At 37.6% G+C, this 288,358-nt stretch overlaps 5 protein-coding genes across 8 annotated transcripts; 1 reads left to right on the top strand and 4 right to left on the bottom strand.

Annotated features, from left to right (window-relative positions):
* Positions 1-129,446: 129,446 nt before the first annotated feature.
* hrct1 (histidine rich carboxyl terminus 1) lies at positions 129,447-136,987 on the bottom strand. The gene is made up of 10 exons (XM_036592062.1): positions 136,882-136,987; positions 135,493-135,525; positions 134,660-134,855; positions 134,117-134,164; positions 133,867-134,035; positions 133,652-133,773; positions 133,217-133,271; positions 132,904-133,083; positions 132,716-132,796; positions 129,447-130,193 (listed from the first exon to the last, which is right to left on the bottom strand). Exons 1-10 carry the CDS (start codon positions 136,895-136,897, stop codon positions 129,759-129,761), a joined length of 1,335 nt encoding a protein of 444 aa, XP_036447955.1. The 5' UTR covers positions 136,898-136,987; the 3' UTR covers positions 129,447-129,758.
* Positions 136,988-138,760: 1,773 nt separating this feature from the next.
* LOC118822784 (solute carrier family 26 member 9-like) lies at positions 138,761-151,012 on the bottom strand. Its single transcript, XM_036592061.1, has 21 exons — positions 150,787-151,012; positions 150,015-150,174; positions 149,399-149,538; positions 148,702-148,812; positions 148,344-148,519; positions 147,232-147,396; positions 146,433-146,585; positions 146,236-146,318; positions 145,869-146,016; positions 145,664-145,777; positions 145,382-145,459; positions 145,158-145,253; positions 144,332-144,438; positions 144,160-144,229; positions 143,943-144,035; positions 143,462-143,617; positions 142,998-143,234; positions 141,743-141,797; positions 139,686-139,822; positions 139,381-139,443; positions 138,761-139,268 (listed from the first exon to the last, which is right to left on the bottom strand). The coding sequence occupies exons 2-21, from the start codon at positions 150,137-150,139 to the stop codon at positions 139,257-139,259; spliced, it is 2,319 nt and encodes a 772-aa protein (XP_036447954.1). The 5' UTR covers positions 150,140-150,174; positions 150,787-151,012; the 3' UTR covers positions 138,761-139,256.
* Positions 151,013-152,591: 1,579 nt separating this feature from the next.
* On the bottom strand, positions 152,592-154,942 carry slc48a1a (solute carrier family 48 member 1a). The gene is made up of 3 exons (XM_036592070.1): positions 154,630-154,942; positions 153,883-154,050; positions 152,592-153,203 (listed from the first exon to the last, which is right to left on the bottom strand). Exons 1-3 carry the CDS (start codon positions 154,925-154,927, stop codon positions 153,067-153,069), a joined length of 603 nt encoding a protein of 200 aa, XP_036447963.1. The 5' UTR covers positions 154,928-154,942; the 3' UTR covers positions 152,592-153,066.
* Positions 154,943-159,877: 4,935 nt separating this feature from the next.
* rapgef3 (Rap guanine nucleotide exchange factor (GEF) 3) lies at positions 159,878-222,020 on the top strand. Of its 3 annotated transcripts, none has more exons than XM_036591704.1 (28): positions 159,878-160,056; positions 169,140-169,216; positions 178,605-178,649; positions 193,932-194,038; positions 194,796-194,917; positions 195,041-195,221; positions 196,878-196,962; positions 197,058-197,118; positions 199,136-199,212; positions 199,396-199,542; positions 201,942-202,054; positions 202,446-202,534; positions 203,819-203,897; positions 204,102-204,252; positions 204,830-204,912; positions 205,186-205,216; positions 206,347-206,425; positions 206,595-206,732; positions 208,019-208,116; positions 208,955-209,080; positions 211,568-211,749; positions 214,814-214,904; positions 215,433-215,483; positions 215,608-215,695; positions 215,784-215,848; positions 215,994-216,048; positions 216,223-216,294; positions 221,401-222,020. In XM_036591704.1, exons 1-28 carry the CDS (start codon positions 159,972-159,974, stop codon positions 221,517-221,519), a joined length of 2,697 nt encoding a protein of 898 aa, XP_036447597.1. In that variant the 5' UTR covers positions 159,878-159,971; the 3' UTR covers positions 221,520-222,020. The 3 variants fall into 3 exon arrangements, with proteins under 3 accessions (XP_036447597.1, XP_036447599.1, XP_036447598.1); XM_036591706.1 differs by lacking the exon at positions 159,878-160,056 and adding an exon at positions 168,599-168,623; XM_036591705.1 differs by lacking the exons at positions 159,878-160,056; positions 169,140-169,216 and adding an exon at positions 170,670-170,929.
* A 270-nt stretch (positions 222,021-222,290) lies between these two features.
* itga5 (integrin, alpha 5 (fibronectin receptor, alpha polypeptide)) lies at positions 222,291-281,923 on the bottom strand. Of its 2 annotated transcripts, none has more exons than XM_036591702.1 (30): positions 281,383-281,923; positions 267,625-267,755; positions 260,337-260,437; positions 259,688-259,811; positions 259,470-259,531; positions 259,327-259,372; positions 258,855-258,983; positions 258,705-258,749; positions 258,221-258,264; positions 257,945-257,998; positions 256,943-256,995; positions 256,238-256,446; positions 255,881-256,081; positions 255,731-255,776; positions 255,512-255,625; positions 252,544-252,599; positions 251,218-251,375; positions 250,826-250,963; positions 244,581-244,648; positions 242,452-242,599; positions 242,124-242,216; positions 231,720-231,799; positions 231,500-231,580; positions 231,262-231,367; positions 230,732-230,881; positions 229,802-229,903; positions 227,197-227,310; positions 226,075-226,176; positions 225,752-225,874; positions 222,291-225,510 (listed from the first exon to the last, which is right to left on the bottom strand). In XM_036591702.1, exons 1-30 carry the CDS (start codon positions 281,589-281,591, stop codon positions 225,430-225,432), a joined length of 3,168 nt encoding a protein of 1,055 aa, XP_036447595.1. In that variant the 5' UTR covers positions 281,592-281,923; the 3' UTR covers positions 222,291-225,429. The 2 variants fall into 2 exon arrangements, with proteins under 2 accessions (XP_036447595.1, XP_036447594.1); XM_036591701.1 differs by having other exon boundaries at positions 267,625-267,758; positions 281,383-281,922.
* Positions 281,924-288,358: the final 6,435 nt, after the last annotated feature.

The following is a 288,358-nucleotide window of genomic DNA, read 5'->3' as shown; positions in this document are numbered from 1 at the left end:
AGAAATAAGACAGAAACATATTTTGCAGTATATTATGCGCATATTACTCACTGGAGGGCCACTGTCAGCGGTTGTATCAGGGTGGCCGTGGCCGCCATGGCATCTTCTTTACGCCAACATATATAGTGCAGAACTCTCACAAGGGGAGGTTGGACAGAAACATGTGGGGATTTTTTCTTATCAGAAACAAGGGTAGAGCTTGATTTTCTCCTGTCTCTTAAAGATGAAAGCCTTAAGTGCTGTTTGTGTGGTGTGTATTTCGGTTGTCTACCAAATCTTGCACAGCTGTTAGAAGTCCTATTTTCTTTATTTCTTTTAATAATTTTTTGAAGTCCAGTGTTGGAAACTCTCGTTATAATTTTGAACTGTATAAACTGTATAATTTTAATGTAATAATGTACTTAACGGCTGTTTTGACTGGAAATTGCATAAACAAAAGTATAGTCTCAGAATTTTGCTTAGTACTGTACATCTTAACACTTTGTGCTTTTTCCATAAGATTTGAGTATTGTTTTGAGTAAGATCTCTTTTTCTTTCAAGTCCCATGCAGTCATGGAATGGTAAACTATTGCACACTATCACTATCTCAATCATTAAGTAGTAACAACATAATCTCATGAGTTGATAATATATAACATAAGGGGCCTGAGAACAAATACCTTTTTTTTCTTTCTTGATTATTTGTTCAACTAATGTTTACATATTTAGTTAATAGTACCAAGTATTTGAGCCATCTCAAGCCTTATTGTCTAAGGCCCCCTTGGCACTGAACCCAGTGACCTGTTAGCGAGCAGACAGATATTAATGCCATAAGCCACAAGTGTTTTGCTTTGTGCCAATCAGTGTGTGTCTAAAGACTTTGAACACAGCCTAAAGTAGCTTTTTATAAAATAGCAGTAAAACATAATAACAAAAATAAACAATTCCTCCACCAGGAAATGTAGTTTTTTAATAGTACAGCTGTATGCAAATGTTTGGGTGCTTCTGATCAAATTGCATGTTTTGCTGATTTTCTAATTAAAAATGATTACACATCCTCTACAGAGAACACACTTCTGCACACTTAATGTACAATTACTTTTTGTTTGCTGAATTTAACATATCAGGAAAAAATGCTATAATTTGATTATATAATATATTCCCTATATGGAATCCATTCTAAAAATCAACAAAACATGCAGTTTGACCGAGGGCGTTCGACTTCAGCCAAGAAATATAATGGTCATTCCATGATAAATTGTTTTAAATAACTTGCCACATTAATACAGAATCCAATTATTATGTTTTACTACAGCTCCAAATGTGGCTCAGCCAAACAAATTTTAGAACTGACACTGTATGAGGTTTTGCCCATAAGATCACTTAGTGAGCCTGCAACAGCAATATGGACTAACCTATGCCAAACTCAGCCAAGTCTTAATGAATACCAATAACTGTCGTCCCCTCTGCTATGGATCATTATACCATATTAATCTTCTTAAGGCTGTTCTCAATTACAGGAGCGCATCACCTAAACAATGATTAATATGAACCTATTAGCAAAAGCTGACGTAAAGGATTATTAATGGAGGCGATGCTGGAAAAACTTTGGCTCTGGCTCCAGTTGGAGCTTCCTGCAGAGGAGCGGGAGGCTTCTCCAGCTGGGCAGGCTGGAGCAGGGCACCTCCTGGGGGACTGGAGGGCCAATTACATCAGATAATGATTCATCACCAGCCTTAATAAAGCTCCAGCTTCTCATGGTGACTAATTAGGTGGAGTTTGGAGCTCAGGGTGGAGGAGGGAGGAGTGACAGAGCAGAGGGGCAGATTTGGGATGATTGCGTGGAGGTTGGGCTGGTCCCCTCTGGGCGGCACGTGCTGGCTTTCTATTACAGGACATAATTGATATTTTCATGAAAAATTAATGGTGGCAGGGCGGTGACAGCCATTCCTTTTGTGCTGGCGGAAAAATGAGTACAAGGTGGGGAACAAAACAGAGCATGAACAAAGATCCATCAAGGCCCCATCGTCCTTTAGAACCGCAGGGATCAACTTACCCTGCACCAGATTTTGCAAAGCTGAGGGAAATTCATATTTTGGCAAAATTAAGATGTGATTATGGATACAATTATAATATGCACAAGATTTCAGAGGTATGTCACTCTGTAACTAACACTGAAACTTTTCCAAAAAAAGAAGTGTGTGTGTGTGCGTATATATATATATATATATATATATATATATATATATATATAAATACAGCAAAAATATAATTTCAATGGATTATAGTACAATTATGTTCCCTGGCTAAAGGTACTGAGATGTACCCTTCAGGGTACTGCCCCAGTGACAGTTTAGTACCTTTTTTTCTGAGAGTGTACTTGAGTCTCAAGACCATAAATTGTTGACGTCATTTGGACTCTGCCTTGTCTCGGTCTTGGGGTATGGTGGACCCATATAAATTGTTGTTGAGATCAGTCAAGGGCAAAGCTCCCATCTGACACAATTAGAAACTGTACTTTTTTGTACTTTATTTCATTATTGAATATCAACAAAACCTTTCAACAGAATAAAACAGTTCTTTCTCTACATCATGGGTCTCAAAGTACCTGCCTGTGGGTTTACATTTACATTTACATTTACAGCATTTAGCAAACGCTCTTATCCAGAGAGACTTACAAAAAGTGCTTTGTCTATCTAAAGAAAGTATCTTTGCTAGTTACCAATAGGTTAGAGAGAAAGCTAGTCCTGAGCTCAGATACTGCTAGAAACAAAAAGTCCTTGTTGATACCCAGAGAAAAAGGAATAGAGTTAAACACAGCGCAGTGCAATACAATACAATACAATACATTTCAATAAGTGCAGTACAATACATTACAATGAATACTTAACTCAGTGCTCATTTAAGTGCTGTATAAAGAGATGTGTCTTCAGTCTGCGTTTGAAGACAGCGAGAGACTCTGCTGTATGGACAGCCAGTGGGAGTTCGTTCCACCACCTGGGTGCCAGTAAGAGAAAAGTCTTGATGCTTGTCTCCCGCACTTTGAAGGATGGTGGGTCAAGCCGAGCTGTACTCGAAGCTCGAAGGGCTCGTGGTACAGTTTGAGTTTTGACCATTGCCATCAAGTAGGTAGGGGCTGGTCCATTTTTGGCTTTGTAGGCAAGCATCAGGGATTTAAATCTGATGCATGCGGCTACAGGAAGCGAGTGAAGGGAGCGCAGCAGTGGGGTGACGTGGCTGAACTTAGGGAGATTGAAGACGAGTCGTGCTGCTGCATTCTGGATGAGTTGCAGAGGCTTGAGGGCCTGCATAGGAAGACGCCAAGAGCGAGTTGCAGTAGTCAAGGCTTGAGATGACAAGAGACTGAACTAGCACCTGTGGGTCTGCCACTTGCCTGATTAATTCATGACACAGCTGTAGATATAGTGTGTCAGAATTAAGAAATGAACCGAATCATCAAATAAATCCACTGAGAATACAGAATTAACACCTCTCCATTCCCAGCACTTCACTTGCAAAAACATCACTTGCTGAAACGTCTATGCTATCATAATAAGAGTCCCATGCAATTCTACTGCTAAATGTAGGTTTATTTAATTCAAGTGAATGCTGTTTTTTTTATTAGACACTATGTCTTTATATAATATTAATAAGAACAAGAAGAATAGGAATTATCAGTAGTAATAGTGGTTTATGGTGACAGAGGACTTGCTAATCATTGAACTTAAATGTGTGCATATATGTAGTTAAAATTCATACTTGGTGTCACACTTCCAGATTCTCCTTCCTTGCCTAGCACACTCCAGGACTCCATTTCCCATAATTCCAGTCCCTATGATGTCACCAATTCCTCCAATCACGTGCAACTGCCTCGTTCTCAGTCACCTGAGTTTTAATGCGATTCACCTGTGTCTGTTTGTCTCAGGCTTTAAATAGTCTTTGGTTTGCTCTCCTCATTGCGAGGTATTGCCATTTCGCTGGTTTACTGAGCGGTGTTATTCTGATTTCTTGACTTGTGTTGTTGAACCCTTTGCCTGTTTTTTGGATTTTGCTTTTTGTCTTTGCCCTTTTGCTCTGGTTGCCTGTATGTTTTTGTCTTTTCTGGTTTTTGACTCTGGCCTGGTTTTTGGATTTCGATTTTGGATTTGCCCTGAAACTGTCTTTCCATCTTCACCTCTCTCATTAAACAGACTTTTGTTTTTAAGATCCGCGAGCGTCTTCTTGTGCCTGTGCAGCATTACACTTGGAAACAAAATACAGACACTTCCCCCCTACATTTGGCTTAACTGGGCAGAATGTTTTACAATGCAAAGTTGCACTTGGATTATAATATAATAATAATTAATAATATATCTATACATTGTTTTATATTTCATAAAACATAAATGCTAACATTATTTGTTATTATATGCCATTTATAATGAATTATACTGAATTTACAATAAACCACAAATAAATTTTATTTTTCCTTCTGTCTTCTTTTTATTTTTGTATTCTGAAAAACCTTGGTCTTGGTCTTGTCTTGGCCTCGACCATTCCTGCTGCCTCGACTCAGACGTAACTAGTACAAAGTCTTGGTCTTGACTCAGATTCCATGTGTCCAGGTTTTAATCTTGACTCAAACTTGCCTTTAGTGGTCTTGGCTTCAACACTGCACTGTAAAGAATTTATATAAATTTACAGTGGAAGCTGTGAAGAATGAAGCTTCTTGTGAAAGAATAAAAATTTCATATTTTACAGTACTTATCTGTTCTTTGCAGAGCATATTGGGAAAGATTTTGCAGTCTTGAGCAGTCTGTCTCTGAATATTGTATTGGCAGGTATAGAGCTTCCCAGCATTCATTGAAATTTTGCCTGTTGTTGTGGCATTTGTCATTTGAATGTATTCTACATGTTTTGTTATTCTTACTATGAAGGCATTCTAGGTTTCAGTTAATAGTTCATTCTGTAATGTTGTAATTAATAGATATTTGGTTACTGCCATCTTTGTCTTAACAACTAGTCTAAGTGCATGTAAGGTGAGGCTCAGTTCATGGTGTTACTCATGGTGGTACTATGATGTTGTGAAAATAATTTGCTCGTTTTGTAAACTGTGTAACAGAATGCTTGCTTTCCTACCAGAAGTTAGCTAGGTAGGTTTGGTGTGTTTGCCTTTATCTTTACATGCTGTACTACATCATGTAGCAAAACAGAACACACTCAGACAGCTGTGGATGCACATTACAGCACTTAAAAGCTGTGTATTTTACAAATAGGAAAAGTACTGTAATTTTGTAATATATTATATTTTTGATGTTTTATTACATTTTTTTAATAATTTTGATTTTGATATACTGTAAATTGCTCATTGTAATGAACTATTTACTACCTCAAGGTTTAATCATTACTTTTCAAATACGAGGCATTACAGATAATTTTTTATTACAACTTAATTTTCCATGCTGTACAGTTTTCTCAGTCATTTTGAGAATCATCTATGGCTCCATTCAATATTAATCCAACTTTTTTGGAAAATTTGTAATAGAACTAGCATAAATTTAATCTTATACATTTATCTCAATCCAAAATGCTTTTACATTGTTGAAAACATTGATTCCAAACTTTTGAACAGTGATTCCAAACATTTGAACAGTACTATATTATTAGCACTCAGAGTACGGCTAGTTAACAGATCTTTGCTCTTTTGTATGTTACTGGTGAGTCTTTTTAATGTTTTTTATTGCAGCAAGTTCCTGTATTTCTCCTCTTGTCCACTCTGGGTGAGTAACGCTCTCTCTGTTCAGACTCCCTGCAGAGCTGTAGATGCCAGAGAGAAGAGCGTGGAAGGCCCTTCTTATAAAACTGCCTGCTGCAGCATATTCTAGGCTTAATTGGATTATGGCACAGTGATTTTCAGCGCTTTTCTGTGCCATCCCCCCTCCCCACCCCCCTTCTCTAAAAGTACACTTACAGCTTTATCCAGTTTCGAGGATGCACAATTGGATTATGATCTCTGCACAGGCAAGAAATATGGAAATAAAGGCCAAGGAAAAAAAAGCAATGGGTTCACCAGTCAAACAGGACTCGCATAAGAAAAATCTTTCATTGGATGCACATCTCCGCCTTGTATTTTAGAAATGAGTTTGAAATATCAAGGGATTAGAATACGTTGACAGTGCAGGGCAGGTGGCAATAGTGCTGTGGAGAAAGTCTGCACAAACGAAGTCACCAGAGGAGTAAGCAGAATTCCTTATGCAGCTGAGATAAAGCTATAATTCTAATAATGCCGGCCATAAAGGGACAAGCACTTACTGAATCATTCACAATGACTTTTGAGCCATTAATGTGTGACGATGGGAATATAGAGCTATATAAAGGTAGTGGGACAGCACAGTCACTATTGATATTTTTACTGTATTCTTGCTAACTTGTTTTTATTAAAAATGAAAGGTGCATGACAAAAGGACACAGAAAACTGTGTACCCTGCCTGGGAGAGGATTCCCGGCACCTAACCCTGGAGCCAGGCCAGGGGGTAGTGTTCCTCGGCGAGCACCTGCCCAAAAAGGCAATGTGGGGGGACTATGTGGGCCCACCACACGCAAGGTTCAGCATGGGGGACCGGTACAGCGCCGTATAGGCAGTGGGAGATGGCAGGGAGGCCCTTGGCGGCATAGACCCCTGTGGCAGAAACTGGCACTTGGTATGTGGAATGTAACCTCACTGGGGGGGAAGAAGCCGGAGCTTGTGTGGGAGGTTGAGAAGTACCAACTAGATATAGTTGGGCTCACCTCCACCCACAGTGTTGGCTCTGGAACCAAATTCCTTGATAGGGGTTGGGCCCTCTCCTACTCAAGGGTTGCACATGGTGAGAGGAGCTGGGCAGGTGTGGGGATACTCACGAGTCCCCAGCTGGCTGTCATGCAGTTGGAGTTTGTTCTGGTGGACGAGAGGGTCACCTCAATGCGAATTAAAATCGCACAGAGGAAACCTCTGACTGTTGTGTGTGCTTATGCATCAAACAACAGGTTGGAGTATTCGGCCTTCTTAGAGCGAGTGGGCGGGATTCTGGAAAGGGCCGCGGCTACAGACTCCATAGTCTTACTGGGAGACTTCAATGCTCATGTTGGCAATGACTGGGAGACCTGGAGAGGTGTGATTGGGAAGAACGGCCTGCCTGATCTAAACTCAAATGGTGAATTGTTATTGGACTTCTGTGCTAGGCATGGATTGTCCATAATGAACACCAAGTTCGAACACAAGGATGTTCATAAGTGTACATGGTACTAGAGCTCCTTGGGTCAATGATTGACTTTGTTGTCGTTTCATCTGACTTGGGACCATATGTTCTGAACACTCGGGTGAAGAGAGGTGCTGAGCTGTCAACCGATCACCATCTGGTGGTGAGCTGGATCAGATGGCAGACTGATGGTCTGACCCGGTAGGCCTAAGTGAATAGTGAGGGTGTGCTGGGAATGACTGTCAGAGGCCCCTGTTTGGAATGATTTTAACTCCCACCTCCGGGAGAGCTCTTCTCATTTTCCCGGAGGAGGTAGGGGACATGGAGTCTGATTGGACCCTGTTCAAAACCACCATTGTGGAAGGTGCCAGGTATAGCTGTGGCCAAAAGCTTGTGGGTGCCTGTCAGGGTGGTAACCCAAGAACCCACTGTTGGACACCAGTGGTGAGGGAGGCCGTCAAGCTGAAGAAAGAGGCCTTTAGGGGCTGGATGGCCTGAAGGACTCCCAACTCAGCAGGTAGTTACCGACAGTCAAAAAAGGTGGCAGCGGCAACGGTGGCGGAAGCAAAATCCAGGGCGTGGGAGGAGTTCAGTGAGGCCATGGAAAAAGACTTTTGGTCGGCCTCAAGGAGGTTCTGGACAACTGTCCAGCAACTCAGGAGCGATCGGGGTGGCTTCACCCAAGCTGTATTCAGCAGGGGTGGAGAAAATCTGACTTCAAATGAGGATATTGTAAGTTGGTGGAAGGAGCACTTTGAGGAACTCCTTAATCCAAGAGACATGCCTCCCTCATGGGAGTCAGGGCCAGAATCTTCTGGCGTGTCAGGCTCCATTTCCCTGGTGGAGGTCACTGAGGTTAGGTTGCAAGCTCTTCGGTGGCAAGGCACTGGGGATGGATGAGATTCATCTGGAAATGCTTAAGGCTCTGGATGTTGTGGGGCTGTCATGGCTGACAAGCTTCTGCAATATTGCATAGACCTCGGGAACAGTACCCTTGGACTGGCAGACCAGGGTGGTGGTCACTATTTTTAAGAAAGGGGACCGGAGGATGTGTGCCAACTACCGGGGTATCACACTGTTCAGCTTCCCTGGGAAAGTCTATGCCAAGGTGCTAGAAAGGAGACTCCAACTGATAGTTGAACCTCAGATTGAGGAGGAACAATGCAGATTCCATCCCGGCCGTGAAACAATGGACCAGCTTTTCATCCTCTCATGGATTGTTGAGGGGGCATTGTTGAGTTTGCCAACCCAGTCTACATGTGTTTTGTGGACTTGGAGAAGGCTTATGACCATGTTCCCCGAGATATCTTGTGGGAGGTCCTCCGGGAGTATGGGTTGCCAGGGCTACTTCTCCAGGATATTCACTCTCTGTACTCCCAGAGTGAGAGCTGTGTTTGTATACTTGGCATTAAGTCAGGCTCTTTCAGTGTTAGCGTTGGATTCTGCCAAGGTTGTGCCTTGTCTCCACCCTGTTTGTGATATTCATGGACAGGGTGTCAAGGCATAGATGAGGTCAGGAGGGCATTATGCATGGAGGCCGGAGGGTGGCGTCTCTGCTATTTGCAGATGATGTTGTTCTTTTGGCTGGATCGCATGGATGCCTCTAGCGCTCACTGGAGGTAAGAGGAAAGAACTTGCCCCAGGTGGAGGAGTTTAAGTACCTCAGGGTCTTGTTCACGAGTGATGGGAAGAGGGATTGTGAGATTGGCTGCAGGCTGGGACAGGTGGTAGCAGTAATGCGGTCACTGTACCGGACTGTAGTGGTGAAGAGGGAGCTGAGCCATAAGGCAAAGCTCTCTGTTTACTGGTCGGTCTACATTGCAGCCCTCACCTATGGTCATGAGCTGTGGGTAATGACCAAAAGAATGAGATCGCGAATACAAGCAGCAGAAATGAGCTTTCTTCGCAGGGTGGCGGGCAACACTATACTTGATAGGGTGAGGAGCTCGGTCATCCGGGAGGAGCTCGGAGTAGAGCCGCTAGTCCTCCGCATTGAGAGGAGCCAGTTGAGGTGGTTCAAGCATCTGATCCGGATGCCCCCTGGACACCTCCCGGTGGGAGTGTACCAGACACGGCCTACTGGGACAAGGCCCGGGGTTGTCCTAGGACCCGCTGGAGGGATTATATCTTCCAGTTGGCCTGGGAGTGGCTTGGGATCCCCGGGAATGAGCTGGAGGAAGTTGTGGGGGACAGGGTCGTCTGGGAAAGTTACTTTTCTTTCTGCATGTTTTCAGGCATATGGTTGTATGCAAAATTTTAAACAACCCTGGACAAATTACATGTGAAAATAAGTACACAACCTCTACAGGGAACAAACTTAAATATTTTTCTGCAAATTTTAGTGAACAATTTCGATTTACGTTCTGAGTTTAACAGTTTCTGAGTTCTGTGTTTTAGAAAAAAATAAAACAAAGTATACAATAACTTTTTTCTACAGGCTACATTTTATGTTTTAAATTCAGCAAATAAACAGTACTTGTGCATTAATGTGTGCAGAAGTATGCTCTCTGTAGAAAATGTGCACTTATTTTCATTTAAAAATTAACAAAACATGTCTTTTGACCAAGGTGGCACACAGTAGTATGTACAGTTATATATAAAAAAGTACTTCTGGGCTCTGTAGTTCATCCCTTAAACCATTCTGAGGTTTACCGGGTGATCCAATCATAAGTGGACAGCTCTAAGTATAGATATGAACAGGGTCCAATACCTTAGAGATGCATTGTGATCAAACCACCTTTGAAAGGGATGCAAATAACAGCATAACATTTCTACTGTGAACACTAAAGTGACTCAATGCATCCCCAACAACATCAAACCACTGCCTAAATAACTGCACCATCATAGCAGAGATGAAAGGAGCTACATAGTTTTCTTGTCTTTTTTCCAGTTGGAAAATGGAACAGTCTGTATATGCACATGTACAAGGAATTACAGCACATTTTGGTCAATAACAGACTCAGTGAGAGACTGATGTAGTAAATGTGTGCAGCATGCTTTCTCCAGGCACAAAGTCTGATCAAAAGTGATCACTGGAGACACATTTGAGACCCATGGAAATGTCAGGTGTAAACAGCTGTACATCTCACTCTGCACTTCTGAAAAGATCATTCAGGATGGATGTTAATACTAGATATGAACAGAGCCTTGGGTCACCCCTTTTCTAAGCTTAAAAAAAAAAGATGCCAAAAAGATGGAGAAATGCCATAGAAATTTTTGGTCTACTAAAAAATATTTTAGTAGATGGTTCTTTAGGGAATACTCCAGTGTTTTTTAACCAGTCACATCTGTAACTTATGGTCAATTACATTACATTAAAACCCACTGACCCAAAACACACTTATAACAGAAGCCAAAGGATAGTGTGATCTGAGTCAACAGGTTTTCTGTTCTTTTTAAGCATCTAAATTATTGTCAGGGGTAATCATAGGCTGTAGAAGCAGCAGTAGAGATTATGTTGAAAAGTGCTAAAGTATTCATTTAAGGACTCACCTAGTAACCAAAAATCGTTCAGAGACTCCTTTTGTTAATTAAATTTTTAAAGGACCCATATTCTAAAGTTTTTTGTATGTGATTTTTCCTCTGAGGTGCACTTTATGATTTTATTTGTGTGATGATATATGTAAATGACTTGCTTCCCTGTATTGTGCAGTTCAAGCTGGAACATTCCTTATAACTTCAACATGAACAGGGCTAACCTGCTATAGGCGGAAAAATGTGTTGGTTTTCATGACATCACAAAACAATGCACCTTGGTTTCCATTTTTGGGCCGGCAAATGTGTGGTACATTTTGAAACTTTAACCATCAGTGTGTTTACATGCCCTTAATAATCTGATAACTACAGAAAATTGAATTTTGTTAGTAATTCATTTGGCTTGTACAGATATGCATATGCACATGATAACAGCCTTAATCAAATCTAAGAAATTGGAATATGCTGTTTTTAAACACACTCCATGATCATATACTGCTTAAAACTCTTACTGAAAAGAAAAGTGATAAAAGTTCAGCTCTCTCTGATATGGTCACTTTCCTTTTTTCTGAGAGAGAGAGAGGGAGAGAGAGAGGTTACTGACCATTAAAACTGAATTTCCTGTCCACGAACATAAGCAGTTTTGTCGCAGTGGCAGCTGGTAAAGAAAAGCTTTCATTTTCAAAAATATTAGAGAAAAGACATTCCATTTGTCTGTTGTAGACTTGCAGGCAGTCCAAATTTGCTTTGCCAAAACCTCAACAAACCCAGCCAGCCAATGACTTTAATACTTAATTTTCAGGATTCCAGATTAATCTGACCAGTTTGAGTTACAAACTGAAAATGTTTAATGTTGACATAAAGTCTGTATATGCTGACTTTCTTTGTGTGTCATAATTAAATCCTTTAATGGTTTATTTTAGGAGTGCAGCTTGGGTTTTTTGGCTGCTTCTTTGGCTTATGAAAGTACATTTGTTTTTAGCACAGTTACAACCACTTTTCTGCTACATCCCATACAGTAAAGCTGCCCTTTAGCATATTACTGCCAGGTAAATTCTTTTAAAAGCCAATTACTGAATCGCCAAGCCCATGTATTTGTACTTAATGTACAGTCCTTAGTTAGTTAGCATTTGCAAAAACTGCATAATAATTTTAAGTAATGAAAGAGTGTGGATAGTGAATGCTGTGGCCTTATTGAAGCAGTGAGATGCACCAACCACGTGCTTGAATGAACTTTTGCCTCTTACAGTTTGTTGTCAAGGGTCTTGCGAAGTGATACATACTGAAATTAAGTCATGGGAGGAAACAATCTGAAACTCAGGCTAATTTATCTAATATTTCTTATTTGTGAGGCTTCAATTATGTTGAGGAGCTAATTTAGCCTCCCAGATCATTTACTGGTGAAGGTACTGCACAGTATAATTCATATGGAATAATTATATTGCCACACTATTACGTGACAGTAATATGGGGCTGGAGTGATGGCCATGTCTTCCAGTCACAGTGTTTAGAACAAACATATTCCCAGCAGGTCTAGTTAGAGCTGGGGAAATTGCACTGAAATTGTTATCTTATTACAAATAACTGTAATAAGGTGGCAGAAGATGGATGACTGTTAAGGCAAAGTGGAATCTGACTGTAAACAACGCAATATATTACAGTACGGAGATTGCAGCAAAATAAGGGCTGAGGGTCTGTTCCTGCACATAGCTGTGGAACGTTTGATCGGGTTAAGTGATAAAGCGGGTAATTTGACCTGATATTGACTCATGATGAACAGCTTGGTCTGCTTCAGGAGCAGGATATTTTAAGATTGCGCTTGGTGAGAGATGAAGTAATGATAAAGGCCTCTGGTATAGGGCTGTATTTAAAGGTGTTAAAACTGCTCCAGGCACATCACTCTCAAGTACCTCTATACATTCTATTTTAAGGTTCTGGGGGGTTCTACTGTTACCATCTTTTGTCATTGTTCTGCCATTGTTGTGTGTATACAGTATGTCATTATTGTCATTATATTAGTGTTCATTGTTCAGCAGTGTTGAACCCTCAGAGTTTCCCATGCCTTCAGAAAAGGCTTAATGATTTCTGTAAAAAACAGCAAAACCTAGTTCAACATGAAAGTCTGTATTTTTTTTCATCCAAACATGTTTTGAATAACAATGGGTGGGACCAATTTTGTGATAAAAAAAAAAAACCTAACCTGGTTACAGTCAGTTGTTACAGAGCTCAGAGCTCTTTACTGAAATAGTCACTGTAAATCTGTTACAAGCTAAAATATGTGTCAACACTGATCTGTTACAAACTTTAAATAAAACGCAAAATGTGTTTTACAAGCTTCAAATGTTTAATCAAGTCCAAAAAAGGTTCATGTAAATCGCAGCTTAGCTTAGTGCTAATGCTATTAGAAACTCATAGGGGCACTAACAGAAATTAGCATTATCTTAGAGGTTTTTATTTTATTTATTTTTTATTTTTTTGACATTTACAGCCTGAACTGTAGGCCTAACTTTGGTAGTCACCACTGTCCTTCATAAATATGTTGTTTTGGAAAATGTAGTGACAGAGCTTCCACAGTGTGTGTGTATATACATATATATATATATATATATATATATATATATATATATATATATGTGTCTCTATATATGCAGAACTGTAGGTATGTACTTATGTATGTATTAGGAAATTATTTATTTGCAAAATAAATAAAAAAAGATAGAAAACTACCTATTTAAGCAATAAATGTGGAGTGGAATAGGAACTAGCAATAACTCACCTTTAAAAAACAGTTAAGTGAGGTGAGGTGGGTAGTAACTAGCTGCATGTGCTCTACTTCTAAGTACAAAGGGATACTTTTTTTACTCAGTTACATTTTAGTCATTAACATTTAGTTAATTCCTTTTTTGTGTTTAATTTCATTATGTCACAGTCATATTTAAAACTTTGAATACCTCTGGTCACATTACAGGTTTTGTTGACCAAGTGAAAATGAGGTAACACACCCTCCACAATGAACAAATTTAAATATAGCATTTTTCTGCAAACTTGAATGCACAGTTTCTATTTATTTGCTGAGTTTAACATATTAGGGTAAAAAGGAAATATAAAATGTGCTGTAACTTTTGCACAGGTCACAAATTGTTATTTTCCCCCCATATGTTAAACTCAACAAATAAACAGAAATTGTGCACTGTGCTGAAAAATTCCATATATGAGTTTAAAAGTCTGTTCCCTGTAGAGGATGTGTTCTCTTTTTTAATTAGAAAATCAACAAAACACATAATTTGATCAGGGATGCCTAACTTTTGAATATGGCACCAATGAGCCAGTTTATTAAGTACACCTCCTTGTATCTACACTCTTTGTCCATTTTATATATGTTTATATATGAACACTGTATTGGTCATCCTCTAGTCCTTTATCAGTAGATACGCTGCCCACAGGACACTGTTGGGTGGATGTTTTTGGTTGTAGGACTATTCTCAGTCCAGCAGTGATATTGACGCATTTAAAAACACAGCAGTACTGATGTTTCCGATCCTCTTCCACCAGCGCAACACACACCAACCACCGTCAGTGTCACTGCAGTGCTAAGAATGAACCACCACCCAAATAATACTTCTGTATTTTAACTTGTTACGGTTTGGAAAGATATTTTTACTTTTGTCATTATTTCTTTAAAGTAATAGTCATTTTTCATGGGTTTCAGCCGACTTCTGGCCATTAACACTATGTATGATCTTCTTCTGCTGCTGTTTATTCTTCTTCATCACAATAAACAACCAACAAAGAACTAAAATGTTGTTAAATCCCTAATCCAAGCATTAACTCGAAATGAAACAAAGTCTAGGAAAACAGCAAACTCTAAAGTCCAGAGAACAGACTCTCTTACGCTTCCAGCATTGGATGCTTTATCATTTGAAGAACTAAAATGCAAACACAGTATGAGAAGCTTAACAAACACCACACAGATGGTAGGCAATATAAATGTGGAATCTTTCAGCAGATGAACTGAAGAGTTACATAGAGTCATCAGGGCAGTGAATAAAAATAAATAAATAAATAAACAAACAAACAAACAGTCACAAATGTGTCTTCTCTCCTTCAGTGTCATATTGCATTTTCTCTGTTTCACATATAGTCACTCAGCACTGCAGGACTGACAGCATGCAGTTCAATACAGTGGGCGGAATGTTCTGTGCCAGTCTACTGATGAAACTTTAAAATGCCATTTTCCATGGCACAATGATACATTCTCTCAATCTGTGCATACAGTATAATGCTATCAGAGCAGGGGAAAATATTGCCTCAATAAAACTCTGCAACTACGTACAGAATATCGCAAACTTTATTTCATTCTGCATAATTAGGAGAGGAGGGGAAACAGCGAGATTCATTTCAGCACGGGGAGGAGAAAATGATGTCTCTCTCGCCAGCTGATGAGATTTGCTTCTTATTAAAGGCAGTTTATATTTCCACCCGCCAATGGCATGTGTGGGCAGAAAACAATAAAGAAGCATAATAGAAGAAAGGTTTATAGGAGTTTCCCTCCACGTTCTTCTTTGCTTTCACTGGCTCAGCCCTTCACGTACTCCCACTGACCAGAACTGATTAAGTTCTACAGCAACTTCTGGGCAAGCAGCAAGATCTAAAATCCTGAGTTTTCTTTCTTTTATTAAACTAATATGTTGTTAAAAGTAATTTAATTTCTAAGCCAAAACTCCTTCTGCAAATTCCAGCTGCATGCCTTTGGAGAAAACTGGGGATAGTAATGGGAAAATATACCCACTGATTAAGCATTGTGCAAACTGCACAAGGCACTGACCAAAACTGCTTAAATGGATAGTTTCATTAAAATGTTGCCAATGTTAGTGTGATCAATGAAGAAAATGATTAGCTACCATATAGCATTACACAAATGACATCATTAACATGTTTGCATGACTTATTTGTTTAGAACCACACACATAAAAGTGGATTAATCAAATATTAATTTTCATCTGTGAGAATACTTGATTTTCAATAGTGGCTCTGTATTGCTATAAAATATTCATTGCTTGAGGGGTTTTAGGTTTCAACAGCCTTTGGTTGTAAACCAAATACTCCACTCTTCATAAATAATGCCTGAATACTACATGGTCACAGACAGTGCAAAAGACCAAATGTGTTCAGGTTCAAGCAATGGAAATGGCACGTGCGCAGAGCAGTCATTTTTACTGAATTGAGATCAAGCCCTTGTCATGGCAGCATCACGTCTTACTTTTGGGCTCTGTAGGTGTCAAATGCATATGACCATTCCATCACATCAAAGGCTTAGAGTCAGCTAGAGCAAGCTAGCCATGACCGATTCTTTCCAGTTGGAAATACAGCCTCAGCAGTGCTACACATAGCTTAGCCAGCAGAATCTCAAGTGTGGTGGGTTCAAGTTATTACTTTTATTGCTTTTAGCAATTAACAGTGTGTGGTTGATTATCCTGATTCCCCTCAGTTTTCCAGAGGCCAGGGCCGAATCGCCCATCTGTGCTCTGCTACTGGAGGCAACAGCAGTCTTCATGTTCACTGCGTGATGGATGAGTTGGGCTTTAATGTGCAGATGAAGAAGGTCTAAATGTGAATGGCTGCCAGCGAAGAACTGCATATTTTCCATTTTAATCCTGCTGCCTTTTGATGAATTCTGATAATTTTTTTGGGTCTGAACATCCATTTAATGTTTCACGACATGTTGGGATCATTTGGTCAGTTAAAATATTTTGCATTCAACTGCAACTTGTGTGTCAGCCAGTGAAATGGAGAAAAGCCTTCAACTAAAACCTATCATATATAAATACTTTTAGAACAATACGATTTTGCAGTGTTTAACTAGTAGTTGATTTAAGCTTTTTTTTCCTCTGTTTGTTAAATCTGTTACATCTCAAAATAATAAATGCTATTTGAATCAAGCTGTGGTTCCGTTCATAATAAGAATGTACTATTCTATTATGCATCTAAAATTCGCTGGGCATGCCAGTTCAGAAGAAGACATTTTAAAAATGCAGCTATGCTCTTCAGCTCTGCATACATTTTTTACTGCAGACAACACTGATTAATCTTTCTGTGGAACCCAACTGCTATTCTACTGCTCTCCTCCAAATGCAGTCAATCAGTCAAGACATGTTTGCTATTCAACGTTTTCTTCTTTAGTTCTGAAAAGGAGCTGTGAGGCTAATGTAGCTGACTAGAAATGGAAGCTTATGCCCAACAGGGTTATTAAAACTAACTAAAAGACTTTAAAACTATCACTAAAATAAAAACTAGCAGTGAAAAATGTGGTTGTTAACTGTAATAAAAATGAAATGAAAGTTTTCAGAAACACAAAAAACTAAAGCAAAATAATCATGTCCACTGCAAAACCAACTAAAAAGAAATATAAATTATTATTATTTTTTTTTTTTCAGTGCATGAATGAGAGTTTAGAAGTGAATCGCTTCTGTGTTTGGCTGTCTTTAAGAAAAGCTGGAGCAGAGTCATACTCAGTACACCGTTGTGTTCATTTTATTCTACCCTTATCGAAGACCCACTACCACAGTGTTCATCATGATACTAAAAAGACTGAAACTAAATCTAATTAAAAGCTAAACTAAAACTATTACTTTTCAGAACGTAAAAATAAAACTAAAGCTTCCATAGTATAAATCCTATAATTGCATCCTATAAAAACTAATGAACATTTCAAAACTATAAGAATTTTGTTTTGTTTTTGATACTGTACAATCATAAAAGTAAAAGTGCCAGAAAGGATTCTTTGGAGTGGAGCGATGCCATAGCATAAAGAAGTCCAATCCACAAAGGGCCAGCGTGGTTGCAGGTTTTTAGTCCAACAAAGCAGGCGCATACATGATCAATTGTTTGAAGACTGAGATCAATTGATTAAATAAGAACAATCAGGTGTGCTCCTGCATGTTTGGAACGAAAATCTGCAGTCACAAAGGCCAAAGGCCCTTTGGACACCTTGCCATAGAAAAAACACTTTCAATTCGAACCAGAACCTTCAATAGACGGCTCTTTCAAGAACCATTTTTATAAATGAGATGTTTGAGTATTTTTTAAGGTTTAAATAACCTCCATTTATTTCCATATACGTTCTTGACCAATTCTAGGACTGTTCATTCAAGCCAAAAAGCCAGCCAGGAATCTTCATTTTTGAGAATGTACATAATAAAAAGAAAAACAGGCTTCTTGAAGCCTACATTTTGTTTGCATGTTTGTCTATTTTAGCCTGTTTGAAATTACATAAGAACTCCACATGGTCAATGACGCAGAAAGCATAGACTGACATTTTTTTACACAAATTGGTCCAGCCAATTGGAAATTAAAATGTGATTGGTTGATTCCTCTGTCACATTGTAATAATGCAGATGGTTTATCTAATGCATTAGAGCTTCTCTATAGCTCTTTAAGTCTTAACCAACAGGACCACTAATTTATATATATATATATATATATATATATATATATATATATATATATATATATCTAGTTACCACAGAGAAAACAAAAATCCTGAGTGGCCAATTTTCTGCTAGACATTTCAAGAATTTAACCATTTTGTTTCCATCCAAAACTTAACAATGATAACAAGTATCATTTTACAGAATAAACATGAATTACAATTGTAGATATGTATTTTTTTTATTTAGCAGAAATAATTACACCTTCTCCGAGGGCCTAGAAGGCCCTGAAGGTTTCCCTCTGGTTGAGAGACACCTATGCACACAATGCCCACACGTGTTCGCAGATATATGGACGCAGAAGTGTAATTCTGCAATATCAACAAGCCAGACGAGAGGAGAAAGAAGGTGCTCTGTCTTGGCACATGCAGATTACATCTATATGCTTCATGAATCACACCATAGGCAGAACATTTTGTTCTCATAAACGAAGCTCCTAGGAACTTTACAGCATATCAGAAAAAAGACTCTCCTATAGGGGCTCTGTTGCTGTGTGCTAGAGGGTGTGTCTTTCATTTAGACGGCAAACAGGAAGCATCTGCCAGCAGTCAGAGAAATTCATCTCCTCGCCATCTCAGTCTAGCCTGGCACACCGTTACGCTCCTGCACATGGAGCAGTGGGAGGAAGTAAAACAACAACAGATATTAATGAGGTGTTGTGCTGAGTAATAACGACGTCTGTGCACTCCCCGATAGCAAATGCACTTCCTTAATGGCAAAGGCAATTACAGTGAGAGGCATTAATATATGAGAGTGGAAGCTAGGGCTGCACTGCTGCACATGTATAACTGAGAACGCAGGAAGCTAGAATTATAATGACCTTACAAGAAACTTAGATCTGCTCTTGGAACTGCCTTGGACATAGATACAGCATGCAGCAGTGTACTAGTCTAAATGTTTGAATGTTCAGTACTGTGCAAAGGTCTTAGGTACCTGAGAATATTATATTTAGAAAGCTATTTAACTGGGTAGTACTTCTTTACTCAGAAAGCATGATTAGAGTAAATACAAAATAGCATTAATACAGTCATTTTACATATGGTAATGTGCTTGCTTAACCATTTGCTCATGTTCTTTGAGTAAGCCCAGAATTTTTTTTTTTGTAGACAACACATAATACTTGATTTAATTAATCAAGGTGTCATTAAATTATATGAGGTGTGCTGGTGGTGGATTTGAACAAATCTATGTGATAGGAACCAAACCTTTGTTTTTCGGACTAGCTAGCTAACAAGACATTAATGTAAATTTTAACTGCATGAATATTTATTTGCATGTATTACAATGTCAAATAGAGGATTTATGAGGCTTATGCACATGTACATACTTGGCAACAAGTATGTACATACTTGGCAACAACGGTGACACGCCAGCAACACCACAGAAGAACCTTTTTGGTTCCATAAGGAATCTTTCATTGGACATCATTTTGATTTCATTTTGGTAAATGAGATGTGTGAGTATGATGAACCACAAAAAAGGTTACAATTTTCCTAGAACTGTACATCCAAGCTAATAAGCATTTAGGAAGCTTTATTTTTAACACCTTCCTTTTACACTGAACATGTACACTGGGATGTAAGCTCTATTGGGTAAATTAACCACATTAATTTGTTTGACTATCTTTATCTTAAATTCAGATTGTGTTCACACATACAGTTTTTTTTTAATAATAAATGAATGAATGAATGAATTAATTAATTTATTTATTCATTCATTCTATTATATTTTCCTATACTCATTGAAAGACAACTGTGAGTACATAACAATCTGTTTTTGTATGATGTGGTATACTTTGTAACATATGTTATGATGAGTATGGCCTCTACTCTCCTTGGCTGGTAGAATGTGTGGTCACAGTTATTTGTTGGAAAGCTTAATTGCAGTGAAGCACAGCTTAAAGACAACATGTTCATTATTTTAAGCTTGTTCACACTGAAAGACAGATACAGCCACTAAATCATGAGCATATGCCAGCCAAACGTAATTGCACAGCAATATTTAATGTAAAACTTTGTAACTCACTTTGTAAGTAGTTTTTTTCACTTATTTGACAGTGCTAAGATCATGCTAATTTCTGTTACCTGATTCCTAAGGGGAATTTCAATGTTGTGATAGCCCAGCTAATACAATGTATATTTACATTTTGTAGCTGCTCACTAGCTTGAATGCAGATATTTGGTGCTATAACAGACATTCAATTAGCATATTTCATACTTTCGAGTGCTCCTTTGGCAACTACTTCAGTAAAGGTTTAAACTCAAAGATTGCCTCTGAATATTATTGGAGCCTGTTAGTTTAGCTTGTTGTATGCCCAGCTTACTCCCCTGAAGACAGAATGTGGGTCTAATCATACAGGAAACCTGTTAATATTAACCAAAAAAATCTGCCAAATCAGTCACTAGCACAGAAATGTAATGTTGGCGATATGTGACATTACATCGTTGTTTTACACTGTCCTGTTTAACAGAGACAACATTGAGCAGCAAATTCTAATAGTCTGTATAATCACATGGCTCCTGTAAAAGGGAATTTCACCAAAATGGGAGAGACTTTGCATTTCACAGTTTCTCAGATGGTAGCTACAACTACAAGTAATGTATATGTGAATTGGCAAAGAAACACAGTTTTGTTTATATGTCTCATTTAAATCTTTGCCAAGTGAGCAGAGTAGAGTAAAACAAACAAAACACTCTATGTTTCATAAAGCCAGAAGTCATTTTACAAATCTGTAAACATGATATTTTATTTACTATTTTTAATACTTGGGTTTACTAGTGCTTTAGGCATTCCTTTAAATGCCTAGGCCTCATTGGCTGTACTGGCCACACAATATCACAGAAATAAAGAGGGAAGTATCTATAAAAAGATCTTCAAGGGTTCTTTAGCAAAGACAATGGCTCTATACAGAATTATGAACACTCAAAGAACCATTTGCATGGTTAAATGGTTCTTCACATGATGAAATGGTTCTTCAGATTGACAGAGAATGTAAAACCTTTTTGAAAAGGGTTCCATATAGCACTAAAAAGGGTTCTTCTATAGGAGTCTGACATTGTAAAAATAAAAGAACGCTTTTGGTGCTATACCCTTTTCCAAAAGGTTCTACATAGAACCACATACAACACATTCTCAGTCACTCTGAAGAACCATTTCTTCATGCAAAGAATCATTTAATCATGCAAATAGTTCTTTGAGTGTTCATGGTTCTGTACAGAATGACAGTCTTTATTAAAGAACCTTTGAAGAACCAATTTTTAAGAGTGGTGAGGTTCCTGCAAAATGCTACATTCCTTCTTGTGCACACCTTCTTTACATGAAAGCAGATTTGAAAGAATGTGTACAGAATATGGGGAATAACAACAAAACATCTTTCATTGGTGACTACGTGAAAGCATTGTGCTAACAGACACTATCAGGTAAATCTTCATTTTAAAATGAACAAAACCATATAAATAGAGGGTAGCACACAGAGGATAGCATCTCATTCAATTTCCGAACTAACATTCAGTCCAACAACTAACAATCCACTGTGAGCAATTCCAAACACACCTGATTACAGTTATTAACACCAGGGAAGATCAAGATTCTCAAGGTACAATAAAATCTACAACTCAATATGTCTGCCAGTCTCTACTGTGATATGAGAATTACATTTTTTACTGCCCTGTAACGACAGCAGAATTAAAATTGTAGGTAAAAATTAAATAATCCTCCTTTGCAGTGAAATTAGGCTCTGCAGACACAGTTTTAACAATAAATGGAATTAAATGCTGGAGTTAATGTAGCCTATAACTGCTAATCCATCAACCTTTAACTCTGAAGATTGGCATGAAGACTGCTGGTTACATAGTGATGCATACACCAGTCTTGCCTAGCTAGTGGCTAACAAAAAGGCAAGCAGTTACATTCTGGCGCCTCGGACATCATTTAAGGTGGAACGGAAAAATTTGAACAAGAAGCTGGTGGATGACTAGCTGACTTTAGTCTCGTGAAAAGTCGAATGTTGAAAGACATTATACAAGAAGCTATTCTACTTTTGTAGAGGAGATGCGAGAAAAGCGGCTGTAGCTGAGCTAAAGCAGAGCAAACTAAGTCTGCATTTTCGTTTATATTATATTTTTTAGCCTATACTTGTAGACTAGCACATACTAAGACATATTTACAGCAAAGATGGTAAAATGCACAAAAATATTGTGGCTCCCAAGGTGGTTTGATTTTTGTTGAAAGGACAAAATGACTCTTCTTAACATTAGGGTTGCCGACCCCTGACACATACACTGCAAAAACTCTGCAGTGTTTCTGTACAATTTTAAAACTCAAATTCAATGCTTTTTAATGCTTTTTAAGACCGTGGCCTAAAAATAATACCATTTCCATCATATAATAATCTACTATCTCAAATATAGAATGTATGAAATATCTATTTTATGCAAACCTATAGGTTGAAAAAACATGCATATATGCTCTAAAGTTGCACAATCCTTACACAGTTCTTTCAGTATATTTGAATCTGTGAGTTCTGCTGTCTTCTAGTCCTTCATTAGGGGTCAGTTTGGACCGTAAGACCACTTTCGATTTTAATATGGCCTTTAGGTATCGTCTTACCATTTAATAGGGGTGTCTCAGGTTATGCATATATGTTATCCATGGGTGGAGGGTTGGAAGTTTAGGGCAACTTCCTAGCAGGCTAAAAGAAACATCCTTGCGGCCCAACTTTGGCCTACAGGGCCCTCTTTGGGCAGCCCTGATCTATTGTTATTAAGTAGCATGCTGTATCCAGCGTTCTCACATGATTATACTGCAAGGTCATTTTTTTGCCACCCAGACAGGGAAATCCTCTTCAAAGAAGGATGTGGAATAGGAATTATCCACACTAAAGCCTGCTGAATTCAGCCCAAAACTGCACAAGGCTCAGCTCAGCCAGAACAAATATTAGCACATGGCTGAGTGATAATAATAGCAAATATAGTCGGATAGGCTTTAGTCCCATATGTAATCTGAGCCTAATTGCCAACAAAGCTCTTTATATCACACTTTAGCACCTTTCCTGTGCATGTCGAAACAGAATATGGCTGTTGCGTTTTAAAAGCAAACCCGTGTCTCCAGGCAGATGCCATATTGCACACAGGTGGTACAATCAATTATTATCAATATAAGTGTTTTTCTCCAAATGATCTTTAAACATAGTTTTAATATTTAAACAGTACTGATCGTTGTCATGGCCACCTCTTTTAACCTGCTAAATCCCTGGGGACCCACTGCACAGTTTTAAATATTCCCTTAATCCAGCTCATGAAGCATTTGAAAGTCAGTTGAAGAGTTGGATCAGGTGTGTTGAGGCATGGAATAGATAAAACTGTACAGGGCAGGATTAAGAAACACTGCTCTAGAGCTGTTATTGTCATTTTGCTCAACAAGTTTTACATACAACTGAATAATTACAAAAGTAATTGCATAGTTAGTGACACAATGAATTACATTTACATTGTTTAACATTTTATTTTGAAAGTCTGCACTTTTGACATTGTTTACTTCAATGCCAAAAATGACAAAATAGGTTATTTTTTCCCCATTTGAATCCCCCTTTAGATCAAGACTATACACACATCAATAACTTTTCATTCAATTTAAACCATGTTAAAGGGGAATTCTGATGCTTTTTGAAAATATCCGCACAATTCAGTCTTTCAGATGTAAACAAAGTCGTTCAGAGTGTTTGATGTAAAATAGTGAATTATACAGGAATTTATCAACTCAGGTTTCTTTAGAATGGTGGTGATAGGAACCAGGGGTCACAAGTCTGCAACACAAAATTATTAATTCAAAAAAATTAATAAATTAATAAAATTAATTATTAGCCATTTTATTTACTCATTTAATTAACAAAAGGTAATTTTTATATGAAATGTTGATAATGGTGAAATAGTGGTAAATAAATGTGTTTTCGTTGTTGAACATTTTGCCTTACAGCACCCTGTTTGTTTCTGTGTGTACCATTGTGAATAATTCGCATACGACTCATTACATTTCTCTAAAATGACGCATTTCACATTAAACCACTCTGAATGACAGTTTGCATTTTAACAAATATATTATACTGAAACTTTGAAAAATGTGTATCATTCCCCTTAATTAAAATATTACAAACACAAATATGGTGTGGATCAAAAGTTTAGAATCCATACTTTTAAAAGAACAAAATGCCAAGGAGGCATTTCAAGGCACATACATTATGTGTGGCCAAGGAGGGTTCATAAATAAATAAATAAGAAAACAAATAAAGGCAGGTAAGGGACAATGAAACTTAAATGCAAGGATGCAAACTCTAATTTGGTAGTCAGCAAGCAAGCGATGATTAAAGTGTGCTTCTGAACCTTCATGTGGGGAGTTTTTAATTTCTGTGTTCATCTAAGGGTGTTGAAGCAGAACCTGTTTATGCCTCCTATCTAATCTTTAAGCCAAACTGTAATCAAAGATCTCGTCTTGAAAAATCATATCACCCTTAAGTCTTAATCTTCTTGGCTTGCTGTACTCAGTCTAATGAGAGGAGAGTAGAGGGATGCAAGAGGAAGATTTCCTCCACTAGTGCTGCAAAACTAGGGACTTGTTCCGACGCTGCATAATTCTCTATCTCTAACGTGCACCCTCTTCACTGCGAGCGCACCCTCTAACAGAGGTTCATTTGCTCTTCACATCCCACGAGGGCTTTCAGAGAATAAATCTCAAGGACAATAGCTTTCATTAATTCACTTATTTACCGAGCAGAGGAAGCTAATCAAATTCTGCCATGGCTAGCCGTTCCTCATGCATTGGGCACTTGAATTAACCTCCCAGCGGCCCTTTTCATGGCTGAGGAGATGTTGATATGCAACAGCCTATCATCCACTGAGGTGTGTTCAACAAGCACCACGCTTACCTGAGGGTAGCTAGCAAGAAATCTACTGCTACATCAGCGGCACTTGATCTTAAAGTAGTGGTGCTGTGTCGAATCAGTTATGACATTTCACAGGAAATCAACATCTATGAAAACACAAGAGGAATGCTGGTTGCATCCAAGTGATTCTTGAATACCGAGAACCTTCCCCTTAATTGTGTTTATCTGCCAACAAATGTCAACATGGTACTTGTGTTAATCCTCCTATAATTAAAAAAAACCTTCTTGAATTTTTTCAAGTATTTCTCTTGCCTCTCTTCGGCTCACTTACATCATCTTTGTTATCAGCACATGGTCACATTCTTCATATTTCATGAGTCTTCATTAATCCTTCTCCACAGTAGCCATTAAATGCAATGTCAGTTTTTGAACTCTATTTTTGTTCAATAAGCAAACTGGATTTTCATCTTTGTGGGCCATTTGTGTTCAAATGCTATTTTTTATTGTGGCAGTTGTACACAATTTTTTATATGTAAAAACTGTAGTTGTGTTGTCTGTTTTATCTCAGCAGAGCCATCTTTGAGAAGAGGTGTGAAGTGTTTTCACAGCAGGGGGTCTTATGCACCCCTCTGCTTTCAACATTCATTGCTCGCTAGCAGTGTTTCATACATAAAGAGCCAACAGTGTCAGATAACTTATACAAAATGTAATATATAACAGGGATCAGGAAAAAAAACTTTATTTTCCAAGTTCGTTTTCATTTCACTGGCAGAATAGCCACTAGGGGGCCTGTTTTTTATACCTTCAAGTATTGCACACCTTCACGCTTTGCATGATCATGTCATAATTTCTGAAAGTAACATTAAGTATTATATTCCTAGATTCAAAACCAATGCAACTCATATGTGGCACTCACTGGCAGATTTCAAAACACTTGTGTGAAGATGTATGGAAGATGGAGCTTGTGGATAAGGACCAATTAGCCTGGACTGTCCTGATGCTAGGCATACTCCACACTGACAAACTGGGGCTTGCCAGCCAGCCCTATATCTGTAGTTTCACAGGAGAAAAACTGCATCTCTCTCACAAAAACAGAAGCTACAATGATCTAAAGACAACATGGAATTTTGCCCTCTCGCAGGATGGCCAGTCTCATAGGGTTGAGCGTTTCTACACGAAAGATGAATGGGTACAGCAGAACAGAAGGCACCATGTCCAAAGTTGCTCTGAGATTACAAAGTCAGAAAGTTGAAACAAATCAAATAGTCAGTAGGACAGATAAGTTTCTTATTTCATTTTCACGCATTCATCCCTCATAATCAACCTTGAGTCATTGCGGGCCCTATGAGACACAATGCACTGCTACATCAGAGGGCTGAATTTCTTCCTCCATCACAAAGCGACAGAAATGGGCATGTGGAAATTGCTTCCCCGCGACCTCCTGTGAAGTGCATTTTCATATCTTCATGCCTTTATCGTGTCCCTTTGTAAACTGGGAGAGCATGGGGGTCCGTGTTTGACTTGGCACGGGGTGTTTGATGCCTTCGCCACTGGTTTCTTCAAATGTCGCCCTGTGTGAGGCAAGAAAGCCATCGGAGCGGTGTCAGGTGTCCAGAAGCTGATTTTGGCGAGCCAAAGGGAACAGAGAGGAGGGAGAATCCCTGAGGTATGGTCCGTCTGAGAAAAGAAAGCATCTAATTCTGCCACACAGCCCTCCTCTCTTTGATTTCCACAGACTGTCAGTGGCATGGAGCATATTAGGCCTTTCGGGAAGCTTATTTTATCCCCTCCAAAACTGGATATGGAAAGCAGTCTCTAAGCTGTAATTCTTTGCTTTTGATAGCTTGACTTTGGTCATTTTCATGGCAGCTGAGGCTGACAGTAAGCCGAGCCTTCGGGCATGGCCACCTCTCTTTGACACATTTCAACTGATGGTGATTTATCAAAGAAGCAGTAGGATTCTTCTTAACTTTGGCTCTTTGAAACTGAGCAAAAGTTCTCTGTATGTCTACTAAATACCTGTGAATGTCTTCTGCCGAAGACTTTTGCACTGCAATCCCACCTGATATCAGGTAAAGAGAATCACAGACTGTTTCAGAGCAGTGAGTCAGACGGATTTGTCAACTTTCAGGCCATGGAGAAGGGTTTCGAAGAAAAGATGTGAGAGAGAGAGAGAGAGAGAGAGAGAGAGATTGCCCCATTGTGTAGATGTGATTTAGAAAAGCAGTTCCATTGGCAGCAGGTGTTTTGCATGGAAGGCACGTAGTCCTTAACCACCCTGCCCCCTCATCAACCAACCTCCTTCTCCCTCCCTTTCTCTCTCTCTCTCTGCCAGCTCAGGGGCGTGTGATGGTCTGGGAAAGATTAATGCATCTTCAACAGCATGCCATGAAATCAAATTAGTGTACCCCTATCCCCAGGCGCATGGGGCCAGGCAGCACACGGACCTGGGACACTGTCTCTCTCTCTCTCTCTCTCTCTCTCTCTCTCTCCAAGCTTTTTCCATGCATTCCTTGTATGCTCCACAGGGGGTGCTATTTATTTTTTGGTAATACATCTGCATTAATTTTGTTTTTTTCACTTTCTATGAACTCCTACACTTTTGGTTCCCTAAAGAACTTTTCCTGGATCACTTTTTTTCCAAGATCCATTTTTGTAATGACACATGCAAGTGTGAACTTTAAAACACCTGTCAACACTGTTTCAAATGCTTATAGCTTTATTGTAATAGTAAAGATATGCCATATAACTTAAAAAGTGATTAAAAGGTGTAAAACGGAGAACCATTTTGGAGCTAATGTTCAAGAGCTTTCATTTTATGAGAGGTAGATCATGGACACATCGTTGAACATTAACTCTATATGTGTGACCTAGAACTGTACACAAAGAACCATTTAGTAATTTTATTTTTAGGAGCATGTGGACTGTCAGAGAGTTTTCAGTTACAGTAAGCCTAGATGGGTCCATCTTGTGAAAGAGTACCTGTATATTCAATTCTTCATCAGTAATCAAATACACATGTATGAGAAGAGGTGATATGCTCTTGCATTTTTTTTCTTATTTCTTCATAAAGATGGTGTGCATATCCTTCGTGTGTGCCGTCACTTTTTTCATTTCGGTGGAGCTCAAATTGCATCACAGAAGGAGTGCGAAGGCACCGCTCATAACAATGTCACATTGCATTAAGTCAGCCAAGCCGCTCTTGGTCCTCAATCTCATCTCAGCTGACTGTACCTATCTGTGACTGCAATTGGATTTGCAGAGGGAAGCGAGGAGGATTATGGCCACTTCTCTATATGTATATTCTGCTTTATCCAATCTAGTGTTTGATTGTACCATCAAGCTCACAGGGAATAGGCCAAATAAGATAGCTTAGGGCGTAATAAGATGTTGGAATTGACTGGAAGAATGACAGGGACTGGGTGTAGATGCAGGTTATATTACAAGCAGAAGTCCCATATTGGGAAATCAACAATAATCCTGGTTATTGAGGCAAACCATGCCTGCTCATTCTCAGGTCAATGGGGGTAGACCCTACTGTGTGAAAATACTCGTCTCTGTACGTGTCTATGAAGTGCTCCAAGGAACAAACAAGAAAGTCCAACAGAGACTTATTGGCCATTTTCACCACAAAGCAGACTCCATTTTGCTACAGCAAATGATAATTATTTAATAATTATATTACTACTTTATTACTTCCAAGAAAGGATAATCGTATTACTCATTACTTTACTTTTATGTTACTCTGTTAAAATGGGTCAAAACTGAATCAAATCTGTACAAACTGGAAAGTACCAGGGAAACCCTAATACTAATTTCCGTGTTTTGTTTAGAGAGAAATATCCAATTACAGGAAACATCATTTGAAAGGCCTGTCACCATTTTGAACAAGACAGCCAGTTATACTTGATTAAATGGGCAGCTAAAGCCATTTGAAAACCTAGAAAGTTAATCATTTGTTGACACTTTAATAGAGTCTTTATGAATAAAGCAGAGCTACAGACCTGATGGAAAACTGCCTGGCCTTTTCAGGTGAGGCTGGGGAGATTGCTTGTCAAGCTCACAGCAGTGGAAAGCTGTTGTCCATGCTTGCGCTGTGATGATCACACTCACAATCAAACATGTTGACTGAAGATGAGGTTCTGTACAAGGACAGGCACAGATAATACCTAAGACGAAGGGTATTTAGGTAGCTATAGCCTAGATAAGTTCTCCTGTTGGTTTGGACTTCAAGCATGAGGAGAAGGCCTCACATGTTAGATTAACCATCAACACAACTTTGAAGTTATGAAGGCCATCAACCAATTATTCCAAAATGTGGGACAGGTTTTGTGAGAAAACTGTCACTCTATATATGTCAATGACTGAGAATATGAGCGGCATGCCAATCAGTGGATTGTTAGAAACTGAAAAAATGGAATGTCCTTCAGAAGCTTTAAACGTCTGTGTAAATCTGTATTTTTTGTCATTCGCATAAAAAAATGTTCATGCAAATCGCCGTTATTACAAACGACTGACAAACTGCTAGAATCTCACAGGGAGGCTGGCAGAAGTTACTGTATTGTAAAGATTTTCCCCTCATGTTTTGACCATTTTTGGTAGCCTGAACCGAAAGCCTAGTTCTAATAGTCATGGTTCACCACTGCATAATACATATAAAGATTACAATTTTTTTAAATGCATTGCAAGAAATTAATATTGTTCTCTTAGAAATTAGTAATGCAAGTAACAAAATTGTTAAAAGATCATTCACTATAATGTAATTACAAGAATTTAAACTGTATGCTTTTAAATTTCAATCCCAAAAAAGTCTAAACTCTACTTCACAAGTCTATCTGGCAGTGCCACTGGTGTATTAAAACAAAATACTGTGCCTATGTTTAAACGAAAGTGGCAGTTGTGACAATTACAAAGTGCTGGAGCATGGTAATATGTGCAGCTAGGCTGGATGGTGAAGAGGTAGGTAATCAGTCTTAGGCCAGCCTGCGGAGAGCTTGCATGCGGCGCACTAACAAAGATGGATGAAAAACCTAAGGGCACAGCATTAAGCTGGAGCTCCTCTGAGCTTCTCCGGCCAAATGCTCAGGAACATGACTGAGCATGGAGCACGCTTGGGATGAGAGAAATCACACAGCATGGCAAGGCAAAGAGGCATGATGAGGACTCTTATCTTTAGTGCTAGCTGTAAAGAGGCATTCACATTCACATTGACCTGATTGTAAGGGTGATGCTTATAAGCCTTATGTAAAAACTGTGTATGTAAGGTGTCTAACTAATTCTAAATCAGAAGAGGCATCAAATGCCTTCTTTGTCATTTTTATGCATCAGAATTTGCTTGCTTGTAGCTGTTTTCAGGTGTCAGTAGAAAATTACATAGTTACTGGGGCTAGCCTGAATAATTACAGGCTACACCAAACGAGCAGTCATCTGCCGAGCTGCTTCTTCAGTGGTGCTCCACTCATTCAGGTGGGCCTGTAGCTTCAAAGGCTCCTCGGCCCTGTGCTCCATTCTCTGTAGCTTAGGAATGACTGAGCTCAGGTATGACTCTGCCGGCACGTTGCCATCCCCACAGCTATATATGATACAAAAAAAGGCCAGTTAGCCAAAAAAAACACTAAAATGAGCTAAAAATTCATTATGTGAAGGTGATAAATAATAATAATAATAAATAATAATACTAATTCATTACCTTAGTATTTAGACACCTGACTTAACCACTATACAAGTAATACAAATGATTTTTGAAAGTTGTATTTGAACAAGAGGGCTAGATATGCAGATTCTATCATAGCAACACACAGTCCACAGGCAGATTAACTTCAGCTTGACTTAAAACACTGTTGCAGATGGCTAAAAATGATGGTTATTTATGAAATGCAAATATTATTGATTTTTTGGGGGTGATTTTGAAAACAAGTATTCAAGTACTCATACCATTGAGTATTGGAAGCTTTTACAAGTATTCTGTTACTTGTACTATATTTGCTCTACTCCTTTCAATGTTTCCAAATGATAGCAGTTTTGCTACTCAAAATAAATCCCCCCTTAGCTATTCACAGTTATTTCATAGTTATTTCTTTTACATTGTCAGCATCTGGACCACTTTATGACTTTGAACTTCATTATTTTATTTTAGACCAAAAATCTTAAAAAGACAAGAGTAGTTTTTAGGGTAACAGATGCTAAAAGTACTATATCAGCAATTTTGCTAAACTTTGTTTGTTCTTCTTAAGTCATTCTTTCATTAATGTAACAAGACTTTTATTTGCATGCTGGTTTAGGCTACCCACCTCTGTTTGTTTTCAAGTAAGGAATATGGAAGCTACATTAGGGCTTTAGCTGGGCTTGAAAGAACCTTTATTGAGTTGTATACATTGTGCATGTCTCCTCAAAAAGGTAAGCCCCTATTTAGGATGCAGGATACCTCCTCTGCTGCCAGTCATTTGACTTGAGCACACATCCCGTATACGAACTTCTCTTTACCCTATTGACTGGGGATGAGCATGTCACTGGGTCCGGATTAAAGTCTTAGGCCTATCTCTAAAATGAAAGGGGGGGGGGGTAGCACTTGTCAGTAGTTTGTTTACCTGCTTGGACCTTTGTGTGCTTAGGCAAGGTATGGCAATGGAGGAGGAAGAAGCAGGCTTGCTGTTCCAATGTCACCTTCGCATGGTCCATCTCGGCAGAGAGATAACACCCGGATAACACCCAGAGCTCTTAATTAATCATCAGTGCCATATCAATGTGTCAATAAAGTCCGCTGCCGTCAGCTCATCAGCCGCCCTCTATCAAACCCTGTAAGCCCTGGAGTTCTAATTTAGCTGCTCCCTCGATGCTGGGCTGGCTGCTGGACGTGTTGATGCATCCTATGGCATGTCACTCACACAAAGCTCTCAGGCTTCTCCTGACCCATCATGTAGGAGAATGTTGAGTTGAAGGACAACAAGTTCAGTTCATCTTCTGACACCTTCTTCTACCTTTACAAATCAACAGATCAACTGCTACATACTGTGTTGACACATGCAACATATTAACTTTTAGAAGTAGAAAGCTGTTATGACACATTGCTATACTAGCGTAATAACACAATGAAACACATTGTGAGTAAGGCAACGAATTATATATATAAACTTGATTGACACAGACTATATCAACAGCCACAAGTCTGCAGTCAACAGCTGCTAAAGTCAAGAAATGGCTAAATGTAAAGGATGTATTTTCTTTCCTCACAACACGACTGTATTCACAGCCAAAAAGTGTTTCAAATTCAAATCATAATAAAATCTTCCCACCTACATATGAACACAAGCTTGAGTTTAGAATCTGTGTTTACAATACAATATATGCACTTGTTTCAATTAGCTATAGGTGAGAAATGCTTGCTTGTAGCTGTTTTCAGGTGTCAGTAGAAAATTACATAGTTACTGGGGCTAGCCTGAATAATTACAGGCTACACCAAACGAGCAGTCATCTGCCGAGCTGCTTCTTCAGTGGTGCTCCACTCATTCAGGTGGGCCTGTAGCTTCAAAGGCTCCTCGGCCCTGTGCTCCATTCTCTGTAGCTTAGGAATGACTGAGCTCAGGTATGCTAAAGTCAAGAAATGGCTAAATGTAAAGGATGTATTTTCTTTCCTCACAACACGACTGTATTCACAGCCAAAAAGTGTTTCAAATTCAAATCATAATAAAATCTTCCCACCTACATATGAACACAAGCTTGAGTTTAGAATCTGTGTTTACAATACAATATATGCACTTGTTTCAATTAGCTATAGGTGAGAAATAAATAATATCCAATTACACCATGCTTTGATAACTAAGATTTCTAAGGGTTAAGCTAAAACAGAAGACCACCAGTACTGTACAAAAGTCTGAGACTGCCCTGTATTTACTTATTTTCCAGTCAAAATGGCTATTTCGACAAGTTATTTCAAGAGATATTTCTGATGAGATTTGATATAGTTACTGGAGTTCAAAAAACTGTTAAAAGATAAAGAGAAAATGGGACAATGCTTCCACTGACAAAATAGACAAAAAAAAAGAAAGAAAAATTGCAAATCAATTAAAGAAGCTGCTGGGATGTCATAACAATGGACTGGCACCCCCAGAGCCAAGACTTCAACATCACTGAATGTGTGTTCGCTCATGAGAAGAAGAAAATGCAACTTTTAAGACTGGACTTTAAGAGTGTAGAAAAATATCCCTGCTGTTTTCTTATAAAAACTGAAAGCAAATTTCCATAAAACAATGGAAGCTGTAATAAAATTAATGAATCAAGGATAGTCTCTTACTTTTGCACAGTATTATAACACAAAACATGATTTGATTGTGCCTATGTAAATAATATATAAACATTTTAACCTTTAAATACATGGTGGTTTAAACAATTGTTCTTGCGTAATTCTGATCATTAGCAACTTGGCTTTTATACCCAACACAAATTAGCTACAACTGCCATGACAGGATAAAATATTTTATAAACACTAACAAAATGTCAAAATAAAAGATATTTGTAAGGTTTTCATATTTTTCATTTCTCTGAAAGTCTGAAATTTGAACGCAGTAGAGGAGGGGAAATGAGGTCATAGGTTAGCAGTGACCTAAGTCATGCATTTAAGTATAAAAATAACACACAGTTTTTGTGACCACTGTTAATTCTAAAATGGTGCATCTGTCTTGTCAGGTTGGTACAAAAAGCTGCAAACACCTGAACATAAAAAGATCCAGACTGTGACAGAAGTAATACCGTTATGAGGTTTGCCTGCACTCTGCACCTTTAAAAGGTATTTGTTTATTTGTTTGCCCTCTCCGCAGGTGCTTAGCACCTGCACACACTTCTCTGGAGACCAGTTTCTCCATGTGAGTAAACAGTTATTTAACAGGTCTGGCCAGTAACATGCACAGGTTGATGGTTATGAGATCTACTCTGCTTTGTGGCTAGTGTTTTTAACCATCCCTGGGCTTAATCTGCTTCAAAGCCTATTAAGATAAGAGATTTAGCCTGTTTGTCCAAATGGAAGATCAAATGTCCCTATGTATCTGTGCCCACCGAATGCAAATGCACCACCCCCCTCGAACAAAGTGAATGAATATTGAGTGGGGGAAAAAAAACACGCCGGCAGAGCTCACATGCAGATTACCTGCCCAAAAGACCTGCGCCTAATTGTTATTCATGTTTACAAACTTTCATCTCCTGAGGACGGCCCAAGCGTGCCCCACCACATACATAATGAGCAAACAGACCGTGATCCACGCATGCATTTATTCATGTGGACCGTGCCTGTGCTCGCACACAAACAGTCCTCCAAGCACATGCTTCCACCTTGAGCCCCAAGAGAGCAGACATTTATGAAGACGTCGCTTTTCTGGCATTATGGAAGCATTACAATTCTGGGTGGCAGCTAACCATGGCATGAGTGCATGTGGTTTCTCTTCTCCTGTCCCAGTGAGCTATTCTACTCAAGCACATGTTAAGAGATGCTGTGTCCTCAAGCCACACAGGGAGGGATGTTGCTTAGCAGTCTGTACAACTATGTCAGGTGGAAGAGAAGGAAGTTATAGAACCCCCAGTGGACTTTTCAACATATGGCAAGCAGGCAAGTGCTGTAGCACTCTTAAAAATAAAAGTGTAAGAAGCGTTCTTTAGAACGTTCTGAAGTTTTAATTACTGTATTCTGTGCATGTGCTTGTTTACTACTAGTTAAGTGAATGGTTAAACTATATGGCTCAGGCATGTGTCATGGACACATTTTCACATTTCAGGAATGCATTAACATAATTCAGCGACACAGCAAAGAATTCTTAAGTATTCTTTAACCCCTTAAAATGCAAGAACTTGTATGTGGGTCAACTACTTTTTAGAGCAGTGTCAAGTAGTTACCAAAAAATTCATACTAGTAACTGAATAATATGCCTTAAAATTAAAAATATAATAATAAGCTTGCAAGTATGATAAATACACTTGAGTTGATCTCAATAAAATGAACTGCACAAAGGTGCTTTTGTGGAAGGTCAAGATGATTGACAGGAAGATGTGCACCTGATAAGACACAGGCTATTAAATAACTAGTCTGAGGAGTTTTATGTTTTTATTCAAATCACATTTTCTCTAAGTGACTGAGTGGAATGTTGAAACTTTATTGGAATTAAGGTTTAATAACACCACAAATGCACTCAGTTGTGGTGCTGACAAGATAAAGACAGGACAATGCATGATTATATTCTGCAGTCTGATTGTTATTCTACCCAGTCTATAATTTTTAATATTTTAAACAACTTAATGTACTATTCCATGTTTGGAGCATATTTGTTTTTAACCACTCAAGTATACTTTTGACATGTACTTTAATGCATTGTTCACAGGATTTCAGGTACAACACAGACTGTGACAACTGAGAATGCAGTAGCTAGAGCATTGAAGGGACAGTCCATTTGATTTCAAATTCTAAAAATATCTCAGTGATTCTAAAGATTTGTGACTTGATATTCATTATTATACATTTATACAAAATGTATACATGTATAAAATATATAAATGTATATATTCTTCACAGATTATCTCTTGTTTAATATAAATGTATTAGTATGGAGAATTTTTTCTTACATAGGTCCCTCCTGTCTCTATATTTTGTGTATATTTTGTGTATATTTAATATATTCCAGTTTTTGTATTTTCTTTTGTATTTTTACTTTGTTTACTTTCTGTAGAGTGGTTACCTGTGCCTCACAGCAAGCGTTTCAAAGCATGAATGTCCTGACATGTTGTGCAATAGACAAATAAACTTGAAATTTGAAACTTAAACCACAGTTAGATTTATATATATATATATATATATATATATATATATATATATATATATATATATATATATATATATATAAACATAACCCACAAACATGAAGTACAATTCAAATGGAGTTAGAACCTAGAAAAACTGTGCTGATAAGGACTGGGTGGGCAATTCAGACATACAGTGACTGACAGTGGTACAGCCACTGCAACATCAACAGCCAGACAGCAAAAGGCTGTTTTCGTATTTTAAAGCTTTTGTTCTCTGAAAGAAGTTGGACTTTAAGTGTACATGAGATACTGGATTACAGAGTCAAAGTTACATTCAACCAGCAGTGACCATAGTAGTAAATGATAGGAACTGGGTCAATCATCCAAACACTGCTAGCATTTACCAAACAACACTACTGTGGCTCAGTGGCTTTGACAGGCAGTAGACGTCTAGTGGCAGCAGAGGGAGAGAAGCAATAGGTTCATCAATAAGCTGCTCTCCACAGCCCAGTTTCATTTGTGTACCACAAATATATTTGTGCAATGCCCATTAGAACCACTTTTAGTTTCCTGAAGAACTATTTTGTGTAAAAGAGATGTGTTAGTGTCAAGAACCTTTTTTGAAGGGTTAAAAGTGTAAAGAACCTCTACACAATGTAAAACATTCAAAGAAGAACCCTTCAATAGTTTTTTCCTTGAACCTTGGAGGTTTAAGTTTTGGAACCTTGTAAGGTTATTTAAACTTTAAAGATGTTCTTTTTTCTTTCAAAATGGTTCTCTAAATTATTTGTTTTAATTGAAACATCAATTAAAAAAACATTTTTAAGGAAGCCAAATCAGTTCCTCTATACCCACTAGTCAGCACTAGGGGCGACAGTCAACTAAAAAGACAGTGTCTGAATTTAGTAATAAAACACAGCGGAAAAAAAAACTATAACACTTTACAATACTGTTTCGTAGTTAGTAAGTAACTAATCAGGGACTAAGCAGGAACGAATGAGTAGTGCCACATTAACACTTAAGTAACTACTCTTAACTACCAAGGACTTCTAGTTAACTACTCAGTAGGTAATAGTGAACTAATGATTAGGGTAGTTCACTATCAACTAAACAATAACTACTGAGTCTCAGAGAATTACTCAGTAACTATGGTTTCTTAGAATAACTACTTATAAATTACCGATCAATTAAAAAATAATCGATCAATAGCTGAGTCTGACAAGGTTCCTGGTGAACTGACAACTGATGTAGTGTATTCCAACAATTCTAACAGTAGTTAAATATACTACACAGTGTGCAGTCTCTACAATATAAGGATTATATCCTCCATTTCTATTCACAGAAACAGGTATCCTCAGAGAAGTCTGGGGGCATCACACCACACTGTACTGACTGATTTCATGTGTGTTTTGATCAGAAACCTTAAAAGGCTAGGGTACATCTTCATATTTGGCAGTGTGAACTAATTTGCACATCAGCCTACAAATGGGACAACTGCTAAAATACTACAGTATTCAGTAGACCAGTCTGCTTACCTCTCATCTTTAGAAAACACCATTCTTTTCTGCAGGAGCATGTGTGCCAGTGTTTCTTCTGAACAGTAGTTCTCCTTTTAAGTCCTCTTGAGGGCAGGGTCAGTTGAAGAGAGGGCTCATCTGCAATATCTGACTGTGTATGTGTCCTGCCTTTAAATTCACTTGGTTCTAAATATTACCTAGTGATTATGGAATTACTGTCTATTAGATAATGAATGAGGTGTTGCTGTTCCTCATTAGGAGCTAATGATGATCAGGAACAATATAAAGTGATATACATGGTAACTCATTATTAATGAACCAGGTGTTATTGTGTTCTTCATTAGGAGTTAATGATGACCAGGAACTGTATTATAAAGTGAAACAAATAGTAACTCTCTATTAATGAACTAGGAGTTAATGATGATCTGGAACAGTATTATAAAGTGAAACACATGGTAACTCATCAGTAATGAAATAGGAGTTAATGATAATCAGGAACAGTATTATAAAGTGATATATATTATAAATAAAAACCCCTAAAGAAATTATGTACTGTATTACAAAAAAAAAATATTAATAAAGAAATTTTGAAAAAAGTAAGAATAAAAGTTTACTTTAAGTATTGAGTCCTTTTTAATTTGTGAACAGTCCAACTGTGAAAACATCCCTGAGTTAGCTAGCTATATTATTGAAAATAATACACCCAAACAAAATGAAATCAAAATCTGTGATTAATACTGAAGGAGAATGTCTGAGAGCTGAGACTGATCACAGTATGTTCTGCTAGTACATTAATTACACATCTTTCTGTTTCGTATCTGAGGCACAAAGTTTTACTGCCTATTAGCTTAGCTCACATTACCTAAATTAACTAGCTAGCTAGCATGTACTCATAACAGAACATCAGCAGCGGCTTTAGGTTTAATAAAGCACTAATATGTGCTTATACTTCTGGAACAACACAGCAAAACAGACATTGTAGAAGAAGACCGAAACTACTTAGCTCAGATTAGTTAGCAAGTCAGCAAACAGTGACTGCACTTAAATTAGTGCATATTTGAAGTACTTGGATGAAAAATACAGAACATTTTTTACCTACATTTTTCTACCAGGCCTTGGAGAAGACCACTGCTTGGCCCACAGACAATTTGACTCTGTATTACCCTGTAAGTCTAATTGATCTTTCCATGACAGCTTAACTGGGCAAATCAGAATATTTTGATTTAATAATAAAAATGCATGTGTGTTGTTTGGTTTATATTTAGTTGACCTTAGGTAGTGATTCCAAATAGATTTTAGAGAAGAAGGGACAGGGAATAATCTACCATCAAAGTTATAATGCAGAACTAGACTATTATTATAATATAATAATATTTCACATTATTTTCAGTCTATATATTATGTAATGTCTAGTTTTACAAAATATGTTATAAATATAATATTCATCTATATATTATGTATAATGAATGATAGGGAACCTTTTTAGTGGTTTCAGTGTTTTTTCTGCTCTTTCTTTTTATTTGTAAATGCTGAAAAAAATTGTCTTGGTTTCACCACTCATGTTTTTTTTTCTTATTATATTTTATTTATCTTTTTTATAGGAGTATAAATATATAGAGAGTCTGACACTTAAAATAATAAACATTTTAGAGTTCTATTGAATTAAATAAACTTATATTTAACAGCAAAGTTGCACAGGACTCTTATTATGATAGCTTTGGTGTTTCTGTTGAGCGCCTGTGAGGTTTTTGCGAGTGCTGGTAAAGGAGAGCAGTTAATCCTGCATTCACAGTGGATTAGTTTGATAATTCTGTTCATATTTTAATTCTGACTCTGTATCTCCTGATGTATGAAGGGTGAATCAGACTCATGGTAGACCCCCCGGCTGCTGACGTGAGAGTTCGTTCATTTGTTATGAGTTACCATGTGTTTCACTTTATAATACTGTTCCTGATTTTCATTAATTCCTAATGAAGAACACAGTAACACCTCATTCATTATCTAATAGACAGTAATTACATAATCACTAGGTAATATTTAGAACCAAGTGAATTTAAAGGCAGGACACATACACAGCCAGATATTTCTGTGAGCCCTCTCTTCAACTGACCCTGCCCTCAAGAGGACTTTAAAGGAGAAACACTGGCACACATGCTCCTGCAGAAAAGAATGGTGTTTTCTAAAGATGAGAGGTAAGCAGACTGGTCTACTGAATACTGTAGTATTTTAGCAGTTGTCCCATTTGTAGGCTGATGTGTAAATTGGTTCACACTGCCAGATATGAAGATGTGCATTAGCCTTTTAAGGTTTTTGATCAAAAGACACATGAGGGACATCAGTCAATACGGTGTGGTGTGATGCCCCAGACTTCTCTGAGGATACCTGTTTCTGTGAATAGAAATGATAGAATATAATCCATTATATTGTAGAGACTGCACACTGTGTAGTATATTTAACTACTGTTAGAATTGTTGGAATACACTACATCAGTTGTCACATCAGCTATCGAGCGATTATTTTTTAATTGATCGGTAATTTTTAAGTATTTATTCTAAGAAACCATAGTTACTAAGTAATTCTCTATGAGACTCAGTAGTTATTGTTTAGTTGATAGTGAACTACCCTAATCATTAGTTCACCTACTGAGTAGTTAACTAGTAGTCCTTGGTAGTTAAGAATGGTTACTTAAGTGTTAATGCAGCACTACTGATTCATTCCTGCTTAGTCCCTGATTAGTTACTTATTAACTACGAAACAGTATTGTAAAGTGTTACCGAAAAAACAAAGAAACCAGACCAGAAAGCAGTTTTTCTGCTAAACGCAAAGCTGAAATAACTTTTTTATAGGGAATACCACAAGTAATATAAAAAGTTACACTGTATGTGGTGAAAAACTACAGTGAAATACAGCCTCATAGTCCAAACCAAGTGGGTTTCATGAAGCTGCTACTTTAACAGAAAAGGCCATTTGACTGAGATGTAAAACAACCAATTGCAAACAGCATTTTTTACGCAATAGAGCTCCACAAGCAGCTACACTTCTAGAATTGATACATGCAAACTCGTGCTGCGCAACAGCCTACCATATGAACTTCATTAAACATCTGGCTGAGTCTGCCTTCATACAGGATAGAGAGTGATGTTGAAAGGCATAAGCAAGAAAAGAGAAAGATGGAGATGAATCTGCTAGGGAAGACCACACTGAAAAGGTCATATAGTCAGGCATCTAAGTACCAGGCATTGAACTGACTCTACTAAACAGCCTGTCAAATATGATGTCATACTTATATATATATATATATATAATATATATATATATATATATATATATATATATATATATATATATATATATATATATAATCAATGTGTGTGTGTATTAATTTCAGCAGTAATATATACCTCTGTGTATTTACTTCATTCATTCATTTATTCATAAACTGAACTTCATGATAAGTAAGATGACTTGTAGAGAGAGATGAGGTTGCCGGGTTTGCCCTTTTTACACTAAATTGGGCTAGTTTACAATTAAGAATTTTAGGGATATTTCAAAAGGAGACTGAACATTCATATCTTTAATACTACTTAATGAAAAAAAATATTTAAAAAAATTTTTGTGGGTTTTCAGAAGTACCTGGGCTGAATCTGGCCATCCCTGCAGAGTAATGTAACAGCTACTGTTAAAATGCCCTGTATGACTGGCTGTGAGGGCATTTAGGGGACAGTAACAGGAGATGCCCTGTGAAATGAATGTGACCTAAGTGTTATTTCAACTTGACATCTTGACAAATACAGGTTTTATAACAGCCAACAACAGCTGGACTGTGCTTTTATAAATGTTTATGTGGGTTTACGTTGGTTATCATGAAAGGCTTATGTAGATATCATGTAAACTCCCTTAAGTGCAAATCAAGTGTACTTGTGTGTTCGTGTTTGTCTACATATGTGTGTGTATATGTGTGCATAGCTGGGTGTCTATGAGCATATATTGTAAGATAAAATCTCTCATAAACCACCTTCAGATTCCCCTCATTAACCTTGTGTCACAATGGCTGCAGTTTATTGCTTTCTGCACTTTGAATTGTAGGCCTATAATTCCAGACCGACCAGGTTTCAAAGGCAAATTTCCCATTTATTTCTGTGCCCAGTGCACGGAGTACATGGATTTCAGGAACTAAGTAGTGCAGGTCATAGCTCATAGAAATGAAATGAAAAAGGTTAATGACCTATCACTTTATCAGTCTGTGATATTTCTATACTTTTTTCTGGAGAGACAATCTGACTATTAATTAAATAAATGTAGGCACTTCCACAGTTCCACAACATATCCATATGACCAGTAAAAACATTTGATTTAACTTGATCTGACCCTTGAGATAATCGACTGTTCAACACAGTCTATGGGAAACTTGAGTAATTTGACTTCAGTGCTGTATGGTAATGTAGCTTATTATTATTATTAGTAGTAGTAGTAGTAATAGTAGTAGTAGTAGTAGTAGTAGTAGTAGTAGCAGTAGTATTGTTGTTGTTGTTAAAGTATGTTTTTTTATTTTATATATATAAAACATATATAAAACAAATATAAGCAACCTAATTGTGTTTTATTTCCAGCATTGCTCAAAGCAGACATAAATACAAATGTGAAATATTGTTTAATCCTACTTCAGGTCTTGTATTGTTTCTTAATTTTGCATTATTGCTGTAGTGTGGGAGGCCTCAAAAGACTGAGATAAGCCGTTTTTTAAAACCATTTTTTATAACCATACAAAAATTCCATTTGAACAAATTTATTCATCAACTGATGCCATCAAACAACATCCCAAAAGTTCTCTGTCTGGATAAACATAACGCATTGGCTTTGTGGGTCTTTGTGAGTCTTCACTGCCACAATATAAATCATTTGAAGGTGCCAGACCCTGTTAATCAGTCTATGACATACTCAAACATGAAATTTAAACCCAACCCAATCCCAACAAATATAACAGAAAAGACTCATTGAGTTTGGACAAAGTTTATCAAGATGTGTTTAAAAAGTGTTAAAAAGTTTTAAAATGTTTAAGTTTATTTTAGTTTCAGTGCTTGCTTTCAGAATCAGAGCACCTGTCTCTGCTGGAGTGAGTTGAGGACCTCGGGGAAGAGGTCTAGACTTGACCTCCCCAAAATGAGGATATGGACCCAAAACAACTGCCGCTTGCCTCCCGAGCACGGCTCAGGAAGCAAAGAAAAATCAATTCCGCCTGACCTTCTGACTTAATAACCACACACGCCACTGTTGCCCTGCTGGGACCTCTGAAGCTCTGAGAGCAGAACACATGGTGCCAACTCGCTTAGGCAGAATGTTACAGGTGCTAAGCTTTCTCATGCTTAGCAAGACATATGCTTATGAGCTTAAAAAAGTTTTGAACGAGAAGTTGCACCATAGAGTGAAAAGTTGGATATGATGGAACCTAAGTTGCGGGAAGGACAATACCACTGATTTTCTTTTTGATACCATGAAAATTCAAGACTAGAATACCAATACAGATACCAATAATTTTAAAAGGTCTCTTTTTGCTTGCAAAAAGGGCAAACTTCTACACCCAGTAAATATGGACATCAAAAATTGTATTCGAAAGCCTTTGTGTTAGTAGTAACCTGAGATGGGGACTCGAGACAGTGACTCAGATTCAAGTCACATATTGACTGACTTACAACTCATTTTGGACTTGCTCTTAACTGACTCATGATTCGACTTGTACTCGGAATCGAAACTTTTGAAATTGCAGCCTTAGAAAAACAACACAAACAAAACATATTAAAATAGGACCACCAGCCTTAATGAAGTACACAAATATAACCTTTTGTTTCTGACTTTATATGTGTGTCAATTTGCTACAGTCAGGCATAGTCATTACTACAATGCTATTTTCCTGCAGCTCACAGTGGCCTTAGCCTTTCATGATAGAAAAGCCTTTAGTCTGATGGGCAGAACAAAGTGCTACATGAGGGAGAGGCAAAACAATTGGAAATTAGCATGCAGTTTGGATAGCAAGCATGCCAGTTGTCAGCTAATCTAGTTAGCTATAGGAAGTTATGGATCACAATCCCTTAAAGTTTACTAAAATATCAGCCAGATTAGATCTTACACTAGCTATTTAGCATCTAGCTATACAAACTACACATTAGCTAACCATATCAAGTTGTTTTGTCTCTTTCCTTTAAACATGACATTTATTGTGTGTGGAGTTTCAGTTCTGCTCCTCACATCTTCTATAATGAATGGTGCATTAGTTGAAACCATGTGGAACCTGACAGGTTTTTAGCAGGGGTAAAATTTTGTACAACAAAATGCCTGTAGCTAATAACATGACTAAACTAAAATTCTCTTCTAAAGATTCCAGACTTGAATTTGCACCCCAGAAACTTGAGTCCAATTCACCACAACTTGTTCATAAAAGGTGCTTTAGAAATAAAACAGAACTAAAATAACCTGTTTTAGTATGATGTACATATTTGGAAAATCATACGATAATCTAATGGTTAAATTGGTTCACTATTAATCTAATCAAAAGAGATATATAGTCAAAAATACATTTCTTTGATTACAGATGATGATAATTTAAGACAACAGCAAATGTAAGGAATAGTGTTAGTGAATAGTGAACTAGCCAGCCCCTGACTGTTATTACAGGAGGATCATCGTTTGTAGGGTTAACTGATTTGTCCTGAATAGACTTTTTTTATCTGCAAAAAAACCAACCCCTTATGTTCCATGACAATTACCAGCAGCAAAAATAAATCCTAGATAACTTTTCATATATTCATAGGGGTAGTCTTACAAAAAAAAGGACTAACTACATTAAACCAGGAGTGTCATCTTACCCTAAATGGCCTGATGCAGCTGCAGGTTTCCTATTTTATTCCACACAAACTGGAGCAATTCTGATCCTACTGGTGTAATCAGTTGGTCTCAGTCAAAAACCTGCTCCTTTGCGGAAAGGATTCAATATTCCATCACAGAAAAGTTGGCTTGCGGTTAGCGATTCAGTCTTCTATCAGCTATAACTCCGTGATGTAGTGACTTACACCTGCAAACACTGGTATGTTTTCTTAGTCCTGATTTGTGAATTCAGATGACATCCTTTTTAATGCCAAAATCCACTAATATGACACATCAGGGTATTATTTTCTAAAGCTTATAACTTCAAAAGTTGACCGCTCAGGTGAATGAAACCAGGTCAAAACTGACCAGGTTGAAAAAATTCACAGTTCTGATTTTTTTTTACTTTGGCAGGTGATTTCTGGCACAAAGACATCTTTATTTTTTCTCCCAATTTTATTCCCAATTTAGTCATATCCAATTCTACCCTAATCTTCTATTTATGTGCAATAATATAATAGTTCTTTTTGGGGGCAAATATTCAAAAGAAACTATGCAACTTTAATAACTGATCATGTAGAGAGATGAAAGTAGGTTCAAATCAACTCATCTGATATGTGAAATATTTCATTTTTGTTCCAGCCTCAGAAAACATTAAAAAATCTGTTTCAGTTAGTTGCTTAAATACTCAATATCAACTTCAAAAACTGATTATGCAAATGATGAAAGCAGACTTCAATCTGTGAAAATTTTCTCAGTTATTTTAGTTGTTCTTTGTTATTTAACAGTTTAATTGGTTTTTTTTTTATTTTTTTTTTTATTTTCGAATCTAGAGACATTATTAGTGGTTTGGATCTGATTTCATTCACCTGAGTGCTCAACTTTTAAAGTCATAAGCTTAAGAAAATAAAACAATGTGTAATATTAGCGGATTTCGATGTGGAAAATAACGTCACCTGAATTCACAAATCAGGTCTAACAGAACGCACCAGTGTTTGTAGATGTACCTTACTGCATTACGGACTTAGCCGATAGAAATCTGAATCGCTAACCGCGAGCCAACTTTCCTGCCGTGGGTAACTGTGTATTGAACTGACCAGCTGAAAACCTACCTCGCTATGTTTTCTCAACAGGTCACGTCATGTGAAGTTGAAACTGAGCTGTGTTCAGCCTCGCAAATCAGACTCCTAACACTCCATGTTCATGTGGGCGTGGCGTCATTTGTGTTTGACATAAAATTCTACTTGAAAAGCTACCAGATCCGGGGTATCCACTGGCGTGGCCAGTCAAATTTGAGAGATCGCCACGGCCATCCCAGTCGCCCATTGAATCCGTTGCTGCTAGAGGGCACATCAGAGCACACATAGGAGGATCTGTCTTCAGGCGTAGAATAAGTGCGAACATCTCTGATGTTCTACAGTTTATGCTGTGGGGGACAGCATTCTGGTACTTTTATTGTGTTTCACAATTTCTAAGATAGAGGGGAAAGAAGAAGAGTTATGAGATGGTTAAATACACCGTGAAAAATTGACTTTATGTTATGTTGCTGGGAAGCCAGGTCTTAATGCCAGTAACATTTAGCACAGCGCATGACATTTATATATTGGGCAATGACAGACAGTGAGTGAGGCATTCTTGTATGTTACTTTGGATTACCATCCTTCTCTTTCTACATCATATTCTTTTAATCATATCTTATATTTTACATGTATGAAATTGATTTACAATTATCATGTATGTGTATATATATGTGTGTAAATATTTTTACTATGCCTTTAAGACTGATGTATGTAAATAACCTCTCTTCAGATTAGCTGACCTGCATTGTGCCACATTCAAAAGGCAGTCTGGGCTATAACACTCCTTATAACTTCAGCAAGAAGGGTGGGGCTGAACTTTTGTAGGCTGAATAGGAGGATATACGTAAATAATTTAGTTTTTCGTGACATCACTGCAACAATTAATTTCAAACAGGTTGTTTTTGTAAAATTCCATGCAAAATTGGCCACAACTAATTATCCTTACTTTGGAAAAGGACATGGAATATGTTATGAGCCACACAGAAATTATAATAATATATTAGCATTGTTGTTGTTGTTGTTGTTGTTGTTATTAGCAGTGTGACTAAGTGTACTCCAGTGGAGTTGTCTCATGTTTTTACACAGTCCTTTGTAGAAATGTTCTACAGTGTTATATGCTTTGCTGCTGTTATATGCTATTATACTCAGTATTGTGCATATGGTATGGGATTGTATCCAGAACATTCTATTCAGCCTATTTTTGCCTGTCTCTATATGGTAATGTCTGTCACACCTGTCACCTGTCATGTATAGACTGTCCCTAATCTTGGCATCAGTCCAGCCTATATAAATGTGGCTGTCCAATGTTTAATGGGCTGGCCTGTAATGTTTGTGCACCTGCATGCAATAAATAAAGATCCTTTCTCCAGACACAAGGCTGGTCCCTTATTTAAAAGGGTTTGGATTCAGATTTACTAAACTTTTGCGCTGTTGCAAAGTCCATTTTGGCATTAAAAAGTGGCTGTTGCAATCTACTAAATAGGTGTAATGGTCCTTTAGCACAAAAAGATCAAAAGGGTGATCACTGCTTTTTTTCGATTTTTATTTTTCTACATCATTTGAGCAGAGCCTTTTACATTGCGTGGAAATTTCATGATGATTGGACCAATATAAATGCTCCAAAAATGCTTGGCAGAAAATCTTTTTACATTAACTTTCATTACAAATAAAGACAGTTTTTCCTCTTACCTGAAAATGTACCACTTTGGTATTTTTCTCTGGACAGCAATGACATTTATAGGAGTTTCCCTCTCAAAGCACGAAATACTGAGAGGATATTATTATAATGAAGAACACTGATTCACTAAGGCTGACAGTAAATACTGATAATAATATCTGTAATATCTATTTGGTGTTAATATGGCTGTCATTGTTTGTGCTTAACGACCAAATAGTTTTAGAAAAAACATATATTAAGCTGCTGTTTCTTAATGCTCTATTTATATTTAACAACACTATCAAAGAGCAGGTTTTGCCTAAATAATGATGGGACCATTTTTCTTTCCAAAACTCTTCCAAACTTTCCAAAGCTATTTGTTACTTCGTTATTCCTGCGCTGGATGGCTTCTATACACATAGTGATTTATTCATGCACTGTAGCAGAAATGTCACAGCTATTCTTTGATGAGCTGCTCAAAGATAAGAGATTACGCTCAAAATCATACAATTCACAAACAACATGGATGCACTCAGTGAAAGTAAACTGGGATTTTTACAGTTTCACACTTTGACTTAAGAAAATAAGTCATTATTGTGACCTAGAGTGTCACGGCTTGAACTTAAAGCAGAAGGATGAAAAGTCTTATTTCTCCTACCCAGAAGAAGCAAGTTATCATACAAAAAGCCAAATATGTGGTTTTATTGCACTGGCCACATGTTAATTATGAAGTTGCACCTGTGTTCATTTGCATCAAAGTTTTTAGTAGATAACCTGCTAAGTTGGCCACCCCATCAACGGTGTTAGTAGAGTGTTGGTAATCAGCACCTCTGTTAGTAAATCTGCCCTTAAGGCTTGTATGGCAGTTTTGTACATAACATGCATGCTTTTGTGCAGTTTGAGTACTATTGAGCCTGAAACCCAAATATGTGAACTAGCTTGGAGGCAGTGAGTCTCTCCTGTGGCTGTGACTAGAATCAGTCCACGCATCGAGAACAATGTGATGACAGGTAGCACATGTAGTTGAGATACAGAAGCTGACAGAGGATCACACTGTTGACCTCACACTAAAAATGTAGCCCAGGTCAGCCTCCCAGCTCAGCTCCCGCTTCACACCTCTCAAACACAAGCTTTGGACCAGCGCAGCTCATGGAGAGAGTGTGAGGCCTCGGGGGCAAAACACACACCACTGATAGTAGCACACACTTTCTGCTCGTTTTCCTTCCTCTCTTGGCTGCACAACGGATTTTTGTCTCTTTGAAGAGGTATACAAACACATATACAGCATAATTAGGGTTAAAGGGGAATTCCATTGATTTTTCAAAGTTTCATATAATTCAGTTCTTGAGATGTAAACAAAGCCATTCTGAGTGTTTTGATGTGAAATAGTGCATTGTAGAGAAACATGCAGGGCGGTAGATTGCCAGGTCCAGGATTGGGCACCCCTGCCCTAGATGTTCCACTCTGCTCTGAATGGATTTTAGGACAAAACGTTATCTAAAAACTATTATAATTCAATGTATCAGGCATTAGGCAGCATCTTTGAAACTGTTCTAAGTAAAAATTTTCTGTGCCATAGCTTTCATAGATTTTTTGCATAATTAAATCATTAAGATCATTACCATCATCAACATTACATATAAAAATTCAGACACATGAGTAGGTTCACTGTTCTGTTTGGATTGTAAAAAAATTTAATTTGCACTTAACACATAGTGACCCCTGATTCCTAACACCACTATTGTAAAGAAGTCCAAATCAGTGTTTCTATAATGCAGTTTCACATCAAAACACTCTGAATGACTTAATTTACATTTCAACCATTAACTCATGCCAAGATTTTCAAAAATCAGTGGAATGCATGTGTGTGTGTGCATGTGTAAATGCGTTATTTTGTACAAACTCGTCCAGAACATTGGCAAAATTAAATTAAACCTAATGAGAAGCTGTAGCAGACAATATAGGTTTTGTCAAAATATGGAGATTTAGAGTGAATTATTTGAAAACATATTAATTTTGTATTTTCTATTGTGTAATTAAGGTAACACTGGCAAATTCATCACTGCAGTGTCCAGCTTACTGTTTTTCAATTTACTACAGAATACATTTCCCCTAGACAACATTGCATTTCAAAGTGAAACCTCAACATTATGTAGAGTAGCCTCCTTAAATGCATTAGGTTGAAAGGGAGTTTTGCCAACATTCTGTAAACCTTGTTCAAATTCATAACAGTTGCCATGAAAGAACATATTTGTGGGCTGAGCATGGATAGGTTAATTAGGACTCGGCTTATGTTAATACTGGCTAAAGATAACACATCCACCCACTTCATGAAACTTGCTGTGACCTATGCAAGTTAGACCATGTTAAAAGATAAATAATTCACATTATGTTCGTACAGAAAAATTCTCATTATAGTGCTGGTTTCAGTACAAAAAAATGACTTTCACATGTCCTCTTACAGTATGATACTTTGCATTATTCTGCACATGTTCACCCATAGCACTGTGATTATGCACACTGCTTGGCACATTATTCAGGCCAATCCATACTGCTGCCACCTGCACCTGTTCTCAGCCCTCCCAGCTGCCCTTCACTGAAGAAAAGGAGAAATTGGGTCTCTCTCTCTCTCTCTCTCTCTCTCTCTTTCTCTCTCTCTCTCTCGCTCTCTCACTCTCTCTCCCCCTCTCTCTCCCCCTCACATGCCAGCTGATGAGTTCACCTGCAGAATATCCCTTGAGAGTCACTCTAGCACAAGGACAAAGGCTGGCTCCAATGGAAGATTAGCAAAAGACGAGGGCATCTCTTGCACGTGGGGCATGGTGGGGGAGGGACTGAGACACTACAGTAATGTATACATAGTGCTCTGCCTATGGGAATGAGGAAAATGCAGGTTTTTATTGACATTTAAATTATGGAACACATTTGAGACAGCAGTGTGCTGCCCATGTGAATACACTGATTTACATTAAAACACTGGAAGGCTTGGTCTTAACATAAATAACGTGTGTATATATATTACTACAATTATTACTCACCTAACTCGGACTGGTCTCGATTAGACTGGTCCATATTGTAGAGGCAGAGACAGTAGCTCATCTGTTGCTTCAAAGTTTGTGTTCTTCATCAGTGTTCACAGAACGCTGCCCACAAGACTCTGTTGACTGGCTATGTTTGGTTGGTGGACTATTCTCAGTCCAGCAGTAACACTGAGGTGTTTAAAAACTCTAGCAGCACTGCTGAGTCTGATCCACTCATATTAGTGCAACACACTAAGATCCACCACTCAAATAATACCTGCTCTGTGGTGGTCCTGTGGGTGTCCTGATAATTGAAGAACAGGGTAAAAGGGGGCTAACAAAGTATTCAGAGGAACAGATGGGCGACAGTCTGCAACTGTGAACTACAAAGTGCATCTATATAGTAAGTGGAGCTGATAAAATGGGCAGTGAGTGTAGATACAAGGAGGTGGTTTTAATGGTATGGCTTAATGGTGTATGTTATACCAAATTTCATTATTGAAACTAGCTCATAAGATATTAATTACCTTTGTGAAAAAATATTTTTTGTTGCATTTTATTGTATTTTATGTATTAGTTTATTTGCATATGTATAATGATATGTTATGCTTTACCAGCAAAAATACACTTATTGCCAAGATGTGTGGTTTTAAATAATATGTGCAAAAGTCTATCTGCCTTAGACTTTTGTCCAGTACTGTACATGAACACAAACCAAGTTAAGCCATATAATCCTCATTAACCCTTGAATCCTTGAACTTCGTAGTAACCTTTACAAATAAGTAATAACCAACTGCACAATCTGTTCAAATTTGGAAGTAGAGGAGAAGACTAGTACAGGTTTTAATTGACATTGGAATTATAGAACATTTCATTTACCCTGGAAGTAGCCATTGATGAAGAAGTCAGTGTTCATCATCTCCATCTAGAAAAAGCCTCTGGGTTGTATGTTGCAGATAAAATCACAGTAATAATTCATATGTTTATATTAGATTATGCCATTTTGTAAACAGATGTTGCTTTAATAAATTGCAACTGTTCAGACTTAGCACAGGAAATAAAATGTGCCTATATACACTGGTCATCAATAGTTCTGGGATGCAAAGGTTTTGTCGATTTGTAGTAACTGAACATATGAAAGATTAATCATTTATGTTGGGGAAACTGATGTTTATACATGTAATACCAACACATGTAAATATTTGTGACAATATTTGTGACAGTGTTATACTGGGAATAAGGCCATGAGTACTGTCAGCACTCATACCAGAAGGTGTTTAAACCAGTAGAGCTAAAGGTTTTCTATATGTGCTTTTACAGCATTGCTGTACAATTTTTATCAAATTTGATTATAATACATTTAATAACAGTACCATTTCCACCTCACGATAATGCACACACTCAATTATGGCATGTGTTAAGTATTTATTTAGTTCTTTTATTTATTTGATACATTGAAAAAAAAACATGGATATATGCTCTGAGATTGCACAGACCCTACACATTCTTCAGTGTTCTGTTCCTTCCACAGCAGTCAGTTGAGACCACAAGACCTTGAGCTGTTCTGAATTAGTGCTGTCACCTCACAGCAAGAACAGCCTGGGTTCGGTTCCCTGGCTGAGTGACCAGGGTCCTTTCTGTGTGGAGTTTGCATGTTCTCCTTGTGTCTGCATGGGTATCCTCCCACAGTCCAAGGACATGCAGGCAGGCCAATTGGATAAGCTAAATTGCCCTGTGATGGACTGGCGACCTGTCCAGGGTGTGTCCTGCCTTCCACCCATTGACTGCTGGGATAGGCTCCAGCAGCCCTCTGTGACCCAGAAGGATAAGCGGTTTAGTGTCTGTGTGTGTGTTCTGAATTAGTTTAAGATATTCAATGACTCAGTTTTTAACATGGTTTTCAGGCATCATTTTATAATTCAATTAAGGTCCTCCTGGTTCATTTTTTGCCCTAATTTAATTCAGGTCCTTTAACATTGTATGTTCTATTTGTATTGTGATTAGATTATATAGCTGCACAATTTAGGTAAGACTGTGGTACAATGCCAGTTTGTTTTTTAACCTACTTTTTACCATTTAATATTGTGTTTAATATTTGCATATGGTCGATCTAATGGTGGCTGATGATTGGCTACAGGTTACTTCAGTGAAATACATTCTCCAGTGAAATCACACAAATAGCATACACTCAGTTTTACTGCTTTAGTTTCATAAGACTACTTACGTAAAAAAAACAAAAAACAAACAAACACCAAATAGGGTGAATAAGCCTTAATTTCTACTCTTTTCTCTCACCTATGAATGTATAGTTACTGCTAGCATCACTGTGTTACCTTCATGCCTCACTCCCACAGATTGTGGATAATGTCCATTTATGCTGTCTCCATGACAGTAAAGTAAACAGAGTGAAAAAGAAACAAAGCATCTGAACTGGAAGATTCTTTGATGAACATGAAGCTGAGTGTTGCAAAATATACTGAAAATGTTTACAGGTACTACACAAAAGTGATGCATTGAATATATTTGATTCAAGTATGTATGTCACTTCAATCAGTACAACTCACACTCTCACAAACACATTATGTTTATGTAGTAATTTTCATCATGTAGAAATGATGTACACATTTAATTTCTTCACCATTGAAGAAATCAAATGTGTACATCATTTCTATATGATTTTTTTTTAATTGCTTTGGCTGTTTTCTTTCCCAAACTTGGTGACACATTCAGATTTCACTTGATTGCATGAAAGCCAGGTGTAAACACACCCAGGACACGTTGTGTCCTGGGTGTGTTTACACCCAAACCTCACTTGGAGGCCCTCAAACCTCACTTGGAGGCCCTCACTTGGAGGCCCTCACTTGGAGGCCCTCACTCGGAGGCGGAGACAGATCTTGACCACATTCAACGTATATGTCAACGAAATGTGTTTTCTATTTCCACATAAAATTGTATAAATGCAATTCCATCTGCTGAGTGCTGAGTTGCATGTGAAAGGATAAACGCAAGATGTTGTATACGCAAAGTTGTAAATGTAACCAAGTGCCTTTTTGATGCTGATGAAAGCGTCCAAGCCAGGCTTGTCGAGACACAGCCTGTCGTAAAAGGGGAAAAAGTAAACAGAAGTAAAAACCAAACAGCATATGTGCTAATGTGCTTTTTATGCTGGAATGTAAAATCGCATATCTAGTGACAATGGGGATGCATACATACATACATACATCATCTAAACCGCTTATCCTTCTGGGTCGCGGTGGGGTGCTGGAGCCTATCCCAGCTGTCATTGGGCAGAAGGCAGGATACACCCTGGACAGGTCGCCAGTCTATCGCAGGGCAGACAGACAGACATACACATTCACTCACACACACACTCACACCTAGGGGCAATTTACCATGTCCAATTGGCCTGACTGCATGTTTTTGGACTGTGGGAGGAAACCGGAGTACCCGGAGGAAACCCACGCAGACACGGGGAGAACAGGCAAACTCCACACAGAAATGACCCTGGTCACCCGACTGGGAATCGAACCCAGGCCATTCTCGCTGTGAGGCAACAGCGCTACCCACTGCGCCACCGTGCCGCCCACAATGGGGATGCATTTTAGTGAAAAGTTTAAAGAGAAAGTATATGTAGGTATGATGCAGACATGCAAAATATAAGGTTGCAAACTCACTGACTCAATGCTTGTTGTGCTAAGCTGAGTTCGGGTGTTAAGTGGAATTTTACCAATTTTTCAAAATTGCTACATAATTCAATCATTAAGATTTTAACAATGTTATTCAGAAAGCTTTGAATTGAAATAATGAATTGTAGAGAAACTTAATGACATTGTTTTGTCAGTGGTGGTGATTGGAACCACAAGAGTCACAATGTCTACAATGCAAATACAGCCATTTTATTTACTTTCCATAATTACCTGTGAACCTACACATGTCTACTGAGTTTTATAAGTAATGTTGAGAATAGTAAAAAGTGGTGCAGAAAAAAGTTTGCTTTGGGGTTACTATTAAACATTTATGTTTTAGGCATTTATGTTTTATCTCAAAACAATGTTTTAGGCATCAGGCAATGTATTCATGTAATAACTTTGATGTAGCTTTTAGAGGCATGACACAGTTGTGATATATGGTTCCTATCGCCACTTAACACTAACTAACCAGATTACTTTAGCTAAAATACATTTTATTAATGTCTAGCATAAACTAGAATACACATCAACACTAGCAAGCAGAGGCATAGTGAGAACTTTTCGAATGGGGTGGCCAGGTTAGATCGAAAGATTTTACTGCAGTATAAATAATAATAAAATAAAGCTACTGCATTAAAATGACACAAAATCTGATGCAGATAAATGAATGAATTTTATTTATTCATGACGAAATCCTGTATTTGTCTCAAGTAAATTAAATTAAATGTATCTCTTGTTTCATTGCACAATTCTAACTTTAAGAAAAACACTTCATGTTGAAAGGTTGTGAGGTTATTAATTTAGGCTATTGCTATATGTATATTTATACTTATACATTTACCAATATAACAATATAAATGTATAATGATTAGAAAGCTAGCCAAACAGCACTGTATATACTACAAACTTATTCCATAGATGGAGTCTAGTTCACAGAACATGCATATTTCACTTGTAAAAAGTAAATAATTAGCATTACAAACACAGAACAGCACTGCTCAAGGGACCCAGTGTACATTCACCCACCTGTTGACTCTGCAAATTAGCAAGATATGCTAATTAATAAATGCAGCATCATCAGACTCTTATAAGTGACTGGAACTTACAGTGAATGCAGATTTTCATTGTAACGAGTATGGCTGACTAACTCAGCTCTTGGCTGTGCCTCTGCTAGCACGACAATAGTTACAGGAGAATTCCACTGATGTTTCAAAATGTCTGTATAATGTCTGTATAATTGTCTGTAAACAAAGTCATTCAGAGTGTTTTAATGTGAAATGTGCCATTTTAGAGAAAATGATCGAGTCAGAATTGTTCACAGTATTCACGTTAGTAACCAGACATCCATAGTGTTTACACTAATTCACAGAGTGTCATTACATGAAATGATTGCAAAGATGCCTAATGCCTGAGACATTGTTTAACATAGTTTCAAGATAGGCTTTTGGCCCAAAACAGTATTTTTTAAAAGCCAGTCATAGTGAAGAAGTACATGCAGGATGATGTAAGGCAAAATATTACCTATTACTTGTTATCACCTTTATAAAAAAACTCTCATTATAAAGAAGTTTTTTCTACAGTGCACCATTTCATTTAACCACTCTGAATAATTGTATTTACATCTTAACGACTGAATTATTAAGAGCTCCTGAAAAAAGAAAGAAGGTTTTTTTTATACCTTCTTCATACCTGCAGTGATATAAACACACAACAAGCAGGTAAAATGTATGCCGCAGCATTGGCCCAAGGTAGAGACCTACTGTTGTGGGTTGTTCCTTCATTTGCGCCATTTTTGCAAAATCTCAGGAGTTTTCTATTTACATTGTTTTTGCATGCTTATAGATTAAAAGCATTATGAAAAGATGTCCCAAAACTTTTGATATGGGCAATAGACAGCCATTGGAAAGTTAATTAATGGCAGGTTTAAGCTCTTTCCTGCTGTTTTCTTTGATGGCAGTGGAAGAGGATTATGTTATTCACCTACCTATGTGGAAAAGTGAGATGAGACCAATCTGGTGCACTCCAGTTTCTTCCGTTAAATGAGGAACTTTTTGCCTGCGTGGCAGAAAATTGGATTCTTTGCAACTTCTGAAAGGTACAAATGCCAACCGCCCCTCGTTTCCTTCATAAGGCCGGGGAGAGAGTTCTTTCGAGGTGTTTTCCCCAGGCTTGAGCAGACACATAAAAATGAATGATGGCAATATTAGCTCGGCAACCGAGTTGACGTTATTGCGCTTTTATGCGCCCAGGGAAATCACTGTGTCCGCGGCAGCAGAAAATGATTATTGAGAGCTAATAGGGTACGATGTTTAATATAAAGGAAAGAACAGACAAAATCACTCATTGCTCCACAGGGAACAAATTAAGGAGGAGAGCGGGGAGTGTGAAGGTGTGTGCAACGCTGCAGCAGATAGATGATCTTTATTATTGCGGCTGTGGTTGGATGTTGCTCCATTATAGACACATAGAACGCAGCACAGCACTTTTGGAGAAGCTCTGACAAGAGCTAAAGGCACTGTCTAGCCAAGCTTTCCATAGCCTTTGTTGTTTGAATGGTGAAGGAGGAATGGCTTTTAGAAGGCAATTGAGCTCAATGGCATAACGTTATAGAAGGTTTATTGTTCACCCAGTAGAGCAGCATGATGGGAGCAGCCCCTGGAGGACATAAAGAGCACAGCAAATGACTTCTGTAGACAACATACAAGCATTAGCATGGGCTTTTTAATCACATACTTCTAAAAATTTGGTTAATATTCTCATTAACAGTCATTAACAGTCCTGGTCATCATTACAGAGTTAGGCATCTCAGTGATAAAGCACTTGGAACACCTGCATCCCAACTATATATAAATATATGTATATGTACTTTCAATATCTCCTCCCATTGTCTGCACAGTCCTCCCTCCCTTACATGTATATGCATTTTTCCATACACATAAGTCATAAACTGCACATTTGAGTTTGTGTGCCAGTTTTGGACATAACATACTGGCAGAATGTGTCTGATTTGTGCCTGAAACTGCTGCAAAAGGCTTAGTATGTTGGGGCCTCAGCATCAGCACAATGCAGAAAAGTGATTCCGCAGATCATGTGGTAGGACAGCAACACAGACAGAAATAGAAAGGTGGGCTATAGTAGTTTATATTGTTTATTTTGGCATATAGTTATAACCAGCAGTGATGTTTTGGCCATAAACAGCATCTTGAAGTCAGTAACAAAGTGATAGATGAGGGGAATTTTTTCAAAACTACATAATTAAATGGTTGAGATGTAAACAAAGTCATTCAGAGTGGTCTGATGTGAAATGTTCTGTTCTAAAGAAACATACAGAGTCAGTATTGTTCACAGTGGGATACATGCAGGGCACTGTAAGGCAAAATAGTCCGCAAAGAAAACGTATTATTTCAGATTATGCTTATTATACCATCATCAACATTATATATAGAAACTCAGAACACACATGTAGGTTCACTGGTCTTTTGGATAGTAAATGTCTGTATTTGTGTAGTCATCACGACCCCTGGCTCCTATCACCACCAATCTAGACATCAGAGTCTTTCTCTACAATGAACCACTTCACATTAAACCACTCTGAACGACTCTGAAGGACTTAAGTATTGAGAAATTTTGAAAACAATTCCGCTTTAAAGCTGCATGTAAGATTTGGAGATTTGGAGACCTCTCTGGTGTAATTGCACACAATGTGCAGCAGCACATTTTGTAACATTGGCTCCAGAACCCTTTCCCCAAGTGGCTGCATCTAAAGAGTGCAAGCGCAATGAAAGAGTATTCAAAGAGAATTCAGTCACAACTTGAAGGACATGTCTTTCAAGCATGTAAGTGAATTCATTACCACTGTTATTATATCTTCATCAGTATAACATTAATTGTGCATTTGACCTAAACATCGAGCCGGACCTTCTTTTTGTGTCTCTGTGTATGACATTAATACATAAAAATTCATGACGTGGTCTGAAAAACACCAGCAAAATCCAACCCGATGCCTCTGATATTTAAATGACTGTTTCAGGCTTTACAGGGAGACTCGCAGTAGCACATGCATAGCATATTTTATTTTTATTATTTTTTTCCCTCCTGACTTAGTAATGCTACTTTTTTCGATTTTAACAAAACAGAAAAAATGTACATAGTGTTGCTTTAACTGAAAAGTAACAGTGAAAATCAAATATTACTCAAAGGAAGGCATGTCATCTGCAAATCTTAGAGTACATATGTTCTAGTGTAATGATCTTGCATGGCTCCACATAACGTGATATGCTTACATTAAGGTTTTAGACCTGCAGTGTTCCTATGAAATAGTGTGTTTTTTGTCTCTGTCGGGAATTCACACTATCATCCTCTCATCAGTGGGGCTGCTGCACAAACCTGTCTCATCAGCAGCTGAGGCAGACAAGTCCCAGAGCCGCCCTCGACCTGGCAGTGTTTACTACTAATACCAGCCAGTGCAATATTAGGGTTGTGACAGGCAGGCATCTGTCATTACTGCTTGTGCCGTAGAGAGCACCTGCTATTAAAATGAATGGTGAAAAATGACACATTATGCAGACCTAACGATTGTTCTAAAAAGAGGCGATCCTGAGAATATGCCTAGTTGCTTTTGTTCTACCCCCTCGAATGCAGCAGCTTCTAAAAAAAAAATCGCTCCTTGCCAAAAAAAAGGGACTAGCACAATCAATTGTCGCCATCTCATTTGATTGCATGCAAAACAATCAAAATTCTTTTTTTTTACTCTACCCATCCATGTTTTTTCCTTTCCCAAGTGGTTGATTAGTTTGTTCGGCATTAGCGGCATCCATCTTTGCCCCTGCAAAACCTTCTCTCATTATCACCAATGAGCTGAAGAGTGCTGCCATCAAACGGGCGAGGGAGATGGCGCCACTGTTTTTGATAATTGTAACGAGAGAGAGGACCTCAAGCAGTGAGGGAGCGCTGTGTGAAATCACACTAAATTTAGTTGACTCACTCGCCGCACGCGCCCACTGCGACCATCTTAATAGCAGCAAGGAGGGAGTGTGGCGGTGTGAGGCAAAGATGAAATCAAATTACATGTCAGAGCCTGGACAAAGCGGGGACTGATTGAGAGGGAAAGAGTAGGCTAATCTCCTCTGGATTGTTTGGAGACAGCGTTTGCCTGGGTTTATAGAGCAACAGTAGTAAAACAAAGATCCATACTGGGAGTATTAAAGAAAGCAAGAGGAAGGCGGGGCCAGCCAGGGGTGAGGGGTCGGGGGAGGCAAACACAAAGAAAGCAGCCTCTGTTAAAGCAGCGTAGCCAAAAAAAAAGAAATAAAAATAAAAAACTACACAATTATCCTCATACCAAATTTACATTGATTAGCCAGGACACATTTAATAATTAGCAAGTACTAGAAGCTAACATATCAATAAAATTGCTTGCCTAAATTATCACATACTTCAAACCATGGCCTCATGTCAATTTATTAACTAATCTCAAATAAACTTGCTAATGTAGTTTCTGACATTGTATGACATACTGTTAGCAAAAAAATGAATAAATGTTTGTTAGCATAGCTTAAAATGGTAGAAGTAGCAATCTTAAACCATGGATTTTGTCAGTACTTTTTCAGACAACATTTTAATAGACAACAGTATGTCAGCATGTCAGAAACCACATAGGCAAGTCCATTTTATATTACTTAACAACCTGACGCAGTTTGAGAAATGTCTGTAATGATTTAGCCATACAGTTTGCACAATGCTTTAGAACCTATGTTCCCAAGACTATGTTCCTAGGGTACTATGCACCCAGGACCCTATGATCCCAGGGTCCTAAGTTTGATGGGCCCTATGTTCTAAGGGTCCTATGTACTCACGGCCCTATGTTCCTAGGATCCTATGTTCTTTCAGGTCTTTAAATGATATATCATACATTACAGGTTCATAAGATCATAGTTACATTCTTGGAATCACTAAGGATGATACTGGGAACAATGAGTAGATGATTTTTTTTAATAAGAATGCACTTGCCATCATCTAGGCTAGCCTCAGCGATATAATAAGCTAAGCGAACTTCATAATACAAACCATTTTTGAGAAGTCAGAGTGTAGAATACATATAAGTCTTTTGGAGCTCTTATAGCTACTTAGTCATCAGAGTTATCAAATTAAAGTTACAAACTTACATTAGCGAGAATGTATAATAGATGGAGTAGTTTACTACAGTAAGGCCGATCTGAAAGCATCAAATCAAATGTCACAGATTTGAAATACTATGTAATAGACAAAATGAATGTCACCTCAGATCATAGTGATAAAAGGGCAAGTTCTGATTTAGAAGAATTTGAGAAAACATGATTGAGGCAACTTGGGGCCCACTGGAACATAGAGTTGTCTCCTTTAAAAAATGACTGGTGAAAATGAGACCCTGGGAATACAGGATCCTGGGAATATTAGGCTGTATCCATAATTACAAAAAGGAAAAACAGGGCCTGGGGAACATAGGGACTTGGAAACATAAAGCTGTTTCCTAGATATTTTAAGGGAAAATAAAAGGCCTGTGTAAAATAGGACCCTGTAAAAATGGGGCCCTGGGAACATATAGATAACTTCCTTCTGGTACCTGCTAGCTACATCAGCTGCATTGCCTCAGTGCACACTAAAGAAGCAAACACTGGATACCTAACATGTCTTGGCAGATTGACTACATTTTGGGGTAAAGGAGGAATCTGATCTTTTGACGACCTTGATCCTCATCTACATTCATTATGTAAGCCTGCCTTGAAGGTGGGACATCACTGATAATGTTTCAGACCATGAAAGCACATAAACTGGGGCCAATTTGCATAGTTAAAACACTTTCCTTTTTGTAACATCTAGCTTTCCATTTAAACCTCCCACCGCTAGCAACACACCCAGAACAATGATTTTTTTTTCACTTTTCATCATTAAAATGTCAGGGAGGTTTGAATTTAAGATTGTGATACAGGAAGACGCTCTTATCTGGCCATTAAAAGAAGCGAAGGCTGTTGTCTCACTGGAAAGAATCGCTCATCACCAAACCACACATGGCACCAAAGATCCACAGAACATTCTGTTAACATGCTAAGCACTCTAAAATTAATTAAAGAACGACGCTTAAGGCTTGATGGAGGAAACGGGGAGCATATTTATCAGATACATTGGGCAGCCCTTGAATTACCAGCCAACTTGGTAATTAGTAACTCTGCTTTGGAGTTCATTAATGGGAACCATGTTCAACAAATCTTCGAGTCACTGCTTCTGAAGTAACTCCTTCACTAATTACGAAACATTACAATTAACACAACTGAAATTATCGGCTCCTAATTACACCAGGGTCTCTGTGAAAAGTTTTTTGCATTAGAGTGATGTTTCCTTGTGAAGCTATGGCAACTGGTGCTGTGATAGTGGGAATTCATTTGGGCTCATTATGACATTTCCTTACACACAAGAAACTCATCAGCATCTCACCTCTTTTGCTCTGCTGCACTGATAAGCATTGTGCAACAATTCAGATGATATTTACGTAAACAGGTAGTCATTGTTAAACATCTGGCTCAGGGTCTGTCTATGAGAAGCCTGAAATATCACTACAAACTACACTGGTACACGTACTTTCTAGGTTTACAACCTATTTTTGAGGTGTAACAAATAAATCTCAGGTTATGATACTATTCTGGCACCAGTGTTGTAATTAGAAGCTGACTGACTGTACTGGTATTTGCACTCTGTGATCAGTTTGCCTCTATTGGCCTGATCATATACGTTACTTGTTTGACCAAAGGCAGGTGTTATTTTCTTAAAATTTATTTTCTAAAAAAGTCAACATGAATTGATAATCATATTGTGTTTGCCTTCCATACTGTAACATACAGTCATGTGCAATAGTTTGGGTACCTCAGTCAAATTACATGTTTTTTTGAGTTTCTAGGTGAAAATAAGTTTACACATCTTCTACAGATCACATCTCTGCACATTTAACGTGTATTTGCTGAATGTAACATATTAGGGGAAAAAAATGTAGTCTGTGCAAAAGTTATGACACAATTTGCATTTCATGCTTTTCCAATATGTTATACTCAGCAAATAAATAGAAATTGTGCACTTAAATTTACAGAAAAATGTATATTCAAGTTTGCTACAGAGGATGCACTCTAAAAGTGATGTGTCAAATAACATTACCTGTTTTACCCATTTTAACACATTTTGCCATTTTGTTTTCTGTAACACAAAATGTGTTATCCGTAACTATGCACAGAAATATGTTAACAAATTTGTAGTCCTTGACACACTGTCTTTAGTTAACAGAATGTGTTGTTTTAATACATCTGTTTGTGTTTACTTATTTTCATGTAGAAAATCAACAAAACATGTAAATTGATTGGGTTGTTCAAGCTTTTGTATGCGACTGTATTTCTGGGCAAAGCATTAACTGAGTGTTTTGCTCAGTGATAGGAGGGGTGGGAGAAGGGGAAAAATAAACATGACATTATTGATTAATATTATTTTATCCTGCTTGCTGATCATACCTTTTTTTAGAATGACTGCTTAGTCAATGAATTCACAGAAACAGTGTTTCCTAAACAGGTAGGCTTATGTCTATGAACTGGATGTATATGGAGTTCAAAGGTCTACACTTTTAAAATGAAGGTTACTAATGGTTCTTGGCTTGCACATACTGTTCTAGGAAAAAAAAACAAAAAAATAAAGCTTTCTGAGAACAACAGTGGTGCCAACAAATGCTTAAACTACAACTTACAATTGACTGTACAAAGTATAACAGCTTAATAAGTACTCTTAGACACTTTAGACAGAAAAATGAGAGCAGTGCACTCATAAGATAATGAAAGATAAAAATGTCCTGGAAAACTTGAGCAAATAGGATGTGTAGAAGAACTTCACAGTTTAAGAAATAAAGCCTTCAAGAAATATAGACTTCATAAAATGTAGAAGATTTGACCAGAGCAGCTGTGTATTTACACTGAGACAATAATGCTTTTGTTTACAGTCCCTTGCATTCTGGGTATTAAACACATAAGTGTGTGGTACGAACTCCAACATACTTGTAGTAACATGGTGGTAAGTTCCAATGCAATCTAAGTAAATTACACTGAAATGCTCATCAGGTTCTAGTATTAACTGGGTAAGTACCTGGTACAAACTACAAGTATTTTTTGTAATGTACAGGGTAGACTGTAGAAAGGTTCTTTAGGGAACCAAAAAGAAGTGGTTCTATGGCAATGTACCACTGTTCTGTACTTATAATGGCTCCAGCAGTTAGAGTAATGCACCAAAAGATGGAGCTACAGTGGTTTCCCAAGCAATACAGCCTCCATTTTACATTACAAATTCTTAACCCCAAATATGGTTTGCCTTCTTGGTACCAGCAGAAACGTCTAGCACTTTGAAGAGCTATTTCATGGGAGACATCTATGTGTATACCCTGTCTGTCCACTCTGCCTTATTGTGTCTAGCTCCATTTCACATCTCTGAAGATTGGGACGATGATGTGTTTTTTTGCCTCCTCTCCAGCAAAATCCATTGAGCTTATCATAAATGACACAGGTCAGGAAAGCCTCCCTCTTTCAGCAATGCTCTCTGCCACTTGCCCAACACCAGCAGGTAATGACAACGTGAAATGCCTGGATTATATCTCCCCCTAACAAAACGTGGCTTTGAATTAGGCTCCATTATCGTGAATTTAAATTCTGCTCCATTAGTGTTAGGGAGATCGCTCACACCACAGCATTTTGATAATAGGCTGAGTGGCGGAGAGGATGAATGACTCACAGAGTTATGAACTTTCAGCACAGCTCCGGGCTCTTATTAGCGCTGGTGCCGCTAACAAAGGTCTGCAGAGCGATTAGGGTGGGATGCCCCTGTTCAGGCCTGTGGCAGCCTCCTTACAAAAACAGCCAGCATCTCATATGCCTCTGCACATCACTAGGCAAATAGTGATGACTACTTGGTGGTCTGAATCATAAAAGGCTTGCATCAGTCAGAGTACCTTTTTGCTGTCAGGCTTTGCTGTTTTTGTGCTGTACAGCATGTATACCTAGATGTACCTTCAAGGTCAATACAATAAAAGACCCTGGAACCTATTTGTGCAGCTATTTTTTGGAACAAATAGAAAGCAATGAGTAGTTTACAAAAAGGCCCTCTACTAATGGGGAAAAACACCCTGAATCTTTATTTTACCAACATGTACTAACTAAACTAATTGTGGATTAAAGGTCCTGTGTTACAGTAATTTTACCATAGTTAAGATTTTACTATGGTAAAATCACTGTAACACATGACCTCTAATAGGTTTTTGCTTTTATAAAATGACAATAACATGCATTAATAAAAAATGCACCAATTAAAAAGCCTTTTTCTGCAAGCCCCCTAGACACCATTCTGCCAGCGGAATGGAAATCGACTCAGATATTTTTTATTACTCAGATATATTTTTATTGGTGATACAATCAAATACAATTTTCCTTAATTAATTAACAAGGACACTGTTTGCTGTCTGTATGTGAAATACTGTGACTTTGTATTGAGCTGTTAGTGAGCAACAAGGGCGAAAGTAGAGGAGTGAGCACCCTTTGCTGTGTAAACCGTTCACTGCAGTTTTCATGATCTAAAAAAATCACATACTATTGCTACAATAAACAGATTTATAAACACGTTTTAAACACATTTTTAAATACATTTATAAACACTTCTGTAAATGCTGACCTGCATCTCACCTAAGAAGATTAAAATCAATTTTCCATCCAAACTTATTATTCATTACATTATTGAAGTTAAACTGAAGGGTCTCCAAAATAGATGGAAATTGCAATTTATGGCTACTAGGCGTTAATAAAAAATCAAAAGGCTATTTTTAATTTATTGTGTTTTCATTTATTTAAACACTAATATGAGGTGGGGCTCTGCAAATAGATATCTACCCACTCACTCAATTGCAAAATATGACTTATTTGGTATATAGTAGGCACGAGAGGAGGTCAACAAAACAACACTAATCATCTATATGATGTATGATTATATTGTGAAATGATGTAACTTTACATATGCTCCAGTCATTCATATCACATATCAATTGTTACTAGTGCTGCACAGATATGGCCTCAGATAGTTAAAAGCTCTAGTAATATTTCCAAATGGAGTTATAGGATCGTTTTTTGTTTTTTTTTTAACATAAACTAATTATCTCACTATTGTTGAGACCCTCCACTCGCCAGCAAAATACGCAGGTCTGCATGATTTGAGTGAAGTAATGATGATGGTAGTCATTCAGGATGCCCATCTATCTAATGAGAGATTCATTCACTGTATTCTTATTATTGTGGTATTCATAAAGGATAAAATCTCCTTTGTAATTACAATCATGGTAATGGTGAGCTGTGAGTGACAAACAAAGAAGAATCTCTTTTGAGTTGTGCTCTGAATGTACTTTTCCACCACTGTGTGTAAGTGTGAAGCCATACTGCACATACTAAAGTTTGAAAATGTTTTGCTTTACTCCATGTCTGGGACTATTAGAAATATGGTTTTCAATCAGAATTGGAATCATTTGAATGAAATCAGTAGGATATAGTGAGGACATGTACAGGGAAAGTGGAATAAGCACACAGAGGTTATCTGGAGTTTTAACCCCAAACCAGCTGAAGGTCCAGTGTGTAACTTTTGCAGAAAGTGAAGGAAGAGTTGGTTTCTACAGGTAGGATTCCAGATGACAGCTAAAAAGTCAAGTCTCATCCTGCCTGCATTCCAGCACTCTCTGTTCTCCTCAGCCAAGTCATGGAAAATTCCTTTGTTGGGAAAGATATGAGGAAAAAGCTCAACATTTAGATGTCTAGTTTTTTGTATTATTTTAAAATAGGTTTGTGTTATATGATCTTATTGTACAGCACTTTGGCCGGCACTCGTTGTCTTTTAAATGTGCTATATAAATAAAGATGACTTGACTTGACTTGACTTGACTTAAACATGCTGTGCATCTTAAGCTTATTTTAGGTTAAATATCTATGTGGAGAATAATTTCTACTACTGCACAAGTATTAAGTTTCAAGCAACCATTTTTGCAATGAGTTTTTATTGTAAAATGGACCAGCATGAATACCTGAACTTAATCCAGGTTGCATTTCTGTGCAGCAAATCTTCTTTACTGCTGCAAAATGTATCAAGCTTCAGGAGAATTTTAAAATACTTAAACTTATGCATTCAAGTTTGAATTAGCTCTGTTTAAGTTAACTTATTTCAGGTTGAATTTCTGTGTGTTACAGAATGTTTACTGCTCCACAGGCAGATTTCAAGAAGTATGTTGTGTTGAAGTGTCAGATGAATTTCAGCATTTGTTCAAGTGCTGGAGTGCTTAATGGACATGTTGACAGCATGAAACTTCCTCAGAACATCTCAGAAGTTTTGTTTCATGTAGAGTTTACACAGTGATTAAAGGCACCTGATCCTCACAGTTCACTTTTACCCTCAGAGAAAAGGTGAGTTTCTTTCCTTCTTCGATTGTGCATAATGTTAATGCACTCAAGAAAATGAATAACCAATAAGCAAACAAGATAAACACCATCACACTGAAATGAAATAAAAATGATTGGCTTAATCTGACCAAAATTGTGAAAATAAATATGAAAATAAATTAAACTCAAATGATACAGCAAGTTCCAAAACCTAGATGTATATTTTCATTCTATTTTTTGCCAGTCGAGAGAGAAAAACTCAGGTAGGTGTTATAGCAATTATTTCGTCTTCAGAAATTTTGTTTACAGTGACAGTGGGAGATGAAACGTCCTCTCCCATTTTGATGGAAAAGAACAGCATGAATCTAAAGAGCTAAAGAGCTTTTTGAAGCAGTCAACAATATCAGTAACAAGTAGGTAGAAATAAATTGGCTGCTTAGAGTGGTGGCTCTGTCTTCTGATCTGGTGCAAAAGTGCCCTCAGAACAGAAAGAAAGAAAAGGTCTTGATGGTTTCGCAAGATTGTGAATGAATCTGTTTAACAATGAAAGACCTTTTCAATAATGGTTCCTTAGGGTTTTTGGCAGACTGCAGAACAATGGGAGCAAAAATATAACAATATATATCTAGAGGAAGAGAGAGAGAGATAGAGAGAGAGAGAGAGAGAGAGAGAGAGAGTGAGGACTGAAGCATAATGACCTATTTAAAGAATACATTAAAGTGTCAAGATTTAAAGAATTGTAGAAGCTGCAAAACTGCAGAAGTAAGGCAGTGTTAGAAGGTTAAAAGCTGCATGGCTGAAGGTGGGAAGGTTTACCCAGCCCCCCAGTCACTCTCGTGGTCACAATTTTCTGCTTATATGCTTATATTCACAATCGTCACAATCAGCCAGCTATATATATATATATATATATATATATATATATATAAATGCCGACACAAACAATACAAACAAACAAAAAGATTGATTGTGTATTATAAATCCTCTTTGACCTGTATTCAAACAAAAGCAGTACAAAGACAAGATAATGTTGTAATAATGTTTTCTTTTATCAATTTCATTGTTTTTTGCAATATGTGCTCATTCTGAAATTGATGCCCATAACACATTCCAAAAAAGTTTAGTTTAGACTGGGAACATTCAGAAAGACCAAAAACATTTTAAATAGGTGAAGTAATCATGCTTGGGTATATAAGGAACATCCAGGAAAGGCTGACTCCTTTGTGAGCAAAGATAGGTTGAGGCTTGCCACTTTGCCACAAATCAACAGCGAAAAATCCAACAGTTTAAGAACAATGTTCCATGGTGAGCGATGTTCCCTCTACCATGTATAATAACATCAAAAGATTCAGGGAATCCAATTCAAGGTTGAAAATAGTGTATATTTGCCAAAACCAATGAAGTTCATAAGGTAAAACCTAAAATATTGTGTTTTTGTACTGTTTACATGGGGAATTCAGTTTGTATAAATAATATATAATATGTATTGTAATTGGTTATAAGTAAATGCATCATGCATGATTTATTTTGTTGTCTTAAAGACATATAAGTAATGCAAGTAATATTATCCCTGTTAAGTCAGTAACTGCAATGTTAAACTGTAACATTTAAACTGTAAAGCACTACATTACTTCATTACAGGAAAAAGTAATCATGTTACTGTAATGCAGTACTGTCAGCACAGCTCTGTTTATAGACCCCTAAGAAGACCAAAACTTTTCTACTTAAAGTTTCTTACACTTAAACCTAGCCAGGGAACTGTGGAAAAAAAAAACATTGTTCCAGAAAAATATTTTCATCTCACAGTTTCATATCTTTAAATGATACGGGCTTTACTTTCAAACAGGCTCTCAGCTTCCTGTAAGAGAACTGTTTGCTTGTTTGGTCAGAGGCCCAAAAATTCTAAAAACACAACATTTATAGGGCTGCATTTTCCATAAATCAAATTTGCAAAGAACCACTGGCTACATCATTCAGAGATATTTACCCCAGTGGGCCGCCTCGTTGTTTCGATTACAGTGTGCCAAACTAATTTTTTTGAAGGGCCATTGCAAGGCTTATGTCAACATTTTCACCTGTCAGTCATAGCTGGCTCCCTGCCTCGCTAAATGGCGGCTGCCGGTTCTGGTTCACGGGTTTTTATAATATCCCCGTCATTTTTCTTGTCGTAGACATGTCTGAACTGTCTTTGTGAGGACAGGCCCCTTTTTTGGAGGCAGCTGAAGGAACAGATTGCATTAGCCATTTAAATCAACATCACCAAATGGGCTGTCACACTGACTCTCTCTCTCTCTCTCTCTCTCTCTCTCTCTCTCTTTCTCCTGCTGCAAATGCTTTTGCCTGGGTAAAAAACTTATTTATCAGAATGATGTTTTTTGGGTGGCACCAACAGCTATTAGAGCTGTGGGGAAATGATAACCCTGTCACTATTCTTTCACAGTTCTGGTCGGAAAGAAAATGGATGTATCGATATTTTGTAATGTTTCATCCATCAGAGAGACATCTAAAATGATTTAAACATAATTTGACACTGCATATAATGCAGCAATCTGATCTATAGGATGCTGCATATAGTATACATAAGATGACTAACAGGATAAAGCATTAGGGGCATAGGATGAGCGAATGAATGTGCCCACAGGATGAACAACACAAATGTGTCTGATGTGGTTCATCTGGTGTAGGTATCATATCAAATCATAGGTATCATATCAAAAACCTTCCTTTTTCAACACCATTTGAAAATGCTAGTTGCCTCGTACATTATGTAAACATTTCATGATGAAAGGATGTATAGTAATGGTCAAAACTACTTAGAATAAAATCTCATTACATCAATGTACATTAATGCTAAGCACACTTATTTCATCTCCTGTAAAATTACTATTTCAGAGATATGAGGTTTAGAATGATATGTGTGTGAGTGGTTGCATCACTTGGGGATGGTTGACTTTGATGCTGATTTCCATTTGATGATCCTTTTCCATCAAAGCCCTCTCACGAATCGAGTGGCTTCCTTCTCCCACTTGTAGAGCAGCAAATATTCAACATAACTCTCACAGTATTTTCACTGATAAATTGACCGTTTTGTGTTCAGACCTCAACTGGCTTTGTTATCCAACCCCCTACCCCTCCAGATATTGAGGAATTCACATTGGGGTTCATTTCTTTCTTTATCATGCAACCTTTGGACTGGAATAAGTATGACAAGCCAGAGATCATATTTCTACAAACTTTTTTGCTATGCTTCATAAAGATAAGGTGAAAGCATATGATGAAGATTAAAGCCATTGTTCTTCCAAAAACCTTGGAAAATTTTAACTGGCCACAGGTACATTACCCTAAGGTATCACACAAAAATTGTTACGTATGTGTGTCTCAGTGGCAAACCATGACTTTGAGTTCATGCCTTCAGTTTGGGCTACAAATGTCAGAATGTGGTGAAAAACAAGAAAAAATCACAATTAGCACAATTTCTAGCTTGTGAGCTAATGATGGTTCACATGAATATTTTTTGGCTAGATTAATTGTGGAAATTTCAGGTTTGTAAAAGATGATTGAACAGACATTAACATACATTCACTTTGAATGTAGCAGTTTCAGAGCCCAGGTATGCTGCTGCTGCTGTTTTCCATTTCTAACAACTGATAGAAAGCCACAGTAAAGGTTTTACGCAGAGTAACTACCCAGAGTATGTTCACAGCCTCCAGTATAAATGCCCTGATACCTGCACAGAATCATTCTAAAATGAATCATTACCAGAAATAGCAGTTTATCCACTTTTGATTTTCAGTGACATCTTGAAATTATACTATTACTTCATACAAAATCAGAAATGTATTTTTACTTTATTTAAGCAGTCCCTCTCACAGTTAAGTAAACATACAAACATCATCTATGGCAGTCAGAGAGAGAAAGCGAGAGAGAGATCTGTAATCTGCAATGACTAAACAGAACAATCTGTCTTTGGAAATATGCGATTGAGGAGTAAATGTATCATTGCTAATGTAACAAAAAGTAAACTTTTATCCTTCCAAAGACCTTCCTCACTGTTTTGGTTTATTGTTTTACAGTGTGTGGGCAGCAATAAAATTTCTCATTAATCAGTTAAGCACCACCTACAGTCTGAGTAAAGGCTTTCTCGCCAGCCCCTGAAGTCCTGGGAAAGGAAGCTTGGGTGTATCTGCTGTATTTAGCTATAATATGATTGAACAATTTTCTATTGGCCATTTCAAGATTTTGAATCATTTGCAACCAAAGCTTAAATCTAGATACATGTATTTTTTTTTTGTTTTGTTATTCCAAAAATGATTAAGCTGAAGAGAACATACGTACTGAACATTACTAAAAAATAAAATAAAATCTGATAGTGAGTGATTCTGCTCCATACTAGATTGTATGAAGTCAAATATGAAAAGCTTGGAACTATCCTTTTAAGACTTGGGACTATACTGTTCATGTATTCATAAGTAAAATCTAGATGAGTTGTCAAGCCACTTTTATTAATATAGCACATTTAAAACAACAGTAGTTATGGGTGCAGTCAAGGCAGATGAAATAACAAAACAAGTACATGAATAAAAAGAAGTCTTTCAATTTTGCTTTAAAGTATATTACAAAGCTCAATTTTCAAAAAATCATCAGTAGAATGGTCCATATACAATATACTGAATGACCAAGTGAGTGTTGAACAAAGAGCATGAACAATATACTGTCCACAGGAATGTGTTTCACTTAGGAGGTGAGAGTTTATATCTTTACTCACAATACTGCTGTGTGAGTATTGTCAATCAAAGAAAGGAGAAATATTCTTTGTAGGATGATCTAGGATAATCTCCTCTGTTATGGCTTTCAGAGTGAACTCCAGCTGCTCCACTAATGTTCTCTGCCTGAACGGGAGCAGATAATCCTATAACTTGGATACAGCAGAGGTCTATAGGAGTTTAATAAGGCACTCCACCATGGTCACCAGGGGGCCTGTAAAGGCGCATTATTTACCATAGACCATGGAAGGAAAATACCCTTAAAGTCCAAAATCCACAAATAGCAAACTGCTGACATAAAAGGTGGCATGTTCATGCCACTTAGGGCATCTCATAAGCTTAGACAGTTCTTATCCACTATGAACTGCTCTCGAAGGTGTAACAAATTGCATTTTTTGCTCTGGAACCAACATTGCCTGATATTATTTTTCATCTCTTCCCTTTGATAGATCTTACAGACTGTACACAGTCTCAGTTATCTCCTCTCAAAATTAGACTCAGGCTCACACACTTTATGAGTTTGCCTGTGGAGAGTGCTGGGAGTTGACAGTAACATCAGCTCATGCTGTCCTGGTCTACAGGCAAACATGAAGGTACAGGCTATCAGGCTATATAAATATATATATATATATATATATATATATATATATATATATATATATATATATATATAGTATTAGTACTGTATAGTAATGTCAGCTGTAAATTTTCACAGCTATCTGGCTGACATTTCTTGGGATTCACAATAAAGATGTTTTTGTGATTTCTTTTATAATATAGGACAATAATAATAATATAACAGAATACTTTTGTGTATATCAAAGGGTTTACACCTACATTACTTCAATCACTCTTTTGCAACATGCATTAAAAAGTTCACAAAACATTTATATACAGATTTTACCAGCACTAACAAGTTGTACTAAGCACTACTTAGCCATAATATTGCACCATTTGTCATGCCGTGAGAGCTAGCCAGGCTAAATACAGCAGCCATAGAGTGGAGTTAGTTGGTTAGTTAGCTCTAGTGTTATGATTTAGTAGTGCTGTATTTTCTATTCAAATGCTCAGTTTTGGCCTTTTGAATTTGCCCCTGTAGCTTCTATAGGGAGTGGCACTGGCTGCCATGGGCAAGTGACAGATTGTCACGCAGCTCTCTCTTTCCTTCCCCCAGTATGTTTTGTCTGTGGATCAGGTTCCCAAACTACAGGCCGCGAAAAAGCCAGAATTTAGCCTCCAATGAGCCTTCTCACTGCGTTCTTTCAGACTTCTTTTAAATACAGAAACTCTCCAGGTCCCAATCAGAGTGTCATCGTTGCAGTGGGAATTAGGAAAAAGCTTTCAGAAGTGTTATATAGTGAAAGAATATTAAATAGGGCTAGACAGGTGATTGCTCCCTTCATAAATGTTTAAAACGTTGATAAAAATAAATGTCCCAGACACGATGAAAAGGTCTGCTTCAGGAGAACATTATAATGAAAAAAGAAGGGCACTGGGATAATTTTTTCCCAATTTTCCATACAGCATATGACTTATTACTCACCCTAAACTTAACTAATAGTCATCCAGCTGGCTAAACTAGAAAATAAACGAGATTTTATTCTATGTAGTGGTAAATGTCATTAAATATAATTGCAGTATCTGCCAAAGTACAAAGATAGAGGGTCTAAGCAGAATAACAACTGTCATAACAGTAATTGTTACAGTTTATTGCATTCAAATGTCTAGTGGTATTCCCATGTAAATGTATTACTGCAGCTAAACCTGTTCTGGACTGATAATTGGCTGCGTTTAAAGCACTCTGATTTTCAAGCCTACAGTATAATATGCAAAATGCACCACATCTGTGTCCGTGGAGCCGGGGTCAAGACATGGCTCAGCTCAAAAATACCAGCTTCATACTGAGAATTAGCTGAGATGATGATATAGCAGCATATACATAATTTGCTTGGTAGAGGTTCCTGCAGGGACACTGAGCTGGAGTCATTCAGTTCATATTTGTCTGATAGAAAGTATTTCACTCCCATGGTTCTGTCCTTTGTCCACTACACTTTATTACCTGTATACTACCTCTTCATCACATTATGTTTGTTATTGATATCTTTTTTTGAGGTCATATTCCCCAATTAATATCTTAAATGTTGTATGTTACTTTATGTTTGAGGATTTGAATATTGAGGTTTAATTTAATGGGGGGTCTCTCAGGACATAGCCTGTTAACTTACTCTATTCACAGAATAAAAGCTATATCTATCTCACACTTATATTCTTGTTATGAATTTATGCTCCTACCCATTCTGTTACATGAAAACAAGGATGCTTAATGAGATGCTTAATATAACTTTTCAGCCCACTGGATCCACATGTATAGCAATCAATGCAATATACTTATTTACAATTTACTTGACCTCTGATCCTTAACAACCAGTTTTATTCTGTGTTGATTTGAATTTAAAATCAACTTGAAATTAAAATTGAGCCTCATGTCTCATTATATTAAGTTTTTATATTTATATTTATATTTATATTAAGTATGATTCATCTTATAATTTAAAACACTGCACTATCAAAAAAATCACTCACTTAACCTCAGTCATCTACTTTACCGCTCCCCACCAGTTCCTCACCCCTTAGGTGTCTCCAGTTCCCATTTCTTTGTAACTTTATCCCTCTGTCATTTGATGATAAAACAAAACTGACAGAGTGAAGGCCGCATGCGTTCCATGCAGTCCCAGAAAATTCTGCTGCTGTATCATTTCAAGCCACTAGTCATATATCATTGCGAAGTGCTTCAACAGACTTGAAGGAGTACACTGTCACTGGGCTTTACTGTATGGTGCTATGTGAAGGAGAGAGAGTGACCCCTGCTGCCCAGCGAGTTGCCCTCACCCTGGACAATCAAGTTACAGACTCCAAAGAACAGAGGTTGTGTTTGATCCTGGCCATAGAATACACCGCTATAGCATGTGCAATAGACCTACTGCCACACAGAAAATCATGAGTGATGTAGTCTTGCAATATAGTCCATACAAAAAAGGAAACCACAACGTGTATAGCCAGTAGCAAAGACAAACCATAAATAGAAACAGAAGCTGATAAAGGTGAGACTGAGAACAATGTGCTGGCAATAGAATCAGTCTATTCAGAATAATTGTTTAGTCATATATCAAGCAGTGCTTGTAGTTATAAATTCCTAGACCCAGATTAAGTCTAAGCCTAGACTAAAAAAATCCAATGGTTATTTGCTATTAGTCATGCAATTTAGTCTGTTGCTAGGCTTAATCTCTGTCTGAGAAACTGACCCTATATGTTCAAAGTTTGTGTATCCAATATTTCTTCCACTATCAATGGTATTAGAGAGTTTGCCCCACCATTGCAGTTTACAGTTTCTACTCTTCTGGGACATTTTTCAGAACATTGCTGTGAGCATTTAATTACATTCAGCCAGATCATAAACGCCACTCCAACTCATCCCAAAGGTATTAGATAGTGCTTTGATCCACTGCTCCATAGCCCAATGCAGGGGAGCTTATTGCTTGGCATTGGGCATGGTGACCTCATGGTTATGTGCGGCTGCTCCAGAGCATTCATTCTATAAGCAATTGCTACTTTATGGAGATTATGCAAGCTCTGTGCACAATTGAACACTAGGTCAATTACTAGGTGAAAAAAATAGCTACATTTACTAATTAGAAGGGCTATGTAGATACTTTTGACATATAGTGTGGTTGTCTGGTTTGCTAACAGAAGTAATACGTCTGCATCCTAAAAAACCTGAATAAACCAGAGCATGCTTCTGAAGAACTGCCAAAACAAAATCATGTTAAATTGGTCATCAATTCTTTCAATACATGTCTGGGGACAACATGTTAAACCTTTGGATTGCAGCAAAATATTCAGGTAAAAGGTATAGCCCCTTCAAAACCCGCCCTTGCACCTTGCATAATCAAGTTTGCGTAGTCTATGCACAATTAACGTCTAGATAATGTCTACAATCTATAACACAAGCAAAACTCGATGACACAAGCTTCAATAATTTCTGAAACACTAGCATTAACTAATGGAACAATGTTCATTTTTACTGCACGTAATGTGTTCTCCACACACACAACACACATCTATATGCTTAAGTGGGGGGACTTTTCAGCCATTCTAGCTTACATTATGTATACAAAATAAAGACAAGTTTGTTGTCTTTTGGACAGTGTTGACGAGCGCACCATTGTCCCTTAGTTTGAGCCCCGCCTTCACAAGGTGTTGGGTTAGTTTAGAAATTTCCCACTCAGTTAATTCCCGCCCTAATAAGTCTATGTTCTTACCCAAATGTAGCCCAGAGTTTCTACTGGTTCTAGTTTCAAGATTACATCTGGCCCTGTGAGATTACCTTTTGTATTGTGTGAACATTTCATGAAGAATGGACCAACAGAAATATCATGGAAAAAAACCTGTTAAGTCAGCTTACATTAAAAGCTAGGAACTTTTTCTACTTCTGCATTGGAGAAGGTTATGGCAGCAATGCTATATTCACTGATTAAACATTCATATTAAATCAAATGGGTGTATTCAATAATAACAAAACAATAACAGCAGCAAAGTGGAAAACAATGTTGTGGAATTTGTGCACTTCTTTCTAGAATATAAAAATAACATTTTCCTTTTATTTTCCTGGCTGCAGTGAGCAACACATTCTTGTGGTTGTGTGCAAGGAGAGCATTTCGGAGGCACACACTGTAGCCTGTAACCTGTATTAAGCATGCACTGTCTCGTCCACAGAGAGCAGGGCTTTATTCTAATCAGGCCCTCCAGCTGCTTGGTGTGGCACGAGTTACTATAGAGACAGTGACGATTTTGGATCCCACAGCAAGCTCAAACATAGACGGGGGTGGCAGGTTTCACCCAGCACCGACAGTGGGCGGAGCCATTTTGGCAACAAAATTATGCACACGTAGAAAGGCACAAGCAGCGACCCTAAATACACTCTGACTCGAACAAATGTATCCGCTTATGTATGCAGCCCTTCATACTTCTATTATGCATGCACGCAAGCAGCATCTGTGGGCAGGCAAGCACAGAGCCAAAATGGCTCACGGCAGCGCACCACACAATGAAAGAAAGCAAAAAAAAAACAGGCCAAACATGCGTCTTCTTTATGAAAGCCAACAAAGTTCAGCTTCTTCACACACGCTTCAATATGTATTTTGCTAGTTTATGAATACCCAACTCCACTTTAGGCAGACACACACTGAAAAAGACTGGTTGGAGTTGGAGTTGCCAGCAGCGTGTTGTGGAGTTAGTGGCATGGCACTAATGCGCCGATTGAGCCAAAGAGAGGCGAAGAGAAAAGAGCGTTTTGATGACGGCCTGCTGGGACGCCAGCCCTCCACCATCATTACCCAGCTTTTAATTACAGCGTGTCCGAAAGGGAGGCGGAAAAACACTGGTTTCTCATGTCGGCCAAACAGGACCCTGATCATGAGCTGCACATGGCACTTCCACAAAGTGTAGGGGGAAAAATCTATAAATCTTTTTTTTCTGAAATAATGTTTTTTTGTCTTAAATTGTGTGAGTAATTACTGGCTATCCTGCTCATGAAATGACATTATATGATCTGTAGTGTTTTACACATCATTTAAAGTGAAGAAGTGCATTTTCACAAATAGACATAGAAAATTGGTGGTGGGGTAGAAAATTTATAAAGCACTGATTCTTCTTTTTTTCTGAAATAATGTTTTGTCCTCAAGTTGTGGAGACTGTTAACCCCTTAAAATCCCAGGCTCATTACATGCTAAGGCTGATTATTCAGTAACTACTGGCTTCAATGCAAACTGGTTGAGCTATTCTTGGGTTATAGGAGTGTGTAATGAAACTTTGGGCCCACTGGTGCACCCTGGCCATTTCAGAGGTTAATTGCTTCTCTTCACTTAATTGTCCCACTTTACTTAGTTACTGTTGCTATGCACTCCAAACTTTTAGCTCAGACTACCAGGCATCAATAGTACATGTGCTAACTAAAAAAATCAGTAGAAGTACAGAGAGGAGTATGTCTAAAAATGTATTATTAAAAAATAAACTAGCTTTACAAAATGTTCAGTGCAAATATTAATGTTTGAGAATTGACACAATCAAATGAATTCTGGAAGCCATGTTTCTATTATTCAAACAAGAGAACTTGTTAGCAACTGGGCATTTAATCAGCAGGTTTTCATGTCTTATAAGGAGAATAAAACCCTTCAGATTAGCTAATGGTAATGCTAATGCTAAAGCTAATGCTGGAGCTAGTCAGAGCAGCATTAGATGCTGAAGAGGACTCATCATCTTATACATGAGTTCTTTTAGGAAACAGAAGTGATGACGTAAATTAAGTGTATTGATTTTTAGCTTTATACACAATGCTTTTAATCTAAATGTGTGCACTGAACAGTTCTGCTTAATCTGACTAATTTATCAAGCTAACTGTTGGAAAGTTTTACATAGTAAACTAAGTGATTTTTACATAGTTCTGTAATGCATAATGTTTAATATTCATCAGTAGAGATCATATTAAAATTAGTGTTAGCAATTAAAGTAACCCAAATAAAGTTTAGCTTACCTTAGAGCCAGCATACATCTGCCTGACAACAGTTCTTGTTATTGAGCTGTGAGAGTGGTCTTCCACATAGTTTAATCCAAAATGTTCTCATCTTCGGGAAGGAAATAAAAACAACACCATCCTCCAGATGATCATGATAGCGTGTGTCAGGTATTATACGCTCCTCAGCTTTCCACCATTTCTTAGTTGAATAGTTCTGACAAATTTACTGCCAAAGTCTCACTGTAGATTTGTTATGAGGAGTTTTATCAGAGTTTTTCCTTCACTTGACATAGGAAGTAGAATTAGTGACGATTATGGTTGAAAGGGGTATCAAAGGATAAATGATTGACCCCATGGCTCCGAATACAACCCAAATCTTGATCTTCAGATTGTGAAGTGTTTACATCTCATTTTTAAATGAAAGAAACCCAGAACGTTTATAAGCAGAAATAAATAGATAGATAGATAAATAAATAAATAAATAAATAAATAAATAAATGCATACATACATACAAACATACATACATACATAAAAGGGATCAGAATACAACTAATTAAATAATTTTAGAAGAATATTATTTTTTTACACATACACATATGTATACACATATTCAAATTTGCAAACATATTTTTCTTACAGAACATTGAAATGTTCTCTAGGGAACCAAAAAGTAGTTTTCTCGATGGCAAAGCTCAAATAAACCAACTTTGTCACCTTTATTTTTTAAGAGAGTGATTAGCAATGAGAAATGTACATACCTATTCCTCTCAATAAACATACAGTCATATGCAAAAGTTTAAAAAACCCTGGTCAAATGACATGTTTATTTGATTTTCTAAATGAAAATAAGTTTACACATCCTCAACAGGAAAAAAAAAAACATTTAAATATGACACTTGTTGTTAACAATTTCTATTTATCTGCTGAATTTAACGTTGAAAAAAAATATAACAGAAAATGTAAAATGTGGTATAACTTTTTTACAGGCCATATTTGATGTTTTTATTTGCAATGTTAAAATCAGCAGATAAACAATAATTATGCATTACAGTTACATATGACTGTAACTGAGTTTGCTCAATGTAATTAAGTTTCAGTTTTTTGTAGGTTTCGTGTGTATGCAACGTATCCTGTAATAACTCATAAACCAACAGGCTGAACATGTCCTGATTACCTTTTGCTCTCTCTCTCTCTCTCTTTCCACAAAGAACACACGTGCACACCTACACACGCACACATTTTCACAAACACACTTAAACTTCCACTCAGACAAATCATGTTCACAAAGGGTGCCCCTCATTTCCATAGGAGAAGATGGCTCATTTGTATTCCAGTGGGGATGCCTCAAATCTGCATCCAAATAGGGAATGAAATATTTATGCTGTAAAATGATGGCACTCTTCATTGTCAATTTACTTGGACATAAAATGCATTAGATGGCTGCTGCATTCCAGCATGGGCAAGTCAGAACAGACTCAGGCAATGAGGCGTCGTATTCCCATTAGCCATGAGAGAGAGAGAGAGAGAGAGAGAGAGAGAGAGAATGTGTAGAGTGGTAATCAAGCTTTATGCCATCCTCCATATGGTGCACACATAAGTGTTAGCTCATCCTCCTCTTTCGTTCCTCACATATGTAGTCTTCTAGGCATCAAAGCCATCACACTGAAGTGATCTTGTGAGGCTGCCTTGGATATGGAGGTTAATGTCTCTGCATGAAGGCAAGCATCATGACTAATAACCTCTGCATGGACCTGTTTGATGTGTCGTTGGTTTGGATTACATTCTATCCAGGTTTATACAAGACTCTGAGCATGCTCAGACCACATTTGCAGGAAAGTGCGTGGTTCATCCCAACTCTGAGTAAAACCTCTGATGAGCTGATCTCTGAGAAGGTTTTTAGTCATCCAAGTCTTTGAATTGTCTAGCACACTCTTAAAAAACAAAAGCTGCTAAACAGGGTTCTTTGGCACAACACCACACAAGTTCCATGAAGATCCTATTAAAAGATGGTTCTTTAAGGAACCATTTTTGTAAATGACATGTGAGCATAAATCTTTTCTAAGACTAAGAAATCTCCAGATAATGTAAATGTTCTATAGCCATAAGAGGTTTTTGCTACAACTATAAATCAGAGTCAAGAACTATTTTAAGAACCCTTATTTTTAAGAGCGTAAATAAAGATTATTGAACATGTGCTATAATCTTCCAAATCTTCCAAGATTATACAACAAGTCCAGTCAACCTTGACTTATCATTTCTGGACAGAAGAAAGGCAGGATTGTATATTCTCTTTTACATGTGCAGGTATGCAGAGGCACTACAAAAGAATGCATTCCTGGGCATGTGGAGGCAGATTTTTTGCCTGTAGGCAGGGGCGGCTGTAACCCAGCACCTCCGTCACCTCAGCATGTAGCAGTGGGGGTGGGAAGGGGGCAGAGAAACATACCGTACAGCAGCAGCCCAGCCCCCACCCCCCATCCTCTGCCTGTCTCCTGCCAGGACCTGCTCCTTCAGATAAAACAGCCAGCCAACTACACAGGCCTGGCACCGGAGGGCATCCACCTTGTTTTATTGACAAACAGGCCAGGTGAACCAGTGCACTCGCTTCTTGTTCATGACAAACAGCATGGGCATGGGTTTCTGAGTGCCACAGAGAGAAGCAATCTAACAGAGGTCACAGCACTGCTGCTTCTGTGCTGCCTCCATTAAATTTTAAAAGCACCTTCATACTACTATGATTTTAAGCAACTGTCTGTTCTCTTGGTACAAAAAAAACATTTTTGGTATTTGGTTATGCTTTATATTGATGGTCCCCTAAAGCTTATGAAGTTAATGTTTGGGTTATGGAGACTTTTTTCCCTTTCTCCTTAGTAAACAGTATTCTATAAAACTAGTGCAAGTTAGGCAGTTCCTTAAAACAAATTATGACATAAAAGCTTGTTGTATTTTTACTGTTAGTGGCAATAGCCAGGACTGTAAAAATTCAGCTACAAATGAGAGGGCAACCATGGAAGCATTAGCTGGGATTATTGTAGCATTGTGAATAGCCAGCATCATATATTTAAGCAACATTCTACACACAGACTAACCTAAGCTACATAAAAGGTCAACTGATGAGAGAGATAAAGCCAAAAACAATTACTAATTAAATAAAATTGGCACTCTTTGGGCACAATCACGAAAGGTATGTTGAGAGAAAAAAGGAGCAGCATTTAATGAAAGAAACACATTGCTAACTGTTAAGCATGAGGGTGGATCTGTTTGGCAGCTTGGGGGTAGATGGAAGAACGGACTTCACTAAATATTCGCAAGTTCTGGAAGCAAATATGACATAGTCAGTGAAGATACTGAAGCTGAAAAGAGGCTGGTTTCTACAACAGGACAATGATCCAAAGCATACCTCAAAATCCACCATAAACTACTTTAAGAAACACAAGTTGAGGATTTTGGAATGGCCCTTATAATCTCCCAACTTGAACGTCGTTGAAAATCTGTCAGTAGATCTTAAACATGATGTGCATGCAAAGTGCCCAAAGAAAATCACATAACTAAAAGTAGAGTGGGTCAAGACTCCTAGCTGGCTACGAAAAGTGTTCACAGGCTGTAACATCTGCCAAAGGTAGTGACTTAGAAGGATATCCAAACTTTTGCACAAGCTCTAACTGTTTTTTTTATTTTCTGTTTTGTTTTTTTTTGAGTTAATCAAATATAAAGTAATGGTGTTTTAATGTTATAGAATGTTTTTTTTTTAAACAGTTCACTGAAGAGGTTGTGTTTAATTCTTCAAAAATCAACAAGATATGTCATTTGGCCAGGTGTACCTAAACTTTCACATACAACTGTGTATTTTATATTGCACAGCAGGTGAAATATGTGTTTAATCTAAAAGTTATTTATTGCATGCTGATTCTTCTTTATGAACCTCCTTAATCTTTTGTCTTTAATGCTTTGGGTGGGGGTAGGAGGAGGGTTAAAGTCTTAAATGTAAAGGGGAGTGAGGTAAGACTTCCCAACCCCAGTGGAATTCACACCCTGGGGTTACACAAAAAAGTAGGTTTAATAAGGTGAACACCAACAAAACCTCCACAGTGGAGCGATTCTTGAAGATACAACAATAAATAAAGAATATATCTGTTTTAAGTATTTCATGGAGTCTGTCTGAATTAATTAATTCATAAAACTGTCTGAAGCAGTCATACTTTCATCATTTGATACACACTGAAATGTTTCAGTAATTGTAGCAAAAATTGCACTGCCTTGCTGGATGGTAACTGTATGACTCTACAACCTTTCCCGCTAATAAGCTAACCTTCCTTGACCTTATTTTACCTCCACGCTTGACCTTATTTTCAGCTTCCATGCTCCTAGACTATGATTCCACAAAAGTGATGGATGTTGGCAATTCAGAAAATGGTGGATTAGCACTAGCAAATAGAATAGCAAGAGTGTGATTTATGTGCTTGGCTGTATGGTTCAGGTGTGACATCGATAAACAGGCTCAGACTTGGTAAACGAGAAAGACAGAGGGACAATGGGTAACACAGAAATCACACTATTGACCCTTCTGACCCTCACACCAGTGACAGGATGTGTACCCCTAGCAGGTTGTGTTTGCTGAGTGTCGAGGTGAAGGTGTAATTGTCCAAGACTGTTTGGACAGGTGTGACCACTGTCCCTGCATTTCAGTGCCTTGTCTTCAAAGGTAGCCTCTCGCTTCTTATAGGATTAAAACATAAGTTTGGTAAGTTGAGGAGTTTTCATTGCTGTGAACATCCAGCTTGAGAATAGTGCACAAAGCAGACAAGTTTACTCTGTAATGATTTGGTATTACTTGAAATAACTGAAATAGAGAGCAATGCTTATTTCATCTCTCAGAAATGCCCCAAAACTGTTATTTCCCCTTGACTGTCCCTTGCCTTATGCAAGTGGATTAGTTTATATCTAATCTCCTCAGAAATATTTTCAGAAAAATTAATAATGTGTACTTAATGATTGTTTTGACAGGAAATTTAATAAATGAAGGTTGGTCTCTGACCTGCACAGTACGATATGTGATATTGAAATGGTAACTATGACTTTTTTGTTTTAAAAGCATCAAAAACAATGCAGTCCTAAGTGCAAAATACACCAAGTTCAACTTTTAAGAAAAAGATGAATTAGTGAAAACTGAAAGCCATCCACAGAAATGTTACAATTTTACTGCATGAAAAACAGCCTTATATTGAATTTGATAAAGATAGACTGATGTTGCGGTTATGGATGGCTTTTTGCTCCTCTGAATATCTTTGTGACTGCCTGAATAATTTATGTGGTGTATTGTACAGCACTTATGTATTTTATCGTATTGCACTGTTCTGTGTTTAACTCTGTCCCTTTTTCACTAGGTGTCAATGACCTTCTGATTCTACCAGTATCTGAGCTTAGGACTGACTTTCTCTCTAACCTATCGGTAGCTAGCGAAGATTCTTTCTCTGGATAGACAAAGCACTTTTTGTAAGTCGCTCTGGATAAGAGCGTCTGCTAAATGATGTAAATGTAAATGTAAATGTAAATGTGGTGAGTGAGCTAGTAAAATAATCATTTACACTGTTAATGAACTATGTTCTGTTATTCATGCTAGCCAAAAAGCACATCTCTGAAAGTGAACAGACTAAATTAACTAACAATTATGGCTTTTGGCAGAGCCTCTTATTCAGAGCGACTTACAATTTGATCATTTTTACACAGGTAGGCAAAGGAAGTGTTTGGAGTCTTGCCCAAGGGCTCTTATTGGTATAGTGTAAGTGTAGTGCTTGCCCAGGCAGGGGATTGAACCCCAGTCTACAGTGTAGATGGCAGCAGTGTTACTCGCTACACTACACCAAACATTGTTTGGTTCTGGGCTTTATTATATGTTTTGAATGTTAATAAATGAGTAAACTAATAAATCCTTATTCAAGATGTTTCAATGCTTACATATTATACAGTTATGTGATACAGTCGTTTGCAAAAACCAGGTCAAATAACATGTTTTGTTGATTTTCTATATGCAAAAACATACACATCCTCTACAGAGATAATATGTCTGCACATTTTAGTAAATAATTAGGTAATTTGCTGAATTTAACGTATTGGGAAAAAAATAAAAGATAAAATGTGGTCTGTGCGAACATCATAGCACATTTTTTATTTTATGTTTATTTTATTTCAATATATTACAATCAGCAAACAAACAGAAATTAGAGTAGTATATTTAAGTAAATTCTTTGTACAGTATGTGTTAACACTTAAAAATACAAAACATGTAATTTGACTAGGAGTGTTCAAACTTATGTATATAACTATATATTGGTTTATTGGAGTTACTGCTTTAATGTAGTACATAAGTTCTGGTCATTTTTATGCAGGTCTTTTGTTTTGAACTTTGTGGAGATAATCTGAATATCATGGAATTGACTTATGGCTTCACTGATGGAAAGACTTCACAAAACTGCAGTAGCTATGAGGCTAATTTTCTCTCACACCTACGCATGCAGCCCACTCAATGCAAAAAGTAACACCCCCGCTGTTGCTGGTATCTTATCAGATCGAATCTGAGACCACTCCCAACCAGAGGAGACATCCTGGGGCCGCTGACACACACATACACGCAAAGAGTGTGCACTGCAATTCTGACAATTCTCCATTCAACTACACCTCCTGTGAGGACTATTTATGATGAAACTTTAATTACATGTAATGAGCAGAAAATTAGTGTTAAATGGCTTTTCTGTCCCCAATTCCAAAAAAGCTAGCAAAGAACATCAAGCCAATCTTATGGAACAAAGTGGTCTAATTGTTACAGTTATGTCACATAAGTTGGGTTCCACTATCATCCAGCTGTATAGAACAGAGCAATCAAAAGGACAAAGTTTGCTTGCAGTTTTATATGATCAATACAATTAATAGAATTTGCAGACATTTATCAAAGTCAATCTGCAGCATATTAGACCTCTACCTCTGGCTAACACTTTGTACATTGAGTATTATTCCTACTAGAGAAAAAGAGTTGTCCTCGTGGCCTGTTTTTCATCAGTAACCACCCGGCACTCCTACAAACAAGATTACAGAAGTCTGGCCATCCTCACATATCAAGTCTTTTCTTTTTCAGGCAGTGAGAGAGTCTTTCACCAGTAAATAAGCACTCATAACTCAAAGTTATTGGGGCCCCGTCAATAAAATCATATGAGGCAAAGATAGCTTTCAAATAAACGTGCTCATTCTAAAGACTGCCAGGTGATAGTGGAGCTATAGATCTTTCAGGAATTCCAAACCAGCTTCAGGCTGACTCACCTCACTGCTTTTCCCTGCAACCCATTTCTTTGACTCAGATTGCCCTACTGAAATCCACAGCAGGGTTGGGTTCTTCTATGCAGGCTCAGACTTGAGCTTCCAGTAAAATGAAAGGCCAGTTTTTATCTGTGTGAGTTTTTATCCGTTTACTGGTAAACTATTGCCATAAATACCAGGATTAAACTAATGTAAACAATGAACAAATCAGAATCTGATAAAATAATGAATGTAACTGACTGCTGAAGTTGTCTGGTGTTTGTGCTGAGAAGACGTAGCAGAAAATGGTCTCTGCAAACATTGTATATTCATCATTCGAATGTTTCTCAAATGCATTATGCATTAACACTGCATTCTTTATGCACTAACAAATTGCCGCATACCATGGATCAACTAAATGCAGAAAAATAGGCATAGACAGTTAGATTGAAACTGCTGAATATTTATAAAGCCCTGCACAAATATAGGTGAATCGATAAATGCCTCTACTGAACACTGAATTTTTGTTCATATGAACCTCTTTAATGTTGCATTTTGGTGCATAATAAAAGTTATTTGCCCCACTTTGGCTTTCACTTTGGATACAGCATTGAGCACTGGGTGTGGTTGTCGTTTATGGCAGAGAGGGGAGCGGTTTACTTCAAATCGCTTAATTCCTATTGGTCCAAGCTTAGAAGTAAAGCTGTGCTACCTGAGGCAGGTAGGCAAATAAAGGCAGACGTGTGAGAGAGGACTGTGCTGTTGCTTGCCCAGCCTGCTTTCCTTCTTTTGTTTTATTTTAAGTTAGATTTTTTTGGCAGAAGCTTTTGGGCGTAGATGCATTCAACTAAATGTCTGAATAAGTATGGATAAGTATAAAATACTTATCAAATAGAATAATTATGGATCTAATTCAGCTAAAGAGGTGAGTTTGCCAAACTTTTCTGAACATACTGAATGTGTACTTTGTAATGGGTGTTGTCTTTATAGGTTTTGCGAACCGCTGTAGACTAACCCTAAATCCTCTGCACGGTTATGATCAAATGATTATGATGATGAGAATAATTGTGATCAGAAAGTTAGTTTAGCCAAACTACTTAATCAAGAATTTATAATCAAAAATTTCAACCACATTTTGCTGGAATTAAAAAAAAAACAGTAAATTAGTAAACAGTAAATTATTAGCACTGTTTCGAGATTGAATCATTAAGTTAACTGCTAAGAACGTTAGTCCTTCCAAGCTACTTCATTAAGAATTTAATGTCAGAAATTCCAACCAAATGTTTTAGAATTTTTAAAAAGTGTAACAAATTTCACTGTGCTTCATTTAAAATAGTTTAAAGACATAATGATGATGTAATGACAGTTAACTGCTCAGAACTTCAGAAAGTTAGTCTAATTAAGCTACTTCATCAAGAGTTAATCAATCTGTTGCAGGGTTAGCTAAAGGAAACCTTCAGCATGACCTCATCTGTCTGTATGTGGGAGGAAGGGGTCAGATTATTATCATCAAAAGCATTGCAAAATGCACCTTTCAGAGCCCATGCAGGTGTTGTGTGGTGGTAGTAGTTGGGTAAAGGTGTTGGGTTTCACTTTAGTGGGGCTCGGAAGCTTTGTACTGGTGGCAGAGGTTGCAGCAGTCAGGCCCTGACACCTCTATGGCCCAGAGGCATTCAGTGAGAGACAAGCCTGGGCTCGCAGTAGGGAGAGGCCAAGTTACAGAGCAAAAAGTCATCCAAGCTCTCTCCCGCATATAGCACAGGTCCTCATTCAATTTAAACCAGGCTTATCACTGCCAAATCAAACTATAGTGAAAAAGTAACGCACTGAATTTACTTAATTCAAAGATGTACATCAGTTTCATTTGATACATTTATATTACATAAACGTAAACTTGTCTGTCAGTTTACTTACTTTTGGCAATGACTGTGTTGATGTAATATGTTTTGTTCATGTGGGAATTGCGTATCTCTGGGAAGGGCATTGTAAATACACACACAAGTTGTTTTCATTTGATATTTACTAACATTATGATGTGGCTTTTTTTGTTTTTAACAGGGTCCTTCAGATTGCAACTCTGGACTGGCACTCCGAGGGTGAAGCTATCTCATTCTGTGGATTCTATCCTTCATTCCACCGGAGTCTGTGTCTCTTACCAATCAGATTTCAGTGGTGTGAAGTGTAGGAGACATGGAGCTGTCACATGACCTCTTCTGTGTGCACAATGAGAAAAAAAAAGATGTTTTCAATTTATTGATTCAAATGTGTACACCATTTCCACATAAATAAAATACAGTGGCCCCAGAAAGTATTTGGACATTTGTGCCATTCTTAAAAATGCATTAAGTTAATTATGTTAGGAAACAATATGCCGAACCAAGTGGCATTTATTTCAAACGCACCATTCTGAGACTGTAACTTCCCTTTGGTATTTTTTAAAATGCTGCTGACGTGTTTCAGATCATTATCATTTAAGCTATTTCTTTGCATAGTTTTTCAGGTTTGCATCCAAAATGCTATTCCATTAATGAAGACAAGCACCCCTCCCCACTATATGAAAAACAGCCCCAGACATTGACATTTCCACCTCCATGCTTTACGTTACTTTTTAATTACTTTACGATACTCTTAGTGCCGTCTGGTTGGAATCCTTCTCAAGGCTTTCTTCACACAAAAAAGCCTACCATAAGTTTGTTGTGCTAAAAGTGTTTCTCTCTGAAACAATATCATTTTATTGTTTTTGTGGATTTTGTGAACTAACCTAAAGAACTTCATTAAGGTTTATCAATAGTTAAAGTGTCCAAATACATTTTAGGGCCACTGTATATTATATCAGCACAATTAAGTGAAAAGAAGGTGAACTGAAAGACACGATTTGACTAATGTAATATGTTTTAATCATTTACATATATGTAAAATCAAGAAAATTCAAGGCATTAGTTTTTCTTTGCATGAAAGAGACCCATCAAGTGAAGGACAGACGAATAGAGCAGAACAAGGGTGTTCGACAGCCAAGGAGAATCACCAAGGCCATCTGTCTACATGGTTAATGAGGCAAAACCTATAGGAGAATGATCCTATATGAGTCATGTTTGGTTCTTGTGTTGTCTTGTAGTATGGTTAATGGCTCATGCACTGTTGCACTACACTTAAAAATAAAGCTGCCAAAGAGGGATCTTCACAACAATGCCATAGAATTAGACCCCCTTCCCAGTTTTTGAAGACATTGCCTCATTCTTTCGCACACACCCCCATAATAAAACAAACTTGTGTATACGTAGTATACATATAAAACAGATCTTAAGGAAATTAAGCAGTTTTGTAAAGGTAGTTAACTTGCCACGTGACATTTCGCGTGGCACTAACTTTGACCATTTATTATGACTTGTGCAAAATAAACTAACATTACTAAATTAGATTGTGAAAAACAAATTACAAAAATAAAACACAAGTCTAATGATACAGTCATTTAAATAGATCTATATATAAACTTTGGGTGCCCCCTACAGTTTGAAGAACTATGTTATAGATAAACCTTTTTTGCAGAGTCTAAAGAAGCTTCACATAGTGTAAATGAGCTAATGTAAAATGCTATGCACCATCTGGGAATCTTTACTTTTATGAGTGTAGCATAGTTTGTCAGAGTATTGGTTGTAGGCGTATGTATTTAGTTTCAGTGGCTGCTTGGAGCACTGCGGTCAGTGCCAGTGTATGCTAAACAATATGAATGCACTTCTCCCCTGACCTTCTGCCCTCCATCTTTGTGCGGCCTTAAGTCCATCACTTTCACACATCCATGTAAAGCAATTTACCTCGCCCCTGCCCTTTCAACACCCTGTACCGGCTCCAAATGCCATGCTCTTTTTCTTTTCTTTTGCTCTTATGAAGAAAACGCAGGCAGGACACACATGCAGATTCACAGACACACACATTTCAAGATGAAGTTCTAAAAGAGGTAGGCCTTGGACTGCCTGCCAGATATATTTATGTATGCTACTTCTGCCCTTGCCCCCAACCCACGCTAATAAATTCCCTCTACAGACTGAGTGCTGTGTGAATGTTTATGTGTTTGTGTGTTCCGTTTACTGTGTTTAATCCTGATAATGAACCACAGTTGTTTTACATATTCTCCCCCTTTTGTGAATGCACCACACAGCGCTGTTCTTAACTTGTAATTAGTGTGCTCCTGTTCCATAAATGTGATATAGGAGTCGGGATGATGATGGCAACTTTAGAGAGTGTTATGCCCTCCATTGAAATGCAGCAGAAAAAAAACAAGTTCAAAGTAAAAAAGCAGTGGATTTCAATAAATCCCCAGGCCTACAGAGGTCCTCTGAGTTCAATAACATTCGCATTAGTGCAGAGGAAGGTTCACGTGGTGGTGTGCCATGAACAGTGGGATGTTTGTTTAGTTCTGTTCAGTCGATTTCTCTCTGTGGACAGCATGTTCAATTGTTCTCTAAAAGCAAAATATAAAAAAAAAAATGCAAAGCAACAGATTCTTTGCCCCAAGGTTATGTTGGTGGCTGGGCTTTAAAAACAATGAATGCACCCTCTTGCTCTTCTCATCATTAAATCATGGCTAGAGGTGTTGAACTGCTTTTAAACAGCTACACAATGAGCATCTGTTTGAAGGCTAAAATGTGACCATGACAATATACCACATGTGAACCAAGTGAATGGTGGAGCATATTCCACTCTCAAAGGGATTGTCTGTTTTTTGGTATATCACACAGATAGTGCTACAACATGTCTGCTTTGGTTTGTAATGGGATGCACCTTAATTACAGGTTTAAATTACAAGATATGTATATCTGGACTAATACTAAACTACTAAAAACTAATACTAAGTAAAGAGTTATTTAGTGAGGAAACAAAATATTTGTAGTAGAGGAGACTGGGGAGGGTTGCAATATTTTTGTCTCAGAGTCACTATAACTCAGTGGTTGCTTGTGCTATTCCTATCAAACTTTTATATAAAATACCCATATTTGGCTAAATAGCAATATAATGAGCCTCCCTTTGAATTTATAAGGGCCCATATCCTACATTTATTTTGCATTTTTTTTTCCTTTGAGGTTCACTTATGATGTGTGTTTGATTTTATGTACCAAAAATAGTTATAACACATTTTTACATGACCATTTTCCAACACCTCTTTATTACATAGAATTGAGCAGGCTATTTTTGTTGCTGTCCCTTATATATATGTAAATGATCTCTCTTCTAATTGGATGCCACCTTCAAAAGCAGTCTGGGCAGAAACACCCGTTATAACTTCAGGCTGAATGGGTGGGCCTAACTGCTGCAAGCTAAAAAATATAGGATAGGATATATGTCAATTATTAAGACATCACAAAAACAATGAGTTCAAAATGGATGTTTTGCAGCTTAACTTAACTATATGGATTAGCAAGTGAATATCTTTTGAAACATTAACAATGTTTCCACACTGTATTAAACATTTTATTATCCTAAAAAAGTGAGGAAAATTAATTTTCCATGGTATAGAACCTTTAAAAGAACAAAAATAAACATGTCTGAATACTTGTTTTCCCTCATTGTACATTTGTAGAGGACTTTTTTTTTCTTAAATTCAAAGCAGGAAACAAATATGAAAAAAAATGTTACTGTAGCATTCATTTTAAACAAGACACAGCTTTTGAGCTTTTGCACAAGTTGTGGTGCTTTTTTCCCAGTTATGTCATACACAAGCAGTTTTCTTTTCTCTAACAACACGTTCACTACCCAGCTCACATCTTGTTTCCCTCTCTCTTGGCTCCGCCCACACAGGGGCAGCTTCTAGCCTTGCACCCTATAATGAGAGTCCTTATCAAAATGATCCCACTGAATACATACTAAAGAACACACAACCTAAAACTAATGTAAACATTTCTTGAACACACTACAATACTGAACCTATTAGTCTATACCAAAACATTTTAAACTTGCAACACTATGTATGTGTGTTAGTTTAAAAGAGAAGGAAGCAGCAAATAATGTAAGACAAAGTCAAATTTTCACTGACATGTAAAATACCTTGAGTAGTACTTACATCATACCTTATTTCATGTAAGAAATGTGAGTGGGCCTACTGTTCTTTAGTCAGTCTCTCTCCGTTATGTTGTTTGTTACAACCCACCCTGTCCTGATTAGTTGCAACAGATTTTTTTAACATGTATTTTTGAAACTAGCAAACACTTTACCCATCAAATTAAACTAGGGAATGTGCTGATTTAGACCACAAGTTAGAAAATCTAACGTCTGTGAATATGAGTGCTAACCAAGTCAGCTTAGTTGGTTGATGGGTATGTACATTAGTGATATCACCCCTGTAGCTTTTCTTTGATTGGTCGTGTTACAACATACCTCATGTGACAGCCCTCACTGGTCTCCTCTACTTCTAGATATAGCCTCAAATGCAGTTCCAAATGCACTGGAGCTGCAAGGCTAATGCAGCTAACAAGTAATCACAGGTTCTTCCTTACTGGTTAGCATTGTGCAAACGGCATGCCTAAACCATCATGCACTTGGTTCCATCTATACTGAGTTGTTCTCAAATAGACTTGCTTATGCAGTTTCTGACACTGTATATAGACTTGTTTCATATATAAAAATGTACAAAATGATAGGCAAGATTGCTTGTACTGTTTGGTAACACTTTACTTGAACCCTGCTACATAAGATTGCCATAAACATATCGTGGCAGATGTCATATGCTCCCATGAATTGTCATGTATGCCTATGTTCAGTTATGTAACACTGTCATGTTACCATTACAGGTAATTGCCTAAATATTTTTTTATAATTCTTGTTGACATGAAGGCTAACTACACAGCAAAAATTTGCATGTGACATAAGCTGTCATGACATAGCATCTGATAATTACTCTATATATACTATATACTATATACTGTATATATCTAACTTTTATATATATAACACAACACTGTGGTATTACTGAACAAAATCTGTCATGATAACCTATGACAGCATCTTCCATGACATGTTTATGGCATGGCTATGTCAATATTATGTAGCAAGGTTCAAGTAAAATATTCCCTACAGTTTTAGCTGCATGACATACTTTGTTCATTTTTATACATCATAAAATAGCATACATTGCTTGAAACTGCAAAGACAAGTCTGTAGATTACTTAACAACTTGATGCAGTTTAAGGCAAGCTTGTGATGCAATTTGGGTAGTCACATGCTATTATTATTTTCTAACTACATTAGCCACTAGTGCAAATGTATCTTGAGTGGAGGACATCATGAGGAGAAAACTGTGAATTAGAGTTTTTGCTATTGAAGGAGGCCAAAGGAATCCAGCAGCAAATTGTTCCATTTTAATATATGTCCCAACAAACAGTGATGAACTAGCAGTCTTATGCTAAATGCTTAGTGGCAAATTCTCATCCCAGAGCCAAGATCTGCCAGGGATGGAAGATAAGGGGCAAAGGAAGGTGTCATTGAAGAAGACCTTGACTATTTCAGGCCTTTGTGCTTGTAGCCTGCAGCACTGGCTGTTCCTTCAACAGAATTTGGCCCAACACACTCATTTGTCCATATAACAGGAGAATGCCTCACATCAAGTTCTGTGCACTGTGACTCATGATTCTGGAACGCTGAGGCTATTTGAAAATAAAGACAGGAGCAGAGCATCAGAGGATATTTTTGCTGTAATGCAAGCCCCCCTACTTTTCCCTATCTTCTTCATCCTTCACAGCCTGAGTTGTAGTGAAGACACAGGTGAGAAATGACAGCTTCACGCAGCCATAAAACACGAGAACAGCTTTCAAAAAACGAGAGCTATAAGTGAGTATTACACCTGCGGTGAGATATTGACATGGGGAGATGATTTAGTCAGTGATGGTGACAATGATGGAAGGCAGAAAGTATGTGTCTCCTGTGCCAGCCCTGCTAATTGATTGCAACTTGAACCTGCACCTGTCCTTTCCAATATACTCACAGCTGTTATAAACTTTCCACAGAGGATGATAGTTTGAGGTTTTAATGGCAGCAGCTGTCATAGCGACTGTAAAAGAGTATGCTAAAACCCATACGTATCAGGTGGTGAAACTGTAAAACTGTAGCAGTACCTGTGAAAGGTTTGTCTATGGTGCTGTCTGTGCACATACAGGCCAACAAATACAAAATATTCCAACAATTTCTTAAAATTTCTGCATAACACTTTTGTCAGAAGAAAACCTTGTATCTCCAAAATGGTAAGGAAAAAACCTACTTTACTATTTAATGTAGACTTTTTTCCATGTCATTTGTGATATTTCTTTTAGTCCATTCATTATGAAAGTTACACACACCATGTAAAGGACAACAGGTATTTATTATGTCAAAACAAAAATTTTTAAATGTAAACAAAGTCATTGAGTGGTTTGATGTGAAATACGTCATTTTAGACAAACTTACCGAGTCACAGTTGTTCACAGCAGTGGTGATAGGAACCAGATGTCTGAAGTGTTTAATGCCTCTGAAAGCTGCCTCATAGAGAGGAATTCCATGAAATGGTTATGAATATGCTGCCTGATGCCTGAGACATTGTTTTACAACAGTGCTGAAATAAGGTTTTTTGCCTTAAACATATTTTAGTGGAAAGGCACATATTACACAAAGGACACTCTTTGCTACTTTTTTACTGAAGATTAAATAGATTATCCCCTGTAATAAGAATATATCTCTTACACCTAGGAGTATATGTTTGGCTTTTGTGTGTCTTTGAGGCTTGTGGTATGTTTTTGTGGTGTTTGTTCTCTTTATGAACATTATGGTGCTTCAAGAGCGATTAAAAGTTATTGTGACATGAAATAAGAACTTGTTTATGTCCATCTCTAATCTATTCTACTAAACATAGTGACGGCCTATGGTTCAGGAATTAGAATTGCGTATTTCCATCATGGTGGAACTGGGTGAAAGGGGACTATTTGGGAACTTTCAAGGCCTTGGGCCTGACTGAGAGTGACTCTTGCTGATGTTATTAGGATATGCATGAAGGACACTATTGCTGACTGAAGCTATAACACTGTTGTTTAGTTGTGTTTCTGAAACAATCCAAGTCTGCATTATAATAGTTTTGATCTATACTGATTAATCAGCAATTTTATATGTAGTTTGTCTAATTTACATATACTATGCATAAGGTTAAAGGTGCTGTGCTGGGGAAGATACCTGGGGCTTTCATCCCCACCACTGTCTCTGTGTGTGTCTCTCTTTTTATCTCTCTCTTTCAGTGGAATAACTGGTATAATTCACCTGTAATAACTTAAATGGCTTTACCTTGATAGTGTACATTCATTGGCCACTTTATTAGCAAGAACTCTGTAGATCCACCTTGTTGGTACACAATTAGAGATTGTAGCCCATCTGTTTTAATGCACAATATATGTTAGACATCCACTAGTCCTTATCAATGGTCAGTTTCTGTCCACAGAAACACCCTTCAAGAGATATTTCGAGGTAAGGGACCAGTCTTCATCTAGCATGTAAAGTGCATGTAAAAAATTCAGCAATGCACATAAGGGTACTGCACATTTATTCACACACATTCTACTCATAAACAGTGCAGTTTAATAAATAAATATAAAAGTGCCAATGAATGTAAATCTTTTAATATTCCTTGAGTATGTTTTGTATAGGTGCAGATAGATGCTCAATTCCTGTGTTGTTAGAGCCTGAATGGCAGTGTACAATGTCAGTGTTGGGCAGTTTTCAGTTCTCTTATTGCACTGAGTTAGAAGCTGTTCTGAACTCCATAATGTGATAGACATGTAGCATCTGCGTGAGGGTAACAGGATGAACAGATGATGGGATGGGATGGGCCTTTCAGTATGTTAGCTACCCTGCTAAGGCAGCAGGACCTGAAAACCTCCTCCATGAAGGGCAGTGAGCAGTCGATGATCTTCTGGACTGTGCTGATGACTCTCTGAAGGGCTCTTCTATTTGCTGCTGAGCTGCTGGTGTACCATGTGGACATGCAATATGTTAGCACATTTTCAATGGATCAGCAGTAGTAAGACACCAGAAGCTTCTCTTGCAGGTTGTTTTTCCTGAGGATTCTCAGAAATTGCAGCTGTGCCTTTTTTTAACAAATGCAGTGGTGTTGGTGGTCCAAGAGAGATCTTCAGCAATGTGTGTATCCAAGTACCTAAAATTATGTACCCTTTCTACACAGTCCCTGTTGATGTATAACAGGTCTTGTTTTGTGGAGTTCTTTCTGAAATCTATGATGAGTTCTTTAGTTTTTGAGGAGTTCAGGACAAGATCACATCACAAGTCCTTGGACTTCATCTCTGTAGGCTGTCCTGGTTGAATTGTCTGCAAATTTGATTATAGTACTGTTGGGATGGGTGGGGGCACAGTCATGAGTTTAAAGGCCGTAGAGAAGGAGGGTCAACACGCAGCCCTGTGGCGCACCAGTGCTGAGTGTGATGGCAGAGGACAGGTGGGGGCCAAGTCTAATGGTCTGGGTACGATTGGAAAGGAAGTCCTTAATCCAGTTGCTGATGGATTGGGAAAGTTCTATGTCAGTGAGCTGAGTGACCAGTCTGAGTGTATAAAAGGCAGACATAAAGTGTAAGTAGCTTCCTGACATAGCTCCCCTGGTGTTCAAGGTGGGTCAGTGCTGTATGAAGAGCAGTGGCAATGGCGTTTTCTGTGGACCTGTTAACCCTGTAGGCGAACTGGTGTAGGTAGAAACTTAGTAGAAGGCTGGCTTTGATGTGCTACAGGACCAGCCTCTCAAAACACTTTTTTATGACAAGTGTAAGTGCGAACAGGTGGTAGTTGTTGAGGTCACTGATCACAGGCTTTTTTGGAAGTAGAATAATTGGGGAAGATTTCAACAACACAAGGTAGGATGATGGATTTAGACAAGGTTAGATTGAAGATTTCTGTGAAGGCCATAGAGAGCTGATCCAGCTCCATCAGGGCTTTCCTCTGGTTCACAGCTTTAAGCATGCATCTCACCTCATGCTCCAGTACCATGAGGACGTGGTTGTTGGAGGCTGGTGGCAGGAGTAAGTCTGCCTCTACTGGTGTCACCTCATAATGAGCAAAGAAACAATTGAGTGCCTCTGCCAGCGAGGCATCTCCTTTGGCAGCGGTATTGTTGCTCGTCTTGTGGTTTGTGATATGCTATATATTCTAACACACCCGCCTTGGGTCGTTGTTGATGAAGTGATCCTCGATTTTCCTCTTGTAGTCTGCTTTGGCTTCCCTAATGCATCTCTTCAGGTTGGTCCCGGCAGCAGTGTATAATGCTTTGTACCCAGACCTAAAGGCGGTGTTGCAGTCCTTGAGGATCATTTTGACCTGTATTTTTGGACAGTGACATTGTCCACACAGTTTAGTATGTAGCAGAGAACAGTTGATGCATACTTCTCTAAGTTGTGATCTTCAAAGATGTCCCAGTTAGTTCTTTCAAAGTTCAGTCAAACCATGACTGAACACTCTTTGTGGGTCTTTGTAGAAATTGAACTGATAGCTCTCTCAGCCCATATAAAATTGCAGTGGCAAATGAAGGTCCATTTTAATCCTGTTACATGTGTCTTTGTAGTATAATGTGTATTGATATTACAAGCAACAACCATGCTAAGTACTTTAATGATAACCTTTGCAAAATTTTGCACACTTTTTGTTTACTGCTGTGCACGCATACAAAGGTCTGAATTTTAAACAGTACTGTACTGTCAGGTAATGTCAGGCAGACCTCATATCATGTGAATCTATCAGTTCATTTTCGAAGATCATATCATGTGATCTTATCAGTTCATTTTCAGGGGTTAGCAAATTCTTAAAGCAAGCCCATGCAGTGACATTTTGGGGGGACAGAGACTCGAGGGAAATAAGGGCAACATTATCATTAATTAAACTTAATTTAATTTTACAGCATATTGCAGCCTCTGTTATCAAGAGAGACAGTGTAATCATATTCCAGAGGAAACGAAAACTGAGGCTGAGTTTCCCCAAAGCAGCCAAAAGTATTAGCTTTACTACCCAAACTAGGATTTAAACCCTGTTCTCCAGCATACAAGGTTGTAATGTTACACATTATGCTAACCAATATTAAGCTTTATTTGAAAATTCTTTACAGTTTGGCCTAAATCCTTACTTTTTACAATAACAAAAGCTTTGTTTAGCAAATTATTAGCACAACCCTATGTTTGATTGTTCAAAATAATCCCATTTTAACAGGGGTGGGGGAGTAGCTAAGTAGCACGCTACTTTTTGTAGCTAACTACAATTTTTATGGCTAATATAACATTATATTTTCGTTTTACCATCTTGGCTGTAAATATGTCTCAGTATGTGCTGATGTTCTAGTATAGGATAAAAATATAATATAAAAGAAAACACGGACTTACTTTGCTCTGCTTTAAGCTTTAGGCCAGCTATAGCCTCATTTCTCGCACCTCAGTCAGGAAACTTTCTTGTAAAATGTCTCTCAACGTTAGGCTTTTTACGAGGCTGAAGTCAGCTTCTCGTTCTCCAGCTTCTCGTTCAAATTGTCCCGTTCCACCTTAAATGGCGCCTGAGGCGCCAGATTGTAATGCTGCGTCATTTAAAGTGAAACGGGAGAATTTGAACAAGAAGCTGGTGAATGAGAAGCTGACTTCAGCTTCGCAAGTTGTTGCAGATTAAACGCATGAGGAAACCAGCTGAGTTCTCTTTGTCTTTTTGTTATCTACACTGCTGTGTGACCATCAGTCTGTGTGTCGGTCTTCAGCGTTAAAGGTTGGTGAATTAGCAGTTATGCATTAACTCCAGCGTTTAATACCATTGCTTGTGAAAACCGTGTTAGAACTGTGTGTTATAACAATACAGCAAAGGAGGATTATGTTATTTTACCTAAATATCTAGTTCTGCTGTGGAGCCACAACAGCTCTGCAGCAGTGGAGAGATTATTCAGCTGCGCAGGCCTGATTCTCACCCCAAACAGAACCAGGGTCACTGATGAGAATTTTGAGGCTAAAGTGTTGCTGAAGTTTAAAGGACTCATCTGTACATATCTTGCTGAAATGTTTAAATTGGAGCAGTTTTATTTCAACAGTTGATAATGCTTTGCACAAAGTTGTTTGGTTTGTATTCGGTTATTTTTGTTGATTTTTGTTAGGAAAAACCTAGAATGATTGACTTTACTTAGTCTAAATTTTTGTTGGATATCACATCTTTTGTTGTGTAACTTTGATTGTTGGTTACACTTAAACTTACTTTTTTGTGATCTTTTTGTATATTTGCAGCTTTTCAATTGTTTGTCTCTTTTTCTGGCACATGATTAAATGCAGTGTCTTGTTCACACTATCAGTTGGGCTTGTTTGGTGTGTCAGGTGGAGATTCACATATATTCTGACAATGACGCTTTAAAAGTAGCTAAAAAGAAGTGCACTACTTTTTAAAAAGTAACTAAAAAGTAACCACTTCTTTTTGTGGAAAAATCCCTATCTATCCCAATCCTGCATTTTAAACTGTGACTTTTCTTAAAGAGAATGATTGGTGCTTTATTGGCAGAGTTTACAGTGTTGTAGTGGTGAGTAACTGAGGTGAAATCTTTATAGGTGTCAGTACTGCGCTAGAGATGGCCCCCAAAAGTGAACGAGCTTGTGGAACAAAAGCTGACACACTAACTCTGTGAGGCCTTGCCTTGCAGAAACTGATGTTGAAGAATGGCCATGTAAAAGACTGTTATTACACACACTGACCAAGAGGGCACTTACACAGTCTGAAGGCAAAGGGGCAGGAGTCAAGCCCTCCCTTGGGGTCAATCTGTGCATGTGTCTGGCTTACAGGCCCTGTCTTGAAACACTACTTTAGCCTCATAGTTCCAGTGTGAAACTGAAGAAACTTTGGACACCAGTGATTGATTACGCTTGGAGTAAGTTTGAAATTGTGCACATTTCATTTTTGGCTGAATCTTCCCTCTAAGGCTTAACTCACTGTCATTTTACTGTGGTCTCAGTGGCGGAGGACTTGGGGATCCATCAGCTGCAGCGACTGGTGGATCTGCTGACAGTGCATGAGTGTGAGGAGCTCTTCCTGGCCCTATCCCACCCTGAGGAGAACATCTTCAAACAGCTTGAGCACCTGTCTGCAGAGAAGAACCAACTGAGAGTTCTGTCCCGCACGCAAAGAGACACAGGAGGTCACTATTGTTTAACCTAGTCTCTTCAGGCAGAAAGACTCCACACTTGAGTGGTTCAGTGTTCATGATGAAATATGGTTCATAGTATTCTGCAAGGAACCACATTAGGACTTTAATACAAGACACTCAGACTCATTATGGGTCACCTGAACGCTTAATTTCGTTCATGTGCTTATCTCTTGAATTACATCAAAGTGCACGGGCACAGGGCGCCACCAATAAAGCGTTTTGTAGCTCCCTAATCAAAGTCCTCCAGCGCTGTGATTCTGTCAGTGAACCCACTTCATCCCAGAGAGAGGTCATTAAAGCAACAGGCAGGAGGAAATTGTTTAATTGTGTGAGAGGGAGCCATATGAAGATTTGTCTCGGCCCTTACTGGCAGCTCCTAATGTGCCTGCCTGGACTACAGCTATCTAGAGCATCATACAGAGTGTGTGTGTGTTTGTTTGCTCACGTGTGTTTTTCAGATAAGGAGGTCCACTGTCGTCCAGCTCTGACAGACTGGCTCCAGACTCATGGCGAGCAGACATATTATGACAGACTGTCTCGTGCTCTGCAACAGATCGGAAGGACAGACATTGCCATAGGTCAGGACAACACATGCAATTACACAGCAGGCTTAAGATGTGCTATATGGATCATACTGCTGAATCACTTCAAACTGCAGTCCCACAGTAAAAAACTACAACCAAAAAAAAAAAAAACATATTTAGACCTCATATATTTACAAACATTATGTAATGATCTATTTAAACCCAAGGCATTAACTAAGATACCAATAAGCTATGTACAAAATTATCATTTTTAGGGTGCTTTCTTTTGATAGGTGTCTGTCCCAAACCCTAACCCCTAAATTTAAACTTGTGAAAATAATACTTAAACATACATATTTTTTGTATTTTTTTTCAAATGTTCTTTTTAAATTATCTTTTTCATTTCTTTTAAGATTTACTACCAAAATCACATATGCAAATATGAACTAAAATATGCCTTATTTTAGTCACATATTTGCATTTTTTTTAACAGGAAATGAGACTGCATCCCTCTTCCTTATGGCCACATGGTGAGCAGCTAGATCCTATTGTCTTAAAGTAAATGCATCCCAAAGTCTAAATATCAGTGTGTAACATTAGGAATTGTCGCTACTGATTCCCCTTTTTTTTAAACAAGTAAACTTTTTGTGTTTTAAAGAGAAAGTATCACTAGAAAGTAAGAGAAAGAAATCACTTATTAACTTAATTTAAAATAACATTGTTTTTATGATGTGAATCTATTGGTATTGCTTTAAAAGCCATTGAATTGCTTTATTTGAATGAGAAGGCTACAACTACAGAGCAGTTTAGCTTCACCCCTCTTTACTACATGGTAAATGGGTGGTCTGAATGATTAAACCTAGGAAAATAACAATGGCATTTTTAAAATTAGAGGCATTAATAATGCATTTATGTGATGTGTTATTAACATATTAACTTTGACAGTCCTACTTTTTATTTTTTACAACATTTGAAAAAATGTCAACTGGACCTTATACATGAACATTTTATTAAGAAAATTATATTACATTGTTTATTCTAAATTACTGTGTGGTTAATAGTAATAGTAGTGTGTGTGGTAACTAGTGTACACTTGTACTATAAGTATTGAGTTATTTTATTGCTTCATGATTAGTGTGTGAATTTATTTTAGGGACTGTTTCACATTAACAGTAACAAACAGAACTCCACATGAATATCAAATTGGTGGACAGTTTTACATAAAAAAAAAATTAAATGATGTTTAAACAGATATGGCAACGCATAATGCGTAATAGCATTTCCCGCTTCTGACAGTATTCTGACAGTGAACCATTGTTCACTGATAATGATCTGTCATGCAAATATATCTGTTAGCAGTTATTCGCAGCGATAAGGAATTCATACTGAGATTAAAACCTTTAGCGTTACATCTGTGATGTCTATTGTCCACCAAACCAAAAGCAGAGATTTCTGCTTTCTAGTTAATAGTCGGTCAAGTTTAAATACTGAAGATTTGCTCCAGTGCTGTCTGTAATGCTATCATGTATGTAGGAGTTGTTAATGAAGTTTTTTGATGACCTGATGCAATGGTAAATGGGTCCCAGATATGATATTTAATCCCAAAATGTACTACATGCAGCAAACTCTAAGCTAAGCTTTAAATATGTTATCTCATGGCTTTTAATTATTTCTTGGGCAACAATGACAAGCCAGCTTAAAATGTTAGGATCAATGGAAAAAGTTCGGCAAAGAATCAAAATCAAATTAGCCAATTTTCTGCTTACCTCAGATGTAGTTTTCTTAGCCGAGACGTGTTTGAGGTCCAAATTTTGCTTCTTTGATGTACAAGTGGAGCTAGGAGGCTAACACTGCTAAAAAAGGAAAGATAAAAATCAATAGTAACCCAAAAAGCTCAAATTGTTCTGTAAATATACTTCCACAAAACTTCTCTTAACCCTGATATTCACAAATCAGGACTGATTTTGGATCAGATTCCTCTATATTTATGATGGGCTAGGTATATTTTTATGTCTGCTGTGTCTATAGCATGTAGGTTGTTTACAATGAACAATAATTTCTAACTTGAAATTATTGAACTAAACTGAATCTCCTCTCTATTGGGTGAAGTACCTGCCCACTGGCTGAATCATCTGCCCATTCAATTCTATTCTAAGTGTGTTCTGAATCAACAAGTTTTCTGTCTTTTCTAAGTACACAGAAATGCATCAAAATGATTGCATACAGATGCAGCAGATAGAGATTTGGTTAAAAAATGCTAGAGTATTCTTTCAACTCCTCATCAAAACAGCAAATCATGTTGGTACCAAATTGCCTTTGAAAACAAATGATGAATAAACGTTGCTAAACTTTTCTCAGACAAAGTTTTCTTCTGTTATCCATAATGATTAATGGATATCAGATTGATCCACACAAGTTATGAAATTCATCAGAGCGTGGTGTTATTTTTATACATTTCTGAAACAGCGTATTTTACACTATGTCATTTTCTGGCAGTCGGTGTGGTCCAGCGTGCGGGCGACTCCACAGCCGAGTGGCGTCGGATATGAGAAGGTGTAAATGATCTGACAGCAGGCTTGCTGGAGCTGACACCAGATTCACTACCCACCATCTGTTCCTTTCATCATCCCCCTGTTAAAGGAAAAGAGAGATAGACAGAGTGAGAGAGAAAGAGAGAAAGAGAGAGAAAGGGATTGATGCATAGAGGGGGGGAGATGACAAGAATGACAGCCCAAGAAAATCCTTCAGTCAAAGCCATGCATGGCAGAGAATGAAAGTGATTTCTCTGCAAATTCGAACACTTGTGTTTGTGAAAACGCACAATGCTGCAATTACCCAAGCTTTAATTGTCAGACTGTAAATAGCCTGCCATGAGGAAGCTGTACGCTGCAGCAGCACCTTAGATAAATTACGCCCTTATGCTGCTGCATTTGTGAGTCTAGTACTTCTGCTTGCTTCATTATACTTGCAACATTTATTGGCCCTGGCACACACTGTTAATCTCATTTGTGGCTGTTCATAGAGGGCATTATTATATGTTTGATTTCTTAATGTGCCGCAGGAATTGCATAGGCCCATGTATGAATATAAAACAAATGGCACGAATGAACAACTGGCACCTCTGGGCATGAGCATCACAAAGCCTATTTGCATTAAGAATATACAAACATTCATTTGCAAATTGCTGATTTTAACAGACACAGTGGCACAACAATGTAGCAGGAGTTCACCCTGCTATAGTTGTTATTGTCATTTTGCTAAACTATTTAAATGTAATTACATAGTTACATATCTGATTGTATAGTTTGTTATGTAATGAACTACGCTCATATTTAGGGGGAGAGCCTGACATTGAGGTACCAGTGAGAGAGAAAAAACAATGTTAAATATAAACAATTGATAAAATACTTACTGGTAATTTGAATGAATGACCAAATGACATGTCATTGTGTATTTTGTGGACAATGATGCTTCTATGAATATACCTATTATTCTCTGTTAACCCACTTGCTCTTAGCAAAGATATAGCCAAGTCTAATTAGAGGTGGGGCTACAAGTTTAAAAGTGGAAGAGATTCAGTCCAAAGGGAAAACTGTTGTTGGCTTGAAGGTACTAGAAAGTACTGTTATGTCTGATCAGCCTTGCAGCCTTACACTTTATCCTGTACTGAAGCTAAGTCAGGAAATCTTCTTTTATGGGACAGATGTTTCTGGACTAGAATAAGTGAACAAGAGTCCATATGTCTAGAAACTGCTTTTAATTCATGCATTTCCTTCTTTGAGTGAACAGTTATGAAAATGAACACAGAGTTGGAACCAGTAGTCCTTATGTGGCGAACCCAGGTCCCCGCACTTAGCACTGAACCACAAAACCTTCCCACAAATGATGGCAGTGGTGGGATCATTTGTGGAAAGATTTTACATGTGGTTGAAAAAAAAAGAAAAAAGTTGTTTCATTTAAAATAACATGCTGCGCATCAGAATACTGAGCAGAAGGGGTGCTACAACAGCTTTGCTAACACTGTGCACTGAAGCTAAAACTAAGCGGTGATGTAGATGGGTAGGATAATGCAATCTCTCTACACCCTATTTTACAAAGACAATTTAAAAAATCAACAGATTAACGTTTATACCTTGCAGTTCTCATCATTCAAATAGGGTAAAGTGCTATATACATAGACATTTTTGCCACCATTCTGCTAACCTACATATCTCTACCTGTATTGGGGAAGTTATTTTAATTGTATTTGTATGTTTTTAAAAACAGGCTAAAATCACACAGTGTATGCCATAGCAGAATGTTTAAACAGCAAACTTACTGCCTATCATTTCAAACTAATTTTAGAAATAACTTCTTAAAATGGGATAGAGTAAATGTCTCACTCTGAAAGGCCTATCTATCTATCTATGTAGCGTATATATATATACGCTCTATATACATATAGCGGCTTGCTGCTAGCATTCACCATTCAACTTGATAAATAATTGTTTGTTTGCAATTGGTCTGATAATACTTGTACAAGGAAACACAAATAGCCAGGGCCAGCATAAATTCTCTGTGAGAGCTTGGATTCTGAGAGCTATGGTGATTTTAGCATGTAGTTTACATCAGATAATCAGTGTTTTACTGTAGGCGGAGTGAAACTTACAACAAAGTACAACTAAAACTCTTCTGCAATGCACAAACCACCTCAATGTCTGCTGCTCCAGCCCCTACTAGCAAGCTACTAACAAAATACTTTTCACAGACCTCTAGAACACTCACATTTTTTGGTGATAACAACTAGCCGAACAACTTTTTTGAAAGACAGTTTAACTAAAAATTAATATTGGCACAAGTTCTGCTCTTCTCACTGCTACCAGTGAGATATAAATAATGAATATAAACATACTGTGGCATCTGTGGATTAAAGCATTTTCTGCATGTGTGTTGTTAACCTTGTAGAGGTGGGTAAGAACATTAACCAGGACAAAACTCTGGGGATGCAGCACTATGTGGAGGAATATCGTGAGCAGGTCAACAGAATGGCACCGCATCTGACCGCACCTCAAACAGATGAAGGTCATCATGAAGAAATGCAACAGTATTCCACAAGAGAAGGTATACTATCTTATGAATGGATTTAAATGGTGCTTTAACCAAGTTCAGGGAAAGGTGTCAAAATTAGAATTATCCATTGTAATTAACTGTATACAAAACAGAGATTAGGTTGAAACATTCCTTTCACGTTTGTGGACCACCAACAGGTCCAGACTTAGAGCAAATCACATATGCAATATATTTCAATGGAACAGTGACTGAAAAAACAGCAGCATATTTTTCCAACAAGTTCAATTTTTCCTAACTTCTACTTTCAAGAATAAACCAGATTTTTTTTTCTGGGAAACATGAACACTGACTGTTCATTATTGAAGCCCAGGTGCACCCACTCACATTTGTGTACATGGTTTTGGAATAATTAATTTCAGGAACAAATGCTGTGATATGAAGTTGGAGGAATTCAAATAAGTGTAATTCTAAAGACACTCACAATTAATTTTGGTAATTGCATCAATAATACTTTTACTGCACAGTAATGTTTAAAATGTATTTATTACATTGTATTTGATAAATACACTGTAAAACAGCACTGAAATATAAAGTGTTACCAACATTGTTTTTCAATAATCCACACATTTTTCTTAATACTAGCAATAATGGTAACACTTTCTATGAATGTCACCTTTGTAAGCATCTATAAACACATTTATGACATGTTATAATGTATTCATAAGGCATTATAAACATGGTTATAAATATTTATAAAAAAGAATTGCACTGAATTACACTTTATAGCCATGTTTATTATACATTATAAATTGTTAATATAATGCATTATAAATAGTGTTAATAACATGTTATAATGTCAGCGCCAAAGAAGTCGTAAAGTAAAGACAAATACCAAGCTAACGGTGCTGTACATTGACTTTTCCACATTGGGTGAAACACTGATGGCAGCACTAGTTTAAACTCTGACACCTGTAATGTGCTTTATTATGTATGTTTTAGTGTTTCAGTAAATTCCTCAGTAAATACTTCAACTTGAAGCCTCACTCTTAACACTGGAGGAGGCTTTAGTACAGTATGCTTCACTTTACTTAGAGTGGACAAATACAACTTATGAGCTCTTATAATTTGTTATGATCAGTACCTATAATGTATTATGTTAACAATTCATAATGCATAATAAACATGGCTATAATGTATAATGCATTTTTATAAATATTTATAGCTATGTTTATAATGTCTTATGCATGCATTATAACATGTTATGAATGCGTTTATAGATGCTTACAAAGGTGACATCCATAGAAAGTATTACCGCAATAATTAATCATGCTGCTTCTTTTCAACATAATGAATTATAGACTCATTATCACTGGAAATTTGAACTTTCATGTCATGAATGTATCTGTAGATTTCCTTTCTTGTGGAAGTGAAATCACCTAGTTATGGCACCCCTATCAGCAACCTGCTACTTTACACCAACTTGATACTTAATTAGCACGACAATGCAGCAGAGATGAGACATGCAGAGGTGTTCGCAATACACATATCTGACAAGTGAGTTTAGAAATCATGCATGGAAGCTGAGTTACCAAGCGATCTGTAATAACTGTCAGCAAAATTGTATTGTTTAATGAAAATGAGAAGTGTCAATTAAAAAGAATTAAATTAAACAAGCAGCACTATATGGGGTGATGTCATTATTTGTGGGAAGGTAATTTGCTCCAAAGAACACTTTGAAGTTGTTGGCACTTCGCTTCATTTATTTCCACACTACTGTTCTCATCAAAGTTTTCTAAGCTTATCAAAGTAGCTGCAGATGGAGAGGTGAGGCCTAGGTTGTAATGCAGTCAGACCATGTGGAAACCTCTCATATGGAAGATTTTTCTATGTACAAAGGGTAGGTCAGGGAAAAGATGGTCATGTAAGATAGTATAGGCCTTAAGTTACATCTTCTTGGCAGCAGAAGGAGGATAGCTCTTTTTGCACACTTCCTACCTATCATATGTCAAAAAATACATGCTTATAAAAAAGGGTACTTCAGGGCAATGGCTATATATAAAACCATGAGAACTTAAAGAACAACTTTAGGGCTTAAATTGTCCTTAAAGCCTCAGGGAACCAAAATTCATCCAACTAATTTCTTTCAAAGTAGGTTAATTTTGGTCATGTTAGCACTCGATATGCATGTACAAAGCATGTCCTATGAAAAATTGTCCAAAACATAACCTCTGGACTTCACTAGAATTTCTCTCTTCAGTGTAAAATGTGCAGTACTAATCTTGCGTAAAGCATGCAAAAAAATTACCCTCTCCAATCCAGGCTAATGTGATTTGTCTTGCCAACACAGTTTTAACAGAACTATGTTTTCCCCATGGTCTGTCTCTGTATCATTTGTAAAAACTTAGTATGCAAAAGACAATGACTAAGTGAAAGTTCACCTAGCAAGCATAACCAAGCATCTTATTTTCTCTGTTGTTCATCCATTTGTCATGACTAAGAACCTTACCTTCTTCAAAGCTTTGCCATATAAGAGCTGGTTAGCAATGTTAGCGAGCAGAAAGAGTGGGGTCTTCAAAATCACCTGCATATGTTGAGTTCATTTCATTCATTTCTCCAAGCTTGTGTTCAATAAGAGCAGAGCAGCAGGCTGGGAGTGTTGGACAGATCAATATCACTTTTAGAATACTGGGACCACACCCAGACAGTCCTGATTTTTAAGCATTTTTTTTAATCAAATTTCTATACCGTTTGTTTCATTCAAACTTTGCTTGATGTTCATTAGTATAATCTTAAATTGTACACTATGTTTCCTGGGACCAAGAGTTCAGAAAATTGTTATTTTTATACGTGCAAATCTAATTATGCTACAGTTTCATTATCTTCTCCATAAATTACTTTTATTAATATGTCTATTTTTATTATTATCACGTGTAATCTCCATGATGGAGATTCTGTTGTATATAGTAAAGAACCTTAAATGAAAAGGACATAAAAAAGGAATAAGTAATATAAAATATAAACCAAAATCTTATCTCAGCAATGCATTGCATTAGGCTAACTCTTGTGTTGTGATTTATTAGCTTGCTCAATAATAAGATTAAAAAGCTTAAATACAGCAGTTCACAAAATTGATCTCTTGAGGGAAACCAGTATTTATTCTATTCACTTGCTTTAAAGCACCAAAAAGTGTATGTTATTGCTCCGGAGCACAACCATAAAAGCCTGCGCCCTATTGCCCAGAGACTGTGAATTCTACCCACTGGCGATGCCATAGCCATCCATGGCCTGTCCTTCACCCTCCCAGCTAGTGGGTGAAATTGGGCATGACTAAATTGGGTTTAAAAAATGGGTAAAAAATAGATAACTAATAAAACACAATTCCCTAATAAATTTTTGTTTTGCCATTTTACTATTTGTCATCATTTGCATGCACATGATTAATATTTTATGTTGTTTTATTGGCTGACAGTGATGGGTTTGTCCTGGAAGTATTTGGACTTGGTGGTGGAGAGGCAGCTGGTGGCACCATATCAGTATCACATGTTGGACAGGGCATGGCCTCTGCTCTACGGCCTCGTCTTTGGATTTGTTGGAGCTTTGCTCATAAGCGTGCCTGTCCTGCTCTTTACCATACATGTGTGCCTCTGTGACCAGCAGAAGTCATTCTATCTCTCCTGTCCTTCCTGGACTCGGCACCAGCAACACCGTAGACAACATTGTTCCTCTAACTTCACTGCTGTGACATCATCTGAGAGGATCCCACTGAAACACAGAGACCCTCAGTCAGAAGCCGTAGACTTGAATTTGTTAGTTTAAAGGGGAATTACATGATTTTGTAAGCCAAATTTAATCATTGAGATTTAAACATTCAGAATGGTTTGAAGTGAAATGGGGCATTGTCGAGAAAACTCTAATTTTCTGCATAATGCTGGTGATAGGGACCATGGGCAGTAATGTTTATGAGGCAAATGTATTTTATTGGCTTTCCAAAATGACCAGTAAGCACATTCTTCTGAATTTTATGTGTAATGTTGATAATGGTAAAAAAGTGGTAAAAATACACATTTCCTTTGGGTACTATTTTGCCTTACAATGCTCTGCATGTAGGAATTCTCTTTTAAGACTAAACAATGAAGATTTTTCTAACATTGAACAATGTCATGCTTTGATTGCTGCCTTGATTGCTAGTCTCAATTATAATCAATTCTATTGTGTTATTCTTATAGAGCCTCAAGGCAAGAAATAGTTAGAATGGATGTATGATAAATCAATATTAGCCATTACCATCCTGTGAATGGGTTCAGTGCTGACTTGTGGAATCATGTTTTAACTGAGTTAGAGCTGCACAAGATTATTTCAAAGGTCATGCCAACCTATAAATTGTCTGAAAATCCAATTTTGCATATATCAGCCAAATCTGGAGCATTTGGCAGGGTTGACACAATTTCTGTTTACCCAGTGGGGAAGTTTTCAATTCACATAATATAGCTAAAAGTATTCACAGTGTTGCTTGCCAAGGCCTTCCATGCCAACACTTTAGCCAATACTTTTCATAATAGCATATCAAAATTGTACACTTGACAGAACAGAACAACACCACTCTGCTTCGTCATGGAGATATGTCACTGAGCTGTGGATGTCTTGCCGATGTTCAGGACAGCTGTGTGAGAATGCGGCACCTCTAGATGGAGTTGGGCCGCTGTCACCGAGACGAGCTTGCCACTTCCCATTTTCAGCACATGACTGTGGCGTGTCCGTCTGGCATGGAGGAAAAACTAATTATCCAGCCTGGCTCCCTCTCCCCTGAGTGTGCCTAAACCCCCTGAAGCAATCCACCGGGCTAATAACTATGACAATAGCAGTAGACAATGCAAACTTGCACACTGGCTACACTTGCACTCAGAAAGGGACAAGAAAGACTGGTTAAGAAAAGGGACCGTACTGAGGATAGACCAGGTCTAAAGCTTTATTCCATGAATATAGTGTGCAATGTGCTATATGGAGTAGGACTGAACCTGCCCCCCCCCACCCCCGATAAAAAAAGAGAAATGAGATTGGACTAAAGAATATGTCACTATTTTTAACAGCTAGTATTTGGACTAGTGTCCAAATATTTGCAATCACTTGCCCAGCATTATCTAAGATTTTTTTTAGATAGAAATGAAAGAAGTAGCATTACTGAGTCAGGAGAAAAAAACATACTAAAACACGATGTCTGTGTGCTGCTGCAACTCACTCTGTAAAGCCTGAAATAATAATCTATATATAAGAATTTAAGTCAGAGGCTGGTTGGATTTCACAGGAGTTTTTCAGACCACTTTTAATGTCACACACCGTCAAACGGAAGGTTCAGCTCGATGTTCAGGTCTTAAATGCAAAATTAACATTATACTAATGAAGATACAATGACAGTAGATAATTCACTTAATTTTTCAGACCACACATCCTTCACCAAGTTTTGGCTGGGTTCTTTTTTGATATTCTTTCAACACATTTGTAAACATTAGATTCATCCACTTGTGGGGGTACAAAGCACAACCGCATTTGAAAGTGTCCTTCTGTACATTGCATGTAATTACACATTCCCACCACAGAGGTCTCCAAATCCCCAAATGATACATAGTGCAGCTTTAACAGTTTTGGTTATTTTTTACAATATCTTTACAACGCTAGCTTAGTGTGTGGTTTTAAATATTTCAAACTGTACACCAAAAGGTATTTATAAATGTTTTGTTTAATATTTCTTGAATTCTGTACACAAGAAGTTACTAAATGATAAATATACTGTAATTATCAACAGTCTTAGCAAAAAAGGTTCTATATCGTACTGAAATTGGATTCTTTGACTCATAACAATAGTAAAACTCTTTTTGGTGATATATAGAACCTTTTTCGAAAGGATTTTTAAAGAACAATACACTGCTGTTTCTTCATCATAGAGAAGAATCATTTATACATTCAGAAGGTTCTGTGACTCTTTATTGGCTTCATTAAAGAACCTTTGAAGAACCACTTTTTAAAGAATGTATATATATATATATATATATTTTGTCCTCTCTTTTGTACTAATTATTTGAAAACTGTGCAGTTAGAGAGGACTAGCATATTAAAACACTTGTCTTTAACCAAAATGTTTGTTATTCTTATTATTATACTTTTTCTTCTTTGATTTTTTTTTCTTATTTTTGATTCCAAACTTTTAAGCAGCAGTGTATATAAATAAACAATAAAATAAAAAGGACTGAATGAATGGATGTCAACTGGAATGCTTTGTCCTAGGGTGGACGAGTACATAACCAAGGCAAGGTCTACCTTAAGCTTGAGCTCTGCATTTTCACAGATGGGTTAAATATCTCTCTCTCTCTCTCTCTCTCTCTCTCTCTCTCACTCACTCACTCTGTGTGCTTTCTATTTCTTCTATAATTGAACTAATTACTTCATTATACAAATCTGCCTAATATGCTCCAGGAACCAGACAGAACGGATTAATAGTGGTGCTAAGCAGCAATTAGAGGCAATTAGTTCATAAATCAACATCTAAACAAATTATAGTGCAGTGGAGGGTGGAATGGAGCATTCAGAATGCTGGCAGGCCAAGAGGGCATGGACTGGAACATATTTGACCTGTCATATGGAAAAACGCTGCCAGTGATGCTGCTTAGAGCTCAGCCGGAACTCCTACATGCAGAGAAATCAGGCCGCTATAGCCTTGCATGATTAGCAGTAAGTACTTTTGCTTCATTATTGACCTTGGTGCCCTCTCTCATACATGCACGCTGGTGTAAAGAATTTATCTCCCTCACCTACGGCCCCTTTCAGAAAAGAAATTGCCAGTGTTCAGAGATGTGATGAGCTCAGGATGAAAGTGGCTATTAACCCAGCAGGGACAATACACCATGATCATTAAAAGTATATGTCAGCACCATAACATTTCATACCATCTGATTTTTATTCTGTAAGCCTGTCTAACTATTCCAAAGCTCAAAATCTTGATTTTTGTAACTGAAAGACTAAAGCAAAGACTACATAGTATATGGTCTTGAATATCTTCTCCATAGAGGAATCGCTCTTGCCGGTTCATTCCGCAGTTCCAAATGTCATCCAGTTCCTTGCTGGGTTAGCTATGTATAGAGTAAATTCTATTTATAGAGAGACCTTGAATTACTTTTACTATTGAGGGAAATTACTATTCATCCTTGTGAGATCCTCATCTCATTCCAGATTTAATAGTGGTGCCTATCACAGCAGAAAGACTCATATGTGTGAACATAAGAAAGATCCAGAATTTTTATTACCACTACCAGCAGAATCAGGCTACAGTAGATGACAAGGTGATTACTCTCAGGCCCTGTTCAGACCTGACATTAACATGTAACATGTTGAGTGACAGCACTAAGCACAGGTAAGATCAGGGTCCAGTGTCCCTGATGAAAACAAAGGACCATGTAACAATTGCATCATTACTGCAGAGACCAGAGAAGCTTGGTAAAGTTCTTTTGCTTTGTCTTCTCCAGTTCTGGATTGCTAAGTATCGTAACATCTGTCCTACAGACTGTCTTTCAAGACCACTTGGAGTGCCATAGACTGTAGGCTTACACAGCAACTGAAATAATGCCCAAGGGTTTCTTGTCTTTTATACGTTTTATTCCACAGTTCAAGCAAGCAAGAAAACATTCTATTACCTTTCTTCTTAAAAAAAGTGGTTTCTCTGGTGTTCGCCTGTGCTTCTGTGGTACTATCATATTTGCACCTATGCTCACCATCACCTCCCAGTATCAGAATTAAATCACTGCATCACATATTTTTTAAGAATGATTCACCCACCAATACAGTACACTTTACAAGTTGTGTTAGCAAGCCAGACAAGATCAACATTTGTTACAGTCATTACATGTAAGCTAACAAGGACTCACAATACAATTTTACAATTTTGAGATGCTTGGAAATGCCAGTTGTAAGCAACTGTATGTCTCACTGTTCACTAGTTATGATTACTGCAGACATATGTTAGTACCGCGTATGTACAGAGTCTCAGTATTGTTTACATTAGTCCTCCTCAACCTCATCTTTTCCTCAGTCGTTGGACCAGACATGTGCACAGATAGACCCAAGGAGGGGCTTGAGCCCCTGCCCTATTACCCTAAGATGGTAGAAGTGCTATGCTGTTTGGCATGTATAATAATTGTAATTTGGGAATAGAGCTTGTGGTTTCATCTTGGGTTCTACAAGATTCATTGCTCAGATCTACTCTAACCTGCTTTCTTGCATGTTTTTGCTTCAGCAAAACAGTTTTGTATGTATTAAACATGTTACAAATCAGATCGATGAACAGTTTCCTATGAGAGTCATGCATCACAGGGTGCTGAGATTCACCTATTCTGAGATAAGCTCTGCAACAAGCTCTGTAAGCAGAGTTACGGGCCAGCACTTTCACGACGGCACGGCACCACAGATGGCTTCTGTCATCCACACAACAGAAACAGGTGGAGGTCTGTTTAACAGACACTTCGCTGCCTACGTACTACCTCGAGACCATCCGCACATTCACAGTAATTAGTGAAATGGCAGATTTGAAAGTTTTCAGACGTTTGACATTTTAGACACAGCTTTGGCTGCCATATGCCAGGGTCTGCAGTGATGCCTCTCATTGTATTTATATGTGGATTGCTTCAAATCACAGTGAAGCAAGGGATAAGACGAAGGGATGAAGAACAAGGTGACTAGCACAAAGAACCATATAGACTTAGGTGCATGAAATGTGAGAGTTTTTGAAAAACATATTTATTATTGCCAACATAAAAACACAAAAAGCAATCTCTTTCCCTGTGTTTACTGTATGTGCAGTTGCATCAAAACGTTTCTGAACTCTTCGAAGTACCTAGAGCATGAATAGCCTTTAAAAACATACCAATTTTCATATCATAATATGAAAGCACAAACACTGATTCATCTTACTACATCTAGAATGAACAAAACAATTAAACCAGAAAAAGCCAGAAAATATTTCACAAGCTTAATTACATATTACATGGTTTATTTTAAAATCAAAAGCATTTAAACACTTTTGATTCTAAAATAACATTCTGATGATAATAAATATGTTCCTTTTTCAAAATCTTACAGATTTCATGTGCCTAATTCTAATGCCCAGTTCACTCGACAGTGAAATCCACTGAAATCAAATTCATAGAACATCATCTACTATCACTCCTAAATAAACATATGATTTTATTTTTACAAAATGATGATGTTTGTCATGCATGAGTCTATATAAATATGTACTATTTCACTTTTACCTTTCACAATAGGCACCTTCTAGAAGGACATACATACAAACATTTCTGAAGCAAATACAGGATAATTCAGGAACAGTGACTCATTTGGTCTTGAAGGAAGTGAGTGTCTACCTCACCAACTGCCATATTTGTTTTTGTTTAAGACAAGATAAAAAAGGAAACATTCTATTAAATATTTGACCTAGTTCTGTAGAAACACAAAAAAGTGTCGTGATGTACCTGCTTCTATAAAGCTAGAATACCTGGGAAAAATAATGTCCAGTAAACTAGACATTTGGAATGAGGAAGATACGATTGATGCCGTCCATAGGTAATGATCCTCAAGCTGATCCCACACTGCCACAACTAAAGTCTTCACATAACATAGATGAGCAGTGGCCATCCTGGCATCTAATTGACACTTCCAGACAATGCCCAGCTCTTGAGTGACAAGCACCAATTAGACCTTTCATATGCTTGGGTCTGCGGTGATGGATCTCACTGGTCTTGGTATTTCTATATGTGCATTGTTTCAAATGATCAAGGAAGCTGGGACAAAGAACAACAAGGCTGACACAAAGAACCATCAACCTCCATCTTCTCCATCTGATGCCATCCAGAGGTAATGCTCCTCTAGCTGCACTCATACTGTCACAAATAAAGTCAATATATAACATAGATGAGTAGTGGACATCTTGGTGTCTAATTGACACTTGCAGAAGAGGCCTAGTTCTTGAGTGACAAGCTCTTAATGCATGACAAGCGCTCATTGGATTTGATACAATGTTGGCTGCCATGTGCTTGGGTGATTTCAGGATGATGCTTCTCACTAAGTTTACAAGCGATGTGCAATATTATCTCCATCTCCTCCTCATGATCTTTCCAGAGCTAATACTTCATCCTGCTTCTGCAATGTCAAGTACCATGGATGGGCAGTGGGCATCCTGGAATTTAGTTGACACTTCCAGATAATACCCATTTTTTTAGCAACATTCTCCAACAAACATCAACAGACTGGGTTTATGTTCTGTTAGGAGTTTTTAGAATGTTCTCCTCCATTCTCTCTGGTTCATTTTACTTGCCAGTTCTCATTCTGGGACAGTATAAAGCAGACTGCCAACATCAGAATGTTGGTGTTTGCTGGGCAATGGTGGATGAAGTACACAAACCAAAGAAGAGATACCCAAGGTAAAATATTACTCCAGTAAAAGCAGAAGTCCTCCCTTTAGACCTCCACTTGAGTAAAAGTACAAAAGTATTTGCCTTCAAATGTACTTAAGTTTCGAAAGTAAAAGTACTAAAAGATCAGTTATGGCTCTAATGTCCTATTATCATTTTTGTAACAAGAGTCTTGCTTCATTAACTCATTTTAGGTGAAAATACTCTAGTGTCACTCTTGTAACGCCAATATTTTAATAGAATGTCATTAATTAGTCTGACACTGATGTCTATTAAAATTATTATAAGCACAAAACACTGAAGGCAAACAATTTCAAATTTAGAACCAAATGGCTGTGAAATAACCTTTTGCAAACACGCAAAGTTTCAGTTTAAGATTTATTTGCAACTTAGTTACAAGTTTAATAAAAACTTGCTTTAAACCCAGGTTCACAAATGAGTTTTCCTTTACTATATTGCATCTGTAGGTTCTCTGTTAATAAACATAAACTAGCAAAAACAAATTTACTATAAAATAGTGTTTGTATAAATTCAGAAAAAATTCAAAAAAGACACATGCCAGTAACAACTGCGTATGTGTACATATTTCTATATTGTGGTCTATTTATACAAAGTTAGGTTAGTTCCATCATTTATGTTGGCATAGACACTCCCAAAATTTTGGGTAGGTATGTCCAACAGGTCAAAACATGCTCAAAACAAAGTGCACGCTGTGCTCTGATTGGTGTTCTTGCTTCACACTTCTTTCGGTTTGACATTATGTTTTTATGCACACATAAACCAAAAGGAACGACAGATTTCGCATAATGTAGTGTAGTAAAAGTAAGATATTTGACTTTGAAATGTAGTGGAGTGAAAGTACAAAGTCACCCAAAATGAAAATACTTCAGTAAAGTACAGATACAAGAAAAAATACTTAAGTACAGTAATGAATTACATTTACTCAGTTACTGTCCACCACTGTTGCTGGGTCAGTGAGTCATGGCCTTTAGACATTTGACATTTTAAACATAGCTTTGGCTGCCACATGCTTGAGTCTGCAGCAATGCTTCTTATTTTGTTTATATGCATATTGTTTCAAATTACCAAGTTAGAACAAAGAAAAAAGAGGCTGGCACAAACAGGATTCACCTCAATTTCCTCCTTCTGGTCCCATCTAATGCTCCTTGACCTGCTCCTGCATTAGCATGGTGGAACAGTGGGCATCCTTGCAACTAACTGACACTTTGAGAAGAAATTCAGGATGATAATCAAACTAATCATTAATTGAATGTAACCTAAGACTTATGATTGAGCATTTTAGACATGACTTTGGTTGGCATATGTTTGTGTCTGCGGTGATGCTTCTTATTAGTTTCAAATCACAGTGAGGAGTCCCAGACATTTGATATTTTAGACACAGCTTTGGCTGTCATTTGTTTGGGTCTGTGGTGATATTTAACTAAATTTAAAATTATTGGTATAGTGCTTGTTACAATGGGTGCTTTACAGTGATTCAGGTCCAAGCCTCTAGAGAGCACATCATGTAAAAAAATGTCCTTTGGAGTGACTTTTTTTCAGCAAACCTGAAAAATGTACCATTGGTTCATTCAATGCAGGGTATATAAATTACACTTCATGAGCTAAATGCAGCTGTTAACATGAAAAAAATATGGCATGTGATGTTTGATATTTAGTGAGTTTTGAACTTTAAATGGTGAAAATACAGCCTTCGCATTTATGCAAAAAGGCAGGCAGTGTCACTGGGGAGGTACCCTAAAGGGTATGTCCTCAGTACCTTTTTTTAGGAACATAATTCCCTAAAAAGACAGGCTAAACTGACCATCTGCTAGCTGCCTTGAGATGCCACATAGGTTCCACCCAATTGTCCACCAGAGGAGTGTTCCCCAAATCAAACAAAGTTTCAGAAAACCTCATAATGTTTACTAATGTAATTGATGTCAGACTAGTTAAACCAATTTGCAAAGACAGCACCTTTGATCTAAAACTAGGACTGCTTAACATAAGATCTCTTACATCTAAGGCTGTCGTTGTAAATGAACTTATTACTGATCATGAGTTTGATGCTCTGTGCCTCACAGAAACGTGGATTAGATTTGGTGAATTCTTGAATACCGATGAATACCACTACCACAGACTATAGTTATGTACATAGCCCTGATTTAATCATTCAATTAACTTCATCAGCTGTCTGTCTGAACCTACTGAATTAGATATTATGACTGAATAATTAGAAGATACTTTTCGTTGTACTCTAGAAAATGTTGCTCCATTAAAAAGTCAGTGAATAAGGCAGAAAAACTTGCTCCATGGTACAATGATGATAATTGAGCTTTAAAACAGTTCTCTGACAACTAGAGCATAAATGATGACTAAACTAGAAGTATTCCAGTCCATCTGGAAGGATAGCCTTATAGACTATAGAAGGGCACTTACTGCAGCACAGTCAACTTATCTCTCCTCTCTGTTTGAAAATAGATTATTATTTAGCACAATTTCTAAATTGACTAAGAACCAAACAGCTACTGAACCCCAGATGCCAGACTGCAGAGAGACTGGAATTGTTTACCTTACTTCAACAAGCAGAGCTAATTAATGTTATTGCCTCCTCAGAATCTTCTCCTTGCGTATTAGATCCAGTTCCTACAACTTTACTCAAAGAATTTTTGCCAGAAATAACCGAGCCTCTTCTGTCAACAATAAACTCCTCTCTTAGCCTCGGCTGTATACCAAATGCTCTTCCACTAGCAGTAATTAGACCTCTGATTAAGAAACCTAATTTTGATTCCTGTGAGCTATCAAATTATATACCACAAATCTTCCCTTTATATGAAAGATCTTTGAAAAAGCTCCTTTGAGTTCATTTGCATAGGAATCACATACATGAAAAGATTCAGTCTGGATTTAGTCCTCATCATAGTACAGAGACAGCCCTAGTGAAAATTGTAAGCAATATCTTATTATTCTCTGACCAAGGAAACATATCTTTGCTGATTCTGCTTGATCTTAATGCAGCATTTGACATAATAGACCACTCTATCTTAAAAGACAGGCTAGAAAATCTTGTAGGAGTAACAGGAGTAGCTCTTCCCTGACTGATCGCTATCAGCTTGTGAATATAAACCACAAATCCTCTGCTTGTACAAAAGTATGGTGTTCCACAAGGCTCTGTTTTAGGACCTCTATTATTCACATTGTATATGCTACCACTGGGTACCACCATTAGTAAACACAGCATCAATTTCCTGCAATTTAATGCTATGCTGATGACACACAATTGTATGTATCAACCAAACAGATGATAAACCTCAACTTAAGAAGACCGAGGACTGTGTAAAAGACATAAAAGACTGAATGTCAAGTAACTTCTTCCTATTCAACTCAGACAAAACAGAGGCTCTTCTTAGTCCAAATGCTGCTTGAAACTGAAACCACTAGAATAGCTTTCCTCCATCTTTGCCATATCCCCAAATTAAGAAATGCACTCTCTCTACCAGATGCAGAAAAGCTAGTTCATGTATTTATTACCTCAAAGCTGGATTACTGTAAAGCCCTGCTGTCTGGATGTTACAGCAAACACCTTAACAAGCTTCAATTAGTCCAGAATGCTGCAGCCAGGGTCCTTACAAAAACTCAGCCCAATTTTATCAAACCTACACTGGTTGCCAGTTAAATTCTGCATATTTTAGTTAAAAATTCTTTTACTGACATATAAAGCTCTAAAGAGCCTCGCCCCTCAGTACCTGTGTGAACTTATCTCTCATTATGAACTGTCACGCCTACTTAGATCACAAGGTGCTGGCTTACTATTAGTACCTATGTACTAATTTGGAATAACCTTCCAGTCAGTGTTTGTACTCAGACACAGCCTCAGTCTTTAAGTCTAGGCTAAAAACCATATTTGCTTTGTCAAGTCTTTGGTAATTAGTTTTTCCTGTTAGATAAAAGGCTAAGATTTGGGGGTTCATGGACATAGAGTATTATGGTAAACTGGGAGTGTAGGTGCTGTCGTCCCACTGCTCTCATCGTGTTAACTCAAGTTTGATGATGGTGGAGCAGAGGGACGCTGACTCTCAGGAAGCCCTCATGTCTCTGTTAACATTTGGCTCTCCCTTTTAGTGATAGTGTCCACCAGAGGAAGATGGGTTCCCCTTTTGAGTCTTGGCTCCTCTCAAGGTTTCTTCCTCTTGCTCTTAGGAAGTTTTTCCTTGCCAATGTCACCACTGGCTTGCTCATGGGGGCTCAGACCTGGATTTTTCTGTAAAGCTACTTCTGTAAAAATTTGCTATTGTTGTAAGGAAGTCACATACTTATTAATGTGTTTATATGCACATTGTTTCAAATGATCAAGGAACAAGGAGCCTGGCACAAAGAATTATCTACCAACGTCTCTAAGCCTGGTCCATCTCTGACAGAAATAGAGTTATTAGACATAGCATGGATGAGCAGCGGGCATCCTGGCATCTAATTGACACTTCCAGAAGAGGCCCAGTTCTTGAGTGACAAGCACCCATTGAATAGACACTCATCCGGAAAAGTCTTCTTGTCTCCATGCTGCCACCTCCTCATGCTTATTTAACAGGCCGGAGATCAGAGCGAGTAACTCATCTCTCTCCGGGCCTGACGTCCTTCTCTCCTCATTGACTCTGCATACCATCAGGAGCAGGAAATCTTCAGTGAATCGACAGGAAGTGAGCTGAGCCGGGCATAAGGGAGCCAGAATCCTTGATGTGCCAAAGCGCAATTGTCCTCCAGGGGCTGCTTTGTGTCATTAGACAGTTTTACCTTCTGCTTCCTCCATTTGCATCTCTCTTCTTCTATCTGGAGGCGTCTGGCGCACACGTACACATACACACATACACACCTCCTGTCACTGTCTTATCCTGACTCTCTCAATATGCAAGGATCACATGCCACAAAGATCACATCTGAGTCTCGTTTAAAGCCATACTTTTTTAATCGACTCAGTCTAAGGCCGAGCTAAACTCTCTTTCTCTCGCACACACTCTCTCTCTCTTTTTCTTGCTCTCCAGTGGTTTCTGTTTGCAGAAAATGAAACACTTCATCAAAGTTTGCTGTGTTCAATAGAGAAGATCGAGATTTAGTGACAAAGCCACAGTGCCATCCTGTGGTGGCAGTTGAACACTGAATGTACAGGAGAAGTATAATGACACAAAAAATGTAATGGTCAAGACACATGACAATTTGCAGCATAAATTCTGAAAAAAACACATAAGACCAATTGCAGCTAAGGATGCTCAAATATTAAATAGCTCTAGTATAAGATATTTAAACTAACTTGTAAGAACAACATTTATAAGTTTTGATTAGGAAAAAAAAAACAAAAAAGAGATCTCTTTAATATCTCTGCAGTGTCTCCAACTGCTATTTTTTGTTTGTTTGTTTCTTCATATTTACAACTATTACCTTTTTCAACATTCAAAAACTCAGACATTAAGGTTCACTGGTCATTTTGGAAAATAAATAAAATGACTGGTGCCTGGTTTCTATCTCTACCACTGTAAAGAAATTTGAGTTGCTAAGTTTTTCCACACTGAGCTGCTGAAACATGTAGAAATTGAAAAAATCGGTGGAATCCCCATTTCACTCTCCTGAGCTGTTAAAGATCATCAGTCAGAGATAAAATTTTCCTCTGGGTAGTAACTGTGGCAAACAATGCGCTGTATGCATACATGCACTGGCGTCTTCAAATATTTTAAGTATACAAATTCCAAGTATCCAGTGTTCCACAAAATTCCCATGCTATTGTTTGTCAGAATTGTTAATGATATGTCCACACATGCAGTGGGCACAAAAGCTGGTAATGCAGACCTAATGCACCCCTCATAGGAAACCACATAAAAAATGTTTATTAAAAAAAACAAAAATACACACAAATACATTCACATACATTCTCACTCAGTATTCACTGTCCAGCTCCATTGTGTTCTCATTTAATGCCCTTAACTTTGGTTACACCAGTCAAATGGACCTGCATTGCTGAATGCATAAGGGAGGAGTGAGCCTCAGTGTTGCTTTAATGAAACTGACAGTGAACTCCATATGGGTGTGCATGGCTGGCATGTGTCCGGATGAGGCAGACGAGTGGATGATTGACAAAGAGAGCAAATAGAAGGCCATAGAAAACCATTTTATTGCAGCAAGAGGGGTGTGGAGAATACTGGCTCTATATACATGTAGTGGCATTGCATTCAAAGCCATACATGTTCTCATACAGCGAAATAACATGTAATAGTAATTGATTTGGTTAGGTTGTTAGAGGCACTATTGCATATAAAGACTGCTAAATCAAATTCATGGCCTAGCACAAAAAGGAACAAAAAAGTAAAGTAAAAAGGAAGTAAAATGATTCATCACAGAGTGAGATCTCTCTCTCTCTCTGTCTCTTTGACTTTATATAAAAATACAATACTGTGCAAAAGCCAGAGACCACTCTTTCATTTATATCTGGCCAAAATGACCATTAAGTAAAAGATATCCCTTTTTCAGTATCAGAAAAAAGCAGGAAAGATACATTTAACAGAAAATTGCCAATTAATAATATCAGAATCAATATTTCATTTTTGTGCACCCTACAACCACTCTAACTCTTTCATCCCTCAACCTTAAAACCAATGCATTACAGCTGTGTCTTCCCCACAAAAGCTGTTTCCAAGGCTCTCACTGATCTTATATTCCCTGTAAAATAGACACTAACATTCACAAAGCAACTACCCAAACACACCTTGGATGCCTTATGCATTTTTTTCTCATGTTCATCTAAAATGGCTAAAGGATATGTTTCTCAGGAGATTGCATCTAAAATAAAATGCTTGCATAAGAACTATAAAGTCAAAGGAAAATAAGTGAAAAAACATTTCCAAAACTAATTTTAAAAGTTATAGCTAAAAGTTATAGAGGAAATGCGAGTCTGCCAAAAAGCCATTACTGACAAAACAACATAAACAAAAACGAATCAAATTTGCGCTAGAGCAACTGGACTTCTGGAGTTGGACATCTGGAGTACGGTTTTAAGAGTTTAATTTTTGAACTAACAAAAGGTAGTATGTATACCACCAAAGTAATCAAAAACTCTTTGAACCAGATATACAACCACCAGTCAACATGTTGGCAGATCAGTGCAAGTTTGGGGATGTATAACAATATCTGAAGCTGCTGATTTGTTTCTGATTGAAGGCATCATGAATGCTGATAATTAGAAACAAATTGTAATACATCATGCAAATAATACACCATATAAAATGCTTGATTGGGAAGAAATTCATTTTACTGAAAGATAACAATTCTAAGCACACTGCTGAGATCAAGATGTACTTTTCAAGCAAGAAAGCTGTTGGTGTTCTCACAACAGCGGGCTGGCCTAGAGCCCAGACCTCAACATCACTGAATGTTTTTGGGATTACTTTGATCATGAGAAGGAGAAAATGCAACCAACTTCTAGGACTGAACTGTGGTGGTGTTGACAAGAAGCATGGAAAAATATCCCTGCAGATTTCCCTGCAGAACTGTCAGAAAGTCTCCATTAAAAAATGGAATCTGTAATAAAGCCAAAGGGTACAAATCTGAACATGTATTGCTGTTATTGCTGTTAAATGCTTCAACTGGCTTATTTAGGCACTATTTCTACTACTACATACTTACACACTCACAGCCTCTGCTTAATCAAATTCACATACTAGCACAAAAAAGCATGTTTCAGATCAAAGCAATAATGAAAATCATCCAGCTACATAATCAACCTCTCAGTAAATATTGTACATACTTGCGTGTTATATCATTAATATGCGGTGGAGCACTGGAGTGTGCACTGACCTCTTCAGTTTGTAATGAGATCTCAAGGGAGCCATTGTGCAGTTTTTGCATTGTCCACTCTATTTTTTGCCTGTCTACTGAACAAAGCAGGAGCCGTCATCTGTAACAATTAGAAGAAGATCTCTATTAGATCTGACTTACTGGAACAAGCCCTGCCAATCACTTTAATTGGATAAAAAAAGGCAAAGTCAAGTAAGTGTAACAGAATGCCAAAAGAGGGTGCTTTCTTATCGTGGTAAAGGTTATCCCCTTAGCTCAGGCTTTTAATTCCATTTTTTGAAAATGAACTGATTTGATCACTGAACAATTACATACAAGTCAATCAGAATTGAAGGTGCCATTGAAAATGCATTTGAAAATATACAATCAAAGCAAGGGTTTAAATCTATATGTACTATGAACAATGATGAACAAAAGTATGGCCCAGAAGTATGTAGTCATCATTAGCAATCAACACAGTATTGATTCTGAAGATAAATTAAACTCCTAGGCCTAAAATTTAGAATGTGAAACACAACATGTTTAGCAGACTTTTTCCCTTGTTTCTTTCCCTGGCAGAAAACAGAAAACAAATCTAATTGTGCATTACATGAAACATGGTCCAGTGGCTTAATTGGACATTAAGTAATTAGCCAACCCCACCAGAAGCATCCTCTGCGATTTTATGCTTAAATTAATCACCAAGGCGGTTCTTTGTACATTTAATTGCCATTGGACCAGCCGACTGAGTCACTGGATAACATTAATTAATATTAGCCATCAGTGGCCAGCAGTGCCCCTGGTCTGTATACAAACAATGCACACTATGCTGAGGCAGCTGGCCTGAGATTTATGGCTTCTCTTGCGTGTAAACTTGTTCGTTAAGTGAAACACAATAGATTGTGCAAGCAGCAGATCTTTAAGATTAATTGCGCTAGTTGATCACTGTCAAATGGTCATTTTATATGTTTTGGAGGTGGGCTTGGATGGTTTGTCATCTGCACATGTAGATAAATGGGGACTCATTCGCTTAAACACTGAGCTTATGCCCACAGTACATCTCATTTGGGTGCAGTAACGCGCAAATTCCTCATGGCGGGTTATATAAATGCCGCAAATTGGAATTTACATTTTAATGAGAGGTCATTGCAGAGCACTTTATCAAACAAAAAGTTTCCCTTAAAAATCTGCAGCAGAAGAACAACGGTTTGCTCAAGAATGCTGCTTTACTAAAGTAACTGAGAGAGAACTCAATAATGGAATGAATGGATTCTAACAACTAAGAACAATTACTAGCTCAAGGGTAAAGCGGTTTGTGCTTTAGAATACAGTCATTCACTCCAAAAAATATAGGCCCATGGGGGCCAGTTTGTATTATCAACAATATCCTCTTTCATATTTCAGTTCCTGTTACCTTTCCTTGCTTATTCTAAGAACATCCTGTCCTGAACTAATCTGATTTTGTTTGTTTGTTTGGTTATAACAGCTTCTCAAGTGAGATTCTGATTTGCTGATCACTTGACTGATCACAATATGAATGTACAGGCAGGCAGAAGGATTTATGACAGTGTTACAAAGCCCCATCTTCTGTCTGAGGAATTCTCAGGGAGGTTGTCAGAGGACATTTATCCATACACATTCATCTATCCATCTACCTACATCCTTGACCGCTCCTTGAAGTCTTTACAGATGGTTGAGCAGTCTATCACATCCCTCTGAAAGACAGTTTAGAGTCTAAACAGACTGGTCAGCCGAGACCTATTTGTAGGCCTCCACTTTAAAAACTCTAAAGCGATGCATCAACAAAAAATGAAATGCACACTGTTTTTGGCATCTGTGACGTGCCTTTGCCGTCTACCAGGGAGGTGAGTGGTGTGGTCATGCATTTTTTGTGGTGTTAATGCATTACATTAACACCACAAATTAGAAAACAATCCATACCTTTATCTTTAAGCATTTCTCTTCATCTTCTCTTTTTGTTTTCCGTTTTTCATTCATTAATATTTTCCTAAGTTTTTCCTCAAATTTGTTCTTAAGAAAGGTCCTTAGAAAAAGTCTACATCAGATTCATGAGGTGTTCTTAACCACAGAATTGTTCACATTATTTGCTCTTGGGTGTGTGTAGATTCTGTTCTTACCTAAGAACAAATCGCAAATAAGAAAACATTGGTGAATGTCAGAATCTTTGTGAAAACGTGAAAAAAGTGGGTTTTAAGAAGAAATTTAGAAAGTTTATGAAGAAATTTAAACTGCTTTTATTCATCAGACACATCACAGGTTTTCCCCAAGTCCCTAGGCTTGTGCAGTCAATTTCTTTGATGAATGAAGGAGGTACAAACATTATCATAAAAATTCTAACTCTCCTTTTTCAATGTCTATACTTCCTCATTTTGCCATGTTAGTCTTATATGGTCAACCCCAACCTTGATCGGAAAAATATGAGCAAAAAGCAACACATTTCATAATTTCAAAATCATCATATTAAAAAGCATGACATTTGTTTGTCTGATTTCACTTTTAATTTAGCCTGGCTGCTATCAAACGACTAATACAATGGTTAGAAATCCTACCCTGTTAGGATCCACCCTCTTAGCACAGGGGACCTAATGGTGTGGACATACAGATAACAGTACTAAATCTAAATGGTATATGCATAAATGTACAAAGAGTGATATGCAAAAGTTTGAACACCTCTGGTGTGTTTCTAATTATTTGCTGAGTTAATGAAGCAATATGTAAGATGACGCAACCTGTCAAATTTATACTCCACACAGCCCCTCCTCCACCCTCTTCACTCCTCCCCTGTATACTTACCAGTCTAAAAGAAACTGCGTCAAACTTCATCCCTTTACTCACCAAGAGCTGTCTCCAGTGGTGGAAAGCAACGCCACTGTTAATTCTTGTTTTCCATTTATTCATGTCACTTTTTTTTTTTGCTAGGAGTGGACGTGCCACTTCTTCATCCTCTCATGTTGAACTGATGGCAGACTCAACACTACAGTGACTCATTATTGTCTTTTGAGGTACAAAGTGGTATTATGAGACAAGGATAGGCCAGAGCTAGCAGGTTAGCATGCTAACTTCAGTAGATATCTGGAACATAGTACATAGATGTCTTTGGCATAACATCTAAACTGTTTTTTTACATTCTGTTGATAATTTTAGTTTATTTTGGAATGTTTAAACTAAAAATCTTACAAATTGCTTCTTTAAAATTTCAGAAAAAATAAAAATAAATAAATAAAATGTGCTATAGATATTGCACAGCTATTAGCTTGCTAGCTATTAAATTAAGCAAATAAAGACAAAGCAAGGCAGGCATATAGCACATTTCATACACAAAGACAATTCAACGTGCTCTACATAAAAAGAACATCAAATAGAAAAATAAAGACTGAATAACTGGACATTAACTGGACTAAAAAATAAAAATTAAAATCCAAATAAAATAATTAAATTGATAATTAAAAGGAAATACAAAATACATAAAAGCAAAATTTTAAAAATGAATAAAAATTAGCATATTAATGTGCAGTGCTAAAAATAAAGTGCGTAAGAATAAAGTGCAAGAACTCAATAATGGGTACACGAAAAGAGGAATGTGTTTAACGTAGATTTAAAAATTGTTATATTTTGGGCACATCAAAGATGTTCTGGGAGTTTGTTTCAGTTGTATGCAGCCTGACAGCTAAGTGCTGCTTCACCATGTTTACGAACTCTGGGCTCTATTAGCTGACCAGTATCCATGGATTCTAAGAGACCTACTTGGTTTACATTCTTTAAATATATCAGAGATGTATTCTGGGCCTAAACCATTCAGTGATTTATAGGCTAGTAGAACCACTAAAAATCTATTCTGTAACTAATCAGAAGCCAGTGGAAAGAATTTAGAGTAATGTAGTCTCTTGGCGCAGGAACGGTGGCGCAGTGGGTGGCGCTGTCGCCTCACAGCAAGAATGGCCTGGGTTCGATTCCCGGCCAGGTGACCAGGATCATTTCCGTGTGGAGTTTGCATGTTCTCCCCGTGTCTGCGTGGGTTTCCTCTGGGTACTCCGGTTTCCTCCTACAGTCCAAAAACATGCAGTCAGGCTGATTGGACATGCTGAATTGCCCCTAAGTGTGATTGTGTATGTCTGTCTGTCTGTCTTTCTGCCCTGCGATGAACTGGCGACCTGTCCAGGGTGTATCCTGCCTTCCGCCCAATGATAGCTGGGATAGGCTCCAGCACCTCACCGCGACCCAGAAGGATAAGCGGTTTAGATGATGTATGTATGTAGTCTCTTGGTCCTGGTTAAAACTCCTGCAGCAGCATTCATTCTGAATGAGCTGTATCTATTTAATGGTTTTTTGGGAAGTCCAGTTAAGAGACCATTATTGTAGTCCGCAGTGCTGGAGACAAAAGCATAGATGAGATTCTCTAGATCTTGTTGGGACACCAAATCTTTGTTCTGGCTATATTTTTAAGATGATGCAAGGCTTTTTGGGTGATTGCTTTGATATGGTGAGTAAATGTGAAATCAAACAATAATCTTGCAATAAAATGAGCAGAAGTGTGTTCTTTGTATCAACAAATCAATAAAACACACCATTTGACCAGGGAAGCGTGAACTTTGCATATGTCTATACATTTACTTTAGCCTCATAGCTCCAATTCAAAACTAAAAAAGCAAACTGCAGTAAGGGGCAAGTTTGATTTAGGTCTAACCCTACAAATATCCCATACAAACACAAAGCCTACAATGAAAGTAAACAGTAGGAACACACACATAATCATTCTTCCTCACACTCATAGACATGCTCCAAAAGCATTAAATGACAACCAGCTGACACTGCCGCTGAGATAGCATGTGTAGACGTTAGCGTCACGCACAGGAGGGAAATCGGGTGCAATTTCACTGCCTTTCCCACTGCTCCCAATTAGAGCCAAAGGCAGTGGGATCCCTGTAATCACACACCATGCCACTGTGTTCCACAGCCACAGGCAGCCAGAGGACCAGGTGTGTGTGTGTGCGTTGGTGCGTGTGTGGACTATCTTAGGATGACTAAGTAATAGCCTCATAAATCTACTCATGCATTAAGCATAGCCAAGCTAAGAGCCACTGGGCGAAGCTGGCTTTGCACCTGCTGCTCCTGCACACACACATCCAATATGAATATTGTGTGCAGTCTGTCTACTGGTGTTCAGAGGTGTGTTTTTTTGTGGAATTATAATTAGTGTCCCAGAATTAGTTTTCGTTTGATTAGGCAGGGGAAATGGGCCCAGGTGCAAGTCCACACATTGACCATGCCCATGTAACACACAGGTTTGTCAGGTTTGTCATACAATGTCAGCACATAGGGTCATATATATGTGCAGCACTTTACTCGCTAAATAACATTGACATTAACAAAGCCATAAACATGTAATGGCATATGACATATGCTGTCATGAGTTGTCATGACAAATTTTGCTCAGTAGTATAACAGTAATATTACCATTACCAGTAGTCATGACAGAGTGTGCTGTGCTGAGAACACTCTTTATTTATTCAATTTCCACTCAAAATTATTTTAACATTAACAGTATCAAAAGAGCGTCATGAAAAAAAGCAGAAAACATATTTGAAAGACAATTACACAACTACAGTGTGTCAACACTTGGCCTTCTTTTAAGGAGACTTTCTTTCAGTTTTGCAAAGAAATTTACAGAGAAATTTTTCCATACACTCTTCATTTCTTCACTCTAACTTCGTTTTTTGAAGTTGGTTACATTTTGTTCTTTTGACAATCTAGTCCAGTGTTCTGAGAACACCGCCAGCTTCTTTATTTGATTTGCAAATTTTACCCTTTTTTTTCTTTTCTCAATAAGGGCTTCTTAACAGCTACACATCTTTTCAGACCCATAGCGTTGAGTTGTCTACTCACAGTGGAAAGATTGACAGAAGAACTTGTGGATTTTTCAGATCTGAAACAAGAGTGGAGCTTGATTTTCTCCTATCTCTGTTCCTCTTTACTGGATTATCTTATATAAGAAGTAAATGGAGCTGAGGAAGAGTGGTCTCTGTCTTTTGAACAGTATTCTATGTCGTAATGTTTGATGTCACGACAGTTTATGTCACATACTAATTTTTGTTGTGTACTCTAGTTAACTACCATCATGACATCTGTCAAGACAAAAAGTAACATGACTCTGTTATCTTACCAAAGAAATTCTGACAACTCATGACAGTATGTGACATCTGTCATTATACATTTACAGCTTGGTTATGTATCAAGTAAAGTCTTACCTGTCATAGTGAACTTACTTTAACCTCAGTCAGTAACCAAAATGAAATGGTTCAACCGTGTCAGTTTTATAAATATGAATCATGTAGCCTTTGTATAAAGTAAAGTCAGGAACATTTTGGTAATGATAAAAGTTAGTTAGCCTTGTTCTTTTTTTTTTTTTGGTTTTTCTACGAAGTCACATTTTTGTCTTGAAAATGAATGAAACAAATACAATCATACATTCTCTCTCTCTCTCTCTCTCTCTCTCTCTCTCTCTCTCTCTCTCTCTCTCTCTCACACACACACACACACACACACACACACACACATACACACACGCACAAACATGCACACACACAATTGCACCTGTTCCATTGACTAAGATAAAATGTTTATGTTAAGATCTTTCTCGAATTCTATCAGCATTTCAAATTCAAATTTAAACTTGATAGACAAAAGTAATGAGTTTCAGACACCGCAGTCTTAGCCATATTTTATTTTACAACACAGTATTGATTCATCATTAAGCAATCTGAAAATACAAACAAACTTATATCTGCACTACAAAGGAATAGTAGATGTTTTGTGTAAGCATGAACAGACAATGTTATTAGCATGATAAGCAAAATGTAGCTAATTGTCTCTGTGTAGTTAAGAAGTTTTCTTATTACCGGGACGAATTGCTGTTCTCATTCTTTTAATCATCACATTCAGGTGGTGATTTTTGAGCAAAATTAACAAAGTGGCACTGGCCATAATATACCATAGCATACTTTTCATTTGTTTAACTCTAAGCTGATGAGTGATGATCGTGATGAGAACGGCCTTCGTGCCCACGGTCTCCATGCTGACCACGACCATGGTGACCACGACCATGGTGAAAGTGGCCATGGTGACAATGTCCATATTGACAGTGACCATGGCGGTGGGGTCCACGACGATGACCAGTATCATTGCTGTCAAATGAGTGGTCATCCTGGCTAGATTGCACAGGGCTGTGAGATGCTCTGCCATCTTGATCATGATGATGATGGTGACCATGATGATGGCCATGACCGAAGCGGGGACCATGACTGTGAGAGTGAGGATGATGAGGAATCACCTTGGACTCAAGAATCACATTTTCACTCTCAGTGCAGTTGAGGCATATGGAGTTAATGAAATTGCCAATATCTAACATGACAACTCCAACACCACCAAACCCCTTCTGCAGCAGCCAAGACACCTGTGAATATACGGTCACAGTATGGGTCAGCTGGACACTCGCTTTGCCATGTAATTAAATTATTCTGCATAGCTGTCCCTACTAACAAATGACCTCCAAAAAGACCTCTAGATCAACTCATGTTTTTAAATGATAGTTTTTTGCAAACCAATATGGTCATCATTTTAAAAAATGCATCATTTAATCTACTAATAATTTAGAGTACTAGACACCATATTAAAATGTTGCTTTTTTATCCTGTTAGCATAGTTTAGATACATTAAAGAAATGTGTGCTTACTTCCTGATAATGTAATATAGCTCTCAAAGCTACATGCAACCAGTAAGCTGTTACATTTCTTCAAGTTTGTTAGCATTTTGCTACTGTGTACGATATGTTATATTTAATTGTATGTGTAATTACAGACCTATTATTAGGCTATTATTATTTATATCTACTCTTGTGCAAAATCCAAGGAGTTGACAGGGGAATATGTCCACCATATTTTTTGGAATGACACAGTAAATTTTTGGTTGGTGGACTGTGAAAAAAAGGCACATAGCCTATATTATTTATGAAATATTTGTAAGAATTATGTTTTTCATCAATTCCCCCTTACCAGTGATACTACATTCCCATTGCATGTGAGGGTGTATGTGCAAGTGAAGACATGAGATGAGGGGATGGAGTCTAATCCCGGACTGCATTTTCCCTGCAATGGAGAATCCGCATTCAGGATCCTGTTTAGTTCCAGAACTAGGCTTAAAAGGGAATTTTTTATTTTTTTATTTTTTTCTAAATTTCTGTATAATACAGTTATAAAGATGTAAACAAGGTCATTCAGAGTGGATTAACTTGAAATGCGACATTTTAGAGAAATGTAACAAGACAGAATTGTGCACAGTGGTGTTGATAGGAATCAGACATCTGACAAGTTTAATGCCTCCAAAAGCTCCCTTACAGACATTTACCATACAAAATGGTTTTGAATTAACAGCCTGATGCCTGAGACATTGTTTTACAAAAGTTTTGACCTGAGATGTATTTTTTTTTAAATACACATGGACATGCATGCACATGCAGGGTGTCCTATGGCAAAACAGTCCTCAAGGAAAGTGTATTTTTTCTATTGTTCAGTTTTACCACTAATCTTCTACATTACACATAAATACTCAGAAGACACATGTAAGTTCACTGATGGCTTTGGATAGTAAATAAAAGGGCTGTATTTGTGTTGTAGACATCATGACCCCCTATTGCCACCACTGTAAAGAAATCTAGAGTCCGTAGGTTCCTCTGCAAACAAAACAATTCACATCAAACTACTCTGAATGATTTTATTTATCTCTCAACAACTGAATTATGCAGAGGTGTAGAAAAATCTATGGATTTCCCCTTTATCATCTGTCTGGGAAACTGACCCTAAATGTGCAGTTAATGTAACAGAATCCAAATATGAAGCACAGACCTGCTCTGAGATTTACTTATGTATTACTTAAGTATCAGAAAATACACACACACCAAATATATATATATATATATATATATATTATGGCAAGCCAAACAGGAAATCTTGAATAAACATTGACATATATATATATATATGGAATGAACATTGTTATATATACAATGAACTTTGATATATATGGAATGAACATTGATATATATTGAATGAAAGTCGCTGTTGAAGGGTTGAGGATGGCCAACAAAACTGTGATTCAATCAGTGGGCATTAACAAACTCCAGGTGGAGCTTAAAGGAAGGGAATTCTGATAAAGTGACCAGCATGTATACACAGTGATCCCTTGGACAGAGTGATCTGAGAGTGGCTGATATATGATGTGAAGCTACACATGGGTGGATCTTCAATATATACATAATTTGACATGGTGCAGAAGAAGAGTCAGATGGGGCCATAATTTCTCTTTGAAAAATGCTCTTTTACTGAGAGCAAGGGAAAGCAACAGAAAATTGAGGTAGGTCACTCCTAGCCCTACTCTTTCTTCTGATGGTCACCAAACACAAACGCACTCTCACTAACACATACACACACTGTAACTGAAGAACAACAACATAACAACGTAAACAGTCTATTTAGCAGGTGGGGGAGGGCCAAGGCTGCAACACACACAACCCCAAAAGTCCCTCTCTGTCTGAACAAAACATTTTATAAATGATATTATTAAATGTTCATTGTATACATATCAATGTTCATTCCATATATATCAAAGTTCATTCCATATATATCAAATTTAATTAAATATTTCCTGTTTGGCTTGCCATAATATATATATGGTGGGAGGGTTAATATTTATTTACAAACCTTTACAAATAATGACTATATGGTACATCAGAATGTAGGCAAAGTTTATTCAGCAACCTATTTTCATTACATTGGTCACCCCTCCCTCCCCTTGACAATATAGCATTTTAGCATTTTGATGCCTGTTTTAAATGTAATAGCTGTAGGTTTGAAAACTAGTGTTCTACGTTCACTGTCTGCTAGAATTATTAAGATTCCACAAGCATTGTCCTAAACTTACCTCTTCTCTAAGGGTTTGAGCACTCTCAAGTTTTGTTATAGTCTTTAACTCGGTTTGTCCACTCTTAATGGCCTGGCAGACCTGATGGGAAACAGCACAAATTCACCATGATGAGCAAGACCAAACAGACCACTTCGAATCGCCTCGCCTAATTCTCCTATAAGCCATCAAATGTCCATCTAGATTACCTGCTTGGCAATCATCAGCCCAGGACCATAGGGCTGCTCCACCTTCTCTGGATTTAGATCTATAGTCTCTGGACGTCTCCCATGCTCTCTTCTTCGAGACCGCCGTAAGAATGCAGGCAGAGCCAAGATAAGCTTTTTGGATTCCACCCCTTGCTCCTGCCAGTACTTGACTGCCCTCTCCTATGTGGAAAGAGAGTAATATCAATCATATTAAAGTTCTCAGATTTAGAGAATCATCTGGAAAGACATTTTAATAAATAAAAATGGCCCCAAAACAGTAAAAATGTTAAAGTAAACAAACAAGTGGGCATACCATTTGTGGCTCATCCTTAAGGCTAGCTGGCAGCACGGAGATAAAGTCCACATACCTAAAACAAAAATAATATACCAAATGTAGAGTGCAGTTGGACTGGTTGTTATAACAATGTTTATAAATATCGTGATAAATTAAGTCACAATATACTTACTGAGCAAAGCATGGTTCAGCAGTCTTCAGTACTTAAAGAACCCTGATCAACTGCAGGTTTTATTACATATAATCATTCCTGTTTAACTGGATTCAGTGCAATGCTAAGCTGATTTTAAAATCCAGAGAATTTACTTCATCTGATAAATATTCCTCAACTGAACAATAAAGAACTTCTGAAGCAACCTTGTATTTTCTAAATTACTTCTAAATGTAACAGTGTGAGATGATCTATTGTAAGTAACGCAAAATAACACACTTCCCAGAATGCACTTCACTTACTGTGACAGTGTTTCTGCACCATTGTGGGTGCTAATTTGGTCACTGAGGTCCGGAAGAGTCACAGAAACAAGTACAGACTTGTTATAGAGGTCAGCATCTTCTTCAATCCATCCCTTCAGTTCCTGCCACAGAAATATAAATAAATATTTATTAATGTATAAAATGTAGTTGTTTTTACTTTTAACTCATTATAATCTGAAGAAATCATTTCTTGCCTTAAGTAAACTTCTTAGAGTCTCTGTGGTCTTGAGAGGTTCATCAGAAGCAGTGTTCTCCACCCATGTCACCTCTATTCCGTCGTAGTAATTTTTCTCCTTCAGATACTTCAGTGTGGATTCAATGAAGTTATCCAGATTAGCCTGATTTTGGGTCAGTATCTCTAACCTACAGAAAAACGATTGCTTCCAGATTAATGTTTGAAAGTGACAAGAGAGCTCCATCTCTGAAGATCTGTATTCTAAATACCTTGACTGTTTGACCTCCACACCAAGCAAAGTCTTCAGAGATGGGTTCCTGCAGAAAGTTATGCAGTGTTAGTTTTACTGCACTCAATTTGTTATAACTTTTTCAAAGAGATGGCAATGATTCAATATCCAGTGTTCGTACTAGGCAAATACGAACAGAAAATGCATTCTGATTCTGTGACAAATCTAGACTGAAATATCACAGAATTGTTTGTGGTGCAAAATAAAAAAAATAATAAAGCAGGTCATGTAGGCACTTATAGCCTAATGTCAACATAAGAGCAACATAAGAGCAACAAAGAGCAAGCTAACTTAGTATTATATATATAATAGTATGTTAATTTCACCAAACCATTCCATTAAGTGAACTGTTTCAATTAAAAATAATAGTTTTTAAAATAAAAAATAAAAAACAGCAGCTTGGTATCAGAATGAGCCCATAGTTTCAGTATTGGAAAAGAAAAATAGGATGGTGCAACCACTACTTTCAATGCAGTTCAAATAAGTACAAATTGTTAAAGAATGAAAAATTGGCAGGGCAGACCTCTCTTTTACTGTTTTCAGTGAGGTGCAACCAGTATCTCTATCCTGGGACGTGGTTTTGAAGCTGGAGTCATCACCGAGGTAAGCAGAGGAGGAGATAACATGGGTGCAAATGGAGGGGCTGATGTGGTGGAACAGGCGCTGCGTGGATGCGTCCACATAACAGGCCACGCTGTAGTCACTCTGAGCAGAAACGGCTTATAAGGAACAGGAATACATCCGATTAATAATGTTAATCATCCAGGGATAATCTAACATTGGATTTGTATTCATGAAAACCATTAGCTGACCTAGGATCAGGCTTCCCTGTACTACATGACGTATGTGTATAAGAGTGTATCCAATCCTACGTCAATAGGCCTGAGCTAAGACACTTAACAGAAACACTTGTTCACTGAATGTGCTGCATAACACTTTTTTCATGCACACAGCAGCAGAAGTGGATAGACTGGCCATAAAACCACACCCAAGTGAAAGCAGAAGTCAAAGTAGCTGGCAAAAACACACTCAAAGAACTATCAAAGTACTGAGTTCCCTATAATACTTAAATTGAATCTGTGCAAATCTAAAAAAGCAAATAAATAACCAAATGAGAGGAATTAGGAATTAATGACTCAACTGAGTATACATAGTTTTGAGCAAAAGCAAACATATCATTTCAAGGTCATTTGAAGTCATTCAAAGTAGAAAGCCATCAAAGTTTCACTTATACTAGGTAAATGTAGTTAACCAGCTCTGCTCTGCAGAATGTTAGCATTATATAACACTGTTGTCTTTACATAAAGAGATCCAAGTTATGTAACAGAAACACTAAAAATGAATGCCAGGACTCACCTGCTGGTATCACCAAGAACAGACAGGCAAACACTAAAAAGAGAGAGTAAATGGAACGACCTTTAATTACTGCAGAACAAATGCAATATGCCACAAGAGGCCATGCATTAGTTGTCACGACTTGCTTGTATAAAAGCGCAGTATGATATATAGTGGGATACAAAAGTCTGAGAACACATGTAAAATCTGGAAATAAACAACAGAAATTTTAGTATTTCGAAAAAATTTAAAAAGTTTCATCAATCAAGTAAAATGAAGAAGAAAGATCCAGATGCTGGACTATTTCTTGGATTATTTCCTCTTCAAAGGTAAGCAATTTTGTGACAATGACCATGCTAAGGCCTTTGTACAAAAAGGTCTGAGTCCCTTCTATTTAGCAAATCTCAGGTGCATTTGATCTACTTGTCACAGACTTTTGCACAAACTAGGAGTTCTCAGATTTTTGTAATAACTTTTTAATTGATATAAAAGTAAAATTCCATTGTAATAAAATACTGCATGCTAACAAGCATTAATTGCTCAAAAAACGTAATTGAACAAGAAGTTATGGTTATCATTTACTAAAAATGCTCACTGCACTAATATAGAATAAATAGCTCACTGCACTAATATAGAATTCAACCAGTTTGTGCAGTCATATGTGGGCATATCAAATAGAACAGTTTCAAACTTTGCTCAGCTAATCAGATTTCAGAACCACGGTCATGAGTTTTATAAAAGCACGTGTAAAATCTGACACAAACTACGTTACAGACTGATGTAGAGACCTGTATCCACAAGCAGCACCACTGTGTCATGTTTTATTTGTCTTGTTTTGTTTGTGTAGGGGAAGTTTGGGGGGCTGATCTAGTTCTCTGCAGACATCAACAAAAGAAAAAAAAGAACAAGCCACATCCTCATGAGCTAGCATGGGACCACTAGAGGCCCACATCAAAACACTATGCTGGCTGACAGTGTAGCCCTGAAGTGTTGTCCCTGTTTTGTGTGTTCTATTTTTTAAAGTCAAGCAAAATACTTTACATAACACCCACATCATTTTCTCTTTTTAAATCATTTCTGCTGTGTCTGTGTGTGTATATATATAAGTGCATAAGTGCAAAACTTATGGCACATCTTACATGTAATTTTTTTACAATAGGTTAAATTCAGCACATAAAAAGAAATTGTCCACTTAAATGTGCAGAGAAATGCCATTTTTTGTTTTGTTCTCTGCAGAGGATATGTACTTATTTTCACTTAGAAACATGTTTGACCTGCGGTATTCAAACCTTTTCATATGACTATATGTATATAAAACATCCACACAATGCACATTTTTATAAGGTGTACAGTTTTACATGTAACCAAAAAGAATATTTTTAAACCAATATAAAAGCATAGTGTCCTTACCCATGAAGAGCTGCATTGCTTGTCTGTGCTTTGGAGGGGATATCAGTCCTAACTGGCTGAAACTGCAGACCGTGCGTTCTGATAAAGTAGTGCTACACACCACATCCTGTACAAACATAGATCTACGTCTGGTATCTGACATGCTCTGATCTGCTTCCTGTGTAAATGTATTCATCATATGTTGAGAAAACCTGTCTGTGCTAAGTGGTGGGCCAAACTGCCCAGTAGTTTACTTTGAATTAAATAATGCAAAACAAATTAATTTGACATCAATTCAAACTTCAAAAACACTTCAAATAAACTTTTACCCTTCTGGGTGTATACTGACTATAATACAACTGCTTTTACTATTTTTATGTTTGTGTAATAAAAGAAATGGAAAGAGTTGGGTTACCATGTTAATGTCTTTTAGTAGGTCATTAATAGCAAGCCTTTAGTTAGTGGCCTGGTAACTATTTACAGTGGTCATCCATAATGCATTAGTGAGCGTGCTGATAATCACTTCCTACAAATAATTATTATTGCAATAGATATTATTAAAATGTGTTTATCAATATGTTTATGATAATAGGTTTATAATTACTATAAATCAAGGGGGGGTTGGTCACAGTTTGGTTATTTACCTGCTCAAACACACCTGATTAGACCTATCTGTGAATTGCCATGGTTCAGTGGGTGTGTTTGAGTGGGAAAACCTCCAAACTGTGTTGGACACCTGCCCTCCAGGACTGGAGCTGTGCACTCCTGCTACAAAACATAAATTATTAACCAGTTTAAGGTAACCCTAATTTTGATGTATTCTGTAATCTTCCATAATTTTCATAAATGACTTTACTCATTTATGTTTGTTAGCATTTTTAAGCATTTATGAACTTTTGTAGACTTTTGTAGTTGTTATTAGTATAGACTGTTGTTAGTGACTACAGACCTCCATAATGCAATACTAACGTTAGGAAAAGGACTGTAAATAATAACAATGACATAAGATCACATAGATGAGTTAGAAGAATCTTCACGTGCACTATTTTATTGGATGTATAGTTGTCCCATTGCTCTCTTTAGACTTTAAGACTATAGGTAAATGCACTACTAGACATTAAATGCAAAAATACTTGTGTAACCATAAAAGATCCCTCAATTCCAGAACAAATACCTTAATTAAAATCAAACCAGGCAGGAATATAAATAAAATAACTATGAAGGACTGTAATAAAGTGTAGGTATTGCCAGGTTAGGTTTGAACTGTTATAGTGAGTCACATTTGACACTAGAGGGAGACAGCCTCTCAGCATAATGCTCTAATATTACAATACTAGCCAACAGTAATCAAATGTTTTGGTCATTGTACATTCTTTTCTTGATGTTACTTTCTTTAATAGCCATTATATCCCATTTACCCTACTTTAGTTAGAATAATTTATAGACTATACATGACTATACAACTGCAAGGAACAGAACTGTGAATGTAAGGTAGCATCTACTCAGCAAAATAAGTTGGCTAATGTTAGATTCACTTACATTTAAACATTGTGGGCATCAGTTTACTTCATAACATCCAATTGAAGACAAGTACACCATTCACAGATTTGAGCCTGTTAGCCCTGTATGACGACGGCAACTGAGCAGCTTAGGGGCTTTCTGTTACCTTCAAGTGTCCTAATGGATTAGCCCTGAACTTGTGCAAAAAGCACACTGCCATCTGTTGAAAGGGAGGGTAGCCCCTGGTCTTTGGCCAAACGTGTTCTCTGACACTTTTCACTTCCAAGAGTAAGTATTTACAAAAACCATGCTACTTTACCTATCCCCATACGATAACCATGAGCCTGATAAGAGGCCAATTCTTAGTCACTGATCCTGACAATGGAAAATGACTAAATGATTAGGCTAAATGAATTGACTTGAACATATTCACAGAACATTTGAAAAGAACCAAGTAAGCTTTAAACTTTTTCATCAGAGTGTCCACTGTTTATTTTGAATCTGTTCAAAAGGAAGTACTGTCTGCCCTCTGCTGGCTAGAACATGAACAACATGCACATAATTACATTATGACCGTCCTCCCAACCCCAACACCTAAAACTTGCTGAAAAAAGCAGCTTTTAAAACAATAATAAAATAGTCTTCTGTACAGTGCAAGAACAGGACATATCTATAACCAGTCTATGTGAATAATTGATTCTTGCTGATGAGCTGTTTCTCTCTGGGTAGTCTCAATTTAGGCCTCACATTCACCAGCACGGTAGACTCCAGTGTTGTACAGTATATTCATAAATTGAGACCTACAGATATTCATATGAATCAGATTTTGTGCACTGTCCTGAATGACCTACAATAAAATGGCTTTCATAACCCAAGTGAATTCTTCTTTGGAACTCTCAAAACAGTTCCTGTTGAAGAAAGAGGAGAGTGATATCAATATGCAGTATAAACTGAAATTGATCACCATCAATTTTCAGATACATGCCTTTCCAACACTACACTTTAAAGGTCTTCCTTTACCTGCTCCAGGTCGAGTTCCTCTTCCTGTATATCAAAAGCCAGCTTCATCCTTTCCTTGTCTGTCTGTGACACATATACACAATGACTCTGCAGTCTGGCAGTACATTATACACAATGCTCTATAGATCTAGATCTTCCACCCTGCTTGTAATAACAATAATGAAAGGTGACTGAAATGCTTTCATCAGTGTTAGACTAAATTTCCTCAAGTCTGAGTAGTGTGTTTACTTTGATAAGATATGACAAATAGATCAATGAAAAAAACAGCAAACTTCCCTGTCCTTGAATTTGCTCTTGTGACTTACTTCTTCCATAGAGCCAGAGGTTAGTGATTTGTGCTGTGCAAACAGGACTGCGTCATGGACAGAGAGGAACAGGTGACTAGGAGTAAGACTGCTTTCCACAAACACGCCTCCAGCCTCCAGCTCCTCAAGCACCTGAGCTACAGCAACATGCACATAGAGAAGGAGCAAGTGGATCAATGTAATTTTATCATAAACCTCCCTACTGATAGCATTTTCTGTGAAATTTTACATCAATGTAGCACACTGCCCTCAGACACAGTGTAAAGATTGCATAGTTAAATGAATAATTAAGCTACAAACGTACATAATTTTTTCAAATAGAGTAAACAGAGCTAAATCTGGCTTGAAATTTTGGTCCTGACCCAAACAATATTAACAAAATTTTGTCCTAACCAGAACCATATCAAGTTTTGAAACTGAAACTGATCTGAGCCCAGCAAAGTTCTACCTGAAACTGAATCAAACCAGCCCAAAGCGCAGAACAAAAACGTGATATATCTAATGACAGCGCTGGTTAAATGACTGTGTTGCAACAATAATAGCAATCATTAGACCACAGACAAATAAAATAATAAATTCAAAAATAATTCAATAATCAGCTGTGCAAAAGTAGATTGAATTTCACTTTAACAAAATTTCCAAAGTTGTTCTTACTCTATATAGGAAAGATCTTAACCTTCACCTGGTTAATCTTAAGGCCCCATCGCTATACATAGAGCAGGGGTCAACATGTGGCTCTTTTACTGCCATGTTGCAGCTCCCCAGCAGAATTAGATTTTAGGTAAAAATAAAATAATCCTCCTTTGCTGTAAAATAAAGCTCTGCTGATTTTTTTCACAGTTTTAACACTAAATAGTCCTAAACACTGGAGTTAATGTAGCCTATATCTGCTAATTTAGTCTTTAACCCTGAATATTGGCGCGCAGACTGCTGGTCACTATAGCAACAAGAACAATCTCGCCTAGCTAGGTAACGAAAAGGCAAAGAGAAAGACTTAAGACGAACAACGATAATTTAGAGACAAATTGACTTATTTGCGTTTATAAGCACTCAGCTGGTTTCCGGATATGTTTAATCTGCAACGAGAAACTGTCAAACACTACAAAGTCTCGAGGCTGAAGTCAGTTTCTTTTTCACCAGCTTCTCATTTTTGTTCATGCTATATGTTTTTGCCAATATCAGCACATTAGCACATACTGAGACATATTTACAGCCAAGATGGTAAAATGGAAATAAAATATTGTGGCTCCCAAGGTGGGTTGATTTTTGTTGAAACGACAAAATGGCTCTTCTTAACATTTGGGTTGCTGACCCCTGACATACAGCTTATAACATATTAAAAATATAAAATCAAATCAAATAAATGTCCTTTTAACCTTTTTTTTTACAGCTTATTGTTTCTCAAATCATGTCAGAAGTTACATATGCAAATATCTGAGATTCCTTAAAAAAATTAATATGGTTTGAGGCAAGTGTGGAATGATTTACACATAGTTAGCTAGCATGATACTGATTTGGCAGCTTTTCTTTACTTTACTGCTAATGCTGCATGACATCTATGTAAGCACTTCACAACAACAGACTTACATAAACATTTAAAAGTTGACAAGTTGACATGTCAGCTGACATTGTTTTTTTCTGACATTAAGTTGTGTCAGTTTAGTTAGAACCAAAGTGAGCATTTTTTGTTTCCCTTAAGTAAAGTGAATTTTATTTTACTATTTGTATGTTTTTACAGATAAGATCATTAACATTGTCACAATGATATACATTAAGCTACAAAGCCAGTTATTATAACATGCTATGTCATTTTACCCAAAAAGGTATCATGACACATCCCAGTGTCAGAAACAATTGACATCATAGGTATTAAGTCAACTTCAAATCAAAGAACAAATGCAGCTTTTATGACAAAGAACGTTTGTTAGTATAGGCATTCCTAAATGTTTATGTAGGCTCAACATAATCCATCACACTGTTCCAGCATTCATCTTTGTAGGTATTCTGCTTGTAATACCTCTTCTGGTATCTTTGACTGATGGAATAAAACCTCTCACCTTGAACATTCGCTAAATACAGGCTGATCCCCAGCATGCTGTAAGTGTTGCTCATCTGCAAGGAAATAATCACAGCTTTGGTAAGATATAGTCAGGATATTTTTTGTGATAATTACGTGGAAAAGGTCACTCACATTTGCAAGCAATTAGCCCTCACTGACACCTGTATATGTCTAATTACTGCAAGCAAATGTTAAAGCGTCACATCCTCAGCATTGTAATCTGAAAAACAATCTAACTATGAAAAAGACAGTTGGCAGTGTTGCTGCATTTATTTTTACTGTATTTGTGTGAACTGTATAGTCATTTGTATAGTTTAGTATATTTGTTCATTGTTTGGTATATTGTAACAAGATGTTCTAAAATGTATAAAACATCTTTCAAGCACTTTTATGACATGCAATGTTTTTTTGTTATGCATTTAAAACTAACAGCGCTCAACTACATTTTCCATGTACTTGAACGTTTTTGAATATAATTATCTCATAGTATGTCTTTGCTGAGTTTATTTCTATTAATTTACTATTTGTAATAATGTTTGCCATTTTCACACAATATAGAGATAATAAGAAAAAATATTACAGACTTTTTTACAACTGGCTAACAAACCATGGCTAAATAGCTACTGCATTTTTTTTATTGCTTTGTTTATTTTCAGTTTTAGTATAGCAAGCATGACAGCTCTTAAAGTCAATGTGGATCAGAAATCATAACCATTTCTTTCAGCACTGTGATGCATTTTTAAGTGAAACATCAGGGAGGGTCTCTGAGCTAGCTGAAGAAGGGGAAGGTGAAACATGTTGATATTATTTTTCCCTGCTTGCTGGTGCACAGTGATATAATCAAAATTAATTGATAAAAACAAAAAATGTGCCATTTAAACGATAAGATATGATGAATTGGGCTTAATATGATCAGGAACATGAACTAACAAGGCAAAAAAGTCAGTTTTGATTTCAGGTTGACATTAAAGTTGTTGCTCATATGTTCTACTGTGAGTGCCTGTCAGACGGTTAGGTAATGTAAGTTAACGTTCTAGGTAAGCTCATCAGTTAGCTTGGGAAGCCAATTAAATTTGGGGCATTCTTACTGTACAACTCAAGTAGCTTTTTGTAGCACACAGCTTATTTATATTTACTTGTATGTAATCCCTGTAATCAAGTGAATTGTCACTACAGTAGCAGTACTCTTTCTTAAGTAGAATTTTTAGCACTCTTTCCACTGTTATACAGACATTAAACAGTACTTAGATTACCTTGGTGAGAACTTTAATCCCCATTAGGTCAATGAAGCAGACTCCTGCTAGGTCCAGTATGAGTGTATGGAAGGGCATGGGCTGCATCTCTATGGTTACAGAAGGTGGGCTAGTGGGCACAGGATCTGGTAACTGGCCAGTGGAGCCAGTGATGTCACAGTAGGGGTTGACGTAACTTGTTGGTATATCGGCACCAATAGTGTAAAAGTCGCTCTGCAGATCAATTTGTGAAATGGTCTGAAAGTGGAATGGGCAATGCACAATGACACTTTAGCCTGAGCTTGTAGATATTACATTGGAGAATTTTAAGGAAAGCCTTTTTTTTTAAGTAATTTATGCAGCAAAATGGAACTTAGTCTTAAACATTAGCACTTGATATCAACATGTATTAATTTTACAAATCTATGTTAACCTTTTTCACTGCATTTTCCTCTACAGTTGTAAATGCAAAAAAGAATCTGAACCTGAGCCTTCATTGTAACCAGCGAGCTCAGTTTCCTCTTTCTGGCAGCCGCCTTCACCTGACTTTGCTTTGCTTTTATCTCCTGTTTTTCTTTGTCTTGCTGTTTTTTCAGAAACTTCTTCCTGGCCAGAAGAACCTTGCCTGGGTCAAGTCCAGTCTACCAAACAAACATGCAAGAAAACCGTTATTCGCAAATTACTTTTCTGATTTGTTATGCATTCTGGGTAAAATAATTTATCACAGCAGACTATAGACTTCACTCTTAAAAATGAAAGTACTGAGAATAGTTCTTTGAAGAGATCATAAAAAATCTTCAAGTGGTAACAAGCTAATTTTATTAAACTTAAATAAATACTTTAAATGAACAAACTAGTTCAATTGCTTGTTACCACAAGTGATTTTTAGGATTGCATTTTTGAAGTATGATAAGATATCAAGAGATTAAGAGATTAGGTTATTCACTAAGATGAAATTCAACCTACTTTACTGATCACCTTTCGTCGAAATATCTCTGCATTGGCAAAGTAAAGAGGTGAGCAATACCTTACAATTTTCACACCTTCAACCGCTTTCACCTGTATAAAAATACAATATGCACTTGAGTAAATTTCTATCATATATTTCACTATGCATAACATTAGAATTTAACAAAGTTTAAGAACGTACTGACATAAAACAATGAGGTCTATGAGTGATTACCTTATTATAGACTTTAGGGTTCTTGTACAGATCTGTATCCATGACCTGAGCCACTTCTGAGCCATTACGACTGCAGACCAAACACAAAGTCACTAAACAGGAGCATCATATACAACATAATACATTATTCATATTATTGGTAAAGAGTGCAGTTATTTCAGATTTGACTTACAATTGAGTCTGAAAAATCACTACCAGGATAGAAAAGCCCACCCCAATTGCAACGCCAAATGGCAAGCTCAGGAAGAATGTTGCCAAGAAAGACACGACCCACACACACTATAGAGAAAACACAAAGAAGCGAGCTATGAAAGCCTAGAGACAAAATACAAACATATCTAGACTGTTTACATATTAAATCCTTACAGTAAAAAACCTTGAACATTGACTGTACCAATTCTAGATCAACATTTTTTGTTAGAAACTAATAAGCTTTAAAATTAACTATTTTAATTGTAGCACTTCAGTTAAGATGAGCATCTAAAAGTACCATGCTCAAATTGCTCAAACTACTATGTGACAGAAAGAAATACATAGTCCACAACAGGACTTAAACAAAATCACAGGCAGACCTCTTAGTTCTTTCCCACATAAAAACAAACAAACAAACAGATTTATCACTTGTAGTGCAAATGTGTGCAAAATAGCATTATATAAAACAAGAAAATTGTAACTGTAGTGTAATGCTTAGCTAGAATGTTCTTATGTTAACATCAAGCTTCATGTGGCTACTGTTCTTATCATGTGACCTACGTTTTTTTTTTTTGCTTTATGTTGTACTACAAGCAATTCTGTTTCATATTTGTTGCAGAATCAGATCGGATTTATTCTTTTTTCCTCTGACATCTGATTCAGCTAATATAGGCCCAACAGTAATTCAAGTTCTCTAATTGGTTTCATCTCCATAAATTGCTAAATTGTTAAACTGTTATTGTCTTTCAGCTTTTCTTGTTGAGCCTCTTTTGTATATAAAATGCAGTGAACATAGCATAACTCACACAGTCTAATTTGCTTTTCTTCCACAGGTAGTACGGGTCTGAGAGCTGCAGCAATGTGTTCTTCAGATTAACAGCTATGAGTGCTCCTAGAACTGACTGTAGACGAAGAGGAAGTAACACACTATCAATAAGCACAATCAGCAAACAGCTGGGCTAAGAAGAATACAGAAATCACTGTATATACATATAAGTATCTGTTGAAGTGTTTTGATGATCATTCTCACCTTTGGAAGTGGGTTTAGATAGGCTCCCAGTGCCAGCATGGTGACCATAACGACTAGCATAACACAAAGACTGGCAAACTGAGAATGATAAATATAATGATCATAATGTACTATATGTCATTAAATAAGTTCCACAAAAGAACTATTAAATGTAATCTACCTCTAACAAAAGCAGCCAATGTATTTTTTTCAGAATATTGCACAAACTGCTAATGTCTATGTGTAAAATAACAGCATAATTGTTATATTACTCATCTTGTTATTGACTGAACGAGGCCTCACCTGTGAGGAGCCCCCTGCACTGTCCACAGCCAGCGTGACAGACAGAGCACAGCAGATGACATGAATCTTAAAGAAACCACCCAGGAAGTTACTGAAGCCCAAAGCAAGCATTTCCTGACAGACAGAGAAGAAAAAAATGATCATATCTATAGGGCTGTCACAGCTTGCCCAGATTTTCACATTGCCATATCTTCATAATGTGTACCTGATTGGGGTCCACATCATAGCCATGCTTAGCGGCCAGTGTTCTGCCCATGGCCAGATTAATGACATATCCAACTATGGCGAGGGAGAAGGCTGTACTCAGCATGTCCTCCCACTGATACACAGTGGGCAGGATTGGGGCTGGAAAACTGAAACAAAAGGTAGAATATAACTTCAAAATGCTTTAATGCCCACCACTACTGACTACGTGCATGGTATAATTATCATTTTTCCAAAAGCCTATTGGAAGGATTATAATTAGATTCCATTTTCCCACTTATTAGCATATAATATGTAACCTGACGATTTATAACATGCCATATACCACAAAAGAAAACTGCTGTTGATTTATCCAAAATATCTATTACCCCAAAGGGATTTGTCCCACTATGTCCATGTGGTACTTCTCAGGCAGATCCAGTGGCCCAGAGATGGCAGTGGCCACCACCACCTGAGAAATGACAAACAAAACATATGTGCATGTGCTTTGACACACATTGCTAATCTAAAATACAAATTACTAATCATGTGAACCACACTATCATATTCACATCTATTCACGTACAATGATGATCTCCATGGGGATAGGGAAGGGGATTTTATGGCGGTAGCGAGCGCTCAGCTCTTTCACTGTGATCAGCACCACAGAGCTGACCAGGGCAAACACCAGAGAGGCTATGTTGGTTTCAGGCAAGCCCCGGCATATGTCTATAAGGGTCTAAAAATAGAAAATACAGGAAAAATCATACAGTAAGAAAGAAAACATTTTACTTGAACGCTACTACATAAAATTGGCATAGCCATGCTATAAACATGTCATGGCAGATATTATATGCTGTCACAATTTCGTTCAGTAATTTAAAAGTGTTATATTGCCACTGTCTGTAACTGCCATGACCGATACCATAACATTTGATTTCATGATAGCTTATGTCACATGCTAATTTTTGCTGTGTACTCTAGTTAGCCTTCAGGACATCAAATATGACATCTGTCATAACAATTGTAGTGTTACCAAAAATTCTTAAGAAAAATGCTGATCTGCATTCACTTCCAGTGGAGTAACTACCAAAGGTGCAGCAATGACTCTGGGGTCTGTAGAATGGGGAATCTGTGGTGACCAGGCCCCCCAACCTTATATCATTACTTATGCAAATGTAAGCCCATTACTCAAGGGTAACTACTATTATAACATAAAATATAATACATTAGCACCAGCTTGATTAAGAAATTGTCATTTTTTGTCATTGTTGGAAATTTTATATGGGGGTCTTATAAGGTCCCAGTTTTTTCTTTAGTCTTGGGTTGACTTGACATGAATATTTTAATGTTGACCTATAATGAATGCATAACATTGTACTTACATAAATCACTGCCAAAGGCCCACTGTATGGTGGCACACTGATTCCAAAGATGTATTTGAGCACAGATATGAGGATCTGCAGGCCTGCAGCTGTCATGAACCCTCTAACGAATGACTCAGAGAGGTATATGGCCACAAATCCAAACTGCATCATGCCTAGACCAATCTATTGACATTCCAGCAAAGTTTTGTAAGTTATTCATAATTCAGTTGATATAGAACAACAAAACAGTTCAGATTCTCATCCAGCTGTCCCTCACTCACAGTCTATTAAAATTATATTATTAAAATTTGTATGATATTATTAACATCTTTTTTTAATAAAAAAAGTTCTAAACATAATGAAAATTGACTTAATCACTTATTGGACCTATTTGAGAATTGTCTGGGCATGGTCCTAATATTCTGTTGAGCATGCGTGATTAACTTTCCACAGTCCAACACTCCCAATCTGTCATGCCATTAAAGCAGAGTTAAACATAATATGGGGAAATATGGGGTTAAACAGCCTGTACACATACAGGTTGTGTTGTAGACTATCTCTGCTGTGTTCATGGTTCATTAAAAATATTATCCAGCTTTTATAAGGCAATGTCTTAAATATGGCAATGTTCTTCTTTATTGCAGCATGTGCATCCAGGGAATGCTTGTATCTATGGTTGAATGAACAAATGGAGGAATGCATGGACAGCCGGATGGATGGACAGACGACAGGCAGAGAGATGAGCTGCTAGGTTAGCTTTCACTCGATTGTAGCTTTCGCTTGATCAGGTTTTCTGACTCAAACACAGACAGACTGAAGGGGGACACTGTCTTGTTAAACTGTGAGGTCAGGACAATCAGCCTTGTGACTGAGGAGGGTACAGCTTACACATGCACTACCTAATATTAAGACTGCCCAGTTTACATTGAATAAAAAAAGAATTTCGGCAAATGCACTAGCCATTTAACGGGTTAGGATCAGAAAGCTATTCAAAGGACATTCTTTGTACATGGATTAGGTGTGCCCAGAGGAAGATTAACCTACTCATTAAAAAACACAGATTTAGGTACCCTGGGGCTTTAAGGCAAAAATGCAGGTTGTTATTCAGTGACAGAAGATACTTCAGTCACCTGTATGATGGCGGTTAGACAGGCCAAGGTGCCTGATATGCCCAGGCGGACCTCGTTCATCTTCTCCTCATCCACTACAGTGGCATTGAGGGTGGCATTGAAATGGCTAAAGTCTGACTCTGGTGCCAGCCTCAGACACACCATACCCACCATGATACTCAGCACAGCAAAAGTGCCTATGTGAATAAAGAAAATCTTATAACTTATGCAGAATAAAACATCAAATAAATATTATGATGATGCAGAGAAAATGTATGGCCCAGGTCAAATTTATCAGCACCCTAGAAATCAATAAATTTGGCTACGTGATTCACTCATGTCTTCAGCTAATCTCCTAAATGAATATTTAAAAACTTACCTGGCACCATTTGGTGTGCTGTGCCCATGAAGAAGTATGGAATGAGAGGGAAGAAGGAAGAATAAAGCCCATTGACTGGGGGGAGGTTAGCCAACAGAGCAAAGGCCATGCCTAAATAAAGAAGACGGATGCTGGTGTAAATCTAATTAATTATATAGATGACATGATATCAATTCCATATCTGAGTATTACAGGAAAGCATCATTATCACTCGACTAAACCTCTTGTGAAGCAGGATCTGACAACCATGATTGTAGAAAGAGTGATAACACGGTATTGTATCTAGCTCAGTTGCTTTTCACTTAATCTATAAAAACGGCTGTTCGTGCTGCACTTTTAGAATAAGCAAATAGATAAATGGAAAATACCAATGTCACCTGCTCAACTGGACATACTGCACACTGTCTCCTGCTCTACTAGACATACTGCACACTGTCTTTTGCTTTATTGGACGTACTGCACATTGTCTCCTGCCCTATTGGATGTACTGTGCATTGTCTCCTGCTCTACTGGATGTACTGTGCACTGTCTTTTGCTTTATTGGACGTACTGTGCATTGTCTCCTGCCCTACTGGATGTACTGTGCATTGTCTCTTGCTCAACTGGATATATTGCGCATTATCTCCTGCCATACTGGACATAGTGCTCATTGTCTCCTGCTCTACTGGATGTACTGATGTGCGTAAGTGAGACACACCCTGAGGAACCTGAATGGTGCCTGCGCTGACTCCGCTGATAACATCAGTCAGGAGGTTCTGTCTGAAGTTGTATTTGGGTAGCCAGCCGAGCACTGGCAGGTGTCTGAAGAGAAGACTTTTCAGCCGCCCACTGGAACAACTGCATCATTTACGGGTGCGCACGTGCACACGCACACATACACACACACAAAAAAATGAATATAGTTCAGAATGCCCCAAAATCTCAATAAAAATTCCATTAACCCATCAGTGGGTAACTACATAACTTATATATTAGTTTCATAGTAGTTACTCAGTAGTGACTAAGTAATTCATTGTAGTTACTGGAAAATAAACCTTAAGATTAATTAAAAAAACCTTCTTCCGTTTCAGTTCATGGTCCTGGTCATATTAAACATGATTCACCATATCTTTTCATGTAAAAGACAAAACAGACTTTTGCCCACCTCTGGCAGTGGGTGGGGAAAAGTAACATAACATTAACCAATAAAGTGATGTTTTACCTCACGCCCCCCAAACACACTTTTGATTAAAAGTCAACATAATCTGTATTTCACTCAAACTAATATAATCAGTAGTGCCCTAATTATATATCACTCAGTAGAGGTGACATACCTGAAGACCTTCTTTACTTTGTCCCCCAGAGGAAAGCTCCTCGTCTTCCTGTCAAATTCCTCATCAAATTCAGGTTGAGAATATGCTGGCCGGTTTACTGCATAGCGAGGGCGAACTGCTTGCATTGTGTTGGGGAAAACTTATAGCCCAGAATCATTCACTAATTTTAAGATATAATAACAAAAATAAAGTGTCATTGACACAGCGCTCCGAAAGATGACTGGTTCATGCACACAGCAGTAATAGAGTGATATCTGAATGTAGGGATGCATTTAGTTAGATGGTGAACCAGTGGATGCCTTCCTGACTGTCAGTGTAGAAAGTGTTTTTCTTGCATGCTGATAAAACCTCTTTTGTACAGCATTGAAAGTCCCTTATCTGACCTTGAGTGGATTTGTTTGAGGAGTACTTAAGAACAGCATGGTCAGGCCCTATTTGACTTTCAACTACACAAATAAATTTTTAAAAATGCAATTTTAAAAATCTCATAATTACTGTTCTTTTAGGAAAAGCATGTCAAGGATGGCATTGTAAACTATTATTATAGAATACATAGGTTCACATACATATGGATATATGCAAGTAAACATGATTAAATTTAGTAAAAGTGTACAGGAAATTTCCCACATTTTGAAATTACAAATGGAACCATTAAAGAATAAACAAGCTCCAATACATTGTATCCTTTACATACCTAATTCTACTACTATTAATGTTGTGTAAATTATGTACCATCAGTCACCTAGGCCAAAGACAAAAAGTTGGTTCTTACCTGTTTCACAGATGTTCAGTTTCTAAACCCTGCACTTTAGGTGTGAAAATCAGAAGCTTAGAGTGTTTTTTTCAGATCATTGCTTTCTTGAGATTAGATGCTGTTTTATACTGGTGCAGTCATACCTGGGGAGGAGCTTAAAATGGTCTTGCACATTAGCCTTATTTGCAAACTGACTTACACTGGCTTCCTTTTCTTTAGAACTCCAATAATTGGAAATGACCCTAAATGTTCAAGATTAAATGTGTACATCATTTGCACATGAGTAGAATAATCTTGCTGTAAGAACAATACCTTCTATCTCCATAAACAGTTACTTTACAGGCGATGAAAAAACAATTTTAACTTATAATGAAAGTTAAAGTAAGAATATTTTTTTATAAATAATTTTGGACTATTTCTATTAGATCATTCGTCATTATTTTTTACACTGTAAAAAACAACTACTGTTTTCAAATTACACAAAAAATAAACAATAAAATTGGAGATGCAGTTTTGTTCTGACAGTAACAATAAATTACATCAACACAACACTCCATTTGTTCCAAAAAGACAAAATTGTGTTGATGTTATATATTTTATTCATGTAAATGATGTACACATTTGAATCATATAAATTCAATGCGGAATATTTATTAATGGTAATAGTGAGCAGTGACATCTGGCCAGTTGACAAAATGGAAAACAACTGACATAAAAAAGGAAAAAAAAGAAGAAGAGGTAAAGTGATTTAACCCATTTACTCCCAAAGGCTTAAAAACAAATCGATAAATAATTGGCTACAGAACTTGTTATAGCTCAAATTTGTTTTAGTATGCAATAAGACTGGCATTTTAAGGGGTTAACTGATGAGTTGTATCCGGTTTGAGATGGAAAATCCAAAATGTGCAGGAATCAAGTCCTTCAGGATGTGGAGTTCCCCACCTCTGACGTAAAGTGGCTCTAGTGACACTGAATCATTACTCCAATTCCACACAGCCATTGACACATCCATATACAACCTTCTGCACTCAATTCTGGACATTTAAGCTCTTTAATGGGTCTATGTGCGCTTTCACAGAGGTACAATTTAAAAATCACAGGACAAATAATGACAAATATAGAACTGGATAACTTCCTTGTGGGAATAAAAAGAAGATTCTTATGTGACCTTGAGTAATTTATACTTCCAAGTGTACCACACACACAAACACACTTGGTGACCTACAGAAGACTGCACAGCAGTTTTGGGTATCTTCACCCCAAAACATACTCATACAATGTGGCATCAATGACAAAAGCCCATGTTTATCGACTGTCTCAGACAAAGAGAATTCACCTAGAATGAGGAACATTTGTCTATACAAATGTACTTATAAGAATGTAAAAGCCAAAAAAACATACTCCTAGCACTCTCTTGTTCTGTATGATAAATACGGGTCGAGGCAGACATTCGTGTTTGAAATACATCATTGCACCAGCTTGCTCAAACTGCATTTAAACAAAAGAAAAGAAAAAACAAACAGATTGTTTGATGTCACATTTCAAATGTTACAATGTTGTATTGTAACAAGTACACGTGTGTCTTTTAGGGGTAGGTGACAAAACATTGTTGACATAAGACCTGAGCAGGAGCCAGGCTGGTGATTTTTTTTAGTGGCTTTTGTTGTCATCTCACTCCCACTAATGGATAAAATATAGAACTGCGTAAAGAGATATTGCTCAACTTATGCTCATGGTCGATGCATATTTGACACATTAAAAACTACAGATTATGTAAACTGTGTTCTTGTAAATAACAATAAAATACATTAGAATACATTAAATCAAAAAATGGAAAGTCCACAGTCAAAGATGGAAATTTCATGACTATCGCAAGCTTTTAGAAACAGCTGCGTGCACATCTTTAATCAGATACTCTACCAGGCAGATCCTTGCTATACAGTTGAAGAACAGTTAACAAGTACCTTGTGACATTCATATGTAGGTTCTCTCAAGTCTCTCAAAAGCTTTTAACCCACACTTTTATACAATGTCAGTCATTTAAATATCATCTTGCATTTAAAACAATGTAACAGGAATGGGTTGCAGACAGTTTCCTATAGGACCGATTCGTGATCAGAGGAAAAGTTGTACAGTCCCGGGTGTTTGTGGTGAAAACAGAAAGAGCGTTATGACAAAAGACATTAATCCACTTCTTCCTGCCTGGCAAGCTTGATCTCTTTCCACCCACCTCATGACTGGCAGGTAAAGCCACCAGTTGGCAACAGCAAATCCATTCAGTTCCAAAGACATAGCCAATCAGAAGTCACTGAGAATGCTGATGTCGGCAAACTCCTGGCGGTACCGATAGGAATACAGGCCAAGCAGGAATGCCCACTTAAACGTGATGAAGCTCCAAACGCAGCACAGATAAAAACTCTTGGGGTCTGTCAATGCTGTGAATAAGAAAAGGCTGAATTACCTTAACTGAACGCTCACAGTTTCAGATACAGTCAGAGAACACTGGTGTTTCAAGAGATAACATTAACTTAATCACAAACTCCCTTGATTGATGTAAGATAGTGACCTAACTAAAATCTTGGGTAAATACAAAGTAAATACTTAACCTGGCTGGTATTGGTACAAAATTCAATACTACAACATTTTCGGTATTTGCAAGTTAATGAAACCCATGTTTCCTGAGTACTGGCAGCCTTGTCTGTGCTAAAAGAAAGTCTTCTTCTAATCTGACAAGCTTGTCTTGACAGGTCTCTTTTGTTCCCTAAAAACTACACAAAAGGGAACCTTACATAGTCCTGCAAACATTAACCAGACAATAAGCACATTTGTAGAAAGGAAACTTTTAATTTTCATTCATTTTTATGTATTTTTAACTGAACTCTAACTGAACAAAACAAGCTGAAGCAACTAGTAAATTAAATATATTGCCACTGTATGGATACCATGAGTAAAGCATAAAATGGAATGAAGCAGAATTTTAAAAACTAAAAACAACCCATCCCCATCAGGGACACCATTATTTTATGTGCATTATATCATGGATATAATGCCCAATATCTGTTAAAGGTGCAGGACTATCCTGACAGCATGTTGAAATACCCATACAAAACTCACCTTGCTTTTTAGTAATAGCAAGTGTCATGAAGGTGGCAAAAGCAGCAACAGCCAGCATTGAGAAAACTGTACTGGCAATTATGAAGAGCTTGAGTCCCTTTAGCCAAGTGCGCCAGAAGTCCTGAATGTACATAATGTGTGTAACCAGAACCCAGAGGGCCAGCACTCCTGCAAAAACACATACACACTCACTGTACATCACACTAACATCCTTCACAGCAGTCACTAACGGACTGAATGTGCATTTGAGCTCATTATGGGACACAAAGAGCAAAACACAACAAAAGCCCAGTGTTGAATTTAACAACCACAGTGCGCCTTTCATTCCAGATCAACACAAGGGAACACTATGAAAGGTAAACATTGATTTTGCTGTGTATAAACTTAAATAAGTATGAGATGAATGTATTTCAGATATTCTGTGATACAGGTCAAACCTTGCTTTGGGCTGAGGTCTGCTAAACAGCTAAGCTAACTAAGTGGTTTTAATTGTAATGACTAAGTCATGCCATGCTAACCGTGGCACCTTGTCAGGTTACGCTTTTCTTTCGACAGCTAAATTCAAATGACTTTGGTGTGCAGCTTACCATTTTCCGCAGCCTATTTGTGCTAGCTAGGCGCGTTAGCCGACTACTGGTGAACGAATATAACGGAAGGGTTTGTTTTACAAGTAAATGTCATGACGTTTCCTAACATTATTAGCAAACTGAGCATAAAAACCCAAATTCTCTGGCAGTTGTTTAGTACCTGATAACCCGCCCATCGCCGCCGTCCATGGCTGCCAGTAAACCACGTTCCAAACGATAAAAGCAGAAAGTCCAAATAAGACGCCAATTGAGGCATAGCCTACACTGATGTACGTCCTGTTCGGTCCCATTAATGTTGGGATGCGGCAATTTGAGAGCCGAAAAAACAGGCAAACGGTTAGGAAAAAAGCCTGTGAGCGGATTACAGCGCTGATGATTACGTAATAACACAGGCAGCTCTGCTCATCAATATGATAAGACTTCTTCATGCCTTCCTCGAGCCCCAGCTTGACGCGCATAGCGCCATCTAATGTAAAAAATAATAGTAACAACAACAACAACAACCACAACAACAATAATAATGATAATGATAATAATAACAACAATAATAATAATCAGGCCTACTACATACCTCCTGCACTCTCAGAAAAAAATTATAAAACTGGTACTGGGGTACCTCTTGTCACTGTGGTGGTACCCTCAAGGGTACATCTCAGTACCTTTAGTCAGGGAACACACACCCCGTCTCGCCTCCTGACTTTTTGTTTTATTGTTCTTTTTTAAAACATTAGGTTATGAAAAAGTACAAGTGTGTACTTTTTACCTGGGAAAAACATATTTGAAATGCACAATTGGACCTTAAAACCACTGTTGTACCTTTGAGGGCACATTTACATTGTTTGGACCTTGATGAACGAAAAATATACCTGCACAGTAGCTTTATTTGTAATAGCGTGTCATATAACCCTAATCATTTTAACTTAAAAAAAACCAACAATAACAACATACAAGCCCTGCCCACTGTAGCCTAGAACAAGAGTGAAGGTTTGAATGTTTGTGCAAATATACAGTGTCCCCAACAATGTATGTGGACATTTGTGCCATACTTGCATTAAGGTTTTTGCTACTGAAACTTCTAAAGAAAAAAGTCAAACCAAAGCGCATTTATTTTAAACAGATCAATTTAAGACTGTAACTTTCTTTTTGGCAAAGTATTCCCATCGAAAGCAGTTGGTGTGTTTCAGGTCATTATCATTTGAGCAGTTTCTTTGCAGACCACTGCAGGTTTGCCTCCAGAATGTCTTTGCACACTTCTGAGTTCTTGATCCCCCCAGTGAACACAAGCACACCAACACAACTGTAAGAAAAACAGCCCCAGACTGATGTTGTGCTAAAAACTGTTCTCTGAAACTTTTTTCTTTATAATTCTTTATAATAATATAATTTTTCTTTATAATCCTTTATAATTTCTTTATAAAGTAACCTAAAATATTAATGTTTACTTTTTGAAGTTTTATATTGATGTATTATTATGGAAATTGTAAAAAACTAAAAAAACCTTTCTTGTAGTCATAAAGGAAGAGACTTGATTGAAGAAACTGTCTGTCATGCAGTTCAGACACAGACTTGCATGATGTTTGTTTCCTTTGTGGCTGTTGTAGTTGTCTGACAGCTCAGTTCCTGTGTAAACCACATTATGTGCCCAGCAAAGTATCAACTTCATAAGCCCTAAGACCTGTATGAAGGCCCACACTTTGTTCTTAACTCTCATTACTATATAATCAATATATAGTTTCATACAGAATAATTTTTTGAAGTTACCGAATAATAAGTTAAAATGAATAACTCAGTAAGTGTTACTGGTGAACGAATATAACAGAAGGGTTTGTTTTACAGGCAAATGTCATGATGTTTCCTAACATTATTAGCAAACTGAGCATAAAAACCCAAATTCTCTGGCAGTTGTTTAGTACCTGATAACCCGCCCATCGCCGCCGTCCATGGCTGCCAGTAAACCACGTTCCAAACGATAAAAGCAGAAAATCCAAATAAGACGCCTATTGAGGCATAGCCTACACTGATGTACGTCCTGTTCGGTTCATTCAGACTACCTTAAATGAGAAATTCCCCAGATTTTTCTACATTTCTGCATAATTAAATAATTAAGATTTAATTAATTGTTCAGCAGGGTTTGATGTGAAATGCTTAATTCTTCAGAAATGTGCCAAAACAGAATTTGTTTACTGTGATGGTGCAAGGAACCAAACATTTGAAGTGTTTAATGTGTCTAACAGCTACAAGCTAGTTACAGTAAGTTATTACATGAAATGGTTATGAATATACTGCCTGTTGCCTAACACATTATTTCAGAGTAGTTCTGAGATAAGGTTTTGGTTTAATTCATTCATAGTGGAGAGGTATATGCAGGGCATTGTATGGTAAAATAGTCCTTAAAGAAAGCTTTTTTAGATTTACCTCTATATTACCATGATCAACAATACATATGAAAATTCAGAAGACATGTGTAGGTTCACTGGACAGTTTGGAAGGTAAATGAAATGGCTATATTTGTGCTGTATACATCATGACACCTAGTTCCTACCATCACCATTGTAAAGAAATCTGAGTTTCCTTGCAAAACACCATTTCATATCAAACAACTCTGAATGACTTTGTGTACATTTCAACCATTTAATTAGGCAGCAATGTAAAATAATGGGTGGAATTCCCCTTTAATGTACTGTATGGTGTAGAGTGTCTGAAGGGAGACCCAACAAATTTACACTTTGTTACACAACAGTTAAACAGCTGTTAGTGGCCTGCAACACAAAGTCACCTGATGAACACACTGTGACATGCAAAAGAATTATGCCTTCACTGTTAGAAAACCCAAACCCTGATATATGTTCATGCTCATCCTCCACAAGCAAAAGCATCTGCTCACCAGAAACAGAAACTTCTACTTCACTTAAAACTTTAATTGAGCAATGTAATGAGGACAGCTGATGGCAAGTTTGCACATAATACTCAGTGACTTTCTGATTGTGATAAAAACATGACCATTTAGTCCTCAGACACCAAATCTGTCCCAAGTCACGTAACAAGCGCAGATTGTTAAAAACGCATTTGTCAATATGACACTCTATAATCAATGAATGTGAGTGCCGCGTGATGGAGAGCATTTTTAACAGCACATGGATGGATGCTGCTCCGCACATGTGAGCAGGTTGAAGGCCCAGAGGGGAGTGTATGTGTGTGTGTGTACAGAGGGGCACACAGATGTGCCTTGGCCCTGCTTCCCTTAGTTACTACAGGGCATGAGGTCAAGATGGGACAAACCTCTGAGGGCGCACATAAAGACTGAAAAAAGTGCTAGATTGAATTTACTTGGTTCAAATGTTAACCTCATTTCCTCATGACTAAAATATACAGTACTCAAACCCTTCAGTTATTCAATTTCCAGTCAAAATGGCCAGTAAATACGAATTATTCAATTTTCAGTGTCAGGAGAAAAACATATCTTTATCAGTAAATTGCACAAAATTCTGAACAAATAAATATGATCACACATTTTCCAATGTTCAATGCATCCACACTTTGCCTTTATTACAATTTCCATTCTTTGTGCGAAAGTTGCTTTCAGTTTTTCAAAGAAATGAACATGAATATTTTTCCACACCTCCAAAATTCAGCCTTAGAAGTTTGTTGCATTTCATGCTGCTAAGTAATCCCAACACTTTCAATGTGTTCCGAGTCCATTGTGCTGAAAACACCAGCACCTTCTTTGATTTGCAATTTTTGGAAAATTGTTTTTTACAGTGGTAGGATGAACAGAAGCACCTGTGGATTTTTTCAGATCTGAAGAAAGAGTAGGGCCTGATTTTCATCTCTCAAAGATGAAAGCTTTACTGTTTATCTGATGGTGACAGTTTTGTTGGTCTACCAAGTCTTGTATGTTCGCTAAGAGTCCCACCTTCACTCTTAATGACCTTTTAGTAGTCCTGTGCTGGAAACCCCTGTTTTTTTCACTTATTTTCATTTGAATTTAACCCTTTCTTATGCAAATGGTTTATCATGTCTAATCTGCTCAGAAATATATAAAAAATAGATGTAGGATGGTCTCTGACTTGTGCACAGCACTATTACCTTCAAAATTCAAGGTTTTTATTGCCATCCAAGAGTGTTGGTGGTATTTGGATTTACAACCCTGTGTGTGTATTAGTCCACAACAAACATTAAAAAGGCAAACAATAAACAATAATACACATATTTAATACAGTACTCTGCAATAATGTGCAGAAGTCACCCAACAACATTGTTTAACGCTATGTATTTGGCCGTAAGTATGTTTTTGTACAAACATCATATAATTTAAGAATACATAAAAATAAATATAATTACAGTAAATGTAACAAGTGGTACATTTACTGTAATTATATTTAATTGTAATTAACTGTAATTAAGTGGACTCGTGTTACAATTAAATTATAGTCATTTTTTTAGAAAGTTATAGATCTTTTTTAGAAGAATGTAGTTAAAAGAGAGCAAACTTGGTTCCTCACTCCTCCTCTCCAGCCATTGCATTGATTTGTTCAATTCCATTGCCAGCACACTTTATTTAATTTAATTGAACCTGTTAACTGCTGCCCCATTTTTGCATGAAATGGCATACCTAAAGTAAAAGGAGCACTGTTCCCACATACTTTGGGCAACAGTAATGATCTTGGTCTCATTTAAAAGGTAACACTCATGTTTTTTTGCACAACTGTCAGAATAGCTGTATGATTGTATTAGTAATTGTAATTGTATAATTGTATTACTGACACAGAGCAACAGAGGCTAGAATGGAGGAGTTTAGTTCTGCCTGACTCAGATCTCTAAACTGATCTCTGACTCTTGATGTGTTATCAAGACCACATGTTTTGGATTATGATGTTTCTGTGGGTAGCTTTGAAGGTGAGGACCCTCAGATTTGCTAGCATGTGCTTATTCAGTGCTTATGTTGCAAAAAAATTATGAATAAAAAACCAGAAGAAAACGCTTTAACAGCAGTGTGCCAGTACTGGTACAGTAATCTAGATAAGGTTAATGAAGGACTGGTTAGCGAAACTAGGTTCTGGAAAGAAATTACAAATACTGGGCTTCCATGAGGAAGTTTGTAAAAGGTTAAGCTCAAATCGAATTGTATTGTCAATTTCTTTATTTGTTTTCATTCTAATTTTATTGTTTTAGTAAAAGTAATGACAACTGTGCTGATGTAATATATTTTACTCATATGGAAATGATGTATACTTTTGAATCAAATAAATGTAATCCATTATATATTTTTTCACACACACACACTCACACACACATGCATGCATGCATGCACACAGCCCCAGGAGTCATTTCACATGTCCAATCAGAAAGCGACAGGAAGTTGGCAAATGTCTTACTCGCACTCACTCAACAGAAATCTAAACTCAGATGCATCCTCTTGACTCTCTATTAAACAGCAAAGCAAAAGCATAGAAAGTGACAGAGAGAGAGAGAGAGAGAAAGAGAAAGAGAGGCTAAAAAATTATGGACGAAGAGGAGTCCAGGTTAACTAACAGGGGGAAGAACATAACAGAGCAAAGAAGAAGTGCACCTGACAGAGTCACAACAAGTAAGTGTGCTTATAAACCACATCATTTACCTAGGCAATAATTATTTCAGCATTTCACCTTAAACTACGTCTTGAAAATAGTAGCTTTTGGCTTCTTAAACCATGGGCGTATTATTCTGTAATTAATCTTAAGGCTTATTATACATTAACTACTATGAATGGTTGTGAAAGTGAGGCCTTATACAGGTATAAGGGTTAAAAATCAGCATTTTATTTTTGAATCTTCTGCGTTGTGATCAACAAGGTGATATTTACCAACTTGATTGGTGCAGTATGACTTTCCAAAGATCTGCACTTCAGAAGTGATGCACTGAATTTACTCGATTCAAATGTGTACATAATTCCCACATGAATAAAGCATAGGCTATTACATTTACCTAATTTTATCATTCAGCTTACTTACATTTGACTATGGTTGATGTATGTGATGTTTAGTGTGTGAATTTTGCCAGGTTTGGGTTACCTAACTGTGAGGAGCACTGGCCCTGCAAGGCAAGAGTTGAACACCCTTGGTCTTGTCAAATGTATGTGACAATGTTTGATGTAATATACTTTATCCTGGGTAAATTATGTGCACATTTGAATTAAGCAAAAGCAATGTATTACTTTTTTGTGTTTTGCATCGGTATAACAGTCAGTTATTGTTGAGAGATGGTAGAAGTGAAAGAGCATTACATCAGGCTCTAAAGACAGGAAACAATGTAGGTCAGTGTGTATGTTTGCATGTGAAAGGCTGAAAGAGACACAGATAGCAGTGATCCCCCCTTCTCCCCTCATTTCTCATTATAAAACTACTTTCTGTTTTTTACTTCCCGATTTACATTAAAAAAATTCAATGTGGTGTCAGGCTTTTGATTCCCACCATATCTCTCTCTTTATTTTTCTCTTTTCTCATCATTTCTACTGCTCAGTTCACATAAATGTAATGTCAGTTGGAAAGGGAAGGAAAAGATGAAGTGTAGGTGGATTTATGAACGGATTTACAAGCATTTGTGTGCACAAGCTGTTCTAGCACAGGTACATTCGTCCTTTTTTAGGTATGTGTGGCTTCAAGTTTGATAATGGATCTTTGCATGTGTGTTTGTGTGATATTAATGCTGCTAATAGCACTGAGACTCAGCAAAGTGAGTACATTCCAGCAGGGCGGTGATGTGCTGCAGGAAATCCCACTCCCTCTCCCACAGGAACTGTGTGTACACACACACATACACATAAAAGAAAAAGTAAATTTGCCTCAATTTTCTTTTTGAAAGCTAGTCGCAATTAGATAAAGTATAAATAAATAGAAACACTCTGACTGATCTTCACCCCAACTGCCCAGCAGCCCTGACTATTTGTCAAAACAAAACTTTATGTCTCTAAAATTGTAAGGCAAAACATTTATTTATTTTTTGGATTTTTTACCACATTTTCTCACTGATAATCAGACATTGCCAATTCCACCTGCTGGCAAGGTCTCCCCTTGTCACACGATGCAACTAAATTGGAAGGGTAAAGGCTTGCACATGCCTTCTCTGAGACACTTGAATCCAACCATTGCATCTTTTCAAACTGCAGCTAAAGCCCTATTTGAGCTGATTTAGTTTTACCTGGGGAGGTACTGTATTTGAGTGATTACTAATGAGATTTTAATCCAGTATAAATCTGCCACGTACATATGGTAAGTATAGGTAATCGTAAGCTCTTGGCAAAGTTCAAAACAGGAGTATTGCATTGTACAGCATTTTTTCTGATTGCCTTATTAGAAGGAGAATGAAATTAAATATCTGAAGGAACATTTCATAAGGCAGGGCAATTTCCATCCTGTTGGGCAGTGTTTGTTAAGTTAAGTGAGCCCTCTTTTTACTGGCCTAATTTTATTCTGTCTGGTGTTAACTGGAAGTTTGCTTTTGTTGTTGGCTTGTTTGGTTACATTTCTTTCTGATTTTACACTGAAATGAATGTCTGGGCTATGAAATGCCAGGCTATTTTGAGAAATTACACATACCTGTATGAATCAATAGGTTAGATCCATTGCAAATTACATTAACTGACCTTGGTAAAATTAATCCAGCTTGAATAGGCCTTTACACAACATAATTGGACAGCTCAACATGTTTGGAGGAGAACACAAACTGCTAATTCTGTTCAGCTAACACATGCTCATGTGGCTTGCATTGCACAGACTGACTGGGGAGAGGGAGGGCTATCCGACCCACCCAGGGAGAACAAGGCCAATAATGCTGTCTTAGAATCCTGGTTACAGATAACTGTGGCATCACATCTCCTGGTGATAGAGCTAATGCTTAGACCAGGGATGTCCAGAGTTGTTTGTAAGTGGCCAGTGAGGCTGTAGGTTTTCAGTCCAACACACAAAGTCATACATGGTCAATTGTACGAAGACTCGGACTAGTTAAATGAACCAATACTAAACTGCAAAATGTGTGGTATCTTAACAGTCCTATAACATGGCTATAGCCCAAGAGGTCATAGGTTTGATCCCAGTTCATTACAAGAGTGGTGTTTTGTTGGTGTGCTCCAAGAGGCCAGAATACATGGCCATAGGATGCAAGATGTCATGAATTTGATCCCAGTACATGAGGACTACTGTGGTATTGATGCCATCCCAGAGGCCCCTGAGCACAAATATTTGGTGTGCCCTTACCTGGCTACCTTTTTTGGTGGTCAGAGAAATCTGTATGAGATCACAACATGACAGTGGGTTACATCAGGGCTATGCAGCACCACAATTATACAGCTTTATAGTGTGTTTGTACCATGAACTATGAATTTAAAACAAATTGGCTTTCAGTTCAGTTTCAATTGGACATGCTAAACTGCCCCTAGGTGTGAGTGTGAGTGTGTGTGTGAATGTGTATGTCTGTCTGTCTGCCCTGCGATGGACTGGCGACCTGTCCAGGGTGTATCCTGCCTTCCGCCCAATGACAGCTGGGATAGGCTCCAGCACCCCACCGCGACCCAGAAGGATAAGCGGTTTAGATGATGGATGGATGGATGATTCATAATGAAATGTCCATGCAAGGGCTTCTGCATTTTCAAATGTTGTAAAAAGATATCAAAACAATGGAGTTACAAGGCTTTGGCATGACAGACCAGTGAGAATGAACCCTAAACACCATTTATAAAATCACTGTGATATAGCCTCTAATACTGTTGTCACCAACCTTGGCCTTCCTGCAGAGTCTTGTTCCAACCCCAATGTGCCACACTTGCTCCAGATAATTAACTCCTTGAAATTCCAAGCATATTACTCAGTGACTACTCAGACTACAATGCAAACTGGCTGACGTATTCCTAGGTTATAAAAGTGCGTAAAACTTAGGACCTGCAAGTGAGTCCTGGTCATTTTAATGTTAATTGTCATTAGAGAACCCTTATAGGCTGAATCAGATGCATTAGGGTTAGGAAAGGGGGCAGCATATTAGATGTAGGTTGGAGCTAAACTCTGCAGGGAAGTAGGTCTCTAATTAATGACCACTGGGTGCTAATGGAAGGACGTATCTTGCAGTATCTACAGACACACACTAGATGGCAGTTAGCAGCCAAGTATTCCATACTATTTTTAGACTGTGCCTAAATGGACACTTACTCAATGTTAACAAGGGTCCCTTTTTCTTCTGCAGTGAAGGTTTTTATTAATCTCTTGAACTGTCCCATGAGATTAGTTCACCACTAACTTAACCGGTTATCCATGATATTATCTTACTTACTTATTCCCTTGTTTTCCTTGAATCTTGTTTCTCAGTTCTCAATGATAACTGTCTGAATTTGTTTGAATGTATTCTCAATTTTTTGGATGAGGAAAAAAACTGCATTAAATGCTTCACTGAAAAAAATAAATGTATGAGCTTAATTAATTATACCAGACATTTCAATCAAATAAAGTCAATAAAGTGAATATGGACTTTGTTACACATGGCACAGCAATTAATGCCAACATATTTTAGTTAAATCAAATAAATAGACTTATAGCGTCAGACTCATTATTCAGTTATTAATCTTAAAATGTCACACAACTTGTTCTGATTGGTCTAAATTGATTATTTTTTTTGCAGACATACCTAGGTTAAAGAGACTTGCATTTTCTGTTGGCTTATTAAAATTAGAAACCCCATGTGACTAAAAAGCAAAGTTTTAAATTAATATGATTAATTAACGGAAACCTGCTTTTTATCCATATGAATGGATTTAAAAAAAAATATTCAGCTTTCTGATATGGACACTACAAATTCAACTGGTGGGAAGTAAACAAAGATCCAATCACCCATTCAGAATGGTTTGATGTGAAATGATAGATATTATAGAGAAAGATACTGACTTGAATTTCTTTACAATAGTACTCTACAGAGCTTTTATACCCCTCTTCCAGGAATTGATTAAAAAAAATATGATTGAGACCAACCCCTTACTTTAAAACTACCGTAAAATAATGTATCATGAATCAGTGTATTCGTAACCATTTCATGTTTGGTTTAGCTTTCTGTGAGGTAGCGTTTAGAGGCATTAAAAATAAAATGCTAAAGCTAATAAATCAAATATGATGTCACCCACATAAAATCCTAATATAATATGACTAAAATGACTAATATCCTTACAAGTGTCCTTAAGTAGAAAGTGTTATCATTTATGAATGCTTAAAAAAAAATACAAAATTGTAAAAATTGTCTTGATTACATGTAACTATGTATATGTTTTAATTATTACCATCCTTTTCCATACCATTATTCAATAGCTGCTACGGATTATTCAGTAACTACTACAAGTTATTCAGTAACTGCTGTGAAACTAATACATTATGTAGTTATGTGAACGAGGATCAAGCATGAATTAATTTAAGTCTTTAATGCATGAAAACATGCACTACTTGTGTCTCAAAATTAGATCAAAAATTAAACCTCATGTCTCCTGGGCCCTGCACGTAAAACCCCTTTTTTAACAGCTCAGGTTTCTGACATGTTGCACAGCAACTTACTCAAAAGACAACAGACAATAATAGTCTATCTTAGTGAAGCTATCTGATCTGAGGTTATTTTGTGGTTTTGCTTATCAAAGCCAAAGCACAGGGTTGACATTACTGCATGGAGGTCACGAGCGGGAAGACTGGATTCCTAAGGCTTTTTCACTATGACTCTCACACACACACAGAGGGAAAGAGCACACTCTGGGCTGCGTGCAGAGATAGAAGGCAGAAGGCAGAGTCAGCTTCAGTGGCTAAGCTTCAGCTGCCTCTCTGAGGCCCTAGGCACTGGCCAGGACATGTGAAAGAGTTAGGATGTATTCCTTACTGAAACAGCTTCTATTTAGGCGGAAGAAAGGCAGCATCGGTAAGTTCTGTTGAGTTGTTTATGGGGTGATGTGTGGGAAATGTGTGAATGTGTGAATTTTGAGTGTGTGAACGTGTGTGAGAACACAAGAAGCACATGGACGCACATGTTTGTGAGTGTAAATAAATGTGTGTAGTATAGCGAACCAGCAAAATGGTCCAACAAAACCAACAAAATGGTCTGGACTTTATAAAGTGCTTGTTTTCACTGTTTAAATCTGAGCGTACAGAAACTAGAGATGACACAACACCACCTTCTTTTCTGATACCAGTACTGATATTGAAACCTTGAGCATCATCCAACATCAATCCTTCATTTTCTCTTTAAAAACTACTAAGCTTTGAAATTAGCTGTTTTTAGGTATATCGCTTAAGTTATGAGCATCTAAAAGTAGCTATCATGGTCAAACTACTTAAACACTCTACTACCCCACAGGAAGAAACACCCAGCTAACAACATCATATGACATAATGTGAGCATGTGCTATTTCAGGCTACATAACCAGTAAAGTATTTTCTCCTGATATCAGCCCAATATTAAAACTTGGTATCAGGTTGGTCCCATTTCTTTTTGGTTACTGAGATTAATTAGGGTTAGGTTTAGGATTGGGCTGAGAAAATCCTTATTGCATAAAGGTAAACAAAATTCTTATTACATAAATTACATTACGTACAATACTGTCCATATGTGTTAGGCATCTAATAAACTGATATGTAAATCTGTTTATCTGGGCAATAAACAAGTTTATGTTGAAAAACACACACAAAAATAAATGCAAATAAACAATACATTGTAATTTTATATGAGTGTGTAGCACGGCATGTGCTACCCTGGGCTCAAGGAGGACGCTGGAGGCAGGGTTCAGGGCTGCAGCAGCCATGTTCCTTTAATTACACACCAAATGAATACAAACTTAAACCAAAACCAAAGATACACTGGCCACTTTTCAGTGGCTTCAGCCAGCTCAGCTTTTCAGTCTTTAACAAATTCATGCAATAGCTGGAGTGCATCAAAAAGTCAGGAACCAAACTTGTGTATCGGTAACTTTATTAAGAGAAATCTTTTACTGTATTAATGCTTAGTTGTATAATGTTAACCCCATGTATCTCAGGTTTACAATATACTAAGGCTTATTATTCAGTAACTACAAGGACTTTAGTGAAAAAAGCTATTCTTAGGTTATGTAACCTTCAGCCTGCCAATGGGCTCTGGCCATTTAAGGGGTTAAAGTTTTTTTTTTTTAATTTCTGAGTGAAAACACTGGAACCTTTGTGCAGGTAACTTTTTTCTCCCAAAATGTTAAATTCAGTACAGTAGTATGCAGTAAAATGTGCAGAAGTATGTTTTCTGTAGAGAATGTGTACTTCTTTTAACAAATTGACCAGGGGCACCCAAACCTTTGCATGTGACCATGTGTGTGTGTGTGTGTGTGTATGTGTGTGTGTGTGTGTATACACAAGCACATAACTAATGCAATAAGGAATATTGTATGCATCTATTTAATGTATATAAATGTTTTTCATTTAATCATTTCCAACCCTCTCCTCATGGCAGCTTGACATGTATTGCAATTCAATACTTAGTTTGTTATATCAGTGCTTCTTTAAGTCAAGTCAAGTGTGCTGCTGATAGATTTGAAAAACCATGCGATGGCTAGCAGAAGTCAGGAACTAAATTGTTCTTCCAACCAGCTTCCATCTCAACTACAAAAACAAAAAACAAGAAATAATTGTTATTTTTACTGAATTGGTATGTTTGTATTATCATAGTGTTATATAGCGTTTTTACAAGTAAAACCACAATTTCTGCCACTTATGATCCTAGTTCCTGACATTTCACAAATGTGTGTGTGTGTGTGTGTGTGTGTGTGTGTGTGTGTGTGTGAGTCCCATCTCTTCCTCCGCACCCTCCGGCGAGGCGTCTGTCAGGGGTACAGAAAAGTCTTTTTTTTTTTTGTAACAACTGGCAGCCTTTGCCTCTGCAGTTGCTGCTATTTTAGAAAGTTGTTTGTTTCAGTAGGTAGTGCTTTTGGTCTGTTATAGGAATTCTGCCATGCAGAGAAAAAACACACTCTGGGGATTTGGGGAAATGTTTTGTGCTCCCTGGTGGGAGGCTGGTGGAAGGCAGAAGGAGAGAAGCCTAAAGGAAGGGTGGGCACAGCAAACAGTGGGAGGTGGGAAACAGGTGGTGTGTGTGTGTGTGTGTGTGTGTGTGTGTGTGTGTGTATGTGTGTGTGTGTGTATTTGTGTGTATGTGTGTGTACGTGTACACATACATGTGGGATCCACAAAGACACAACAGGGAGTCACTGTTTAACACAATGATTTGGCTAAAAATCAAATGTTCATAATTTTGCACTTACCCCTAATAGCGCTGATCAGTCAAGACATGTTTGGTGGTCAGCATTTGCTTCTTTAGTTTTACACTGGAGCTATGAGGCTGATGTAGCTAGCAAGTAACGGAAGGTTATACCTAATCAATTAGCTTGTCAAGTTGTGAAGTTGTTAAGTAATCTCTAAATAAACTGGCTTATGTGGTTTCTGACACTGTATGATATAGTGTTCTCTATAAAAAATAAAAAAAACAAAAGTGCATTCCGCAGTAAAAAACAGTAGCAGCAGCAATTGTGAAGCCTGAACTTAGTCTCTATGTTTGTCTCTCCTGTAAAACAGGAAGGATTTACAATATTTCTGTCAAAGCTAATCAGGCTGTTAATAATTACTCTCCAATGATAACTGCTGGTATCTATGTTGGAGTAATACATTATGATGGACTTAATAGAAGACGAGGCCACATGGATAACAGCTTTTTCCTGTGTTTTTTTTTTTACCTCTGTATTCTCATAAAACATGACAGAAATCAATTGGAAAGTACGCAAAGATGTACAGTAAAAGTATAAGTAAGATTACTTCTGTGTCAATGTGATGAATCTTTAAGGCGGTAAAGAAAAAAAAGGTCTGTGTGAGAGAGGCTGGATAAAACTTGTAAACAGTCCTGTGGCTCCTTTCTGGCCCACAGAGCTCCGCCCAGGATGGGTCGCCCAGTCTCCTGGAACAATAGACGGGGTTTATCCAAGCATTATGTAATAGGCCTCGGCCCCATGTCAGAAATCACTCATGTCTGGATAGTATAAAGTGTGAGGTGGTCTGTTCGGACATTCTGGAGATGGACATCTCCACTATCTGGCCTGTGTGTGAACTCTGGAATGTGGGAACATGCTGGTCCCTAGAGGATGCTGAATGGGTGTGTGTGTGGGTGGCAGTGTCTTGTTTATGTCTCATTATTTCCTTAGATGCGGTGTCAACAGAGCAATGACTATGACCCTATAGCACTCTGACTTAGTCTAACACAATGAATTTCTGTTATAGCACACTGTACAAGAATATAGAAGGTTGCTATATGGTTCTTGGCTTGAGTGTATGATTCTAGGACAATTTGTACAGAACGTTTGATCTTTGGAACTTTTATATATGGAGGTTCAAACTATACAATATTTACATCTTACTATCTCACTATACTATAAATACATCCCACACTCATATATCTCATCTACAAAAATAAGGATTATCCACCGACTGGTTCTGTACAGTTGGCTCTTCTATGGCTAGTGGTAATGGCATTGCTCCAAAGAACCCTTTTGGCACCTTTATTTATTACAAACCCTAATAAAAGCAGAGATATTTTTGTGGCTCTACCACTTTTTGCTGCTTTTTCATCTGTATATATGAATCTTCTCTAATTTTCTTATTTATCCACCAGCCTCTGCAGGCATGTGCTCAGCTGACACCTTTGTGATGACTGCTTTGCCTGCACCCAGGAGGACAGCATCTGACCTGGTAAGCTCCCAAAGACTAAATAAAGTTGACTTATGCCCATCAACTGTCCACCGGTACAATACATCTCTATCTGCTTATTATGCCAAATGTTGAATCTCTTTTTTCACATGCTACAGTGTAGCTGGCATTTCACAGGTGTCTTTCAAATTTGAGACACTGTCGGCCACAACACAGCTGAATAAAAGGTTATTTTTAAATGGTAATTTTTAATTGAGTGGAGAAAAGACTGTAAGCTTTGTGGAAATGTAAGAATCGTGCAGCACTCTTTACCAAATAGGGAAATTTGGTGTTTATTACATCATCTACCTTCATGCTTAGCTTTTTTGCTGTGAAAGGAGACGTACAGGCGTGCCCCCCTCCCCCCCTCCAAGGTTTGCCAGGCAGCTGTGAGGTACAGATAAGAAAGTAGAAAGAGAGAGAGAGAGACTGTGTGAGAGAGACTTCAAGAGCCAAAACAAGGTAGAGAGTTTAATACTATGTCGCCCTGAGTCACACTAAAGCTTATTACATTAGCAAGCTAATCAAATTTGTGTGCTCTGCAAGCCCATAATTAAACATTTTTAAGTCTCTTGCTCTTATCATATAATGTGTCTGATGCAGATTCTTACCCCACTACAAAAGAGAATAAATTAGTTGTGCACCACTTGAAGCTACATACCTGCTCAGAAGGTAAAAAAACATTTTTGCAGTAAGATAGTGTTATTGCCCAAAGCATAAGGTTGCTGGTGGAATTATAAATAAAACAAGCAAAACGAGTTCTGTATCTATAACCTATATTCATGTTACATTAGGGGGAGGACAACTACAAAACTCTGCTGAAAATAGACCATTAGAATCATTGGCATTAATACCTGATGATTTTGCTTCCTAATGGGAATTGGCTAAATGGTTACCTCTAGAGATCACTAGTTTCCTGTAGCGCACCTTTAGTCCCTATTAGAAAAGCAAACAATGCGTCTAGAATCAGTCGCAGGTCACTTGTTAAACCATTAGGATCACCAATCACGAAAAACCAAAACAATTTCCAAAACCACCAGGAACCAACAGAAACAGAAATTGGTTTAACTTGTTGAAATGGAACAAGTAAAGACTCTGAATTAAATGTGTGCTTTTTACATTCCGAAGTCAGTGAATTGGAAATAACTGGCAAGGTTGTGCACGAGCGCGACGTGTTTTTTTCCCACCCGTAAAAAAACGCCTCCTGCGTTACGATTGGCCAGTAGCACGTACACACAAGTAGGCCGTCTGAATACGGGTGGGTTGTGAGAATTAGTGTGGAGAAAAAAAGAAAATAACGCGGCGCGCTTGCCAAGAATAGACTGCTTCTAAGTGTGAACTACTAGCCAATCGTAGAGCAGAAGACCGGATAGTGCTAGCCAATCGTAGCGCGGGAGGCGGGGCTTGTCAGAAAATGGGTGGGAGTTAAAATAAAATAGCGCTATACACAAAACAGCAGAGGCCAGGTGCCAGTGGCACTCAGGACTGGGATGTAACGGGTTGCGTTTCGCAGACTGGACTAGACTAATGGTGAGAATGTTGAGACACTACTGGAGCAGCGGTCTTTGCCATGTGCCTCGATTGGAGAGGTCCTAATCCAGACTGTTTTTAATATCGAGTCCGTGTGAAAAAATGCATCTCTTTCGGAGTTACAATTACCAAGTCTACCCTGATCGCTATTCAATGGAGAAAACAACTGTCCGGGGCATTAGCTGGGTAAGTTTACCTGTGATATTAGCCAGCTGTTTTAGACGTGGTGATAGCAAAGCTAATAAAGGTCCTTTGTAATGTGGTTTTAAGCTCAGCATTGTCAAAAACGGCTGTCAAAAGTTTCAGACTTTCTTCAGTGGCACGCAGTTCTTACTGTAACTCGTAATGATATAGTGATTTAGCTCTTGTCTTCAAGACGGTGAGGTAAGATATGAACGTAAAACATAAGGGTGGATGGACATGTATATGGGACGGGTGCCAGCTGCTTACAGGATAAGGACTGGTACATCTGTAAGACCGAAGTATTGTAGGTGCCTGTGTGTGAGCGTGTGTGTAAGCACTTCACCACATCCTCCAGGGATTGGACATGACCCCAAAACACCCAACAAGAGTTGCAAGGGATGCACACAGTGCTTTCCATTGTCCTTGCAAGGGTGTGTGATAGCTGGCCAAAAAGTTTATTAAAAAACATCTATTTATAGCTTATTGTTTATTGTCAACCTCAAGGTTTGATCCCTTACAGTTTGGAAAAGAATGTGCGGGAGCTTTTTTTCTCTCTGTCCTTGTACAGGAAGACCCAGTTTGCTGTAATTCTCATCCAATTTAATATAACCTCAAAAGCTGTCAGCATCTTTTACTGTGGGCAGCTATTTTACAAGGCAATAATGCTGCAGACTCACTCCACAAACATGATTCAGCATATAAAACAACATTTAAGTTTGGTTAGATTTGCTTTCGTTCTTTTGAATTAGTTGCTAAGTTACCCAGCTCTCTTTCCATACTTGGTACTAATATTAACTTTGAGAAGGCTAAAGACCCTGACTTGGCTGTGTAAAACCCTTTCAGAGCTTTGGGAACATTGTAGCCGTATTGTGTGAGCAGTGCTTTGCTGAGTGTATTCAGATGTTTTTAGTGTCCTATAACATGCAAGAATAGCCATCAGTTGCTATTGATATCAGTTACTGATATTTGATGCTATTGATATTTAGGAGATATCAGCAAAAGACATCACTGAGAAATAAAAGTATTAAAGACATAATGGTAATGTTATTAATTAGTCATAAAAAGAGTAGCTGCTGAGCTGTAAAACAGCAACATGAAATTCCTTTCCATATCACACTGATTGAGTTCTAATCTTTAGCTCGTTCATTGGATGCAAAACCGCAGCGATATTTAGTGAACAGTGGTTACAGTTAAGCCAGTTTCACACTGTGCGCTAATCTCAGTTTTGGAGCAGCATGGAAAATGTACACTGATGCTTGTCACCAGTCATGGTCATTAAGATGTGGAGACACAATCCTTGCGTCCCTCTCCTCACATTCCAGCACAGAAGGTGGTGAGTTGCAGAGACTGAGCAGGGCAAAATACTTCACAGTCTCAGAAAGGAGGGCAACAGTGTGAGACGACAGTGTGAGAATACAAAGTATGTGGGAGTATTAGCCCACAAAGGCACCTTTTCGTTGCAACTGTTGCGAGGTTGGACAAGGTTTACAAAACGTTAAAATTGCTACCAAGCTGGACTATGTTTTAAGTAATTGTTGTATCTTAAATCTAAGCAGGTTTCAGAAAGACAATGATAAATTAGCCCCCATGTTGATGTTAGTTTGATTACACAACTAAAGGAAAGACTGCATGGTCTCCTGTTTGACGCAGCTGTCATGAATCGTAAGTTCGATCCCTGGTGATGCCAGAGCGATCCATGGTCGGGAGTCCAAGAGAGTACAATTGGCCCCCTTCCACCATCACTGAGTGTAACAGAATTGGCAATTAGCATTCTCCTTCAAGCGCATTAGGTTGTCATTAGCGGGAGTTCGAAAAAATGCGGCAGCTGGCTTCATATGAGATCTACCTAGCATCTAGCTAACTAAATCTAGCCCAGCTTGGTATCATCAAGTGACAGTGTGAATTGGCCGTGACCAAATTGGGGTAAAAAAATTATGTAAAATAAATAAATTAAATGTAGTCTGCTAACAGTGTGATCTTTTTCATGTTCACAAAACAAACATCATTCAAAATTAATAACACTAAATTTAGATATTTTCACAGAAACAGACCTACAGCTGTGCTACAGTTTTTCAATAGGTTGAACTGGATATTTGCCAACATTCTGTAAAGCTGAGAACTTTGCAAAATTTTAGAAATCTCTAAAGAAGTAGTTACTTTCTTCTTTTACATGTGCCCCTTAATGCTATTTGGGACAAAGAGAGAATTGAATATATGGAGTTCTTTATTCAGTCTTTTTATTCCATGAAATGCACTTTAGTTTAATGGAAGACACTCCTCCACTTTGATACACTGAAGAAACGTTCTTCTCAGGTCTTCATTAGCCTTTGTCAAAAGCCGAGGGTTATTTCCCTCCTTTTCTGTATCATGTGATCCAGCCAGCAGTGCAACAGAGCCTGCACAATTTGCTCAGTCAACAGATCCAGTGGGTGGAGAGAGATTGCCGTGCTACACATGGTAGCAATGAGGAAGACAAGTTGAAATGCCCTGTTTACCACTTGCTCCTATTGTTATTGCGATGGGAAATCAAGCATGGAAAATCAATGATACACCTGTTCACTTTTTAGAAAGCGAGAATCAAGTCTTCAGTATGGTTTATTTCATTCAGAAAGATAACTACTTTGGATATGTCTCAATATTTAATAAGCTGTCTTGCTGCCTGCCACCTATATACATAGATGTCAAGAGACTCTTGTTAGACATCTCCAATTATTCCTATGTACTAATGTTACTTAGATAATTACATTCAACTATAACATCGCAACAAGGTACCTTGGCCAGGCCCCCAGGCAGAGGTCATTAGTTCCAGTCCTAGGTGACTACACTCCAGCATGGTGTAGTGTTGTCTTTGCTGATTACTAAGTTTAGTTAGTGTGTTAGAGCAGGGAAATCACGAAACTTTACTCGTTTCCCACACCTACAAGACTGCTATGGAGAGGGTGTAGACTAAAGGTGTGTAGACCTACAAGTGTGAATTGTTCAAACATAAAAAATTATGACACTGCATGGTGTTATTTATCATATGATTACAGTTCCAAACGTGGTAACAATGTTTTCGCTGCACTGCTTTTTAAAAATAAAAGACTTATTTTTCTTTTTCTGATGCCAGTTTCATCCACCCCTACAGAGAAGAACTGATCATATATTAGTTACAACAGCACTGAATGCATACAAAGCAGGCACAATAAGCCTAATCTGAGCTAAATACCTCTGCATTAGCCAACTAGCTATAGTCACACTTCCTTGAGCTAATATCATGTTATAACACATTTTTTTATAAAGAGAACTGAGAAAAAATAAAAATAAGAAAAAAAACCAAATCCACAAAGAATTTTGTGTAGCTCCTTCCCCATTGCTACTATATTTATATTAAATAAGGCTGTTTCTGCTGTATATTTAAGTTTTAGAGATTTGAAAATTGAGAACTGATCACAAGTTGACAAGTGACAATGACGTTAGTCAGTAAAGCACTATTTAACCAAAATTATTGTGGTACAAAATTAAACTTAAACTTTTTTTGCCCCATAAAATTGATATTAGTATCAACCACAAACATTTTGTATCAATCAAGCCCTCCTACAGTCATTTTCAAAAATACAAAAGTTGAATGTACAGAATATTTTTTCCAACTGTCTTTATCTCTCACTTTTTTCTGAAAAACTGTGGCAATGACTTTGTCTTTTGTCCTTGGTCAGAAAATGAAGCATCCTAATTTTGGCTGGGCCTTCTGTTACAATGTGGACTTGCTACAGCGTTGCATGAAAGGTTCTTTGAGGGTGCTTAGGAGGACCTTTGCACACTCAGGGCTACAAGATCACAGTTGTAGGGATGAGCTAGGTAAGCTAACTTAGTTAGCTTAGTTAGATAGGTAACTGGCCAACTGTTCTGGCAAAAACATACATTGAAAAAATACCATACATTGATTGAAATAACATACATTTGAAGATATCTTCACAGCTTTCCATTGTTCGTCCATCAGCCGTTTTGCACATTGCATTTTGGGATTGCCTTATTGCTTAAGCATACATATGATGCTTCTATAAAATGTACCAAAATATCGTCATATTTTAATGTATCTAATAAATGAGCCAGTGTTCTTCTAAGGAATGCCCATTTGATGACTTAAATGCTGCATGTTTACACATCTTACTAGGTTTTAAAACATTACCTTTTCCTTTTCCAGTAGTTAAGTGATGTATCACGAACTGATACTTCCAAGTTTTCTGCCTTGTTAGTAAGGCATACATTGTATTTAAACAGAGAGCAGTGATGGAATTACATGCAACCTCTTTATTGTATTCATCATTTGAGACTTAAAACTCACTTCTGAAAGAGTTCACCTAAGATTCAGCATCAATGTTCTTTTATTTGCTTTCATGAATAAACATTACACCTTCCCTTAGTTTTAAGTTTTTTACCCAGTAGGCTACAGTACAGATCCATAAACACACTAGTGTGGGCTTTCCTTGACACTTTTACATTGCACAAGTCATATGCCAGGATACTTGGCCCTGTGAGCTCATAAAAGGTGGCTTATAAACAGGCCACAAAAGCGGAAGTGCAAATTAGTTTGAGGGATTAGATAGAGTTTAGTATGAGGACATTTTCTGTCAGCTGAAGTGCGTTTAAACTGCCTCAAGGTCGCAGAAGGCTGAAGGCAGTGAGTTTGCATGAAGGCTTATAAGAACTTATGGATTTTCAGAGCAAATATTTGAGGATATTTTAAGTCTGGCATCTTGCTCAAGTGAACCACTTAGCTGCACAGGCAGGATGAAGTGGTTTTAGGATTAGAGCAGGCACACGCAAGCCTGCACGCAAGACAAAGAAGCTGTTAGAACTTCTGATTTTGATTCTAATTAGTTCAGATTGCAGACATTATTTTGTCAGTGATGACTAAATAGACTTCTGATTATACTGCATTTGGTGGTTCAAAACAATGGCCGTGTATTGTGTAGTGCGAAGCAACATTAAGCATTTATCACAATGTGTCAGTTGTAATAAGACATTGTATCTCCAAACCATTGAAGGAAAGAATGTTCTAAACTCTAAACTAATATATTTAAATTGCAAGTCAAATTTTCAAGCATTTCTCATCTTAAAGTGTTCACCAAATGTGAAGGACAGTGGTGTTTTTCAAATGGGGTCATAAGGAAAAAACAAGGTCACATGGTTTTTGATATGATGATAGTATACTACAAATGCTTATGTATACAATGGCTAGGCTAATGAATAGGTAATCCAAGTAACAAATAACAAATATTGCATACATTGTAATTGTTTTATAAACCATATAACTGTGATAAGAGTGTATGAGTTGTAGAAATAGAAAAAAGTTTGTGATCACAGCATTATGATTTTTCAGATTTGTTGGTAAAAGATCCAAAATCTCTTTTATGGCTTTAGGGAATCACATGCAGCTGATGCTGATTAACTGCATTCTTTCATTCCCTCCATTTGCCCTTATCATGCCGTATTGAAACAGCATGGGAAACATTTCATTTTTATTCAGAAAAGGCTTTGATTGCAGGAAAACTCGAGGGTGAGTGGAGTTTGTATGCACTCAATGAGTACAGCGACACAAGCTTTTGAGTGAAGCTTGAGTGATGATCACATTATGCATGCAGCTTGAGACCTAATACATTTTCAAGTGTTACATTACAGCTCCTCCGAACTCTTAAATGATTTTCACTTTGAAATGTGGTTTCAAAGACAGAGTGTCTTTGTCTGTTTTGCAACTGAATTGTCTTTTTTCCTTCAAATTCCAGAGTTTGCAAATTAATGATTAGCGTAAACATTTGTGAAGGTATTCAGAGTTATTAGAATACCTTGATAATACTAATTGCCAATCTTTTGTAGACTGTACCAATGCAGGTCATATCTATGCTGCTTTTGCAAAATTCTGCATACCTCTAATGTGTCTGGCAGCTTGGTATTTGGCATTCATAGCGCCTATGTTTCTCTCTCTCTCTCTCTCTCTCTCTCTCTCTCTCTCTCTCTCTCTTTGTCTCTCTCTTACAGTCTCTTTCTGAGTTGATGTAGACAGTCAGGAGCCAAAAATTCCTCTCTGACTCCTGTATGAATTGTTATTGTGCTGTGGTGGTTAATGAGTGTGAGGCAAATGGCAGAGATTATGAACTGCACATGCCTCAGAAGCCTGACAGGCTGGCATTAGTACAGGAGATGCTTTCAAACATGTGAAAAATCTGATGATACTCCTCTAAGAGCTTGATTAAGGAAACTACTGTGAATGATAAACCATCATTGACTGTATGCTCTCTCCTGTCAAGCCACATCACTTGTATAGCTACCAGGGCACGACTGATGATGAAAATTTTATGGCGAACAATGATAACAATTTTAGTTTTAGTTGAACAGTGCTTTACAGATAGATATGATTGTCAGTTCTCAATTGTCTTACTGCGGATAAGCAGCAGAAACTCATAAAGTCATAAATAATATAAATATTGTAGCACTGGGAGAGAAGCTTCATAGAATTCTTTGAATTCAAAGTAATTTGAAAACCTGCCCTGATGAATGGCTATCTTGGTCATCTGATCAGATTGATGAAACCTTGCAGTCTCTGATGACTGACCGAAATCTTAAAAAGCAATGCTAATAAAATCAAAGGTTGTCAGTGTTGTCCGATATATCAGCCAGCTGATACATTTGTTTGCCAGGAACAACACATAAAAATGACACTTTCAGGCTAACACTGTTTATTAATACTGTTTATTAATGACCGCTGTCCTTGATAAACTAGTAAAATTAGTAACACAAACATTAGTAGTAAACATTAGTAGACAAATCAGCAATTAAAATTTACCTTTTCAATTAAGTAGCAATGATTGGTTAGCAGTTTGCACTTTCACTTTCAGTAAGAAACAGAGCTTAATGGGCACACACATTAAAATATACTGGAACCACTTTAGACTAAGACTACCCTTATAATGGATTTATGAATGGTTATAAATTTGTTTATTAATGGTTATTAATTAGGTATTGAAAATCATTAACAAACAATTATAATAAATTAATAAAAGGGCAAAATGTGACTTGTTATATCTGACGGATATGAATACCTGAAAAAACTGATGGGCATAAGGCTAACTGATGGAGAAGACAAAGTAAGAGAAGTAATCAGCAAGATCTGCAGTTTAACTGTATAGATGAATGTGGGTTCACTATTAGGCAAACAGCAGGTCATTGTTGCCCTTTTTAATTTGTGTGTGGTTTCTGCATTTTGATGATTTTTTTTTTTAAGAGAGCCTCATTAATAACCATTAATAAACTCATTTTAAACCATTCATTAATAGGGTTAGACTTCTATTCTAAATTCTATTCTAAATTCTAAACAATTCTAAATTGGTACTGATATATTTTCCCCACATATTAGTTTTCTATTTTTAATTAAGTATTTTTAGAGGATTACAGTTTATTTTTAGTATTTTTGAATCTTTGAAATGCTGTGCATAGTTTAATATTGCTCTGTTAAGTCCATTTTTATTGTTTGATCCTTTTAAAACTCTGACCACTTATTATTTCTCAATCATCAAAATAATTGATCATTACTCAGTTACTAGTTTAATCAATAATGACAGCCCTAATTGAGAAGATTGAGAATAGGTTGTCTGTTCCGTTCTTTCTGTGTGCCTCACTCTCTTTTGGTCTTTCCTTACAGACTCCACTGCCTGAGGCCTTGGATACACAGGACACTATGAAACAGGTAAGTACTGAACGTCATGAAACAGCAGCGTGGCCAGTCATCAAGCTTTGACCTCAACCTCTCTGACTCCTAAAAGTCACTGATATCGTGCATATGTGCACAAGATTATAAATGGAGGGCCTTGGCACTACAGAGATAAAGGCAATGCAAGCATCATCAAAACATTCTGCAGCATTCTATATATGGCTTACCAGGCATGTATTTGTTTTGAAATGTAATTCTTAGGGTTAAGAGTTAGATCTAATTGCTTTAGACCAACATCCACATCAGGATAGCTGCTCTGTGGCAGCTTTAATGAATTAGGCTATTTACTAGTTTCAATTCTAGCCATTGTGGGTTTCGCATACGTGGCTTTTTCCCTGTACAGTTGAAATGATCTGATTCAAACCAAGCTAGATGGCCTACTCAGTAGTATGTACAGATACAGTACAGATGTGTCACTAATACAGATGCTAATTTTAAAGTACTAAAAATTCTGTTAAAACATCATATTGCATTATTATATATTATGTGACGTGTGTTTTATCATGCCTCATGCCAAAGGTTAGGTTTGGACGTGCAGTCTTGTTAAAAACTTTCAACACCTCTGGTCAAATTACATGTTTTGTTGATTTTCTATGTGAAGATAAGTGAAGGCATCGTTTACATGGAAGAAAATTAAATACAGCAAATTTTGATCCACAATTTCTAGTTATTTGTTGAGTTTAACGTATTGGGAAAAAAAAGCATAAAATCTAAAATATGCCATAACGTTTGCACGGGCCACATTATATGATTAGTGTTTTTTTTTTCCAATATGTGAAATTCAGCAAATAAACGGTAATTTGCATTAAAATTGCAGAAGTGTTCTCTGTAGAGGATGTGTCTTTTTCATTTAGAAAATCAGCAATAATGTAAATTGGCCAGGGGCCCCCAGATTTTGCATGTGACTGTATGTTATATGCTTTGTTATTGTAACCATGAAGATGTTTTGCAGTTCAGAAAGGCTGTATTACTGTCATAATTCATAGTTGTATGAAAACAAGAGCGTAAAAAATCTACATAAATTAATCATTTTCTTCACCTTAGAGGTGTATAATTCTGTCTAATACAGAACAGGTAAATCCAATTAGTATTTTTGTACTTTATCAAGGGATTTTTGCTGATACTGATAAATATGCAGAACATTAATTGTTGACTAGTTTTATCAACATATATATTGGTTGAAATTATGATATATGTCAGTAGTACCTAGAAATTCTTGTCTCTACCATAGCTTTGTTAAAATGTTGACCTCAGAAGCATGTTATGTGCTTTTATTATTTACTGGACACTAAAGTTCTAATACACATATGTTCAGAGACACCTTGTAAAGAAATTCACTATTTGGAAATATTTATGAGTGTGTGTATCTATTAAGCCAGGTTAATTATTCACTCCCCCAAAGGGCTTTAAACCTGACTAATGACATCTCTTACATCATATGATGTTTCCTCCCTTATCATATCATGTGAAAGACTGAGAACGAGAATCACTCTAAAAATGTTGTTGCTCTTGCTCTGAACCCAGGACATCAAACCTAGTCCACAGTAAATCACCATATGTTTCTGCTCCACTGCTGATATAACAAGTTTGCACTGAATCCCTTTGTTGTTTTATGTTGTATTGAATTTTCTGGAAAAGGGTTATTATATAAAATTGTTCACAATTTTTATAACCTAATTAATACAACTATTTGCTCTGGGGAGCTGATCCCAGATCTCCACTCTGTTCAGAAATTTGCTGAATATAGCTGTTCTTTTCCTCAGGATGTTTTAAATGACTTTTGGTCTTGCCTGGTTACTGCTGATACTGTTGTTCATTTGTTTATTTATGTTCTAAATCTATATACTTTCCATGCAGGGCCAGAAATCAAGAGTCAGAGGCAAACTATAGAGTGAAGCATAAAGTGAGGGTTTGGCCAAAAATAAACAAAATAAATAAACTTGCTTATCACATGGTGATAAACAGTTGTTCATTGCATAGCTAAAACAGTAGGAGCAGCCTGAATTTTGTTTCCCATTTTGGTAGATAACAGTAGCCTATGTCATATAATGTCTGAAACTGCATGAACAAGTCTTGAGATCACTTTCCAACTTCACACCGTTTGAGGCAAGTGTGTGATTTAGGAATGTAGTTTGCAAGTGTCTAACAGTAATAGGTTCCATTACTTGTTAGCCACATTAGCTTTGTAGCTCCAGGGCAAAACTAAAGAAGCAAACTTCAGACGCTGAACACGGCTTTGACATAAGGGGAAAATTCAGTTATACTTTACTGAAGGTCAGCATTCTTAATGTTACATAACATCTGCATAAGCCTTTCATGACAACTGACATAAACCTACGTAGACATTTATAAAGATCTATTCCATGCATCACTTGTCATCAGATGTGGGTAGTAATTAGTTAAAGTTATTGAAGTACATGTACTTAAGTAAAATATTGATGGATTTGTACTTTCCTAAATACAACCCCATTTCCAAAAAAGTTGGGACGCTGTGCAAAATGTGAATAAAAACAAAATGCAATGATGTGCAAATCATTTGAATCCTATATTTAATAAAAAAAAACAAAGACAACAGATGTTGAAGCTGAGAAATTTTATTGTTTTTTGAAAAATATATGCCCATTTTGGCTTTGATGCCAACAACACATTCCAAGAAAGTTGGGATGGGGGCAACAAAAGGCTGGTAAAGTTGTGTATTGTTAAAAAAAACACCTGGTGGTTGATTGAAAAAGGTCAGTAACATGATTGGGCATAAAAAAGCATCCCAGAGAGGCTAAGTCTTTCATAAGTAAAGATGAGGAGGGCTTCACCACTCTGTGAAAGACTGCACGATAGTGCAACAATTCAAGAATAATGTTTCTCAGCATAAAATAGCAAAGAACTTTTGCTTTTCATCATCTATGGTACATAATATCATTACAAGATTCAGAGAATCCAGGGGAATCTCTGTACGCAAGGGACAAGGCCAAAAAACAGTAATTATTGGCCGTGATCTTTGGGCCTTCAGGCGTCACTGCATTAAAAACAGACATGATTCTGCAGTGGAAATCACTGAATGGGCACAGGAACACTTCTGAAAACCACTGTCTATGAAAACAGTTTGTCGCTGCATCCACAAACGCAAGTTAAAACTCTAAAACGCAAAGAAGAAACCATATATAAACAGGATCCAGAAACGATGCCATCTTCTCTGGGCCTGAGCTAATTTAAAATGGACTGAGGGGAAGTGGAGAAGTGTCCTGTAGTCCATCAAATCAACATTTGAAATTCTTTTTGAAAATCATGGACCCTGAGTCCTCCTGCCTAAAGACCACTCAGCTTGTTATCAGCATACAGTTCACAAGCCAGCATCCGTGATGGTACAGGGTGCGTTAGTGCACATGGCATGGGTGATGTGCACATCTGTGAAGGCACCATTAATGCTGAATGATATATACATGTTTTGGCAACATATGCTGCCATCTAGATGACGTCTTTTTCAAGGAAAACCTTGATTATTTCAGCAAGACAATGGTACATTCTGCCTGTATTACAACAGCTTTGCTCCATATTAAAAGAGTCCGGGTGCTAAACTGACCTGCCTGCAGTCCAGACCTGACCTATCACCCACTGATAACATGTGGCACATTATGAAATGAAAAATATGACAAAAGAGACCCCAAACTGTTGAGCAGCTGAAATCCTATATCAAACAAGAATGGGAAAACATTTCACTTTCAAAACCACAGCAGTGTCTCCTCAGTTCCCACACATTTACAGAGTGTTGTTAAAAAAGAGGTGATGAAACTCAGTAGTAAACATGCCCCTGTCCCAACTTTTTCAGAACGTGTTGCTGGCATCAAATTCAAAATGGGCATATATTTTTCAAAAAACATTAACATTTCTCAGTTTCGACATTTGATATGTTGTCTTTATAGTATTTTCCTTTACAAATATGGTTTACCTGATTTGCATATCATTGCATTCTATCTTTATTTACATTCTGCACAGTGTCCTAACTTTTTGGTAAATGAATGTAATTATTTTCAAACCATTATAATTCCACTCACATATATTAGTAAGTAAAGGAATTTACTTTTTGCTCAGTTACATTTTTGTCATTCATATATAGTTCCTAATTCCTTTTTTGTGTTGAATTTCATGTTTTGCTGGTGACATCATCTGTACTGCTTTGGTCACACCTCTGACTGGAACTTTAGCATTTTTGACCAAAATAATCAGAAAAAGAGAAGACTAGAGCCTAACAAACTTAAATTACTATGCTGATAGGTGCATAATTTACTAAAAAGCTCTGATGCAGTTCAATAAGTTATGTAGTCCCTAAGTAGTTTTTTTGACCTGATACTTTGTACTTCTATTCAAGTAGTTTTATGGGAAGGTACTTTTATGTGAGTCGTTATTTTACACAAAAATCAATATTTGAGTATGGATTTAGGTTACTAGCCTGATGAAATCAAATGAACAAAAGCAGTCTTCATGATGCATTGTGAAATAAGCCTTTATAAATGTTTATGTATGTTTATATCAGTTGTCACAAAAGGCCTATGTAGGTGTCATGTAGCGTTGAAATGCTGCCCTTCAGTGAACTTATTTGATTTTTGGTTAAAACCATAGCTTTAACCCTCACTTTCCTTTACCCTCCTCCAACCAAAACTGACCCTCATCCACTCAGTCTGGGTCTTATCTGTGCCCCTTTAAGAGGTGCTTTAAAGGGAGTTCTCTGGTCTCGAATAGGAGTGAAAGTGTAGAGCTTGGTAAAGTCGTGCTTGAGCCTATGTCTTTTTTCAGTGACCCACGCTCTCACACTCATCTCTTCCAGAACTGGAGTGGTTTTTGATCTGAAAGCCCACATGTACATGAAAAGAAGTCACTACTGTACTAAATGTATCTCCACATGCTTTGTAAACACCCTTCACTACCTGTCCACCTTTGTGCACAGCTGTAAATACACAGCTTAGTCAGTGTGAATAAAATGATGACTAGTGAAAGATCATTATGAAAATTCGGTCACCAATGCTGATGCTGATTTTGATGAGCTAAAAATTCAGATAGCTGATATCAGCCAGTATAATTGTATTTGCTCAAAAATGAAAAAAATAAATTGTAGTTAAACTAAACTGTTTATTTATGTATTGTTTATTTTTCATTTAAATCAAATGATTAATCAGTCATGATTAACAATGTTTTACTCATTTGCTCAAATTTGCAGCTAAAGAGAGATTTGTTTCCATTTAAAAAGTAGTACATTTTATTACAGCTGTATGAGTAGACAAAATGTGCTTAACCAGAATGTATTTAGCACCTTCAGTAATTCAGTAACATTATTTTCCTGAACATGAAACTCACATGAATGCAGGATGAGCATGAAAATAATGTGAACACCATTTACAATTTTCATCACTGATGTCCAGTGAGAGCAACAGCAGCTGCATGACTCTAGCACTCTCGCTCCCAGCTCCCTTGTTAATATCTCCTTAGGTTCCACAAGCTCCCACAAGCCCTGTCCAGTGTCTGCCGAAGGCGTCCTCCAGTGCTAATGTTACCGATTTTACTGGTATTGCCAGCATCAGCACTGTGTTTAGCTCAGTTAAGACTTGAGGTCCATCAGTAATAAAATCACCATGGTCAGTAGCTGGGAATAACTTTACTAAGCTGTATTTGAATGAGAGGGTTATAGTCACGGAGTCATAGCTGGACACAATTAGGAAACTAGAAGAATGCATTAACAGCTCTAAGAAAATGAGTAGCATTAAGAATTTATCACATTAGCATATTATTAATGCATTAACTTCTACACAACTATTATTTATATAGTGTTATTAGTATTCCTTAATACTGTCCTAGACAATATGTTTTGTTGATGGTCAAAATAGATATGACATGTCTGAATATTTTTCTTATATAGCATATAAACAGACATTATAGGTGCTTTATTTACCCACTGGCAATGCATCTGTGGTACATTAATATTGGTCAAACAGTTTATTAGTCAGGCCCGAGGAGAGCAGACTAAAAGGTAGATGAATCGATTTGTCGGATATCTGACTTTTCCTCTCATTTGTGTGTAACACAGCCAGGGCATTAAATGTATGTTTAAAGTGCCTTACTTCTGTGAAATTCTCTCTGCCTCTTAAGTCTTTTCTTTGCTGAGTGCTAGATGTCTGGGAGTGTGTTTCTTTGTGTGGAGTGTAGGCAGAGCCTGTTTGCTCTAATGAAGGAACAGTAAGGAGGTTGCAGGAGGGTTGTTTTCCTGTCACTATGAAGATCTGCCATAGGAATGTTACTTGCCTTTGTTTGGTTGCCTTGGCCACATACTTTACACTGTATGATGTACGATGGACTATTAGGGTGATATTTCTATTGTTTTTTTTTTCTGACAGTGACATAATGATGTTATGTTTAGGGTGTGATGTTTGATATATATATATATATATATATATACCTTTTCTCTGGGGCAAACAATTTAGAACAGACCAAACACTAGTAGCACACATACAAAACACTATAAAATTGTGAGTACAGTGAGTAAAACTTTGACAACTATTTTTATGCTTAATTAATCAATTCAGGTCTTCCAAAAATTATATAAAATAAATGAATATAATGACAGCATAATGGTCAGACATCAGTGACTGTATACTATATTGTATACAGTCATTGATCAGCTACTTGTTATTGTGCAGTTTAACCAGTTAATACAGACTGTTTTTTGTTCACAATCTCACAATAAGTGGTCTAAATCTCTCATTTTTATTATGTATGCATTGTTCAGTATTCTTGACGTATTGTATTGTATTGTAACAATAACATATCATCAGTTAGGCCTGAAATTAGAAAGAGAAGAAAAGAGATTAAAAGAAAGTAAGTTTTTCTAACTGTAGTTTGTACTTAGTGGCCACACTCTTCCCCTGCCTGCCCACCCACCTATATTGTTCTCCACGCCTGTACAGTACAGTAATGGAGTCTTCCTTCCAGCCCACCAAGGTCATTCTGCTGCCACTGCTCTTGACGCTAGTAGCATCGCCCACAAACGGAAAACACAGCAAGTGACTGAGTTTCCTCCCTTAAGTGCAGAGGTGGTAGTGTTCTAGCGGTGGAAAATCACACTTTAGAACGAACGACCATACTGTACTTACTTCAGTCTTTTAGTCCTACAGTCGAACATATTGTATGAACTTTGAATTTTACGAGGGCTACACAATATTAACAAAATACCATATTGTAACTGATGTGACACAGTTTTAATTATTGTTTGTTGCATCACACTAAAGCCTTGTTTTATGAAAACACTCAGGAAACTCATCTGGAAGGTTTCAGATTGGTCAGGATGCTCAGTATACATTAAAGAATTTAGTTATTTTTTTAGAGGGCTTATTTGCATATTTATTCAGCAATATCAGTATTACAAAGGCTAATATTGTGATAACAGTTAAAAAGCAGTATATTGTGCAGCCCAACAAAATTGTACAGAATCATATTCTGGGTGTTTCAGTCAGTTGGGACTCTTTTTGAGATCTAAAGAAATAAAAGAGTCACTTATATTGTGATAGTGTCACAATATCAATGTCAGTGAAATTTTTGCTCATTTCTCATTACCAGTTCTAAATTGCAATGATTAACCTCTGTTAAATGCCATCTTTCAGTCTTCAAAGACAAATGTAATATGTGCAAGTTAAATCATTCTCAAATGATGTAATGACAATTTATTCCAGAAGGACCAACTTTCTTTAACTCCTACTCATGTTTCTCCAGAACATTGTTTGAATTATAGGTGCTGAACAGTTATTCTGTAGGCCTAACCCACAATCCCAAGTGTCTATGTCCAACATACAGTCAGTAAAGCACTAGCATTGAGGCTAAAGTTCTCCAGGGAAGACCAGTCACTGGAGAGAAAGCTATGGGTAAATAAAAGGCCATTCACTGTTGGTTGGGGAAGTATCTATCTTAATCATTGTCTGTAGTAATCTAATCTAGATTGTATACTACACACTGTAAAAAAAATGTTGTTTTAACCTAGTGTTCAGACTGCCCTAAAATTGTTACAACAGTAACAAAATAGGAATCTGTTTTATACCATATCAACTTTTATTTGAAGTTCAAATAACTCTTTAAGGCAAACTTTTTTAAGTTAAAGCAGTCCCCCCTTTTTTACTGTACAGATGCTGTAGGTTGAGATTATGTTGGAAAACACTGGGGCATTCCTTTAAGCATAAAATCAAGAGAAAATGGGTAGACATCACCATCCTCTCTTGTGTTTGAGTCTTTAGCCTGAAGCTTGTTTCTGAGATTTCTACTTATCTAGGGCTGAGTCAACAAATACACAATGTACACATAGACTGCAGGAGCTTTCACGGCTTACTCATAGTCAGAGTTTAAGCATTGTACATAATATTCCAAGGTATTCAGACATGAAATTGAGGGCAGTGTCCTCAGATAAGGTAATGAGTAGAAAGAAGCTGTCCTATGAGACTGAGTAAGAATAGCCATGGCCCTGTGTCTGACATCTAATTTCTGCCTTACCGTGGGACCAGGCCACAGATTGGAGATGACAGGAGAGAGATTTACATGCTCCGGGTCTGTAGACGCAGTGTCTACACACGCCACAGCTGGTGGGAACTGAACAGTCCGCTGACGATAGTAATATACCATCAGAATAACATCATATGATGTCAAGATGGAAGAAAATAAGTGGGAAAAAGAAGTGTAGGTATTACTTCACTAAAGGGAACATTATAATGCCCATGTAATGCGCTTATTAAGCCTTAACAAAGCAGTAGTTGGAAATTACCAAACGGTTTACTACTTACTACATCAGAAAACAGCAACTACGGTAAAGTAGGCATTTTCCACACCACTTTTATCTGTTTAATGTACAGTGTTGTAGTACATAGTCTCAGTACCACATATTAATGGTCCCTGTCTTTTCTTGTTCTTGGGGTAGAAAGTTTTTCTTGAGACCAGTGGAAACACATTTTAAACTAGAAACGGTAGTAATGTAGAAATAAGCACTCAATTAGTAGTTATTAGCTTGATAAGTTAGTTACCAACTATTGGCTTAATAAGCCTTAATAAAGACATAATAATGTAATCTAACATGCAAAAGATTATAATGTGTAATATACAAATAACATTGCTCCAAAAAAAAAGGTTAATTCTCTCTTGTTATTGCCAAATTACACAGTAATCGGCAGCCAGTTAATTACCAAGCTCTGGCTTGATAATGCTTAATAAAAGCATAATAAGTGCACTGTAAAATGCTTAAATCACCCTAGTTACTGCTACATAAGGAGGTAATGAGCAGTCAGCTAATTATCAAATTCTGGCTTGTTAAGGCTTGATAAGCATAAGGGCATTATAATATTTCCCTATACTAATTACTGTTACTAAAATATATGCCTCAGATATGTTGTGAATTATGTCTAACATTGTGGAGCAAGTAGTTACACTACAGTAGTTAACTTTTTACACCATTTATAGTTATGTTAGCTATGATGCTAAAGGTTAACACTGGCAGTTGGTGTTGGTGTTTGATAATTCCATAATTATCAAACCATATCAAGTTGTTAAAAAAAAGAAATTCCACCGAATTCCACCGAATTAGAAAAATTCAATTATTGAGATATAAACAAAGTGATTCAGAGTAGTTTGATGTGAAATGGTTCATTGATTTCTTTACAGTGGTGATGATAGGAGCCAGGATAGGAACCATTGTCTGTGCAAATACAGCCATTTCGTTTACTATCCAAAATAACCAGCGAACCTATGTGAGTCTTTTAATTTTTTGTAATGTTGATAATGTTAAAATTGCAGTAAATCTCAAAAGAATCTGAAAGGTTTTTTTTTGGGTACTACTTTTTCTTATAATACCCTGCATAGATTTTTAAAATACACTTTGGGTCAAACTCTCATAACAAAATGTCTCAGGAATCAGACAGCATATCTCTAACCACTTTGTATATAAATTTTCTATGAAGTAGCTTTTAGAGAGCATTATAAACACATGTTTTTTTCACCACTGTTGTATGCAATTCTCACTTGGCAAGTTTCTCTGCAATTAAGCATTTAAGCGATCTCCAATAGACCTGCTTAAGTTAAGACATGCTGTTGTCTATAAAATATGAATAAAATCATGTGATATAATCCAAAAAAAAGAAGTAGTCTGTCTTAATTAAAGTTTGAAGTCTGAATCGAAGTCTGAACCTTTTGTCCAGACTAAAGAATCAAACTTGGGAGAACAGGCTTGTCCTGGCTCATTGACTACATTTGGTTGACTGACTGGGACATTTGATTTACTTTGACAACTATTGCTTCACAGATATGCATTATATTGTTTTACATGTTTACATGTTGGGTACCGTTGCATGGGAACTGAGGCCAAGTGGAGGCCGCCTCACTTTGGACTGATTAGACAGAGGTCAGCCATTCCTTCATGGGTCAGAAGCCAGTTACATCATCATGAGGAACTGACCAGTCCAGAGGCCTCTGAGGAGAGCCAGAGTAGAGGACTGTCCAATAAATGTATGTAAAAATGGTAAGATACATGTGAGAGAGAGAGAGAGAGAGAGAGAGAGAGAGAGAAAGAAAGAGCTAATGGTATAGATGGGAAAGATAAATAAAGATAAAGATAAATAATTAAGAAATGTAAATTCAGTACTGACTTTTTTTATATGATGGCTTTGTTTTTAATCTCAGTTCTTCATTTTAATATCCCACGCTTTATGAAGCTCTTCTTTATTCTTAGAGTGCACTGTATTACGGTTTGTCTTATATCTCATGATCAGTGAATGTGGCCTGCCAGGCATACAGAGAAACATTAGGGCACCATAGCAACAAAGATGGCACGCTCTGTTAGCTGCATGCACTGCAGCTTCCCTCAATGAGGTCAATCTGTTTGGGTGCTGGAGCGGGATGGGCCATCAGAGGCTGAGGGAGATGGGCTGAGAATGATAGAGACAAAACAACAAATTACCCTTAAAGGGGATTCCCACCAAATTTCTGCATTGCATCGTTCAGATGTAAACAAAGTCATTCAGAGAGGTCTGATGTAAACTGAAAGACTACAAGGCTAACCTAGCTAACATGTAATAAAAGCTTATACCACACCAATTAGCATTATATATATATTATATATATATTATATATATATAATACCTAAATTATCAAACATGGTTTTCAAAAAATCTCAAGCAGACCTTTTTATGTTTTCTAACACTATATGACATACTGTTACCTACATCATTATATACACATATATATATATATATATATATATATATATATATATATATACACAGTGGACCTGCCTGACAAAGTAAAGCAGACCAAAAGGTCCTAAAAGAGCTAGACATCATGCTGCGATCCAAAGATATTCAGGAACAAATGAGAAACAAAGTAATTGAGATCTATCAGTCTGGAAAATGTTATAAAGCCATTTCTAAAGCTTTTCTAAATTACCCCAAGAGCGCAGCGACGACTCATCCAAGAGGTCACAAAAGACCACACAAAAACATCCAAAGAACTGCAGGCCTCACTTGCCTCAGTTAAGGTCAGGGTTCATGACTCCACCATAAAAAAGAGACTGGGCAAAAATGGCCTGCATGGCAGAGTTCCAAGACAAAAAACACTGCTGAGCAAAAAGAACATAAAGGCTCGTCTCAGTTTTGCCAGAAAACATCTTAATGATCCCCAAGACTTTTGGGAGAATGCTCTGTGGACTGACAAGACAAAAGTTGAACTTTTTGGAAGGTGTCTGTCCCATTACACCCATTACAAAATACGGTGGTGGTAGTGTGATGGTCTGGGGCTGTTTTGCTGCTTCAGGACCTGGAAGACTTGCTGTGGTAAATGGAACCATGAATTCTGCTATCTACCAAAAAATCCTGAAAGAGAATGTCCGGCCATCTGTTCATGACCTCAAGCTGAAGCGCACTTTGGTTCTGCAGCAGAACAATGATACAAAACACACCAGCAAGTCCACCTCTGAATGGCTTAAGAAAAACAAAATTAAGACTTGAGTGGCCTAGTCAAAGTCCTGACCTGAATCTGATTGAGATGCTGTGGCATGACCTTAAAAAGGCGGTTCATGCTCGGAAACCCTCCAATGTGGCTGAATTACAACAATTCTGCAAAGATGAGTGGGCCAAAACTCCTCCGCAGTGCTGTAAAAGACTCATTGCCAGTTATTGCAAATGATTGATTGCAGTTGTTGCTGCTAAGGGTGGCCCAACTAGTTATTAGCTTTAGGGGGCAATCACTTTTTCACACAGGGCCCTGTAGGTTTAGATTTCTTTTTCCCTTAATAATAAAGATCTTCATTTATAAACTGCATTATGTGTTTACTTGTGTTATCTTTGTCTAATATTTAAATTTGTTTGGTGATCTGAAACATTTAAGTGTGACAAACATGCAAAAGAATAAGAAATCAGGAAGGGGGCAAACACTTTTTCAAACTCATACCTTGTATCTCCATTTTTGTTGTGTTTTACTTTTTTCAGAAATTGAAAATTCCAGTTACCCTTCACACTATGTGAATATTTCATGATAAATGACTCAGGACTGTTTTTTTTCCTTCCTTCTGTAAAGTTACCAGTTTCAAGATATAAGATTTTGTTCCAACAGTGACAATATATTATATTCACAGCTTCCAAACCATATAAATTCACTCGTACCTGTATAGACTAAGAGAGATCTGCAAGGTGAGATCGAAGACTAAATATATCATTGCTGTTACATCTTTGTGTTCAAAGGGGCACAGAAACTAAATTTCCATCCTTCTAATGAAGCTCTGATTACTACATATTCATGCTTACAACGCAGTTCAGTGCTGCGACAAAATTTCACAAAAATTACAGAAAATAAAAGTGCAATAAAACAAAAAAGGGAACAACAATCCTGAATATGACAGTTATTGAAGTTGTCCAAAGTTAATGGGCAAAACCATGTCAGAATTTTCTGTAAAAAAAAAAAAAATAAAAATCTTGGCTGATCTTAAGCCAACACAGAACTTGAAAAGAGGGAGGGAAGAAAGAGCAGATGTATTTTGAGGAGGTACAGTTTGAGAAAAGAGAAAAGACAAAGAGGAACTTATGCTAGACCATGGGCAGGTTGGGGGAGAGGTAGTAGCAAGATGATGAGGATGAAGAGCATGGGTTAGAAGAAAGACTGGATGAAAGCGGGAGTGTGGTGGAAACAGAAGGGCTGAGAAATGTACCGCGCTGGAGCACAACAGGGGGACGAGGTGAGAGGTAGTATTCAGCATTAAGGACGCGCAGAGTTCTCCTCAGCCTCCGCAGAGGAGGTGTGGGAGAGCGAGAGTGGAGCAGTGTATGTGTATGACACATTCTCACCAGCCAGTCACCCACACAACAAACACACACGCACACACTCACCAGCACAGGATGCACAGAGCTGAGGAACTGGCTGCCAGGTCTGGACTATTGTCTCTCTCCCTGTGGCATTTTTTTCAGATTGTAGTTGTAAATTTAAGGACCCATGTCTTACATTTTTCTTGCATTTTATTTTTTTTTCCCTCTGTGTTTTTACAAATTTGGGTAATTAATTTTATTTATTTAATTTTCTAACCTCTCTTCATCCCTTGGAATTAAATAGGCTTTTTTGGCTACTGTACCATTAAGACTGATGTATATGGAAATTGACCTCTGTTCTGATTGGATGTCCTGTATTGTGCCTCATTCAAAAAGCACTCCTTAAAACTTCAATAAAAATGGGTGGAGCTAAACTGCTTTAGGTTGAAAAAGTGGATATAAGCAATGTTTTTTGTGACATCATTCATGTTTTTGCAGCCTCATTACTGTACACCTAATGAGCAGTTTATAAGGAACACTTTATTAATACCTGGTAGGGCCTCCCTTTGCTCTCAAAACAGCCTCAGTTCTTCATGTTGGGGATTCCACAACATGTTGGAAAAATTCCGTTGAGATTCCAGTATATGATTGCATCATGCTATGTCTGCAGATTTTACAGGTGCACTTTCATGCTGTGAATCTCCTGTTCTACCACATCCCAACAGGTGTTCTGCTGGATTCAGATTTGGTAACTGAGAAGGCCACTGAACAACAGTTGTCATGTTCATGAAACCTGTGCATCAGCAAAAATCTAGATTCATCAGATCAGGCTACATTTTTCCAGACTTCAAATGTCCAGTTTTGGTGAGCCTGTGCCCACTGCAGCCTCAGCTTTCTGTTCTTGGCTGACAGATTTGGAACCTGACATGTTCTTCTGCTGTTGCAGCCTGTCTTCCTCAAGGTTTGATGTGTCAGCCCAGAACCTTTTCTGCTCACTTCAGTTGTGCAGAATGGTTGTCTGAATTACCATAGCCTGTTAGCTCAAACCAGTCTGGCCATTCTTCGTTGACCTCTCTCATCAACAAGGTGTTTCTATCTGCAGAACTGCCACTCACTGTATGTTTTTTTACTTTAGAGAATGTTCTGCATGAAACTCCTGGGAGATCAGCAGTTATAGAAATACTCAGACCACCCTGTCTGACACCAACAATCATGCCACAGTCAAAATCACTGAGATCACATTTTTCCCCATTCTGATAGTTCATGTAAGCTTTATCTGAAGCTGCTGGCCTGTATTCTGCATGATTTTATGCACTGCACTGTTGCCACATGATTGGCTGATTAGATAATTGCATGACTAGGTAGGTGTACAGGTGTTCCTAATAAAGTTGTTGGTAAGTGTATATGTAGTATATACACTGGAGACCTAATGGTACATGTTTCCATACTAAATTATAATGAGTTTTTTTTATGATGCGTTTTTGATGATATGAGCTCTTTAAAGAATAAACTATTCTTTTTACTCCTCTCAGTCTTCTCGTTGTGATATCCTCACCATTTCCTCATCACACTCATTACTTGTAAATAACAGCCCTGTTATCCACTTTCCAAGTCATGCATTTACATACTCTGAGCTTGACTAAACACACATTTAAGAGCCCTGTTCAGGTGGTAAAAGGGGGAAAAGGGCAACATAATATAAATTAAATGTGAAATAAAATCAATTAAATCTACAGCATATTGCAACCATGCAGTGTAATCACACTTTAGAAAAAACAAACATAGAGTTTTGCCCAATGCAGCCAAAAATGCTAGCTATACCACTTACACAGGCATCTGACTATGAGGGTAATTGTGCACTGAACTATGATGGAATGTAACTGAAATCTGTATTTTGAAACATGCATTATAAACCATAAAACAAAAAAACTTTGTTTTCTGTTTTCCTCTTTAGTTCTTGTCTGATCGAATCTTAAAGGCAGCCAGGGTGGTATATGGTGCACTGATTGAAAGAAATCCAGGCCTGATCAGAGACAGGAAACATCACCTCAAAACCTACAGGTACCTGTCAATTATGAGTAGCACTGTGAATTGAAAAAAAATCACTTTGGAGGTATACGGCAATGTTTTTTGACCTAATTTCTGTTAATTACGTCATGTATTGTACGGTTGATTACCACAGACAATAATTTCAAGGTGTTTCCCTGTACTTAGAAAAGAAGAAAAAAAAACACATACTCTTGAAGTTTGCTTATAATAGCAGCTATTGGGCAATGGCTGAATTGGGTGAATTTATATGTGAAATATGTAACACTACTGCAAATCTGAAAGTTCAACCATGCACTCAAACAATACTGGTCTGAAGATAGGACAGACATGACAGAATATCTTATCAAAGCTTTTCTTATGTAGTTTTGTCTTTTTAACAACAAGCAGTTCTGATTACATTCAGTTTTCCTACACTACTTAAAAAGAAAGTGTTGTTTGTAGTGATGCCATAGAAGAACCATAGGTCAGTTCCCTACTGAACCTGTTAAGTGGATGTTTCTTTAAAGAACTATTTTTGTAAATCATATACATACGTGGGAATAACCTTCACATTTTTATATAACAGAACTGTACATCCAAGCCAAAAGCCATTTAGGAAACTAAACTATACTTGACTATATGCTATAGATGCAGCTGATAGAGACTGAGTTAAGTGCTGGAATGTTCCTTCATTAATGGGGAAACAAAGGTAAATTACTATAGTCAAAAAAGATGGCTTTGTACAGGACTAAGTGGGACTAAATCCTGTTTGTTGTTCTATGTGATGTAGACAGTGCTGCAGTGGGAAGGAGCTTGTTGATTGGCTGATGAAGCTGAATAACTGTTTCCAGTCCCGCAGTCAGGTAGTTGGGATGTGGCAGGTTTTAGTGGATGAAGGCATCCTTGTTCATGGTAACTATCAAATGATGTCTAGTGTCTGATGTCTTTTTTTTTTATGACCTAAAGAAATGATGGCCTGCATTCAAAAGACAACGTGTTTTGGACGTTTTAAAATGCCTACTTTTCTCTGTATAGTGAAGCAGGAGTTGAACTTCCATGACAAAGACACCCAGTTTTACCGATTCATGGAGACGGAGTTTGACCTGAATCATACAAACAATGAGAAGGACTCAAAAGAAGATGAGCTTCAAGAAGGTCTGGCACTACTGGTCCAAATGGGTCCTGATGCTCTCCTGAATATGATACTTCGCAAATGGTAAGAACCAGAAAGCAAATATGGAGGTTTATGGGTCAGTTTGAATAATTTTTAGGCTTTAGGAACAATACAATTACAATTTAAACATAATAATGTGTACAGAAAAATAAAAGCTTCTTCTTCCCATGCTTTATAACTTGTTTGCTCAGACTTGCATGAAGTTACACTTGGCCACAGGGGTTGCATTAACAATATTGAAAATTGCTGTGATAGTAAGCAATAGCTATTTCAGTATATCTTACTGTCTATTTTATTTCAACATAGGTTATCTACCATTAGTATATATATATATATATATATATATATATATATATATATATATATATATATATATATATATATGCAATTTTGTAATCTTTAGGGTTGCCTAGCTTTGTCTAGTGTAAAAGTACATGTGACAAATTTTCTAATATGATATGTGAACTGGAACACAAACTGTGAATTTGATTCCTGGCGATGCCACAGCCATTCATGCCAGGAGTCCAAGCATAGTTGACCTTGCTATCTCTGGGTGGGTAGAATGGCCCTCCCTCTCCCCCATCATTTAGCATGATACTAGTAGGAGTGGGTGATATAAATCAAAATTTATATGATAACATTTTCCACTATTCGGAAGATAACAAAATGATACAATATCAAAACATTGAATAAATTTATAATAGTAACAATAATAATAACAAAACAAAACAACACTGCAATAATAATTAGTATTGTAATTACTATTATTGCTATTATAGCCGTTATTATTGTTATTTATATTATTATTATAGATATTTTTTATAAAACCTTCAAAGTTTAAAGAGATCTGGGCCTGTATTCATATAGCTTTTCAGAGTAGGAGTGCTGATCTGCCGTCTGTTCCTTTCAGTAAAATCTGAGTAAATAAGAGAAGAATCTGATCCTAAATCAGCACTAGATCAGTTTGACTCTCTGTTGACCATCGAGATTTTTTTGTCAAAGTAAATAGATTGTCAAAGTAAATTCACATACACTATATGTCCAAAAGTATCCAGATACCCCTTCTAATTAGTGATTTCAGTTACTTTAAGGTGCAGCCATAGCTCATTAGATGTCCGATTGCTTGAATAATCTCCATATTTTGTATAATCTTCTTTGGAAAGCATTGCTAAGGTCACCATGCCCAATGCCAGGCATTGGCTAGAAGGATATAAAGTGCCTCAGTATTGGGCTGTAAAGCAGTGAAGCTGCATTTTTTAGAGTGATGGAGCACCATCCAATACCTTGGAAATGAGTTGGAGTGGTATTTGTGATCCAGAACTAATCATCCAACATCAGTACTTGACCACACTAATGCTCTTCTGGGTGAATGCGATCAAATCCTCACAACAATGTTCCAACACCTAGTGTAAAGTCTTCCTGGATGAGTAGAGCCTGTTACTGCACCAAACGGGGAACAAACTCCTTATTTATGCCCTTTATTTTAGAGGCAACGCTGGATGAGCAGGTGTCTACAAAAATTTTGACGTATTGTGTATTTTAGCAAGTGGCTTGCAAGGGTTATCTGCAGTATATTCTGTAGATATCTTCTTCTGTCTTACCCAAGTCCTGCATATTGTAATCCTGTGTATTTTATATGTAAATGCTTTATAGTAAACTCTAACAGTTTGCGCTATGTGCTTTGTGTGCCGTAATCAGTCCAAGCCAGAGGTCAGCAGAAGATGTGGAGGTCATCTACGAGGAGCTGCTGCACGTCAAGGCTGTGGCCCACCTGTCCACCTCCGTGAGTAATCACTTCCTGTCCCATTACCTTTTGCTTTCCCACCGTATCTCTCCATTCATCCCTTACTCTGTTTTCCTCTTTCTCCATGGCTGTAGGTGCGAAAGGAACTGGCTGCAGTGCTGGTGTTCGAGTCCCATGCCAAGGCGGGCACAGTGTGTGAGTGCGAAAGCAAGGCTGACATTTCAACAGCAGTGGGCGAGAGCACAGAATAGTGCTAATGACATGACAGCATCAGTGCCTGTGCATAAATACAAGAAAACATAGAAACAAAGTAGTGACGTAAAGGAGATGCATCAAGGTTATTTCATAACTCTCATGCCCTTTATTGCAGTCAGCAGTGATGAATAAGAAGTACAGGCTTTCCAGCTGCTGTGGTGATGTAATAGAAGCTGTAATCACATCATTACACACTCCACTTTGTGGTCTGAAGATCATAAAGGTTATTATTTAATCAGGGCCAATAAACTCTCTCCCAGAGGAACTCCAAAAGTCCAAACCTAGCAGAGAATAGACAGCGTTGACTGCCTTGTAATTGTAAATGTAAAACAGAAAACACTGCGTTTACACATAATTGGTAGTCCATAGGGTCCACTTACCTACACTCATTGGCCATTTAATCAGGTGCATCCCAGAAAAGTTTACACTAGCACTCAAATGTTTGGAATCATTTGTTATCTTAATAATTGCTGTTTTTTTCTTCAGTAATAACTTATACAGTGTAGTTTCAAATTTTATTAGCTTGAAAAAACAGAAGGTCTTTCAATATGATCTATTCAATATAAGTTTTGGGTAACACCAAAAAGTTATTAAATACTACTTTTGAATTATTTGTTTAAAGTATAGTTATAGTATAGTAATATTTCTGGACAAATGATCTGTCTGAGATTTGATCATCCATCCATCCATCCATCCATCCATCATCTAAACCGCTTATCCTTCTGGGTCGCGGTGGGGTGCTGGAGCCTATCCCAGCTGTCATTGGGCGGAAGGCAGGATACACCCTGGACAGGTCGCCAGTCCATCGCAGGGCAGACATACAGACACACACATTCACTCACTCCTAGGGGCAATTTAGCATGTCCAATTGGCCTGACTGCATGTCTTTGGACTGTGGGAGGAAACCGGAGTACCCGGAGGAAACCCACGCAGACACGGGGAGAACAGGCAAACTCCACACAGAAATGACTCTGGTTGCCCGGCCGGGAATCGAACCCAGGCCATTTTTGCTGTGAGGCGACAGCGCTACCCACTGCGCCGAGATTTGATCACCATATTTCAAATGTGAGGAATTCTGGATGTTATATTTAGTATAACATCATTCTGAATTCTGAAGCTTTCTGAGCCATTAAGGAATCACCTTTCATCATTCATCATTCTGGACACATCTAACATTCCTTCTTTTTCCCCAGCTTCCTACTCATCAGTTGAATTAATTCATAATAGAATAATTTCATGCGCTTATCTGCAACTTTGTTTTTAATTTATTACAATTCCAAAATTTTGAGTGCTAGTTATATGAAAAAGTTTGGGCAAATTATATGTTTTTAAATCACTAAGTAAAAATAAAAAGTACACGTTCTCAGAGACCCCACTTCTGCACATGTTAATGAACAATTACTCTTTATTTGCTGAATTAAACATATTGGAGGACAAATATTAAAAATGTAAACAGTACAAAAGTTATGGCACATTTAATATTTTTTCCCAATATGTTAAACTCATAAAATAAAAAGAAATTGTGCAGAAAATGGCATATTTAAGTTTGTTCCCTATAGAGAATTTGGTAACACGTGGAAATGTGTTAATTGAAGAGAATGTGTTGCAATTAACAAATGTGACTGTAAGTGCACTTTGAAGATATATAGCTACTGACTGTAGCCCATTTGTTGCTGCACAATCAGCCACTCTCCCCTTGTCTATCAATGGAAAAGGACCATCATAGGACCACTGCTGACCAGATATTATTTCAGTTGTGGCATGTTAGTAGGTGTTGTGTTGCATCAGTTTATCAGGTGCAGATAGTATATGGTACGTGTAGAGGACAAAGTGGCCAGTAAGTATTTATGTGTGCTTGTGCATGTGTGTGTGCTTGTGCATGTGTGTGTGTGTGTGTGTGTATGTGAGGAAGTACACAGCTGATGAGGTTCCCACTCCATATGCTATTATTTCACAGTGTTCAGCCAGGGAGACAAAGGCACATCCTGGTACATCATCTGGAAGGGGTCTGTTAATGTCATCACACATGGCAAGGTAAAAGCATCTGAATGACCACTATTAATACAGTGGTCATTTAAGTCTGATTATAGGCCTCTGCATTGTTCTAAAAATATTTCCAAAGTGTGCCTCCTACAAGGAAAAGTGAAGGAAACCTTATTGTTTGTTTGTGTGTGTGTGTGTGTGTGTGTGTGTGTGCGTGTGCGTGTTATTTGACAGGGCTTGGTGACTACCCTGCATGAAGGAGATGACTTTGGCCAGCTTGCCTTGGTAAACGATGCTCCCCGCGCTGCTACTATCATACTGAGAGAGGACAACTGTCACTTCCTCAGAGTAGACAAGCAAGACTTCATTCGAATACTGAAGGTAAAATGCAAAAGTCGTTGTGTGCATGTGCATTTGTCAAGATAAAGTACTATGCAAAAGTCAGAGACCACTCTTCATTTATTTAATTCCAGTGAAAATGGCCATTAAATATATATTGAATCTTTTTAGCAACAGGAAAAACACAGCGGCCTCAAGAACTAAATATAGTATAATTTTTTTAGCATTTAGTTTGTCTTTGTCTTTATCTTTAATACAGCTTACATTCTTTTCAGGAGATTTGCTTTCAGTTTTTCAAAGACATTTGCAGCAAAATTTTTCCTACGAAGTTCTGTCTTAGACCTTGGTTGTGCTTTCTGCATCCAAGGAATCCCAAACACACTCAGTGATGGTGAGGTCTGGACTATGGGGTGGCCAGCCAGTAGTTCTGAAAACACCAGCAGCTTCTTTGTTTGGTTTGCATCTTTTTTCCTTTTCTCAGCAACAACTTCTTGACAGCTGCACATCCTTTCAGCACATAGCGTTGAGTTGTTTTCTCACAGTGAAAGGATGACAGAAAATCTATGAATTTTTTCACATCTGCAGCAAGATTGAATATTGATTTTTTCCTGTTCCTTAAAGATGAATGCTTTAACCCCTTAAAGTCTCAGGCTTAGTACATACTAAGGCTTATTATTCAGTAACTACAGGGACGTTGATGAAAACTGGCTGAGCTGTTCATGGGTTACAGAAGTGTGTAAAAATTTTGGCCTGCTTGTGGGCCTTTTAGGGGGTTAAGTACTGTTTATCTGATAGTCACAGTTTTGTTGGCCTACTAGGTCTTGCACAGTTGTTTCTTTGCATCTTTTAATCATTTTTGGGCTCTAGTTTTATATAAGTAGATTGTTATATCAAATCTCCTCAGAAATATTTGCTGAATATTTTCTACTTAATGGACATTTTGACTGCAAATTAATAAGTGTAGAATGTATTTTGCATTGCTGTATTTACATTGCACAGTATAGTATTGGCATGAACTGATCAGGCAGAACATTATGACCACCTCCTTGTTTCTTTGCTCATTGTCCATTTTATCAGCTCCACTTACTATATAGGTGCACTTTATAGTTCTACAATTACAGACTGTAGTCCATCTGTTTCTCTGCATACATTGTTAGCCCCCTTTTACCCTGTTCTTCAGTGGTCAGGACCCCCATGGACCCTCACAGAGCAGGTACTATTTGGGTGGTGGATCATTCTCAGCACTGCAGTAACACTGACGGTGTTGTTAGTGTATGTTGTAGGTGGTGTGTTAGTGTATGTTGAGCTGGTACGAGTGGATCAGACATAGCAGTGCTGCTGGAGTTTTCAAACACCTCAGTGCCACTGCTGGACCGAGAACAGTCCATTAACCAAAAATATCCAGTCAACAGCGTCCTGTGGGCAGCGTCCTGTGACCACCAATGAAGGACTAGAGGATGACCAACACAAACTGTGCAGCAGCAGATAAGCTATCATCTCTGACTTTACATCAGGCTGGACCAACAACACAGGTGCGTCCAGTAGAGTGGACAGTGAGTGGACACAGTGTTTAAAAACTCCAGCAGCACTGTTGTGTCTGATCCACTCATACCAGCACAACACACACTAATACACCACCACCACGTCAGTGTTACTGCAGTGCTGAGAATGATCCACCACCCAAATAGTACCTGCTCTGTGAGGGTCCATGGGGGTCCTGACCACTGAAGAACAGGGTAAAAGGGGGCTAACAACATATGCAGAGAAACAGATGGACTACAGTCTGTAATTGTAGAACTACAAAGTGCACCTGTATAGTAAGTGGAGCTGATAAAATGGACAATGAGTGTAGAAACAAGGAGGTGGTCATAATGTTATGCCTGATCAGTGTATGTGTGTAGTGTCAGCTGACCCGTAAGAATTTTTTTGCAACTGATACTGAATTAAAAACATAATAAATATATAAAACAAAATAAATATAAACAGACACCAGTGGGTTTAGTTAAAAACTTTTAAAATGATTTATATTAGTTGAAATTGCATCGGTATAACAGTTATCAGTTGTCCACTGTGAACAGTCAAATTTGATTGTCAGTTCTCAAATGTCAACTTTTCTTAAATAAAAAAGGTATTGTAGCGCAGTCTTGGTTTCTTTGTATCTGATAGTGTTTTGCATTTGATTTTGCCAGTTCAGACTGTTAAAGTAGAGTAAGAGCACAAAATCAACAAAATTATCACAAATCAGTGATTCTCCTCATATTAGAGCAGTGTGTTCATTATATAAAAAACAAGCCATGAGGTAATTTATGTTAAAAAATGTTAGTTTAATATCAGTTGATTTTATTAGTCAAAAAACATATCAGCAGGGCCGTAGTGTGCATATGTTTTTGATGGAAATCCTGTGGCATGTTTCCACAACATTGTTGTGTATCATTATGCAGGATGTTGAAGCAAACACTGTTCGTTTGGAAGAGCATGGGAAAGTGGTGCTGGTCCTGGAGAAAAGCTCGGGACAGGAGTCGCCCCTTCAGGGTGGATCAGGAAGCAGCAGCAAGTAAACAAACCACATCTCTACACTCACTCATATTGTTCTGCACATCCGAGCATGCTGCACCTGCATTAAAGCCAGACCCAAAGCCCAATCAAAAGCCTGAAGACTGCATGTTTCACATGTTAATCCACAGAGTAGAAGATGATAAAACAATGTTTCTATTGTGCAAAATGACTCTGACTGTTAAATGGTTATTAGCAAACAAAGGACCAGAGCACTTCTTAACTGGGGCGATTGTAAAAGGCAGGAAAGGCAATGAATTAGTCAGACTTTCCACTATTATCTGCATTCAAGAGCATTAAATTAATTCTGAATTGAATTGGTGCTTTAGCATATTGTGCACTGCTTTTCCTCTCTAACTATCTTACTCACTCTCTTTCTTTCTGCCTTTCAGATACACAGTGATGTCAGGAACACCAGAAAAAATTCTGGAACATCTCCTGGAGACTATTAAGCTGGATACAAACGGAAGTGATCCAATAGGTATGACATTTGCATAGTTTCTTGATTCAGAGCACATTGTGGATCAGTAAGAGCTTATTGTCATATTGTTTTGTTTTATCAGAGTAGTGATAAAACCTGCCTGATGCGTGCTATTCACAAAACAATAATAAGCTCTGACTGATTCTCTATTCTGACTGACAGTCACTGTCTGACTGTGCTCTAAAACAGCATGTGCATTCGCTTGGAAAAAATCACAGTGTATACAATAATAAAGGAAACCACTTGCATCTTTTATATAGTGGGAGAGACATAGTAAGTTTGAACAATGTGGTCAAATGGCATATTTTGTGGGTAAATGAGTAAATATAAGTTAACATATCCTCTACAGGGACCAACTTAAGCATTTTTTAAACATTTTTCTGCATGTTAGTGCACAGCTGTACATGCTGATATATTTTACTCTGTGCATCGTAGACGTGCACACACCGTAATTTCTCTAGATTCAGATTTAAACTAGTTAAAGGGACCATCACCAAATTCTCAGAATGGATTGCTCGATTCAGTGGGGTTAATAGACAATTTTGTATTATGTAGTTATTGTATAGCTACATTATATATGGTTCTTCAACCTCCTAAATGGCCAGGGCCCACCAGCAGGCCCAAAGTTTTATTACACACTTCTATAACCTAAGAATAGCTCAGCCGGTTTGCACTGAAGTTCCTGTAGTTACTGAATACTAAGCCTTTGTATGTAACAAGCCTGGGATGTTAAGGGATTAATTGTACACAATATAACTTAAAATTTGCATTTCAGCTAAATTCTGTTGTGAGAAGTAGTTATGCTAAACAAAGTGTTCTACACACTAGGCAAAAGGAAGTGGACAGGGAGACAGACCCAAACATCCCTATTATTTATTGTTTTTGAATGTGTTCTAAAAAACAACAGTGAGGTGTCTCCAAATGTTCCTGTGATTTCCAGACTGCCTGAAGAGGAAAACAAGGCCTCTTTAATGAGATGTGAGCAAGTGTGTGTGTATGTGCCTGGGTGTTTTCCTATGTATTCAGGACAAAAAGAGAAAACCAGAGAAACCAAGAGTAACCTACCTTGCCAAGACCATAAACATGGTCCTTGGATTAAATGCTTTTTACAAAACATACATTTTGCGTTGTGTTTGGTAATAAAAGGGCAAAACATGTCTTTTTTAAGATTGAGATCAAAGTTAGGGTTAGGGTTAGGGTTAGAAAAATCTTATCACATATGTATGATCACACTTCTTTATATTGAATAAAAACGTGTGTTTGTGTTTTTCTCTGTGACTTCAGATCCTTGTGTTAGTGACTTCCTCCTCACACACCAAGTCTTCATGCCCTCTGCACAGCTCTGCCCTGCCCTTCAGCATCAATATCTATTCATTACTGCTGCTTATATTCACCTTAATCAGCCTCCACTGGTTCTAAATACTCTTCACAGTTCTACTAGTCTTGGCCTAAGCCTCTTTATTCTACAGTGGATGTATGACGTAAACTTGTTTGAACTGTTTTTTTTTTTTTTGAGTGATATGTATACATATATGTGAAATGAATATGTCCTTAACCCTCACTGCACCTACCATGCTGAGCCCTCAGAAGGCTCTGAGTTGGAGAAGGCTGCCTATGCTCTCAATACCAAGCAGAAAATTGTGAAACTGGTGGGTCAGTGGGTGGCACTTTGCAGCCCACTGCTGAAGGAGGACCCTGTGGCCTTGCAGTTCCTGGAGGTTTGTTTCTTAGTTACTAAATTTTAGTTTAGTCCTTAATGCAGTTATTGTCATTGTTTTGCTGTATTGTTTTTACAGTCAAGTAATTTGTAATTGTTATGTAATTAGCAGAAACATAACATTGTGCACAACAATAACTTTTCTTCAAATTAAAATCAAAATAAATCTCTTATACATATGAACCCAAATGTACTTGTGAAAAAATGTGAAAATTTAGAAACCACAGTTTCTAAGTGGTAGAGGGTATGTATTTTTGATTTGTCAGTTTAATTATGAAGTCAGTTTCAGCTATCTTAGAAGACTGATTAAAGATGCATGTTTCATTCTATGTGCTCTGTTTCTGAGGTGATCTTTTAAAAATTGCTCCTCTCATGTGAAGTTCAGCATGAAAAAACAGGATTGGATTGTCAGATGGTGATGACAATGACACCTCTACTGTGCTTCTGTAGCTCCTACGCTTAATATATTTTACCTGTGGGGTCGAAACGCATTATACAAGGTGCTTAGCATTATTTTCACATTAGGATGTAATATTCAAGATATTCAAACTCATATTTATTCTTTTGCTCTGGGACAGAAACTGAGAGAAGAAGTGATGAGTGACTCAAGACTCTCAAACATGCTCAAAGAACAGCTGCGGGACAGGAGGAAAAACAGAGTGTAAGTAACAGACTTACTCACTCAAATGTTAGGAATGTTTTATAAATGTTTTATATTTTATGGCATGGTCTCTGTGGTTAAAACTGCCAAAAAGGTCACGGTCAAGTCTAGACCATTAGTTAATCTATGTCATTTAAAACTGGTCAATCATTGGCCTTGGTCTGCCTTCACACATACTTTATGCAAACATTCTATTGTAAAGTCAGCAACATCTAGACACACTCCATAACCTTGTACTGCACGTTGACATTTTCATGTCCATTCTCCTTGCAGGCTAGAGAACGGATGCCAAACACTGACGAAGGTGAGTTCCATTCCCTCTCTGGGAAAGCTGCAGAGATAAGAGTCCAAACAATACAGCCTCAATGAGAACTTTATGACATGGCATGATAAATGCACTAGCCACTGGAAAAGTCAACAGCTTAGCGTTTTCCCGGATAAACCTGGAGAACAAGAAGAAACAGAGCATGAGTGGTCTGATAATGTTGTGAATGCAATGAACATACAGCGCCAAAATGATGTCAGATAGGCCAGTAGTGGTTTAATGTGGTCTATGGTGACAACTAGTATTTGTTTGTTATTTCAGCACTACCAATTCATGTAATTTTGCACAATCCCACAAGAAAGGATGAAAAATTTGAGACTTGGGCAAAGGTTGTTTTCTTATGACTTTATTTGAAAGAAATTCTGTAAATCACACTTGCTTAGATTATAATGCCTATGTATAATACAAAATAATAATTACATATTACTTATTCACTCACATAGTGAGATATGCAAGGAATTGCATTTACATTCTGCAAAACATTTATGCAAAAGTATGTGCAGAGAATAACTTTTCATTAACATCAAATCATAATAAATATTTCATTTTCTACATGCGCAGACAAACATGGTATGGCATGGTATTTAAAGCATACCATGTTTGTCTGCGCATGTAGAAAGGTTCACAAGTTGTTTTCCACTTGTTTGCATAAACTATGACTGAGAAATAATTAATATCGAAATACACCATGTTTATATTATCGACTGGGATTACTACAACTTCTAAGGCTCAAGGATAGATCACAGAGGGGCCTGCAGCTGATGGCATCCCCTTGAATAGTTTCTGCATACCGCTCAGGCCAACCTGTTCCTATCTCTGACTTCTATATCTCAATCCTCACATTCCACTGATGAGAAGTACAACAACTTCATACACCCCACCCCCCAGCCCCCATCAATCTGTCAGACCTGAGATGTTAAGCACTGACAGAAGAAAAGAAAACTTTGATTTATTTTTGAAGCATAGCTGGTGATTTGTAGTCCCATTCACGGCAGTTCTTTGAAAAATAAAAGTTTGCATATTGCCATATTGTTGAATGCTGTTGAAAAGCAGTGCAGCCGCTCACATCTGGTCAACATTTTTTTTCTCCTATTGTTCATATTTTACAGCCGAATCAGAAATTCGATTGGTTCACTGCTTATGAAGAGCCTCTTGGGAAGTGTCAATCAATCAGAGCTCAGGACAAAGGTCTGTCTGGATTTTCTAAATGATCATTAATGGTTTTGTATGAGGACATGTCATTTGGCCAGATAAACAACAATTACACTGCTTTTAAATTTCACTTAAACACTCAAAAAAGCAGATATGGGAACTGCCTTGAACATTTCAGTAAACAGCTCTTGTAATATGCTTGCAGTCCTGTATGAAATTTTCAAACCGGACCACAACGCTGTGACACTGATGCTGCCTGTGAATTCCTCAGTGCAAGACATAATGTCTGTTCTGGTAAATCCAGGGGGAGATCATGTACTGGTCAAAATGAACTCTTCAGGAGGTAAGGATGATATTCTGTCATGCAGCAGAGTTTATGTGTCTGTGCAAAACATTTTTTATTTAACCCTTAAACCCTAAAGACTTCTATGTGGGACCATACGTCAGTGTCTCATTATATATATCATATATATATATCATATATATCATTATATATATCATTATATATATCATAATAACATATCTTGCGTATTACTATTTGTAATATAATGATTACGTATACTTAATTATTACAAATATTTTTCATATCATAGCAGCTACTTAATCATTTATAAAAGTCGAAGAATAGAACATCAGAGAGAGAAAGTGTTATAAGGTGCACAGCTGGGGTGCAAGCTGTGATTTGGTTTGGCATGAGCTGAAAGTTACAATTTGATTTGCAACACAAATTTGTGAAGTCTTTTGTAAGTTTTCTGTTGCTTTTATTTGGCAAAGAAAGAAAAAAGTAACACAAAAAGCCAGTGAACAATATATGTTTTTAATATTGCCAATTTCTTCCTTCAAAAAGTAGTTCCAGCTTTGAATAAAGCTAATTTATTGTTACTTAGTAACCACTGGTCCCAAAAATTATACAAGTATGGAAAAACTAGTTGTTATGTCTGATAATAAAATACCAATAGATCTGATTGTGTGGTCTAAATTAACTTGAGATTAATAAATGCATAATAAGCTTAGGGTTGAAGGGTTTAATGTAAGTAGTGTGGGGCAGAGACGTCCACAGTTCACTTTATTGAAGTCAGAGTCACGTCTCAAGTTTCTGAGATGCAAGTACAGCTCAAGTTTCTAGTGTCTGAGGTACAAGTCCGAATCAAGTCTCAAGTCTTTGAGGTGCAAGTCCAGGTCAAGTCTCAAGTTTCTGAGGTTCGAGTCTGAGTCAAGTCTGAAGCCTCTGAGCTGCAAGTCCAAGCCAAATCTCTAGTCTCTGAGGTGCAAGTCTGAGTCAAGTCTCAAATATTTGAGGCACAGTTATAAGTAATAGTCTTGCGTCTCCAAGGTGGAAGTCTAAATCGCAAGTCTTAAGATCCTAAGTGTATGCCTGGGTCAAGTCTCGAATCTCTCAGGTCTTTAATCTTTAGTATCTTTCTGGGTGCAGAGGAAATCTGTAAGATTGCAGGCTTAATTAATTATTCTATAGCTTGTACTGATTTATCCCAAGCAGTGCCAACTTTGTAGACACTTGTCAGCAGTAGCAGTAGTGACAAGTGTAATGTAAAAGGGTTACTGATTGTTAGTTGCAAGACTTTTCCCCTGGCCATTCCTATAAAATTGGTATGCTTTCTTGTCTGTTAGAGAGAGTTCAGCTAAAGCTGGATGCGACAGCCGTCTCCACGTCTCTGGGGCTGAACGAGCGACTGTTCCTGTGCACTGTCTCTCAGGTGGAGCAGCTGGTGAGTGGCTCTTAACTCAGGAACCTCTCCAGTGTGCAAGAGGAGTGCTCTGGTTAACTGCAGCCAAGACTACTATTGTCATCGTGATTTTTGTGTCAAGTAATACATATTTGCATTCAGGTGCTAAATAGTAAGTATTACGTAATATCAATATGTCACAGCAGTATGTGGATTAATCTTTTTATACCAAAGAAAGAAAGCCACTATTCCTGCCTGTCTGCTCTTCTCCTTTAATAACATGATTTCATAATGCTGTTGTTGCATTTATTTTGATATGTAAAAAGCATGATCTAACAAAGCTAAAAAGTTGTAGGTTTCAGCAAGAAAGTTTTGATCAAAAAACAAATTTTTACTCACAAACAAAACAATAGTAAGTGAGTGATGTGAATTCCATTCTGAATGTGTACATGCTACTTCAAAAACTGCTGAAGTGCATCCAACAGTCAAGACAGCATTGTGCTTCTGTAGACAGGGATAGGAAACAGTAGTACACCAAAAACTCCAATTCTACATGATGATACATTGTACTATGCCCAACATGTTGTGTTCCACTTTTGTGTAAAAACCCAAGTCATATAGGTTTAAAACCCCTTAAATGTCCGGAACCCACCTGCAGGACTAGGCTTCCATTCCTTACTGCAATAATAATAAGTCACTTTACAGTTTGCATAATTTTCTGTGTAATTACTGAATAATAAGCCTTAGCATGCAATACGCCTGACAAATAAAGGGATTAAAATAACAGTGATGATGGAAAGACATTCAGAAGAGCAATATTTTGTTCCTGTGCTGAAGTGTCATGGTAGGAGTGGCTCTCAGATATGTTTGTGTCTGACAGACGCCTCTGAAGGAGCAACTCGGTCCAGAGCAGAACACCATGGACACTCTAGAGCAGATGTGCTCCAAGGACATTGCAAGTCAGCTGACCAACTACGACTGGGAACTCTTCACGGCCATGCATGAGGTAACTGATGGAGATTTGAATAAATATTCCCTTAGACAGTAATCAAATATAGTAGATGTTGTAATCAATAACCAAATAGGTAGTATTGGCTAACAGAGAATATTAATTCTCTCACAAAGGGTAGGCCTTAGTCTGTCTGCGTAGGAGATTCTAGACACTGGAACTCCCCAGGGTTCACAGACAGGCCTGTGTGTACTTGCTGACCCAGTAAAGAGAGGGACAAGTTTACCTTGAAAGGTAAAGCAGACTGGTAAAACCCGGTTGAAAGAGATGCACCTATTAGAGAATAAGCTAATATCAAAATTTGAGAAGTAAGGCGGGGGATATCAAATAACCCCCCATAAATGGTATATAAACTGTTGTTTGGAACACTGTTTAGGCAGTTGGGTCTCTCGAGACCCTGTGCCACTTGATGCTGAAATAAAGAAAAAGCCTTTTTCTCTCTTCCACGAACTCAGTGTCTGAAGACTCTTTCCTTTTCGACATCTTTTGAGAACTTAGAGCAGTTATTAGTGAAAGTGCTTAGCTGGTGTTAAAAGATTTCTTTTTTATTCATAATAATATGTTGGAGGCCTGGGGTTGAACAGAATAGCCCTTGGTCCGGACATAACTGCCCTGGATTTATAGCATTTTCTGTGGATTACTTTATGTGATTTGAGCCGTGAGCATTCCAAGACACTGGTTTCATCATTTTTGTACAGTATGTTAGACATGAGTGATTTGATTAGTCTGCTTGATAACTTGTGATCATATCAGTAACAAAGCACGAGATGCTGCACATGCAGATCACCTTTTTTCACCTTAGCAGAGCCAACATCAAAACCATAGCAAGAAGTAGTCATTCAAGTGTGTATCCGATCTGCCTGAGACACATGACTTATCAAACATGGAGCGTCAGAGACAGAATGAGTCAGGGAAAAAAATTTATCACTGGCGGCCTTCTGCCGCATACATGTGGCTCAAGTTGCTGTCATTGCGGCCTGCTGTCACCGCCTGTGCTCAGACACCTGCCCCAGCTTTATCTGATGAAGAACATAGCAGCAGAGGACAAACATGTCATCTTTCAGGCTAGTCAATACACTGAAAAAAGTGATGCACAATTGTTCTTTCAGTTCACTTACTTTCAGTAGTAGTTATGTTGATGTAATATATACTCTTTGGCCATTTTATTGGAACACCTTCCCTATTAGCTCCACCATACTGGTGTACAGCTGGGGAATGTAGTCATTATGTAGTTCTTTATCAATGGTCAGTTTCCGACCACAGAGCCACCCTTGGCTGGACACTGACATGGGGCAGGCAATATGCCAACATTTATTGTCATTGTGATTAATTCTATCACATCACAATAAGTTTGATGTCATCAGTAGTTAAAGAACACTAAGAAACTACGTTTCCTTACAAAGAGGGGAAAAAGAGTCACATACATCCATTGTCACACAAAAGTAATCTTTAAATGTCATTTAATACAAATAAGAGCAGCATTAGGCCTGTGTAATTAGATTTAGTGCAATAAATGCATTAAACATTGAATAAAAAATCACTCTATGCATAGATTTAAATAGTATTTTTAAAATGTAGCACTACTTTTTTTTGTCTGTTCCTTATGAAACCTCATAAAAAGTGAATATCATTTATGCACTTGTGTAATGAAATGTCAGCATGTCACATGATTTCCATTAGGCATGGCCCGTTTAGTGAGAAAAACATCACTGTAAACCTTCTGGAAGTCCAAAATACATCACTGACTGTGAATACGAAGGGCAGCTAGAAAGGGCTGTTAGAAAAGGAAAACAGCATCGGCAACTCTAGACCAGGCCTTTCTACTGAAAGAGTCACTGTGAAACTGCTACAAAGTAAAATATATGTTAATGTGTCTGTTACAAGCTTCAAGTAAAACATGAAATATCTTTTAGAAGCTCCAAATCTTGTTTAGTCTACAACAGCCATTCATGCAAATTACTGTTAACTTAGCAATAACAAATTACTAGAATCCCGTACGGAAGCAGCAGGAGTTAGCATTATTGTTTTGACATTTATATCTCGAATTGAAGGCCTTCCTGAAATAGCCACAGTTCGTCACTGCTATATAGAAGACCTGCAAGGTAGGCAATGCTTCTAAAGTGCATACTTATTGCAAGCGAAAGTTATGGGTTTTTAATAAAGTAACAGTGAGTGTATTTTATTAATGTGTAAATGATGTGCACATCTTATCAAGTAAATTCAATTTATTACCTTTTTCACTGTATACACAGCTCTTTATCGACCATTTGAAAAAACACATGCCTGCTGCAACATTCATCTGAGCCTACAGGCATGCAGTTTCATTTTCAATGTCATGAAAGGACAAATTAACAAGTCTGTTTGCTTTTCGAAAGAATGGTTTGCCAAGAGAGATTCTAGGCCTTCATGTGACACACTATAAATCCTGGCAAATATCCAAATGCATTATAAAAAAAACTCACTTCTTCCCACTGTTTGCCACAGGTTGAGCTGGTCTACTACATTTTTGGCTGGCACAAGTTTCCAGGCACTACCACAGCTAACCTTGAGCGGTTTGTACGGCGCTTCAATGAAGTTCAATATTGGGTGGTGACTGAACTGTGCCTATGTGAGGACCTAATGAAGAGAGCCACACTGCTCAAGAAGTTCATCAAGATTGCAACTGTGTGAGTGTTACTGAAACAGTACAGAATGTTTACATATTAGAAGCACTGTAGCAAATACCAGCTGGTGGCACTACTGGGACCTAAACAGAGGAGCTTTCTACAGTACCCAGTTGATCATTCCAAAAGGTTTTCTGTTAAAGTTCATACCAGGCCCCAACTGATATATCATTTGAACGATTAAATTAGCCGAAATTAATCTTTACAATGACATTTGAGCATACCTATTAGCTATTAATCGTTAGAAAGAGGTTTTGGTTGAATGATTCCTTATCGGTCACTTCCTTCATCAGTTTGTTACTTACAAAATAATTGGTCAGTTTATGGGGTTTGTACTAGGGCAATGCTGTTGCTACATATTAAAATATGGCTGTGTGCTGTTTCTCAGCTGCCTCATTGGAATTCCATCCCTTTTCCTTTGTTATAAGATAATGCAAACTCGTAACACAATCATTATTGCCTGCCTACTGGTAAGCTTGGCACGCCCTCACAAAAGAGAGCTACAAAGTAAAAACTTACCAAAAAAAATCTAAAGCGTCTTACTCCAGTCTAGCTTGCAAAGGTGGATCAGCTTGTTCTACCTGACTTTCAGGATCGGGCTCTATTATAAAAATAGACACAGCGGTGTAGGGGTGGAACTTGCTCTGGCGGTTGACCAATCAGAACAGAGTGGGCGAGCTGACGAAGCAGAGCATGCTGGGCTCATTGGGAGGGAGGCTTAAAGACACAGGAGCTCTACCAGAGCATTTCAGACAGAAGATGAATACAGATGTACAGTAAAATAGGTAAAATAATGTGTTTTTGGAAGATTGACGCATCTAAATATAGTTCACCCAAAAATTACAATTATATAAATTGAAAATGAGCATAATAGGTCCTCTTTATGTGAAAACTGACAGTCGAATCAGTCAGAAAAACACTATTTGTCTAAAACTATTGGGGTTTTAAGCCTTTAAACTGCAGGCCTGTTAGACAGTAAACCTTATGATGTATGATTCAGTAACTGTTATGAATTATTCAGTCACTACTATTAAATTAAACTCATAAAGTATGTAGTTATGAGTGTGAGAACATAAAGTGTTTAGCGTATTCATGTTTAATCAAATTACTGGGGCTATTAATGGTTATCATACTCTTTAAAGTTGGTATAGGCACTATCAATTTGGTCTTGCCCTGGTTCATAGCTCATTGTCTTGTGTTAAAGAGCAGACATATTAGCCATGTGATTTTCTAGCAGCAGTGTTCTGTTGTCGGAGAACTTTTCATGCCCAAAGAGATGTCAGAGTGTCAGACAGGAACCATAACGTCAGTCAGTTTTTTGCCGTAGAGTTACACTAAACCACCCTTTCATGATTAGTATTGGACATTCCTTTTAAGTACCAACATTCTATAAAGAGCATAGGTCCTTAAAATTCTCAAAAGATGATATGCTTTCAGCTGGCATTAATGTAACTAATTGCTTTTTTCTAGCTCGTCTCTATGCACCTTTTGCTGACCAACGTCATTTGGCCTGAGCCAGCCTCATTCTGACACACTTTAAGACAAACATTGTACCTCCATACTGGGATTATTTAGGACTGGCTCACAACTATAAAGTCATTTGCACTCAGTAGAGTGTTTGCAAACTGTCCTGATTCGAAAGTGATCCACGTGTGCAATGAAGACGATCTTTGCTCTCATCATGCTGGAGGAAACCTCCAAGAGAAACGTAATACATGACTTAGTAATAAATAAAACTCCAGCATGGATTCATGATTATAACTGAATTTTCACAAACCCCACTTCATAAATTGAAAACAAAGTATTCCTACACAATATTTAAAAATATTGATGCTGTGTCTGATACACTTGTTGGTGGTCCTATGGTCGTTCCTTTCTATTGATGTAAGGAGTGGATTCTGGCTTCAGATGGTCGAGGGTGAATATTTGTATGCCTACAAAGTGCACTTACAGTGAAGCATTCACAGACTTTTGGTTTTGTTGTCTAATACACTTCAATTACATATATCACTTCATTACACACATAATGTCTTTTGTACCTATGAACATAAAATAAAGATATATTCAAACACATAAACAAAGACATGTTTAAAAAAATGAAATAGAGAAAAAAGTATTCAGACACTACACTACTAAAAATAGATATATGTAAAAGTTACTTAAAATCAAGTTCTAGATATTAATTTTAAAAAGGCTAAGCAAATTACACCTGGTGGCATTACAAAGACTTTGCCATTGGTTGGGAAGATCTCATACAACAAGTAGCAATCATGGTGAAGGCAAGCGGCAAGTTCAAGTAACCACAGCGAATCGTCCCCAGACAGGTGTGCAATCAAGATTTAACAAAATGCTCTCAGACTAATGATAAAAAAGGGAGAAGCCAGCGGTCACTGGAAAAGAGCTGCAGGACAACCTGAAGCAGCAGAAAGAACAGTTGGTATGTTTGGAGAAAGTGAGAAATCCCAAGAAAAACATACCCACAGTATAGTACAGGGGAGGGAACATCATGATATGGAGCTGCTTCTCTGCAAACAGTACTACGTCATCAAAGAAAACATTAAAGGAGAGATGTACTGGGAGATATTACAGGAGAATTTTATTCTCATCAGCCAAAAAGCTGAATCTGGGTAGAAGATGGAAGTAACTCAAGACTATTTTGTTTATTTCAGAATCCTATTGAAAATGTATGGAGGATTTTGAAACTGTAGGTTCATCAGAGGGACCTTCATAACCTAGGGGAATTATAGTAGTAGATAGTTTGTCATGAAGAATCGGCCAAAATCAACCACAGTGCTGCAAAAAGCTAAATACATCTTATAGTAGACATCTCAAAGCTGTAATTACCAACAGCTTTGCAGTTGTTGGTAATTACAGCTTATATAATAATACTAATGTTATTAATTTGTGGTGTCTGAATAGTTTTTCCCAGTTAGTTTATGCTTATTTATCAATTAAAAAAACAAAAACAAAATCTCAATACGTCCTTCACCTCACTGCACATGGTATGTGATAAAATGATCAATGTGGGTTCAGTGCTGCTTTTGCTAACTGATATTCTTTGTTGTAGATTGAAGGAGCAGAAAAATCTCAACTCATTCTTCGCAGTGATGTTTGGTCTGAGTAACAGTGCAGTGCAGAGGCTCTATAAGACGTGGGAGGTAAATGTGTGACTGATCTATGCATACAAAGTCTTCACCATATCGTTCAAATGGTGTGTACTAACTAAAAGAAGTAATGTCAATTCCAAAAACATGGTACTATTGATGTTTAAAGCTGTCAGCTTCTCCATGCTAACTGTTGTATGTAGTTTAAATAGATCAAGATCAATGCAGCCTAGGTCAGTTAAATGCAAACTAGGGATGCTTTGATGTGGGAATTCTGGCAATTATGTTTCTATAATGTAGAAATTAGGACTTATTCCACCCCGGGATTAGCATTACAAAGAAATGTAGAAAGGTACAAATGCAGTTAGATGAATAAAATGCAGATATATTTTGCCAAACATTCTGCTCATCCAGATTCAATAAATGCATCAAAAATTATCAGTTTGAAGTATCAGTCAAATCGAATCATCTGTCCTGTACCGATATGTTTTTTAATTTAGTTATCATTGACTTAAGACATCCAAGTGTAGATAAATGTTTATGTGGAACTCAATTCAGCTGATAGTCCTAATTTCTTAACAGAGAGTGCCAAGCAAAACCAAAAGGATCTACTGTGCTTATGAGAGGTTACTGGTGAGTGCAGTTTTGGAATGATGTACAGATTAATTTTTCTCTTTTCTGATTCATACACTTTCATGACCAACCATAACATTTTCATGATATTCATGACTGGCCTCACTGTGGTTCTTTTGCACAGGATCCGTCTCGCAATCACAGAGCGTACAGGCTAGCCGTGGCCAAACTCAACCCACCATACATCCCCTTCATGCCACTGCTTCTAAAAGGTTCTATCCACTTTTCATCCAATAGCCTACTGAGCTTAAAAAAAAGAGTAATTGCGTTTTTAAAGAAACCAAATGTATCTCTTTTCAGATATGACATTTATCCATGAGGGAAACAAGAATTACACTGATAGTCTGGTAAACTTTGAGAAAATGGTGAGGTTAACACTCCCAGGCTTGCATAAAACAAATAATTTCCGAATCATTTACTTGAAATTAGAATTTAAATTCGTTTATTTTTTTTATTGCTTGAAATCTGAAAACTCTTATAATTTACTGCTTCTATTTTGAATATCCTTAGCGTATGATTGCCAAGACGGTGAAGATAGTTCGAGGATGTAGAAGCCAACCTTATGGTACGACTGCTCTTCCTTGTGGTAGCCATTGCATATTGCAAACTCACACTATCTTCAGTTGTGTACCGTTTTGGAACAAAACATACAAGACTCTGCATTTTTTCTTTTTTTGTGATAGGACATAAACAGCACTAGAGGTTTTGCATCTCACTTTTTTGTATTTTTTTTTTATAGTGCCTTCTTCCCCACAAAAAGGCCTAACAGAACGAATGTTCCTGGAGGCTCCTGCTATACGAATATCTACATGTAAGCCAAGCTTTTCAATCCTCAAATGTGGAACAAACAGACATGAGCCATTGTATACACATTTTTATATATTGTCACTGTCGTATAAAAAAAACATATAAAGAAAACAAAAACTTTCTTAACTTTGTTAACCTTTGTTAACAAGATTTAATTACAAGTAGGGGAGAGCAGGCCACAAACTAACATGGGATAAAATGTATCAAGGATATAATAGGCAGTTAAACAAGTGTAGTTTTGATCAGCTTCTCATATTTCTCAAGAATCACTCTGAGGACGGTTGTTATTCTATAACAGTAACTTGTTTTCTTCAAGCTGCACCATTTTAAAGCAAGTATACAGCTCACAGTGAGAGCCCACCAGGTTAAAATACATCCTTCTTATAGGGTTAGTTGTGATGCAGTGTTACTTCTAAGACTCTAAAAGTAAACAATGAGATCCAAATCCTCCAAAATAAATTCAAATCAGCTCATTTTTAATTCACGTTTAATCAAATTCAAGTTTTAATTCACAGATTAATCAAAACATGCTATAGATGTCATGTAAAGAAATAAATTTCAATTGTATCATATATTTGTCAATTGATATTCATTCTACTTTGTGGTCAAAAAATAATTTCCCAGTGTTTGAAAAGCCTCTTTGCACTAGTCAGATTTATTTTAAAGAAATATATTTTTTTAATTAGGTAGGAAAGCTTGTCTGATTCCAACAGGAATTATAATGAATAAAATATAGCCGCAAGCGGCAATCTGCGGGGTCCAAGCACCTGGAAGACCTCGAGGAGTAAAGCAGTGGCCCCTGGTCGTAAACCGCAGCAGATCTTCAAGAAAGTTCTCCTTTTTCTATGATTAAGGCCACTAGCTGACACATCTGCTACAATCTACACAACTCATTTTAACATCCATGACGGGGATTCGAACCCACGACCCTAGAGCTCAAAGGCAGAGGCTCTAACGCTGAGCCACAAGACATCTGTGGCAAAACTGCAGTTTTTGAAACAATTTATTGAAAGGACACAACAAGGAACCACGCACAATTTTAAGTAGCAGCATAAACAAATTTCATGTCTCTGGACATAGAAGGCAGCAAGTCTTTGGATTTTTAAGAAAGACCCTTCATTAAGATAATTAAGCGTGTTCACAACAACTGCTACAGCACCATCCAACACCAGTACAGGGAATCAAACCCACAACCTTAATCTTCAAAGGCGGATGTTTTCATGGTCAGCTACAAGAGGCCCACAGCAGACCTATTTTTTTGAGATAATTTATCGGTCTAGAGCAATAAGGAACCTAGCACCACCCCATTGGGAATTAGTTTCCACCTTGCAATTACTGTGACTATTGAGTAGTATAATTTCTAACGAAATCATAATACACTGTCAGTTTTTCATTTTGTACATTTGTGTCAAATTTGGTTATATTCAGACAATTATTGTTGTATTATTAGCCTTTTATGGCAGAATAAGCCAATTCACACCAAATTATTCAAATCTTCAGCCACACTGTGCTTAAGTCATGATATTTTCAATGATTGTTTTAAGAAACATTTATTTTGATTTAAACTCAAGAATTAGTAAAAAATGTCTATTCTCCATCTTTTTTCAACCGTGATATTACTGAAAGTTTTTTAAGACTTGTATTCGCAAAATTGTTAGGCTTAGTGAAAAACATAACATTCAGAACTGCTCTTCGCTTAAAGACATACAGTAAAGCTTTCTATGTATATGTCAACAATGACGTGCAGTTACTGATTTGGCTCCCTCTGGTGGCCAGAGAAAAATCTGACCAAAATTTGCTGAAATCCAATTATAGGATTTCCTGTACAGTACAACCAACACATTATGCAAAGTGTTAATGTGTCATTAAGATGCATAATTTGAAACAATAATCATGTCTTTATTTTAATCTTAGACAGGAATAATTACATTTCAGATTGTTGGCAGTACATTGAGCATTGTAAGAGCCAATTCAAACCAAATGTCATATTTTTCCTCAACTGATAATTTTCAATGTATATATCAATTTTAGTCACAATCAGAGCATAAGTGACAGATTTGTGGTCCCTTTTTTCCGAATAGGCTAGACCACACTGATTGATCCATAACTTGCAATAACATTGTGCTTAAAAGCCAAGGTTTTTTTAAATAATTATTGATCTTTAGACTTCGACGGTTGTTTAGCGACCAAGTTTGAGACAATGCAAAAACATTTCAGCAAGCAGTATGAAAACATCAGTTTTCAAACTCCGATGATTTACAGAAAAACAATAGAGTTTTTTAAAAGACTTGTATTTGCAAAATTGTCAGGCACAGTGGAAAGCAAAAAGTACAGAAATTGTCTTGACCTAAAGACATACAGTAAAGCTTTCCACTAATAGTATATTTTTTATTAATTAGTTGAACATTGACATTTGCAGTTACTGATTTGGCTCCCTCTGGTGGCCAGAGAAATATAAAACACCTCTTGTGCTCTAATTAAAATTTGCTGAAATCAAATGATATGATTTCCTGTACAGTTAAGCAACCTACACATATTTTCAAAGTGTTAAGTCTTATTAAGATGCATAATTTGAAACAATAGTCATGTCTTTATTTTAATCTTAGACAGGAATAATTACATTTTAGATTGTTGGCAGTACATTGAGTATTGTAAGAGCCAACCTAAGCCAATTCAAGCCAAATCTCATAGGTTTCCTCAGCTGATTATTTGCAATGTATATATCATTTTTGGTCACAATCAGAGCATAAATGACAGATTTGTGGTCCCTTGTTTCTGAATCGGCTGGACCAAACTGATTGATCCATAACTTGAAATAACATTGTGCTTAAAAGCCAAGGTTTTTTAAATAATTATTGATCTTGAGACTTTGACGGTTGTTTAGAGACCAAGTTTGAGACATTGCAAAAACTTTTCAGCAAGCAGTATGAAAACATCAGTTTTCAAACTACGATGATTTACAGAAAAACAAGAGTTTTCTAAAAGACTTGTATAAGCAAAATTGCTTGGCTCAGTGGAATACATAAAATTCAGAAAGTTCCTTTGCTGCAGGATAGATGTTGCAAAGACTATGACCATAAGTATGTTTGAAGTCATAATTTGCATTTAATGCTGATGCTCCCTCTGCTGGGCAGAAAAGATATTACCCTTATTAATTATGTGGCCATCCTGGCTTTAACTCAAATTTCCACATTTCCTGTGCAATTTTGGAACAGACATATAATTGCAATGTTTTAGACATTAATAAGATGTGTAATTTGAAACCATTATCTTTTCTTTATTTCATTCATAGAATAATGTAATGACATTTTAATAATTATGCACTAGATTAAGTATTGTAGGGGCTTATGACAATCAATTTAAATGAAACTTTGCAGGTTTCATCAGAAAACAGTAGTGTACAAGTTTACCAAGATTTATCACAATCACCTAAAAACTAAAGAATCTATAGCCCCCTAAGTCAGAAAAGGCCAGGCCAAACAGATTCATTGGTGTCTCATGGCTGTTCTTTGCAATAAAGTCAAGGTTTTTTTTGATAATTATTTACCTACGGACTCCACAGATTGTTTTAAGACCAAAATTGAAACAGTTGTTTCAAAATCCACAGACTAGTTCGAAAAGCTCAATTTTCAAACATTGATCAATCAAAGAAAAACTTTACAGAATTTTAAAAGACTTGTATTGGATAAAATGTCATGCTCAGTGTAAGCAATCATATTTATTGATTTATTTTGATATATGATAAAATTTATAGGACTTATTCTCGTTTATACTCTATAGCGCCACCTCATGGCCAATTGAGGTCAAACTTTATAGGCTATTAGAGATTGCCTATGTGGACACAAGATATAATTTTTGTGATGATTGGCCAATGCTAAGCCCTCCAAATGCCTGTTGAAAGCTTATTGGCCAATGGTGGCCATATTTGTCAAATGATTCAGTTGTCCTTAATAGATTTTGTAAATATTAGGCATGGATACAGCATGCAAAGTTTCAGCTCAATTGGCCAAGCGGTTGCTGAGAAACAGATTTTTGGCTGTTATAGCGCCCCCTATTGAGGAATCGGTATCAACCTTGGTGGGCTTCCAGAGAATCATGTGGGGTACAAGACTGATAAGTTTGATGTGAACTGGCCAAAGCATTCGTGATTTTTTTGATAATTCTTGACCTCCAGACTCCCCTGAACATTTTGAGACCAATATTGTGTTGATATCTTGAAAAACCTCAGACTAGTAGAAAAATGTAGATGTCACATATTTTGCCAATTATGATGATAAATTTGGGGGCGGAGCTAAAAACGTGCAGTGGGGTGTTGATGTAGAATAAAGCAAGGATTATGTAGAAGCAAGAATTTTGAGGGTAGCCCCCATGGTTCAGGAGATATGGGCAAAAATGTAAAATGTTGCTCTATAGCACCACCATCAGGCCAACTGGGGTCATTTCAGTTGCCTGAGTAGTGGGGGCGAATCTACACCTACCCTCTAAGTTTGGTCTTTGGATGACTTACGGTGTCTTCTCCACAAACCGTTTTAGGGCAGAAAAAGAATAATAATAATAATAAGAAGAAGAAGAAGAAGAAGAAGAAGAAGAAAAATCTGAGCAAAAGCAATAGGGTCCCATGCACCTAAAGGTGCTTGGACCCCTAATTATGTTTGCATCAAGACACCAGTCTTTAGGGACTGTTACAACAAGCCCACCACAGTCTGTTACATTTAACCCCGTATGTGGGGTAAGTTGTAACATTTGCTTTCACTCTGTTTTCACCTGTTCACAGATTGTAGGTACTGAAAACAAAGTTTGTTTCCATTTTGTTTAAATTTCTTGAAAATTATTTATCACAAAATGTTTTAGATTGTGCCCTGCTCTCCCCTACTTTTGGAACATTTCTTCTGGACCATTCATCATAAAATGCTTTTGATTTGCAACTGCCAGCTGGTGTAAAAAAGTAAAAACTGAAAACAAATGTTTGAAAGCGACGATATTTAACTGTTGTTGACTGTGATAAATTTACTGTGCATTCCACATTATCATAAATCAGTGTTTGTGTGACAGCATTTTGTTCACTCAGTCTTTAAAGTACATCCTTGTCTTTTCTCCATGCCTCTTTCAGATTCTGACCAGTCCCTGACCTTACGCACCATTGCCAACATAGGACACTACATCCAGAACCTCAAAGTCATCGACAATCAAAAGAAACTGACCCAGCTGTCCAGAGCTATAGAGCACTGAAGTTCAAGCTCAAGCCTGCCTGTCCTTTTAGTCCAACTCCATATTGGAAGAGGACCACAATTAAGTTTTATTTTTAGAGGACTCCATGATGACCCTAGGTGTGGTTGATGATTAGGAGAAACTCACCCAAGCAGTGTCCAGACTGTTCACATAGATGAAACTGGACATTATTCAAGCTCTAAAAGAGGCATTCATGTCAACATGTTACGTGTCCTCCAATGCCTTATCAGAATTGTCCTGTTTTGACAGCTGTACTTGTATATCTAGTTGTAGTCTCTTCTAACAGACGCTTTGTACCAGTGGCATTAGCTCTTAGAAGGAAAGGTCCAGTATACTGACAAATCTGAAATTGTACAGATTTTTAACACCTGCTGTAAATAGGATCAGTACTATAAAAATAGTGCAAGATGTTTTGTAGATTACTATAAAAGTGTATCAAATGTATTTCATACAAAATTTATAAGTTTATTTTTGCTAAATAAATTATTGATATGTTGTTTATATGAATAGTTACTTGACTTTAACAAAACATATTCTAGCAAATTTAGCAGCAGTGCCACATATCAAGTCCATTTTTCACTCCTAGGCCAACGGCTTGTCGGGACCAAAGGTTATCCCCTTCAATCCCAGGCCTCAGACATATTATTATGAATAAAAAGAAATCTTTCAATACTGGCTAAACACTTTCACTAATAACTGTTTTAAGTCTAAGTTCTCAAAAGATGTCAAAAAGGAAAGAGTCATCAGATGCTGAGTTTGTGGAAGAGGTAAAAAAGCTTCTTCTTTATTGCAGCATCAGGTAGCACAGGGTCTCAAGAGACCCAACTGTGCACATACAGTGTTCCAAACAGTTTATATACCATTTATCTGGGGTAATTTGATATTCCCCCACCTTTTCAAATTTTGATATTAGCTCATTCTATAATAGCATCTCTTCGTCCATCAATTTGACCATCACATGAGCTCCTCACTCCTAAAAACTGGTTTCAACAGGTTTTTACCAGTCTGCTTTACCTTTCAAGGTCAACTTGCCCCTTTATTCAATGGGTCAGTAGGTACACACAGGCCTCTCTGTGAACCCAGGGGCTTTCCAGTGTCTAGAATCTCCTATGCAGACAAAGGCCTACCCTTTGTGAGAGAATTAATATTCTCTGTTAGCCAATACTACCAATTTGGTTACTGATTACAACATCTAATCTATTTGATTACTGATTAAGGAAATATTTATTCAAATTCTCTGCCCGACTCCACCACTTCTACCACAAGTAACACTAACACCTGTAAAAAATTGGAAGATTTATTTGAAATGCAAACTGTAAAATATCATACAAATAATTACTCCAATTCTCCCCAATATGGGGCGATCTTATTTATTGTTAGGTAAGAGTTTCAGCTGAAAATGAAAAATTTCTCCTTGCCAAATTATATTTACAACTTAAAGAAAGAAAAGCAAAAGAGAAAAAGGATGTGGGACAATGGGGTGGGAGGAAAAAACAAAAACAAATGTAGATATGACCAGTGCTTCCTCCTGCTAAAATGTGAAAATCAAAGAAAAAAATCTGGAGGTATAAATACATGTTTGAAATGAGAAATAAATCGACTCAAATATACAAGAGGTCTAAAAAGAGTTTCAAATCAAATCATGGCAAGGCTCTCAAACAACTTATTAAATAAATTCACTAAAGATAGTCAGTCAAGCTATGACATTTCTGACAAGCACAACAATCACAAAGATCATAGCATCTTAACTCTTTAACAGTTTTATATCTCCTCTCTCCTCCAACACTGTAACTGTTAAGGAATGATTGTGTAGTGCCCATAGTAATCTGTGACGACAAAGCTGTGATGCTTCAAACCAATTTTGGAACCATAAAGTGTGGGGCTTAATGTTATAATATTTGTTTTTGGTTTTGTTTTGTTTTTTTTTTACAAATGACAGCTGTCATAAAATCTCCTCTTAATCACTTTCTGATGGGCAATACTCAACCCAGTTCAACAGGTTGCTGTTTGCATGAAAACATTACTAAGAGTAAAATATGAATATACACAGTGACAAAAGGCAAAAAATACAATAAGTCGAAAAGGAGAAATAACAACAGTATTGCACTTTACATACAGATTTCTTTCCCTATGCCCAGTAGCTTTCCTTCTGAAGTGACAGAGAAGTGTATCAATGAAATTGACTGCAGCCTCTCTGTCTCTGGCACCAAGCTCTGTTATGATGTACAGGAGCATTAGCATGCTTTGCTAGACCTGCATGTTTGTGCTACAGTGCTCATCATAGGAAGTACAAAAAGAAAATTGAGCAACTGGGCATAACTCTCATTCTCTTTAACAAACACATACATTTACACATTCATTCACACAACTACACTCAAAAATAAAGGCTCTGAAATGGGTTCCTTAGGGCATGAAGCTCTTTTGGTTGCTTGAAGAACCATCTAGTGGTGACAACCTATTTTTGCAAATGACAAGTGTGATGAACCTTTTCAAAGTCTAAAGAATTTGAAGACATAATTTCAGTTTCATTAAATTCCCAGAACCATAGGTCCCAGCTGAGAACCGTTTAGGAACCTTTATTTTTAAGACTGCATACGCACAACTATAATGGTGTGTTTAACATTCAGTCCCTTGGTGAGACTGCTGCCTTGGACTGGAATTGTCCATGGTTCGCTGTAAACCACTCATCTGACCGGTGTGCTGACTATTACACTTTGAGACAGCCCCAATTCTACTGTGTACAGTGGCTTTCCTGCACTTTGTACACCCAGCACAGACAGGAAGGATTCCATGTAGACGGTCACCCATGGCTGTCACTCTCTGCTGGCTGGTCCAGCCCCAGCAGCAGCACACCAATGGGGAGGGGGGCAGGAGCGTGTTCTGTATATATCGGCAAAGCACAGCTCTGCTTCAAGGCAATTCTTAAAGGTTTCACAGGCTTGGCATGGATCCAGTCATGTCCCAGATGAACTCTGACGGTTAGCAGGGATTGGACGGTCGTGCTCGGAGAACATTTATTTTATTTTTTTCCCTGATTGGGTTTCTGAGTTCCCGTGAGCGCAACACACCTGATCTGAGCGCTGCTGTTCCACCTTATCACCTGAGACAGACACCAACTTGGTACTTTTTGGAGAAACAGAGGTGAGGGAAAAAAAGGAACCTCCTTGTTCCTCTGAAACCCTTTCTTTTATGAGGATAGACATATAATCATCAAGGCAAACAGAACAAAATACAGGACACAGCAGAAAATAAAAGTAAAGATGATGAGGTTTTGTGTCTGTGCTTGCCTTACCTCATCAGGTAAATATGCATAAACTAAACAACAATGTAAAAGTCTTTGGTTGTGTGTAAAATACTGCACTAAAACTCTTTAAATGCTCAACAGAGGGTCTTCTACCCACGGTTGAAATTTAAAGGGAGTGAACAAATCTTGGACACTCGCTGGTAGCACCAAAAACATGTTAACTACAAACTGTGAACATTGCATATATGAGTGCAGGTAGAAAAAGAAGATTCTTCCTTGAGCAGAACATCTAGGAGAACTTCTGTCCTTCTGTTCTGTCTGAACTCTCCTCTTCCACAGAACCAGGCCCTGGTTCTTCACTTCGGTTAAACCTTCCCAAAATCTTCTTAAATATTGCAGCTGAGTGTCAGGCTACTTACTGGTGAACAAAATCCAAACCCACAGCAAAAACAAAAAATGAAACAAAAAGAACAATTCAAAAGACATTCATTTGGCTTTGAGTCCTTAGGGTCTTTCCATCCAGTGCAGTGCAATGGAGATCCAGTGGTCTTTCCTCCTTACTCTTCTACTGCAGTCTGGTCCTCTTTACAAAGCAATTCATCTTTCTGTTTAAATGGCTTCTCATGTATTCTTTGGTTTTCCCTCACTGAATAGTCCCAGGCCCATTTAAGCCTCAGATGCAGCCTGGGGTTTCAGCTGGGCCTTCTCCATGGCAGTGCCATACGGTGTTCTCTTGAAGAAACCAAGCTAAAGAAAGTTGGGAAGAGAAAGAACTTTGTCAAAGCAAATATCAAATAATCACATATTTTGAAAATTCTCAAATCTGTCTTTAAGCCAGCTATACTGACCAGAGCTGTTTAATTCACATCATAGATAGATAACATGACTCATAACTACCACACTTTAAGGGCAGCCACATGTATACTAAATAACATATTGACAAAGGTCATCCATATCATATCCAATGAATACTTCATGCTATACTCACTTTGTACAGAACATAGATAAGCAGAGCTAGCAGCAGAAGTCCAACCAGTATAGCCAGAATGATGATCCACAGTGGCACATCATACTGACTGTCTGGTTTATTCCACCCCACGTGGGTGACCACCTGAAGAATCCGACACCAGAAAATTTATTAAACCTTTATATACTCATTCAAACCATAAGTTCATTTTTAGATAAAACAAAAACTAAGAGAAATAATGAGCACACTAGATGATACTTCACACAGGTATGAATACATGTATTTAACTTCATATTGATTTATTTTAAAACTAAAACTTTATTAAAAATAAACCCTTTGCTTACCTTTTTAGCTCCACTGGGATTCTCCTTGGGTAAAATGGCATAAGGCATCTTTTCCACCTTGAAACTAGCCAAGCACTCAAGAACAAATTTCTTATATGACTTCTGCAGGGAAATAAAAAGATACTATTAGAAATGACTCTGAATTGGCCAGGCAGCTCTGCAAATTTACTGAATTGAATACAGTGACTAGGGCTGTCATTATCGACTGTACATGAGTAACCTATTACTTTGGTGCTCAGACAAGTAATCATTGTTTTTAAAAAAGGGCCAAGCAATAAAGTACACTTAACTGAACAATAACAGACTTTTAAAAAGGACACCATTGGGCAAAACAATGAATATAAATAGGCATGTCCATCAAACTGTTTTTCTTACTTTCAGAGAGAGCTGCAGAAGAATCTAAAATGCATCATGCAGATTGGCAACTGCAGGTTCATCATGTACTTGTATCATGTATTAAGTACATCTACTCACCTTCTCATTCTTTAAACTAAGTAATGAAGTTTAATCAAGTAACCAGGAACAAAAAAAGGGAAAAAAAAACTTGCAATTCCACTAATGGACACAAGGTGGCACTGTATTCATTTTTATTTTTTACTGTGACTGTTTGGCCTTCCTTCTCACAAAATCCCTGGGACATTCCAATCCTATGAGAACTCAGCACAGCCAGCTAATGAATTTTCAATGCACTCACACATACGCTTTGTATTGGCTCGTGTTGTAGAGAGCATGTAAGGCCCTTTTCAAAAGAGCTCCTGTTTAGAGATATCGTCTGACTTCTTTCTCTCACACACACATGCCTTTACACACAAAGCCATAACAGTTCTGCTGCTGCTGACAAGCAACAGAGGTTTTGCTCCATACTTGCAGACGGACTGAATCCCAGGAGGCAAAATACTAGGGCTCAATATTAGCTCCAACATTCAGTCAATGCAATCATGAGGCTGATTTTGAGTGGTCAACCATTTGGAAAAACCTTTCATTTGAGGTTTCGGAGTCCGAAGTATGGCTCTGCGGCAGACAAACGGCTTTTGCATGGACAGGGGCCACCTATGTTCTGGTACATGACAACAGCAGAGACAGGTGTGACCATGTGATTTTGGACAACTGGACGAAACTTACCGCAATGAATGTTTCGGCCCAAAGACGTGAGCGCACTTGCAGAATTGCACTGGTCCCTTTATCCAGCAGACCCACGTTGCACTGCAGGGTCCAGCACTCTACACTGGAGCAGGACTAACACAAATACAGCCAAGGGAGAAAAAAAAGGGGATGGAGATGGAAGGTTAGAAAGAAAAATTCAGGGCACAATTTGGGGCAGTAATAATAAAGATGAATGGCCTTTTTCCCTAGCCTGCTCTCAAGACTCGCGATGTTTCATTGCCATATTTATTCTCATTTTCAAGCAATAGTGCCATATGACCAGGCCCATAAAGTCTGTGCTTGTTATACAGATCAGGGTCATGAGCAAAGATCATTCCTGGCACTAAAGATTAATGATGGTGCAAACACAACTATTTTTCGTTTTCCCAGCAAACCAAGCTCATTAAAAACCATTAATTAAAAGGGCAAGTGTAAATATGTCAAGGAGGATTCAGCTTGAGGGAAAGAGAGCGAACCATGAGACTGATGATAGCATTACAGGCCAAGAGCAATGACAAAAGGCCCAATGTTAGGCTCCCTGCACGAGGGCTGCTTTAAATTAGCCCGAGTCACAGGACTATAAAACGCTGGCTGCAGTTGCTGCTAGTCAAATTACGGACCCACCACTGCACTCCCACCCAGCTCCCTTGCTTTTACAAGCCTGCCCAATCCATCTCTCTTCATTACATCCTCATAATGTGAAGTTCATTTGTTTACAGTGCTAAGAAGATTCACCTGGTGATTGTGGCCTTGTCTAGGTTGTATCAGAGTGATTCTAGAAAGCCAACTGTCCCGGCCTCTGTCCTAAAGGGGAATTTAAGGATTCAAGAAGGGCAAGGGGAAAGAACTGGACAATTTCCACTCAACTGAGAGGTGGCCTCAGGCACAGAAACACAGGCTGCAGTGCTCCTAAACAGCTTCCTCTAATGCATTCCCTTTTATTCAGGGGGATGCAACAATAAATGAAACTAAGAATTATAAAAAGTAACAAAATTAAGGCCTCCACCAAAATACCACAGAACCAGTAAGGCTGGCCAATATTCTTTGTCTAATAAAACTGGCCAATACTAAGGTTCCATAGATTTATTAACAATGGTGAAAATCTCATAAATCACTTTGCCCATTAGAGAAATAAATATTGTGGTAGTTCATGTTATTTATCTGTTCTAATGGTAAGTTTGAAGGCTCTCAGTTTATTTGAAAATGGTTTGTGTATTACAGATTACAGATATTTCTGCTGTTTATCTGAATTTAAGAAATCTGACAAGTGAGAACTGATTTTACAATGTACAATTAAATCAGTCAGTAAAGCAGTTTAACTAAAATCGTCATCTGTTTAACTTTTGATCATGTAGAATTATATGAGCCTATATCATTGGATTTACAAAATAGCTCTTCAAAAAATTGGTATGTGTGATATTTTCTTAACATTCAAGGTACTTAGAGTGTATTCACTACACCCTTAGACTTTACCTTCAAATTAGTTGTAAATATGTAGTTGGGAGGTACTGACCTATCTGAGGATCATAATTTGGCATGGGCAAAGTTCTCGGAACCAGGAAACCTACTTATCATCTGACTCTACAACTGAACCTGGGCCTGGTTTCTTTCAGCCTAGTGCTAAGCCCTCGCACATCACCAGCTATTTCTGACAGCTAACTGAAGCCTCCCAGACACACTCAGAATCAATAAGAGAAACACCAGAAGTGGGGTGCAGAGAAATAATGGACACTTAAAGAGTGTGCTGTCAAGTGAGGGATGATAAACGAGCGTGACTGAACATGACTGGCAGCAGGACAAAGCATTCATTCATTTGGTCAGGTGCAGTGGGACGGAAAGGGCTACTTGTGGTCGGCACCAACAACAGGCCGCTGTGCAAGAGGGGTGGTGGGTGTGGTAGGTAATGACATAGAAAGGGAAAGGGTAGAGCAAGGACACCCTGGAGGGCACATCACTGCTGAAATTAATAGGGTTACTGATGTATCTCGCAGACACACAGTGAGCCATCAGAACGGCTTTCAAGTTGGCCAGTCAGCCGGAGCATATCTTTGACCCCAAAAGACCTGATTCAGTTCATTACATTACTTAATGGTCTAGCCTTATGGGTTCACTCAAAAGTGGCTAGTCAGGAGGACACTGTATTTGGGTAGATCCCTCACAGATACTCATCCTAAATACCTATGGTTGCACAGTACAGCAAGATCAAACTCTCTGGATAAGAATTCTTATTGTCATTTGTTGATATTAAAGGAATATTCCAGCATTTTTCAGGTCAATTTCTATCTTTCACCATACAGTCAGTTACCACAGACAATAATTTTGACATATTTAGCTCTAAAGATCCAAAAGATGATCCAATCCTGGAGTATTCCTTTAACCCCTTAAACTAAAAGGGACCACAGTTCAATGCCTCACTCTTATAACTTATATGTAAGTTTCATAGTATTTACATATAATTCATAGTAGCTACTAAATAAAGTCCTAATAACTCAAAAAAACGTCTTCAGGGGTTAAATGCATTCTCCCTCATTCTCTATTCCTTATCTTGTTTTGACGGGTTACATTAATGTGCATCAGATCTCACCAGGTTTGTCAGTTCCGCAAGCTCTCCCTTGTGTGTTTCCCGCTTTTCAATGTGATGCTCCTGGTTCAACAAAGGTGGCTGCTCCGTGGATGATTGCTGAAGCTAGAAGGCAGCAGAAAGAGCGAGACAGATGGAGAGGGGGAAGGAAAAGAGAGAGAGAGAACATTAAGCGGAAATTCACCACCCATTTGGGTAAATGAGACACTGACCTCACTGTTAAATGAGTACCACCCATTGACTCAACATGGACAGGAGTCAAAGGGAGGGATTCCTCACTGACTTTTACACATGGGTGCACTAACAAACTTGTCCAAACTTTTCTCTACTGCACAAATATCATGCGACATATTCCTCACAACCAAACACCCAACCAACTACAGCAGACTCAGAACACAAAAAAACAACTAAAAATACGCCCATCACAGAGCTTCCAGATGCTATAGCCTTTCTAGGTCTGTGATCATAAAAAGTCCACACAGGCATGCAGCCCATCAAAGGGAGCAGAGCCAGTAAGATAGAACAAATTCTAGAGCACTGTGACTGGGCTTAGATGAAGCAGATGACTGCGTTTACATCTGTACAGAAGTGGTACATCAAGCTGTTAATCCATACAGAAGCATGTTGGTGGGCTGAGAGAGAGACAGAGAGAGAGAGAGAGAGAGAGAGAGAGAGAGAGAGAGAGAGAGAGATACAGATACAGATACACGTGTGAGTCTTCCTCTGTGTGTGAGTGTGTGTGTGTGTGTGTGTGTGTGTGTGTGTGTGTGTGTGTGTGTGTGTGTGTGTGTGTATATATATTTGGTTATTACACTACCGTTACACTACTGGCATCGACTAAAACAGAACAACTAATCCTGAAGGCAGTCTGGGCGCAGCCAAGTACAGAAAGTATTTCACTTCTTATCATATTTGTAATTCAGAAAGGCTCACCTTTAGGTTCAAAGGGTTGACAACATTGTGTGTGGTGCAGTTTACAGGCCCCTGCGTGGTGACTTCCAGCGGGTACATGAACTTAGGCCCCATAGGACACTTCAACTGGAGGACTGTGTGACTGATACGGCTAGGACCATTATTCACCAACTGAAGGGGGTAAGACAGAAGGACTTGAAGGGTTAATGTTATGTAATATTTGATGGAAGCGTCATGATTACATGTTTACAGGAACCTAGTGGCTGTACTGTACATAAATTACAGAATACCAACAAAAATTAGAGCTTGCACTTTGTTTCCAAGGAAACTACTCGGGTGTTTTCTGAACTGTCAATCTACATATAACACAGAAGATGACTTAACGTCTTGTTCTGTTTAAATACAGTGAAGCTCATGAGGTCACCCTCTACGCCTGCTGTTTCCTTGACTCATCTCCATAGCCATGCACAGAGGACTCTTTTCTATAAAGAATAATGACAGGCTTCTCCGTCCCCCAGGCTAGCAGGAGGACACAGTAAGAGGGTCTTTACCTCATAGATGTGCTGCACTGGAGGCCCTACTTCCTGCTCCACAGCCACATTCTTGGTCACTCTCCAGTTCGGAAGCGGGAAGAAGACCTTATCTGGTCGGGACACACTTTACGAGAGACAGAAAGAAAGAAAGAAAATGAACAAGAAGAAGTGAGAGAAGAATTGGAAAGAACTTTTCATCAAGGCTTCCAGAAGAGTACATTGTGAGAAACACACCGTTCTAGCAATGTGAACTTACCCCTGTAAAATAACATCAGCCTTCACCACCACCTCCAACTTGTAGGGGACAACCTCACTCTGGGAATTATTCTCATTTTTACTACAAACAGAGAGAAAGAGGGTGAGCATGAAGACAGAGAGGAAGAATGAAAGAAATAAAGATAGAATTAAAAATAGGAAAGAATATGAACATACACATGGTCTCCACATATGCATTGTTGTGCAAAGGGTTTACATACCTGCGGATTTGCATGTCAAACTGCACCACCTTGCGAGTGTCCTTCAGTCGTGGCACTGTGAACCGCAGGCCTGCCCACAGCTGTAACAGAAAAACATTAAGAAATTTAAAGCTAACATATTTTCCACACTTCTACACTCTACACCTCGCACTCACAGAGACTGAGGTAAGTGTCAGTGGAATGGCCCCTCACCACATCTTACAGCAGGCTACAGCCCAAATGACGGACCTGAGGTCCGTGTACTATACCTTTACCCTATAGAATCTGAAAGTATCATCTTAATGAGTTCACTGCTTTTCAGCCAGCTGCAGCACACCTGCATATAAGTTCCTGTCTCCCTTCACAATTGTGTTTTATCACCTTTTCCACTTTGCACACACTGTTCAGAAATTCCAAACCATATGGGTTGCACAGATTTTAACTGTGTGCATAAGAGGGAGCTCTGACTTATCATTTTATACGATTCTACACAATTCTAATACAGTCTATAAATAATTACGAAGAGTCACGCTACCGCTTTGGTGGTCTCCTATTAAGCACTAAAAATAGCCCCTAAAATAGAACAGATTACAATTAAGACTACCTGACATGGACTGAACAGCACCAAGTTTAACAGTGACGACGTCAAACCAAACAGCAAACAATTAACAGTTACAGCCATTTTCCACAATGGCATTAAAAAGCCACAGCTCTCTCCACATCTATGCAAAGTCATTGTACAGGTTCTCGTAAGAACTCTCGCAATATGTCGACATCAAAGTATTTCAAGGGAGCTACGGCTACCCACATGGCGACAAGACAAAGTCCGACATTAGCAGTCTTGAAGGTTCAATAGATCCTTAGCCATCTAAAATTAGTTTAAAAAATGAGAGTGTAGAAAAGAAAACGTCTTAAGTGGATCAAATTGCAAATCAAAAGTTTTTAAATCCATCAAACACTAAGTGAGTCAGATGCAAGTTTTAAATCTTGTACATTTTTTTTTCATTTTGAATTTTGATAACATTTTAGACATTAAACATTTAAATCAGCAGTGTTTGGTGCAGGTAAGTTTCAGTAATGACACAAACTTTGAATTTTACTTGGATATAATGTAGCTAAAATACTGCTTAGATTCAAAATGCAGCATTCACTGCAATTAATGCAACTGAAATGCTTTGAAGGTTAAAATACAAATATTAATATGAAGTAATTATTGCAGTACATTCAAAATTCAAAAGTTGTGTATGATTGCTGAAACTTACCTGCACCATACACAATTGTTTGTAGTGTTGGGTGTAATACAGCTGAAATGCTACTGAAATTCAAAATTGATAAAATTTAAAGCAATATATCCAAAATTTAAAGCTGTGCATCATTGCTGACACCTCACTGCACCATACACAGCTGTTTTTAAATGCTGTATATAATTCAGCTGAAATATTATTGAAATTCAAAACACAAAAATTAATAAAAAGTAGTCACAGCAATATATCAAAATCCAAAGGCTGTGCATCACTGCTGACACCTCACTGCACCATACACAGCTGTTTTTGATGTTGTAAATAATGCAGCTGAAACATTATTGAAATTCAAAATACATAAAAATTAAGAAAATGTAGGTACAGCAATATATCCAAAATCCAAAAGCTGTGCATCATGGCTGACACTGCATTGCACCATACACAGTTATTTATAGTGTTGTATGTAAGATGGCAAAAATATTATTGAAGTTCAAAATATATCAAAATTAATATAAAGTAGTTATTGCATTATATCCAAAATCCAAAGGCTGTGCATCATTGCTGACACTGCACTGCACCATACCCAGTAGTTTTTAGTGTTGTATGTAAGATGGGCAAAATACTACTGAAGTTCAAATTAAAAAAAATAATAATGTATTTATTGCATTATATCCAAAATCCAAAAGGTGTGTATGACTGCTGACACTTCACTGCACTGTACACAATTCTTTGTAGTGCTGTATGTAATGTGACTGGAATATAATTGAAATTCAAAATAGATATATTTTTTAATTAGATATTGCATTAGATCCAAAATCCAAAAAATGTGTATGAATGGTGATACCTAGCTGCTCCATACACAGTTATTTTTGGTGTTATGTGGTGGAAATATTATTGAAGTTCAAAATAAATAAAAATGTATATAGAGCAGTTATTGCATTACATCCAAAATCCAAAATTTGTGTATGATTGCTGACATTTTGCTGAACCATATACAGTGGTTTTAGTGATGTATTTAAAGTGGTTGAAATGCTATTGAAATTCAAAATAAATAAACATTAATATAAAGTATAAAGCTATTTCAGCTAAATTATATACAACATTATAAACAGCTGTGTATGGTGCAGTGAGGTGTCAGCAATGATGCACAGCCTTTAAATTTTGGATTTATTGCTGTGACTACTTTTTATTAATTTATGTATTTTGAATTTCAATAATATTTCAGCTGCATTATTTACAACATTAAAAACAGCTGTGTATGGTGCACCAAGGTGTCAGCAATGATGCACAGCCTTTGGATTTTGGATATATTGCTGTAACTACTTTTTATTAATTTTGATATATTTTGAATTTCAATAATATTTCAGCTGCATTATTTACAACACTAAAAACAGCCGTGTATGGTGCAGTGAGTTGTCAGCAATGATGCACAGCCTTTGGATTTTGGATATATTGCTGTGTTTTTTTATTATTTTTTATGTATTTTGAATTTCAATAATATTTCAGCTGCAATATTTATAACATTAAAAACAGCTGTGTATGGTGCAGCAAGGTGTCAGCAATGATGCACAGCCTTTGGATTTTTGATATATTGCTGTAATTACTTTTTATTATTTTTTATGTATTTTGAATTTCAATAATATTTCAGCTGCATTATTTACAACACTAAAAACAGCTGTGTATGGTGCAGTGAGGTGTCAGCAATGATGCAAAGCTTTTGGATTTTCGATATATTGCTGTGACTACTTTTTAATAATTTTTAGATATTTTGAATTTCAATAATATTTCAGGTGCCTTATTTACAGCATTAAAAATAGCTGTGTATGGCGCACCAAGGTGTCAGCAATGATGCACAGCCTTTGGATTTTGGATATGTTGCTGTGACTACTTTTTACTAATTTTTATATATTTTGATTTTCAATAATATTTCAGCTGCATTATTTACATTAGAAACAGCTGTGTATGGTGCAGTGAGTTGTTTGCAATGATGCACAGCTTTTGGATTTTGGAAATATTGCTGTGACTACTTTTTATTAATTATGTATTTTGAATTTCAACAATATTTCAGCTGCATTATTCTCAACATTAAAAACAGCTGTGTATGGTGCAGTGAGGTGTCAGCAATGACGCACAGCTTTTGGACTTTGGATATGTTGCTGTGACTACTTTTTATTAATTTTTATATATTTTGAATTTCAACAATATTTCAGCTGCAATATTTATAACATTAAAAACAGCTGTGTATGGTGCACCAAGGTGTCAGCAATGATGCACAGCCTTTGGATTTTTGATATATTGCTGTAACTACTTTTTATTAATTTTGATATATTTTGAATTTCAATAATATTTCAGCTGCATTATTTACAACACTAAAAACAGTTGTGTATGGTGCAGTGAGGTGTCAGCAATGATGCACAGCCTTTGAATTTTGGATATATTGCTGTGTTTTTTTTATTATTTTTTATGTATTTTGAATTTCAATAATATTTCAGCTGCAATATTTATAACATTAAAAACAGCCATGTATGGTGCACCAAGGTGTCAGCAATGATGCACAGCCTTTGGATTTTTGATATATTGCTGTAATTACTTTATATAAATTTTTATGTATTTTGAATTTCAATAATATTTCAGCTGCATTATTTACAACACTAAAAACAGTTGTGTATGGTGCAGTGAGGTGTCAGCAATGATGCACAGCTTTTGGATTTTCGATATATTGCTGTGACTACTTTTTATTAATTATGTATTTTGAATTTCAACAATATTTCAGCTGCATTATTCTCAACACTAAAAACAGCTGTGTATGGTGCAGTGAGGTGTCAGCAATGATGCACAGCTTTTGGACTTTGGATATGTTGCTGTGACTACTTTTTATTAATTTTTATATATTTTGAATTTCAACAATATTTCAGCTGCAATATTTATAACATTAAAAACAGCTGTGTATGGTGCACCAAGGTGTCAGCAATAAAACACAGCTTTTGGATTTTCGATATATTGCTGTGACTACTTTTTATTACTTTTTATTAATTTTGAATTTCAATAATATTTCAGCTAAATTATATACAACATTAAAACCAGCTGTGTATGGTGCAGCAAGTTGTCAGCAATGATTCCCAGCTTTTGGATTTTGGATATGTTGCTGTGACTACCTTTTATTAATTTTTGATATATTTTGAATTTCAATAATATTTCAGCTGCATTATTTACAACATTAAAACAGCTGTGTATGGTGCACCAAGGTGTCAGCAATGATGCACAGCTTTTGGATTTTGGATATGTCGCTGTGACTACTTTTTTATTAATTTTGATATATTTTGAATTTTAATAATATTTCAGCTGCATTATTTACAACATTAAAAACAGCTGTGTATGAAGCATCAAGGTGTCAGCAATGATGCACAGCCTTTGGATTTTGGATATGTCGCTGTGACTACTTTTTATAAATTTTGATATATTTTGAATTTTAACAATATTTCAGCTGCATTATTTACAACATTAAAAACAGCTGTGTATGGAGCACCAAGGTGTCAGCAATGATGCACAGCCTTTGGATTTTGAATATATTGCTGTAACTATTTTTTATTAATTTTTATATATTTTGAATTTCAATAATATTTCTGCTATATTACACCCAACACTACAAACAATGGTGCATGGTGCAGTTAGGTTTCAGCAATCATACACAACTTTTGAATTTTGAATGTACTGCAGTAATTACTTTATATTAATATTTGTATTTTAACCTTCAAAAGCATTTCAGCTGTATTAATTGCAGTATATGCTGCATTTTGAATCTAAGCAGTATTTTAAATGTTCAATGTCTAAAATGTCGAAATTGAAAATGGAAAAAATAACTTAATTCTGACTCACTGAGTTTTTGATGGATTTAAAAAAGTTTTGATTTGCAATTTGATCCAATTAAATAAGACGTTTTCTTTTCTACAATCTCATTTTTTAAACTAATATTTTAGATGGCTAAGGATCTATTGAACCTTCAAGACTGCTAACGTCTTAGGACAATTATTGGCGAGTACATTTTAGTTACAGGTTAATTCAAAGTCCTTTTTCTAAATTAAAGTGGTGTGTGTTTCTAACCATAATCTAGAGCAAATAACACAATCAGATGTGCATGGACACATTGTTTACGGAGCTATTGACGTTTTATTGTCTGGCGGTGTCTATTGTTAGCATGAACAATTAAAGTATGTCTTTAAATGCACTGAAACGCTTTGGAGGAAAACAGAGGCATGTGCATGGATGTAGGCGTGGTCTAGAAGTGCATGATTTTCCTTCCGACTGAAAAACTTGTCTCAGTTCTATGGTATTAACACAAAATAGCGGTACGTTAAATGTCACCCAAACTGCAAAAGAACAGGTGTGCATCACTCTCTGTGGTCGGACTGTCATGAATATGTAAGTCTTTACTGACCACCGTAGTCCGATCAAATGTTATTAGCGCCGAAAAGACGAATATCGAAAACAAAACTAACCTCACCGTGGTCTGGGCATTGAGTTAACCAGCGAGTTCGAGATTGAGAGGGCACATCGCTCCCCAGTCCCTAGACCAAGTGAGGATAAACCGGGTGATCCTGGTCAGGTTTCTGCGATCCTCAGCCAGAGAAAAAGTGCTCAGGGCCACGAAGGAAAAGAGAGTGCTTGATTGGGAAGGATGCTCATTGTCATTTTTCCCTGATATGTCCAAAGAACTGGCGCAAAAAAGAAAAACGTTCACCAATGCGAGGAGGGTGCTGCGGGAACGGAATATCAGATTCACACTGGCATACCCGGCGACCTTGAGGTTCAGCTGGAAAGGGCAAACCAAGAGCTTTAATGTCAGCTCTGAAGCAGAGGATTTCATTGCAAAACATGGTGGTGAGTGAGGGCGACTGGACTGTGTCACAAGTAGTTGAATATAACATGAAGGTGGCGCGGAGAGATGTGGTAGAGCTGTCGGAAAAGGCTAAGCTTAGGCGCCTCACGGACCATAGTGGTTGAGTGTTAGCGGGTCTGTTTTAGTTAACCGCTGAGTGGAATTTTTGTTTTTGTTTTGTTGTTTTTGGTTATGTTGAAAACGCCACACTTTGTAGAATGGACAGTCATGGAAGGCAGTAAAACTGAGGACATATGTGCAAACAGAAAATGGAGTAATCAAGTCCCACTTGTCAGTGTGAATGTCAAGTTTGATATGACATGGCTAATAATTTCGTTAGGTTTGTGACTTGGAATTGCAATGAGTGTGGAATTCCAGTGAAACGGCGAAAAACTGACATTTCTGAGGCAAAAACGGACCGATGTCGCATTTCTACAGGAGACGCACTTAACAGCCGGAGAAGCAGTTAAGCTTAAAGACTGGGTGGGACATGTTTTTCATAGTTCATTTTCATCTAAACAGAATGGAGTGATAATTCTCATAAATAAGCAGGTTAATTTCATATTGCTTAACGAAATCAAGGATAACCGGGGTAGAAATATATGTATTGAGGCTCTCATTAACGGTGTTAAATTAGCCAAACAAGGCTGAACCTAAATTTTTCCACGACGTGAATAAGATTTTAGGGGGTGTTAATGGGCAAATCATTCTTGCAGGGGATTTTAACCAGGTAATGAATGCTATTTTGGACAAAAGCCAATTCAAAGGACCATTATTGCCAAAAGATAGGGCTGCGATTCATATGTTAGTAGAGGATATGGGATTAATAGATATATGGAGATTGATAAATCCGGGTGAGAGAAGATACACATTCTTCTCTAATTGTCATAAATCGTACTCTAGAATTGATTATTTTTATATCTGACTCTATGACAGCTAGAGCAATAGACTGTAAAATTGGGGCTATAGTTCTTTCTGACCACACCCTAGTGGAGCTAGATACAGATTTAAGCTCAGATAAGGAACGCAAAGGAAGGTGGCGGATGAATACAACAGTTTTAAAAGAGGAAGGATTCAGTACATTACTTGCAGAAGATTTAAGATCCTTTTTTGAAATCAATATAGGGAGTACAAATAAAATTTCAACTGTATGGGAGGCCTCAAAAGCATATATAAGAGGGAAGATTATAGCCCAAACATCCAAAAGGGATGTTCCAAGAAGTGAGTAGGTTGAAATTTCAACTACATGAGATTTACACTAAAAAAGCAGAGTATGCGTTATTTAGACTAAAAACAAATTATTATGAAAGTGATTCCAGCAATTAAGATAAATCAGGAAATGGTATATTCATGTAAAGAAATAAATTAAGTTTTTCTACAGTATTATCAGAAATTGTACAGCTCAGCTTCGGATGTCACTCCTGAAGAGATTCACACATTTCTATGTAATATAGTCCTTGGAGCAGATGGAAGCATTGGATGCCCCAATAACCCTGGAGGAGTTTAGGAAGGCTATTAAAACAAGCAATGAAAACAGGAAAGTCCCCAGGGTTAGACAGGTTTCCAGTGGAATACTATAAAAGATATATGGATATTATTGCACCAGTTCTAACGGACGTGTTCTTAGAGACCTTTAAAAATGGATCCCTCCCAAAAAAGATAAAGATGCTACTGATCCAGCTAGTTTTAGACCAGTTAGCTTAATAAATGTGGATTCTAAGATTCTAACTAAGCTCTTGGCCACACGCTTGGAGAAAGTACTACCAACAGTTATACACCCTGACCAAGTGGGCTTTATCCGTAACCGTACCTCTACTGATAATATGAGAAGACTGTTACATTTGTTAAAGCTTAATAGGACAGTGGATGTACCAGTAATGGCCATTTCCTTGGATGCGGAAAAGGCATTCGATAGAGTTGAGTGGGGGTTTCTATTCGGAGTACTAAAGAAGTTTGGATTTGGCCCTTATATAATTAAATGGATAAAAATTTTGTATACAAGTCCTAGAGCAGCAATAATAACCAACGGGGTTAATCTCATCTTTTTTTAATCTAGAAAGAGGAACGCGACAGGGGTGCCCCTTGAGTCCGTTATTGTTCATAATGGTATTGGAACCACTGGCGGCCATGATTAGAGCTGATGGAAAAATTAAAGGAGTCTACGGGGGGGGGGAGCACACAAATTACTGCTATATGCAGATGATATTACTCTCGGGGGACACTCTGAACTCTATACCAGTTATAATAGATATTATTCAGCAGTACTCAAAGTTATCTGGATATAAAGTTAACTGGTCTAAATCAGAAGCAATGTCAATATCTAAGGTTCGTCACCCTGCAGTAGTTAAAAATTTTAGCTTTAAGTGGCTACAAAAGGGGATGACATATCTGGGAATCAAACTACGTGGCAATGTGGAGGAAATAATAGACTTAAATTTTGAACCATTATTACAGAAAATAAAGTCAAGCCTAGAAAAATGGGCAAGAATAAATTTGTCTTTATGGGGGAAAGTTAACACCATAAAAATGGTAGTAACACCTCAAATTAATTATATTTCAATGATGGTTCCCCTTATAATACCCCCTCATATATTCAAACAGTACAACAATATGGTGAAGGAGTTTCTTTGGGACAAGAAAAAACCCAGGATTAAAATGAGTAGGTTGTATATTTCAAGAAGGAAGCGTGGCCTTGGTTTACCAGATATGAAATTATATAACGCCTCTTCTGAATTATCTAAATTAGCGAAACACTGGATTAGTGAAGACAAAGAGATAGACTGGCTTGGAATAGAACGAGAGTTGGCTGCTCCATTTCAACCCATACAAGTTCTATCACAGCAGTCAAGAAAGGCAGATGATATCTCAAACCCTATTTTATCCTATTCTAGAGAGGTCTGGAATGCATTGCATATAAGGTTCAAAGTGTCACAGTATATTCAACCATTTGCATCACTATGGAAGAATCCAGAAATATGTATAGGAAAGGCAATGGTGTTATGGAAAAAATGACTGGTTAAGGGTATTCAAAGCATGGGGATGCATATAGGGAAGGGGTGTTTATGTCCTATAGGGAAATAATAGAAAAATATAATCTTGAAGGTAAAGGGAATTTCTGGAAATATTTACAGTTACGGAGCTGTATGGCTTCTAGGTTTCAGGGCACCATGGACACTCATTTCTTTCTGGACTACATAGAACTACCTAACGAAAGCTGTAAGGCATCTGTGTTTTACAGAATAGCTAATGACATTGGCAATAATAATGAGAATAACTTAAAAATATTGTGGCAGAGAGACCTAGAATGTGAAATAGAAGATAAAACATGGTTAAACATTGTGTCGAGCTCTGGGAGACATATTATAGAGGTCAAGGGTAAATTAACTCAGTACAAAATATTGCATAGATACTACTGGACACCTTTACGATTGTATAGAATGGGGCTTATAGATAATGACCTCTGCTGGAAATGCCAAAAGGAACGGGGTACATTTGTACATTCTATATGGGAATGTGCATTTTTACAACCTTTCTGGGAAGGAATATTGAATATGCTGGGAAAATGGATTGGGAAATTCATACCGGTTTGTCCACAGTTGTGTCTACTGGGCAATAGAGAGAGTGTGACGAACTTAACCAAATGTGAATTCAGGATTGTTACTACAGGCCTGGTATCAGCCACAAGGATAATTTTGAGACACTGGAAATCATCTGAAATACCTGACCTGAAAGAATGGGTGGATCTGTTGATAGAAACTGCCTCTTATGAACGTATGTTAACTAGGATATCTGATCAATATGGAAAAGATAGTAAGGTATGGGAAAATGTATGGTGTAATATGGCATTTGATGTTTAGCTGGAAGGCACTTTTCACACCTGCATTTCTTGTCACATGATCTTATATTTTAATTATTATTATTTTTGTTTTTTTTTTCGTATCTGTTGTTTGGGACTGTTTTACTGTCTAATCGAAGTGTGGAAATAAAAACCATAATTACAGGAGTCCATGCCACAGGGGAACAGAGCCAAAATGACTGTCACTTCCTGCTTCCTTTTAGCCCTTAAATGTTGGCCAACACATACAGCAAATGTTGCTTTCCTGTTGCCACTGATAACACACATCTGACAAACCCAGTCAAAATAGATCTGCCTGTAAGAGGTGGCACTACTGGTCTAGGCTTTTTAACCAATACAGCAGTAGAAAAGTTCATCACAAAATGTCATCATCAAAGGTAACCTCAAAATAAAGAGACTTTTACACTATGTGTATACTCAGAATATAGGTATTGAATGTCTAAAAAACTTACATTGGTGCCAGACTTCATGGGATTTCCCAGATCACAGCTGAGATAACGTGTTTGGTTCTCTGTCTCATAACTGCAGGTCAGCTGAGTCAGACTCTGGACAAAACACAACAGTGAGTGAGTAACAGTGACTTACTACTACCACAGCTGCTGAATTTTGTATCACATATTGCCCTACATCTACTATGTAAGTTTTTCCAAAAAATGGACCAAAGTCAATGAATGACTTATTCTAAGTATTTTAAGAATAAACAAGGCACAACACATGCAGGGTTAATAGGTACACTGCTATGACATGGGTAGCACTTGTACACTGATCCCCATAAGTTACCTCATTATTGCGGGCAATTCCACTGTAGTCTGCCTCTGGAGGAAGCACCACATACAGTTCGGCTTCATAAGCCCCTCCTCCATCGTTCCGGGCGTTAAAGGTCAGGGTCAGCGAGTTGTCATCACCCATGAACACTTCCTTCCTGTCCCTGTGCACCCAGAAGCAGAAAGCAAAAACAAAAATGTAAAATACTTAACACTAGCTGCTAATTTATTGCAGCAAAGGTTAAATGTGAAATTTGGTTGCACTCATATGAAACAAATGAAAGTATGAATGTATATTTTAAAAAAATTAAAAAGTAAAAATAATAATATTTAGATATGTATACTTTAAATGTATGCTCATGTTTTATTTGTTTAACAAGAGTGCAACCAAATTCCACATTTATATATACTCCACATACAAGCCCTTTCACTGTTAGGGATTATAAAATCAATATTGACATAGCTGATGCAGGAACAAAATCTTATCTCTACATAATGTTAACTTTACAGCAGAAAGAAAAAACATTTCACTTTTAATGTAAGGCAATGTAACCTGACTGATTTAGTCAAGACGCAACCCAAATAGCAGCAGACACATTCAACTTTAGAGAGGCCCCCCTTCTTCATTCAAAAAAAAAATTTGTAAATGTATTATGTAGCAATAAAGTCATACAGGCATTGGAGCACGGAATAAAGTTGTAAAACATCACGTCCTCTAGTTCCCAAGTCCACTCCTCTGTTCCTTCCCCCTACCCTTCCCCGTTGTCTTTCCCCTGCTTTCACTCCCCAGCTCTGAATACAATGAGAAATTCCATACGAGGGCCACACAGACGCTTCCAATTACTGCCTGGCCTTGTAAAACTGTGCTGAAGCAAAATTCAAACATCGGTGCTACACTAGTGGGGGACTGTAACCTGTAAGTGCTCTTAAAGCCTTTGACCTTCCAGTCAAAATGTTATTACAGCCCACCCAACAACAACTAACGACACAAATAACATAAAAATCAAAAATTAAAAACAGTTATTTGTGTAATTTCTGTGACAGTCGGTTGTCAGTTGATGTGGTGCAAAGATCTTCCATTCCTTCCAATCTAAATTTACTGCATTTGCAAACCAGACAACGATTTTGGTTCCACTAATCAAACAGTCAATCCCTACAACACTGTCATTCCTGTAGTGCCCTACTTTGACAGATACAGATCCTTGCAGCTTTTGCAAAACAGCAATAATAAATTACCACTGGTGAGTACCGAGAGACGCATGGAAACAATTTCAAGTGTGAGCAGAGCAAAGAAAGCCTGGCCAAATATGCTAAACCTGGAGCTGAAAGGCAGCGGTGTTGTAGGTTACATGCCTTGGCAGAGATTATGAATGGGGCTAAAAGCTGGCTATGTTCTCCAAAATGTCTCAGGAGGACTCCTGCTAGACCTACGGTCTCCTCTTCTCCTCTTCCCAAATTCATTCTGAGTATCTCCTTTCCTAGCTCAATCTACATGCTTTTGGAACGTCAGATCTGTATGGGCATCACAAAAAAAAAAAGACATCAATTAACTAATCATTTTCCATTGAGGTTTTTTTGAAATTAGTAGCACCAGCTCTAAGAATCTGCTAATACACATCGTATTACAGTGTTTGCTGTTTGGCAGCAATATTGCGATGCAGAAGTAGCAGGTAAATGCAAATAAATATAAATATCTGTCCATACATGAATGGGCAGCAAAGCCAGTGTTGTTATTTCTGTAAGAATAAAGCCAAAGATTTGTGAAATCAAAGTAGGGCTGAGTGCTATGAGTGTGGAGGCGAGGGGAGGGAGGTATGGGTATCTCCTGCAAAGCCAACTCCCTGAATTTTCCAAACCCAACTCTTTCATCTACTTTCATCTAGCATGCCAGCACCTGTATCACAGCTCCCTTTACTGTTTTTACATCTGACACAGTGTGTGTGTGTGTATTTGTGTGCGCTTTTTGCTTGCTAATCTCACCTGGGAGCACTATGATCATTAACAAGATTCTCTGATGCATGTGATTCATCAGATATATTTATCCAACTAGACAGTAGCAACAATAGACATTTCTCGTTTTCTCAGTTGCACACTTTTCAGGCTATTGTTTTCCAAAGCAAATGCTCTCTTTGGTAAATGACTTACCCATACACAGAAAGTTTCAGGTCAGGGACACAGATGTTGTCCTCTCCACAGTCCAGTAAAATCTGGGCCTGGAACATAAGTATGACAAGAAAAACAAAGTGTGAGGAAAATAAATTATTCTAATTAAAATATTACAGGTAATAACCAAGTCAATTCCTTTATCCAGGGACAAAGATGAAGGGGATTTTTGTTTTCTTTTAGTCTGGTAATCGGTAACTTGTTCAGGGAAGTGAGCCCACTACAGCGTGATGATACTTGTAGTCTTGTGACTCATTAATTCCATCAAATCCACCTCTTATAATTAACCTATGACCCAGAAATCTCTTAAAAAAAAACTATTAAACATCCAGTGGAAATAAGATAATTTGCTATTATCTGGCCACAGAAGTATTCAAGTGTTCAAAGCAATCACCAATAGTGCTAAAAAGTTACAGAAAGCTTTCATAAAACGCAAAGTGTGAATAAATAACAAGTAGTTTGCCATGTCGCAAATGGTCTTTTGTAATACAAATGATTGTGTGCTTTATGTGGTCACTTTCTCTGCAACAGGCCTTCAGGATGACAATATCAAAAAGACCCTGCAGTCGCCAGTACGAGTGGGCAACACGTTATCATTATCATGATTACATACAAAATGCTGAGTACATTATAGGTAGGGGTGGGAATCTCTAGGCACCTCACGATTCAATTCGATTATGATTCAGAGGGCTGCGATGCGATTATAAAACGATTATCGATGCATCTTGATGCATCTTTTTTTTCTATACAGGATTTCTTTTTTTCCCTCAATGTGCGACGTTTTGTTAATGTTAAAGCAAAGTATTTGTAATGATCCATAATGAATTTACTTCCAATATCTTTTATTAATAAAATAAACAGAAGTGATGTGTCAAGTGAACTAGAAGGCTCTCATTCACTGCGCTTCTTTGGAGCACATGAGACGCTGCTGCCACTCATCTGCGATAAAATGCGCAGTTACGGTGAAATAAGATCCTGTGGCAGTGGATGTCCACGCAGCACGTCACAGCTATTCTATCCGTTTTTCCGTCAATGATTTCATAACTTCGGTTTTGGTCTCGTTGTAGAGAGTGGGGGCGGGGTGGGTCGCTGTGTCAGTAAATATCTCTGAGACGGGACGCTGTATCTCTCACTGGTTCTCAACGCCTGAGAACGGACGCAAATCCTTGTCAATAAAAGTTGCGATAGAGTTTGTAATTCGCCTCCGAGTTGCGTGAGAGCTCTGACATCGCTTGCTCGATAGGTTAGTGCTCTGGTTGGCAGCAAGTACAACCGGACGGGAAACATGTAGCGTTAATATGGTTTCTCATGTTTGTCGTTTCCAAAATATTTTAGTTTAGTCTGACACAAATTGCATATTGTGTGGCTCTTGTCCAGGTCCTTTTTCCCCTTCAACTTCATAGAAGCCAATTGTTTCCATACGCTAGCTCAGGGGTCGGCAACATACGGCTCTTTTACTGTCCTGATGAAAACAAAATAATCCTCCTTTGCAGTAAAATAAAGCTCTGCTGATCGTTCTAACGCTGTTTTAACAATAAATGGTCTTAAACGCTGCTAATTCATCACCCTATAACCCCACAAGTCACATAGCTACGCACAGTCTGGCCTCGCTAGCAGCGAACGAAAAGACAAAAAGACAGCTTTATGACGAACATTTGGAGACGAATGGACTTATTCGCATTTATAAGCAGCGCAGTTGGTTTCCTGGTACGTTCAATCTGCAACGAGAGACTGTCAAACACTAAAAGGTCGCAAAGATGAAGTCAACTTCTCTTTCGAATTGTCCCGTTCCATCTTAAATGGTGCCTTAGGCACCATTTAAGGTCGAATGGGAAAATTCTAAACAAGAAGCTGGAGAACGAGAAGCGACTTCAGCTTCGTGAAACAGTCGAACATTGAGAAACATTTTACAAGAAACTATTCAACGCTTGAGGAAAAGTTTTCTGGCGTAGATGGGAGGAAAGCGGCTATAGCTAAAGCTTAAAGCAGAGAAAAGTAAGTCCGCGTTTTCGTTCAACGTCATATTGTTTAGCCTATACTAGGACATTAACACATACTGAGACATACTGGACATTAAATGTTGTGGCTCCCAAGGTGGTCTGATTTTTGCTGAAAGGACAAAATGTCTATTCTTAACATCTGGGTTGTCGACTCTTGATCACAATTCTGACCTAACCTGGCTTTTAATGCAGAGGGAGCCGGTCGGATTTCTCACTCATCCAGTTGTGTTTTTGTTATGTGCACCTCACAGAGTGTCCGGGCACTGCACTTCCGCACTTCCAGGTTCCGCCTCTGCGTTCCGTCAACATTACGTTATAAATTAAATATTTAGAAAATCGATTTTTAACATTTGTGAATTGATTCAGAATCGTCCACGTCCGCATCGCGATGCATCTTAGAATCGATATTTCCCCGCACCCCTAATTCTAGGTATCATTAGTATCTCAAGAACACAAAAACTGCATGCATTGGCCTGTGCCAGTAAACGTATTTTTTGCATGACCGTATGAAAAATAAATGCAGTAAACTTTCAAAACAGGTTCCAATTGAGGGTTAGGAACCATCTCAAAAGTACTATAAGAAAAAGTTGTTGGGTGTTGGTGGTAGTGTTGCAACAGAAGATACTACTACTACTACTACTACTACTTCTTAGTAATAGTAATGTTGTTAGTTATTATTACTATTAATATTATAGTTATTATTAACAACAACAATAATAAAAGCAACAACAACACTTTTTCTTCCAGTTATTTTGAGACGAACCCCAACTCTAAGGCAGATGCAGAAACAAACACAGTGATACCTCAACAGCTGCATTTCTGATCTCAATCTCATCTATGTTCGATACAATAAATGTGGTATTGATGTAGAATATTACTTTACCCAACATGTTTAAAACTTCTATTACGCTCACAGGAATGAGTGTCTCGCTATGGTTTGCATGAAATAAATCATCAAATGGACATAATTTTCTTAACCAGAAATAATTGCGTTTTTACAGTCATTGGGGCTGTTACTGTGCTAACTTGGTTAACCATCACCAGGCCTAGTATGCATCATTTACAGCATGTTAACAACAACCAGCATACAGTAACTGCATAAACTACATAATAACAAATAGTTGACGATGTCAACTCATTATGCCATTTTCTAATTTTCATAATATTTTCTTTTTAAACAGTAAATCTGTGAAAATCTGGACCTTTTTCAAATGTGGTGCCTTGTTTTGCTGGTGCATTTGTCAGTTCCAAATTGAATTCACACATCAGAAAAAGTAAACATCATACATATAATGTATAATAAACATGTTTTAACTACTATGATGTTATATTTTAGCTATATTGCCCACCCTTAGTCACAGGGGTCAGACGACAGGGAATGATCAAATGCAGAGGTGTGTCCATAATGGGTCAGTTTGTGCCTGTCAGGCCTGCTCCCTGAAGGACATGGGCCTGTAGAATTACTGCCTTATGAGAACCAAAATCCACATCACAGCCTACCACCACAGACCGCATACTGGCCGCACGCGGTGCCACCCAGCTCACCATACACATACACACACACATACACACACACACACACACACACACACACACACACACTCTAAAATGCCTCAGTCATGAACAGAGGGAAGAAAAGTCCTTCAGTACAGAGTCATAAGCGATACAAGCGTAACAAGGGAAAGCCCTGACTTGGCTAATTGCTTCAGCGTGATTCTGTGACTTCAGCGTGTGCTGGGATGATGTGGATGACGATGAAGATGAGAAATAGAAGAGGGAGATTAGAAAGACTACAGTGCCCTCCCTGTAATCAGGCTTTACTGGGCTCTAATTAAAGCTGTGGAGAGAGGCCGCCTACTCCACAATTTACTAAAGCCGTGTGTTGGCTTGCTCCCAAAGTATGGAGGAGGGAAAAAAAATTGCTATTTACGTTAATCACAGCAGCTAAATAACAACAAGTGCAAGCATATGCCAAAATGAGAATCACTACATATCAAAGAAAGCTAATCCACATTCAAAACAGATTCATTTTGCCAAAAAACATCTCTTCGCATCAGTCCTGCTTTGTCTGTTTAGGGCATCACATAAATCCAACAGCTCAATCACAATTCTATGAAAAATCCCACGATCGAGTATTTCACAAGTACATAAAAGGGTAAGAATAACAAATAGACTTGACCAGTGGTGTTTCAAGTATTTCAACTATGTACAAGCAATAACCATGACAGAATGGTTGAATCACTAAAGGACACTGCAAACTCTCTACTGCATATAAGTTTGAAGTTACTCTCACAATAGGAATGAATGCTTACTAGAAACAGACCCAAACCAAATTACAAACAGATTTTAAAACAAACAGAGCCACAAAGCAGATTTTGAGGAAAGCCTGGGTCTGTGTATAGCCAACTATCAGAATATTTTACAGGATATGGGGAGCCTGTATACTGAGAGCACTGTTTCATGAATCCATTACTGCACTGTATCCCAAGGCAACATGTGGAGCAAGTTAGCAGTGAGAAAAAGGTTGCACTCATGGAGAAGCACTTAGCATAGAGTAAGACGGCCTTTAGGACCAAACTACACAGCTCCATACGCATACAAATAGTCTGTTTTTTTTATTAGCTGTCAAATGATTCAAGTAATTAATTGCAATTAACCGCATTAATTTGTGCAGTTAATCGTTATGAACCACATTTGTCTTATTTGCTCAAGTTTTACCCTAAGGGAAGACTTTTTTGTTATAGTTATATTACTGGACAAAATAAAGTGGATTATCTGGAAAAAAACTTTGGTTTTATCAAAAGAGCCATCAATGTAACTTTCCCTTTAAAAGCTATGTTTGACTTAGAGGACCACAGTTGCAGAGTAATAGCATCATCATCAGGCTGGAACTACACATGGTTCAAAAAGTCAAACTAGGAAAATGCATTAACGGCGTTAAAGAAAGTAGTGACGTTACTTTAGAAATTTAACATATATACCCCCCCCCCACCCCACACACACACACGTCAGAATTTATCTAACCTAAGCCTAATCTTTTTAAAACATCACAAAGTGATGGTTTACTCAGTTCTATCTGGTTTTCTTACAAACTCAGGACATTGCCCTGAAAAGCACAAAAACAAACACATGCACATGCACGACATTCGTGGTCCAAACATAGCCATTTGAGTCCTGCTAACACAGGTTTAACGTTGTTCTATGGCTGACCTCTTCTATGTTTATTCAGGACCAAATTCACGCTGGGTACCCACAAGGACTTACAATGTGCGTGAAGGTTTATTGCTTAAGCACACTGTCATCCCAACCTTAACAGCTGGCTTTTGCTCTACACTGAAACAATGTGCGGCTGGTGAGCAACTGCAGAGACTGTGTTTAGATCACCGTTCCAACAGAAATACATGCCAAATATAGACTGTATCTGATCTACAGTTTGGTTTTTAATGAAAATCATTACCACTGAACAATGGTGAAGTGGACTGAAATGCAAGGAAAAGATCTTGCGCTGCAAACTGAGATTAGGTTGGACTTTCCATCACTGTTCACAATGCAAGTGAAAGCAGCCACATGTTAAATGCAAATAAAACTTCAATTCATTGCGGTAAAGCTTTTATTACCACAGGAAAACTGGCATGGTGAAAAACTCCAACCATAGGCAACCATCAGCCATAAGGGCTGTGAGGGCCCCACCCAAAAAGAGAAACACACAAACCTTCTCTAAGTGAACACTCCTTAAAAGCACCTTCAATGGATCGTTCCACAGCAGCCCTGTGTGCTACTCCTGGTGGGACAATGAAAAACTCTCCTTGGTGTACATGCTTTGCATTTTCCCCCCATTTTCAAACTGCTTTCCAGACCCTTTGGAGCACTTCCCAGATGTATGTTTTGAAAATGTGGAGGGGAGGCAGACAGCAGTTCAGGAGGGGGGTGGGGCACCTGGATAAATCCAAGTGCAGCTCAGGGCTGCATAATATAGCTTATTTTATTGCAATTTTAGCCTTTGCAATAATGATAAAGCAGATTGTTTTTTTTTGTCTGTTTTTTTCACGAGTGTTTTATGGATGTTTTGATTCATCAAGGTATTCAAGCAGTCCAAAAAAAGCAACCTATTTTGGTTAGGCTAATCTTCAACTATGGCACAGTATTGACTCCCTAATGCAAGCTTAAAATATTAAAAGGAGTATAATAGCCCTAGTTTGAAATATACACCAGGGTTAGTGTGCGTACCTTCTGCTCGATGAGCTCAGTCGTCTGGTAGTTGAGGATGGGGCGCAAGCCATGCTTGTCTGCGGCAGCTTGTGGATGCAGACTAAAGTTAAGAGCGATATAGATGGAGGAGAGCTTATCCCGAAACTCCTTTTCATCCTGCGCCCAGCCAGAGGAGAAGAGACACGGATACTTAGTGGGAATTTAGAAATGAAGTCAGAAAGAAGAATAAACTGCTATGCTTAATTTTACAGCACATTTCTTGCTATTAATCAGGCTGTTTATCGTAGAGCACAAAGCCAGTTGTCACACTTATCTTAAGAAGCCACTTATCTTACACCAACACATTAAAACTGTTCTTAACATCTCGTACTCTTCTCGAAGCTGTCTTTTCTATCAATGACATAACTCACCCTCAGGTAGATTTTGGTCTCGTGACACAATCTAGCATCGTTGGCTACTGTAAGATTCCTTTGCAGACTGGCCTGCTGAGTGTCCAAAAACAGAGCCCTGCGAACTGCTCCCTTCTGCTTCTGCTTCAGTTGGTCCAGCTGCACCTCCACATTAAACACTACAACAGACATTCATGCACATGGGCCATTACAGCATGACACATAACAGGAATTTATATGTGGATAAACAGCTGTGGGGCATTGCTCAGTTAATATATAAAATAATATTTTCTCGAGATCTATTAATCTATGCTTATAAGTAAAAAAGCGAACTTCTTTCTAGGTCCCACCTAATATATAATGTATATGTATATAAAGTGATAATGTTATAATATTAGTTATATTGGCCAATAATGGGGTTCTACAAGCATAGCCATATAGACGAATAAAATATTGATCTTAAATGATACTTTTTATACTGTCACAAAACTGTCACTGTAGAGACTGATCTCCTGTTTTTGTTGTTATTTTTATTAGAGTAATACAGGCTGAACTGGTAAGTCTGAAAACAAAACTTAATAAGTAATTAAGAAATAATAAAAACCATATCAAATTAGTTCACAATTACTACTTGACACAATAACATTAAAACAAAAAACAATGAAGAATGGATGTTTTAAAAGAGCTAATTAACAAATCCAACAAAACTGCTAATAAATTCAGCCAGTAGAGCAAAGTTTAAGTAAAACTGTGTTCTAATTTTTTTTAGCGTTTTTATTTTTCTTTATTAAATTATATCAGCCAACATTATCATTATCAGAACTTTTAGCTCCTTAAAATTCATATTAGTCAGTTGGGCTCTAGTGCTTACATTTAAAAGATAAAGGATCCAGAAAGTCTGCTGTACTCTCTCTGGATTTCTAGGTTTTTACTAGTTTCGAGAGAATACCATGCACCGTGCCGCAGAATAAGAGTATGTGTAGGTGTTATTTCCAGCACAAAAATTTGGCCTCTCATAGTGGAACATGTGGCAGTGTTGGGTATCCAAGCAGCAATGAGGTAATTACAGAATAATTACAATGTAAAGGTCATGTAGGAACAAAGAGAGGCCCATGGACAGGGATGAAAAGCTAAAAAAGGGAATAAGGAGTCATGACACCAGAGGCTGAGGATACGTGGTATGTTGAGATGCTGTGTTGCTATCAGTCATAGGCAGCTAAGTACAAAGTGAAGAAATAGGGGGAAAAGTCCTTTGAAGGTGCTAACTAGAGAGATTTATACAGAACTACCTCTGCGAAGCACTGCTGTGTGTATATAATAGGAGGCAGATGTGGTCTGCTGGCTCACCTAGATTTTGTGGAAGGTGCTTGCCATTGGCTGAAAGGCAGAAGCTCAAGTTGACACTGGAAGTAAAACAGATAGAGACATGATGAGAGAAGCGTATGTACGGCAACATGTCAGCACACATGCATACATGACCAGAGTCGCATTCATACTTCTACTTTTGTTGTCCAAAGACTGCTCTTCTTAAGGTGTCTCAAGTTACACTGACAGAACACTGCTGCTGCATACATTATCATAGTGTCACTGAGTAGCAGCTGAGAGTAATAGGCACTGAAGGCTTTTTTTGTCCAGACAAGGATGTAAGGAAAGTCTCTCTCTTCAGCAACTAAACCACTGAAAGTGGAGTAGATTGCTGTGTCATAACATGACAGTGTATGCAGTAGGTGTGGGTAGGGGTGACGTTGACATTTTATCATGATCATGATACATCACAATATTGTGAGCATATCGTGGATATAGTCAGTACTTAAAAAACACTGACCGAATCCATGTTTCATTACAAAGAGAGCATAATTAGTCTTGTTTAGGCTGAGGCGGCCTACAAGGATGAAGTTCAGCACCTGGCTGCAATGTGTGCCAACAACCTGGCACTTAACACCCAGAAGACCAAGGAGAAAATCGTGGACTTAAGGCAGGCTAGGAGCCATACATACAACCCCAACTACACCAACGGAGCCACAGTAGAGCACATGTCAAGATTCAAGTTCCTTGGCATCCACATCTCTGATGACCTCACCTGAAGAACTCCTCCAACCTGGTCAGAAAGGTGCAACAGCACCTACAGAAAGCTCACCTATATCCCAGGATACTGGTGGACCACTGAGAGCATACACACAAACTGCATCTCATTGTGGTTTGGCATCTGCTCCGCATCAGACCGTAAAGCACTCCAGCAGGTGGCGAAAACTGCCCAAAGCAACGCCAGCACCCTGCGCCACCCTGAGGCTGCAGACCCTGTTGAACTACACACCACCCCTCTCATAGCATCATTGCACTCACTACTGCAGTGTTTACAGTACTTTAATGACCATGTAATTTGCAGTATTTATCTTTGCAGTATGTTACTTTACATATAACCTACATGTTACTTAACTAACCTACTGTACATATTTATACTCATGTATATTTGGGTAAATATACAATGCTGTTTACACTGTACATACACCCTTACATTTGTACTCTCTATTCCTTGACTCTGTCCACATCCCCTCTGTATATATGCATTTAAACATTTACATATGTAATATTTGTATATTGTAACTCTCCACTGTTCATAACTGTACATATTGTAAGATATAGCTTCACTTGCTTTGCTACTACTTTCCTGCACTTATTTGTAAATAACACTGTATTTGCTATTCTGGACACTAACTGCATTTCATTACCATTGTACTTATACTCCGCCCAATGACAAAGCTGAATCTCATCTAATTTAATTTATTGCAACAGAGTATGTGAAACACTGAACTAAAACCAATCAAAAAGTAGTTTCTGATTTTCAGTGTGCCCACTTACTGTCCACTCTATTAGACACACCTACTGTGTCAGTCCACCCTGTAGATGTAAAGTCAGAGACGACAGTTCATCTTTTGCTGCACAGTTTGTGTTCATCATCCTCAAGTTCTTCATCAGTGGTCACAGAACACTGCCCACAGGATGTTGGCAGTCCAGCACACTGAGGCACTTAACAACTCCAGCAGCACTGCTGTGTCTGATCCACTCGTGCCAACGTAACACACACCACCACACAATTACCACATCAGTGTCACTGCAAATGTTCCACCAACCAAATAATACCTGCTCTGTGGTGGTCCTCTGGGGGTTCTGACCTCTGAAGCACAGGGTGAATGGGGGGCTGACAAACTATGCAGAGAAACAGATTATCTACACTCTGTAAATGTAGAACTACAAAGTTCACCTGTATGGTAAGTGGACCAGATCAAATGAACAATAAGTGTAGCTACAAGGAAGTGGCCAGTTACTGCAAGCCCACCTTTAGAATGGAGAACAAAATGAGGCAGTGTCCACAACAGCTAGGACACGAGTGAGATACAGAAAGAAAAAAGCAAAGACATAGATAGAGAAAGAAAGGGGTTTACAAAGGAAAATCAACAGGAGGAGTACAACAAGTGAGGCCCAAAAGCGAGACGAGGGAAATGAGGGAAATGGAAAAAAAAATCAAAAACAAAAAGACCCAGCACAATCCAGACTGCTCTTGACCTGTGCCTCAGTAAATGGAGCACGTTCCCATGTGTGCTCCTACAGCCTTTGCGTCATGCATGTCTATGCATGTGCTTACACACGCATGTGCAGCGCAGTGCGTCCTGATGTTTCCCAGCTGTGTTCCACCAATAAACAATCTCTCATTCAAAGCCACTGCCAGCCCTCCTCACTCACACACATACACACTCTCTCCTTCTCTTTCCCTCTACTTTCCACCCCCACCCATAGCTCCCCCATTGCCAGGCAACGAGCTGTAATCAAGACGTGTATACAGAGTTTCTTCTGTATGAACCAGAACAGGGAAAAGCAGAAATCTGAGCATGACCTCAAACCTCTTTGAGCAAAAAAGCCCAAAAAGGTTTCTCCTTTGTTAATAGATGAAAGTATTTCTGGATACAAATTTCCAAACATGCCTGCTGAAAATGGAAAATAGGCATTTCATGCTTATCGCCACCTTCCTGGCTCTCTCTCCTGCCTTCTGAGGCTGTGCTTTAAGTCAAATCCATGTTGAAAGCCAATGCTGACAGCCTAAGCACCCCCTCTATAATTCACCAACATGTCTTGCTCTTACTCAAAAAGGTGGACTGTCCAACCAAGCAGCATCTTTAAACCATGTTTGAATTTCTGAACCCACCATGTCATTTTACTCAACGGTCTGAGTGTCATGTCTGAATTTTCCTATGCAAGCTGCACACACTCATGGTTTTCAGCAGGAATGCTTTATATGCTGGAAAAGTAACAGACATACCAGGAGACGTGCATTGTCTGGTTCCCACTGCTAATGGTGCACATCTTCTCTTCAGGGTTGATCATGGTTGGATATACGCTTAGAGTAGCACTGGCATTCACAATGGGACGAGATCTGCGAAAGGCAAAAAAAGGATCTCAAAAGATCTACCAACCCTTTATCAGTCTGTAAATGTGCATTTGGGAATACACTCATTTAATTGACAGCACAGAGCATTACCTGTACAGAACTGCCTTGTCAACTCCAAATGCTCCCACAATAAGGTCTATATTGTGAAAACGAAAGAGGCACAGTGTGACTCCAGAATGCATCTGTTATTTGAACACAAGTAATACAAATGGCAAAAAGTGGCTGCCAAGCAGTTCTCACCTGGGTAGCCATTTTGATCCAGGTCTTTGCCTCCTCGCAGGGTGAAGCCAAAACTGGCAGGTGGGGCAGGATGGGCATTTGATGCCCACTGGCCAGCAAGCACCTGGGAGGGCTTTTCCCGGAGTCCTTTAGTATAGCCATTGTAGATGAAGACCAGGCCCTGTTGATCCTTTCCACCAAATGGACTGCCAATGGCCACGTCTGATACACGACAACAGATAACATTACTACCAAAATACTACTCATAACAACAGCAGACTGGATGAAGCAAAAAAACACAAAAAAAAAAAAAACACAAGAACAAGCACAACTATGTATTGAAAAACAGTATTTAAGTCCCAGTAATTGTCTCCTCACCATTGAAGCCATCCTGGTTAAGATCTCCAAGAGGAGCAATGGAGCTGCCAAACCGGCCAAATGTCTGTGTGCCAGTGAGGTGAGGTAGCTGTGGTACAAGCTCCAGAGGGCCAGTCTGTAGGTACACGTAGACCCGCCCCAGCTCCTCCAACCTCCCATCTGAATCTCGCACCATAAACATGGGAGCACCCACCAACAAGTCCATCAGGCTGCGAATAAGAGTACAAAACAAAGATGAGTTAGATTAAAGAGCACTACAGTACTCTACATGTACGTACGCATACATGTGTATTCTATGTATATAGTGTAGATTTAAATATTATAAATTAGATATCAGAAAGTATAATAAAGATTATAAGCAAGCAAATGACAAATAGTATACTGTAACTCTATTTTATAGCAATTTCTTGTATTTTTCTGCCTAGAGATTTGATCACTTACTTTTCAAATACGAGACATTCTCGATGTTTATTATTTTTTTAACATTTTTTACAGGTTTCTCAGTTTCTTTGAAAATCATCTACAACTTTTTTTTTTTTTAATCTTTCTTCAAATTATTTAAAACCTTTGAAGTTGGGATGCACTAGTGTCATACAGGAATAATTTCATACATATATCTGGAACAAATCTGTTGTTTTTATTATTAGAAACAAGGCCAAGCTCTGAACAATGGTAAATGTATAAAAGTTAAGTAAGGTCACTCACCCATCGTTGTTGATGTCTGTGGCAGCCACTGCATAGCCAAAGTAGGAGCCCATCTGAAAAATGTTTCAGTTACAATTACACACTCACATACTCAACTTGTTCTCCTTTTTCCAAAACGGTCGTTCAAGAACGAATGTTCCATGAAACTGTCTGGATTGTCTTTGTTGTGCATGACATCTTTACTCAAACAATGCAGAAAGTTTTAATTCAGCTAGAAAAAAAAAATATATATATACACATAATGGCTTAAAGGTCATGCTAGTTATGACATACATCATGAGCTTTTCAGAACATGATCCAGATAGCAACTGTTCATTCTTATGGGACACAATGTGTTTTGTTCCAAAATGTCACATAAGACTGTTTATTATAATACAGTTTATTTAACCAAACCATTATTGCTTCAATGTATGTTCAAATCCCTTTGAGCACATCAAAAGAGCACAATTTCCAAGCATATAGACATCAGCTAGTATTTACTCAGCTGAGGTAACTGGGGAAGTTAAAGGCTTCACACAAGTTCCATTTGCAAAACCAGGCTGCTCATTTGAGAAAACTGCCTTTAAGCTTTTGCCTCAATAATTGGGCTTTACTGCTCACCACAGGGCACTACAGCCCAGTTAGTGCAGACTTATAAAGGAAATGATTTTGCTTAAATCATCAGTGTGCTGCATTCTGAGGAACCAACTTGTGGGATGAAGCTGTGCAAAGCACAAAGTACTAGATTACACTACTAACACCCAGGGTGTGTATAAACTACTATGACAGAATGCAGCCTCTAATTTGATTCACATGTATTAGCAATTATGTATGATACATTAAGACATGGAGTTTAAGCCACTTCAACCATAAAATTTTCAGCATGAAGGAAAAAACACCCCCAAATCTTAGCAATTCGAGCTATTATTATCCACTGATTAACACTGCGACATCTGTGTGCATCAGAAGTTTTACTACAGCTTCACAAGGTACATTCATGAAAGCCAAGAAGTAACAACTTACCTGCTCACCAGTGAAGTTTTTCAAGGTCTCCAAGGAGCCATCAAGAATAGATACCTGTGGAGGAAAGGAAAACTTGAGTTAACTAAACAAAAGACAACTTAGCCCAGAAGCACCAATGAAGCCGTAAATGTTTGTCTTTTTGCAACAGTTAAGAATGACAGCATGCTGTTTATCATTTTTCTATAGGCAACTTAATCAAATAAATTCTTTACCTACATCAACAAAAATTCAGCTCTGCTCTACTTCATTCGAAATGATTCAGTGATTCTCGTTTACCTGGCCATGCAGACGCACTCCTCTGGGAACTCCTGTCACAAAGTCTGAGAGACAGAGAGCAGAGAGCAGAGAGGAGAAGAGGGGGAAAAAGAGAACCATATTTAAAAAAAATAAATAAATAAATTAAAAAAAAAGAGAGTGAGATTTAGTAGTGGAAACATGGAAACGTCTGCGATCCTCAGGAACTTAGAGAATCCTGGCAGGCAAAGCAAAGATGCTCCTCACGCTCTGTTTTCATATTTGTTTAAGCGAAATGGAATTGTGGAGTTTCTGTGATCATTACACTTCCTATAAGAGGTTGTCTAAACATTGCATTATTCAAAATATTATTTTAAATAAGAAATGCAAAATGATGCTTTTCATCACCATTAGTGGCATACAAATATAAACAAAACTGCATGACTGCACCCATTTCACGCAACACTTAACACCAGCATAATATACGCTATCATCACTCCTGCTGGCAAGTGGTCACATCATTTACCTTCTTCTTTATCTCCACTGAACTCTCCTACTGCCACAGAATAACCTAAAAGACACAATACAATCAAGCATTATTTTCAAGGGAAACAGAACAGTCCACTGCTCAACCACTTTTTAATACATGAGAAATGTATGGGTGAAAAAATCTTACCCATATAAGTGTCGTCAAACTTGATTTCTTTCTTCTGCTTGGTCTGAATCTGGCCCATCACTGATGTGAGGAAGAAGCCTGGGTAGTAGGCCTTGATGATTTCTTCCTTCACTGCAGAGATAACTTGTCCTGAGGAAGACAGAGATCTTTATACTAAACTTTCATAAACAGACAGTGCTAAAAGGGCTAAAAGAGCAAAACACACTGCCTATTGGATTCTATTACAAATGTGTTAGGAGCCTATAGGTCTGATTGTCTTTAATTGTCTATAATTTACAAAATTAACTGATGCTGTAGAGAATATAATCACTGATTCAAATGTTCTTTAGGAAACCAAATTAGTTCTTCAGTGGCATCACTCACAGACATCTTTATTTATTTATTTTTTTTACATCTTTACATGTGTCTATTAAGAACAGCAGCACTAGTTTAGTGACACTGTCACTGTATATCTGTTATTAAAGTCTCATACCTTGCCAAAAATAGCTGCCAGGTCCTCCAAGTACTACCTTCCCATCCTATATTACAAAATTGAATGAAAAAATTGAGTGGAACTGAAAATGTACTGAAAACCCAAATACACGTTACCAAGTAAAATGTACGCAATCAACTGACCTTAGTGAAATCAGCACTGAATCCACCTTGACAATAACCTTGGCCCTTTGCTCCATGGAATTCTGAAACGGACATACAGTACTATTACTGCTGTTTAAACGTTACATAAAGGTGCAAGATGCCAGAGTGAACCAGCTATAATAACATTACAACAACACAAAGAATCCCTAAATGTGATATAATAATAAAGACACTTTAACAAAAAAAAAAAAATCTACCTGTGCGGCAAGGGGCATACTCGACAAACTTGGTGAAGTTATTAACAGACAGATAGCAGGAGCCAGTGACGTCTGATTCAGGCGTGTCCTGCTTGGTTCTCCAGGAGTAGAGAGGTGCACAAGCCTGGGGAATGGTTTCAAAAACAGAGGTGAGAGTTTAGCTCCATGGCAACATGCACAGACAGCTGAACCTAGGGAGGATCCTGAGAAAGGTCAGTGCTACATCTGGAGTAAAGTAACCATGATGATTGTAGGATTGAGGTCATGCCTCTCGTAAGCCTGATTAAATACAACACCTGTGTTTTTGAGGTCACACACACAGTCCTTACCCACAAGCCAAACAGTCACAAGGTTCAGATCAAAACAAAAATTTCTAAAATTTTTCAGACAGGATTTCTAAAGAACATAGATGCAGGCATAGGCTGCGTACACCATGTTACAGTAGGTATGTCATATTCAAAACATTACAAATATATTAGTGCATCATACTGAGCAATGTCTATAAACAGAGTGAGACATGCATATAAACATATGAGAACTTTGGCAAAAGGCAGAAGAACTGTTCATAGTAACTAATATGCAAGTGTTATACTTGAGCACTCGCTGAAGTATTGACCCAAAGGCCCAAAACCCTAACATGATCTCTTACCAAAACAGAGTCATTATGGGCACGCACAGTCGCTCCAAACCACTGGTGGGACTTGAATTCAGCTTGGGTTTCAGTGTCATTGAGAGTCACATTAAGATCTCCTAGAAAACGAGTGAGAAAAAAAAAGAATTTAAGCAAAGATTCCATTTAAAAAGCTTAATTTATAGTGTATTGTGGACAAAACGTTTTCCTTGCACTTTGATAGCTGATAAATAGATGAATGCTTCTCCTGAAAACAAAAGGATAAAGCATTCAAGTGGAAAGTATAAAATGTTCTTGGTTGCAATGTGAGATGACCACAATTTGAACACAGTGAGAGAATTTGAGATGACAAGACCAGTGGACAAAGCCTGTCCAGGTGGGACCACCAGCTTCTAAAGGCAATAGTTGAAAGGGGCAACCCTTCCATGTCCTTGCTGGGTTCTACAGCCCAACTGATATGAAAATTTTGTGACCGCTCCTGATACTGTTTTTAAGTAGGAAAACAATTCCAATATTTAATGACATTTTAAACTGATCATTATACATATTTTAATACTTTTACCCAAAACTGCAAATGGTCGAGCACAATTGTAAGTTCTCAGTTGTCACATTTATCAATTTTAAACATCAGAAACATCAGAAGTCTTAAACAATATAAATACTGTAGGGCTGGGGTTGGAGATTCACTGTATTCTTTCTGGTTTAGTTAGTTCCAGTTAATTAGGTTTTTTCCTCAGTTGTCTTTATAAAAAGATTTGTAGTGACATTTTATTCCCAAGCAAAAGGCTAGATTTAGAGGCATTTAAAGCATATTTTACTTTTTTTTTTTTTAACCAATGTTATATTTTTCGTAGACAGACAGACAGACAGACAGACAGTGTTTAAATTTACTAGTTCAGTCTGTATAGAAATAAGCAAGCAGTGACTGCTGGCTTTGCACACTCAGAATTACAGCGTGTCAGCCGCACACACTGTAATCCTCAGAAGTAAATGACTTCCTTCACATCAAATCTGGATGCCACTATTTATTTATTCTTCATCAGTGAGATGTTTACAGACGTCAATAAACTTGTAGAATGTCAATATTGACCGATAACACAGGAAAACTAAAATATCGGTCAGGCCCTACAGCATTCCAATGATAATTAACCAGCTGAAACAGCCAATGCCCCTCTTAAGTCTTTCATAATGCCCTTTGCCACATAAATTTCTCCAGTTGCACCATAATTACAAGCATGATGCAACAGTGCCCTGTGCTGTGGTGGAGAGGCTGTGGAGGAGACTGGGGGAAAGAGTGAGGGAGAGAGTAGGATAAGGGAAAGGATGGCTGGCTGTAACATCATCCTTTACCGTCTCTCCTTAGCTGTAGTGATTTGGGTGAAGGGGGCCCGGACTCAGCCGAACTGGAGCGAGGATGGGGGAGGGAAAAAAAAAAGCTCTGTGCCAAGCAAAACAGGAGCTTTGGAGCTGCAAGGCAGGCGTTTCGTCAGATACGCTTCTGCTCTCTTGAACTCGTGTGCTCCCTCACTCGCTCGCTCTCATTTCTCTTTGCTACTTCTCTTCTTTCCTTTTTCACCATCCATGGCACCATTCAACTCCTCTTCCCTTTCTTGTCCACCTTATCCTTCTCTAATATTATTTTATCATCTTTTCCTACTCTATCCAACCACCACTCTCCCACTCATTCTTCCACCATCTTGTTTTCCTTCTTTCTCTTCTCTCCATTTGTCACCTCCCAGATTGAGGCTTTCCCCCTTTTTCTCTTGCATCTTTGCTCTTCATCCCTCTGAGAGAGGGGATTCCCCAGTAGAAAAGCAATAGGTATTAAGACTCTCTAATAACATTACAGGATATCTTGGCCTTATGGTCCCCACCAAGTCTCTCCTTCTGCCCTTCATGCTCCCTCTTTACTTCTCTTCTCAGGCCCTCTGCCAAAGTAAAGAGGCCTACCGATTTGGACAAGGAAACAGAAGACTTGCCCCTGTTAAATACTCTAAGCCTGAAAAGTAAGGAAATGTATATCATGCCATCTAATGCAGTACATTTGGAACTCTGTACCGACTAATAAGTGACATGCAGAGTCTGAGAGGTTGGCTTGTCTAAATGTGGGACAGAGCCAACAAAGTTCTCCAAAATCAACAGAAATGGACCATAAAAACTAACAATTATCTCGTCTTCCATGTAATAATACTATTTGCTAGAAAAAACTGGATGAAAGAATGAATATATTATTCAAGAGGCAACAGATATCAAATGTTAGAATTTACACAAAAGCTGTCTGTATGTGTAGTGTAAGACTGGATAAAACGGCAAAAATGTAACACTGCCATTTTTTAAATTTTCCCGCTACACAATATGGCTCACAATATTTTGTTTTTCTGAAGGTGGAACAGACACAAAAGTCTCAACAACTAAACATATGAAAAAATATAAATGTCACTATAAAAAGTGATATTATGTGCCCAATAAAGTAGAGTATGTTTCTTGCCCATTCAAAGCCAAAAACTAATTTTAATCATGCTATTGTCCTGAGTGGTCTGAGAAGTTGGTACCTAACTTGAGGTCTGAGCTCTAGGGTCACCAGACCATTGTTCTGAAAACACTAGTCACTTCTTTCTTTGATTTTGTTTTTTAATAACTATTTCCTCTAATCAGTAACAGGTTCTTGACAGCTACACATCAATGTATACTTGGCTATACATCCGTTTAGATTCTTGCCGTTGCATTGTCTTCTCGCGGTAGAAGGACGGCCAGAAACATCAGTGGTCTTTGTTTCTGATCTGAAGTGAGAGTGCAGCTTGATTTTCCCAAAGATGAAAACTTTAAGTACTGTTTATCTGATTGCAACTGTTTTGGTGGTCCTGCACAGTTGTTAGGAGTCCCATTTTCTCTAGATAATTCAAACTCCTGTTTACTTTCATTCGACCCTGCCCTTCATTAGGCATGCTGAACACATATCTAATCTCCTCTGATATATCTCCTGAAAAATAGCTTGTTATTAATGGCCATTCTGGCTATGAATTAAATAGTCCACATAAAGAGTGGTCTCTGACTTTTGCACTGTACGGTATACAATGATTTTTAACAAAAGGTAATGATAACAAAAGGTAAAAAAAAAAACAATTGTTTAATGATCTAACATTCAGTCTATTTTGATCTGATCTAAAACCACTGGTTGTTGCTCTATAAATATTTCTTTATTAAAAAAAAAAAAAGCATGCAATTGACCAGTGTTCAAGTAGAACATGATAATGGCAACACTCTTACTGATGGGGCTGAAAGGTAAAAGCTAGAACATGTGACAGACTGGCATGAGACAGTATCATACACTTCAGTGTCACTCATTGTTAGAGCAAGGCATTGCTTTAATTCAGAATGATGCACACAGAAAAGCCTCTTTTTGATCTGAATCACAGACAAAAAAATAAATAAATAAATCAAGAATTCAGGCTGGAGCTGGGTATCAAAAACACCCCCAGCTACATATACACAGGGAAAACAAATAGGTCTCTTGTATTACCATGCAAGACAATGACAGATTTAAGAATTTGTCTCAAGCATTTGGCTTTGATGTGATAGCCTGGTGTGCACAAAGTGATATACAGTAGCTCAGAATATGTATACAGATACAAGGCATCAACAGCAACGAAAGTTTTCAGCCATGATTTAGAACTGTTTTGACTAGACATAGCACTCTAACCAATCTTAGAGGGCTTCTTTCTCTTAAGTGCAGCCTGATTCCTGCCTTGAGCCTTACTCCTGCGGGACAGTGAAAGGGTGGGGGGTCAGGAGTGTGTATACAGCCAACTGCCTTTGAACTGTGTGACACAAGACCCATTAGAGGATACAGATCTCTGTGTGTGTGTGTGTGTGTGTGTGTGTGTGTGTGTGTGTGTGTGTGTGTGTGTGTGTGTGTGTGTGTGTGTGTTGAAGGAAAGCACAAGACAAATGGACAAATTCAGACATCACATCAGCTATCCCTTGGGGAACTTCGAAAGAGGGGAAGGAGAAGAGGGTCAGATTATACAGAGGAGTCTGGAGGTCAACTACTCTCTCACTCCCGCTCTGTTATTTCTTTATCAGAGAGGAAGAGGAAAGCGTTAAAAGGTCATCTCCTTTAATTTCAGTCTTCTCTCTCTTTCATGCTCTCTCTATCTCTGACAGTAAAGAAGGATGTGGTTGAGGGTTTTTGGGCAGGGGGTAAGGCCATAATCCTCCAACCAGCGCAGCATAATCATGGCAACCAGTGAGGTGAGTCAATGACCACTAGGTCCCCACAACAGCTGAGTGCAAAAGTGAATGCACAGATAATCTCTCCATACTTTATCTTATCTAAGCCTGCTCTCCTGCTCATACGACAGAAGAGGCAGAAATGACAAAACAAATAAAATCAATATGTTAAAACATATAATTCTGCCTGCTACTAATGCTTTAAATCTTTCATGTGACTTCAAGCTAAGGATGAGCGATATAACATATAACACATACACTGGGCTGAGCTTGACGGTTAAATAAAAATAAACTATTGACCAGGAGCAAAAAAAAGCAAAAAAGACAAACTGTGTCTTTTTAATAATTCCTACAGTTTTTTTAATAATTCCAGTATAGTGATACCTATGATACTCAAAAATTTTTTTAGAAATGTGCAAATCACAACAACGATAAAGCTAACACATATCACATATAGCTTACCCCTACCTGGCCCTGCTAATTCTTATTGACATGTAATTGAATGACTACTCGATACAACTTGACCTCTGCAACGGGAACACAATGCTGCAATATATCTTACGTCACTGACAAACAATGTAATAATACCAGACTCTCCTTTTAGAGTATGAAGCTAAACCAAAAGACAATTACTAATGTCGATTATAATTGAAAGGGTCGCCTAATATATAGGTAAAGTATTCTCAGACAGTTCTAATTTTCTGTTTTCTATATTTTCAATATATTTTATATTTATAATTTTCTATATTTTCAAATCACAATGCAGAAAAAAAAAATGCACCATGATGCCTTGTCTTACTCTCAGTGAAAGCTGGCTTTTGTATCATAAAAGGTCTTTCAGTAGTTGCACATTCTTATGCAAAAATCAGAAACAGAGGGGCAACAAAACGTGAAAGGTCTGCACAAAGCCATGAGAGGTAGCTTTAAAAATTTGCTGGAATACTACTCCCTGTGTCTGAGCTACAGGGCTATAGGCAGTAAATCTGTGCTGGCGTTTCAGCATCGTCTTTGATTCCCTAGGAAACAAGCCAGAAGGCCTTGCTTGACACGGTACACATTTCATTGTCCCTTTACATGTGTTGGACAAACTCAACAGCTTGGCTTGGTCCACAGCCCTCCAGCTGCCTACACTGATGCAAGCCTTTCAGCGAATGTGAAGTGAGAGGAATCTCCATCGTTCTATTGTCTTCAATCTTACTAAGAAACATGCAAACAATTAAACTCAATTTACAGCCCCTCGTTGCCACAACAGAACTCTTAGGCATTTTAACAACAGATCAGCTTTCTCAATTTCACAGAATCCATCATCAGCATTCAGCAATGCTGAAACTTTCCTGGAGAAAATATCTACTGATATAGTGTAATGCCTGACTGATATATCAATTGACTGAAAAATAATTAGTAGATATTAAGATTCTAAATATTTATTGGTGAAAATCCTGCCAATAAAGCTCTAATATTAATTGTTTTAGGTAGTAAAAGACACCTCTACTATAAGAGACATTTAATTTTGAGGATTTTCATGGTTTCAAGGTTTCATTCTGCAAATCTAGTCATCACCATTTAATCACTTTTACTGCAATAACACAGGCTGAAGTGAAATAATAAAAATGTAAAAATAACAAACTGCAACCAAACTTAACTTTTAGCATGACAATAACAGGCTGTAACACAAAAACCTTTATGTGTAGAGAACTGCTGAAAAAAAGCCCTAATTAATAGAAAAAAACACTTGCTGAGAGGTTCTGCCTCCAGCACTACAATATGTATATTATTTAAGACTAAAAAAATTAATTTGTAACTGAGAATATTTGACAATATTTATATCATAATCATTAATACTGATAATCATATTTGATAATTCACAGTTTACTACTGACAATGTACTGACAGTCAGTAAAACACTTGTCTAGCAAAAACTACTGGAGTACTTCCAAAGTGAATCTGACTGAATATTGCTCAGAATATATGTTACCTAGTAACTTAGGACTCAGGATTTCAATTTACATGCTGTATTTAAAAGCTTCAAATCTGTGAAGAGTGCCTCTCATCATCTCTAGCCCTGTAAATGCGACCCACCATGCCCTTTAGTATGTAGTAGAGAAGAGAGATGGGCCACAAGCTACCCAAGATGTTAGTTAGGTTACAAACAGCCCAAAGCTCACCATCTTTGGGTGCACTTCCTCCACCTCTCCTCCTTCAAACTCTTAAACTGACTGCCTCAAACAATAAGATGCAAAGGGAGGTGAGAATGACTGGCACTAGCTTTAAAGGAAGCACATGGCTAAACCACTTAAGGCAAGGAGAAGTTATCTGTCAGCACAAGAATTGTTTAGCAGAGGAAGCGGAAACTGAATCCTGAATAGTAAATCCACTTGAAGTGAAGTCCTGGTAAACAATTAGTAATTAGGGCACATTCTTTTCCTGAGGACTGAATGTCTGGGATGGCATTTGTGATCAAGATCTGTAGCTACAAGCTATAAGATGCTATAGTTATCACTATGCTATAGTTGATATAGTAAATCAACACTGTTATAAGTCCAACGGAATGTACCAATCCATGTTCCATTCATAAAACCGTTCTTTCATAGCAACTGTTGGGCAGCTTTACAGAACATTAGCAAAAAAAATCCCATTTAACCTAATGAGAAACAGCAGCAGTATTTGTTTAGCAGTGCTACATAACATTTTAGTTTGCAGTTTATAACGCTATGCTACTGAGCTGGACTTGGTTGTTCCACCTAATCCAAACTAAACAGGTTTAAACTAGACAAAAATGCTGGCTAGGTCCCTGGCTACTCAAAAAAATAAATAAATAAAAAATAGCACACACTGATCTATCCTAAAAGTGTCACATTTTATACTCATGCAAAATAAATATAATCTGAAATAACACCAATTTTTTTTTTTCTTTAAAGAAAACAGCACTACAATTTTTTATTAGATTGCTACAAAAGAACGCTTTTGTGCATGGATAGACAGATCAGTTCCCTAAAGGTCTACTGACCAGAGAAGTATGTGTGAACAATGGGAATTTTTACAATACATGGGTTTATCATGGGTCAATGTGACTTACCTTGTCTGTCAAACTCCACATTGTTGCACTGTGCCTGACCATGGCTCCATGGGCAATAGAAGACAGAGCCTCCCTCTCTGATGTAGGGCTGGCTGGTGTTAGCCTTGGGTGCTCCAACAATGATACTTTCACTGCTGAAAAAGGACAGAAGCAACATTTCAAAAGATGTGCTAAATGAATATGACTACATTTGAAACACTATTCAGAACACCACAAGAAAACATTTACAAATGCACATTTTAAGCAAAATCAGAATGACTAAAGTGTAAATGTATGATGTGGCTGATTTTAAAGAAAACACTCATGTTGTTATTGTTATATGGGATTGTTTCAGCTTTTTCATAATTTCAAATTCTCAAGCATAAAAAGGAAACGATTAACAAACTAAAGCAATGATTATGGCCTTTTGGAAAATGGATTTGGTACTAATGTACAGCACAGCACTGTGTTACATAATAGTGTGGCCATGTGCAATTGTTGGTAAGATTTTTGGCAATGCAGCTTTGTGCTCAAACACACATACACTCACTAGCCTCATTGGGTAACAAATGGGAAAACAAGAGCTGAGACTGGCTAAGTGGAGTCATACCGGTGTTTCAACAGCTGTGTTTCTCCCTTAGGGATATCACACACAGGCACAGGCGTGCACACACACACGCACACGTTTGTTCCTGAGAATTGTGGGGACATTTCACAGACTTCCATTCATTTCCTGGAGACATAGCCAAACCTAACATAACTACTACCCTAACTCTCACTTTAAAATATATCTTTACCTTAAAATTTAATGATTTACATCCACATTTAAAAGGGGGAAAAGGCCCCCAAAACATGAGTGTTGGTCTCCACAGTGTGGCCTAAACATTGTTTTACACACACACACACACACACACACACACACACACACAGCTGCATGACAGCCATGTATGCCATACACATACACTCAAACCCTCTTTTGCTTTAAGCCATGTCTCCACCACAAATAGTGGGAATGTTACCCTTATATTACCATTCCCATGATTTCATAGACCAAAAACAACTGTTGCTAAATCGGACTTCTAAAAGAGTTTCAGAAAGATGTGAAGAGGTACAAACCAACAGGACAGGTTAATTATATCCAGATGGCCTTAAAACAGATGGTTTCTGACAAAATAAATAGAAATGGTTTCCACTCTTATTTAAAAAAGAAAACTGCACTGCAACCAAACCAATTTACAATTTGTGTATTTACCAAGAAAAATATTTGTTTGCATTAAATATGCTTTCTGCAATCTGTCAACTGGACAAGCAAAATGAATATCTGTAATATTTGTGTACTGTTACACTCCTACTGTGGACAGTAACTTCCATGAACCCTGCACTTCTAATCTGTGTCTTATTTTCCGCAAGACAGCCTATACGAGTGTGGTACAGACATGTCCTCACTGTCTGAGAGGTTACTATCGTCTTTCCTCTCATTAAGGCCAGTCCGTTTAGGCATGGTGAGGGGGCACTGAGGGTTTCTGGGAGGGGGGGTATGGCTACAGGAAGAGAACGCCCTTTCCTGCCCCCTGGGCTTGTCTCCATGATGCATGACGGAGGGTTACCTCACAAAGCCTATATTCAGCAAGGCCTTCAGCCAACTGGCCTCAAGGGAAGGCTCTTATCCACTTTAGATCCACTGAAGAGATAGTGTCCACTGACCAGGGCAGGGGTTTGACCACTTGTATAAAAGAAACGGAGGGTAAGCTGATTTGTGAGATGTTGGAGAAAGTAAAAAAACAGTCTGTCCAAGTTTGCTAAAGATCAGCATTACCACTATGTACTTTAGCTTCTAACCTCTGAATCAAGTTTAGGTTGATTTATATATATTAGCCATATAGTCTGCAGGGCTGCACAACATTGTTATCGCAATACTGGCCTTTATAATACTGATATCAAAGAAGGATGTAATATGCAAATAAGCTCTCTTTACTTTGTGCTTTGAGCTTCTTGACGAATCACAGTTCTATAGTGGAATTTCTGTGGGTGTTTTGATGATGCATGGTATTTAAAAAATGAATAAAATGAATAAAAGACAGTGATTTTGTTCAGAATAATGCAGGCCAATTTTGGACAAGGTCACATGATTCATAATGAAGTGGTACAAAAAAGACACAATCACAAGCACAATATTTACCAACGATAGTATTTTGCTCAAAGCATACAGTCCTAGTGGACAGGTATAAATAAAAAAATATATATTTAAAAAATATAACTGGGGTTTTATAATGAAACACCAGAGAATGATTATGCTCTTCAAAAAGACTGTCATCAAAGGCAAACCAAATAATAAAAGGAAAAAACGATGAACAAAGGATAAAAGGAAAGGACATCCCAGGAGTTAGTAGGTTTCAAGGCCACTGCAGTGGACAGAGTCCCAGGACAGATACAAAGCTATAACCAGGGATGGGTGGGGGATTGGAGGGGAGACCTGAGCAGGCGCTTCATTCGTTATCATAAATGGGGAAACCAAAATGCTGCGCTCTTCCGGCTTGGAGAGTGGATCCCAATTTCCCGCCATGTGCTTAGACATGGGGAACATCAAGAGGTACCGCAGTGCTTGGCCTGAGGAATGTCATTTACAGAACAAAAAAAAAAAAAACCTTGTCATAGAGTCCCACCATAAACCTACCTTCTTGCCTGCGGCTGAAAATTACTCTTCAGCAAGTTTCCGGCTCCCTAAAACAGTTTATATTAAACTAAACTATGCATGAACACACCCACATCCAGCAGCACACATCAAAACCAGGATCTGTTGTTAGTCAAGCACAAGACACATTTCTCCTGGTGCAGATGTCAACATACATCTCAATGAAAAAAAAATGTATAAAAATGGCAAATAACAAAAAAAACCTACAAATAACATAGGTTACACTTGAACGATGTCATTATATGCCTGAATACGTTAAGCAGCTACACCATTTTCTTCAGAGACGCATTTTGTATCTGAAGGGTGTCATGCAGCTGCAGAGTCAGCGCACACAACTGAGCACTCTCAGGTCTCCTTAACTTCTCATGTTCCTGGAGAGCTGAGCACAAACACTACTGCTTTGGCTGACTGCATGAAGAATCTACAGTTACTTACAAGGACTGCATTTTCCATGTTGTAAAATGCACTCACTCACTCTCACAGCATATGAGCTTGTGTCCTAAAAGCCTAAGGTACGTGGTCCAAACTTCAGCTGCTTGCATCAATTCTTTTTTAAGCAGAGCATCAATATGGAATATAAAATTTATATATTAGTAAAATCTAAATCAAAAACGGATTTGTTGCACAGACAAAAAAAATCAGTGGCACCCCCCAGCGGCAATAATCTAGCCATTTGCTGTGATCAGGAATGGAAAAAATCCTTCTTAGAGTACTACTATGGAGGTGACACTTCAATTGATTAGTTAAGTGTTAATATAGGAAATCACTCAAATAAGACTAAATACTACTTGAGCAGCTGTTCAAATAACTGCTATTCATCTTACAGAAAAAGGATCAACACTCATGTTTCCACAAGGTTTTTGGCTACCTAACCTAAACTACTATCTTACCTCAAACATTTCCTTAAATTAGGCAAATCAGCTAGCCAACAGGCACTTGAGCTTTTACGCTTAACAATAAGAAGCTAAAAGGAAAATAGCAAGAAACTAGTTAAGAACTAAGCTAAGATTAGTTTGCCAGCCAGTTAATTGCTGTGAAGAGTTTTGTTTTTCTTCATAATAGTTTTTACAGATTATTGCCAAGTATATTACTTCATTAAGAATAAATTCCCATGATCATACACAAAAAAGTACCATTACAAAGGAAAAATAAATAAATAAATCACACAAGACGAGTAGCTGTAATTCGTTACATTACACCTTTGTTTCAGACTGGGCATTTAAGACATGTTAATGTAGGCCTAACACCTGTTGCAGTAGGCCTAACACTGTCCATGGACCTCTAGTAAACAGGAGCTCTCTCTCACCGCTGATACTACCATCAAGAAACAAAACAGGAAACACAACAATGGAAAAATGCTTTCATCAGCTCAGGGGAAATTGTTGTGTCTTCCACGCCACACAAACAGTTTGGAAACACACAAACACAGACACAGACACAGACACACACACACAGACACAGACACACACACACACACACAGACACACACAGACACAGACACACACACACACACAGACACACACACACACAGACACACAGACACACAGCGCCTCGATAATGATCTGAAACAATTGTAAATGAGCAACAATTAGCGTGTAATGGGTCCTTATCAGACTGAGGATCTGTCTCGTCTAAACTGCCTTCTCTCCCAGCTAAAACTCTAAATGTTGGGCTAACATTAGTATAGTGATAAGAGCTTTGATTGTTCTTAGCCAAAATGGTAGCTAAGGAGGTTCAGGCTTACTGTTTACCTCTGAATCGTATGTACTGCCATCGTGCTGCCAAAAAGATTATATTAATTAGTCGTTTCAGAGGCAAAACCTTTCATGTGTCAATAACCTTTCATGTTTGCAAAACCAAATGATTAAGTACACAGGAATAAGTTTGGATAGGTGTGGCATTGACCATGGTCACTTCATATTCAGAATAATGCCATAACTGCTTGTGTTTTTGAGTGCTTTCAAGCCACCACAAGCATATTATATCTAACCCTCAAAATACACCACCCTATTCATAATGGAAAAGTTTTTATTTATTTTGCAATAAGTGTGGAGCTTACTGTAATTGTAAATTTAATTCATTTCAAAAACAGTGATATTTTGCAAGAAGATCCTGTCATAACATCTGTGAGATGGTTAGGGGCTTGAGCAAACCCCCAATGAGCTAACTGAGGAAAACAACATTAGCGTTTTTGCGGCATCCCTCAGAGCACAGACCAACGCCTCTCCGTGAAAACGCCAGTCACAAGAGCACTAATAGTTTCCACAGTACTGGGTGTTAATTAAGCTAACTCACTCAGCAAAGAGTCCAGGCTGAAAAGTGTTTACCACTGAAATGCTAAATGCTAAACATTATTTATGGTTTTGGTAATCTAACCAAAACTAAAATGATAAAAATGTGTGAGCATGCCTCAAATCTCCTCAGACAGCGATAAAGAAGGTTGGTTAAAAAGTTGCTGATGTGACAAAAAACAGCTAACACTCCTTTCTAAGGATGGAGGAAACACAAATGCCAAATGTCTGCTTTGCTCCCTCCTCACTGGCCCCCAAAACATTTTTCCCCATTCCACACCTAATTGTCTTCCTCACAGCTGCGAAACTTATGTCACTTGAACACCATTATAATTGCTTAAAGCCTGCAAGAAACCACATCGTTCTGTTACGCAGGGGCTAGGAAATCACAATCAGCCTTCATGTGCCACCATACAATTGTGAAGGGCACAGGCACGCAGTAATAATGTAGGCACTAAAAATGCATTAATTGAATTATCTCCCAGAAAGATATTGTGCGTGTACAAACATATCATGAGCCATTTGCTGAACTTGCATGTCAGACATCGAATATCAATCACCATCTATATCATTTGAATCAAGAGTTCTTCTCTTTAATGCACACTCTAATGTCCTTTAGACGCAAGCACTTGTGTTGCTGATACTTCTACAATTTCTTCTATATTTCCAGTTAAACTGGCCATCAAGTACAAGTTATTAATTTTTAGGAGATATTTCTGAAAAGATTAGATATATGATAATCCACTTGCACAAAGAAGGGAAAAGTCAAAGGAAAATAAGTGAAAAAACAGTTTCCAAAACTGGAGGTCACAAAATGATTAGAAGACATAAAGAAAATGGGACACCTAATAACCATGCAAAGACCTGGTAGACCACCAAAACAGTCGTAATCAGACAAACAGTACTTAAAGCTTTCGTCTTTGAGAGACAGCAGGAAATCAAGCTCCACTCTTGCTTCAGGATGTTTATGTCCATCTCCACTCTGAGAAGACAATTCAACACTATGGGCCTAAAAGGATGTGCAGCTGTTAAAAGGCAGCTACTGAGAAAAAGAAAAAAACACAAAAGAAAAAAATTCGAAAATCAAACAAAGAAGCTGTTGATGTCCTCAGAACAATGCACTGGTCATCCCATCATTAAATGCATTACTTTGACTGTGCTAAGCAAAAAATGCAACTAGCTTCCAATACTGAACTTTGGAGTTGTGGAAAAATATCCCAGCAGATTTCTTTGAAAAACTGAAAGCCATTTTGACTGTAAATTAAAGTACCGCATATCTGAGGGAAGAGAAATGATAGTGAGTTTTGATTTGCATCATTACACTAACAGACATTGTTGATGTCAGCGAGGCAAACTAGGCATTTGTCCAAAAAGCAAACAAAAAAGGGCAACTACTTCAACAGTCAACTCTACACAAAGCAACCACAAACTGACCTCAATGACTTTTGAAAAAAAACGTAAAGCATACATCTTATGGAAAATAAATTGCTTTTTGCAGCTAATTACTGGACCTACTAATTGTGACTCTAAAGCAAGCACAAGGTAGAGATGCAAATAACATTCAGCCTGTAACTGTACACTCCAAAAAAGATGGTTCTTCAAGGGTTCTTTAGTAAAGGGAATTGTTCCATTTACTCAAATTGTAACAACAGAAGTCTTTTGGTGCTTTATAGAACCATTTTCAAACATGTCCTATATAGAAGCACAATCAATATATTCTCTTTCAATCTGAAGAACCATTTTACCATGCAAAAAAACATGTAAGCATGAAATGGTTATATACAGAGCTCATGATTCTAAATGGAACCATTCAATTTACTAAAGAACCCTTGAAGAACCACCTTTTTAAGAGTGTAGAATCAACTCAGAAATCAAATCAGCTGCTGCTTCTAACTTAAGTTTAGTTTACCTTTATAAGAGCAGAATCACTAAAGCTGGTCATCTGAAGCACACGGGTATCTTAACTGAGACTCTGAACTCCATGAACCGCAAAACCAAACTAAGACGCCAGTGAATATTAACTCTGATGCCAGCATCTCTCAGTACTAGCCAGTTCTGCAGTGGAAGCCAGCTAGGCAATTATAATAGAATCAGCTAATAACAAGAAAGCTAAAAAGCAGGCTAAAACAGCACTGTCTGGAAGGTCTGTCTGCTCAGTAGAGCTGAACCAGACATGCTTCATGCTGCTTTTTGAGAACCGTGGGGCCAGAAATGATGAGCAAAGCAGTTACTGCCCAAGACAACTAGTACTGAATGACTGCACAGCTAACTCAAACAGCTGGCCTGTCTATACCTTAAAAAGGTAGCTGGTATGGATTTAAATGGCAGAATGAAAGCAAATTACATGGAAATACAGCTAAAGAACAAAAGATTCACAAAACCAGGCTGAGTATCAAATTGTCCATCATCTGACAACTTCTTAGTGTACTTATAAAAGTTATTTAATATGATTAACTAAATCTCCTAAAACCTGCTGGACTTAAGCCTGGCAACAAAAGATGGTGTCACAGACTACCTGCTCCACTGGCATGTTATTTCAGAACAACAGTTAAAATTGAACCCACACCCACCTCTGTTGATCTGATAAACACCCTCACCCCTCTAGAATTTAATGTAACCACAAAAGCATTTCCTCCCAAAGGATGTGTTCGCTGCAGCAGGAGGCCTGCAAATCAACGTTCCTGGACCAGGTGCTGAGGAGTTAGCCAGAGCTTGGCTTGACTCACAAACAAGGAACTAGCATTGAGTCATTCCCTTTTGTCAATTAATGTACATCAGGTCACTCATTAACCATCAAAACCAAAAGAGCTATTGGGTTAAAATATGAAATTCTAACTATGATCTGTTGTCTATGAAAGTCCCAACTGGTGTATTTTTACAGAGTGAGGGAAAGCAAACACACAAGCAAACCAAACTTCTAGTAGGTAAACAACAGCTTGTGTACACTTCACATTTTCACAAGCAACAAGATGACAATTTAAAGCAGCCATTACATACACTATAGGTATGGCTTAGTACTGCCCAGGTCAAATATGGTGAGCCCTGATCAAACACATGCATCTTTTTCCGTAAGGATGAACAAGGACAGGGGCCTATTATACAAGCCTGCCCTTTCCAAGCAATAAAAACCAGAGAAGGCAACCTACCCCATCACTCCAGTCTCTGCCTAAGCTTGTCTCCATTAACCCTTAAAACAACATGCTTAAATGTTACAACAGGACAGCCTTTTAGAGTACAGCCAGATGCCAACAGGACAAAAGACCCTAACACTGAAACAGACCCATTAAACAGAGGCAACAAAAAATGTAAAATAAATAAAAAAAATTAAGTCACATGGAAAAATTTAGCTCCCCAAAAAGTACCACTGCACAAATGCTCTATTGTCCAGTGTCAATAGAAGTACTAATCATTGCACAGGGAACCCTGGTGAAGAGGAGCTTGGCAGCCAACATACACACACACCCTTATCCAGATGGACCCATGACTACAGACAAACAGCCTCACACACACACACACACACACACACACACACACACACACAAGAAGAATAGTAATGGTAAACAAGAAATTACATTTCCCCTACTAGGGAAGAGAGCTGAACACAGACAGAGGGAAGCACCTCTGTTTAGCAATGTCCAATTGGGCTTGAGCTTCTAGAGAAATATTGACTGAGTCGTTACCCTCTAGAGTGGGTAAACTTTGGGAGGGCGACAAACACAGAGATTACCTAATGCATTGTGTGTCATGGCCAAATCATCCATGATGTAATACACAAGAGCAGCTTCTCATAAACACATGGAAGGGGACTGGAGTTCATTATCAGTGGCGTGCCTTAACGATCACATGCTGAACCAAGTTAAGCTTTGCGAATCTTTCAGCGCTAAAATGTACTTAGGCAGGTGAAAACCTCCTTATGTGTGTACAGTAACATTCTCCCTAACTCTGGCCACACTGTGGTTGCAAATTTGTTGCCTTTGGCCAATGTTACAGACAATCTTTCTCCTCTCATTTAACCACAAATGTAAAACCATCCTCAAACAAACATCCAACAGCAAAGCCTCTTTTTGAAGGAATGTCTACATGATCACACATTATTCTTGAAAAATGAAACAAAGTTCAGCACTCAAGGCTAGCTGAATATCTCAGGATGACCACCACACAACCTATAGAGAACCTGATCTTCTTTCATAGTTCTGATGGGAAATGGACACAGGTACTCAACCGAAGTATGAATAGTTCTGGATTTGGAAAAGTAACCACACTGTGCATTATCGGAATGACTGCTAGAAAAAAAACCTTCTGTGTACTTCATTGTACCTGACTGATCTCGGTTGGTCAATAAAATCAGTTTTTTAATCAGAACTTTGAGGTTCTGCAGATTTATTATCAGACATTTAGAAGTTTGTATGGTAGATGTTTTGTATGGTTATGGACTTCTAATATGAAGAAATTTAAATGTTTTCATGATTTTTTAAATTCACGTTTACAAAAGCATTCATAGTTCACGTTCATTAAAGCACTGTTTAAGTAAAACTACTGGAGCCTGTTTGATTTTTGACCATTAAAAAAAATAATACAATGTTATCATATCTGTGACAAAACGTTCATATTGATGAGGCCCTAATGAATGTGCATTTTACATGGGCTGCTCCAGCTAAATGGAAGAGCTTCTACTAAATTAAATCAATAGAAATGTCCATTCCAGATTTGCCCCCCCACCAATCAAGAAAAATCCTAATGTTCAGACTCTGACCTCTGACCTTTTCCTGCCAAAAAGCTCCCCTCCTTATCCACATGCTATGCAGACAGAGGGTGGAATGCACTACTCCTCCACATAGCAATTTCCCTCCATAGCTATAACTAGTGGACATGAAGCTGTACTCAGAATCTGAGAGGATTTCCCCTAATGACTCAGTACTTCCTCCTCAAATGGTAAATATTTGACATCATTGGCTGTTGAACTACAAAAATCTATCGAACATCTAGCTGTACAAGCAAGATTTTTGCAATACAGCCAAAGCTGTTCAGAACAAATTATGAACTGTCCTGGAGAGGCCCCGGTGTAACAAAGTGCAGTCCACTCCATGCACAAAAAACATAAATTTCTACAACAACCATGCAGCTGACAAGGCCGCTCACACAAGTGTGTGAACCCTGCCCTCAGGTGGTCTTCTCTGGTGGTCTATGCACACTGCCTAACTTTATTAGCATGAGTCAAGGAGCATCACACAGTTCAGACAGATGTATATGCCTGTATGGAGCCAAACCATTACACAGTGTCTGGGGCAAGGATAGAGCTTTAGGAAGGCACAAAGTGTGTGTGTGAGTGAGAGAGAGAGTTAGAGAGAGAGTTAGAGAGAGAGAGAGAGAGAGTTAGAGAGAGAGAGAGAGAGAGAGAGAGAGAGAGAGAGAGAGAGAGAGAGATGTAAGATTCAATTCTGTTTTCTATCAAGAAAAAGGGCACAGAGTCTTCAAACAGCTGGCTGAGGGGACAGTTTTGATGGAGGTTTGGAAAACAGAATTTTCCAACCCTCCATACTTTTTGAAAATTCCCAACAACCACAAACAGAACCAAGTCCAAAAAGCCCCTGATTCATAGCCACCTCTAAAACTTCTCTGTTCACAAGCAAGCAGGTGCACATTCAAAAAGAAAGATTAAGACTAAAAGAAAGACCCAAGGTCACCAAAATGTTTGTACTCAATTCATAGAGTGATCAGAAATATGATAATATGGAAGTGATCCAGTGGAATTTGTTGGTTCTGCAGTTTTGCCGCTGTGCTGTCTGGAAACCATGTTGCAATGTTGCATCATGTGTAAAAATGTAAAAAAAATAAGAGACCAGCATTCTATGAAGAATGTGGAAACAACACGGTACCTTCTTAAAACCCATTCTACATCCTCAAAACTAATGCCCAAAATGGCAAGGTTCTACAAAAAAGGCTTTTATAGGTACAGAACTTTTAGATCATGCTGAGGCACTAAACTTTAAGAAGGTTTTTCAGAGACACAAAAATTTACATTCACACATTTGACACAAAGAATTCAGCAAATAAAAAGTTCTTTAGTGTCAAAAAAGTGATTTTCTATGGCACTGTTCCAAATAACCCTTTTGGCTCATTTAAGCTGCTTGTGTCCATTTCTGTTCATCCTCCTCCACAATGACGTCTCAACAGTGAAAAGTTCAGATGAAGTCATCTCAGGGAGAAAGGCTGCTGTTCTTGCTGTGACTTCATGACTCATGAGTGCAAGCACTGTGGGGCGGGGGTCAGTTTAAGGGTCTGGAATATGTGAGTAGGGTGAGGGGTTTAAACACCATGCAGAATTACATTAGCAGAGGGCTGCACAAGGTGAAATTTACCTCATCCTTGACCAGTACACACACAGTAGCAGGCACCCACTCAGCCCCCCCCCAAAGAATTAATCACTATAATTCAGCCATTCCCAAATCCAAAAACACAGCAACTTCAACAGTTTAGAAAAGAAAGGCAGAAGGAGCTGAGAGAGAGAGAGATTCTGATCCAGCATAGAGAGACAGTGGAAACTGGAGCCACCAGCAAGTGACTAAAGCAAAGCCCCTGTAAAGCTGTGCTTGGCCAAACACACAGCTGCAAATAGCTAGGCAGAGATGGCTGATTGTGTCTAACTCCAGTCTGAGTGGGCGCTGGTTAATGATTACAATCACAGCAGAAAGCATCCTGGCCTGGCATGCTGCATATATTTCAGTGTGGGAAGAGAACATGTTAAAAGCACCTAACCCATTATTCAAAAAGCCATGAATCTGCAACATTTTTCCCCCTTTTAGAAAAACCCAGAATTAGTCAATCTTACAAGTTTCCAAAATGATTCTGGCTTGGACGTACAATTCTACCTTTAAAAATCCTTTATTTATAGTTAACCTTTACATTATGAGAAGGTTCTTCAAACCTGAAAAAACTATTTTCACTGAAAAACCTCTACATAACGTCAAAGTTCTTGAAAGAATCCTTAAATTGATAGACATATAAATTATTATTACATATACATGTCTGTAATGTCCTGAAGGACCATGATGATGACGTTACATTAGCTGTCATATTGCCTACCTCTAACTGAAAGGTTCTTCTGAAAAACCAGAGTTGTTCTGTTATGGCACCGCTCCAAAAAACTTTCTTTGGCACCTTTATTTTCAAGAGTAGAGAACTACAGAAGACAAAATGATCCTAGTTCAGCTATCTAGAGATACAGTAGACACTTTGGTTACACACTTCAGAAGTTAGAGCCTGTACATTTACACTGTGCATGACAAATCCCATTAGTGAATACAACAGCTTAAATAGGGTACGACATGTTAATGTAGCTAAAACCTTGATCTGAGTGTACTTAATATAACAACATGAGCAGCACTGCTACTGAGACATCTGTACTGGAATCATCTTTAGGACAGGGCAGTGACTGAGCTGTGTGATACAAATAAAATGCAAAGCACTTCCAAAATCAGACTATGCACATAAGTGATCTATGTGATTCATTATTTATACACAAGCACCAATTAAGAGTTCTAATCTATTCATGCTTTCATTAAAAAAATATATATATGAACTATCCATTATCCTACAGCTGCCATCTATGTGGGGACATGGCAGACCGTCCCCCTCAACGACTGCCTCATTTAGTGACAATAAGTGGCTAAAGCACCTGCAATCAGGGACAATTACAACAGCAATCTTCATTACCTCCTAGGGAATGCAATCCCGACAAACTTCTCTGCCCTGTCATTGATGTTACCCATTCCCCTATTCACGTCCTAAATATGGCTTGAATAAAACACTGACCTCATTTGATGCACATGATTTTATAGAGGGATAAAAAGGAAAGCTTTCTGAAGCAAACTCAGCAAGGTGACAAGGCTACTTGGGACCATATACACACACACACCCACACACTCCAACGTTTCAGGTCACCCTGGACAAACACTAAACCTCACTTTTAAAAGTGTGTCCCTCCCCAGCTGTGGAGACAGGCTTTGATCTATATGGCACTTCACATATTGGGCAGGGATTCAAAACAACAGTTGGAGACACCTCTGTGGTTTCCCAAGTCCTTAAATATCCCCTGCTGGGGTCGGAGTGACCAAGTCAGTTTTAAAATGGTTTAAACATCATACTATTGTTATAGAGATTAAGGCAGAATTTGTTGTAGATTGGAATTCAAACATAAAAATAACCAGTAAATAGATATGTATGTACTTCTTTTATATTAGTTACTAGTTAATAAAGTCAATCTCACATCACAGCAGTTCAACACCAAATATCACAGCTGATCCATTGTGCAGCAATTCAAGGAGTAAAGTGAATGAAGGAGTGACCAAATGAATGAATGAATTAAACCTCAATGCTCAAACAAATTTTGACCCTTGGACCAATAACATTACAGTCTACTGTTTAATTTTACACAGGCCTCTATTTTTAAAATAAACTTGGATTTGGCTGGTGGTTATGTATCATACGTTTCTTACAGTTGCAATGAACTTATTTCAAGACTCTTTTGGTAGTCAGTTCATCTCTGAAACAGTCAAATATTAATAACATCTGTTCGCACTTCGGATCCCAGAGTTTATCAAATATTCGATTTGCAACGGTGAGAATGGAATTTAACAACTAGGCTTTTCATGTGGTCTCTACAGAAAACATGTCCATCGATCTACCAAGTCAAGCACAGATGTAACTGAAGTCCCATTTGATGTGAGCATTTTTTCCGGACGTGCATGCTAATGACTTAATGCTAGCAACCAAATTTATATACCCACACACACTTACCCAGGAGTGCTGGTCATATAAAAGTCCACAGAGTAACCAAAATAGCTGCTTTCAGGTCCGCTGTATATCGATGGGTTATCGACGTCTAAGTTGAATGCAACACACAAAGGTAAAAGAAGAGCGAATGAAAGTGTAATTCGCCCAGGCAGTGAGTAAACCGTGTGGAGTAAAGTTGCCTCAGTCTTTGAGCGGTGTCGTTTGGAACCCATGATATTGGCTCTAGAAGTCCTCTTATTCAATGAAGCCTGCCGGTCGCTTTGAACAAAGGCGCTGTGGTAAACGGCGTCCTCGTGGTAAAGGTAAAGTTCTTTCGCCTCAGTACGTATAATGCCTTGTAAGCACTCTAACTAAACGGTCCTTACTTTACTTACTTACTTACTTACTTACTTACTTACTCACTCTCTCTCTCTCTCTCTCTCACTTTACTCTTTCTCTGTCTCGCTCACTCAGCCTCTCTCTCTCTCCTTCCTCTCTCTCTCTCTTAATTGAAGCAGTACTGCTCAGAGGAGTTCCCAGACTCGTGACTAAACTGCAGCAGAGGTGGAGCTAAGAGAGCAGTCCATGAGGCAGAGAGGTTGTAACGAGACTAAAGTTACATACTTATTTGGTTTGTTCATTAGTAGCTTTTCATTCGCTTAGCGATAGAAACCCTACATGGGTTCCGTTTCCGCGCACTTAAAGGGCCCATATTATGGACTTCTCCTCACGATATGAAAGAGTTTGATGTACAATGGAAATATCGTTAGATTGGAAACACTGTTTACGTCCTGTCCGCTCCCCAGTCCATATATAACGTTTAAACTTAGCTGCAAAAAACAGCCTTTTTCGAATTCATTGTTTTTGTGATGTCAGGAATATACTTACATATATCTGCGTGCGTGCGTCTGTGTGTGTGTGTTTAGGTGTCTATACAACCTACAGCAGTTTAGCCCGCCCATTCATGCTTAAGTTATGAGGGGTGTTTCAGCCCGGGTTGCTTTTCGGATATAGGAAAATGAAGTGCAGCCAATCACAACAGAGTTAATTTGTATATCTCAGTCTTAAAGGCACAGTGAACACAAAAGACCTGCCTTGCCTGACAGATCTCGGGCATTTGGCTTACCAATGCACTTGGCATTAGTGCATTTGGACAGTGTGCACTAAAGCATGAAAAGACAAATTCTGGATACCTTTTTTAAGGGTTTCATCTTGTCAAACCACACAAATGTCAATATTCTATGATAAATGTTTTTTGTGCATGCAGTGTAGGGAAATGCATGCTGTTGACATTCTGACAAGTTGTAATACCAACCTGTATTTAACGGTTTTATTTATTTATTTATTTTTTTTTATTTATTTATTTTTTTGCCATTCAAATGAGACTGTCATCATCTTAACTTTGTCTCAACAACAGTGATCTCCTAAAAGCGTATCTTCAGTATGGAAAAAGAAATTTAAGTCTGTCCAGTGTTTAAACTGCCTAATTTAACCTGTTAAATAGTTGAAATTTTAGTTTATGTCATTAAAATATACCTTTTCCACAGCTCCAAAGTTCAGTCGTTTTTTACAATCCATTTAATCCTAAACACATTCAATGATGTTGAAGTCTGGTCTCTGTAGATCCTAGTCCATTGTTCTGAGAACATGAGCAGCTTGTTTGTTTGATTTGCAAATTTCCTTTTCTTAGTAATTTCTTCTTGACAGCTACACATTCTTTCAGACCCAATGCACAAAGATGTCTTTGCACAGTGAAAGGATGGACAGAAACACCTGTGGTGTTTCTCTGAAGCAAGAGTGGAGCTTAATTTTCTCTCACACATAAAAACATGTAAGTGCTATTCATCTGATGACAGTTTTGGTGATCAAAAAGGTCTTGCACAGTTGTTAGGACTGCCATTTTCTCTATGTAATTATCTCTTTAAGAATTTTTTAAACTCCATTTTCGGGGACTCAGTTTTTCCCTTTAATTTCCCCCTTCTCATGCAAGTGAATTATCTTATATATAATATCTTCCAAAATATCGAAAGGATTGTCTCTGACTTTTGCACAGTACTGTATATGCTGTATGAATCACAATATATCATGGCAATTGGACTGTTAAGTGTCTTGACCCTCAACAGGCTATTCGGAAAACTGGCTTCTTATTTGTTTTCTTGAGGCAAAATGTGCAGTTGCACAGTAAGTGTTCTGAGGGGGGAAATCATTGTGTATAGCAGTAATATTCTTACTAATAGATTAATATATGATCTCTCATGAAAAAAGGTCATTTCAATCACTAAAATAAGTTAAAATTGTTCATTATCTATTAGAAATTTAGCTGCTGGTAGTGAAATATCCAAATCCATGTTTTGACCAAGTTTGCAAGTCAAACCATGCAAAGTGTTTTGTCCAGGAAAAAACCCTGGCAACCTACTGCCTTTGGAAAATGTGCACAGAGGTATGTGCATTAAAACCTGAAGTTCTGAATAACTTTACAAGAGTTGATGTTGCCAAGTAAGTAAGTAAGTAGGTAAGTAAAGTTTATTTATATAGCGCTTTTTACAACAGGTGTTGTCACAAAGCAGCTTTACAAGGAAATCAGCATAACAGAAAGAAATCCGGGTCCAAGCCCCCATGAGCAAGCCAGTGGCGACAGTGGCAAGGAAAAACTCCCTAGGAACAGGAAGAAACCTTGAGAGGAACCAAGACTCAGAGGGGGAACCCATCCTCCTCTGGTCGACACCGGATAGTAAACATTGTTAGTACAAAAACAGGGAAAACAGGTGGAGCAATAATTAATTTGATTAGTTTAGTTCATGCAGCAGCAAGCCAAGCCACTCAAATGTCAAATTTTTAAAATGAAGCCAAAAGGCAGCCTAGATTTGGGTGGGCCTGTGGCCGTTTGGTGTTTGAGAAATACTTTGCAATATAGTAAAAGGGTTTATTTTATCCCATTATCTGAATTACATCTGTACCTTAAAGGGTTATATCAACTTATATGCTTTTCTCACTGATCATGATTTCCATTACAAATAAACCTAGTTGAAGCTTATCTCTAAATTATTTATTCTATCAAAACACTTTGGCAAAAGATGTACATGACAAACGCACATAAATGTTAGCATATTAGAAGTGAATAACTTGAAGGGTTTCTTTTATCTCATCTGTAATACGATCTTCTGTCTCAAGAATACCGAAAGTGCTTAACATTGCTTTTTTGGACATGCCCTTTGAACCAAAAGCAATGAAAAAGTAGAAAGCGTACGGTGAAAATTTAAAGTGACAAATATAAAGACAAACTAATTGGAATCTGCAAATGAGTCATGTTGTAGTTGGAATGGACTGCTCTCTGCTTTGGTTCGCTGAGGTTTTATAGTGTATTAACAGTAAAGACATAATTTTAATAAAGTGTGAACTCAGGAATTGTGTTTGGACAGTCACAAATTAAATGTAGGCTGTGTTGAATATGAGAGTTATTAGCATTCCACAACCCCACTTCACAATGTTTATCTTGCTTCTCAAAAGAATTCTCTAACATAGCCTAGTTGTACAGGATAGCTAAATAAATGATTAACCTTCAAGTCAATTAATTAAATGTTCTCTGAGGTTCTTATCTTCCAAGAACTATCTCTAGGCCAGTTACCTCCATTGTCTTCTTTATCCTGAAGTAAACCAAGGTTCAGTTCAGATTACACATGAAAGGTATGGGACCTCTGTGATGTGAGATGCAAGGTTTACTTTATCTTTTACACCACTTTGGCACAAATAGCTAGGTTCACCAACAGTCCACTAATTTAAGGAAGTGTGTAAAATAGTAGCCTACATGTAAATTGACATCCTGCTTTTATAGTTTTATCCAATTGCCAACAAATTATTATTAAATATTCTTTACGTTTTTATGTTGTTTCTGTTCAGAAATGGATGGAACTAAGAGGAAAAAACAGAGAACTAGCTTAGGTGAGTAGCTAGCTTAAGGCTCAGGCTGCCACTGACTCATTGCCATGGCAACACAAGCCAATGTTTGTGTAAGGAAAAGGAAAAAAGTATAAAACATGCTGCTGTCCAGTAAGCTGGATTCCTAACAGAAATGAATGTGTATGGCTCAATATCTAAAAATGTAAATCTCACTCTCTGTATAGGTATCATTCTACCAAATTGGTTCAAAGCCAGAGCTGAAAACACATTGTGGTCTTTTAATTCACTTGGACTTTAGACTACAGTCCTTTTGCTTTGAATGACCAAATTCTTTAATTATGATTGTTTATCCAAATAAATGATTGAACCTTCCATTTTGTCACTACCAATACAGTAATAACATTTCCAAAACATTACTAAATATTTTGGTACTGACTGTTTTGGTAGTGACAATTATAGCTATTTTTGAGTGTATGTCAAAAATACTAGCCTGTACATGACTAGCAAACACAGCTTTACAGTTGTATACACATAAAATCATAATATTTTTCATTAACACACAAAAAGTTTACTTAATTTACATGAGATGTAATTGCAGAAAATGTGTGTTTTGGTGGTGACATTTTTAAGGTTACCCACTGATTTTCAGAATTTGGAACACATTTACTTCAAAACAATGGGATATAACTGCTCATCATGTGAACAGGAGGGACAGGGATGCTTCCTGCTCTAAATTGCAGGGGCGTGGGTAAAATAAGACTCCACCCACAGACTAAAACTCTTTGTGTTCGGTAGTGACATGTAAATGTGGGACAGCATTTTTTAAATAAAGTTTTTTTTTTATTTAAACATTAAACTCATGATAAATCCACATCTTTAAACTTAATTTTAAAGAAAATCAAAAAGATCTTTGAAAAATAACATAAATAAAAATACATATTTACATATTTAAATAAATATTTTCACAAGTTGAAATTTAGGGTTTGGGACAGCCACTTCACAATTTTTGCAGTTTATACTAATTGAGTAGAATGGTTCATAAATTGTCCAGGACACACAGTCTACTATATATACAGTACTTTGCAAGTCAGAACCACCCTTCATTTATTTAATTTGTAGTCAAACAGTCATTAACTACAAAGTATTCATTTTTCCATTTAAGGAAAAAAAACAAGAAACCTATATTTAACAAACACAGAAGCCAGAATTTTTCATTACTTCATTTGTCTGCCCTTTGCCTTTATTTTAGCTTTTATTCTTTTCAGGAGACTAGCTTTTAGGTTTTCAAAGAAATTTCCACACCTCCAAAGTTCAGTCTTACAATTTGGTTGCATTTTTTTTGCTTCTCATCAAAGAGTCCCAATCACATTGATTGATACTAAAGTCTGGGTTCTGGGTTGGTCAGTCCATTGTTCTGAAAACATTAAAAGCTTTTTTGTTTGTGTATTTCCTTTTCTCAGAAATGGCCTCTTGACAGCTATATATCCTTTCAGACCCACAGCACTGAATTTTCTTCTCATGGTGGAAGGATGGATAGAAACACCTGTGGATTTTTTAGACCTGAAGTAAGGGTGGAGCTTGATTTTCTCCTTCCTCTCAAAGAAAAAAGCTTAAAGTACTGCTTATTTTATGGTGACAGTTTTGGTGGTTTTGCACAGATGTTGGGAGTTCCATTTTTTGTACATAATTGAAACTCCTGTATTTTGACTTGTTTTTCTTTGACTTTCTCCTTAAGCAGTGGATTATTTTACTTCTAATATGATCTTACATCCTCAGAAATATCTTCTAAAAATGAACTTGTCCTTAACTCTAACTTCTTTGACTGGAAATAAAATAAATGAAGGATGGTCTCTGACTGTACATACACATTCATATGGACTACACCACCGCTTTCAGTTGAGCGGTTTCTATTGAGATCTTTAAAGAAATACCTCTTGAAAGATTCTTTAGTAAACCAAAGGGTTTTTATCTGGCATTGCTCCAAAGAACCCATTTTTGGCACTTTTGTCATGGCATAAGCATCTTAAAAGCTTGCAGCTATATTTACATATGACACATGTATGCAATTGGGAAGTTGCGCTGTTAGCGTCCAGTCACTAAAGTGAAATGCAGAGTTGGAAAAAGCTGCTCTGGTAACTGGAATTAGTGTGTGATGGTTTGGTTGATTCATTCTCTGCCTTGGGACTAAACTGAGTGAGCCAAATTAGGCAGTGTGGACTATGGGGAGTGAAAAGTATTTAACAGCAGTGTTTTCTACTGAGCATAGTGAGAGGGCTTCTATTTGGGAAAGTAGAGTGTTGAGGGTTTCACAACTGTTGAGGTCAATGAGTCAGACTGGAGCAAAATCCTGGTCAACTAATGCCTCTTTCTCTTAGTAGTGTGTACCTATAGTCTATATCTATAGTAACCCCATGTGTACAATCTTAAAAGTTAAAAATATAGCTACCAAAAGGGTTGTTTGAAGCAGTTCTATAGAAGAGCCACTCATAACTCTCTAAAAACCCTTATTATAGGTAGTTGTTTAAAAAACGTTGTTTAAAGAAAGCATGTGCATTTTTCCGAATTTTGATATTTGAGGATCCATTAGAGTTGATGATAGGATATTTAGTTAACTACGGGTAAGTACAGAGGTGGGTGTGCTTCGGCTAACTTTAGATAAAAAAAAAATAACATTAGATTTTATTGAAATTGTTTTAACTGATATTAATTTAGTAGCAAACAGATGTACATTTTGTTATTCAAAAATAGCCTAAGGAAATCTTTTGCTCACTGTATTTTAAACTGGTAGGTTTCCATCTTGAGCAATGGAGGCTGCCACTTCAGATATGATAATAAACTACTGCAAGAGCTAATGTTGATGATGATAAAGGTAATGGTAATGGTAATTACTCGTCTTCGACACGTTTTTTTCTCCTCAGTGGATGATATTTCAACATGTTAGCACCCAGAATAGAGAAATATTTTTTCACTGTTTCTGGTTGCTCAAGTAGTTAGCCTAGTTACAGCCACATCTCTTCTTAATTCTGTCCTTACCAATATGTTTTTGACAGTGCTCTCGTATGACAGCACTAGTGTTTATTTGTACTGAAGTATAATGTATGTG

The sequence above is a fragment of the Colossoma macropomum genome, unplaced genomic scaffold, assembly GCF_904425465.1.
Source record: "Colossoma macropomum unplaced genomic scaffold, Colossoma_macropomum, whole genome shotgun sequence".
Taxonomy (NCBI): Eukaryota; Metazoa; Chordata; class Actinopteri; order Characiformes; family Serrasalmidae; genus Colossoma; species Colossoma macropomum.
The sequence above is the reverse complement of the archived record's forward strand: the minus strand, read 5'-3'. Positions and strand labels throughout refer to the sequence as shown.

What these genes read in the sequence shown, in the direction of transcription:
- rapgef3 (XM_036591704.1), top strand. Translation starts at nt 159,972, where the DNA reads ATGGACGAAGAGGAGTCCAGGTTAACTAACAGGGGGAAGAACATAACA. An exon ending in TTCATCAAGATTGCAACTGT is followed by an intron (nt 211,750 to 214,813) that starts GTGAGTGTTACT and finishes TCTTTGTTGTAG; the next exon opens with ATTGAAGGAGCAGAAAAATC. An exon ending in GGCTCTATAAGACGTGGGAG is followed by an intron (nt 214,905 to 215,432) that starts GTAAATGTGTGA and finishes ATTTCTTAACAG; the next exon opens with AGAGTGCCAAGCAAAACCAA.
- LOC118822784 (XM_036592061.1), bottom strand. Translation starts at nt 150,139, where the DNA reads ATGCAAGCAGTTCGCCCTCGCTATGCAGTAAACCGGCCAGCATATTCT. An exon ending in ATGATGTGGACCCCAATCAG is followed by an intron (nt 145,778 to 145,868) that starts GTACACATTATG and finishes TCTGTCTGTCAG; the next exon opens with GAAATGCTTGCTTTGGGCTT. An exon ending in GTATTTAGCGAATGTTCAAG is followed by an intron (nt 139,823 to 141,742) that starts GTGAGAGGTTTT and finishes ATGTTGCTGTAG; the next exon opens with CTCAGGTGCTTGAGGAGCTG.
- itga5 (XM_036591701.1), bottom strand. Translation starts at nt 281,591, where the DNA reads ATGGGTTCCAAACGACACCGCTCAAAGACTGAGGCAACTTTACTCCAC. An exon ending in CCCATAATGACTCTGTTTTG is followed by an intron (nt 259,812 to 260,336) that starts GTAAGAGATCAT and finishes ACCATTCCCCAG; the next exon opens with GCTTGTGCACCTCTCTACTC. An exon ending in AAAACTTCACTGGTGAGCAG is followed by an intron (nt 256,996 to 257,944) that starts GTAAGTTGTTAC and finishes AACATTTTTCAG; the next exon opens with ATGGGCTCCTACTTTGGCTA.
- slc48a1a (XM_036592070.1), bottom strand. Translation starts at nt 154,927, where the DNA reads ATGCGCGTCAAGCTGGGGCTCGAGGAAGGCATGAAGAAGTCTTATCAT. An exon ending in GGCGATGGGCGGGTTATCAG is followed by an intron (nt 154,051 to 154,629) that starts GTACTAAACAAC and finishes GTGTTTTTGCAG; the next exon opens with GAGTGCTGGCCCTCTGGGTT. An exon ending in TGCTATTACTAAAAAGCAAG is followed by an intron (nt 153,204 to 153,882) that starts GTGAGTTTTGTA and finishes TCTTATTCACAG; the next exon opens with CATTGACAGACCCCAAGAGT.
- hrct1 (XM_036592062.1), bottom strand. An exon ending in CTCTAAGAAGTTTACTTAAG is followed by an intron (nt 133,774 to 133,866) that starts GCAAGAAATGAT and finishes TTTCTGTGGCAG; the next exon opens with GAACTGAAGGGATGGATTGA. An exon ending in TTAAGGATGAGCCACAAATG is followed by an intron (nt 133,084 to 133,216) that starts GTATGCCCACTT and finishes CTTTCCACATAG; the next exon opens with GAGAGGGCAGTCAAGTACTG.